The 251,032-nt window shown below is 42.6% G+C and overlaps 10 protein-coding genes and 1 long non-coding RNA gene across 24 annotated transcripts; 5 read left to right on the top strand and 6 right to left on the bottom strand.

Moving 5' to 3' along the window:
- Window positions 1–26,719: 26,719 nt before the first annotated feature.
- sirt5 (sirtuin 5) lies at window positions 26,720–34,704 on the bottom strand. 3 transcript variants are annotated; one of them, XM_010872436.4, is made up of 9 exons: window positions 34,569–34,704; window positions 30,746–30,871; window positions 30,463–30,539; window positions 30,067–30,292; window positions 29,855–29,942; window positions 29,720–29,773; window positions 29,396–29,519; window positions 29,154–29,269; window positions 26,720–28,844 (listed from the first exon to the last, which is right to left on the bottom strand). In XM_010872436.4, the coding sequence occupies exons 2-9, from the start codon at window positions 30,849–30,851 to the stop codon at window positions 28,772–28,774; spliced, it is 864 nt and encodes a 287-aa protein (XP_010870738.2). In that variant the 5' UTR covers window positions 30,852–30,871; window positions 34,569–34,704; the 3' UTR covers window positions 26,720–28,771. The 3 variants fall into 3 exon arrangements, with proteins under 3 accessions (XP_010870738.2, XP_012990349.2, XP_010870739.2); XM_013134895.3 differs by having other exon boundaries at window positions 30,463–30,596; window positions 34,569–34,703; XM_010872437.4 differs by having other exon boundaries at window positions 30,463–30,596; window positions 30,746–30,836; window positions 34,569–34,702.
- Window positions 34,705–34,910: 206 nt separating this feature from the next.
- Window positions 34,911–78,721, top strand: phactr1 (phosphatase and actin regulator 1). 2 transcript variants are annotated; one of them, XM_020049420.2, is made up of 14 exons: window positions 34,911–35,459; window positions 66,267–66,458; window positions 68,229–68,393; window positions 70,828–70,908; window positions 71,269–71,388; window positions 71,527–71,730; window positions 72,341–72,614; window positions 73,527–73,711; window positions 74,147–74,303; window positions 75,191–75,246; window positions 75,352–75,413; window positions 75,604–75,744; window positions 75,851–75,927; window positions 76,052–78,721. In XM_020049420.2, exons 1-14 carry the CDS (start codon window positions 35,348–35,350, stop codon window positions 76,065–76,067), a joined length of 1,842 nt encoding a protein of 613 aa, XP_019904979.1. In that variant the 5' UTR covers window positions 34,911–35,347; the 3' UTR covers window positions 76,068–78,721. The 2 variants fall into 2 exon arrangements, with proteins under 2 accessions (XP_019904979.1, XP_010870737.1); XM_010872435.3 differs by lacking the exon at window positions 66,267–66,458 and having other exon boundaries at window positions 34,914–35,459; window positions 76,052–78,719.
- Window positions 78,722–80,127: 1,406 nt separating this feature from the next.
- Window positions 80,128–83,318, bottom strand: tbc1d7 (TBC1 domain family, member 7). 4 transcript variants are annotated; one of them, XM_020048807.2, is made up of 9 exons: window positions 82,963–83,317; window positions 82,702–82,857; window positions 82,187–82,305; window positions 81,970–82,050; window positions 81,689–81,879; window positions 81,409–81,546; window positions 81,135–81,280; window positions 80,837–80,966; window positions 80,128–80,703 (listed from the first exon to the last, which is right to left on the bottom strand). In XM_020048807.2, exons 3-9 carry the CDS (start codon window positions 82,296–82,298, stop codon window positions 80,617–80,619), a joined length of 885 nt encoding a protein of 294 aa, XP_019904366.1. In that variant the 5' UTR covers window positions 82,299–82,305; window positions 82,702–82,857; window positions 82,963–83,317; the 3' UTR covers window positions 80,128–80,616. The 4 variants fall into 4 exon arrangements, with proteins under 4 accessions (XP_019904366.1, XP_010870733.1, XP_010870734.1 ...); XM_010872431.4 differs by having other exon boundaries at window positions 82,671–83,318; XM_010872432.4 differs by lacking the exon at window positions 82,702–82,857 and having other exon boundaries at window positions 82,963–83,318.
- A 310-nt stretch (window positions 83,319–83,628) lies between these two features.
- Window positions 83,629–111,082, bottom strand: LOC105011942 (desmoplakin-like). Of its 2 annotated transcripts, none has more exons than XM_010872428.4 (24): window positions 110,748–111,082; window positions 109,630–109,711; window positions 107,858–107,970; window positions 107,256–107,415; window positions 104,057–104,182; window positions 103,700–103,759; window positions 98,021–98,188; window positions 97,589–97,693; window positions 97,215–97,436; window positions 96,839–96,991; window positions 96,339–96,493; window positions 96,118–96,244; window positions 95,640–95,826; window positions 95,222–95,559; window positions 94,946–95,124; window positions 94,648–94,786; window positions 94,167–94,360; window positions 93,837–93,999; window positions 93,676–93,759; window positions 92,877–92,984; window positions 92,624–92,722; window positions 90,605–92,431; window positions 87,561–87,758; window positions 83,629–87,456 (listed from the first exon to the last, which is right to left on the bottom strand). In XM_010872428.4, exons 1-24 carry the CDS (start codon window positions 110,945–110,947, stop codon window positions 84,205–84,207), a joined length of 8,439 nt encoding a protein of 2,812 aa, XP_010870730.2. In that variant the 5' UTR covers window positions 110,948–111,082; the 3' UTR covers window positions 83,629–84,204. The 2 variants fall into 2 exon arrangements, with proteins under 2 accessions (XP_010870730.2, XP_010870731.2); XM_010872429.4 differs by having other exon boundaries at window positions 91,934–92,431; window positions 110,748–111,080.
- Window positions 111,083–124,690: 13,608 nt separating this feature from the next.
- On the top strand, window positions 124,691–147,705 carry LOC105011941 (solute carrier family 22 member 23). The gene is made up of 10 exons (XM_010872427.3): window positions 124,691–125,910; window positions 127,860–127,963; window positions 128,505–128,659; window positions 138,486–138,672; window positions 140,007–140,134; window positions 140,796–140,898; window positions 141,339–141,565; window positions 142,012–142,044; window positions 142,255–142,378; window positions 143,819–147,705. The coding sequence occupies exons 1-10, from the start codon at window positions 125,434–125,436 to the stop codon at window positions 144,261–144,263; spliced, it is 1,983 nt and encodes a 660-aa protein (XP_010870729.1). The 5' UTR covers window positions 124,691–125,433; the 3' UTR covers window positions 144,264–147,705.
- On the bottom strand, window positions 147,695–149,033 carry psmg4 (proteasome (prosome, macropain) assembly chaperone 4). Its single transcript, XM_010872424.3, has 3 exons — window positions 148,740–149,033; window positions 148,501–148,576; window positions 147,695–148,014 (listed from the first exon to the last, which is right to left on the bottom strand). Exons 1-3 carry the CDS (start codon window positions 148,914–148,916, stop codon window positions 147,893–147,895), a joined length of 375 nt encoding a protein of 124 aa, XP_010870726.1. The 5' UTR covers window positions 148,917–149,033; the 3' UTR covers window positions 147,695–147,892.
- Window positions 149,034–149,113: 80 nt separating this feature from the next.
- On the top strand, window positions 149,114–152,027 carry LOC105011940 (zinc finger protein 345). Its single transcript, XM_010872425.4, has 2 exons — window positions 149,114–149,508; window positions 149,856–152,027. Exons 1-2 carry the CDS (start codon window positions 149,283–149,285, stop codon window positions 151,862–151,864), a joined length of 2,235 nt encoding a protein of 744 aa, XP_010870727.2. The 5' UTR covers window positions 149,114–149,282; the 3' UTR covers window positions 151,865–152,027.
- A 63-nt stretch (window positions 152,028–152,090) lies between these two features.
- Window positions 152,091–156,585, bottom strand: bphl (biphenyl hydrolase like). The gene is made up of 7 exons (XM_010872423.4): window positions 156,338–156,585; window positions 155,903–156,006; window positions 155,552–155,718; window positions 155,246–155,399; window positions 155,012–155,143; window positions 154,775–154,898; window positions 152,091–152,487 (listed from the first exon to the last, which is right to left on the bottom strand). Exons 1-7 carry the CDS (start codon window positions 156,412–156,414, stop codon window positions 152,397–152,399), a joined length of 849 nt encoding a protein of 282 aa, XP_010870725.2. The 5' UTR covers window positions 156,415–156,585; the 3' UTR covers window positions 152,091–152,396.
- A 10,999-nt stretch (window positions 156,586–167,584) lies between these two features.
- LOC109616035 lies at window positions 167,585–171,831 on the top strand. Its single transcript, XR_002197070.2, has 3 exons — window positions 167,585–167,664; window positions 168,190–168,263; window positions 171,669–171,831. It is a non-coding gene; the product is annotated as an uncharacterized LOC109616035 (long non-coding RNA).
- A 1,906-nt stretch (window positions 171,832–173,737) lies between these two features.
- LOC105011936 (interferon regulatory factor 4) lies at window positions 173,738–180,312 on the top strand. Of its 4 annotated transcripts, none has more exons than XM_013134992.4 (9): window positions 173,738–173,841; window positions 174,158–174,357; window positions 174,614–174,800; window positions 175,337–175,434; window positions 175,707–175,851; window positions 176,369–176,470; window positions 176,842–177,222; window positions 178,708–178,820; window positions 179,088–180,309. In XM_013134992.4, the coding sequence occupies exons 2-9, from the start codon at window positions 174,160–174,162 to the stop codon at window positions 179,268–179,270; spliced, it is 1,407 nt and encodes a 468-aa protein (XP_012990446.2). In that variant the 5' UTR covers window positions 173,738–173,841; window positions 174,158–174,159; the 3' UTR covers window positions 179,271–180,309. The 4 variants fall into 4 exon arrangements, with proteins under 4 accessions (XP_012990446.2, XP_012990447.2, XP_012990445.2 ...); XM_013134993.4 differs by having other exon boundaries at window positions 173,748–173,841; window positions 174,120–174,357; window positions 175,352–175,434; window positions 179,088–180,310; XM_013134991.4 differs by having other exon boundaries at window positions 173,748–173,841; window positions 174,120–174,357.
- A 2,112-nt stretch (window positions 180,313–182,424) lies between these two features.
- exoc2 (exocyst complex component 2) lies at window positions 182,425–249,013 on the bottom strand. 4 transcript variants are annotated; one of them, XM_013134988.3, is made up of 29 exons: window positions 248,918–249,013; window positions 233,101–233,259; window positions 230,877–231,053; window positions 230,302–230,428; window positions 226,596–226,709; window positions 225,796–225,920; window positions 225,334–225,363; window positions 212,844–212,924; window positions 210,410–210,555; window positions 210,184–210,265; window positions 209,828–209,930; window positions 207,161–207,279; window positions 198,918–199,037; window positions 198,672–198,796; window positions 198,506–198,574; window positions 198,201–198,358; window positions 197,970–198,091; window positions 197,430–197,491; window positions 197,253–197,333; window positions 196,788–196,847; window positions 195,533–195,594; window positions 195,350–195,416; window positions 193,676–193,792; window positions 193,028–193,169; window positions 188,664–188,719; window positions 188,364–188,486; window positions 188,086–188,147; window positions 183,505–183,564; window positions 182,425–183,140 (listed from the first exon to the last, which is right to left on the bottom strand). In XM_013134988.3, exons 2-29 carry the CDS (start codon window positions 233,216–233,218, stop codon window positions 183,047–183,049), a joined length of 2,802 nt encoding a protein of 933 aa, XP_012990442.2. In that variant the 5' UTR covers window positions 233,219–233,259; window positions 248,918–249,013; the 3' UTR covers window positions 182,425–183,046. The 4 variants fall into 4 exon arrangements, with proteins under 4 accessions (XP_012990442.2, XP_012990443.2, XP_012990444.2 ...); XM_013134989.3 differs by having other exon boundaries at window positions 198,918–199,034; XM_013134990.3 differs by lacking the exon at window positions 225,334–225,363 and having other exon boundaries at window positions 198,918–199,034.
- Window positions 249,014–251,032: the final 2,019 nt, after the last annotated feature.

Genomic DNA, 251,032 nt, shown 5'->3' with positions numbered 1-251,032 from the left:
TGAAAGATTTTGATTATTTGCTGAGGAAAAAATGTTGCGGAAGATGGATTTGTTTTTTTTACATCCTATGACAGTTTTATGGCATTTACACTCTTGACAAAGAGCAGAATGTTGTTTTCACATTATTAAAGCCTGTTGAGTGGCAATTTATACCCTGTAAGGCACCTGAAATTTCCACATGTGAGATAAATAACCCAGTTACTGAAGGTCACCTGCCTCTAACCTGCAGTGCATTCATAAAGTATTTCAGACCCATTCACTTTTTCTACATTTTCTTACATAGCATTATTCTAAAATGTATTAAAGTTTGTTTTTTCTCATCAATTACACACAATACCATACAATGACCAAGCAACATAAAAAAATAAATTTGGTAAAAAAACTGCTTGTTGCTCTGTCCTCATGTTGTGTATTGTGTGTAGATTGATGATCAATTTAATCCATTTTCGATTAAGGCTGTTATGTAACAACAATTATGTGAAGACAGAGAAGGGATCTGAATACTTTCTCCAGAAAGGTGGCCAATAATTTGGTCTACGCCATTGGGTTTGTTTAAAAAATAAAAAAGACAATTTCAGCTCTGTATACTCTTGCCTTGGTACTGTGTAGTTGTGAACTTTTGAGTTCAAATCACATATTCAAATGCCCTTGTCCCCAGGTATAAAAATTAGAAAAAAGCCTACAGTTTAGACAATCATGTTTTTGTTATATTTAACAGGTGTTCCCTTTTGTCTTGAAGGAGACAGATGCCAGCCCCCTTGTAGTCCATTGGTTGACCTTGTGTTTATTGATGCAGCAAACTCTTGGGTCTACAGAAGTCATGTATTAATCAATGTACCAACTATTACAATAGAGTTTATATATTGTCCTCCGACCAGAACAACTATTTTATCACCTTTATTTAATCGTAGCTAGTGCATATGATAACATTGTAGGATTACAATCTTGTTCTATAATACACCATACATACTACATAGATTTCCTTTTGTATGGTTTTTAAAAATACAGCACAGTCTATTAAAACACAGCAGCACACATTAAAACACAGCAGCACCCCGGAATATTGGAGAGGATGGATGCAGAAAGAAGAAGAGAGGGCTGAAACAGGGAGAGGGATGATCTAATTTTAGTGGGATGGGGAGGACCCAGGAGACAGGTTTATACAGACAGACACACACAGTCCAGTCCAGACAGAAAGGGACAACATACTGCCTAACAACATAGCAGTGGAAACTCGTCTACACTCCATCTCTCCTCACTATTCCTGTGTGAGTCTTTCCTTATGTTACACATGCACATCATTTTGTCTTACTATGCTCGTGTGAACAAGACATATTATTCCCATTCAAAATGTCATAAAGTCCAATGAACGAGTTTGACGATCAAAACACGTTCTGCTCCTTGTCATAACATTTCTGCCCAAAGGTAAATGCGTTCCCCAGCTAACAGACACCATTTAGCTCAACATGGAACTGACCTACCTCAAGTAGTTGCTGAGACGAGACAAGGCAAGGCCACACTGGGCAGCACGGATCCGGAGCTAATTTGCATCGCCATCTGTTGGACACTGGGACAGTCGGTATGGCAACAACAATAGGAACACCTGGCTGTAATGAAGCAGTTGTACCGTGAGGTGGTGACTTGCAGTCTCAGAACAGAGCAGTCTTAGAACGGATCCCAGTGTTCCAAAACCTCATTGTAAGAACATCTGACATATTGACTGCATACATTGTAGATCCTACAGTATTTTACGATTTACAGGTAGAGGCAGGTGACTAATGAGCCAACTGGAAGCTGGGGATGAGTAAAGATGAAGTTGACTTTTGTAATAATAAAAATTAAAACCTTCCATTTTGGGCTGGATGTGTAATTTGTTGTTTATATGGGTATAATCTACATATATGTAGAATCACTGCCATCCATAAAATTCCATGTTTAATAAATGATTGGTTCTGATGATATGGTACCCCCTTAAGGGGCTTCCCCCAGGTTTCAGATTTTGACAGTAAATTCTTAAAATCGGCCCTAGTCTTTGCATATGACCCCATCATATTGCCATATCCAGCAGCAATTTTGAAATACTTTCTTTTACAGTGTATAGGTTTGATCCAGTCGTCAATCTTTTGGAGTTATGGCAGACATGAATGCAAGCATGTTTCGGTATAATTTTTATTTTCAGCTAGTTGGTTAGCAATGTAACAAAAAATACAGTGCCCAATAATAGGAGGTGGCTGAAATTAGGGTGTCGTTTGCTAACAGGGAGCCTGAATAAACAGGCTAGTACTGGAACAATTATATTTTTCTTTGGTTGAAGTCAAGATTCTAGCAGACATATTTAGCACAAATGTATGTATATATAGAGACTTATTAGGATAGCCAGAGTGAAAACAGAACGTGCAAGAACGTGTCTGTGTATATACTCACATATTCTCAGAGACAAAATCCTTGACAGCCACCCATTTCCATGGCAACAGAGGTATGAGGGACACTTATGACATTATAAGGTGCTCCACAACCTAAAGCCTAAAATATTTGTTGTGTCCCAAACTCTATTTCTATGGAGCTAAATTGATCTTAAATGTAATATCTGTAAGAAAAGAAAAACGTAACTGAAATATTTCATAGAATGAAAAAACGAAATTCAATTGTATGAAAAAATAGGTTCAAGCATGGAGAAAGAGCATGCTAAAATCATTAATGGATTTTCGCGTCCGATCTTAAAATGTCTTTTTTCAAACACGTTACTCGAATTACATTTGAGTCATGTTTTCTCCAAAGCGAACGTGGAAAAAATGTGTTTGAACAAAAACATTTTAAGATCTGACGCGAAAATCCATTAATGATTTTAGCATACCCGCTTTCCACACTTTTCATATGATTGAATTTCGTTTTTCATACTATGAAATATTTCATTTACATTTTTCTTTTCTTATAGTCAATACATTTGAGCTTAATTTGGCTCCATATATTTCCCTGAGTTTCAATGAGGCACCGTGTCAAATCTTGAACAATTTGGTAAAAAAAACTATATTTGAGACATTAGCTAAAAACATTCCCTGCAGATGTCTCCTGGTCATTTTATACTAGTATACTAGTAGTAGAGTAAACATTTTTTTTGCTGAAACTGTGTGGCCCCAGGTTCTGTTGAGCAGCACTAGTTTTGCATTTAGTTTTATGCTGCTTTGGTCTGGGTGGAGACAGGATGGGGAGAGTATTGTATGTGTTACAAATTGTCCAATAGATTGCCATTTGGGACATGCTTGAGATGAGTAAAGTAGATGTTTCTGAGTGTCTGAAATGTCTGTTTTTCAATGGGTCTGACACAACAATCCATTTGATGCTTTAAGCACCCTGTGTTCAGTGACATTGGATTAAATTGGGGGTCTGCCATGGAGGGGGGATTGCACAGATGAAAGATGAACCTCTCACTCAGTCACTTTGTCTCCCTCACAATGCTCATGCAATAACATGGGGCCCAATGGGCTGCGTAATTCCCTTTTAAGAAAGCTGGGTCATTGTCTGTTTACAGCTTGATCAATGAGGCCTTATATAGGACATATTTAGCCAGAGAGTGGGAGGCAAATATGACAAAAGTTTTGTCTGATGGGAGAGCTGAAAGGGAGGAATTTTTAAATGGACAGCGAAGTACAGACAGATAGGAAGATATATGATGGTCTCTTCACATGGTTGTGTAAATACCCCATGTGAAGTCCTTCAAAACTCACAGCTTTTATGTTTGTCAGTATGTCTCAGTATGTGAAAAATCAGTGTTATTGCTTTGATGTCTGTTTATGTTTGTGTGCTTTAGATTTTTGTAAAATCTGTCAAAGTTAGGACATTTTGCTGGTCCTGACTAGGATTTTTTTTATTTGATGGGGTTAGGGTTAAAGTAAGGGTTAGAGATTTTGGATTAGAGTTGAAGTTTGGGTGAATATAGTCAATCATTTTATAGGTTACTGAATGATTTTCATTGACAGCAGTTTTATGGGTCCTCACAAGAATAGAAAAAAATAACTATGTATGTGTATTAGTGTTGTGTGGTCTCTTGGGTTGGTTTCCTGTATGTGGGGGAGTATTGTTAAGAGATATTTTTAATTCTGTGTCAGCTCCACACATCTCCTGCTGCACTGCAAGTTTACCACAAACACACACAGTTTCTGAGGATCTGCCCGGGTGTGGCAGTCAGACTGTTTTGGTCAATTTCTATTTGGAGCATTTATAGCTGAAAGAATTATGCATGAACATGATAACACAAATACAAATGAACAGAATTCCAGATGAAGAAAAGTCAATGATAAGGCCATTGAGGAGAACCTCACTGCTCCCCTGTCACTCAATGAGAACCTCACTGCTCCCCTGTCACTCAATGAGAACCTCACTGCTTCCCTGTCGACTCAACAAGAGCTTCACTGCTTGCCTGTCAACACAATGAGGACCTCACTGTTAAATATATAATCACGTTATAACAAGGTTATTAACACTGCCATTCACTAGAGTTAAGATTCCCCAAATACTGGGGAATTTAAGCTGAAACGATGCATACTCTCGAAAGTGCTTTGAAATAACACAGAGCATAATAGATAGCAATTGGGAAAATACAAATTCCCCCATCCCATATCTGTTTCTGTGGTATGTCAAGAGAAACCGTTTCTGCCATGAATAGGCTGACACATAGAATAATTTAGGATTATGACACGCAGAATAATTTAGGATTAGCCCTGATGAATTAAAATATACAGTGGGGAGAACAAGTATTTGATACACTGCCGATTTTGCAGGTTTCCCCACTTACAAAGCATGTAGAGTTCTGTCATTTTTATCATAGGTACACTTCAAATGTGAGAGACGGTATCTAAAACAAAAAACCAGAAAATCACATTATATAATTTTTAAGAAATTAATTAGCATTTTATTGCATGACATGCATATTTGAAACATCAGAAAAGCAGAACTTAATATTTGGTACAGAAACCTTTGTTTGCAATTACAGAGATCATACGTTTCCTGTAGTTCTTGACCAGGTATGCACACACTACAGCAGGTATTTTGGCCCACTCCTCCAAACAGACCTTTTTCAGATCCTTCAGGTTTCGGGGCTGTCGCTGGGCAATACGGACTTTCAGCTCCCTCCAAATATTTTCTATTGGGTTCAGGTCTGGAGACTGGCTAGGCCACTCCAGGACCTTGAGATGCTTCTTACGGAGCCACTCCTTAGTTGCCCTGGCTGTGTGTTTTGGGTCGTTGTCATGCTGGAAGACCCAGCCACAACCCATCTTCAATGCTCTTACTGAGGGAAGGATGTTGTTGGCCAAGATCTCGCGATACATGGCCCCATCCATCCTCCCCTCAATACGGTGCAGTCGTCCTGTCCCCTTTGTAGAAAAGCATCCCAAAAGAATGATGTTTCCACCTCCATGCTTCACGGTTGGGATGGTGTTCTTGGGGTTGTACTCATCCTTCATCTTCCTCCAAACACGGAGAGTGGAGTTTAGACCAAAAAGCTCTATTTTTTACTCATCAGACCACATGACCTTCTCCCATTCCTCCTCTGGATCATCCAGATGGTCATTGGCAAACTACAGACGGGCCTGGACATGCGCTGACTTGAGCAGGGGGACCTTGCGTGCGCTGCAGGATTTTCATCCATGACGGCGTAGTGTGTTACTAATGGTTTTCTTTGAGACTGTGGTCCCTGCTCTCTTCAGGTCATTGACCAGGTCCTGCCGTGTAGTTCTGGGCTGATCCCTCACCTTCCTCTTGATCATTGATGCCCCACGAGGTGAGATCTTGCATGGAGCCCCAGACCGAGGGAGACTGACCGTCATCTTGCCTTCTCACCAAGCTGCTTGCCTATTGTCCTGTAGCCCATCCCAGCCTTGTACAGGTCTACAATTTTATCCCTGATGTCCTTACACAGGTTGGAGTCTGTTTGATTGAGTGTGTGGACAGGTGTCTTTTATACAGATAACGAGTTCAAACAGGTGCAATTAAAAACGAGCAGGTCTGTGAGGGCCGGAATTCTTACTGGTTGGTAGGTGATCAAATACTTATATCATGCAATAAAATGCTAATTAATTATTAAAAAATAATATAATGTGATTTCCTTTTTTTTTGTTTTAGATTCCGTCTCTCACAGTTGAAGTGTACCTATGATAAAGGGTACAGACCTCTACATGCTTTGTAAGTAGGAAAACCTGCAAAATCTGCAGTGTATCAAATACTTGTTTGTATATTTTTACAGTTGTTCCCAGTTGCTTGTACACTGTGACTGAAAGTAAACACAGAGTGATCAGAACTTCAAGCTAGCGTCCCAGAATCATTAACCCTTTCTGCGGAACAAAGCACACATTCTACAGTAGTCACACTCAGCCCTGTTACAACACACCACTCATTCTGGTATTCCTTGATGCAGTGTATGACCTTTTTTCCCATCCCCAGAAACAGGGCCCCAGACTCATGAACCATCCCAGATCCCCTGATTTTCCTACCACCATATTCCCCCTTCCTCAATCCAAATGAGGAATTTTGGAAGGTGTATGATCAGAACTCTCATCAGCGAGTGAGTGTTCTCCAGGCAGCGGAGGAGGCCTGAGGGGATATAACTGCAGAGGCATGCCAAGGATGGATCCACCATGTTAGGCGCTTTTGGCCAGGGAACACATCAGTTGGGATGTGGATGAAAACATAGCCAACTCAGCATGACAGGCAGGACAATGTTTTCTTTTCTCTCCATTCGTGTGTACTGTACAATACTGTAACTTTCTGTTGCTTGATGATACAAAATGTATGTGTTATATATAAATGCATTTTTTATTTTTGGTTGGCCATGAAAATAATGAACTTTATTTGTAAAATTGTAAAATAAGTTATTCTTTACTGTCTGTGTTAGTGGATTATTTTTGTTTTCCTACATGAATATCCCATTTTGATGAGTTACACGCAGTGTTTTCTTAATGTTCAGTGTGTGCAACATATATGATGTCTGTGTGCCTGATTCTCTCATCTCTCATCTTCATCCACTAATCCGGTATCGGGTCGCGGGGGCAGCAGCTCCAGCAGGGGACCCCAAACTTCCCTTTCCTAAGCACATTTGCCATCTCTGACTGGGGGATCCCGAGGCATTCCCAGGCCAGTGTCAAAATATAATCTCTCCACCTAGTCCTGGGCCTACCCCGAGGTCTCCTCCCAGCTGGAAGTGCCTGGAACTCCTCCCTAAGGAGACATCCTGGGGGCATCCTTACCAGATGCCCGAACCACCTCAACTGGCTCCTTTGAGTGCGTGATTCTGACACGACAATTAGATTTTGAGGGATGTATAGTTTTTAGGTCAGAATTTCATTTTTGCCTGTGTGTGTAAGGTATTGGATATTTTTTATCATGAGCATTGTGTTAACAGTTTTGGGGCATTATTCAGAGAATAGTGTTTATGCAAAAACTGTGAAATGTTCTCCCCATATACTGGGAAGACACATATTTTAAAGAGGGACTGTGTCAATTCCTGCCTAATGTTTAATATTCTGAATTTAAACAATACCACAGTTGAGGTGGTATTACTAGTCTCCTCTTCATCCCTTAATGAATGAGAGTCCAGGGTGGTTTAGGATGGGGGATAGTATTATCTAGTCCAGGGTGGTTTAGGGTGGAGGATAGTATTATCTAGTCCAGGGTGGTTTAGGATGGGGGATAGTATTATCTAGTCCAGGGTGGTTTAGGGTGGAGGATAGTATTATCTAGTCCAGGGTGGTTTAGGATGGGGGATAGTATTATCTAGTCCAGGGTGGTTTAGGGTGGAGGATAGTATTATCTAGTCCAGGGGGGTTTAGGATGGGGGATAGTATTATCTAGTCTTGGGTGGTTTAGGATGGGGGATAGTATTATCTAGTCCTGGGTAGTTTAGGATGGGGGATAGTATTATCTAGTCCAGGGTGGTTTAGGATGAGGGGATAGTATTATCTAGTCCAGGGTGGTTTAGGATGAGGGGATAGTATTATTTAGTCCAGGGTGATTTAGGATGGGGGGATAGTATTATTTAGTCCAGGGTGATTTAGGATGGGGGATAGTATTATCTAGTCCAGGGTGATTTAGGATGGGGGATAGTATTATCTAGTACAGGGTGGTTTAGGATGAGGGGATAGTATTATTTAGTCTAGGGTGGTTTAGGATGGGGGATAGTATTATCTAGTCCAGGGTAGTTTAGGATGAGGGGATAGTATTATTTAGTCTAGGGTGGTTTAGGATGGGGGATAGTATTATCAAGTCCAGGGTGGTTTAGGATGAGGGGATAGTATTAGCTAGTCCAGGGTGGTTTAGGATGGGGGATAGTATTATCTAGTCCAGGGTGATTTAGGATGGGGGATAGTATTATCTAGTACAGGGTGGTTTAGGATGAGGGGATAGTATTATTTAGTCTAGGGTGGTTTAGGATGGGGGATAGTATTATCTAGTCCAAGGTGGTTTAGGATGGGGGATAGTATTATCTAGTCCAAGGTGGTTTAGGATGGGGGATAGTATTATCTAGTCCAGGGTGGTTTAGGAAGGGGGATAGTATTAGCTAGTCCAGGGTGGTTTAGGAAGGGGGATAGTATTAGCAAGTCCAGGGTGGTTTAGGATGGGGGATAGTATTAGCTAGTCCAGGGTGGTTTAGGATGGGGGATAGTATTATCTAGTCCTGGCTGGTTTACACACTGGAGTATTACCAAACCTTAACCTTAACCCCACTGGAGTGTTACCAAACCTTAATCCTTAACCATTTTTTGTAGCACAGAGTTTTCCTCGAAATACGTCGAAATTGTGGCGTCAACATTACCCACAATCTTCTCCATTTTATGAAGTGTGTAAGTCGTACTGCACATGAGAAGATGATTTCAGCATGTGTTATTGCACATTGTTCTAAATGTATTCCTGTGTGATGTACAATCTTCATGTGTATGACTGGGTTGAGCATAGACAGAAGGACTGGATGATTACGCCAACTGGTTGGCAGCTCCCACAAACCACCCTATCACATGTTTAACTGAAGAATAAACAGCTACTGCATTAAGTCTTGATTTTACCTTATCATGCCAACACACACACACACACACACACTTCACTTTAGCTTCCCTTCATCAGAAGATGATAATATTTGTCATCCCTTGGAGGACGACCACACAGTGATGAATTTCTTCTCCACTCTGCTGTCGGCTGTTTTTTTGTGGCATGTAAAAACCTACACCTAAGCCAAGCCACCATCGCTGTCATGTAAAAGCAATGTGTGTGTCTCTATGTGGGTGTGTTTGTCTCTGCGTGTTTGTTTGTGTGGTAAAAGCAGGATTAGGAGCAAGGTCCTTGTGGAATACTGCCCAAGAAGATTTTCTCTCCTCAGGAAAACAGGAAATGGCTTTTCCTAAATGTCTTGTCTCAGTCTAAGTGTCTCAGTATAAGCTTAGATAACAATCTAAAAGGCCTAGGGATTCTTTAGGGTAGGGCTTTCTGACTGTGGAGGGTTACTGTCCAGTAGGCTTTAACTCCAAACCATCCAGTCAGTTTTAACCCTGTTCCTGGAGGGATAACTTACTGTGAAAAGTCATGATAAAGAAGTGTGTATGTGTCTTCACCAGTGATGCTGGTGGGACCAGAAGTCCTAAAAATTATAGTAAAACCTGACATTTCATCCCCTTCAAAAATGTAAATTCCATTGTACATGTTTGGGGTAAAACAAACTGTTTCAGAATTAGGGTTAGATCAATTTTAGGCACAAAAGTTTGGGTGAGCTTAGGGTAAGGGGATTGGAAAATTAGGTAATATTCCATCTGGACCTCACAAGAATAGTAAAACAAATGTGTGTATGTCTGTGTGTGTGAAACTGACACATATTCCAAGCAAGTCCCCTACACATGAAATATTAAAGTGACTGACTGAATTATTAATCTCAATCAATGTTACTAGATCACAGCTATGAGCTGGATTCACGGTGTGAGGGGAAAGCATGGTAAGCCAGACATGGTACCCAAGGATCACACTGGACTCAGTCAACCCTAATGGACACAGGTCCAGTCAGATGGTTACCACTGTTCTGATATTCTATTTCTACCCATTCACACAAACAAACATGCACGCACACACACACACACACACACACACATTTGTCTTTCAATCCTTGCAGGGACCTGGATCTAACCCTAACCCAGATATTCTAACCCTCACACTCACACTAGCCCACACCAAGTAATTGACTGTGCAAGGAAAGGGAAGTGGCGGTGAACTACATTAGATCCAGCAGTACCAGAACCTTAAGGGGTGGAGATATTGAGCTGCCATATTACATAACTGGTTTATCTCATCATCGCTACCATTGCATTTAACCCACAGTGTTGAGTACTGTGGATTAAACGCTACACTGGTACTGATGATGTGATAAGCCAGTTATGTACAGGGTTGCTGGTGTGTGTTGTGTGCTATACAGTGTTGCAGATGTGTGTGTTGTGTGCCATACATGGTTGCTGATATGTGTGTTGTGTGCTGTACATGGTTTCTGGTGTTTGTATTTTATGCTGCATGTGTGTTGGGTTGTGTGCTGTACAAGTTTGTTGGTGTGTGTGTGTTGTGTTGTGTGCTGTACAGGTTTGATGTTTGGGACGGGGCAAAATCGATATATTAAATATTATTTTAGACAACATTAAAATCGATTCTCGAGAACACATCGATCTATACTGTCATGAAAAAGTATATACTGTATCTGGTTACATTTCCTCAAAGTACACACTGTGCAACACTTCCAATGCCATTTTCATGTTTTCCTCACTGTCTCCCTGCTCCCAGACAGATACATTTGAGAAGATTGGAAACCTTTGCAGAGTGCTATTATAACAGTTGAATGTGTACTTCAAAACTACGAACACACTTCTCATCCCAAACAAAAAATGAAACATTATACTCAAATTTATAATTTGTCATACTATGATGCTACAGAATTTAAAACACTTTTATAAAAAGGTATTAATAAATCAGTAACCATTAGATGTTCCTGACTTTTCCAGACAAAATTCCAGAATTATGAACTCTATGATATTATAGACTGTAAATTATCTCTGGAGAGTATACTCATGTGTATAAAAAAAAAATACAGAGGGTTTTGCACTGGAATTCACTAACACTTGATATTCAGTCTTTAATAAATTTTATTGGCTGGATTTCTCAAAACGTATAATGTTGTTTTTGACAACTATGTTCACAAATTTACAGCAGTAACAATTATATGTCTCTGTATATGCTTCCTGTTGTCTCTGTATATGCTTCCATTAGCTAGTATAATTCGGCAGAATTACATTTATTTTCATAGTTATGCAGATGATACACGGTTGTATTTGTCAGTTAAGCCAAATGACTTGAGCAAGTTTTGTGTTCTGCATAATTGCCTGGAAGACATTACCAACTGGATGTCCAATAATGTTCTTCAGTTAGACACTAATAAAACCAAAGTTTTAATTATTGGCCCCCTATCTATTTTGGATGAAGTTTGGTTGGCTTTAGGATCGCTAGCAAATAATATTGTGACTGTGGCCAGAAAATGTTAGTTTTCTTTGATCCAGACAATTTGAATATAACATTAAAAATATGATGCAGTCATGCTTTTACCAACTTAAAAATAAATGTGGTTTTATCTTTTAAGGATACAGAAAATGATACATGCTTTCATTTAATCACGCCTAAACTACTGTAATGCTTTGTTTACATGCCTCAACAATAAGTCCCTAGGTAAACTCCAAGGTGTACAGAATTCAGCTGCCAGACTCCTTACAAGGACTAAATCAAGGTCTCATATAACCCCAGTGTTGGCAGCTCTATATGAAGTTTAGAGTAGATTTAGTAAATTCCACTTATCACTTTTAAGGCACTACATGGTCTGGCACCTGATTACATTAGTGACATGCTCAACCCATACTGTACTGTAAGGCCTCTCAGATCAGCTAAAAAAGGACGTCTGACTGTCCCAGAGTCTAGTCTGAAAATTAAAGGGAACCGGTCCTTTGCTATAGGGGCCCCTAAACTCCATGTTCCACTTAGAACACTACACACAGATACCATGTTCTCCACTCAGAACACTACACACAGACTTACTCTCTTAACATCATTAAAGCAACACTAACATTTGGGATAGTTAACAGGACATTGACAGTTTTGCTCAGTTGCTAAGATACTTTCAGTGAAGCTGGGATGCAGTTGATCTCCATTATATGTAATGAGTGCAGCAGTATTCTTGTTTTTGCATTTCTCAATGTTTTCACATACACTGCAAATGCTAAGCACATTTGTGCAAAACAGCTAAACACAACACTCAGTAAAAGACACAAAACTCTGTCAAGAATATCATCAAAACATAATTAAGACATTTGGTCACAGCTAATTGAAACCATTCCCTGTTATGTGAACCTCATCCACATGTACACAACACTTCTTTAAACGATTGTTAGATCAGCAAATCTGTCTTTTCGCATGTTTAACAAGTCAGTTTTAAGTAGTCATTCCAGCAGAATGGATCAGGCAAGAGGAAAATGAGTTGGATTCAGATGTGTTGTAGTGGAGTTGCATAAAGCAACTGCAGCTAATAAATGTATTCATGCTATATCACAGTGTATTACATGCAGTACTTTCAAAAGTATAATTCAGTATAAATGTATTCATGCTATATCACAGTGTATTACATACAGTACTGTCTAAAGTATAATGCAGTATGAATGTATTCATGTTATATCACAGTGTATTACATACAGTACTATCTAAAGTATAATGCAGTATGAATGCGTTCATGCTATATCACAGTGATTTACATACAGTACTGTCTGAAGTATAATGCAGTAAGAATGTATTCATGTTGTATCACAGTGTATTACATACAGAAATGTCAACAGTATAATGCAGTACCTGTAAAGTAATTGTCCGGTCAATTATCTTCATGAGACCATCAACATGTCACAGTCCGTACATTACTCTATTCATAGAATTCAAAGAAAAACACATTCTGGTGGCAGAGGTAAAATGTTCACTGCGGCACAGGAGGCTGTCGTAGTGAATATGGTTGTTGCCAACAGTCCCAATGAAGGCAATCATCTGTTGCCAGCAATTGCAGGGAGATCCCGACCGCAGTCATCGAGATCACAACATCGTCACCAACGCGTGAGTTTGGTCACGATTAATCACGTCCTTAAAAGACACCTAATGGCAATGGAACAACTCTACAAGATCCCATTCCAATGAAACAATTACCATGTGAAGGAGACTTGACTCCAGTATGTAAAGGTAAATGTTTGTCACTGTGATGACTGTTCTTGCAGTATCCCATTGCATGCAGCTGGAATAGCAGTGGGGTTCTTTGGCACGTCCCAATAATCGGCCCAGGAAATACAAAACATCTCCTCACGTCTCTTGATGTACAGAAGGGTGTTGGGCCTCATGTCCCGCTTCCTCGTCATATGTCGATGTCCACCAATCCCGTCTCCTTACTGAACGGTTTGCAGCCCTCCCACGAATGTTGATGCATTTTTTCTTTCTCCGGTATTCGCCTTTTCTCTATCCGATTTCGGAATTCCGGAATTCTCTGCGTGGAGGTGTAAGGTTTATGACTGCCGTCCACATTACCAGATGTCCCTTATGGATGTCATGAATGGCGTCTGTCTGGAAATCACTACAGAAGATCCCAGCCTTGGAGGTGCCATGCAAGGAGATTTTTTTCCTCACAGCATAGCGAGGGAAAACATTCGGTCTGGTGTTGATGCAAACATGTTGACTGACCGACAAGAAAGAATGGACTGAATGGTGGTGTGCGCAGGATTTGTCTTTTCTTTGTTGACATAGATTTGTTTTTGCAGTGATTTGTTCGATTTTTATGTTTACTCTTTCTCTGTGTATACACTATTATTGGAATTGTAAAGGACAAAATGAAAAATACTCAAATAAAGCCTTCTGTTTATGGATATTTATGCTGTAGAGTGACATTGTTTATGCATTGGTCTTCTTTGTTGAAATCCTTTTAAGGAAAAAGACTCCAGCTCATGCTGTGATAATTTGTTTACAGTATGGTACATACTGTAATGATAGTGTCAACAAATGGCACATACAAATACATAAATGAGGGTTAGCCATGCTAGAGTTCATTGCAATTAATTTTCATTAGGTCACTGTAATGATTGAAATAATTTTTTATGAGATAACATGTTGTATGTTTTGATGCAAATACTTGATTCTGTGTCATGTATTTAATGTTTTGAGTGTCTTAGGCAAATACATAGTTTTCATATGGACCTGCATGTTAACTGTTTTGAAAATGAGAATGTTGCATGGATAGAAGTGCAAAAGCAATGAAGAAAAACTGTACTACAACAGTTTTCAAGAGCAGAAAAAAAACATACAATATGAAATTAAGATAACATGCTGTCCCTCATTTTGTGTCAGGCACATGCTGTCCCTCATTTTGTGTCAGGCAGCAATGTAGTGTCAGGCCAATCCACAGCTCACTCTCTCCCTTTGTATCTGTCTGTCTAAAGGTAGTTTGTCTGACTAGGCCAGTCAATGTCCTGTTTTTCATTCTTTTGTTGGGGGGATAGAGGTAGTGAGGACAGTGGTAGGAGAGAGGATGAGAAGGTGGCGAGAGGATGAAAGAAGGGAGAGGGTGAGAGGGGGTACAGAGGATGAGAGGGGGCAGAGGATGAGAGGGGGTACAGAGGATGAGAGGGGGTACAGAGGATGAGAGGGGGAGAGAGAATGAGAAGGTGGCGAGAGGATGAGAAGGGGTACAGAGGATGAGAGGGGGAGAGAGAATGAGAGGGGGAGGGAGGATGGGGGCCTCTATATGTAAACAGTGGCACACAGAAGATTAAGAGATCTATAAATAGAGAAAGGGAAAGAGAGTGTGAGATAGGAAGAGAGGAGGGGGAGGGAGAGAGGGGGAAAGAGAGAGGTAGAGGGAGGGGGAGGGAGAGAAAGAGAGAGAAGAGGGGAAAGCTTTGCTCACGGAATAAAAATGGCTCCCAACAGTCAGGGATTAGTGCTTCCCTGGAGGATTTTAGCTCCAAAAGCCCAATCTGGGGCAGCACACCAACCCGAGTCGTCGTAGTTCAGTTAAGCCCTGGCACAAACACACACACACACACACACACACACACACACATTGATAGCTGCCAGGTTGCTGCATTGATGCTGGGTTGTGACTAGGAGTTTCTGGCTATCGGTTGCCTGCCACTTGATAATAGCCCATGGACTATGGACGTGTGGTGAGGTGTTGAGCTGGCACATTTCCAGGAGGGTGAATGAGGTTCTATATGCAGTTTCTGTTACAAACCAGCTGCCCCAAAGGACTTAGTCAGGGACGTAGCCTGGGTCCAATCGCAAGGCAAAAACCAGGGCCCTGTCAAAAATGCCTTCATACTCACACACTGCCCAGCATAAAAAACAAACACAACCAAACACACACATACAGATTACATAAAATACTAATAGTTGATAAAGCTTCTATAGCGCTTTTCATTACCAAAATGATCTCAAAGTGAATATACAGTATAGACCTCTGTTCAAATACAGCCAAATGAATAGGAAATGTAGTAATTGACAAGGTTAGTCAGTTCACTAAAATAATAATTCTGTCCTTCAAACTTTGCATTCTTCAAAGAATCCACCATTTGCATAAAGAATGTAAAGAACAAGGAGTTATGGAAGTGATGGTAGGCAATAGCTCCCACAGAGCCTTGATCTCAATTTCATTATTACAACTCTTAAAATGTTCACCCGGCACAGCTAGAAGAGGACAGGTCACCCCTCCTAATCTGGTTCCTCTCTAGATTTCTTCCTAAAGTTCGGCCCCTTTAGGCAGATTTTCCTAGTCACTGTGCTTAAACACTGTTGTTGCATGCTCCTTGGGGTTTCAGGCTGGGTGTTTTGTAAAAGCACTTTGTGACAATTGCTGCCCTCATTGGTTTAGGCAGATTAACAGATGGTCAGAGAACCCAATGATTCACTGATATTATTCAGACATCACAAACAAATACCAGAGTTACATACCAGGGAATAGAAAAGCAAACATTTCTAAAATGTTCAAGAAATTCCATAACAATGTAGAAAGGGCTTTATAAATATATTTGATTGATTGATTTGATTGAGAATTGATTACATGTATACAACATACCCATACACACCTACATACATTAAGCCTTGCTTTGAGGCCCCAGACATCCTCTAACACAGGGTGTTGGGAAATCCTAGGTTTTCAGGACACATTAGGCATGATGGCTTGTAATGTACTGTCATTTGGAATCTAGTCACAGTATGCTGGCTTGCAATGTAGTGTCGTTGCTATCAAGATTCAATCCGAATTAGGATATCAAACCTTTGGAATTGTTACTTAACCATGACTTGCATTCAGAATGACTGCAAGGGTAGGCACAGATGTATAGAGACCCAACATCATCATCACGGAGACTATCAACTGGGCGCGAAGAGGGTTAACTGACTTGTTAACTCGGCCCTTTTTAGGATGATCTTAATGAATGTGAACATGTTGTTGGTGATACCACCCGTCACACCTTAGTAGCGACCAGGTTGACAAGGCGCTCATGTGTGGCCATGTGCAAATCCTGATATAAGCAAGGAAAACTACATGAGCAACAGACTCCATTACATTTAAGTATAAAATACAGAACAGATGGTGGCTCAAAATATGGAAAGGACCGTCACACACAAGCACACACACGCTCACCAGATTTGAGAGTGTGAAAGAGGGAGAGAGCGAGATGCTGGAAATAATTGATGTCATATTATGTACTCCCATGTTGGATACAATTTGGGTGACATTTAGATTCCCACAGAGATGCGCCCACAGACTGTGAGTAATGTGTGTGGGCAAGTCTAACTACTGTATGTCCCTTTGGTTAAAAGTGTCTGGTTAATGGCATAATATATGACAGCATATTAATGTAACGTGTTGGTATAGAGGACCCCATAGTTTTGCCATGATGGTTAATGTGTGAGGTGTTTTGACTGGGTAGTTTTCCTTAAAGCATTCAAGTAAAAAAATATATGTTGATATGTTTTCCTGAAGGTTATGGTGAAATGGGTTTAAATGTTTATATGTTTTCCAGAAGGATATGGTGAGATGTGTTTATATGTTTTCCAGAAGGATATGGTGAGATGGGTTTATATGTTTTCCAGAAGGATATGGTGAGATGGGTTTATATGTTTTCCAGAAGGATATGGTGAGATGGGTTTATATGTTTTCCAGAAGGATATGGTGAGATGGGTTTATATGTTTTCCAGAAGGATATGGTGAGATGTGTTTATATGTTTTCCAGAAGGATATGGTGAGATGGGTTGGGGTGGGTCATGCTAGGGCTATAGGGTGGAGAGTCAGCCATTGGGGAATCTACAATAGACATATCTTTACCTATTCATCGTGGGTTTGCAAACATCACAGATCCAGGGTGGGATCATGAGGGCTTTCTTGGTCTAAAGGGGGCATTATGTCAAATTTTTTGACTATAATATTAGAAAATGTCCATAATATATCTGCATCTTTTTTTTTTTTACCAATAAACACTTAATATCCAAATAAATGACTTTAGTTCAACTTTCAGGTGCCTAAGAGATTTTTGCACAGTACTGTGTTTTAAACACACTGTGCAAACACATGGACATTGATTCTATGGTCGTCCATCTGGGATGAAATGACATTGAGAATGGCAGCTCTAAACACTTGAAATGAGATTTTAAGGAACTGATTGATTTTCTGTTTGCCATTCTTAAGACAAAGAAACAACCTGTTATTTCCGGTCCTCTGTTGTCCTTGAATCACGGCAATGTTTCAGCAGACTCACAGCTTTTCATACTTACAGGCTTACAGACAAATTTGACAAATTCTGGACAGCGTTTTTAAAAGATGTTAAAGCATTCACCCAAATCACGTGGGAGCCTGGGAGCTCGGCCTTTCAAAGCAACCATACGAGACTGACTGATCAAACCAAGCACTGCATTGCCAACTCAGATGTTCTACTTGCTCTGCCCCTTGATGATATGCGTAGTGTAAATAGTATTTGAGCGCATAAAACTATCCATAAGGCTTGCACATCAAATTCCCCTAGAGTAAGAATGGTAAAAATGGTTCAGTCCTCCACAAGATGCAACCTTAGGCCTGGTGGGGTAAATGAGTAAACTTTTGCAATTTCTTTTGCAATTGTGTGGAGTTTTATGTGAACCTGTAGAAGTCCTGTAAATATAGCCAACTCACATATTATCAAAAATTGCCAGGGGCTTGGGTTTCTACACCTTAATATACAGAATCCATTGTCTAAGCCTATTGTCTAAGCTCAGTCAAACACAGACATCTATATCTTATCCAAAACTTGGTTGTAAAATAAAAACAGTTGATGCAGATATTGCTGGAGATGGATACAAAGTCTTCAGAACAGATAACATGGGGAAATGGGAGGTGTACATTATTTAGAAATGGAAAGATAATGGCACAGCTGTGAATCTGTCTAGAACAGGCTGTCCTCAAAACCTGAGCACTAGTCAGGGAGGCCATCAAGAGGCTTAAGGCAAGTCCAAAGGGGTTACAGTCTGGTATGGATGAGCTGAGAGATAATGTGCATCCTGCTACAACAGACCAGGTGCATCACAAAAGTGGCCTTCATGGGAGAGTGGCAAGAACAAAAGCCATTGTTGAAAACATCTCAAATCAGATCTCAGCTAGATTTTAGATTTTGCATGCTGAAGACTTTGAGGCTAAGTAGAACAAGATTATATGATCTGATAAGACACAGATTATATGATCTGATCAAACATAGATTCCATGGTCTGATAAAACAAAGATTCCATGGTCTGATAAGACACAGATTCCATGGTCTGATAAAACAAAGATTCCATGGTCTGATAAAACATAGGTTCTATGGTCTGATAAAAGATAGATTCTATGATCTGATAAGACACAGATTCAGCGGTCTGATAAGACACAGATTCAGTGGTCTGATAAGACACAAATTCAGCGGTCTGATAAGACACAGATTCAGCAGTCTGATAAGACACAGATTCAATGTTCTGATACAACATAGATTCAATGGTCTGATAAGATAGATTCAGAGGTCTGATAAGACACAGATTCAATGTTCTGAAAAGACACAGATTCAGTGGTCTGATAAGACACAGATTCAGTGGTCTGATAAGACACAAATTCAGTGGTCTGCAAGAGACCTGGGACTCGGGAGAAGAATCAACTTCCAGCTGGACAATGACCCTAAACATAGAGCTAAAGCTACACAAAAAGGACAATGTCCTGGAGTGGCCCAGTCAAAGCCCAGAACTCCAACCAATTCAGAATATGTGGAAAGTGGTGAAAATTGCAGTCCACCAAAAATCTTCATCCAACATGTTGTACCTTGAGCAATTTTGAGAAGAAGAGCAGGTGGACATTATTGGGTCCAGATGTGAAAAGCAGAACTTATTTAAATAACTGTAACTGCTGTCAAAACTGTCTCAACCTAATAATAATATGACTAAAGGGGGTAAAAACGTATTTATATTTTTCAAGTTGACATTGTGGACTTTTTTTGCATTGATTTCAGCAATTTTCATGTCATGATATAATACAAAAAAGGCCAAAAATTCCAGTGGTTTATTTATTTTAGGATTAAGGCTAGCAATTTAAACTGTTTAGAAACGTGGACAGACTTTAACAGGGGCGCTGAGAGATTATTTTAGTATATACAGATATATTTAAGTAATATGGTAAGGGGATGTGGTATTTAGCCAAAATTCCATGGCTAAATTAGCATTCAGGATTCAAAGCACTCGGTTTAAATATACAGTAAATCTTTGTGTGTTTTATATTGCTGTAATACAGGGCTCATCTGTAAATGAGACCTGGGTCTTAGCTTGGTTTCCTTGCGTGTGAGTCTGGGTGCTTGTGTGCATTATCATAGGCTGAATTAAAGTAGATCAAATTAACCCACGCTCTATTTTTTAAAGTGTTCTCTCTTGCAATGAATAACATATAATATGCCTTCCGGATTTCAATCCTGTCTCTGAGACAGATGTATGGAGGTGAGGACTGAAATTAGGGCGCTTCCTCAACACCACACTAGCGCACTACTTTGGACCAAAACCTATATAGGGAATGAATAAATGAATATTGCACAATTTTGAACGCAGGCATAGAGGCGTCAGCAGGAAAGAAGAAGGGATGAGTTAGAGTTTCGTGGGAATCGCAGCTCTGAGGTAATTCACTGTCAACGTTTGCCAGCTCTATGAATAATATATGACGTAAAACTTCTTGAGACTGAAAAATATTATTTAATTGGGATTCCTGTGTGGTGGGTTAGGAGAAGAGGGGGGAGAAGAGAAGGTTGTATGGAGAGGGGAGGAGTAGAGAGAGGAGGAGTAAAGAAGGGATGTACCAAGGGGGAAGAGGGAAGGAGTAGAGAGAGTGAGTACAGGAAGAGAGGAGGCTACAAATGTAGACCTACTGCTTAGTGCTCGGCACATTTCTATAGTCGGGTACAGTAGGTGGTCCAGACCTGTGGGAGGTTATCAAATCCAACTGGAGATGAGCTTCCCCCAGATTTAAGAAATATGAATGTACACCGCAAAATGTAAAGATTGCCAAATGTTTCTTTAGGTGCCTCCGTAGGGAAACCCTTTTGTACGTACCAGGTAGAACCGTTTGGTTTAAGGAAAACCTTTTTGTACGTACCACGTAGAACTGTTTGGTTTCAGGAAAACCCTTTTGTATGTACCAGGTAGAACCGTTTGGTTTCAGGAAAACCCTTTTGTATGTACCAGGTAGAACCGTTTGGTTTCAGGAAAAACCTTTTGTATGTACCAGGTAGAACCGTTTGGTTTCAGGAAAAACCTTTTGTATGTACCAGGTAGAACCATTTGGTTTCAGGAAACCCCTTTTGTATGTACCAGGTAGAACCGTTTGGTTTCGGGAAAACCTAGTTTGGCTGCTATGTAGAAGACATTTTCTACCTAGACTTCAAAATTGTCCTCTCTGGAGCAAAACATTGGTTACCTTACATCTTCTGTAGCATGTTTCAGCATATGCTGGTATTCCTCAATACTGCCTCAAGCTCTCCACGTCTTTTTTAGTGTGGCCTCTTTTTCTTTTCCCTCGTGGGTTCCAGGATAGAGCTTGCCTGAATATGGGAGGTACAGTATGTACTGAATAGCACAAAGCATTGAGTTTCTTTTTCTTCCAAGTTACATCTAGCTAACATGCTTCCAGCTTCTTTCATTCTGTACTTAAATGCCCCTATTCTGGACTTTTTTGGAAAGGAAAGAAAACAGTGCAGTGGTCTCTTAATTTTTTCCAGAGCTGTATATATGGTCCTTTGAATAGCCCATTGCTAGTTTCCCTGCTACAATTTGCATTTAAAATATGGTAAATATGCAACAATCTAGTTATTGTAGTAACAGAAAGTATGTTCCTGTATTCAGATTATCAGGGGAGTCTGCCTCATTTAGGATTTGACAGAGATTTGCAACAGCTTTACTGGCAATATTCTGGTGCTTCTTTAAAAGTTTGGCACATTTCTTCTTTAAAAGAGGCATTTCTACTGCAGGGCAATTAAATTCTGGCCCTCGAGAGCATAATCAGGAGTGTTCTTTGTTGTAACCGAGTAGTTAGTTGCACTCACCTGGGGTCCCAGGTCTGATTCTGTCCCATATTTCTCAAAAAGACAATGACAACAAGTGTTTTGGCCCCTCTAATCAACATTGCACCAGACCGATTTAAATCATTTAGCTTCTGAATTACAGTAAAATGACCAGAAAGACACAGTAGCTAAAAAGCAAAAGTGGTGAACAAGAGAGGAACAGGGTGGTTGAACCCAACCATCATAGCAGTACACCATTCCACATATCACCCTCACCCCAAACAATGAACCATTTGAGAATTATTTTCTTTAAGTGTACTGAATTGCCCATATGTTGCTCTGATGTCATGCCTGACATCTATTGCAAACAGTCAATCAATCAAATGTATTTATAAAGCCCTTTTTACAACAGCTTTTACAAAAACACCCAGCCTTAAACCCCAAGGAGCAAACAACAGTAGTGTTGAATTTCAGTTGCAAGGAAAAACTCCCTAAGAAGGACGAAATTTAGGAAGAAACCTAGTGAGGACCCAGGCTCAGAGGGGTGACCAGTCCTCTTCTGGCTGTGCCGGGTGAAATATTAAGAGTCTAATTGGAATAATTAAAAAATGCATGTGGGCTGAATGCAGAGTCTATTTAAATTTAGACCAGGTCAGAAGCATGACCAGATGGACAAGTACAGGGACAACGGGGGGGAGGGAGGAGGTGTCAGCACAGTGGCAGCTGAAATCATCAGGTATTGTCTTGATCTGCAACACAACCAGGAGGACTTTGGACAGGATCAGCAATGGGCCCCCTAAACCAGGTACTTCGCAGGTGTGGACCAGGACCTCATGTGCTCCTAAAGTTTCAAATGGGAGGAGACTGGGAAAATTCAGAAAATGCATTCCTCATATCAACAACGATTTATAGTGGAGAAGGAGAACTTAGTGGGGAAGGAGAACCGACCCTAATCACTCAGCACAATAATATAACAGCATAAGATCTTGGGACTGAGACAGGGGGAGTCCGGCGACACTGTGGCCCTACCAAGGGGAGGCCCCGGACAGGGCCCAACAGGCAGGAAACAGCACAGTGAACAAGGTCATGGGTGATAATGCTCTACAAATATTAAAGGTAATAATTTTTTTTCTGTTTGTACTAATAAAATAGACTGGACATTGCAGAATGCCATGTATACTGTCTTGAACCACACACAAAAATAAACTAAACATATGAATGAAAATAATCTCACGTTAAAACAGGCAATCTGCCATTTAACTCCGCGGTCATGGTATAATTTAAAGTGCTGGAAAGAAATGTCACTGTCAAATACTTTTAATGTTCACTGTATTTAGCATAAACCTGTCATCTGCAATTCTGTAGAACACAACCCCCTTCCTGATTGGTGTGTGGGACATCAACAGGACTGGTAGCCACCATGCAGAACCCCACCCCGACGCCTGTCATTCTTAGATTTTTTTCCTCTCCTCTCTGACAGGCCCAGGCAACGTGGCTCAGATTGCCGTGAAATCGCAGCTTAACAGGCGGGAAATAGGCTCTGTTATTTTTGGAACAGCAAGTCACGGGAGACCATTGGACCATCATCCTCTCTAATGAGCAGGTGATTGAAGCAAAGAGGAAGGAGGAGGACACTCACTCACAAAGATGCACTTAGGATTGAGCAGGTAATGAAGGGAAAAAACTGCAAAAGAAAGACATACTCACTTAACCCAAACTGTCTTTCACACACACACACACACACACACACAGACTCACACACACCTACCGCCTTATCCAGAGTCTAACATATATAAATATAAAAAATCCACTGTGTCTTTTTGCCTCTGGCAGATCCAGAGTGGGCCAGATCCACAGCTGGTCTCAACCCCTGGACACATACACTCACCTAAAGGATTATTAGAAACTGTCCTGGAGACAGTACTGCCAGGAGATGAGGCTCTTGATGTTGATGTAGAGCTGGTTCCATATAGACAGGATGGCCTCATAGAACTGCTCAGTCCTGTTGGTCCACACAATGCAGAACTGATTTAGTCCTGCACTGTGTGTGTGTGTGTGTGTGTGTGTGTGTGCGTGTGCGTGCGTGTATGAACTCACCTAAAGGATTATTAGGAATACCATACTAATACTGTGTTTGACCCCCTTTCGCCTTCAGAACTGCCTTAATTCTATGTGGCATTGATTCAACAAGGTGCTGAAAGCATTCTTTAGAAATGTTGGCCCATATTGATAGGATAGCATCTTGCAGTTGATGGAGATTTATGGGATGCACATCCAGGGCACGAAGCTCCCGTTCCACCACATCCCAAAGATGCTTTATTGGGTTGAGATCTGGTGACTGTGGGGGCCATTTCAGTACAGTGAACTCATTGTCATGTTCAAGAAACCAATTTGAAATGATTCGAGCTTTGTGACATGGTGCATTATCCAGCTGGAAGTAGTCATCAGAGGATGGGTACATGGTGGTCATAAAGGGATGGACATGGTCAGAAACAATGCTCAGGTAGGCCGTGGCATTTTAACGATGCCCAATTGGCACTAAAGGGCCTAAAGCGTGCCAAGAAAACATCCCTCACACCATTACACCACCACCACCAGCCTGCACAGTGGTAACAAGGCATGATGGATCCATGTTCTCATTCTGTTTACGCCAAATTCTGACTCTACCATCTGAATGTCTCAACAGAAATTGAGACTCATCAGACCAGGCAACATTCTTCCAGTCTTCAACTGTCCAATTTTGGTGAGCTCGTGCAAATTGTAGCCTCTTTTTCCAATTTGTAGTGGAGATGAGTGGTACCCGGTGGGGTCTTCTGCTGTTGTAGCCCATCCGCCTAAAGGTTGTGCGTGTTGTGGCTTCACAAATGCTTTGCTGCATACCTCGGTTGTAACGAGTGGTTATTTCAGTCAAAGTTGCTCTTCTATCAGCTTGAATCAGTCGGCCCATTCTCCTCTGACCTCTAGCATCAACAAGGCATTTTCGCCCATAGGACTGCCGCATACTGGATGTTTTTCCCTATTCACACCATTCTTTGTAAACCCTAGAAATGGTTGCGCGTGAAAATCCCAGTAACTGAGCAGATTGTGAAATACTCAGACCGGCCCGTCTGGCACCAACAACCATGCCACGCTCAAAATTGCTTGAATCACCTTTCTTTCCCATTCTGACATTCAGTTTGGAGTTCAGGAAATTGTCTTGACCAGGACCACACCCCTAAATGCATTGAAGCAACTGCCATGTGATTGGTTGATTAGATAATTGCATTCATGAGAAATTGAACAGGTGTTCCTAATAATCCTTTAGGTGAGTATACAACCGAAAGAATGCCAGGCAAAAAAAGCAACAGGAATACAATGAAAGACCACACAAAAGCAAGTGTTCAAAATGTATTTCAGTATGCCCCAATTCATTTCACACGCACACGCACACGCACACGCACACGCACACGCACACGCACACGCACACGCACACGCACACACACACACACACAGAGCTATTAATAATTAAGCAGATTACGGAGATCAGATTCTATTATAAGTCTTCTATTATCATTGAGAGTACTTGGGAATGTATATCCGAAACACAATTTTAGAAGAATGGCTGGTTATTTTCCAGTTTATTTTTTATAGAATTATAATTCAAATTTTATTTACCTAAAACTATTAGGGGTGGGTTGACCATAAAATGTTGCTGACTCCTTTTCTACTCCCACTCAAAATGTTTCACATAATACACAACAAAATGTTTCACAAAACAGCTGTTTCATCTTGATACTTTGCTCAATAAAGATACGCAACGTTACATCATTTGCTCAATACTACAGAAAGTATTCAAACCAATTCTCAGAGAAATCCTGGAAGAAAACATGCTGAAGCTTGCAAGAGACCTGGGACTTCGGAGACGATTCATCTTCCACCTGGACAATGACCCCAAACATTCAGCTAAAGCCGCAATGGTGTGGCTTTAAAACAAAAAGCTCAATGACCTGGAGTGGCCCAGTCAAAGTTCGGACTTCAATCAAATTGAGAATATGTGGAAAGAGTTGACAAATGCTGTTCAGTAAAGGTCCCAATCCTCTGAGCTTGTGCAACTTTGCATAGAACAGGAAAAATGGTTGTGTCCAGATGTGCAAAGCAGGTAAAAACTTATCCAAATGGACTCGTCTGTAATGGCTGCCAAAGAGGCCTCTACCAAATATTGATTAACGAGGTGAAGACTCATGCAAACTATTTTCTGTTTTGTATTTCTAATTTATTTTTATTTAACTAACCATTATTTAACCAGGAAAGGCATATGAGATTAGAAAGTCCTGGCCAAGATAGGCAGCAGCCAGACGTTATTTCAACATAACAAACCGACAACATGAAAACAACTCTAATTCAAAAATAAAACATAGGAATCATAATCATAATTCACAATCATAAAAACAGCAAATTAAAAACATTGATTTACTTCATCATTGATTTCAAAACACCAAAAGTGGGCAAATTATTACATTTAAAACCATTTAAAAAGGTGTTCCAAGCCAATGGGCCAGAGAACATCAAAGCCCTTTATCCGGTTTGGGCATTTGGGACAGTAGTAGGATAAAGTCTGAATGAACGATGAGAGTACCCAACACATTTCTGCAGAATATAATGCACAGATAAGAAGGTAGCAAACCCAAAATGACTTTGTAAATAAAAGTATACCAGTGGCTGAGCCTGCAGGTGACCAGGGAAAGCCAGCCAAACCAAGCATATAAAGTGCAGTGGTGGGTAAGTGCTTTGCAGTTTAAAATAAATCTCAACGCTCCATGGTAAAGGGTGTCAGTTGATCTCAAACGCTGAGCAGAAGCATTCATATATAAAATATTACCCATAATCCAGTAAAAGCGTAAAAGTAGCTAACACAAGCCTCCTTTTAACGGCATTGCCCTGACAAGTAGTAATAAGAGGAAGGTTCAGAGATGACTTTCTTTCACTGAACACCATTGGTTTGGTTTTGTCCACATGGAGAACAAGCTTCAATTGACACTAGGTGTGTTGAACAGCATTAAAAGCAGTTTGCAAGTTCTAAAAAGCTTTTGCGAGCGTCAAGGCACACAACAAATGACAGTGTCATCAACATATTGTGAAGTTTATTAAATACAGAATAGGAGGGGGCCAAGTAACAAGCCCTGGAGCACACAATTTAAAACAGACAATTTATCAGATGCAAGCCCATAAAATTGAACTCACCAAGATATCAGATAGTTAGCAAACCATGCAACAGCAGGCTCAGAAAGACGTGACAATCTCTTATTCAGTATAGCAAGATCATCTGCACCGAATGCCTTTGAAAGATCAAGAAAGTGAGATAAAATGTTGTTTTTAAACAAGCATTAAATTAGAAATATTTAAAACCTTCATAGATACAATAGAATTAGCGTATAAAAACACCTTTATCTGTTCACTAACAAGGATTTCAAGTATTTTAGCCTGTGGTGTTAGCTTTGTGATTGGCCAATAACTGTTTTTTATAGCGATGGATCTTGACGTTTTAGCGGTGGTATAACAAACTCAGATTTCCAGATCCTTGGTATTTCATTACATTCCAGGGTAAGACTGAAGAGATATGTAAGTGGTTTGGCAATAAAATCAGCTGCCAATTTCAAATAGCAGGGATCAAGAATATCAGGACTCGTAGGCTTTCTCTGATCTAAGGATTCCAGGGCTTCATGTACCTCCTGCACTGAGATTGGCAAATAAAATGAAAGTTTGACCAGCTCTCACTCATTATCAACAAAGGGTTGAACAGAAACTGAAAAAATGGCATCAAACAGATTACCAGATGATACAAAGTGCATAAAACAATTCAGCATAACAGTTATGTCATGCAGCAACAAAGTTCTTCAATATACATACTGTATATTTACAGTAATTCATTAACATTACAATTTACAGACAGACTAAATAATCATCCCAAACCTTCTAGGGTCATTCAGGCTTTCAGTGGTAACAGAAAAAACAATCAGACTTGGCCTTCCTGAGCAGCAAAGAACACTTGTTTGGTAACTGCCTAATAATGAAGCCAGTCAGCATCAGAAACCTGGGTCTACAGGGTGTTTCTTGGCTTGGTCTTTTTTGACACACACTGTGAAGGATGGGACCTTAGACATCCGTGTGTATTTTGAAGTCATGTCCAGTCAAAGGAACTTGCCACAGGTTGACTGTAATCAATATTCTATAAACACAGGATGCATCTGGGCAAGTTGGAGTGTCGTTTCAAAAGGCCTATATACTTATGTGCATGAGATATTTAAGCTTTTCATTTTCAATAAATCTCTTCAAAATAGTTTTCACTTTGTCATTATTAGGTATTGTGGGTAGATTGCGAAAATATTTACTAGGATTTAGAATACAATCTGATCAAATGTTCTGTCAAATTAATGTAATAACACAAAATGCAAAAAGGTTCACAAACTTTCACAACTGTGTAATCAATCTTGACAAATATAATTGGTAACAGGTTTTAATCCACAGGGGTGATGGAAACAGCACGTCACTAAAATATTATTGTTAACAAAAAAATGTTTTTGTTTGACATGATATATGGATACATGGATATTTAAAACTAATGAGGCAAGAAATGGCAGTGGAAATTCCTTCATGCACATATATGGATAGAATAACAATCATATCAAAGTCAATTTGGACACATTAGGATCACCATTAGCTACTGCTACAACAGCAGCTACAGTTCCTGGAGTCCACAGAAAAACAGAACATTAGTTGACAAGATTCTGTGGTCCTCCAACTATTACTCTAGAAAGCATTGCAGTTAAATAAATTATGACAAACATAACAGGGTGGTAAAAGTGCACACAATAAGCTTGATTTCTAATCAATAATGATTCATTTGTGGCTGTTGTTGTACAAAAACACCTATAACAATATCATTTTGTAGCCAAACCACACTGTATTTGCAAGCTGTTGCTACAGTGCAGTTGCCAAGACCAAAAATGTAACACAACAGTTTATGACCAGACTGTGGAGTTGAAAATGGGATGGAAAAAAATCTTACTTTAGCTTTTTATTCAGTCCATGAAAATGTCAACCTTTTTCTTTTGTACTCCATCATCACACACTGCCCTTAATGTGGACCAACACAGTTGGATAGTCGGTGTCTTTCTGCCTCAGAGGACTTCGGTGTCATGGCGCGCTAGGGCAGGAGGCAGGGTGCTTCCACAGGGGCCGTGGAAGTGGAACCTGTAACACACAGAGACACTGATGTTAAACTGTAGCCCAGGCAGAACACACACACACACACATTTCCGTGCGCTGTAGATTACCTACATCAGGAAACGTCTAGAGATGTATATAGAATTCTGTTCTGTGGTCAATAGTGGCCTGGTCTGTCTCTGCAAGTTGTCAAGACTCATTACTAAGAGGCTACATTAAGGGCCTATATGAAGACCCAGAGGTTCGGAACCGGTGCTTGTCATTTTCGATTCTCCAAATAGCATTTGAGTCCCTGGCGACGTCGCTACAGCTAAAACCGTATCACGTGGGACTCACCTGAAGCGCATGGTGGCCGGTGTTTCCTCCATGTTAAATTCTGCTACAGGAACTCCTTTTGCCGCCACCTGGGGAGCGAACATTGCTGCCGGGTACACTATAGAGGACGTACCAACCTGCCAACACAGGACGCATCATCGGGCGGGGTTCACGAAACAAGCAAACCTCTGCAGGGTCGCAAAGACAAGTCCATCACAAATTAAAAACCCAAGAGAGGGAGAAACAAGGCCAGACTGTCTCACCACCAGGCAGAGGTCGCAGCAGTCGAGCTCCTCTTCAACACGGGTCAGGATGTCGGAGTCCAGAGTCTCCCCGAACCAGACCACATGAGGCCTAAGCAGACCGTTACAGCTTCCCTGCTCACACCTCCAGACAGACAGACAGACAGACACACACACACACAGACACAGACACACACACACACACACACAAAACCGAGTTAGATCACTTTAGCATGTCCCCTACCAGAGGATCTACAATTCATGAGATCTACTGACACCTAAAGGTGAAAATGATAGGTCTGGAAAACTTGAAAACACCCAAAGTAAAATCTGAGTATGCTTCACCTGGGTAGCTCATGAGGTGGGATCTGTGCATCACTGGTGTTCGGGTCTGGAGCCCTAGAGAGGGAGAGACGGGGGAGATGGGTGGCTTTAGGAGATACTGTACCTGCTACATTACCAAACATGACCGCGACTCACCCTTTGCCCTCCAGGGCAGCACAGATGGGGCTCTTGTAGTTCACCGCAACGTGACCACAGCTCATACAGCGGGTTTTGAACAAACTGCCTGTGGTCCCAGAGACAGACAGGGGGTGCACTACATAAGGACCAGGGTGTCACAGAGACACAGACCTACTAGCAGGTCATTACCGGGCCGGCCGGCCCAAGTGACGTTACTGCGCTCACGGTACCGTGTATCTCCAGGACGTTGGTGGATCCAGCCCGGTGATGCAGCTCGTCGATGTTCTGTGTGATGACGGTGACACTGCGACCTTGTTTCCGCAGACGAGCCTCACAGTCGGCTATGGCCTTGTGGGCCGGGTTGGGGCTCTTGGACAGCATCACCTCCCGGCGGTAGTGGTAGAACTCCCATACCCTGGATGGGTTCTGACTGAATGCACCTGGGGTGGCCAGGTCCTGATCAGGGAGAAGAATGCGAGAGATGGTGAGGTAAAGAAACAGACCAAGAGAAATGCAGAAAAGATGGGAAAGCTAGAGAAAAACATGGAACATATGGGGCAGAAACTGAAACTAGTTCACTAGAAAGGAAATAGTGCCGGTTTGAACGCATTTTGGTGTCCGTTTACCTGGGCTTGCCATTTCCTCCAGAAGCCTCCTTCTCCTCTGAACGTCGGAACCCCGCTCTCAGCACTAACCCCGGCTCCTGTCAAAATGGCCACGTGTTTGGCTTTAGAGAATACCTCTCGGAACGCTGCTAGATCTGACAGCACACACACAACAAAAATACAGACCAAAGGATGAACACACATTAGACAGACAGACAGACAATCAGTTAGATCCAAACTAGGAACTAAATAGGAAGTAGGATTTAACTATAAGTGTGTATGCTAAACAGACGACTAGTCATACCAGAGCTGGGTCTGGCCATGTCTTGTCTGACCCAGGTCCGTGGCTCTGTGAGTCTGGGACACAGCTGAGAGGTGATGCCTCTGCAGGTAAACTGACGTACAATCATCAGGGTTAAATACCTCAAGGCTGGGATCCAGGAGGAGGAAAAAGTGAAAACATGAACAAAAAAATCCATTCATGTCTTATTAGAAAACAGTAGCCAACAGAACTCCTATTGCTGTTGACAAAGGCAAATGACAGAATTGTAATTCATTCAGATTTTTTTAATTCATCAAATGTGTCCCAGAGGGACAACTACTTTGGGCATGTGACGAGAACCACATCATTATTTAAAAGAAAATAGGTACTGTATGTCTGCTGAGATAGATACAGGAACTAAATTTCCCATGCAGGTGACTGTGAGTGGCAGGCAGCGCCATTAAGGCAATATCCATTTTGAAAATGTCAATTATCTTCATCATTATCTAAAGCATTAGCTGATGCATCCTGATGACAAAGTTAGGCATGACTCTAACTGGGTCAACAGGAAGAATCTACCAATCACCCAACTGACTACATTTATGTATTTAATGCTTTCAAGGGTCAAATGTGTTAAATCGGAGGGACCGCTGTTTGGACCTATGGATGTCTCTTTGGGGGTACAACAGGGTTCGATTCTCGGGCCAACTCTATTCTCACTGTATATAATCGATGTTGCTCTTGCTGCTGGTGACTCAAATCCACCTCTATGCAGATGACACCATTCTGTACACAGCCTGCCCTTCATTGGACACAGTGCTTTCAAACCTCCAGGAGAGCATTAATGCCATACAGCACTCCTTCCGTTAGCTACAACTACTAGCAAGCAAGAACGTTTATTTATATAGAACAATACATTGAAGAAATTCAATGTGCTTTACAAGGAAAAATAAAATCCTGGTTAACATTCTAGCAGCAGCATACTGAGCGGTTTTACAGTATTTTTGGGGAGTGCAGTTAAGAGGCCATTACAGTAGTCAACCCTACAAGAGATAATTTGCATGGATAAGCTTCTCTCTGTCTTTTTGGGACACCAAGAATTTTATTCTGGCTATATTTTTTACATGATAGAATGCTGTCTTGGTTACCACTTTGATATGACTGTTAAATGTGAGAGTCTATCAGAACACCAAGATTACGCACTTGATCCCTGGTTTTAAGGGCCCAAGAATCCAGCTCTTTACTAATACTTGTTCTTTTATTTTTGTTGCCAAACACAATAATCTCCGTTTTTTCTTGGTTTAATTGTAGACTATTTTGGTTCACCCAGGTGCTCTATACAGTGACACCGAGAGTCTATTGAGCTGTTGTCATAGGGTTCGAGAGCCATATATATTTGAGTACCATCGGCATAGCTGTGGCAGTTAATGTTGTTGTTCTGTAGAATTTGGCCCAGAGGTAGCATATAGAGATTCAACAGAAGCGGTCCGAGAACTGAACCCTGTTGGAACTCTGCATGTCACAGCCACCCTATCAAATTCATGATTACCAATGGTGACAAAGTAACTCCGGCCATCTAGATAAGATCTGAACCAATCAAGGACTGTCCCGGAGAGTCCTGCCCAATTTTCCAGCCTATTTATAAGTGTTCCATGATCTACAGTGTCAAATGCTGCACTGAGATCTAATAGAACCAGAACAGTTATTTTATCAGAATCAGTATTCGGCCATATATCATTTTAAAACTTCAATCAGGGCCGTTTCAATACTGTGGTGAGGTTGGAAACCTGACTGAAATTTGTCTAAGAGACCGCTTGAGGTCACAAAATGTTGATTTGATTGAAGAAAACCTTCTCAATGATCTTGGCTTTAAAAGGGAGATTTGATACAGGTCTATAGTTGTTCATTATAGATGTATCCAGTGTTCTCTTTTTTAATAGGGGCTTAATGGCAGCTGTTTTTAGAGAGGTTGGGAAAATGCCTGATTGCAGAGAGCTATTAACAATTTGCTGTAGGTCCATTGTTAAAGAGTACAAAATAAATAAAAATAGTCTGGCAGTGTGTTGAGACAGCAAGTGGAAGCTTTAAGATGTCAAACTACTGAACTCCGAACTACTGAACTCTGGTAAAACTAAATGCATGCTGTTCAACCGATCGCTGCCCACACCTGCCCGTCTGACTAGCATCACCAATCATGATGGGTGTGTTAGAATACGTGGACACCTACAAATATCTAGGTGTCTGGTTAGACAGCTCACTCTCCCTCCAGACCCACATAAACCATCTCCAGTCTGGGGTTGGCTTCCTTTTCCACAACAGGGCTTCCTTCACTCAGGCTGCCAAGCTTACCCTGGTGAAAATGACCATTGTACCAGTCTTGAACTTCAGTGATGTCATATATAGAACAGCCTCAAACTCTGCCCTGAAGAAACTGGATGTGGTCTACCACAGAGCCACCCGTTTTGCTACCAAAGCCCCATATAATACCCACCACTGCAACCTCTACGCATTAGTTGGCTGGCCCTCAGATATTACACATCCGGCGCCTATCTCACTGGTACCAATTAATTTACAAGTGCTTGCTAGGCAAAGCCCCACTGTACCTAAGCTCACTGGTCACCTTAGCTTTTCCAGCCTGCACTCAAGCAGGTACATCTCTCTTGTCACCCCAAAAGCCCACAGCTCCTTTGGCCGCCACTCCTTCCAGTTCTCAGCTGCAAACGACTGGAACAAATTACAAAAAAACCTGAAACTGGAGATCCTCATTCCCTTTGCTGCCTTTAAAAAGTCTGTCTGAGTTACTGACTGTCCATTGTATGTGTTAATTCTCCTCCATCATGTGCACATTGTTCTTGCACATAACTGCCCTTATTATCTCTGTCATGCCCCACAACAGATTTGCACTCTTATCTGAACAACTGTCTTATATGAATCACTCCTTTGCACAGGTGTGCCCTAGTGTTGCAAATGAGAATCTGTTCTCAATCGGCCTACCTGGTTAAATAATCGTTAAATAAAATGGCAATGTCAAGGAGCTTGAATCATGGAAGATTGTAGAGTAAACGTTTCTCCAAAGAAATTAAATACAAATTTGGGAAAGAAGCGCCTTGGTATCGTAAAAATTCCATCGTCTTATCAACGGCGAGACCCAGAGATTCGTCATGTGAAGAAAGAGAAATTTGTTTAATTTACAACTTTCACAAGTTTGTGCTGTCCCACCTTCTAATGCCCTACACCGAGAGTAACCAGCCTATTTGAGATTTTTGAGTGGTTGAATGATAGGAAACAAGCATACATATATATACACAATACTATGTGATATCTTCCTTGTACTGTAGCAATACTAGCTAACTTGGCAACGTTGATGCCAAGGCATGCGCCAATCACTTTAGGTACAGTAGGCAAAGGTCAAATAGTCCTAGCAAGTAAGCTAGCTAGCTATAACATTTTGGTTGACCCATGGGCATTGAAGTACGTGAGACCTTTGCTTGGTTGTTTATGCAACTTGCCAGCAAAGGTGTCGTGTTGTGTTGAGACAGCTACTTAGCTAACCAGCAAAAGCAACCTAGCTGTTAACGAACTCATCTTTCTGCTAGTTAAAATGTGTTACCTGGCTAGTCTTCAAGCTACCAATGATGTATTGATTATTTCCTTGTTTCGCATTGCAATACAACCATATATGCCCTGTTGCTAACTCATCCTGTAGCTAGTTATATTTATCTGGCAAGGTTTCACGCGACTACTGTATTGAATATTTCCTTGTCGCATTGTCAATCATACAACCTTAGTGTACCCCGATTAAATATAAAATTAATATTTAATCAGACACATTTTGCATGTAAAATATATCCAAGTCCTTCCTTACCCTCTTTCCGCTGTTTGGTTTATTAGATTCTTAACTGCTATTGGTCATGAATGTTGTCTTTTTATTCGCTCTGAAGAAGTTAGCTAATCGATGTGAATAACGCGAAATGTAAATGTACACAATGATCCTATCATTTACAAATGCGCTTTAAATAACAACGTGAAAACTGCGCTTGCATATCAGCGCCCTCTTCTGGTTACGTTCAATATGTTCTGATAACATACACTAGATGGCGTTAGCTTGATTCCAAAAACAGAAAAACAGTGGAGACCAGCAGCTTTCAGATGGCAATGTTATATGGTGCATGAAGATGACAATTATGTATTTCTGCCATATAGGCTATAACTGCCTTGTAGTCTATGAATTTCTACAGCCATGATGAAGGAGTTGGTCTAGATACGGTATGTATCTCCCATAGGGTTAGAAGGACAGACAATCATATACATTCAACATATCATCCCAAATTAAACATATTGGTTTAGTGTTGGGGGGTTATATCTATCCTTACAATAGCAAAGTCTATGGTTTGTGTTTATTTTGTTCTGCGGCTGACGCAGGGGTGGTGGTGGTGGGGGGTGATCAATGTCACTTCTCGTGTCCCTGGAACTGGTTCCCCTCTCTCTCGCTCGCTCGCTCTCCCCTTCCCGTCATCTCCGTTTCTCATCGCCCGCCCCACCTACACCGTCTGCCCGTGGATGATCGGTGGCGGCGCCGAGTCTCGTCTTGCGTAGTCCCGCCCGTCGCCTGTGGACGGACATTACTCGGCATAAGAGACTTCAATGGCGGCGTCACCGGAGGATGAGATAGACCGTCGGACGATCCGGAGGGTCCGGTCCAAGAGCGATACGCCCTACATCACGGAGGCGCGTCTCTCCCTCCACCTGGAGACAGGTAGGTAACGCGCGCACAGACACGCACGTCTTGTCTCCATGGACCCAGCGGTTCACCATGGAGCTTGCGGTTTCGACCAGTCCAGTGAGATGCGAGTCATGAAAACGATTTGATGTATTTGTCAGTTTTTTGACAGATACCGGCAATAGACTATCTAATGTAAGGGATCTGTTTAATGGCAGACTGTACCGCTGTGACGTTAGACTGTTGCCTGTGTTGAAGAGCTCTGCTGCGCTTGGCGGTTATGCTATGTGATTGTAATGTGGTCACAGAGCTACACAGTAACTCATTCATGCAGTGTATCAGGCCACTGAGAGAATACTATTGACTTCTTTTTTGACGGATTTGCTATCCAAGCCCAAAAAAAACAATTGTGTAGATATAACTACAAGATAGCAAGCAGGCTATCCAACATATTTGACATTAGGCTATTTACAGTGGACTGTCTTGCAAGATTGGTTATAAACTGACCAGTTGGCAACCCGTCATAGGCTATAGCGAAACCCATATTCTGCGGATGAATTAGACTGACTGTTTTTATATTTGTTAACTGTTTTAGGCTGGATTCTAGCAGCGAAATTTGAGGTTGTTGAATGTTGTCTCAGGACTCTGAAGGCTTCTGATTTACCTCGTTTATGATGGTCTTGGATAGAAGAATTGTGATGATCCATTGTTGCTATGGTGACTTGGCATAAATATTTTACCATAATGGTTACCTATGGGTCCTTAGAAGCCCACCGCTATAGGCTCACATGCTCCTCCCCTTGTTTCCGACATTCAGGTTGGAGAAGTTAAATAACCGTTTATTTCCCCCATGCCCTTTTCGACCACATTGCTTGTTATAGTGTTTCCATACAATGAAAATCAGCAATTATTGATTCACTGAAGATAATAATTCGTTTAATAACGGAAATATAGCAATGCTAATCTGACCAAAGGTATCACACAGAACCACATACATTCTGCAAACATATAAATACAAATAAATACTATATGAAATAAACAACAACGAAATTACTATACATAGAACGAAACACATGGAGAGTCATTTGATGCTCAGCAGTTGCATCAATCAGACTGGTCGGCTGATTGATGCCGACCAGTCTGATTGAGATCCAGACTGGATTTTATTTTTGTAATGAAAGTGGCAGCTTTCATTAAATTTAGCAATTGCTTCAAAACATTGGCATAGTGGAGGATTTCCAGAAGAGTGTCTTAAATAAGTTAGTACCAGTGTGTCTGGTATTACATATGTAGTGAGAGCCAGTTGACCAGAATGTGAAGGTCTCAGTGATGGGTTTTGAAAGGGGTGCTGTTGACAAAATGGATGGTTGTGTGGTGGGCCTACATTTATTTAAGTTGTTAGTGGCAAGTAAGTAGGCTACAACCCCGTTTCTAAAAAAGTTGGGATGCTGTGTAAAATGTACAGAAAAACAGAATGAAAGATGTGAAAATCATTTTAACCCTATATTCAATAGAAAGTAGTAGACAACATATCTACGGTGCATAATATCACTAAAAGATTCAGAGAATCTGGAGAATTTGCAAGGGACAAGGCCGAAAATCAATATTGGATGGCTGTGATCTACAGGCCCTCAGGCGGCACTGAATAAAAAAACCTATTCTTAAGTGGACATCAGTGCATGGGCTCAAGAACACTTGTGAAACCCATTGTCTGTGAACACAGTAAGTCGCTGCATCCACAAATGCAAGTGAAAACTACCAAGAAGAAACTATATATAAGCAAGGTCCAGAAACGCCGCCGCCTTCTTTGAGCCCAAGCTCATTTAAGATGGACTGAGGCAAAGTGGAAAACTATTTTTTAAATCATGGACACCGTGTTCTCTGGACTAAAGAGGAAAGGGACCATCTGTACAAGAAAGGCACAAGTTGAAACAGAGCTGTCACAAGTGGAATATTACACAGCAACAACAGCCTTCTGGACCAGCCGGACAACGGAGCCCTACATAAGTCTGACCGTACACTTTATTGAGGGATTCCACCTGATAAGTCGCTGCTTGCAAACTGCATTTTTCCCAGATGTGAGAACATCGCAACAGGGAGGAGAGAAGCTTTAGCTGATTGGGGCCTAGATGAGAGTCGTCTAGTCTGTATAACAACGGACAATGCCACGAACATGGTGAAGGCTGCCGCCCTGAACAAGTGGACCAGATTGCAGTGCTTTGGCCGCAGACTGCATCTTGCAGTTGGTAAGATATGCCCAATTGCACATTCTATTTTACTACAGTTGCTATTGCTATACTATTAATGTTACATATTATTACCTAGCAACCTGTTGTGAAATGTAAAGCATTTATAGGTTTCATTTATTTTTATTGTAGAGGATGGGGATGGGGAAGAATGAAGGATACAGACTGTCAGGTTGCTAGCCAAAGCTCTGAATGCCAGGGCTGATATTCTATAGCATTAATGTTTCATATCTATATATCTCTGCTATATTTTTTATGTTTAAATGTTGCATTTGTTTACAATAACAAACAATGGAATTAAATGTCCCTATATTTTGGGTTATGATTAAGTAAAATAGTTAGTGCTAAACGCATGAGATATAAGTTATATGAGAATGAATGTGTTTTATTATAGGTCTTTAAAACATAAAGAAAGCATGTTGAAACTCAAAATTGTTGAGCAATTTATTTTTATAAATCATTTATTAAAGTAAATGTAATAAATGTGTATGATAATAAGTACTCTTTTTTTGTGTTTGTTTTTTCCCTTAGAAAATGGAGGGAAAAAGGATGGACGCATTGACCGTGCTGCAGGTGTCTGCAAGAAGCTGGTGGGTCACTTCTGTCACAGCTGGAAGGCCAGAAGTGCTCTGGAAAGAGCCCAGAAGGAACTCAATCTACCTTCACATTCCCTCATATCAGAATGCCAAACAAGATGGGGTTCCATTCAGAAGATGATCAGCAGGATACTAGAGCAGCAGAGCATCTAATTCTAACCTGGCAAGATATGGATGTCCTGGAATCTGTCAGTAAGTCACTGGGCCCACTGCTGGACTTTCAGGAGAAGACTATGTTAGTGTCTCATATGTGAAGCCAGTTCTTCACCTCTTCAACACTTAAATGCTGCTAATACAAGAGGGAGACACAGACTTGACCAAGACCTTGAAAAATTTGATGTTGCACTACATCAATGAGAAATATACAGATGAGGCTACTCAGGAGCTGCTAGATGCGGCTTCTTGTTTGGTCCCCCGGTTCAAGATGGACTTCATCAGTGAAGACAACAAGCCCCAAGTCAAGGCCAGAGTGGCATCAGAAATAATGGAATGCCAGGAGGAGACGTCAAGCAGCAGCACTGAAGTGAAGCCTGATGTTGCTGATACGTCCCAGGCAAAGAAAGCCAAGAAGTCCTTGGGAAGTGTCTTTAAACAGAGCGGAGCTGCTGCAAAGGGTGATTCCTCTCTGACCCACAAGGATGCTGTGGAAGCAGAATTAAACAACTGCCTGCTAACAACTTCCATTGACAAAGAGGAAGATCCACTTGCATGGTGGAAAACACATAGAGGAAGCTTTCCAAATCTCGCCAAGCTTGCCCGCGAGTATCTATCCATTTCCGCTACAAGTTCCCCCTCAGAGAGGCTTTTCAGTACAAGTGGCAACATTGTCACTTGCCAACGGTCCTGTCTCAAGCCTGTAATGGTGAATATCAATCAATCAAATTAATTTATAAAGCCCTTTTTACAACAGCAGTTATCACAAAGTGCTTTACAGAGACAGCCGGCCTTAAACCCCAAGGAGCAAACAACAGTAGTATTGGATTTCAGGGGTGACCAGTACTCTTCTGGCTGTGCCGGGTGAGATATTAAGAGTCCAATTAGAATAATAAATACATTTCTCTGGGCTAAATCCAGAGCCTATTTGATTCTAGACTAGGTCAAAAGTTTGACCAGGTGGACAAGGACAGGGACAGCAACGGGCCCCCCAAACCAGGTACTCTGCAGGTGTGGACCAGGACCTCATCTCCTCCTAAAATTTAAAACTGGAGGAGACTGAGAAAAGTTAGAAAGTGCATTCCTCATATCCCCCAGCAGCGTAACATCTTGGATCTGAGATGGGGGGGTCCGGCGACACTGTGGCCCTACCCAGGGGAGGCCCCGGACAGGGCCCTACAGGCAGGAAATCAATCCACCCACATTGCCAGGCATCAACCAAAGGGACACCCACCAACCGCAACCCCCCTGAATGAGGGCAGAGTATTGCCAGCAGCGTACAGCCCAATTGCACAAGTGCGCAACAGAGAGACAACAACAAGCCAGTGACTCTTCCCCCGAAAGGCATTGGTGGGAGGGCATCCCAGTGGCGACGAGAGCCCACCTGGCAAGACAGCAAGGGTGGACAGTATTAAGCCTACTGGTCACCTTCACGCCCCCGGGCCAGGCTACACCTAATTATAAACCGTGCTGTAGAGATTAGTTTTTAGTAGACACTTGAAAGTTTGCACTGAGTTTGCATTTCTAACCTTAATTGGCAGATCGTTCCACAGTAGTGGAGCTCTATGAGAAAAGGCCCTGCCGCCAGCTGTTTGTTTAGAAATTCTAGGTACAATTAAAAGGCCTGCATCTTGCGATCATAGGTTACGTGTAGGTATGTATGGCTGGATCATTTCAGCAAGGTAAGTAGGAGCAAGTCCATGTATTGATTTATAGGTTAAGAGTAAAACCTTAAAATCAGCCCTAACCCTAACATGCAGCCAGTGTAAGGACGCTAGGACAGGAGTAATGTGTTCAATTTTTTTTGTTCTAGTTAGGATTCTAGCAGCCGTGTGCAGCACTAATTGAAGTTTATTTATTAATTTGTCTGGATAACCAGAGAGAAGAGCATTGCAGTAATCTAGTCTAGAAGTAACAAAAGCATGGATAAATTTTTCTACATCAGTTTTTGATAGAAAGTTTCAAATTTTTGCAATGTTTCGAAGATGAAAATAAGCAACTCTTGAGACATATTTTATATGTTCTTCAAAGGAGAGGTCAGGGTCAAGGGTAACGCCAATTTTTTTTACAGTTTTTTGGGATATGACCATGCAGCCGTCGAGGTTCACAGTGAGATCTGCTAACAACGCTATTTGTTTCTTGGGTCCTAAAATTAGCATTTCTGTTTTCCTTGAGTTTAAGAGCAAGACATTCTCTGTCATCCACTTCTTAATATGTGAAACGCATGCTTCCAAAGTAGCTAATTTAGGGGTTTCTCCATGCTTCATTGAAATATATAACTGTGTGTCATCAGCGTAACAGTGAAAGTTTACATTGTGATTTCGGATTACATCGCCCAGAGGGAGCATATACGTATAGTGAGAACAATAATGGGCCCAGAACCGAGCCCTGAGGAACACCAAAGCATACCTTTAACATGTCAGAGGATATGCCATCCACAAACTGATATCTTTCAGATAAATAAGATTTAAACCAGGCTAAACATGTCTATGTAGCCCAATATGGGTTTCCAGTCTCTCTAAGAGAAGGGAGTGATCAATAGTGTCAAAAGCAGCACTAAGAATAGACTGGCATTCTTGGCCAAAAACCTTAAAGTTTGAGTGAGCAATGTATACATGCTTAAAGTCAAGTTATTATATTTGAATAGAATTTAGATTTATATTATTCTACAGTTGTGAATTTTTTTAATTTATTTTACTAGGTACTCTGTTTAGAAAGAATCCCAATTTTATTGAAAAGTTTAATTTAATCTGCATTTGTCTAGCCATGATGATCAACACTGTTTTCCTTTGGTACTGTTGCTAAGAAAAGATAATTTTACACTGGTTCTGTGTTGATATTTGTTATTCATGTTAAGTTCATTGGTATATATTAGTTAGGTTTTGATATTTTTTTTATTGTATTTTGTAAACCACTCAGGATTGGTGTATAGCTGCTCTTTTTCATTTTTCAAATGGTTTAAATTAAAATAAATATGTTTAAATTTTCAAAAAGGAGGTTTGTATTTAGTTTGTAATGTAATAAAATGTGAAATTTCTTTTTGATTTGATTTTGTCATTCACATGAATTCCCTATTGTGATAATGAAACTTCCTCCATAGAGAATGCTCTGTTTTAACCTGGTTGGAGTACTGAGATAAAGCCTCCGGTAATCTCCTGGATCCCTTATAGACACCACACCTGTTCATTCACAAATGAGCCCCTTTATTTTAGGGTAAGCAACATGCATTATTAATATCATAACATGTTAGATCATTGACTTTATCCTGAATTGATAGAAGAGTATCACATGAATACAATGGAACCATAGTGAATTAATCAGTGTATTAATATATATAATAAATTAAACTACCCAAAATAAGTCAAAAGTCATTTTCTTTTCCCCCAATCATTCTAGAATAACTAATTATTCTCAAATAGAGCTTTTCAAGTCATCTGGTGAAGACACCTGTATTTTTTTATGTAAATTATTTCCAATATCGTGCAATCCTAAGTTGTGCACATGGCATGTACACATGGCATGGGTGACTGGCACATCTGTGAAGGCACCATTAATGCTGAACAATATATACAGGTTTTGGAGCAACATATGTTTCGTTCCAGATTACATATTTTTCAGGGAAGGCCTTGCTTATTTCAGCAAGACAATGCCAAACCACTTTCTGCACATATTAGTAAAAGAGTCCGGGTGCTAAACTGGCCTGCCTGCAGTCCAGACCTGTCACCCATTGAAAACATTTGGCCCATTATTAAACAAAGAAGAAGAGGTGAAGTAAATCAGTGGTAAACATGCTCCTGTCCCAACTTTTCTGAAACGTTCAAAATGGAGAACTTCCGGTGGCTGCCCAAGCGTGATGCATGTGTAGTTTTGAGCTCTGTCTCAAAAGTCAGATAATACACGAAATATCAAACAATTCAGAAACGATTCTAATTTAAATTACGTCTAAGTATCGCTACAAAATGTCAAGCGGGAGAGGAGCGAATAATAAATATTCTACGGACGAGACAGCGGGCAAAAATAATGTTTCGGGGCAAGAACCGGAGGATAATTCAAACTCAGCCATCTTGTTAGCATTGCGTGAGCAAGAAGAAAGGCTAACTGGAAAAGTTAAGTTGGCTGTGAGAGAGGTGGTCGAGGAAATGCTTGCCAGTGAAATCCAAGCCCTGAAAGCTATGATTGAAACCTCCAACTCCGGAGTGAACAAACTCAGCGAGGATATCACACAGCAAGCCGAGGCCGGTAGAAAGCTGCAGGGGAGGCTAGATGCTACATCGGCTAACATCAGAGTGGTGAAACGCGATGTGGGCGACCTCAAGAAGGAGCTACTGAACCTCCCCCAGAAAGTCGCTGAGATGGAGGACAGATCACGGTCTAATCTCCGACTTGTCAGCCTGCCAGGGTCAGCAGAGGGTGAAAATGCCATCCGATTTTTGCAAGATAACTTGCCCGTGTGGATCCCCTCCCTGGCCGGAGAGAAGATTGAAATTCAATGGGTTCATCGTATATTCACTACCCAGGACAGGACCAGCCGTCCACAGACACTCATCTTCCGGCTACTTCGTTACCAGGACAGGGAGAAAATTCTCAACGGAGTCAGAGCCCTTTTGTCCACGCCTACACACCAAATATCCAGCAAGGGGCGAAATCGACATACAGGTTGCCACGCAGAGGAGGAAAGCCTTCGACGCGGTGAGACATTTTGCCAACAGAGGTCTGTAACCGTCCCTGGGATATCCAGCAACCCTGAAGGTTAGACACAACGGCTCGCTGCACTTTTTCGAAAGGGTGGTGGATGCGGAGACATTTATGGCCATGCTCGACCGGAGCCCTCGCTCAGCATCCAGTGAAGCCGACACCCCCGCGTCTCTTTCCCCACCATACCGGATGACGAGGGACTGATACTTTTCCCGCTCCAACTTGACCCAAACAGCAAATAATTTAAGGTTTCATGCTGCTTACTCCCCTCTTGACTGCACTGAGTATCTGACCTAGGTTTTCTTTAAAGAGCATACTACCTCTTAATACTGATTTAGTCACTAAGTATTCAACTCAGACAAATGCAGACTGATTCTGATGAGAACCTGATTAGCGCCCAATTTTGCTTTACGAATGGATGGTTATTAGATTAAGGTTTCTGATACCCATATGGACTCGGACAGGAGACGTGTATCACTGTTGAAAGCCACAGTGATAAAACAGTTTTATTTTCTTCTCCATCCTAGGAGACCATTTATCATCTCTTGCGGATGGAATGTTTTATTCTAGTTGTTCTGTGTTTTTTGCCAAAGCTTTGCCATTTATGTAGAGACTGTTATATGTTTTTTTCTGATTTGCATGATTTATATTTGAGGAGCAACATTTTGTGTAGACCTACATATGATATCCTCCTGTTGATAAAATGGCACAAACTTTAATATGGATAACTCCATTAATATGATGTCGTGGAATGTACAGGGCCTAAACTCTCTAGTAAAACACACCAAATGCCTAGAATTCCTTAAACGTAAAGAGATCTCCATTGCCCTGATCCAAGAAACACATCTGAAAACAACTGATATTCATAGGATTCAGAATAGATTTTATAAGTGTGTTGCTCACTCTTCTGCGACAAATAGGACAAAGGGAGTGGCTATTTTATTCAGTAGGAAGTTGGGGGTGAAGGTGGGAAAATCGTGCTGTTATGACATTGGTAGACTGACTTACATCTGTGTTACAATTGACAATACAAAACTTTGTCTTGAATCGAAATATGGCCCAAATATCCATGATCCAAATTTCTTAAGTACAATTTTTAATACTCTGTTAGACATTCCAGGTCATCAGCTTATAGTCGGGGGTCACTTTAACCAGGTGTGTGACACAAATTTTGACAAATCTATGAATACAAGTTCAAGCCAGTACTCCCATCGTGGGATCAACACCTTTATTTCTGAGCTTAATATTATCGATCCATCGAACCCTTTAGTTAAGAATTATACCTTTTTCTCGGCCAGACACAAGACATACTTGTTCATTTCAGCTTCTCTGAATCACTGTATCGATTCCACTGATATCCTTCCTATTGTAATATCAGATCATGCCCCTGTGTTATATAACTTTAAGTTCCTACCGACCCACTGTAAAGATACACAAATTTTCAAAACGTTTCAAAACAACATTACTCGTAAAGTATTTTTAGAAATTAATTCGGGGAAACAACTGAGTGCTTCATAAGTGGAGAGGCCTTGTCATTTTCCTCACCTTTGAAGGTGACCAGGAGGCGCAGGGTTACCGCAATTAGAAGATGAGATACGAACTTTGGAATATGACCTAAACAGCAGTTTTCTGAACAAAACCATTCAGCTCTTTCGGCCCTGAAATTTGAACTGAATAATCTGCTCAAGGCTAAAGCTGAGTTTATAATTCATCGTACGAGACTCACATATTACGATCAGAGCGAAAGATCAAGGAAGCTTTTAGCTGCCAGATTAAAACAAAATGAATCATTTTCCGCTATCAGTGCAATCCAAACACCGTCTGGACCTATGACCCAGGTGAAATAAATAATACTTTGGCAGAATTGTATTCTCGTCTCTATACAGCAGACCCTGCTCCTGACATGGCTGCCCTTAAATTGTGTCTGTCAGAAATTAACTTACTGTCACTGACTGTCAATGATGCAGAGTCCCTTGAAACACCATTTACTCTTTTAGAACTTAGAGGCATTGAGCTCGATGCAAAAAGGGAAATCGCCTGAACTTGACGGGCTGCCTCCAGAGTTGTTTTTGGAACTGTGTGATATCGTTGGGCCATTGCTCTTAAACTCTCTTAACTATGCTTTAGACACTGGTTCCTTCCATTGTGACCAAAATACATCTCTAATATCAGTCCTGCTTAAGAAAGATAAACCACCTTTGAGATGCGGCAGTTACAGGCCGATATCACTTATCACAACAGAACTAAAGCTGTTTGCCAAAGTTTTAGTCAGAAGACTGGAGCCATATGTAGGTAAATCAATAAATTGTGACCAAACCGTTTTTTTGAAGGGGAGACTTGCATCAGACAATATCCGATGCCTTTTCCATATATTACATGTATCAGAAACGGATACACACCCCGCAGCTATATTCAGCTTGGATGACCTAAAAGCCTTCGATCGAGTGAGCTGGATATATCTGTGGCAGGTTTTGGAGAATTTCGGATTTGGCAAACATTTTATATCAATGATCAAAACAATATACACCAACCCTTGTGCAGTCATACAATCAAATAATTTTGTGTCTAAAATATTCCCTCTGCAGCGTGGAACTCGGCATGGTTGCCCACTGTCCCCGCTCCATTTCGCTCTGTCACTCAAACTGCTAGCCCAGACAATTAGATTAGTCCCACACATCTCACCCATCAATGTACAAGATACACAACATAACATTTCACTTTACGCTGAAAATGTATTACTTTTTTTTACTAATATTCCAAAGTAGCTCTCTACCTCAAATACTGAAAGTCTTTACGCAGTTCAGTCTATTTTCTGGTTATAATATTCATTGGGATAAATCCCTCCCCGTTCCTTTAAATGCCCCTGCTAAACACCTCACTTTACCATATTCAACATATTCAATGGCATAACGCATTTACATATCTTGGCATAATTGGCATAATAACCAATTTCTCTTATATATCGCATGCAAATTACCATAAACCTAAAACAGATATTGGATTTGACATTCAGAGGTGGTCTGATCTCAAGATGTCACTGCAAGGCAGAATTGCGATACTGAAAATGAATGTACTCGGCCGACGGAATTTCCTGTTTTCTATGATCCCTATGCCTCCACCACCTAAGTACTGATGATCAACAGTCCCTGACCACTAAATTCATATGGAATGATAAAAGAGCTCGTATTCGCCTAAGCACGTTACATTGACCAAAACACTCTGGAGGCCTAGCAGTACCTGACTTTAAATTATACTACTGGTCATTTCAAATAAAGGAATTGACAATTTGGTGCTATGAAAATGTTGCCACACCCTGGCGTCAGATAGAGAAAGAGATAGTAAAACCACAGGAGGACAGACATACTATTTTTTGTGTTGAAACCTAGATCTGTGTGTAGAAGTTCTCCAAGATCTATATGACAGAAATGGTTTGGTTTCACTCCAAGAGCTTAAAGAACGTTATTCTCTCCCTGGGTTTCCTTGGTTCTTGTATCTCCAGTTGAGATCTGCAATCCGTGCCCTTGGAGTTCCATGGTATTCACCTTTACCCTCTCATCCGCTGGACACTTGGATCTCATCTGGAACACCCTCTGGATTAGTGTCCATTATCTACAATTACCTGCTCTCTTAAAATTGTAAAACTTTGGGAGGGATCAGTTCTTGGAACCATGAACTTGAGGGTCAGGATTATGATCTGGACTGGGACAATATTTGGACCAACATACCCATCTCATCAAAGAATCCATCACATCAACTTATTCATTATAAGCTTGTGCAAACATTTTATGCCACACCATACTGACGCTTTACAAAGAAACTGACGGATGATTCCAACTGTACAAAATGTGATCAGGACATTGTTGGCAAATACCTGTATGTTTTTTTGGGAATGTCCCTCTGTGTCTGGCCTCTGGTCCAAGGTGTATAGGTGCCTTGAAAATATCTGAGGATTCCCCATTCCTATGCAACCCCCCCCCCCGCCCCCTGTGAATTACGGGTAAAAAAATGAATTATAGGCTTTAGCCAAATGAATAACACATACTGCTGGTTATCTAAAGCAGTTATTATCTTTTAACCGCTCAGTGTTACAGACAGAACACTGAGGGTCTCACATTTGAGAGATTGACTGAACTGATTCAAAAACTTTTGAAATGCACAACAAGATGGAGATTGGCCTATATGAATTGTGGTTTAGCTTGTCACCTCGTTTGAAAAGTAGAATGATAACAGCAGCTTTCCAATCTTGTGGGATTTAAGATGTTTGTAATTACACATTAACAGGCATGGAATAGATGCTGAGATAACAGGCTTTCATTAAGTTATTTCAGCCAAATTGGGCTACACCAGTTATTGAAGCTAGGGGTTTACTTTTTTTCCAAACTCTGAAATTGCATTTCTGTTGATTTTTGATGAGTAAATGATTGCAAAGTATCGTCTTTTAGTGTTATGTATTAAATTAGGTTGGCTTAATCTGTCAGTACTGAAGATTACATGTACATATGTCCAAATATGTGGGGGAAAATGACAACATTCCAAGGGGTGTGTTATTTTAAATCTCATCCCAAGAAGAAACAACTGTAGGAATCTCGAAGTTTGACATAGGACATCTGTCTTCATAGGCTGTAGGCAGAGGACCACAGATGCCACATTCAAGATCTGTCCATTCTGTCCTTGTGCTGAAACTGTGGCCACGGCCTTTCCAGATCACCTCGGAGAGACAGTTCCACAGAGATCACAGATTACATCCTACACACCACAGTAATGTGGAAGAATAAGGCAGCAGAGACTGTATGTTTTGTGGATGTGTGTAAAATGACATAAATCCCAGACACATGGTGTCCATTATAGGCTATTGTCCATCAAAGAAAGTAGAAAATAACTGTAAAATGTGCAATCGGATAAGACAGGGATGATTAAAAATTACAGCATTTCAAGTGTCTTTTTCAATTCGTTCCAATTATTGGCAGCAGAGAAATGAATGGCGTGCCGGCCAAAGGAGGTATAGACTTTTGGAACGACCAGTGAGAGGTATTGACCAGAGCACAATATTCTTTTGGGTTGGCTGACATTGAGGAGTGAACTGAGGCAAAGTGGGGATTTGCCTAAGAGGGACTTGCAGATTAGCTTGTACCAGTGAGTCTGATGTTGTGTGTGTAACAAGGGCCTGCATCATTGAAGGATGCTTTATCCAATTCTGGATTTGGTTTTAGATTGGAGATGGTGTGCGTTTGGAAAGAGAGTGATCGATCTAGCCAAATACATAGTTACTTATATGAACATCGAATCTAAGGTGTGACCGCTTTCAGAGCAGACAGGAAGAGGTATTTTCCGAATGAAAAGCATGCCTTTTATTTTACTGGGGTTGAGGAGTAGTCAGAGATCAAGAAAAGCTTGTTGCACTTTATTGAAGTTTGTTGAAAGGTGGACAGCACTGTTCAGTGTGGGCCCGGCTGTATTCATGACTATTTCCTTAATGTAGTAGAGTTGAATAGGAAAGTCATCAACAGCAAGTGAAGCATTATTGATGTATACAGAGAATAAGGTCAGCCCCAAAATCTAACCCCGAGGAATGTCTATTAAGACAGCCAGTGGTTTAAACAACATAACCTCACATTTTACACGCTGTACACGGTCAGAGAAGTCGTTTTTGAACCAAGCTAGACAGCTCTCTGAGAAACCAAGGTCATTTAATCTATTGATAAGGATGAGATGATTAAAAGAGTCAATGGCTTTGGCTATGTCAATGAAAACGGCTGCACTGAGCCGCTTGCTGTAGCAAATATGATGTCATCTAGGACCTTGAGTGTTGCTGAGGGACACCCATGGCCTGCTCTAAAGCCTGACTGCACTGCAGAGAGGACGTGGTGGGACTCAAGATGGTGAGTTGTCTGTTAATTTACCAGACTTTCAAAGACTTTAGTTTAGCCTATAGCATATCAGGTCGAGCTAATCACTCGTGGTGATTGATTGTTGAATATAGTCATTTTTAGAAGTTGAAAGTAGTTATTTTTGGAAGACCTGTGCATGCATACAGATGGAAGGTAATAGCTTGCAACATTACAGCAGTCTAATGTAAACAGTCACATGGTTTCGTATGTGCTCTGTGATACTCTGTGTGAACTCTGTGTGAACTGATTCAAAAGTGGCCTTCCATGCCTGCATAGTCTCACAAAATAGTTCCTTCTTCACTCCACCCTCCAATAACTATCTTAAACCAGGTCTTAACAATATGTGAGGACCAGAAATTCCTGAAAAATCAGTCCCCACAAGCTTTTCTAGAAAGTCCCCTTTTTGAAGTTATCTATTTCTAGCTTAGGGGTGTGTTTAGGATGAAACCTACAATCAGGGTTAGTGTTAGAATCTGGGTTACTTTTAGGTTTAGGCATTATGGGTTAGGGTTAGGTGTTAGAGCTAGGTTGAGTTAAGGTGTACATTTGACCTTAGAGTTAGGTTTAGCTTTAGGGGACAGGGAGCATGGATTTCTTGTTTTTTGGTCGACATAAAGATAGAAAGATAGAAAAACAGTGTTTGTGTGTGTGGCTCTCCAGCAATGGAAAATCAGGTCAGCTGGTTAAGGGGCTTAGTGCTCTTCTGTTCCTTCAAACCAAGTTCTCCCAGAATACATGAATTCCTCTGTTCTGCTCAGCTTTCAGGCCACACAAACAGCCCGCTGTGATGAGACGACGGGGAGAGGTAGAGAGAGAGTGACAGGAGAGAGGTGACAGCCAGTCAGACAGAGATAGAGACAGGAGAGAGGTGACAGCCAGTCAGGCAGAGAGAGAGACAACGAAGAGAGACAGACAGAGGAGAATTGGAGAGAAACAGATGGACAAAGACAGAGAGGGAGGGGCAGACAGAGGCATATAAGGGAGAGAAAGAGATGCAGGGAGAGTCTTAAAGAAAGAGAGACTGACTAGAGGAAGAGAGAGTGACAGGGAGAGAGAGTGGAAGACAGACAGACAGAAGGTCATCTGAATAAACAGAGACGGGGAGAGAAAGAAAGTGAGAATGTGAAATAATTGTGCTGTCGCGTTTTTTGGTTGGTTCTTTCCAATAAATGTTGAAACATTCCTCTATTTGTTTGCTCATGATTTGGTGGGGTCTAACTCTGTCCTGTGGACTATGTGGGGTCTGGTTTTCTTTCAGTTAGTGTGGGCAGGGTCTGTTGTGTGGTATTTTCGTAAGAAGACAATTTTATATTTTCTCAGGATATTTTTGTCACTGAGGAAATGATGGAGTCTGCTGTTGATTAGTTGAGGTTTCTGTTTTTTCAGATTGCTTGGTTGTTATTGGTTCACATTTGTCTCCACTTATGTGGATTGGGATAATCATACCAAGTATTTGGGTACATTTTGAAGAATTGTTCATTTGAATTTGTGGTTTGTAAAAATATAATTTTGTTTAGCATAGTATCAACACCACATTTTTGGGAGGATTTGTCCTGTAGTTCTTTCAGTGTGATTGGAGAATCCAGTGGGTTCTGGTAGTATTTAACAGCTGCTTTTAAGTTTAGTAAATTACTATGTGCCAAAAATGTTGGAGAAGTTGTTTATCCATACTACTCCATTTTTAATAGCTAGCTTGCTGTGTTGTTTTTTAAGGGGTCTGATATATAGATTTGTCAATAACATTGAGCTGTTTTGTGAAATGCTGTTGCTTGTTGTTTCTTAATAAGTATTTCCATACTGTGTTCTGATTCTCTCTGTGGTTTTTGGTGGAAATGTCCTCAAATAATTTCTTAGGTTTGTCTTCATTTTATTGCGTCTTGGATTTATTTTCATGATGAGTTAGCTGTTGAGGTAAAATCAATTGCTTAGGGGTTTAATGCCTCATGGATACGTACCAGGAGGCATGTCACGTGCCTAAGATTTTGTCCAGTTCTGTGTAGATATATAGGCCACTACCACTCAGTCCATTCCTGTCCTTGTTCTTGCAATGATGTTTGTATCAATACACATTGGGCAATGTGATGTATTCACACTGCATTGATTTGATGTGGGGTATCTCTTACTAGTACGCTACCTCAGAAGTTAACAGTTGAGACAATCGAGATTCTGTCAAGTTTATTATAAAAAATTGTTAATGCTAATTATGGACACAAATTCAGTAATGTCAATAAAACTCTCAGAGTGGGAACAGGCCCTCAATATACTATATATCTATCTCTTTTCTGCTGTGTTGGTTGTTGAGCTGAGTTAGTCATCACTGCACAAGGACCTCTCATCACAATAGGCTGAAAGGACTACAGCCATTTACTGTTAGCATGCCGGCAGGGTGCTTTATTGCCAAGTATTCTTCTTGGACGAACACACTTACATAGAGGATGAATCTGTACTTTTCACAGGCCCCCTTGTACACACACACTCACACTTGCATGCAAGCCTGTGCTCGCACACACTATCTGTGAATGTATAAGCTGGACCTTGAGGAGGATTTGTTGGAGCTACCTGTGTTGAATACAAAACCACATGGGCTGTCAGACTGGGGAGGAAAGGGGAGAGGAGGAGAGCAGAGGGGAAAGGAGTAGGGGAAGTAGAGGAAAGGAGAGAAAAGGGGAGCATAGAAGCTTTTTCATTATCCTCAGTCACTGCTGCTACCCTCAACAACACAAAGAAAGAGGAAACCATTGTGTTCCTCTCAGTCCAGAGGATCCTGCCTCAGTGCAAACAGACTGACAGTTTCAACAAGACAGTGTTTGTATTTGAGAGAGAACTGAGAGCTCAGCTGACGTGGAGAGAAAACAAGGGACTAAAGTTTCATTTAATTGTTAGCGCTATAGGGGCTCTATTTTTGTCCGCTGTTAAGCCAGCACAATTGTCGAGCACAAGGGCTTGTTAGCAATTTCATTGTATTAAAGCTGGGGCTCTTTTTAATCCGTTGCATTAGCTGTGGTAATTTACCTGTCATATATGAGCTTTTTTGAGCTGAGTTAGAATTGGTTGGAAAATCTGAGGAGTGTTCTTAAATAAAGTCCTCCAAAGCACTGATTGAAGGTGGTTGAAATGTTCACAGGGTTGGCATGGATTTTGACTGAGGAGGTGCTCTCTGCCCAGCCACACTGAACATGGCTTGAAAATAAATCTTAATTTACATTTTTGTCATTTAGCAGATGCATTTATTCCCAACTGGAAATTGGAAAAAAATGTACTACCATCATTTTCCTGTATCAAATGATTGTTCCATTTCATATGTTCAAACCCCAAGCTCGCCTTAGGCTAACCTTACCGTATACCTACAGTACCATAAGGAAGGCTGGTTCAACGGCCTGTTTTCTTTTTAACCAAGTAATTTTAGGATGTCTTGCTTCTGACCATAACATATTTAGTTTTGTTTTTAGTCAATATAATGCTAGTTTTTCATTATTTCATTAAAACCAAACCAAAGTCCCTCCTTTGTGGTGAGAGTGTCCATGACACACACACAGTGCAGCTTCAGGAAAAGTGTAATGATGTTTCCAATATGTTTAGCCTCTAAATCAGTTCAAATGCTATGTATGTATTTCCATATTGAATCCATGCAATTACATAAACAGGGTCAACATTTAGTAAAGATAGGATAGGCCAACAGTTTTTGTTATTTTGCTTCTATTGGCTAATTAAGACACCAAGCTGTAACAGACTAACACTGAAATTGGAGTTGACCAACACTTTTAGCAACCATGAACATTCAGGGGTCTAGTCTGAACACACAGACAATTTATTCGTAGCTACTGTGCTCATTATTATTGTAGTAAAAATGTGAAAAACCTATTAAAATCTGAAGCGCTTCTGCCAGCCATTTACTATTGCATAAAATAGAGCCCTAGGTGTTGAATGTGCCCTGACCTGGCCCAACTAGGCCAGAATATAGATGTAGCCAGTGAGAGGTAGGTCACATCATAACCAGATATCCCACCGTTCTCGCTGGAACCCAGGTCAACAGGGAGGAGGGAAGAGGATTTAGGGAAACCCCAAAGGAGCGATAGAGATGGTGTTACTCATAGCCATGGAATAGTGCCCCGGCCAATCACATTGACACAAAAACTCCCACCCACCCCACAGGCTGTTCTGTCCTGCCACTTTGCATTTACTTCAGCACAGAGGCGAGGCTGGCAAGAGAGAGAGAATTCTGTGAGCAACAAACTCGGGAAAATCCTTTTCAGTATCAGCAGCAGCAGACTCCAACATTTCCTCCTTGAAAACAATATCCTGAGCAAATGGCAAATTGGCTTTTTACCAAAATATTGCGTGACCGACCATGTGTATATCCTGCACACCGTAATTGACAAACTAACAAAACAATGTCATGTCTTGCTTTGTTGATTTTAAAACCCTGATTGAATCAATTTGGTGTGTGCTATACAAATTAGTAGAAAAAGTAAATGTACACAAACCGTAATTGTTAAGTACATTGACAGCAAACACGCAGATTTCTTCACGCCTGGGCCTGAGAGATGTAGCTTGAGCCCCATTCCTTTCAATACAGTGGGGAGAACAAGTATTTGATACACTGCCGATTTTGCAGGTTTTCCTACTTACAAAGCATGTAGAAGTCTGTAATTTTTATCATAGGTACTCTTCAACTGTGAGTCTAAAACAAAAATCCAGAAAATCACATTGTATGATTTTTAAGTAATTAATTTGCATTTTATTGCATGACATAAGTATTTGAGACATCAGAAAAGCAGAACTTAATATTTGGTACAGAAACCTTTGTTTGCAATTACAGAGATCATACGTTTCCTGTAGTTCTTGACCAGGTTTGCACACACTGCAGGGACTTTGGCCCACTCCTCCACACAGACCTTCTCCAGATCCTTCAGGTTTCGGGGCTGTCGCTGGGCAATACGGACTTTCAGCTCCCTCCAAAGATTTTCTATTGGGTTCAGGTCTGGAGACTGGCTAGGCCACTCCAGGACCTTGAGATGCTTCTTACGGAGCCACTCCTTAGTTGCCCTGGCTGTGTGTTTCGGGAAGACCTGTTGTCATGCTGGAAGACCCAGCCACGACCCATCTTCAATGCTCTTACTGAGGGAAGGAGGTTGTTGGCCTAGATCTTGTGATACATGGCCCCATCCATCCTCCCCTCAATACAGTAAAGTCATCATGTCCCCATTTCAGAAAAGCATCCCCAAAGAATTGTTTCCACCTCCATGCTTCACGGTTGGGATGGTGTTCTTAGGGTTGTACTCATCCTTCTTCTTCCTCCAAACACGGCGAGTGGAGTTTAGGCCAAAAAGCTCTATTTTTGTCTCATCAGACCACATGACCTTCTTCCATTCCTCCTCTGGATCATCCAGATGGTCATTGGCAAACCTCAGACGGGTCTGGACATGCGTTGGCTTGAGCAGGGGGACCTTGCGTGCACTGCAGGATTTTAATCCATGACAGCATAGTGTGTTTCTAATGATTTTCTTTGAGACTGTGGTCCCAGCTCTCTTCAGGTCATTGACCATGTCATGGAGCCCCAGACCAAGGGAGATTGACCGTCATCTTGAACTTCTTCCATTTTCTAATAATTGCGCCAACAGTTGTTGCCTTCTCGCCAAGCTGCTTGCCTATTGTCATGTAGCCCATCCCAGCCTTGTGCAGGTCTACAATTTTATCCCTGATGTCCTTACACAGCTCTCCAGTCTTGGCCATTGTGGAGAGGTTGGAGTCTGTACCATAGGGGAAGCCTGGTAGAGAGGCCACAGAGACATCGACCAACAGAACTCTTCCCGCATAAACTGCCACTGGGAAACAGTTTCACAAATGGTGACGCCTCCACGTAAAAGAAGTTGGTCTGTTGATTTTGATTACTTCCTCAACCCTTATCCTAACACTTCTGGTTTTATTTATAAAACACCCTCCTGAGCCCTGAACACAAACTCTATCTACTTTCACTGTGTCTATGCCCATTACACTAGATACAGTTGCCCTGGCGCAAATAAATAATTGCAGCTTCCTCCCCTACACACCAACACCACTTCAAATGGGGTGTGAATGACCTGACGGACAAGGCAAGATGGGCCTTCTATGACAACAGAAAGAACATACAACTCACAATTCCAATTAGGATCTGTCTTAAAATATTAAAATATAGAACATATTGCCCTTTATGGTAGTGAGGTATGGGGTTCACTTAGCAACTAAGAATTCACAAAGTGGGACAAAAACTAAAAAAGTGAATCTGTAGGAGTTGTTATTATTCTCAGAGAATAACATAAACTCCCAAATGATGCATGTAGACCTGAAATTCATACCCAGGGAAGAGACCCTCAAACCTTCTATATAAAGTATTAATCTACAGAGAAAAGCCTAGAGAAGAGCCTCCTAAGACTGCTGGTTTTGGGGCTCAGTTCACAAACCCCAAATAGATCCCATACATTAAGACCCAAACAAATCATGAGGAAAAAAAGGTAAGTTACTTGTGAGGCAGGAAAGAATCAACAACAAAAAAACATAGCAAATTGGAATACTACCTTTCCCTATACCGAAAGTACCCACTTTTTGGCAGAATGCTGGACCCCTGTGACTGACCCAAAATGAAGAAAAAACGTTTCTAAGTAAACACTTAGAGAGCAATGCCTTGCTCTCTCAATAGGCCGCCATAGGCACACCTTTCTCCCAACAGAAAGCAAGCCATATGCATACTACCCACAAAATCAGGTGGAAATGGAGCTGCACATTCTGTCAAATACAGCTCTGGAAAAAATTAAGAGCCAAGCTGGTGTTTCTATTTTCAACATACACAAACGCATGCCCTGCTCACAATCTTTCTGGAAGGACAGTAGAGAGTATAGAGTAGAAAAAGAAGAAGGGAAGACCACGCAGAGGAAATAGGCCGTTAGTATTAAAATATATTATTATTTTTGTAAACTTTTTATTTGATGAATAGTATTGTGAATTGGATTGTTATATATGGTAGCAGTTACTTAAATTCATGCTGGACTACTTGTTTTCCATGTTTTTATCTGAAGACCTTTATCTGGTAATTATTGTTCTGGAGTTTGTTTTTGCTATATTCAGCCTATTACACAGCAAACTAAAGAAACCTTTGATTTCTACAGTACTGAAATCTAACTCCTAGAAATAGTTTCTATCTTAGAGTAGGGATAGGAATTGCCTGGGACCTTATGCAATATTATCTTGATACATTTTTGGATCACAACACGTTTTGCTATGTACTACATTGTGATTCGATATTGCGATATATTACGATTCATTATTCACTTTTCTCATTTATAATTAAATTTTCTAATTGATAATCATACACAATAAGAGCAAAGATGGCAAAAAAAGGTCCAGGTGAACACTATTGATCAAACAAGTTATTGAACAAACTATAAGAAAATAAAACATTACACATAAAAGTAATTAAGGGGAACTATAATGTTCATAAAATAAAAAATAAAATAAATGGTATTAAAAAGTAACGTAGTACATTGCTGCTAAATTTCACAAAAATCTTGTGACTTTTAATTCAGACATTAGCTGCCCATGAAAGGAGGTTTCCGTGATAATGGAGACAACAGGTCTGTGGAAGAAGGTCCACAGCTGCTGTCAAGCTTCTGTTAGTAATTTGACATCTTTGCTGGGAGTTTCAGTTTAAACTCAAACTAAAACTAAAAACCATCAAGCATGCCACATTTCGCACATTGTTTCACGTGTTTGAAATAGTACAGCTATCTCGCCATGCACTTTTATGGGGCTGATTTTCATCTGTTTCAGCAGGTTTGCATTGTTGCCACAACGTTGTACAGACGTTTGCCACATTGTTATCATCTTATTCTTCCTCACTGCTTACTGGAGTGAAATAACAAACAATGCTTTGCTTACTCTGCAGTTAAAGCAGAGGACTGGTAACTGACTTTCGCTGCGCTTCATTATGTGATTGTGATTGCATGTGTTTCTCAGCGTGCCTGTGTATTTTCATACAACTATTTTCTTATTATTTAATTATTTAGCACATTTCAGCATCTGATACACATTCATCTGATACACATTCACAAACAATTATTAAACAATCACTGGTTAAAAAGAGCACCTTGTATAGATATTTTGTCAATAAGTCATCAATGCTGTTGATCAATTCTCAAAAATGTTACATCAGGATTAGAAGTATCGATAGATTGGTATCGATCGACCCATTCCTGTATGATAACTGAGGCTAGGGACCAGAGAGGGGAGATTTTGATGGTTTTCCATTAACCTGTATCGTCTTATCTAGAAGCATGTCAAATACAGTATCTCATAAAAGTGAGTACACCATTCACATTTTTGCAAATATTTGATTATATCTTTTCATGTGACAACACTGAATAAATTACACTTTGCTACAATGTAAAGTAGTGAGTGTACATCTTGTATAACAGTGTATATTTGCTGTCCCCTCAAAATAACTCAACACTCAGCCATTAATGTCTAAACCGCTGACAACAAAAGTGAGTACACCCCAAAGTGAAAATGTCCAAATTGGGCCCAAAGTGTCAATATTTGTGTCAATATCACTATTTTCCTAATGTTTGAGTTGGGGCTGTCACTAGTGTTAAGTGTGTCAGGTGCAGTGTGTAGAATGTATTCTCTGTTTGGAAGCTAGGTTTCACAGCAACGACGATACGTATCCTATGTAATTAGAGAGGGATTTTCCTTGCCCCAGTCTGCTTCAGTTCATCAATGTGTTAGAGGAGATGACCACATCTTTTAGTGACAAAGATGGAAGTGAGGGACAATGCAGCTCTTCCATATGAGATAGGCTTTTGGGGAAAATGAATATTGCAAAACACTACTATTACACTATCACTGAAAACACATCATGGATATTAACTGACATTTTACAATGCAAAATATCACACATATTTCTACTTTGAGGTCTGGTTTGGAGCAGTCCAACACTGATAATTTATGTTGGTGCCGTCAACACTCTTATGCCTGGGGGCTGGCAGTAAACACTCTTACTTAATGATCGGGCAGTCAACACTGTTAATGTTCAGCAGTCGTGTAGGGGTTGCATTTTATAACACTAAACAAAATGAATAAAAGCTGAGACAGTGAGGGAGAAAGCCAGAGACAACATGAATGTAATGGTGGAGAGATGGGAAGAGAGGACCATGTCTCAGGCAGAACTAAACACTTCCTCCTGTAAATGTTTACATGAGAGAACTTGTTATATTTTACTCAGCAAGCAAAAGCTGGGAGTGTGTGTTTTTGTCCTATGTGACTTTTTATCATTTCCTGGTGTGTTGCCATGTCGTTCTCAGCACATTTATGTCCGTTTCTTTAGAGGAAAAGAGAGAGGAAAAGTATAGCTGTTTTAACCCTGAAATTGACAAGTCTCTTTTTTCTATCCTTTTCTTCTAGAACCCTCTGCTAGACTTGTGCTCTAATGTTAGTGGTAAAGTTAGCCGCACCGAGTTAGACAGTAAGAAGATTAATGTATTTGCCCTGATTTATGACATGTGGGAGAGGAACAGGAAGTATTTGATCTGTTTTAATATGGCAGCATCAAGTTTAATATTGCCCACTGACGTTCCTTTCCTGGAGAAATGAAACGTGTATTATTAAGTTCTTAAAGGCAGAGCCAACAGACACTGACTACAGTACACAGATACAGTAGCAGAAAGTACTGACTCCTCTATCTTCATCTCTTTCTGACTCCTCTATCCTCACCTCTTTCTGACTCCTCTATCCTCATCTCTTTCTGACTCCTTATCCTCACCTCTTTCTGACTCCTCTATCCTCACCTCTTTCTGACTCCTCTATCCTCACCTCTTTCTGACTCTTCTATCCTCATCTCTTACTCTTTCCTCTATCCTCCCCTCTTTCTGACTCCTCTTTCCGCATGTTTTTTTTAATCCTCTATCCTCATCTCTTTCTGACTCCTCTATCCTCATCTCTTTCTGATTCCTCTATCCTCATCTCTTTCTGATTCCTCTATCCTCATCTCTTTCTGATTCCTCTATCCTCATCTCTTTTTGATTCCTTAATCCTAATCTCTTTCTCTTTCCTCTATCCTCATCTCTTTCTGCCTCTATCCTCATCTCATTCTGCCTCCTCTCTTTACATCTCTTTCTGCCTCTTCCTTTTCTAAACCTCTCTCTAAACTATTTACACTTCTGTGCTTTCCCTTCCTGTTCTCCTGGGTCAGAGTTGAGATTAGAGGACTAACAGACTATTCATTTCAAGTCATTTTCTCCTCCCCTCTTCTAGTAAGTTGTTGTTCTAATGGATATGAATACTCTGCCTAAGCCATTTGACCTAGTCTCTAAAACAACCTTATTTGTGCCTTTGAGCAGCCATGGTTTATTGCTAGAACATACTGTATTATTATTAGATTTCTTTATTACATATATCCAATTGTAAGTTGTCTCCTTGCAGCAATTCAAAATGTGCTCAGGAGAGTTGAAGATTGTGATATGTCTTCTTTCTAGGCATCCACTCAAAGCCATTCTGCTTTTTTCCAGACTGGACACCCACCAGGTAGTCAGTCATATAAATGCATACAAGGGCTCACTATCTTAACTGACATCCTCTGTCAGCCCATGAAAGTGGCTAGAGTGCAGCACTGCTACAGTGTGATGAGTCAAGGAAATCCCTGGAGCTAAACCTGAACTACAGTTGTCAGCCCAGAATGAGACAAGCCACACTTATAGCGCTCTTATAGATTCGGCCCAATATGAAGTAAGCTGTTCTAATAGATTCGGCCCAGATAAGACGGATGCTGTTCTGAGGCTTGTTTCTCATCTTCTTGACCGAAACTCTGGTCTGTAAGAACTGCAATGACTCATCACTCAGCACAACCAGCAGTAAAAAGACACAACACAGAGAGAGTAGAGCTGAGGGGAGGAGTCAGGATAGGGCATACATACAAGGAACAAGCAAGAGAGGGGGAGTAAGAGGGACAGAGAGAGGGAGAGAGGTAAACAGAGGGAGACAGAGAGGTAAAGAGGGAATGATAGGAAGACATAGAGGGAGGAAAGGGAGGAAAGAAAAAGAAACAGAGAGACGGAAAAAGAAACTGAAAGTGGGTGCGTGAGCACAGATGAGTAGCTCAGTGGGGCAGAGAGGTTTGGCAGGATTCTGCTCAGTGAGCAGCAGGGAGCAAATAGACCTCATGCCTGAGTGTGTCTGTCATGTCTGGAGACACACACACACACACCTCATTAGCAACACATCCACACACACCTCATTAGCCACATAAACACACACACTCTCTCTGCCCAGCACAACCCCACCTTCCCCCACCATGCCACAGGTGTGTCTGTCACAGTTGAGAAGCCATACTGAACCAGAGAGCTGAGCCTGGACAGAGGCTACAGTACAGATATTACCCCCAGTGAATACATATATTGAGACAGTGACATTTATATTCTTCCAATAGCTCCTTCAGTGAGGTTTTATCAATATATTGTAAGTTTTTATTTGAGCTAATTTGTGCATGTATTGGTTGCAAAATCTATAAGTGATCACGTTATATAATAAAAATATCATAGCAATTTTAAATCCACCCTTTTTGAGTATAGAGCCAAATGATGTCCCAATACTTACAGAGTGTATTGTGTATCCATGTCTCCACACATCCTTCCTTGTGTGCATCCAAGAGAGACGGAGGGCAATCTTACATTCAGTTTCTCATTAAGTCCACTTAATGAAACATTCACTTCTCATCGATTTCCTCTGTTGCTGTCATGGCCACCCGTTTATAGTCACCCCCTTAGCTGTGTATCCTACTGCACTGGACCTCATGGCCCTGCACTTAAACTCACTCATATTAAGCACAGCCTTCTCTCAGTGTGGTATGTGGAGTCACAGTGGAAGCGATTGAAACAGATCCTGGTTTGTAAACAGTGGGAGTGCTTATCGATTGTTTTCACTTTTGTGACGGCAGAATTAAACAAGACAGACCTCCTGTTAGTTGGGATCCAAACAGATGACAGATGTTTCTGGGGGGAATACAAGACCTACATGAAGGTCAATGTCCTTGTCTTATCTGTGTTCGTATCGTATTGTCAGCAAATATCTGGATTAAATTAAATGTGCAAACAGACATTTGTATTTCTGAGGCATGCTGAATATACAGTGTCTAGTGAAATCTCTAGTCTTCTCCGCCAGTAAATGTTTCCATTGATATCAAATGAATTCATTCTGATTCCATGAGTTGTCCTTCCACTAAGCGGTCGTTGCCTGACATGGATGTTATTTATTGCTATTGACATTATAAAAAGGGCAGGGATGATGATGGTGATGTCATATAGCTCTAACCTAGTGATATTGAGCACGGCTCTGTATAAACAAGAACAGTTGATTCAATGTACAATTGTAAGTCAAGCAGTTGCAATTGGATTAAGCATTGGATTGAGCAAACCAAAAAATGTGTGTAAGAATGTCTGTTGCAGAGAACTCAAAATTGTATTGCTGCTGGTTGCTTTACAACTGTAAGTTCAATCAATATGGCTTTTTCATATGATTAATATTACTGTGTGAGGATTGTGTTTGCTGTTCTACTTGCTAAGGCACTATGACTCACAATCCACTTTTAAATCAGCATTGGAGAGGGAGGTGTTTTTATTCTTTTATTGTGTAATCATGCACACAAACAACCACCCGAAGCATATAGACACCCTAGCTAAATGTTATACAATCATGTAGGCAGATACACTAAAGAGAACTGAATTCCATTCAGGCATTTAGACACACACTCAGAATACACACACACACACACAACCACTGAGACACACACATATATGTGCAGCGCATGGTTTGATTTTTGCAGGTCCCCTGTGTAACAATCCTATTGACCTTTTTACGTGAGGGATTACAGTGAGTCAGCTATGATTACCTTCCTCTCCTCCCTGGCTGGGAACCCGCTCATCTCAACACCACTGGAGGGAGGGAAGGATGAGAGAGACAGGGTGGGAGAGAGAGGATGCGTATGTGCAGTAGACTGCATTGCCTGTGCTTTGGTACCTCCGAATCTACTGCAGAACATGCAGAGATTTAACACCAGTTCTAGTGAAATATCGCCACCTACTGGTGATAGGTGATATGTTATAGGAAACTACTATTCCAATGTGATTTCTATTGATGTCAGTATGGGGGCAGTAAAGCTGCATGAATAGACATACTGGTCGACCCATCAGCCTGATATCTAGCATCAGCCAAGGCTATAGTATACAAACATGCCATGGTGTTTCAGAGGATTCTGTTTTCTGTATGATGATACATGTATACCAACATTATCTTTTTTGAAATGGTCTCACTATATAGATAGGTGATTATTCATTTGCCCTAGCAGTTATCTCACTCCCCACACAGACACACACACAAACACAGAGAGAGAGAGAGAGAGAGAGACACACACACACAAGTCAAATTTAGATTGTGCTGTGTTCAACTCCTGACTATGTGAATTTAATCTTCACGTTAGCTTTGTTTGCCCCTCCTCTCCTCTCTCTGTACATCGTCAGAGAATGGTTAAAGGATGAATCATACAGCACATTATTTTCTGCAGAATCTAGCCTGCACACACACACACACACGGACACACTTTCTTCTCCTCTCTCACTCCTGAACACAGTATCTCACAAAAGTGAGTACACCCCTCACATTTTTGCAAATATTTGATTATATATTTTCATGTGACACATGAACACTGAAGAAATGACACTTTGCTACAATGTAGTGAGTGTACAGCTTGTATAACAGTGTAAATTTGCTGACCCCTCAAAATAACTGAACACACAGCCATTAATGTCTAAACCACTGGCAACAAAAGTGAGTACACCACTAAGTGAAAAAGTCCAAATTGGGCCCAATTAGCCATTTTCCCTCCCCAGTGTCATGTGACTCGTTAATGTTACAGGGTCTCAGGTGTGAATGGGGAGCAGGTGTGTCAAATTTAGTGTTATTGCTCTCACACTCCTTCATACTGGTCACTGGATGTTCAACATGGCACCTCATGGCAGAAAACTCTCTGAGGATCTGAAAAAAAGAATTGTTGCTCTACATAAAGATGGCCTAGGCTATAAGAAGATTGCCAAGACCCTGAAACTGAGCTGCAGCACGGTGGCCAAGACCATACAATGGTTTAACAGGACAGGTTCCACTCAGAACAGGCCTCGCCATGGTCGATCAAAGAAGTTGAGTGCACATGCTCAGTGTCATATCCAGAGGTTGTTTTTGGGAAATAGACGTATGAGTGCTGCCAGCATTGCTGCAGAGGTTGAAGGGGTGAGGGGTCAGCCTGTCAGTGCTTAGATCATATGTCACACACTGCATCAAATTGGTCTACATGGCTGTCATCCCAGAAGGAAGGCTCTTCTAAAGATGATGAACAAGAAAGCCCGCAAACAGTTTGCTGAAGACAATCAGACTAATGACATGGATTACTGGAACTATGTCCTGTGGTCTGATGAGACCAAGATAAACTTATTTGGTTCAGATGGTGTCAAGCGTGTTTGGCAGCAACCAGGTGAGGAGTACAAAGACAAGTGTGTCTTGCCTACAGTCAAGCATGGTGGTGGGAGTGTCATGGTCTGGGGCTGCATGAGTGCTGCCGGCACTGGGGAGCTACAGTTCATTGAGGGAGCCATGAATGCCAACATGTACTGTGACATACTGAAGCAGAGTATGATCCCCTCCCTTCGGAGACTGGGCAGCAGGGCAGTATTCCAACATGATAACGAACCCAAACACACCTCCAAGACAACCACTGCCTTGCTAAAGAAGCTGAGGGTAATGATGATGGATTGGCCAAGCATGTCTCCAGATCTAAACCCTATTGAGCATCTGTGGGGCATCCTCAAATGGAAGGTGGAGGAGCGCAAGATCTCTAACTTCTACCAGCTCTGTGATGTCATCATGGAGAAGTGGAAAAGGACTCCAGTGGCAACCTGTGAATGTGATGCCCAAGAGGGTTATGGCAGTGCTGGAAAATAATGGTGGCCACACAAAATATTGACATTTTGGGCCCAATTTAGACATTTTCAATTAGGTGTGTACTCACTTTTCTTGCCGGCAGTTTAGACATTAATGGCTGCGTGTTGTGTTTTTTTGAGGGGACAGCAAATGTACACTGTTATCCAAGCTGTACACTCACTACTTTACATTGTAGCAAAGTGTAATTTCATCAGTGTTGTCACTTGAAAAGATATAATCAAATATTTACAAGAATGTGAGGGGTGTACTCACTTTTGTGAGGTACTGCATATTCAGAGACACACTTTAATCTCTCCATCTATAGTTTTTATAATGAGGGATGTAGAGACTCACTAATGGATGAATCATACAATCCTACACAGTTAAAAAACACATTGACCCACACACACATTAAGTGTTGCATTGAATGTTCCATACCTTTGTGTGTTCTGTTCATGTGACAGTTAAACAATTGAAACACAGAGTGATAATCCATCTACTGTAGGAATTCATGGCAGCAGTACTTATTGGTTATTTATTGATTATCAGGAAACCCATTAGTTCCTGCAAAACCAACAGGCACGGTTCCTGGGTAATAGAAAGACATAACAAAAGGCTAATAAGAAAAAACAAAGTACTGTATGTTCTAAGGGTTTCATAGATGGCTGAAGGTGTTGAGATTGATATTAGAAAAGACCAGAGTCTAAGAATGTGAACCATGGAATACAGTAAATGTTTGTGACCATAGAGGGAGGATGGAGAGAACAGAGGGGGGAAAGGAAGGATGGAGAGAACAGAGGGGGGAGAGGGAGGATGGAGAGAACAGAGGGGGGAGAGAGAGGATGGAGAGAACAGAGGGGGGAGAAAATGAGAGATAAGAGAGTGTAAATGAATTGGCAATGTTGAAGACGGTGGATGAAAAAGGATGTTAACTTGAGCCAGTTATTCCTTTTCTTCTAGTGTTTCATACTATAAGTGTCTTTTTCATCCAGATAAAACGGCAGCTTGTAGCACATTTTGCCAAAAAAGCATTGTGATTGAATGGATAGCTTATTAGACCTACCAACATCCTTATGCATGCCTGTACACACACACACACACACACACAAACAGAGTCATGTATTTCTATTCTTGTGGGGACAAGATGACAAAACAAACCCATCTTCCATAAACCTAACACTAACCTAACCCAAACTATAACCTAAATAACCTCAAATGTATGCCTAAATTTGACCTAGCCCTAATGCCTAACCCAAAGTAATTTGTACTCAAGCCATAATTCTAAGTTTGACCCTAAATCTAACCCCTAAACCATGAACTGATTTTTTTCTAATGGGGACCAGCATTGTTTCAGGTTATACTATCCTTGTGAAGACTTCTGGTTCTAATTTGCTCTGTTTAACCAAAACACACGCAAATAGCCTACATACACACACTAAATTACTTTAGACGCCACTAGGGAGCTAGAAATACTATAAAGAGATGCAAATTATATTTATTTGTGTGTACGAGTGTGCTTGTGAGGTTGTTAGTAGTAGAGGAATCTAAATAAACACTGGGATGGAAAATCAGCCGTTGACCGTTCAGAACCCTTGCGCCAGCATAGTGTGTCATTAATGTGTCATGTATAGGATATGTCAAGTGCAGTCTGAGTTTGGGTGTTGGTTCTATTAATATTCCTCAATTGTTGTTCAGATGTAATTCCATACCAGGACTTTTGGTGTTTAAAGGGATATTTACTTTCAATATTATCTAGGTTGGCTGTAGCTACAGAATAAGGTCTGTTGTCAGTAGTGAGCGGAGATTTAATGAGGAAAAGAGGAGAGCGTAAGCCCCGCCCATACTGTTAAGAGGCAGATTCAAATGTGATGACGTGATGACACATAAACGGGTATTGGACCCGATTGGACTCCTAAAGTAATGTGGAAACATATCTGAATTTCTGGAGTGATGGATCCATAAAATACAAAGATTGACACATCTTCGCAGACAACTCTGACGTCGTTGGTCCCCATGCGTAAAGGGATTGGACGGATTGGCCAGCCGCTACCGTAGGTCTGCGGAGGTCGTCAGCAGCCCTAGAGCAGACCGTTTCAAGCCCCCCTGCCTCCATCTCTGAGAGTGAGAGAATCGGGATCAGCGGGTCTACACCTCAGCCATAGCCCTCCGTTGCCTTCCATTGCCTAACCATGGCGGGTCCTGCAAACGGCTGTATGAGCTCCTGGTACGCTTCTGAATGTAGGAATAACTCTCCCTCCCCACTCCTTGCCCGTACAGAGGAGATGCCGCGGAAGAGGAGAGCGTTCTGCTTGCTTCGGATGAAGTCCAAGAACCGCGGTGGTAGCGGCAAGCAACAACAGCAGCAATCCGCTGCAAACAACAACAACATGCCTTTCATGATCCACTGCCAGATCGGGAAGGAGATCAAGCACATATGCAGCAACTGCCGCGGTGCAACCCCGCAGGATGGTGAGTTCAGGGATGGATTTGAGGTTTTCACCGCAGCAAGAGTGAGATGTTTTGATCATCTCCACCATTTCATGTGTGCGCCGCTCCCAGAAGCGACCGCTCCCTTGCCTAGCCTAGGCTACTTGCTCCCGGCTGCGTGTGAAAAAATATGCCCCACCGCGGGCAGTTTTTTTCTATCGGAATACTGATGGTTTTCATTTTCATAAGAATACAACTCAGTCAGAATTATTTTGTGTATGTATGGTTTTGGTGGAGATATAAGTAGGTTATAACGGTAAAAGAATCATCTGTTTATTCTTCTGCTGTGTTTTGTGTGGTTGGGATGGGGCTCTTCAATCACGCACTGGCTCCGGTAGGCCTGGCTGAAGTCTAGTATGTTGGCCACCGTAATATTTACAATCACATGGCAGGTCAAACACATAAACAAGTGTAATCCAGAGTTCGGTAATTCAGGGTATCTCCTTACTCGTTTGCACCTAGGCTATTACTGTTACTACTATTTCTTCAATGTATTCAAACAATGTATTCACTAACCATTATTTAATAAAAGCAGAGAGTGCTATTTTGAATAGCTAATGTAAAGCACTACTAAGATAAAATGTAGTACTATAAAGTAGTACTCCTGCTATATGTTCCGTGAAATTGAATCCTATATCCCTGTTTTTGCTCTCTAATAAAACCAAACATGGTAACTCATACATTTCCTACCACAAATTAGATGTTAAGACCAGGTCGTGGAGCATTACCTCTGTGAGAGAGACGATCCAGTGTTTTTATATTAATTATACGCTTTTTCCACTCCAAATCTTGCCAGGGAGAATGGAGAGGCTGAATAAAAGTTAAGAGTTTGCAGAAGGAAAAAATATGGAAAAACGGAATAAGGAAAGTGTGACATCTCTGTAACAGGGATGAGCTAATCACAGGGAGAGTCATGGAAGGAGAGGTGAAGAGAGAGGGAGGAATGGACTGGGATGTAGAGAGGAATGGACTGGGATGTAGAGGGGAGGAATGGACAGGGATGTAGAGGGGAGGAATGGACAGGGATGTAGAGAGGAATGGACAGGGATGTAGAGAGGAATGGACAGGGATGTAGAGGGGAGGAATGGACAGGGATGTAGAGAGGAATGGACAGGGATGTAGAGGGGAGGAATGGAAAGGGATGTAGAGGGGAGGAATGGACAGGGATGTAGAGGGGAGGAATGGAAAGGGATGTAGAGGGGGAGGAATGGACAGGGATGTAGAGGGGGAGGAATGGACAGGGATGTAGAGGGGGAGGAATGGACAGGGATGTAGAGGGGAGGAATGGAAAGGGATGTAGAGGGGGAGGAATGGACAGGGATGTAGAGGGGGAGGGATGGACAGGGATGTAGAGGGGGAGGAATGGACAGGGATGTAGAGGGGGAGGAATGGAGAGAGACCCATGACATAAGGGAGCGACAAATGAATGCAGAAGATCTAGAGAGAGAAATGAGAGGGTGGGACAGATAAAGATGTTGACAGTCATGTTGAGAGTCAGGGGTGGAATGAGTGTCACCAAAATGTGCTGAATAAATATGTTGTGTAGATATTGTTTTGTAACCCATTTATAAACCTTCCCTCTTTGTCTTTCCTGGATGCCTATTTCCATATTAACAGAACATTTCAGGTCCTTAAACTTGTATATCCTGTTTAGTTAGCCCACTGTTTTTCAGACTGTATGTTTTTCATACTGTATGTATTGAACTCTGTTTCCTCTTCTCTCCTTCCTTCATCTTCTTTTTTGTCACTCAGTTGAAGAGGTGGAACGACTAGCAGCGATGCGATCTGATTCACTGGTCCCTGGCACACACACCCCTCCGATTCGGAGGCGGAGCAAGTTTGCCACTCTGGGACGTCTCTTCAAACCCTGGAAATGGAGAAAGAAGAAGAGCGAGAAGTTCAAGCAGACCTCTGCTGGTTAGTTCCCTACCTGACATTTAATCCTAACCCCTAAAGGCTTTCTGACCCACACCCCTAACACCCTGACCCTAACCCCTAACACCCTGACCCTAACCCCTAACACCCTAACCCTAACACCCTGACCCTAACACCCTGACCCTAACCCCTAACACCCTGACCCTAACCCCTAACACCCTGACCCTAACCCCTAACACCCTAACCCTAACCCCTAACACCCTGACCCTAACCCCTAACACCCTGACCCTAACCCCTAACACCCTAACCCTAACACCCTGACCCTAACACCCTGACCCTAACACCCTGACCCTAAGCCCTAACACCCTGACCCTAAGCCCTAACACCCTGACCCTAACCCCTAACACCCTGACCCTAACACCCTGACCCTAACCCCTAACACCCTGACCCTAACCCCTAACACCCTGACCCTACCACCCTGACCCTAACCCCTAACACCCTGACCCCTAACACCCTGACCCTAACCCCTAACACCCTGACCCTAAGCCCTAACACCCTGACCCCAACACCCTGACCCTAACCCCTAACACCCTGACCCTAAGCCCTAACACCCTGACCCCAACACCCTGACCCTAACACCCTGACCCTAACACCCTGATCCTAACACCCTGACCCTAAGCCCTAACACCCTGACCCTAAGCCCTAACACCCTGACCCTAAGCCCTAACACCCTGACCCTAACACCCTGACCCTAGGCCCTAACACCCTAAGCCCTAACACCCTGACCCTAGGCCCTAACACCCTAAGCCCTAACACCCTGACCCTAAGCCCTAACACCCTAAGCCCTAACACACTGACCCTAAGCCCTAACACCCTGACTCTAAGCCCTAACACCCTGACTCTAACCCCTAACACCCTGACTCTAAGCCCTAACACCCTGACTCTAAGTCCTAACACCGTAACCCCTAACACCCTGACCCTAACCCCTAACACCCTGACCCTAACACCCTGACCCTAACCCCTAACACCCTGACCCTAACTCCTAACACCCTAACTCCTAACAGCCTGACCCTAACTCCTAACACCCTAACTCCTAACACCCTGACCCCTAACACCCTGACCCTAAGCCCTAACACCCTGACCCTAACCCCTAACACCCTGACCCTAACACCCTGACCCTAACCCCTAACACCCTGACCCTAACTCCTAACACCCTAACTCCTAACAGCCTGACCCTAACTCCTAACACCCTAACTCCTAACACCCTGACCCCTAACACCCTGACCCTAAGCCCTAACACCCTGACCCTAACCCCTAACACCCTGACCCCTAACACCCTGACCCTAACCCCTAACACCCTGACCCTAACCCCTAACACCCTGACCCCTAACACCCTGACCCCTAACACCCTGACCCTAGCCCTTGTATTCTACCTCAAATGTAGCAAAATAATCGTACACATAGCCTAGGTGTTGTTGTCTTTATCTAAACTGCATTCATGCATGTTAAATAGCGTGTACCTAGCCGGGCGCTCAGATATAGCTTGGTTCTATTGAATAAATATACACATTTAGCAGAATGCATCTCTAAGTGGCAGTTTGCTTGATGTGGGCAGATAGGTCAATATTAAATGTTAGAATGACCTGGACAAACGTCTAATGTCGCTGTGTAAATCATATAATCCCCTGCAATGCTGTGGGCGTGTGTGTGCGTTAGATATCAGCAAGACCAGACAGACCTAAGATCATGATATTTCCTTCTGCTCAAACATTTTTAGAAATTATTTAAAATGAAAACATTCCTAGGACTCCTACAGAACATTTAAACAAGATCAGTCTTGTTCATGGAAAATGCAGAGAACAGCTGCGGAAATGCAGACGGACACATTTCCCTGCTGATTCTGACCCTAGACGGCAGTAACTGGAGTGCCGACACTGTAACTGAATAACCATCTAAGAAATCGATATAAGGCTACATCAATGTTGCAATGTAACATCTAGCTTGTTTTGTAACATATCCCTAAGCCAAGTGTCTAGGTTAAACAGAAAATAAAGCTACATTTTAGCTGCTTCCTGCCCACAGACACACACACACACACACCACTGGGACACTGTCTTTATAATCTCACGCCGCTTCCTCAGCTGTCGCTCCGGTTTTTCCTTTTTTTCAACTGAATTATAATGGCATGTGAATATTAGGGCTTACGGCCTGTCATTATCCTAACAGTCACTTGTGTTCCCTCCCCTCTGTAGTGTATATCGACTGTTCCACCAGCTGCCTGTTCTCTCTGGGCCCTAGCCATTTCGGAGTGATTCTGAAAGATGAACGCAGCTCCCACATATATATATATATATAAATAACCTGTGCTCCCAGACAGTTGGAAGCATAGGAAAGATGGGATGCAGAGAACTGGGGTAGAGACGATGGTTGTAGAGTATGATGTCACTTAATGTTGATGCCGTGTCCTGTCCCTCAGTCCTGGAGCGCAAGATGTCGACCCGACAGAGCAGAGAGGAGCTAATCAAGAGAGGAGTGCTGAAAGACATCTACGACAAAGGTGAGAGGCCAGAAGGCCATGAAGGAAAAGACTGTAGAAACGTTCAACAGCACAGACTGATAGCAAAAATGTCGATGTTTTATAACCTAGAGTCCTTTTGATTAAATGATGTCAAATCACAGTCAGCAATTTGTGGATCTATGGTTTTGAAAGAGATCCAACTAGGCTATAGCATTAGAAGAACAGTCTGTACATTCTTCTGCTGTGTTTTGTGTGTCTGTGATGTCATACCCACGTGGCTGAAGCTTTGCTACAACCACACACAAACACAGCAGAAGAATGTACAGAATGTTTTTCTAATACTATAGTCCAGTTGGATCTCTTTCAAAACCATAGATCCACATCAATCTCTCTTTGCAGATGGGGCAATAGTGACGAGAGGAGAGGAGGTAAAGATGGAGAATGGCCGGTCTCCAGCATTAGGAGGGTCTGACCAGTGTGATGGAGCTGAGCTGATGGATGGAGCGGGATCAGCCCCAGGTCCGTCTCAGGCCTTCAACACGCACACCCTTCTGTTCATTCCCAAACATCCGATTGGTCAATTCTTCCTTTTCTCAAACTCACTTGTTACTTTGTCTTGCTCTAAGTGACCATCTGATTGGTTCATCCTGTCCCCAGCTACTGTGGAGTTCCAAGTGTCTGGAGAGGGTTGTCTACAAGACCACTCTCAGAAGCCCAGCCAAGCTCCACCCACTAAGAAGGTTATGGTGTATCCAGGTGACATGGGCGGGGCAGAGTCTTCACATCACACCATAAAACAACCCAAACAGCCCCCAGCGCTACCGCCCAAACCCTTTAACAGGCTGCCCAATCACATCACAGGTAGAGTCCTGTACTCCGTTCACCTCTGTAGCCTTTCACCCACTCAAAAATTTTTTCCTCCAAACTATAGGCATTGGAAAAAAAAAAATCACTTTGCCAAAGCAATGAAATTCTAAGTCAGCATTATCCACAGAACTTTCAAAAGGATGAAGGCATTTTCAAATGTTATATAATCAGCCATGTACAGTGTTGTAACAATGTGTAGCGATATAATGACAAGATACATTAAGAGATACATATGGGTTACGTTTATAGTGTTGTTTGTGCTCCACTATCTGCCCGTTTCTAATGGCAGCGAGTCACATAAGTCTTGCTTCTGGAATTGCATGTTGCAGTATTTTTCCTAACACATATGGACATTTATTCATATTATTTTTCTTATTCTTTGTGGGTCTGTATGATCAGAGGGTAATATTTGCCTCTAATGTGGTCATACATTTGGCGGGAGATTAGGAAGTGCAGCTCCGTTTCCACCTCATTTTGTGGGCAGTTTGTGTTCAGTCTGTCTTCTGTTGGGAGCCAGGTCTGCCTGTAGCGTCCTCTCTTGATAGCATAGACCACTAAGTCTCCCTCGGTCTCACAATCATTTACCCTCCCTCTCCGTATGTAGATGGTATGCCGGTCAAGCTGCCCTGTGTGTCGATGAAGCTGTCTCCACCTCTACCTCCTAAGAAGCTGATGATATGTGTGCCTGTGAGTGCGGGGGGGAGCATGGAGTCCTCGGCCCTCAACTTCCAGAAGTGTCCCCCGCCCTACCACCACGTGGGGTCCATGGGGGGGCACTCCCTACACTACGGGACCCTCCCTGTGCCTCTGCACCCCCCCAGCCGCATCATTGAGGAACTCAACAAAACCCTGGCCCTCACTATGCAGCGATACGAGAGGTGAGGACTGACAAGCTGTGTGTGTGTCTCTCTGTGTGTGTGTGTGTGTGTATATGTTTTTGCATTAAAAAGCCAGTTTGTTACAGTACTTTATTCCCATTGGCCCTGTGCTCACACTACATTGGCGTGTGGGATTGTGGGTATTTGGATTTGGTCGTTAAGATGTTTGGACTAAGGGTTCTAATCAGTGGGGTGAACTTGGAAGATGAACGACTAGGCCAAGTGGCCAGTGTCTGTACGGTAGTAGAATGGGTTTAGCTGGACAGAGAGGAATGTGCCCAATACCACAATACCCTGGGCAGTATGTGTCAAATCTGGTCAATCTCACTCATGTCAGAAGAGATTCTGTCCTGATCTCCCCGGTCAGCAGCTTTTCTTCGGACCTTCCTCAGTCCACAGACACGTAGCACACAGGTCAGCCGGAGGTCATCTGTCATCCATGGCACCGCTGTACAGAAGTGTTATCCCCCTTTTTCAGTGGGTTTGGACTGAATAACAGATGAATGTGCTTCAGGTGGCTTTTTCAATGGTTTGACTCGGGAGGCTGGCCGGTCTTGACCGAACGGTTGCTAACTTTGCTCTATTAGGCAAACTCCAGCTGAACTCAGGCTTGTGTGTTTTATGTGTGGTACTGTAATACCACTCTACAGCCTCTACTGTGTCTCGTCCAATTTCCCTTTACTGTACACCTCCCCCTCCATCATGCCATGCTTCCTGTATGATCTGAACCTCTAATTCTCAGGCTGGTCTTTCAGACTTGTTTATATCAGTTGAAAGGTGCAGTTTCAGCCATTTTACCGTGGTCACAGTTTCGTTCCAGAGGCACAGTTCATGACAATAACCACCACACACACACAGACATACAAAGCCTATGGTCTCTCGCTAACCTTTGACCTCTGTCACTAAACTCAGCTCGCTGCACCACGTGGTACCCACGGTGATGATAGGGTGTGATGACAACAAAGAGAACCTCTCTAACGAGAAGGACTACCAAGAGATTCCCGGTTCATACAGAGACGAGGACGACGAAGATGACGAGGAGGAGGAGGAGGAGGACGAGGAGGATGAGGAGGATGACAACGAAACGCTCTTCACAAGTAAGTGTTTGTTCATGTGTCATAGGTTTGTTGTCATGATCTCTACTTAGTGGCCCTTCTCCTTGGAAACAGGCTTAATGGCTCCTTAATGGCTCGTTCTTGGTTGCAGCATCTCCCATCACTGTTTCATGATCGGTTGTGTGAATTATTGATTTGAAGCCCATTATGTGTCTCGAGTATTTCTACACACCTCTTCTCTGTAATAGGGTTTTATAAAGGCGTTAGGAAAAGTAAACAAACGCATTACAGTCTTTCAGCACATGATGGATGGTGGACGTCTCTGTAATCTGTGACAGTTGCATTGTTAGTCCAGGAGATGTGGTGTGGGAAATTGTATTCTATTCAAATGTAAAGGTCATTAAAGTTGATTATATTGATCTTACTCTGACCTCCCAAACAACCTGTTTGTGTGTCTGCGTGTGTGTGTTTTGGTAGGTACACTAGCTCTGAAGGTATTGAGGAAGGACTCTTTGGCCATTAAGATCAGTAACCGTCCATCTCAGAGAGAGCTGGAGGAAAAGAACATCCTGCCCAGATTGTCAGACCAAGAGAGGCTGGAGTCACGACAACAGATAGGCACCAAGCTCACACGGTGAGACACACCCACACACTCGCACACACACATGCACGCACACACACACCTTCCGTATAGCAGCTGCCAGGAGAGACTTGGGTGAGATTAACATGGTGAGCATCAGTCTGACACATGAACACACGCAGGTTAAGCTGCACATACAGTACACACTGCGTATTATCCAAACCATCGCCAGGCAACAAGCTATCACAGTAAGAGATGTACTCACATGGGCTAACACACACACTCTCACACTTAATACACATACACACACATCTCCCTTCCCCGCGATTGTACGCTGTGGCCTGGATGAGAGAGACATGACCTGGCTACTGAGGAAATCATGATGGATGACGCCTCATAATGGAGAGTGGAAGCTGAACAGAGGTAGTGGGATGGGGGGAGGGAAGGGGGAGGGAAGGGTGAGGGACAAGGAGGAGTGAGAATGGGAGAAAAGGAAGATGGGAGGAGACAGATGAATAGGGAGGCGATGGAGAGAAGGAATGTAGCAGCAGTGAGCCTGTGGCATGTTTATCTTGAACTGGCCACTGAGTGAGGGTGGACCGTTTGAAGTGGGGTTCCCTCTCACAGAGGACAGCCTCCACATGGCTACAGGACCGTTGTGGCTGTGACAGTACGGGAGCGAGGCAGAATTCCCAACCGCATTCCTTCCTTCTATCGCCACCCGCTCTCGTGTCACACCGACGACAACTCTCTTTCTCTCCATCCCTCCCTCTTCGCCTCCCCTTCCTCTCCTGGCTGTATCCTTCATGGCGCCAGACTGCTGAGGTGGTAATAGATGCGTTGGAATCATGGCTCACAGGGGGAGACCGCTAAGACGTCAGCAAATGTAACACAATAAGACAAAACAACGGAATGTGTCGATTGACTCTCTGTTTCCTCAGGAGGTTGAGTCAGCGGCCAACTACGGAAGAGCTGGAACAAAGAAACATACTAAAGCGTAAGTAGCGCAGACCAAATAGGCGGGAGACCCCCACAGCACGGACAGTGACGGGTCTACACTAATCCGTTTCATTTCATTCTAACCCGTCTCTTACTCTCTCAGCCCGCAATGAGCTGGAGGAGCTGGAGGAGATGAGAGAGCTCAAGAAACGCCTGTCCAGGAAGGTGAGAGAGGGGAATAGGGTATCACTGTCTATTAGATAGCAGACCATTGGAAATATGATAGCATTAGCTCCTGACATCAGGTTATCACATCCTCTGTTGTGTAACATGGGCAATGAAACATAAACCTCCCCAGGAGACTTTCAATCACCACACAACACACCCTTATAACCCTTCGCTCGCCCCTCCCCAGTTGAGTCAGAGGCCCACAGTGGAGGAGCTGAGGGAAGCTAAGATACTGACCCGCTTCAGTGACTACGTGGAGGTGGCCGACGCTCAGGACTACGACAGGAGGGCAGACAAACCGTGGACACGACTCACGGCCGCTGACAAGGTGATTGAGCTCACACCCAAACGGGGGCAAGGGCACGCGAACGCGTGGTCGTGTGTTTGCTTTGCTTTCTTCCTGACTGAACTCTGGTTCTGTTTTTCCCTTGAAGGCTGCCATTCGTAAAGAACTCAATGAATTTAAAAGCACAGAAATGGAAGTGCATGAGGGTAGTCGCCATCTAACCAGGTATTTATGTCAGAGCCTTTCTAGCCTGCGAGACCACCCAAATCACTAGCCCATACTTCAAGACAACACAAAGGCACTATACTTCCAGCTGTAAAAAGTAACTTATTATCCCTTTATTCTCTAGGTTTCATCGACCGTAGTTATTTTGCCATCTTTTACAAGATCCTCAAGTGCTGGACCAGAAACTGCTGCCTCTGTGTACCACACCCCTCCAATTCCAGACCAGAACACAACTCAACCAGAAACAGAGTATACAGTGGTCGGAAACTTGACTGGAAACGTAATCTAAAACCGGAGGAGTGTGTGTACAGAACTGGGCTGTATACACTCCTTAAGGCTCCACTGTTGACCCAAAACAAGTGCCAATCACTGGAAAGGGCAGACTGGATAAACAACAACAGTATGTTGTTCCTGTGGTTGTAGTGCGGTCACTGTGTTTGGTTGTGTTGGGCTTGGGGGAGCCTCATGCACACGGAGAGACACATGGAAGGCACCAGAAGGACTGACCCAATGGCTTTAAATGGAAATTATATAGACTAAAACATTTTGTTTAAAACAGCTTTTTATTATTGTTTGTAATGATGACGATGGTAAAGGTGTGACTTTACGGCACTTTGGTAATGATGGTATGCTATGGAGGGTTTATGGAACACTGCTCCTATCTCTGTGCCAACAGGACTTTGGGATTGTGGGTTTGGGAGGGCAGCTGTTAGAAATCCTGAGAAATCTCCAACAACTGATTGGGAAGGGTTGTTGTTCCTGCCTTTTAATACTTTTGGTACATTATTCATTTTCTGGTTTTCCATTGTGGGCTGCTGTTTTCAATACAGCCGTTTTAACGTGATAGTACTGCAGAACAGGATTCTGTATAGTGTTGCAGTACTTCTAACAATACCGTACATGGTATGTGCAACTTCACATCCTGAGATATAGAAATGTGAACCTAGCAATAATTAATAATTTATTTTCTCCATTCCGCTCCTCCTGGGCTGCATTCAAGTAAACAAACACTGGGAACGTTTCACTGCGCTACCTGCTAAATACCAAATACACTTTGAAACGATGTCGTGACGTTTTGATCTTGAATGCAACCCAGATCCATATCAAAGTTGGGATTTCTGCCACCCTCTGTAGTGTCACTGTGCCTGTCGTATTGTTTACAGCAGGGGTCTCCAACAGGTCCGCCTCAAGCTACTGGGAGCTCCAGGGCCAGTTCACGAGTTCGCGTGTGAAACAATTCTGAACACACATACCGTAAGGTTCCACGCAAACTGACATCAACCAACCGAGGATGAGACACCACAGGCCCCCAGGTACTATCTAACCTATGCAGCACTGACAGTATCACAACTCTGTTTAGCGCTTAATGGCTAAAGCAATATCCGTCGATTCATTTCCAGCATGTCGCCCCTTTCTGTCTGTGATGCGTGCATTTTTGATTAGCAAGTGTGTATGACAACCACGTCTAGTGAGTTAGCAGAAATACTTTAAACTTTCCCTCAAACCTTCTCGAGTCTATGTATTGATATACAAGAGTACATCTCTTTATTGCTTTTATTTGTATGATAAAAAAGGAATTACAATATTTTTTTTTAAAAAAGCTGTCATTTTGATGTGATTTAATCATTGAAAAATATATCCTAAGCCATGTGAAATGCAACAGAATTCAGGAGGGGAAGAAACTTGACCTGGTATATAGACAGGAAACATAGTGCAGTACTTTCTCTTGTGCACTAAGGACCTAGCAGAATAGCTTAAGGATAACAGATGTGCCAAATTTAATGCAAAATTTAGTAGCTTGCAAAGTCTTTCAATATTTAAGATGCACTCATGCCCGATAAGGTTGGAGACCCTTGGACTTACAGGGATGAAAACGTTGCCAAATGTCCTTTGAGTTTAAATGACCATTGAAGTATGTTGTCTATATTGTTTCAGCAGAGTACTATGTGGACTGGCAAGTTAACAGCCGGCAGTTATGGACTGAAAGTGGTCCATTTCTCACTGTTCTCAAACAGGGATTTCATGGTTCTGTCGGGTCCAGCTTCAGTGGACAACTGACATCATATAAACCTTTGGCTGTGAATCAAAATGCAGTACCACCTTTCTCTGGCACACTACAGCCAAACATCTCAAATCTTGTTCTTTTACAATGAACATATGTAGTGTTTATGGTTTAGCTGGATAAACCCTTTGACTTGTGGTGTGCCCTGGTAGTGTGTGTGTGTGTGGGTGTATACAGGAACATGTTCATAAGGCACAAAGCAAGATACCGATTTACAACAGCGTGCTCACTGAAAACAACCCAAGGTTGTGACTCTCTCCCTGTGCCTCTACTGTGTCCAAACTAAGAGGACATTCTTTATAAGGTGTGTACATAATCCAAACAAAACTAAGACTTAAAATGTTTTTTTTTTCTTTTTGTACAGAGGGGAAACTGCATGTGATGATTGTTAACTTATTGTTCGTCTTATGATGTATGCAGTTTCTTATCTAAAGGAAACTTATTAAAAAACAAGAACATTTAAAACTGCTTTTTACTTGGCTTTCTCCATTCCATACATGCCCACATTTTCTGGCCACTGGTGGTTAAAGTGGTGCCGTCTAGCCAAAAAGGGTCCCCAAATAATGTCATGTAATATTTCACATTTGTGTCGGTTTGTGCGCCTTTTCATCAAAACTCAAGTATTATAATGATTTTACTTACAGATTATGCACATAACATTAATTAATCAAGCCCAAAATAGGCTTAATTATATTCCATATCACAAGTCCCAGAATGCATCCTCAAGGTAAGCAGAGAAAGGTATTTACATGACTCATGCTATAGTTGGACTCTTTTTTTTTTCTCAGTTACCTCCAGTTTTAAATTTTAGAAGGAGATGAGGTCCTGGTCCACACCTGCGGATTACCTGGTTTGGGGGGGCCCGTTGCTGTCCCTGTCCTTGTCCACCTGGTCATACTTCTGACCTAGTCTAAAATCAAATAGACTCTGGATTTAGCCCAGAGAAATGTATTTATTATTCCAATTGGACTCTTAATATCTCACCCGGCACAGCCAGAAGAGGACTGGTCACCCCTCTGAGCCTGGGTCCTCTCTAGGTTTCTTCCTAAAATTCAACCTTCTTAGGGAGTTTTTCCTAGCCACTGAAATTCAACACTACTGTTGTTTGCTCCTTGGGGTTTAAGGCCGGGTGTCTCTGTAAAGCACTTTGTGACAACTGCTGTTGTAAAAAGGGCTTTATAAATAAATTTGATTGATTGATTGATTGGACTCAGGTCTTTATTAAGCTAATTATTGGAGCGCATTATTGGAAAACACTCAATTTGAGTGAAATTGTTCATTTTGCAAATGAAACTACACCCTCCATACAGCTGTATGGTAGGACAACTAGGAGGACCCCACCGTCCAGACATCAGACTGACTGCGACTTGCCTGAACACACCTTGTCACCATGTCCTGTTAGCCCATATGAGACCGTATATTGGGTTTGTTGACCTGTGTTTAGTCTTCCCTGTGTTTTCAAGAATGCACATAGAAAACTTGTTAAACAGTATCCACTGTATTAGTAGCCCCCTATTGTGTAAGAATAATAGATCTTTACCAGCCTGTGGAAGGGGAGTCATGATTCTCATTACAGTAAACACCTCCCAGATGTATTTTGTTTTCCCTTTCCGTATAAAGAAGTGGGTGCTACTAGTGTTCTGGGAGTGGGAAGTATTCCTTGCCAACTAGTTCCAGATGGAGGGTTGCTTCCTGTATTATCAATAAAAAAGGTCCATTCATTTGTATGTAGACTCATCTGGTTCCTGTGAGGTATTCCACAGCGGCCATAGTCACACAGATAAGTTCAAATATGTTTTGGGGCTCATATGCTGCTTCCAGCACCCAGGAACTTGAACCAACGAGTACAGATCAAAATCCCATTAGAAACATCTAGAAATCTAAAAACATCAGCTGGGAGAAGGCATCCATCGAAAGGAAGAATCGAAACATTCCGGTAAGACTGGGCCAAACTGCCAGTACCAAGCTGCAGGAAGCTCATCCATGGCTATTGGAAGCACTTGATTTCAGTTATTTTGACCAAAGACTATGCTACCACATACAGAGTCTATGGTGTAAACTTTTTGTTAATGACATCTGTTCATTTTAATCAAAAACAAAGATTCTAATAGCAAAATAAATAACTGAAGATAAAATACTCTGGTCAATTTACATTTATTTTACAACAGAGTTATTTGAAGGGCACAGGTGGCCATGACTATCAGTATGGTTTATACATTCCCATGATGCAGTTGTGCTCCTCCGCTTGACTTTCACATGCCAAACAAGCAAAGACAAGTTCTGTTAAGACATTAAACGGAAAGGGCTTCATTTAAAGAATAAACTGTATGGGTTGGAGGAGTTGACAGAAGAGAAGAACAGATCCAGGACCAAGCTATGAACCCAGCAGATGGCTGTGTTTCCCAAACCCTTGGTTGGAGAACAGTTTCCTTGTTTTAACAACAGTAATGCTACCCGAAACGGCAGTCCCTGGAGGAGGCCTTTTTTTAATGGTACAGTCATTCTCTCCACTTAGTCCAAAAACCCAATGGATGCTGTGTTATTGGCAGAGGTCTGGATGTCCTCCAGTTGATGGGAGGGAGAGCCCATTACTCCCATGAAGCAGGTCAGGCTGCAGGTTTGTCATCCTAAACAGGGTGCATAGGAGTGCCACAATACTTGTGCCATAGGTCAATGGCTTTACTTACTATTGCATCAGTGTTTTCTTGGGGCATCTGGTGTTAGAAGGAAAACAAACAAACAAAAAGTATGTCAACAGAAGAGAAAGGCCGTACCAACATTTTTATGGTGGGGGTTTAGGTGTATGATAAATTGGTTTAGGGTGATCCCCTAAACCAAATTACTCACATTATACAGGAAGTTGACTACGCCCTCCGGTCGGTTAGTTTTCATCATCATGATCTTGCAGCTGAGGAGGATCTCCACAGCAACAAAGACCAAGATCTTACACGATCCACTGATCACCTTATCCCACACCCTTAGAGCCGAACATGTGACACGTCAGAACACCGGCGGACAAACCAAACGGTGATACGTTTTCTGAACTCTTTTTAGCTAACATCCATCGTACATACATCGTACACAACAGCAACGTGGTATGTTTGTGAGAATGGTGTTTGCCCCCCCCCTTCCCCAAACATCTCACCTCTGGAGGCTGGACTCGGGCAGGCAGCCAGCAAAGCAGCGTCTGAACCACAGGCTGTACGGCAGCATGGCCAGAGCCCCGGTGGTCCTTAGATGGTTCAGTAGCCGAGGGTCCTCCACACTCAGATAGTGTTCCAGACTCTTGGGCTAAACCGACCAGGAAAAAAAATAACTCTTAGCCCCAGCTGGGCCATTGACCAGCTCTGCCAACTATGCTGCACAGGACCTAGGAGCTGTCTTTCATTCCCTTAACCAACCTCCAGTAGTCTACATACCAGATGAGGAATGGAGTCTCCAAACTTGTTGCTGAACTGATTGACAAAGCATTTGATCAGCCAATAGCAGTCCACAGGGTCCTCAACAATCTCCTCCATGGATCGAGCTATGGACAGGAAGTCCTCATCCTTACTGTCCTGAAATGGAGACACACCGGTCAGTCTGACAAGTGAGCAACCTTGACTTCTGGTTTCACTGAGAACAGTGGCAACGTTCAAGTTAGGGAGTAGGACCGGGGGGGGGAAGGTCATGGTACATTGACAACAATGTTTCTCTCACCGGAGGAGTGGTCTCTGAGCACCTGGGCAGCAGCTGGCTCTCTAGCTGGAACATGCGAAGGTACACCTGTGTCTGAGGCGTGGCCCTCTGGATGAACCGCATCACAGTCAGGGCCTCTAACACATCCTGGTACTGTTCACGTCTGTACCCTCCCACCAGGGTGTGGGAGTCACTGTGTGGAGGAAGGATACCTGGGCAGGTGCAGGATGATTTGTGTAAGACAGGCAGTTGGTCTGGATTGGAGGTGAAATACTTTATGGACTAGCAAGTGATAGACATACCCAGAAGTACCTTCCAAACATGGATCCTGTACATTGAGGGCAGAGGGAACCTCTGACTAAAAGTGCTTAGCTTCTCCACATCTGACAGAAATATAAACGGTTATTGTGGTTAAAAAAAGAATTGGAGAGCATGGCAGCTGCAACTACCAGCAGTAATTGTAATCATATTGTAGGCCTAGGTCTTGAGTCAGTAGCTAGTATCAGTTCAACATTGTACCCAGTGGGTTCTCCTTCAGAAGTATTTCCAGTGATTTCTTCTCCTCTACCCCTCTGAAGCCCACTTTCTCATAATAGGCAGAACGGAAGTTCCTCGGAGGGTCCTCAGCCATAACGTCACTACAGGATGATTAAAGAAAATTACATCCAAATCACAGCAATAGTATTTCGTCAGGCACTGGTAAGCTTATCTAAGGGATACTTAACCAGTGTCCTGTTATTTAACATCTACCAAACCTTAACAATGGCATTCTAGATTGTAAGATAACACTGAAAAAACTTTGAATATCTACAAACGCTGAATATCTAAATTTGAAAATCAAGGTCGGCTTAACTAGCGTTGTTTACATGGTTGTCATTCACAAACGTTAGCATGTTTCATTAGTAAGCTAGTTTGACTGTCTATGTACGTATTATTTTATTTCAGAATCAAAATTACAACCATTAAACCTTTGGTATATACAGAAGTAGTTTATTTTAACAACCTTAGTTGTTAAAGTTCCTTTTGTCTGCTACCTTTCTGTTGGACCTCACTGGGCCTCACCACATCCACGACATTTCTCGTCTGCAGTCACCGGGAAATGAGCTCTTATCTTGGTCGAAACTGAGCTAGCTTGCTCTCTACAGCCACAATAATAGCTACGCGTACATCTTCTAATAGGTGCATATCCCCTAAATATGGATGCAATAAAGCACTTGGTAACGCAGAAGATTTTGGAAATAATACAAATCACATGTTAACTCATAATAATGTAAAACGATAGCGAATCCACTTACAACACATCTAAATCATAATGACAACATTGCAGGCGTTCACTGTGGTTCGCTGACCACTTCTACTGCAGCACGTACACCCAGCAGATGGCAGTGATGATTAGCTAAATCACGTTTTGGTGGATAATGTGAGTTAAGTGCTGAACTGAACCACCGCGTGCTAATAAATTGTATTTGAACTTGGGAGAATGTAAGCCTACCAGTCAACTCGTGACTAGTACTTTTGTCTAAACCAGTAGTTCCCAACAGCACCCGTGTGTTGTAGACCAAATTCAACCCAATGAGGTCCTAACAACTGGTTACGTTGTGCTTGACTGGAGCTACGATAAAAATGTGTGCTGTTAGGGCTACTCGAGGACCGGAATGGAAAACTACTGCTTTCAATCAGGTTTTAAAAAAAGATCTTTTCTACAGATTAGGATGTGAGAACCATCTGCTATAATCGATCACCGATGTTTTCTGTGTTTATTTCACACAATCACTAATCCAATATAATTTATTGAGCTTTTGGCACACCTTAGCTGGCCTAAGATAATATGCTGCCAATCATAAGTCATGGGACAAACGCTGCAATGTTGCGTTTAAGTTTATAGGCTTAAAGGCTTAGTTTGTATTTACATATATACCTATTTAATGGAGCATTATCTGACACACACACACACACACACGTGCAATGATGTAACATTTTATTTTGAGAAATAGAAAAATAGTTGCGTTAAAGAAGTGTGTTAAAAGAAAACAGACCCATATTTCACTAACAGCATTAACAATGTTATGACAGCTTTCATCCCATGCAAGAAATATGAATTATGAAATACCACACTTTAATGTTCTCACAAATAAAAGACTAACCCGCTCCAATCCCATATTCAATGAAATATTGTTGCTTATTTTAAATGTCATCAAAATAAATCCATACCCTAGTACAATATTGTTTGGGAAAAAATAAGTGTTTGCATCTTCCTTTAAGAACAAAGCACAATTTACATTTATTTTCTTCCAATTCAAACACTTTATACTATAGTGATTCAAATACTCAGGAATTTGTATTTCATTTTTGTCTACTGTCACTTTAAACCTAACAAAACATCAAATTATGGGAACCTTTTTCTAAGACAGGCACATTTCTAACTGACCAATAAGTAGGTTTTCATTTCATAACTGAAGCTTAAAAGAAATATGAAAACTTGCAGAGCTTAGGTCAAAAACTAAGTTAATAGTTTTCCCTTGTTCTCACTTATCACCCTATGATGTAGAGCTGGAGCTGAAGGAGGTGCGGCTGTAGGTGGAGCTACTGACAATGCTGAATCTGCCGGGGGAGCTGGATGATCCCAGGTCCACACTTCCTCTCCGGGAGCCAGTCCTTGACCCAGTCCTGGAGCCCGAGGAGGACCCAGGAGCAGAGAAGTTGTACGGACTACTGATCCCTCTGGAGGAGGTGGATGCAGCCTGAAGCATCTTGACCCCAGTATTCTCCTCTACTAAGCAGTTATCAAGCGCTTCTTTATAAGAGATCTTCAGCTTGGTCTTGGGACAGGTCAGGGTCTTGCTATGGTGCCTCATGTCCTGCAGCTTCTGGGCCCCCCTTCCATCCAGCCAACCCTCTTTCAGAGCCTCCTCAATGGTCCTCCTGCGTTCCAGCTCTGGGTCGTAGAGGCCTCCAGTGACAAACTGGAACTCCAAAAAGCGATGGCCTGCCTCGTATGGTAGCCACTTTTCCTTCATGGCCTCGGCAGCAGACATTTTGCGTTTAGACTTGATGTCTTCAAACCCGATGTAGGCCTTCTGAGCAGGCTTCAGCCTGGTAGCCATATCGTTCTCAATGATCCCCTGACGGGAGGCCTCCTGGATGGACAGGCGCCGGCCATCAGAAGGGTTTACAATGCCTCCAGTGCAGGCCTGTGCCTCCAGTAGTCTTTGGGCTGAAATGCTGTCCACCAGGCCACGTTTGTGGGCCTCTGAAATGGAGATCTTCTCCAGCGCTTCCATGTCAAATATGGCGCCCACAGGGCTTAGCTCCTCTTCGAAGATCACAGATTCAGCGGGTCCAGTGAGGGAGACGGAGACACTGGTAATATGCTTCTGGTAGCTAGGAGAGAAAGTGTTGTCAGGCTGGCTAGCGGAGCTGCTGATGTTAGTTCTAAAGATTGTGGAGGAGCCGCCTACGGAGCCATCAGTAGTTGAGCTGCCGGGGGCTGTGCTTCCATTGGTGGAACCGCCGATGATGGAGCTTGTTTTCTGAGCCTTGACGGAGGTAGCTGAATTGGAAGTGATCCGATTAGAGTTGGTGGTTGATGATGAAAAAGAGGATGAGGATGTTGATGATACTTTGGCTGTGGATGGTGACACTGAGGATGAGACAGGGGATTGGACTGTTTTGGTTTTACTGGTGATCATGTCAGCAAACTGACTGAGAGTAATGGTCTGAGATCGATACTGGTCGTACACAGATTGGTCGATCACCTTTTTCTCCAGCAGCTCTCGGATGTCATACTGGATCCCTGCCTTCTTGTCGATGATAACCAATCTTGTGGATCCATCGTTGGAGGTGATAGTGATCTCTTCCCATTCACACTCCTGTTGTGACAGCTCCAGGAATGTCTCATGGTCAATAAGGCCCTTGCTGTAGGCTTCTGTCACTGACATCTCCTTTTTGGTATCTGGATCTACAATGACAACCCTTCTCTTCCTTAGAGTGTTCTTCTGAGTGTCTGGCTGCGACAGCTGCTTGTTCTTGTCCTTGATGGGGAGGAGAACCAGGCCAGTCTTCTTGTCTATGATGCAGCGTTTCTTGAGCTGGAGATAGGTCAGGTGGTCCTGGTTGTTGGGATCGAAGAAGCCCTTAGTGTCGTCCCCTTCATCCATCAGGATCTGGTTCATCTCTTTACCGAAGTAACCCTTTTTATAGGCAGTGTCCACCTCAATGCGGTGGCTGTGCCAGGGGTCTATTATGCCCCCACTGGCAATCTGAGCCTCCAGCAGACGTATCCCATGTCCTTTCTCAATCAGCCCCTTCTCTATGGCCTGGAACAGGGAGATTACCTTGTCAGTTCCTGGGTCTTTATACCCAGTGACAGCCCTCTCTGCAGACAAGAGTTTGTCTTTGAACTCCGGCCCCGCCAGGCCCCTTTTGTAGGCATCAGCTACGGTGAGACAGAGGTTGTTGACTGGGTCAATCATGAATCCGGAGGCAGCTTGGGCTTCGAGCAGCTCCAGGGTGGTACCTGGCCTCAGCAACCCTTCCTTCATTGCCTGGTAGATGGACAGGGTCTTGTCGTTGGCCTCGTCATAGACCCCTGCAATGCAGGTGGAGCCACGGAGGTACGACCTCAACCGGTCCTCAATATCCTGGCTGCTAAGTTTGCCATTCTTCAGTTGTTCCATGTCTGATTTCTCCAAGAGGTTGGCATCCACAAGGTCCATAACAGACACCTCTCCTCTGAGACCCTTTACTGTCACAGGCTTGTCTGGGGCAGGGAGAAGCAGGAGACCCGTGGTGGGTTCGACCTTGCATCTCCTCTTCAGGGAGACGTAGCTGGCTTCCATCTGTGTGTCTGGGTCCAGGTAACACTCAGGTTGCTGGTTCAAGGCGCGGTAGAGGTCCTCGTCAATTAGGTCCCGGTCCTTAGCTGCATCTTTAGTAAGGAACACACTGAGGACCGGATCTATGATTCCTCCTACTGACTCCTGTGCCTGGAGCATTCGGAGAGCCGTGTCTCTATCGATTAGGCCCTTCCTCATGGCCTGGCCTACTGAAAGGGTCTTGGTAGTTTTGGGGTCCCTATAACCAAGACATGCAGCCTCTGCAGCCAACAGCCTCTCTCTGTCCTCCTTGTCTACCACTCCTCTTTTGCATGCCTCCTCAACTGTCATCTTCTCATTAGCTCTGGGATCCACTATGTGACCTGTGGCTGCTTGGGCCTCCAACAGCAAGATGGCACTGTCTTTAGAGAGGATGTTGTCTTTCTTTGCCTCTGTAAGGGACATTTTACCTTGAGGGCCCGTAGCCACACCAGCGATGGCCCCAGTTCCCTTCAAGTTTAGTTTGATGTCCACCGATACGTCGCTGACCGTCTTCTGACCCTTAAGCAACTGACTATAGGTTAGCTTGCCAATGACCCCACAATCCAGCAGCTGCTTTGCTGTTACAGTCTTGCGGATACTGTTGAAGACCAAAGTGTCAGGATCCAGATCTTTCTTCTCGATCTCATCCGTCTGGGTCTGTATGGTGAAGGTACTGGGCCGCGCTTTGTGTTTCCTCAACTCTGCCTCCAGGGTTTCTCTGAAGGAATTGAGTTCAGAAAGCTGGTTCTGAGTAGTATGCAACCTGCTGTTATACATATCCTCCACCTCCTTCAGCTCTTTCATCAACCGCTCAATCTCAATCTTCAGAGAGCTCCTCTCCCTCTCCAGCTTGTCCTTCTCTGAGTTGACCTGCACTGTTGCATTCTCTTTAGACTCATACTGGACCTTCCAGTACTGGAGGTCCTTTTTGACCTAAATGGAGTTTATGGATGAATAAAGGACAATTATGACAGTTGTCAAGACACATATAAAATGACTTCAATGCAGCAAAATGACTTCTAGTCAACAGTACGCACCTTGTCATTCTCTTCCTGCAGACGAAGTTTGAGGCGTAATTCAGACTCCAAAGAGAGTTTGATGCGGTTTAGTTCTTCCTCCAGGTTCTGGGATCTGCTTCTGTCCTGGTCTGTCTGCTGCAGCTTCAATAACAGAGCATCTCTCTCCATCACCATCTCACTGTACTGTGTCTGGGTTGACTGGATCAGAGAGGAGGACTGGATGGGTGGGAGAAGACAGTGTGGGAGGATGTCAAAAGAGAAAACTATGAGTAGTAGGATTTAGAATATTAATGTATGATTTTGTAAAACATTAAAACATCAGTGCTCCTGCATTATTTAACAACTACAACAACATAAGACAATCTATTGTTTACCAAACACAACACTTACTATATCACCACATAGACAATGAGCAATTCATACTAAGGAGATTACAACTTCAACCCCAACAAGAAACACACGATTAACAGAGCAATTTAAGGCACATCTATACAGTGAGGGAAATAAATATTTGATCCCCTGCTGATCTTGCACGTTTGTCCACTGACAAAGAAATTATCAGTCTATAATTTGAATAGTGGGTTTATTTGAACAGTGAGAGACAGAATAACAACAAAAAAAATCCATAAAGACGCATGTCAAAAATGTTATCAATTGATTTGCATTTTAATGAGTGAAATAAGTATTCGACCCCTCTGGAAAACATGACTTAATACTTAGTGGAAAAACCCTTGCTGGCAATCACAGAGGTCAGATGTTTCTTGTAGTTGGCCACCAGGTTTGCACACATCTCAGGAGGGATTTTGTCCCACTCCTCTTTGCAGATCTTCTCCAAGTCACTAAGGTTTCAAGGCTGATATTTGGCAACTGGAACCTTCAGCTCCCTCCACAGATGTTCTATGGGATTAAGGTCTGGAGACTGGCTAGACCACTCCAGAACCTTAATGTGCTTCTTCTTTAGCCACTCCTTTGTTGCCTTGGTCGTGTGTTTTGGGTCATTGTCATGCTGGAATACCTATCCACGACCCATTTTCAATGTCCTGGCTGAGGGAAGGAGGTTCTCACTCAAGATTTGACGGTACATGGCCCTGTCCATCATCCCTTTCATGGAGTGAAGTTGTCCTGTCCCCTTAGCAGAAAAACACCCCCAAAGCATAATGTTTCCACCTCCATGTTTGACGGTGGGAATGGTGTTCTTGGGGTCATAGGCAGAATTCCTCCTCCTCCAAACATGGCGAATTGAGTTGATGCCAAAGAGCTCGATTTTGGTCTCATCTGACCACAACACTTTCACCCAGTTCTCCTCTGAATCATTCAGATGTTCATTGGCAAACTTCAGACGGGCCTGTACATGTGCTTTCTTTAGCAGGGGGACCTTGCGGGCGCTGCAGGATTTCAGTCCTTCACTGCGTAGTGTGTTACCAATTGTTTTCTTGGTGACAATGGTGCCAGCTGCCTTGAGATCATTCACAAGATCCTCCCGTGTAGTTCTGGGCTGATCAAGATCTTGCATGGAGCCCCAGACCGAAGGAGATTGACAGTTGTTTTGTGTTTCTTCCATTTGGGAAAAATCACACCAACTGTTGTCACATTCTCACCAAGCTGCTTGGCGATGGTCTTGTAGCCCATTCCAGCCTTGTGTAGTTCTACAATCTCGTCCTTGACATCCTTGGACAGCTCTTTGGTCTTGGCCATGGTGGAGAGTCTGGAATCTGATTGATTGATTGCTTCTGTCAACAGGTGTCTTTTATACAGGTAATAAACTGAGATTAGGAGCACTCCCTTTAAGAGTGTGCTCCCAATCTCAACTTGTTACCTGTTTAAAAGACACCTGGGAGTCAGAAAACTTTCTGATTGAGAGGGGATCAAATACTTATTTCACTCAATAAAATGCAAATCAATTTATGCGTTTTTCTGGATTTTTTTGTTGTTATTCTGTCTCTCACTGTTCAAAATAAACCTACCATTAAAAGTATAGACTGATCATTTCTTTGTCATTGGGCAAACATACAAAATCAGCAGGGGATTAAATAATTTCCCCCCCTCACTGTACATTGTAGGTTTCCATTTGAAATACATGAAAAAGACAGACAATATACAGTATACTAGAACTGACAGGAGGGACTAAGGGAAGACTGGACCAAACTAGACAGTGACTTCAGAATGACACTACCTAGAGACACAGACTAAATGAAGACCAGAGTACTAGACATGATGGAGACAAAGTGGATCATTTTAAAAAAAGCAAAGGAAAAAAGCGTGCTGATTGGTCAATCACAGAGAAAGCATTTTGTTGTACCCAGGAAGGCGTTCTGGTGAGAGCAGACAGAGAGGTGTAACTCTACCCGGACTTAAGACATGACTCATGGATTCAGTTCAGTCAGTCATCCTAGTCATGTATTTATCCCTCAGCTGTTGAGACAAATACTCTCCAGCTAGTTTATGCTTGCGGGATATTTAATTGAGAGTTTGATTGCTAATGTAGGGACCCAGGAGAAAGAGATAAGGTCTCTCCATCATAAAAATGTTTTACCAGAGTAAGAGATCTGTAGATGTTAATGCCGCACACTATTCAGCTAGATAGCAATGGCTTTCATTACAAACCTCAAGACGTGAACCTCACTATGTACTAAACATTTTTTTTTCCTTCACCCGTCCAAATAAACATAACATACATTTTGAGTTTTAAGTAGCGCCTGCCAGCTTATTGGGAAGGGCTCATTAGGTTGAATTAACAGACAGAACTGAATCCCTTTGTCAGCAGTCCACTCTCCGCTGAGAGACATACTCTACGTCATCAATTTGGACCCTAGGCGGGACGAAAAGGGATGCATAGATTGAGTTAGTGTGACTTTATCTAACAATTGAAAATGCAAATGCCAACATATACAAGAATCACTTGTATGTGTTTCACAATCAGAGAAAAAACAAAGCATCTACATGTTTCCTAGCATGCAAGAGAAAGCATTTTCAGAAGCCAGATAAATGTCACAAATTAGTAGTGTGATTCGAAGAGACACAAAACAGTCCGACATGAACCTTTAAAGGTCCGTGACAAGTACCTCCATGGCCTGCCTCTGGATTAACTCTATCTCCATCCTGAGTTTCTCCCTCTCAGTGGAGAGTTCTGCCACCAGCCTCTGGGTCTCTATGCTGTTCCTTGAGTTGCTCTTCAACTGAAGTTCTAGGGCCGTGATCTGGGACACCAGGTCATCATCAGCCCTCTGTCTGTTTCTAAGCAGCTCATCTCTCTCATTTTTCACCCCCCTCAACTCCTCTGCGAGCTTTAGTGTCTCCTTGGTCAGGGTCTGAGTCAAGGTCTGGAGACGACTGAGTTCTGCTGAGCACTCGTTGAGCATTAAACTCTTCTCCTCAATTGTCTTGTAGAGTCCTTCGTTACGGAGATTAGCCTCGCGAACCTTAGCCTGTTCCTGGAGGAGCTGCTGTTGGAGAGACTTCAGCTCAGAGCTCAGGGAGGCCTGGCGCTCTGTGGAGTCTTTGAATTCCTTCAACCTTGACTCTAGCTCTACCTGGAGTTTCCTGTGCTCCTCATCTATTCTCCTCGCCTTGGTTTGGGCCTCCTCTAGACTCCGGCGTAAGGTGCTGATAGTGTTGGTGTACTCTTGCATGGTGTGGGTGATTTTCTGGTTCTCTGTCTCTGCTTGTGTCCTCTTATTCACCTCCTCTTGGTTGGTTCTCCTCAAGACTTCTGCCTCTCCGTCTAGCCTATCAACAGTAGCCTGTAGCTCCCTGACACGTCCCTGTAACCTGGCTACACTCTGCTCCGCCTTGTTCTTCTCAGTGCTCTCCTTCCTAATCTCGGTACGGATCCTATCTAGCTCCTCCTCAGCCTCCCTCATCCGGGTCAACATCTGGGATGAGGAGGCCTGGTTGGCCTGAATCTCCTCCAGGTGCATCATCAGTTTGGTCCTCTCCTCATCCAGGGCTCTTCTCATCCTCTGCTCCTCTTCCAGGCTGTGTGTGAAGAGAACAAGCTGGCTGCTCCTCTCCTCCAGGGCCTTGTTGAGCTCTGACACATCCTTTCTATACTGACTGTTGTTCTCCCCCCTCTGCCGCTCTAACATCTCCACCTGTGCCTCCAGCTCCCGCCTCCTCCGCGTCTCCTCTGTCACCACAGATCTCTGAGCATGCACCTCCTCTTCTGCCTTCCTCCTCTGGTCCTCCGACTGGCTCAGAGAAACCTTAAGCCTCCTGAGCTGATCCTCCTGGTCTCTCCTCTCAGCCTCTAGGTTGTCACACTGCTGCCTGAGCCCCTGGTCCACCTCCTCCCTCTGGGCAGACAGGTGCTGAATGTCCGTCTTGCAGATGGCCATCTGGGATTCGTAGTTGAGCTTAAGGTTACTGATCTCCACACTGCACTGACTCCTTACCTTAGATAGCTCCTGCTCCATCTCCCTGCTGCGTCGCATCTCCTCGTCCAACTGCCTCCGCAGCCTCTCTGCCTCCCTCTCCCGATCCGACACGTTTTTCTCCACCTCCATCTTGGCCCAGTTGGCCTCCTCTAGCTCCTTCTGCCTCCTCCTGAGCACTTGCTCGTTCTCCTCCTGCTGTTCCGTGTAGCGCTCCTCCACCAGCCTTCTCTTCCTCTTCTCCTCCTCGAGGAGTGAGGTGAGACGGGCCACCTGCTCCTGCAGCTCCTTCAGTTCGTCGTGTGTGGAAGCCAGGGAGTCCTGGGTAGCGCTGCACTGTAGAGCGGTGCTCCTCTTCACCTCCTCCACAGAGCTGAGTTGCTCCTGGGACTGGGACAGCTCCAGCTGGTAACGAGCTAAGGCCTCCTCCAGAGAACTGTTCTTAGCGATGCGGTCCTTCATGTCCCCTTTGAGAAGCCGTAGCTCCTCCTCCAAGAGTTCAATCTTTGTGTTACGCATCTACAGATGAAGAGCGAATGTTCAGGGTCAGGTGTTAGCTGGAGTGTGGATACTAATGCAAAATAAGCTGTTCCAAGTGTAAATTGCAACTTGACACAAGCTGGCTAAACTTGAAATTATAAGAAGCTAATTGTTTCTATATACATTGCGGAGCAGATAGGATATCAAGTTCACTGTGGTTTCTCTCAGTACCTTCAACTCCTCCATGTTCTGGTGTAGTTCTCCAAGGTATTTGTAGTAGTCACCAGACAGTGTGAGAAGCTCTATGTAACGGGTCTGCAGCGACGTAGCCTGGTAAAGTAAGGCAACACAGCACAGCAAATTAACAGATACACACTAACACAACCAAATCATCAGATACACACTAACACAACCCAATCATTAACAGAGACATAGATAACAGTGTTTAGATTATCTTTGCTGTTGATGTTGTGATTTCTATTACCTCTTCCGTGAGCTGAGTAGAAGGGGACTGCAGTATGGTCCTCTTCAAAGGGATGTTTAGTAGAGTCTCTAGACCTGCACTGTACGAGGTCAGTTCTAGCTCATAGTCCTAATTCATAGTCACATAAAAAAAACATGATTTCCAAAACACTGTCATTTCTTTTCCACATGAGTGTTTTCTTATTGCTTATGTGTTAGTAAAATAAAACTTTTTTCAGATTTTGTTTTAATAGATTTTAGATTTTTAGGGGCAACTGCATACAGTATTAATGTTATTAAACTGATACTATATGTTGTCTCACATAGCTATCTGAAGATGGACAAGAGCTTTGTCTAAATGACTAAAATGTAAATATTTTACATCCTGAAGTCATACATTCATGATTATAATTGTTTCTATAATGTTACAAATTCATCAATTTTATATAACTTTACTAAAACATAACTTTCATTTGACTTTGACTGTGTAAAATCTAGCATTACTTCATCATATTTTACTGCGTTAACCGTAGTAGTACTATTTATCACATATGACTGTGTAGTACTAATTTATCTAAGATTGACATGCATATATAGCCTGACTTTTCCTTCTAAAAACAGAAATCATCAAGTGATAGATTTCATACAAATACATATCGGTCATGGAACAAACCAATGCCTTGTTTAAATGGTGGAAAAGCACAGTACTTTAAACATTAAAAGCTAATTTACAAACATTCCTAAATATGGATGTATGGGAATGAACTCAGAAATGTTAGAAAAGACAGGTAGTGCCATAAATGACGTGTCAGACATGGTACCTTGATGGAGTTGACGCAGGTATCGTTGTCTCTCAGAACGTCCTCCACAGTCTCCCTCTTCCCTTTGATCTCAGAGTTCAGCGCCTAGACAAACATTAAAATGAATTAACGTGTCTGTTTTATTACTTCCGACAGACATCTAACAGGTTTGACTGAATGACCTTTTGCTTGTTGATGTGTTCATCCAAGGCTGTGAGGCTGTCAATCTTGGTGGTCTGCAGTGCATCCTGTTTCTGGCGCGTAGCACCGATCCAGTCGCTGAGGACAGAGCTGGTAGCGTGGTACTGCTGAAGCTTCCCCCTGTACCCATCCAGGTCCTTCAGTCTGAGAGGACAAGAGAATCATGACCAACCACTAGGCTTAATCTGTGTCTGCGAAACAACAGTCCTAAAAAGGCACCATCTCCAGATAGGCCTTGAGATAGTAAGTCTAGAAGTAAGATATGGAACCAGAGAAGTGTGGCAATAGATAAGGTGGAGTGAGGTCAGTACCTAGAGTCTATCTGGCTCTGGGTGCGTCTCCAGCGATCCGTTAGCTGGTTGACCTGGTCACTGTATCTAGACAGGTCCACATCACACCTGTGGAAGGACCCGCTAACCCTGCTGTTCCAGTCGACTGCCTTCCCTAGATCGGTCTCCATGGAGACCAGGATGTTCCTCTTTCCCTCCAGCTCCGCCCTCATACTCTACACACACAACAATTTGTTGATTTGAGTAAGAAAGCTAACTCAGCCTTTCAGAGTACATACAGAGAAAAGGCATAATCCAAACAAAGTCACTGACATCAGACCTATTACACAAAACAGAAAAAAAGTCACAGGCATCAAACCTTTTATACGAAACCAAAATGAAAGTGACTTCAAGACCTGTACATGAAACAAACCCTTTATGTCTGTAAGCACGGCATGCTGCTAACTGATGACTGAATTGCTGTTGTAGCAGATGTTTCCAAGCTCTCTGCAGTAACTGTTACCTTCAGAGTGGACATATAGTCCTCCACCTCTGCTGGATCAAGGGATGTGGTCTCCTTCTCTGTCAGTCTGGCCTCATAGACCTTAACAGTGTCCTCAGCCCTGGACACACTTTCCAGGAGGGCCCTTAGAGCCCACAGCCTGGGAGGGAGAGAGGGAAGGTGAGGCAGAAGCAGGAAGGTGGGAGTTCCAATAAGAAATGAGTGTTGAGCGTGCGTATGGAGGACCTTGTGTATAGAGTGCCTCCATGGGTAAACACGCAGGAGGCAAACCCTTGTGTTCCTACACGACCATGTTTACCTCTGTAGGTAGGCTTCAGAGCAACCTTCCAGACCGCCCAGTCTCTCATCAATGAGGCTGAGCTGGCTGCGTAGGAACGTGGCTTTATCGGAGTCAGTCATGCCCTCCAGCTCCTTCAGAACAATCCCCCTCAGACGCAGGTACTCCTCCCGGATGGATTCCACATCACGCTGTACAGACTGGGGAAAACACAGACACAATCAGAAACCTGTGCTCCTAGGAAGTACTCTCCAAGGAATGTTGTGTGTGTGTGTGCGTGCGTGCGAACGTGTGTACCTCTAGCTGTGTGATCCTCAGGCCACAGTCATTCACCCGGTCCTCTCCCAGGCAGATGTGGATGTGCTGAGTAAGCCCTGCCTCCGCCGCCTCCAGCCTTAGTCTAAGCGTGTTCAGCTCTGTCAGGCTCTGTGATGTCACCTCCTGCACCTTCTTCTTAACCACCTTCTTCTTCACCACTTCCTGTTTCACCTCGTCTCTCTTGGCCGGCACTATGTTGACCTCCTCCATCTTGCTGGCCTGCTCGAGCCTGTTGACCTCCACTGGCGGGGCTGCCTGGGTCCTGGTCTCCTGAACCTGTACCTGCACCTGCTTCTCGCTGATGGTCTGTTGGTTAACTGGAGGTGGACAGACAACGTGTTTAGTGTCATACAATGTCCATTACAGCTACAAGTCAGGCGAGTAGTTATGTAGTTACCATAAGAAGGTAGCTGGACCACCAGCTGGTCATAGTGGGACTGGGCTCCAGAGTACTGGCTCTCCATGCTCCTCTTGTCCTCATCCTTAAACATCTCAGAGCCTTGGCTACTCTGGAGGAACTCTGAGTAGTGTGTCTCCAGGCTCTTCAGGATGCTGCGGTACTCCTCAGGACGCATGCGGGACAGCTGGGAACATGCAAACAAAGTCATTCAGTTCCCACTCAAGAACTAAATAAATCAAACTAAATAACTGTACTTATTTAGGGAATTATTGTGTTCTCTTATTTACATATCGCATTTTATAATCGTAGTATAGGTTAATCGTGGGCTTCATAGCAAATAGCCGTTGAGATTGTGGTGTTGACAGTGATAGTGGTTAGTTGAAGAGCTCTGACTGATTCACTATGGTAATGACAGGGTCACTGCGACTCATCACGGTGATGACTCAGGGACAACGGTCACGTGACTGTGACTCACCATGCTGATGGTGAGCGAGTTGATACGCGTGATGTCCTGGACACAGTACTGCCAGGAGATGAGGCTCTTGATGTTGATGTAGAGCTGGTTCCATATAGACAGGATGGCCTCATAGAACTGCTCAATCCTGTTGGTCCGCACAATGCAGAACTGATTTAGTCCTTGCACTGTGTGTGTGTGTGTGTGCGCATGCGTGCATGTATATGAGTGTGTGCACTTACTTATTGGCCAGGTTGACGCCCAGGGTGTTGGGCGGGGGCACCAGCAAGCATACAGAAGGCACCAGCATGTCCAGTCCTCCTGGTCCTGCCACCTGCCACTTACTGCGCTGTGAGTTGTCCTTGAGGATGGCCTCGTTGCCCTTCAGAATCACCTTCTGTACAGAATCAAACATCGCCTTTATGATGTCAATTTACACATACCCATCATTTGTAAAGGTGCCTCCGGTGGTAGACAACATTAAGGGACAGAGTACATTACATCAACATGAAGTTGACATACTTTTATATACAACGGTTGGTGAGCGGAATGAGCTATTGAGAATATGAGCAGTGTCCCGTATTCTTTGGCCCTTCTCATACCCCACTTGCTATGTAAAAATCAATGTTTCCCATGTCAATAAATCCTTTTGCGTTTAAACAACAGAGATAATAGGGAGAGCAAGGATAGTCATAATGCCAAGCTGCAGGGGGCCATTTGTCTTGATGTCCACGTATCTCACCTGGTCTTGTCTGAAGTCGCAAAGGGCTTGTACTATAACCGAGCTGCTGGGCTTTTCCTCCGGATTGCGCGGTTTGAGCCTCACAATGTTTTTGGACATGCTGACCAGGTGCTGCACCTGCCGCTTGTTCTCCATGATTCTCTCCTTCTCCATCTGTTGGACAGAAAACACAGGTCACAAGTCAATATCCCTATCAGAGGACAACAGGAGTGACAACATTTGCAGCATCTTCAAACAGTCCTATATAATGTACTGCAGAATTATTTTTACCAGAGTGTCTACAGTCAAAGGTAGGAAGTATAAGGAACTGCTTCTTTTATTTCTTTATTTTACCTTGCACGGTACAGTAATTCGGTCCCTGGTGACCATGTCTTACCTCCAAGGCCTTGAGACGTTCCAGTAGGTTGTCCAGTGGCGTGTTCCTGTCACTGGTGAACGTCTTACTGATGTAGTCCCGCTGCTTTTGCAGCTTACCGTATGTCTCGTTGGCCTCCTTGAAGAACTGGCTGTAGGCGGAATTCTCCTTCAGGTGGACGTGGATGCACTTGGTGATCTGGAGCAGCCAGCTCCACTGGGTCTGCAGAGTGTCCATGTACGCCTAGGGAACAACGGAATAACAGCGGGGTTAAAGGGTGAACCAGAAGAAGACAACCAACATAACCGCCACTAAACTGAAGTGCATTTCGCTACGATGTCATGTGACATGTTGCGACTGTTAACGGCTAACAGGGATCCAAAATAAATGAATACCTCGATTTTGTCAGAGGCAGGGTGGTTGTTGTTTAGAAGGCTTTCCACTTTCAGCTTCAGTTTATTCAGGTCCTTCTCCTTCTCCTCCAGGGCGCTCATCAGTTTCTAACAGAAAGAAACCATGTCACAACACAGTATGTTGAGAAATGCAGAGACAGAAGAACTGTTAGGCCCTGGGGACCAACTGTAACTGGAAGATTTATCTGTACATAAATTGCATAACTCAGTGGTTTCGCAGCTGTCTATATACTCTCCGTCCCTTGGGTACAAAATGCAAAACAGAAGAACAACACAATGCAGAATACCATCTTGTTGACCAGATCTATGTCAGTTTTTACCAGGCGATATGGTGATCATCAGGATTGATCATCAGAACTAACTTATGAGAACTGCAACCTCTCTCCGTTCCCACACTGAACACCTTCACCTTACCGAGTAGCTCTCCTGCTTCTTGGGGACGTAGAGGTCAATGTTCTTGTCTCCCCAGTCGAAGACCAGCTCCTCCTCCTCTCTCTCGTTCACCCACATGATCTCCCTGCTGATCTCCTCAATGATCTGCTGCAGGTCTCTCAGCTGGCTGCTACGGCCATGAGACATTTTCTAACACACAGAACCCAAAGTAGGGTGAGACATCAGCACTTAAGTAGCATTAATAACACTCCACATCCATTATGATGTGACTGACTTTCAGACAAATGGACATAAGCCCATTGAACACAACACAAAGACAGGGCAATGTATAGTACAACAGTCATGTCACAGACTACTGTAGGTGGGCTTGTGTGGTTATGCCACACAAGCTTTAGGAAAGTTTGTGTGGGGTTTATTGATCTCTGTGTTGTAGTTCTTTTCACTCTGGTCGATCGCTGGGACTCCTTGGACTTTTGCGTGGTCCCATCCCGCCCGGCGACACTGCATCGGGGAAGAACATTTCCCTACAATCGACGTAGCCAACCCCGCTGGTGACCGAGACGGCCTACTGCATCCCCACGTTTACAACAAAAAGGTCCATAGAGCGAAACGAGTCGAGGGCTATCTGGAGGCCGTTTTTACTCCACTTTGGCTACGCGGGTCAAGGAATGAATCGAAAGGGGGGAGAAGAACACACCAGATAAGTAACCTGTTGGCCCAGCCGGTGTTTACATCGGCTAAGACCAAAGCCGCCTACAGACCCGGGGTTGAGGAAGAGACTGTGCTAACCGCTACATTTCAATTTATGAAGCTACCACTAGACATTTGACTGGATTTGGGAAGATACCCGTGGGAATCAAGACAACGGCTGTTTTAGATGTAATGTTCCCGCAGGAATTGAGACAGTTCCGGCTGCCTCTCTGGCCTCAATCCAACGGGAGCACACAGGAACGCCAAACCACCTGATGAAGGGGTGCTGACGGTCAGAGGAGACGGACCAGAGCGCATGATCCGGTGAGATCTTTCCTTAACACAACTGGTTTTTCTCTGACATATTTAGAGAATACAGTCTTTATACCTTTTCTTAGGATTTAGTAAACAAGGTGGTTGGTTTTGGTATGTCAGGATTGATGGATTTGAGAAAGTATGGTAAATAGAAGTAATGTTTTAGGGTAATTCAGTTATAGCTACTGTAGTTAAGAAACCGACATTGTTCCATGTCCTGATAGCACAAGTAACCCTCCCATGCATTCAACCTATAGTGGGGCGATTCGTGCAGGATTTTAAACAGTTCTCTTTTGGTGGAATTGGTTTCTGTGCTAATGTCTGTGTTCGAAATGCTAGAAATATGTATCGTTTGTTTTTCGACAGTAGGGGATTTGAGCCACTATGTCTCCTCGTACGGCCTGTATTGTAAATAGGGTTTTGTTGTAACAGTGTTTACAGGTCTTGTCTGAGTATCCTGGGGATCACTCCCTGATTGTTCCTTGACCTTAGTGACTTCATGCATCGGTTTTCTGTTAACTTGGCCTTTCTTGAGCATGACGTCTCTTACTACAGACAGTCTGAAGACCACGTCATCTTTTTGTGATGTCTGAAGACCATGTCATGTTTCATTAACATTTTACACAATCCATTAGGCCTTTATGGTCTACCAGCAGTGTGTAAAGTCCTGGGCTCCAGGAAGGGGGGCAGACCCCCTGGGATGGCCTCTACCCACCTTTCCCATTACCTCAAAGTAGCCTGTTACTACGGGTTACATTTGGGTGTTCTGAATGGTCTCACCGGTGGTCATTTCCCCAACATGAGTATATTCAGTTTTGGGTTAATCAAACGTTAAGTGCAAGCTAAATATATTTTCCTCTCAACAGCTTTCATGTCAAAAGATATGGTTTTGAAACATACTTGTAGTGAGGGTAGAGACCTGATGTCATCCCCCATTGTTAAGGATTAGTACACTGTTGGTGTCGATGCGTGAAATATGCATGAAAGTTGTGATTTTAGTTTTGGCTGACTGCCACTATTTGGTGTAACCTAGACATGCATCAAAGTTGGAAAAACTCCCTAAACTTTAGGAGGTTAATAGAATCATGATGTTCGTGTTGTCACAAAGTTCTTTGGCCATTGCCTGTGGAAATGCACATTTTGATCTGCTAATTTGGGAGTTGTTTCACTGAGTCAGACAACTTCGACAATAGGTTTTATGGGTTATAATTCCTTTACACGAGCGACTGTGTGGCACATTTGTTGTTTTTTGATTTTGTTTGTGGATGTTGTGTTTTTATGATTTTCAAATTAGTTTTTGATGGATATTCAGTTTGTGACTCCTTACTGAATGAATGTTAGATTCATCCCAACTATCGATTTTCTTTTTTCATGTCAGTCCTGTAATGGTTCAGCTTTCGCGCATGGAGTCATTTTCCGGTGATTCTGTCGTGAAAGCAGGGAATGTATGAAATGCTTATCTATGATGAAAAATACTTGAACTTAAGAGTTCAAAGCGAATTGGATAGGTGCTTAAAAGAGTAAAATGAAGAATTGGATTTTCCTGTTTTCATGGTTACAACAGAAAATTGGCATCTGTTAAAATCAGCATCCCTTAGAGTCTGTTCACAGTGTTTGTCTAATTTGGGTCTTTGGAAAAGGTTTGTTTGATGTAAAATCTAACATGGATATGGTTGAGTAGAATACATCTTACCATTTTGACTTGGTTTAGCTAAGAAAGAACTAATTTGATTGGATGAATAGTGACTATGACTGTGACTGTTCAGTTTGTGTGAGATTAGAAGTAATCCTATTAACCTCATGCATTATGGAATAAGTGGGTAAAAACGTGCAGGGACATGTTTACTAAGTTTTGCTATGTTTTACTTAATACTGAGAAAGTAATTCTGCATAAAGTTCTATTCTAGAAAACAAGTTTTAGAAGAGACACAGATTTACTGGTGACATTATCAAAATTGGGTTTTCTAATTTAGCTACACTGAATATTTTGTGTTCACTATTCTGGTGTTGACTGGTTATGACCATTAGTTGTCTCTAAAATAGCAAATTGGTCGAAAGACAAATTGACACTAGGTTGAGACTTTCTTTAAAGTCAAGGTCAGGAGATGGGGCAGGACAAGGTCTGGAGATGGGGCATAAAAGGGGGGGGGGGGGGGTCATGATTTATGACAGGATTACAGTGTCTTTGATGTGGTAGGATAAATAAGAGGCTTGGAGAAATTCACACTGGGTTTCATCTTGTAGAGAAATTAGGCTAAATAACAGTTATGTTATTTGAGCTTCAAGATGGTATGAAATGTTTTGATTGGCAATAAGGTTTTTCATCATTTGTGTTAAACAAAAGTGAATTTGATTGTAGTTCCGAGACAACACAATCCGATGTAATTATATATCAACTGGTTAACTATAGATCTGGTTAACTGAAAATGTTTTATGAACTACACTTGGAGAGTGATACTTCAACGTAAGCAAACTATCTTGACTGATGATGAGTGATTGGAACAGGAATAGGAAATTGTGTTCTTCTGTTCTTTTTGTTGTTTTGTTATTTGTTGGTTGTTAAACCAACTATAGAAAAGAGTGGAATTTCTACACTAGTGGAACAGAAGCACCAGAAAGGTTAAGTGTTTCCACTATACGGTTACTGTTTACAGCTGTTCTAATCTATTTAGGCAATTGGAAGCAGAAAGACATTGGCTATACAGGTATACAGGTTTGAGTGTTAGGTAGGACTGTGTTCTAATGCATTAGCAAGATGCAACACGCTAATGTAATGGACACATTTCTGACTGTGTACTGTGCAGTTGCAACTAATCTTCTCAAGGAGAATTCAGGTACAGGACACTTGAAAGCGATTCAGTGATAAGAGGACTGGTTGGAGCCCTGAGATTGGCTTAAAGGACAATTGTGAGGTGGGCTGAGATAAGATGGATTTCACACACACACACACACACACACACACACAGACTGTCCCACAGCTACAAGTGGATTCTACTCCCTGGGGTGCAGCGAATGTCCAGTAATGCCTGGTTCCTGACAGCTGGACTAATTCTAGTCCTGATGATTCCGCCATGAGATGGAGAAGGCAACCTCCAACCGAAGGGGGGGGGGCTAAGAAAAGCTCTGGTTCTGGACAACGTTTACCGGGTCCATACCAGGTACATCTCATCTGCAGTCCAGGTAGCTGAGAGAGGAACGTGGGGTCGACGACACACGCTACAGGAGGGCTTCGGTGTTTAAAGGTTAGGCACAGTGAATTGAAGTCACTGAGGGAAAAGTGAATTCTCTGGTACTGGTAACCATCACTTCCGACCCGGCCTGCAGCTATAGATCCTTTAGATAAAACTGGTCATCTTGGCATTCACACAGAGAACACACAGATTCTCCTGACCTGGCTGATAAAGCAGCTAGAATGGAGACAACTAGATCTGTGTCATGGTAACCTGCATTTGAGCTATGAAGAACAACACCTTGGAATATACATCTGACTTTTACGTTCTGTTACATCGGCCTGCCAAAAAATGGTTCTTAACTGACTGTCTGACGTTTGGAGGAGCAGAACATCTGTGATGACTTTGGAAGTACATTTAATTGGAACCACGAGAGGACTTTTCAGTGAATCTTGCCCCATACTGTCAGTATATGTGTCACGTGAAATCACTTCCTTTAAGCAGTGATTTTAACATAGAAGATTTTGCTGTACTATGTTATAGTTCTGTGTAATGAAAATGTGTGATCTTGGAGTTAATACGAAGGTAATGGTCTAGAAGCATGTAAATGAGACATTTCAGATTTGTTCCGTTCTCTAATCATTAGGGTAATGATATCGACAGGACCATGTTGTTAAAGAGTAAACTGTTTAAGGATTGATGCCAAGGGTTGATTTGGCATCAAGAGGATGGATTGTTATGGACATTATGAACTAAGGTACATTTGAGAAATGTCTGCTTTTCTATTAACTGGTATGTAAATCTGATCTTTGATTGTGACACACGTCTGTATAAGATCAGAGCATCACAAGGTACTCTGACCATCTGTTCTTCTGCTTAGACCAATCAGGGTATCTGTCCTTTGTTCCTTAGGAATGTAGGAGAGGGGGGTCTGGTATTTGCTTAGGGGGCATCATTGACTGGTATCGGCAGATTATAGGGTTCCTAATTAATATGCCCATCTGTATAACTCATCAGGGCATCTACTGTCTGTCCAGAAGCTGTTAGACCTCTTTAGAGTTGAAGATGTGGGGAAGGACAGCCTGCCCCTTGTGTGAAGTCTAGGTAGTAATATAACAAAGGGAATGTGTTTTGTTGAGTTAGGTCAGATGTGCAGTATCGTACCACACCCTTTTTCCCCCTATAAGTACTGATGATTGTCCTGTATTAATACAGAGACTCCTCAGATGATTATTCTGTAAGCTTTTGACGCGTCTCTCTATTTGCAAATAAACTATTAATTGTGCCAAGAGAATATTGTCTCTGTACTTCCTCCTTTAATAGTTCTGATCGATGGAATTACCATCACAGCCTGGTTGTACTATAATAAAGACAGTACAACCTGATAACTCAGTCACCACATGGACAAAATGAATTTTAACCTTAATGATTGGGTTTAGGATGAGGCTTACATTCAGGGTTAGTTTTGAAATTGTTCCAAGGATTTTTACACTTTTAAGATGAATTCAAGAGCTCTCCCTCTCACCTGCAGTGAGTCCCATTCCTGATCCAGAGCGTGCTGGTTAGCCTTGTCTCCTTTCTTGATCTACATACAAAAACACACAAAAACAGAGTGAACAAAATCCAAGTCCAGAAAAAAGGTGTGTGTGAGAGTGTGTGAAAGCCTGTTAAAACATTCCTAACCCGGCGGGAACCCAGAAATCATCACAAACAATATAAAACAAGGAAAATATTACCTTGTATGGATATTTTTCTTTTGGCTAAAGGGATTATTTTTGGCTTCTAATGTAAGAGTTACAATTTGGGTTATGGTTAGGGGTTAAAGGTTACGGTAAGGGTTAGGTATTAGTGAAGGTACGATTTTGTAGGTGTGTGTGCCCACCAGTTCATCCCTGGCCAGTTCCACCTCAGGGCTTCTCTGTATGGAGTTGTGGAACTTGCTGTGGCTAATCAGCTGCTGCTCGATGGCCGCAGAGTTGTCACCCCAGGGAGAGGTCTCTATGAGACGCTGTGATACAAACACATTAACATCACATTATAAACGATATGACGTTTAACCTTATTACCACAACACACGCCTCAGCCGTATCACAACACACGCTTCAGCCATATCACAACACACGCCTCAGCCATATCACAACACACGCCTCAGCCGTATCACAACACACGCCTCAGCCGTATCACAACCCACGCCTCAGCCGTATCACAACACGCCTCAGCCGTACCACAACACACGCTTCAGCCGTATCACAACACACGCCTCAGCCGTATCACAACACACGCTTCAGCCGTATCACAACACACGCCTCAGCCGTATCACAACACACGCCTCAGCCGTATCACAACACACGCTTCAGCCGTATCACAACACACGCCTCAGCCGTATCACAACACACGCTTCAGCCGTATCACAACACACGTCTCAGCCGTATCACAACACACGCTTCAGCCGTATCACAACACACGCCTCAGCCGTATCACAACACACGCCTCAGCCGTATCACAACACATGCCTCAGCCGTATCACAACACACGCCTCAGCCGTATCACAACACACGTCTCAGCCGTATCACAACACACGCTTCAGCCGTATTACAACACACGCTTCAACCATAACGCAACACACTCCTTAAACATTACACAACACTGCCTCAACCAAACATAACCAAACAAACAGCTCCACCATAACAGACATAACAGACACCATCATTCCCTCAATCATAACACAGTCAAACCACAGAAGTGTCATTCACCACAGCATTCCCATTAGGTGGAGATAGAGAATGTGAATTATGGTAAACGGATAGACACTGTAACCCTACACTAAAAAAACAGCCAGGGAGAGCACACAATGTCAGGTAGTCATCAACAGACAAGGAGTCTGATCCTCTAAGAGCAGAATTTAGCCCAGCTTTATTTCTGGTTAGTGAAGAGAGGGTGCAGGAACTGTGAGTATTAGAAGTCCTCTCAGGTATAAACCAGTTATAAACCAGAGAGGACCTGATGTCAGTCCACATTTGTATTTTAACATAAGGATAAGGATTTGTTGTAACCAAAAGTTTTTACAAGTTTATGAAAACAAGAATGTGTGTGTGTGCCTATGTTGTCTTGTATGGCTTTGTCCTCTTCTAGTCTCTACATTTCCTAATAAAGATGAACATCTCTCAGTAGGCGATGGACAGTGTAAATCCTTTCCATCTTCACAGGCACAAGCTTTAAACTTGGCACGGTGCTTGACATACATTTAAATCCAGTCCCACCTCTAGCGTAACTTTTGCATGTGTGTGACTAAAGTGACAAACAGAAATGTCTGCCACCACAACCTGCTCCAAACACTCTGTTCTTCTTCCAGCTTGGGTGAGGGGGCAGTGTAACAGTGTTCAATAATTCAGCAGCGGTGACGTATTTCACCCCTGGCTGGGATAACTGGACTCACAACGGCTGAGTGGGTTTATCAGAAGAGTGGCAGAGTTATTTTAAGATCATAACATTACTTCTTGTGTGGGTGTGTGTGTGTCATTTCCTGTTTATGGAATTGGGTTTTACAGTGACCTCTCCTACACACCTCTGACCACAGGACAAAACAGAGTTGGGGTAGGGAGATTGCCAAAAGGTTTTCAGCAATTACCTAAATACTGGAAGTCTTTTCATCTCCACTGGGGCTGTTATGCAACAAGTTGTCAAAAAACATTCCAACACTCCAAACTGCATGCCATCTATTTAAAATAGTTTCAAAACCAGGGAAATATGCTATGCTGATGTATTGGCGGGTTACATGCAACAACATGTCAATGCTTTCTCAGTCAGACATTAAACATCTGAAACAACTGGTATTGTGGAGCTGTCTCAGCTAGACAGTTGAGTTCCCCCTAGGGGCACCCAAGTGTGTTGTTCTATGCAGAGGACGCAGAAAAACAAATTTTGCAGGACTCTGGAATTTGGTCCAGATTTCAGCGAGCTTCTCCAGGCTTTGTCCAATGATGCATACTCATATTTTTTTATTTAGAGACCAAGCTAAGAGCTAGCTGGATGTGCTCAGACTCACAGCTAAATAGAATTTCTCACAGCTAGATAGGATGAAGCGGTTTTACCAGAATGCCTCCAGTAAACGAAACTTGAGATAGCCACTAAGGGTGACGTAGGGGCTAATCAGAGCCCAAACTTGCGGTATATCACATGGCAGCACACTCCATGAGACTATGGGAAAAGTTTGTGTAATGGCTGACTTCGTCCTATGTCTGAGATAGTTTTGGCAGTGCAGACTTGTTTGGTGAGTCTATCACAGGTATCTGAATGAGAGAAATGGACTACATCTGATGAGCCTTACAGTTTGATTTATAGGCTCGGCTTGAGGAGACAGAGAAAAGGGGAGAAAAATTCTTCAGGCACCCTTAAGTAGCTTGTCCACGCGGGTGTCAATGTCCCCCAGGTAAACATTCACTCATCAGGTTTCTCTGCCATTCAGGATTTGATGAGCAATGTGCAGGAAGGACCTGGTGTAGTGAAAACTCGAGGCAACGTTAGCACATTTAGCAAGCAGATTAATTTAGCTAAGCTATGTCTGAGAAATCATGCTAGTGCCTTTTGGCAAACTCCAGGTGGTATGTCATTTGCCTTTGAATCAATAGTGGCATCCATCTATCCACTACCATGAAGGCCTGATTGACTGAGTGCTGCAATGGCTGACCTTTTGGCAGGTTCCTCAATTCCTGCAGAGAAACTCAGGAAGAGTCTTGGTGGTTCCAAAACTGTTCCATTTCACAATGACAGAGACAATTGTGCTCCTAGGAACTTTCAATGCTTTTGCATTTTATATTACCATCCCCAGATTTATGCCTCTTTTCACTCTGACATGCACTGTGAAGTGTGGGACTTTCAGTAGGCCGGTGTGCCTTTCTAAAACAAATTAGGTCTATAGTACAACAAGGGAACTTCAGATTAGGTCTATAACCAGGTTCTAAATATGCAATTATCTGAATGTTTTAGCAATAATAATATAAATGTACAGCATTTGCCTCCTACATGGGCAATAGACCTGTGGCCTGTGTGCGGTATGAACTGCAGGGTGTGGTTCCCTGTACCTTCTGCTGTCGAATCCAGCCAATGGCGTCACTGAAGCTCCTCCCAGCTTCCTCCCAGGCACCACTCCCACGGCTCCCTCTGGTCCCCCGGCTCCGCCTCTGCATGGTTCCGTTTATGGCCATGTGGACTCGTTTGAACTGGTCCATACACATATCCACACTTTTCGGGGGACAGAGAGGAGAACAAGCACATGAGGGGTGAGAAACAGAAATAATATTTTCAAATGTCATGCAATGCACAACGACTGGACCAAAATAAAGTGAGAGACGATAAGTGGTCAGACACAGAATGCGTGAGAATACAACGACAATAACAAATAATTTGGGAAGTAATACATTCAATAGCAATTTTACCAATATTTATACTGTAGTATGGTTGCCACTTTTCTGCTTTTGGATCGTCAAAATGTTATTGTTACACCTGTGTAACTTCAACAATATAGAGGAAATATAGGAAGAAGAGAGAGAGGACTATGGTACAGAGTTTCTATTAGTTACCTCTGACCCTAAATGAGAGGGAGCAGAATATAGAGAGACATGAGGAGAAGGTAGTTGATTTCATTGCATGCAAATATTATTGTTTTTCCATGCACGTGTCTAACCTTCTGATCACACCGTCGTTTGGTTGCCCCATCTGCCTCAGTTCCACTGCACATGCCTTCATCTGTTCAATGGTCTCTTTAGCCATGGGCATGAAACGTTCTGAGTCGCCGCCCTGCAGGACACAAAGGGATGTACATTGTGGATTTTTACTATATGTTCAATCTAGCCATGACCTGCCATCCTAGGTATCCTACATGAGAATACGACAGACTGTTCGGTCAGGTAAATCTGTCAATTCAAGAACCAGTTAAAGATGCAATGAATTACCTTTCTTTCCAGATAGTTTCTATCTGTGGTTTAATTGGCTGTTGGTTTATACCAAGCGTGCCGCACAAGCCCTGAAAAGTGAAGCCAAAACGTCTCGATTGCCCCCTGGTGAGTGGTCCCAGTATAGGTCATAAACCCCGCCCTCCCCATGTTATTCAATGGGACGCGAGACCAACTAAACAATGAAATTAACCTTCAAATATATTTTTTCCGAAGCTGGTTTCTGTCATTTACTGTAGTTTGTATCACGCTAATGTAAATTCAAGAGTTTGTTTTTAAAATAAGTTTGTTTTTAGTTAGTTATTTAATGCTCTAAAAACGGTGGTGTGACGTCGTGATTCACAGCTGTGATTGACAGCTATCTGAGCAGAGGAGCCACTGAATCTTCGGAGGACTGAGGAGATTGGAGCTTTACATTTAATCTCTAAATTTCTATAATTGATATAATTTCACACGGACATAATGGGTTGTTCTGCAGTACATTGTGCTAACCAATCTGGCATTTCCAATCGATCTTTGAATTTTTTTCGGTAAGTTAAATTTATAAGCTATTTAATTAGTAAATAAATGTAATGGGCTAGCTAACGTTAGCTAAAAGACAACAAGCCTCGTTAATAGCCATGTTAATAGCTAGCAGGTGATCGTTAGCTAGAAGTTACCAATTATTTTTGTATTAGGCCTATTCTAAATTAAGGTTAAACATGATGTAAGTTAGGCTATAACATATCGTCTAGGTTTAACAAGCAAAGGTTGTACTGTACTTGGACTTACGATTGATTACGGTATGCGCATTCTGCGAGGGAGAGTGAGGGCGGGGCACAGGGGTGGGGCCGTTGATTTCGCGGCTTTACGGCTTTACTTCCTTCTCGCTACTGTGCATAACTACTGCGCAGAACTGGTCCCAAGTTCGCTATCTGCGCAGACGCAAGTCCAAGATGTCAGCGCCGTATCAGGACACTGGTGGCTTCATTTTTCACCAATGGAAAAGAGCGAAAGGGCGTCGTCCATTATTTATACAGTCTATGGTTTATACAGTAGTAGAGAATTTTAATGGTGAATTCTGTCAAAGAGCTCATTTAAATGAACAATTTCCCGTGGTTGGTTTTCATGGTTAGTCTGTGTTTAAAGATAATCCCTGGGTTTAGTCACACCTGACACAGCCTATTTCACCAGCCACAGACGAGCTACAATCAGAGTCAGTAACGAGTTTCCCATCCAAGTAAAGTGTGTGTCATTATGTTTGTTTGAAAATATCCACGACAGGCCTATCAGAAGGACTTTAGAAAACATTCCAAATGTCGACAAAAATTAATAATGCTAAATAAGGAGGGATCCCTTTGTGTCAGTCAAATTAGACAGAAACGGAGGTGCCAAAGCCTTAATCTGCAAATATTTACATATAAGAACCATCAAAGTCAAATTGGAGTCACGCAACATTAGGTTGTGTTAACTAAATCAAACGCTGTTGTTAGATTGTACAGCTCCAAGGTTAGTATTTACTTACAGTCTGAAGGCAGTGTTCTGCTTTCCTCAGGTAGTCCTGACACTGACCCTGCAGGATGAAGGCCTGCTGACGGAGGGACTGACTGGAGCAGACAAGAGGAGGACAGTTAGAATCTACATCAGCAATAAAATAAATATGATCATCATAATAATCATCAACTTCAGACAACAACAGCGTAATCAGCATCACTGTACTCATTCCCCCGCCATCATCAATAGTAATGTGTCTGCTATGTACATCTGTGATCCTAAATGTTAAAACATGAGTTGTCATTTTCATGAAGAAATCTGCATGTTCTGAAAATGTTTATAATGTTTCCACAACCCTCTTATTTTACTGAATGGACTAAGAGTGCAATATGCTTAGGGAAATGTGAGTCAACAGTGATAATCAGAAAGAAATGTAGACTTCACACGATTCCAAAAGACAGGTTGGTATTTGTTTTCAAGCCTTTTTACAGCTATCTAAATGTAAAAATGACCTTTGCACTGTAGGCTCCATATTACAATATTAGAATTGGCCTTGTCTGTTCAGAATACCGTTGCTACTTGGATCTCTAGGACGGAGTTGAAGTTTTATCTAACTGGTGTGTGAAGAATGCTTCACAGTTAAATGTTATGAGAGCTATAAATCTGGTATATGCCCCCCTCCCCCCAGTTCAGTTAGTGGTGAATATTTCGAAAACTTTCTATTAACAAAATTCCGCAAATGTATTTGAATGCACGTAAACCCATTCTTAGCCCTTGTAGTAAAATATTAATGAATTGCACGCATGGGCGCGGTGTTTGTTTTGACAATGGCAATGTTTCATTATTTTATTAACTAGTTTGGTGTACTGAACCTCCAATAAAATCTGAGTCGCCTACTCAATCGCAATGCATTCTCAGACCCTGTAGTGAAACAAGTATAAATGCATTAGTACAGACGCAGTTAACTACGCACACGAAGAACAACACCTTGTAGCCCAGTTGGGTAGGTAGCAGCGCAGTTCATGACTGTAGACTTGTCGGTAAGGCTACATACGGACAAATGTAAGTGAACGTTGTTTAATAAAGTACTGAAACTTAGAAAAACAAAGAGTTCCTTTCTTTTCGAAGAAATAAAAAGTATTAGCCTACCCCTGTCCTCCTGCACCAGCTCCCATTGACATCTTCAAGGTGCCGTAGTCATATCCTCCCCCTTCTATGTACTCTTGTCCATAGCCATTACCACCGTGCAATTCGGTCCGAACATACTGTACATTTCCCCCGCTCAAGTCAGGCCTGGACCCGGCTCTGCGGTTGACACTAAGTCCCCTCTGGGAATCATAAAGACTCATCTTCGGTCCGAATAATTTTTTTGAAAATAGTTTATAATCCCTGCGTGTATAGTAAAAGCTGCGGAGACGGTGACCGGCCGAGCATTTGGTGGAGACTCTCTCTTTCCCTCAGGTACCAGTTGGACGAGGAATGGAGGCAGCACAGAGCAGACTGAACAAAACAAGGAAGAGTATAGCATTTTGTGAAACATGAGACCACACCTATCAAAAACCTATCAACCTCACAAACGATTTTCATGTTTTCTTTTCCCACAACCATTTCCCTCCCTTTCTTCCCTAGGAAGATGCAGTGAAAAAGTTCACCACCTGGAGTTTTTTTTTTCTTTAGTTTTTGGACGTATAGATAAATTCCAAACACATTCGTTGACAAAGATAACCGATTTTAATAACACGCAACAATGTTACTTTGAAACCAGTTATACAACATTTTCCATATGTGGAAAAGTTAGTACACCTCTATCTTTATCATCACATTAAAAACTTAGAATTACAATCAGGTGCACCAAAATAGGTTCAAATGGTTAGGAAATGTTAATTTCATAACCATGGTTCAATGACAAATGGATAAAAAACCTGACCACTGGTAATCCACATAGGATAGGTTGTCCCACCAAAATCAACCCAAGAGCTGACTGACAGATGCTCATAGTAAATAATCCCAGGATAACATCAAGGAATCTAGGCATCCTCTTGCCACAATCAAAGGGCATGAGTCAACTGTCAGAAATAGACTGCACAAACCTGGTCTACATTGGTGGTCAGGAAGGAAGAAGATTGCGCTCAATTAAGAAAATTAAGACACGACTGATGTTTGCTAGATAACACTTGGGTAAATACCCAAATGACTGGAACAGTGTGCTTGGGACAGGTGAGTGAAAGGTGGAGTTGTTTGCCCGCAATGCTAGACGCCATGTTTGATGAAAACTAAACATTGCCTTTAAAAAGAAGAATCTAATAACAACTGTGAAGCATGGAAGCGGTGACATTATGGTTTGGGGTAAATTTTGCTTCCTTTGGGCCTTGGCCAACTTAACATCATTGAGTGAACTATGAATTTCATTTTGTAGCAGAAAATTCTTGAGGATAATGTGAGGCCATCTGTCAAAAAGCTGAAGCTGAACCCAAAAAGGATCTTGCAACAGGACAATGATCTAAAACACACAAGCAGAGCTACGACAGAATTTAAAAAGAAGAAATGGAGGGTTAAGGAATGAAGGAGCCAAGACCTCAAGCCAATCAATATAGTGTGGGGGGTCATGCATGTAAGAAAGCCATTGTAAATGACACAGTTTAAGCAGTGCTTGTAAATGACACAGTTTAAAATGTTTCATTTAAAATGCATTACTATAGATTTCTATAGTATAGTGATTTCAAGGTAGAATATTTTAGTGTTTTGCTAAAGTAAATTATCTTTATCTGTTAAAAGGGTTGAAGATAAGATTACATATAGAATGTCCAACTATATAAAAAAGACAACTTTCAAGGGGCTGTGAAATATAAGGTTGTGTGTGGATGTGACACAGGTCTAACAATAGCAAAGCCTGAAAATTTGGTTTTCAAAAATGTAGCCTGTCCCCTCTAGGTAAAAGGCAATTTCCATTATGAGATTTCAATGGTGGTCAGAATTGGGGTTACTTTTAGGTTCAGACATTGTGGGTTAGGTTAATTTCAGGGGATAGGAAACATGTATTTCTGGTTATCTGGTCTCCACAGAATAGAAAAAGGAATGTCTGTGTATTCTGTGGGTGTTTATTATCTGTGTTTCATGTCAGTCCTTGTTGAAGGTCAAATCTCGAAATTTAAATATTTTAATGTTGCTTTCGCAATGAACTGACAGACTGAATGATGGTGCAGAAGTCTTTTAGCAATGCTCCCCCTTGCCAAACTTAAAAAATCATTGAAAGCAATCCAATCTATCATCTTTAAAACATGTTGTATGTTTATGGACCATGCATTAATTTATTTGAGCAGTGCCAGTTAAAAATGCATTGTTTGAATTCCAATTGTTCATAAAACTGTCAATTGTAAATTGTATAGTTAACAAAAATGTTAAATAAAGTGGTAAGGGTAATAAACAAATGTTAACAGAAAATGTTAAATGCAATTTGCAGTTCAGTTAGCTGTTTTTATTTTATAAATACACAATAAAGCATTTTTACTTTTCTGTATTCAATTTGCATTTCAATGTGTATGGAAATAGCTCATTGGAGGCATGAACCAGGAGACACACACCTCAATTCAGGATTACTTGCCTGGCTACCTAAACTCCTTATTCTGTGCCAAAGGAATCTGGATTTGAAGACCTCCCTGATAAAACAACCAAACTGTTCATTGGTTCCAGAAACCAGTTCTTCCATGGTACACGCCACCAGGTCAGTGACTGGTCAAAGATCCCTGCGTGGAAAGGTTGACATGGCTAGGAGGTATCAGTTCCTGGTGGTGTTGAGTCTCCCAGCTCACTCTTCATTGTATAACAAACGGTGCCTTTGCACTGGGGGAACCAGTTCATCATCCCTTTAAGAGGCTATCTGCAGTCAAACTTATGGTTGTCACTCAGCAGCATGATTAATGACTTATGCATAACCATTTACCATCTCATCACATTACAGTATCTTTGTAGAAATATACACTTCATTAACACAGATATCTTATCACCCAATCACGTGTCAGAAACTCAGTACTTTTAGGGATGTAGACAAGGTCAAAGCGATCTGCTGAATTTCAAACCAAGCATAAGAATGGGGAAGTTGATTTAAATGACTTTGCATGTGGCATGGTTGTTGGTGCCAGACATGCTGGTTTGAGTATTTCAGAAAGTGTTGATCTACTGGGATTTTCCCACCAAACCATCTCTAGGATTTACAGGGAATGGTCCGTAAAACTGAAAATATCCAGTGAATGGGAATTCTCTGGACAAAAATGCCTTGTTGATGGCAAAGGTCAGAGGAATATGGCCAGACTGGTTTGAGATGATAAAAGGCAACAGTAACTCAAATAACCACTCCTTACAACCAATCAGTGCCGGCCTTAGCCTATAGGGGGCCCCAAGCAAAATTAGATTTTGGGGCCCCCCTCTCCCCTAGTGGTACAGGGCTCACTAGCAGTTTGGGACGCCCTGGCAGTCGGGGGGCGTAAGTAGCCGCTTATGCCTAGGGCTGGCCCTGCAACCAAGGTATGCAGAAGAGCATCTCTGCACAACATGTCAAACCTTGAAGCAGATGAGCTACAGCAGCAGAAGACTGCTGTCAGTTAAGAACGTTGCCTGAACGAAAAAAACTTTGTCTGGGCTGATGAGTCTTGATTTCTGCTGCATCAGAATTTGGCGTAAACAACATGAAAGCATGGATCCATCCTGCCTTGTATCAACGGTTCAGGCTGGTGGTGGTGGGGTAATGGTGTGGGGGTTATATTCTTTGCACATTTTTGGCCCTGTAGTACCAATTGAGCATTGTTTGAACGCCACTGCCTACCTGAGTATTGTCCATCCCTTTATGACTACAGTGTACCCACCTTCTAATGGCTACTTCCAGGAGAATAACGTGCCATGTCACAAGGCTCACATCGCAAACTGGTTTCTTGAACATGACAATGAGTTCACTGTACTCAAATGGTCTCCACAGTCACCAGGTGTCAATCCAATCGAACACCTTTGGGAGGTGGTGGAACAGGAGATTCACATCATGGATGTGCAGCTGACAAATCTGCAGCAACTGGTGATGCTATAATGTCAATATGGACCGAAATCTCTGAGGTATGTTTCCAGCACCTTGTTGAATCTATGCCACAAAGAGTTCTGAAGGTAAAAGGGGGTCCAACCTGATACTAGCAAGGTGTTCCTAAGGAAGTGGCCGGTAAGTGTATGTAGTGTAGAGATACTGTTATGCGATTCAATCTTAAGAACATGCGCTTAACTTTTTCCAGCTCTGAAAATGTTGTATTAATGCAGTTTTTACCATGTAGGCTAACCGGTCTTGAACCCTAATCAAATTGTCTTGGTTAGGGGCGCCGGATGCGGAGAGAAGTTAAGGTCCCGTAACTGACAGGGGCCCTAAAGAAAATTTGAACATTAGGTAAAATAAATATTTCAATTATTAAAACATTAAATTGTTTATTAAAACATTAAATTATGAACCTATCCACCTATCCTATTTTCTTGTTTTTGGCAGAAAGTAAACATCCAGAAAGCCTCTGTTTTTTTGCATTGGGCACCCTCCCCACATTAAATGGTTTGGTCCTATATGTAACCAGGCATGAACAGTACTTTCTGGCGGTGAATTGCGAGTGAGGAGTGCGGCAAGGATGTACTCCGCTTACTAAAGAAATATCTTGTTTCCTAAAATGAAAATAAAGACAAGAAGAGAGAAAAGAAAAGGCGACAGTATGTTAACCAATTGTTCTAAAGGGAAGGTGGGTGTAGTCCGTGAGTGGTGGGAGTTAACCTGTTAGCTTAGTCCATAGTGAAATAGGCTACTTTTGCCCACCTAACGTTAGTTACTTAATATCTTCACAGAAAATGTGTTTACATTTCGTACCTCTTTTAGCCAACATTTAATCAATGCAAGCAAACTTTTAGCCAACTATTGACACTAAGTGAGTTGTCCCTGCCCCAGCCTAGCGCCAGGCCCTACAACAGATGCAGCTTCAGGCTCAGCATCCCTGTCTGCCCATCCCTGTACACTTGAGCCACCCCTACGCCGTACTGTTTTTAAACATTTGTTAATTTATTTATATATTTTTTTATGTATTTTTAGCCACACTCCCAACTGAAATAGGTGAGCAGTGCTGAATGTCATGTCAGTTGGCATTGCAGGGGGTCCATGGGATTATTTAAACATTATGAAAAAAATAAACATGATTCAATCCTTTTCAATAAGATTATTTTCAGTAAGATTCTTTATCATTCTATTGATGATAATGTTAGTTTATTTAATTGAAGAGGCTAATGTATATTTAAGTTATGTTTATTTTAAGTTATCCATTAGTGTTGAGATTTTTCTAGTCAAGACTAAAACATTTAAACTGTAAAAGATGGCCTTTAGCATATTTCTTATAAATACAAAAGCCTGCGTTTCGATTATATATTTTCAGGGGGCCCAAAATCCTTGTCGGCACCCTGGGTCTTGGCCTCTGTATTTGACACAGATCAGACCGTCTAAACCCCTCATGAGTTCATGTAGAACTCTGTGGAATGTCACAGCTCTCTCTGTCTTCCTGTCTCACTCTCACTTTATCTATTTCTCTCCCTTTTTCTCTGCATGTGTTTCTGTGTGCCTGGATGTGTGTGTGCTTGCTTGCTTTCTTACATGTGTGTGTTTATGATGATTGTCAGTACCCTGTGTGTGTGTGTGTGTGGCTTCCATTAGCTGAAACCTGTAACTGCTGATTGTTTATTTTCTGTGTGTATCTATTGCTCCACTCAGGCTGCAGGTGTATGACCCCTTGTGTCTTTTGTCATGGAAACCACCCATCAAATATCAGCCCCATCTGTTACTTCCCACCCTCAAACTGTTTTTTAATAGCAACAGCATGGACTGTCAGCTTCAAGTTTTTCTGGAGTTTAATTCTATCACTACATACATTTATTCTGAGACTGTTGTCGTAGATGTTGTTTCTGCTCACTTCAAATAAGGGGCGTCATCCCAAAAAGCCTGCGTTTCGATCGTCTCTGACTATTACTATGAAATTCTTCACTCGGGTGTGTTCAGACTATGTCTAAATCCATTGATTTTTGGGACCAATTAGTGTGGTCTTACCTTGTTTTCACTTAAGAAGTAGTAAGGGAGGAGATCAACTGCAGGCTCTTCACAGAAAATACATTATAGAGGGTGTGGTGTTTGGCAGAAGCCAGGCAAATGTCATCCCGCCCTTAGAATCACTATGTGATATGGCTGTTGACACATGTCAGTTAAACTGAAACTCATCTCTGACTCTGCAGACTGCTGTAAACAGACACAGACACACACAGTCTGCCAAACCAACATTCCAGTCCTGGGGTTCATTACACCACGATAGAAAACAAGTCATCAAATCAGGATGTTATAGGACACACTGGCACAAATCAGTGTCCTTGTCTTTCCAATACGGTAGATCTTCCTACGTACATTGAATAACCTTGCACCTTAACCCTTGAATGTTCTTTGACCCTTATATGAACACAGTTAGGAGAAATGTGCGCATGGCTCAGGTTTTGCAGCAGATAGTTTTTGCATGTGCAAGGTCTAAAATGACTTTCTATAGTGGCTATATAGATCAAGGAGAATTACAGTATTACTCAAATGTTTAAAAACCCTTGAGAATTGGAAATATATGTACCATTTGTAAAGAAAGCATGAGTGAGCAGGCAAAACACATTTTTATTTCAACTGTAGGTTATAACAGAATGCCATAAAGAATGCCAATCATAAAACAAAACATGTCAACAAAGAAAACAATGAACTGACCCCTGTTCAAAAGTCTGCATTCCAATAGTTCTTAATACTGTGTATTGCCCCCTTTAGCATCAATGACAGTGTGCAGTCTTTTGTAATAGTTGTCTATGAGGCCCCAAATTCTTGCAGGTGGTATAGCTGCCCATTCGTCTTGGCAAAATGCCTCCAGATCATGCAAAGTATTTGGTCGTTTTGTATGAACCGCATGTTTGAGATCTCCCCAGAGTGGCTTGATGATATTAAGGTCAGGAGGCCGTGATGGCCACTCCAGAACCATCACCTTTCTCTGCTGTAACCACTGGAGTGTCAACTTGGCCTTGTGCTTGTGGTCATTGTCGTGCTGGAAAGTCCAAGAGCGTCCCATGCACAGCTTTCGTGCAGAAGAATGCAAAATGTCTGCCAGTATTTTCTGATAACATGCTGCATTCATCTTGCCATACATTTTCACAAGATTCCCTGTGCCTTTAGAGCCCCCCCCCCTCCCCCAAAACATTAGTGAGTCACCACCATGCTTCACAGTTTTCACTATAGGCTTTGTTGACCCCTCTCAAAACATAGCGCTTATGGTTGTGACCATACTGTCTGGCACCCCACACCCCCTCTCCATGTTGTCCCCGTCCTGGTCCATCTGGTCATGTTTCTGACCTGGACTAGGTTTAAACAGACTCTGCCTACACGCATTTATTAATTATTACAATTTGTACTCTTAATATGTTCACCTGGCACAGCCAGAAGAGGACTGGTCACCCTTCTGAGCCTGGTTCCTCTCTAGGTTTCTTCCTACATTTCGGCCTTCTTAGGGAGTTTTTCCTAGCCACTGAAATTCAACATAATGATAACATTTCTGTTATCGTTATGATTTAAAAATGAGCCAAAGAACTATGTGATAATAAATGGCTTCATATGATCACTATCGTTAAATAAAATAAATGATCAGTCATATTGCATGATCAGTAATATTTTCAAAATCAATGCCAGAATTTCACAATTTCTGCCAGGGTATGTATACTTATAAGCACAACTGTACACTCACCTAAAGGATTCTTAGGAACACCATACTGATACTGTGTTTGACCCCCTTTCGCCTTCAGAACTGCCTTAATTCTACGTGGCATTGATTCAACAAGGTGCTGAAAGCATTCTTTAGAAATGTTGGCCCATATTGATAGGATAGCATCTTGCAGTTGATGGAGATTTGTGGGATGCACATCCAGGGCACGAAGCTCCCGTTCCACCACATCCCAAAGATGCTCTATTGGGTTGAGATCTGGTGACTGTGGGGGCCATTTCAGTACAGTGAACTCATTGTCATGTTCAAGAAACCAATTTTAAATGATTTGAGCTTTGTGACAAGGTGCATTATCCTGCTGGAAGTAGCCATTAGAGGATGAGTACATGGTGGTCATAAAGGGATGGACATAGTCAGAAACAATGCTCAGGTAGGCCGTGGCATTTAAACGATGCCCAATTGGCACTAAGGGGCCTAAAGTGTGCCAAGAAAACATCACCCACACCAAAACCACCACCACCAGCCTGCACAGTGGTAACAAGGCATGATGGATCCATGTTCTCATTCTGTTTACGCCAAATTCTGACTCTACTATCTGAATGTCTCAACAGAAATCGTGACTCATCAGACCAGGCAACATTCTTCCAGTCTTCAACTGGCCAATTTTGGTGAGCTCGTGCAAATTATAGCCTCTTTTTCCTATTTGTAGTGGAGATGAGTGGTACCCGGTGGGGTCTTCTGCTGTTGTAGCCCGTCCGCCTCAAGGTTGTGTGTGTTGTGGCTTCACAAATGCTTTGCTGCATACCTCGATTGTAACAAGTGGTTATTTCAGTCAAAGTTGCTCTTCTATCAGCTTGAATCAGTCGGCCCATTCTCCTCTGACCTCTAGCATCAAGAAGGCATTTTCGCCCACAGGACTGCCGCATTCTGGATGTTTTTCCCTTTTCACACCATTCTTTGTAAACCCTAGAAATGGTTGTGTGTGAAAATCCCAGTAACTGAGCAGATTGTGAAATACTCAGACCGGCCCGTCTGGCACCAACAACCATGCCACGCTCAAAATTGCTTAAATCACCTTTCTTTCTCATTCTGACATTCAGTTTGGAGTTCAGGAGATTGTCTTGACCAGGACCACACCCCTAAATGCATTGAAGCAACTGCCATGTGATTGGTTGATTAGATAATTGCATTAATGAGAAATTGAACAGGTGTTCCTAATAATCCTTTAGGTGAGTGTATAGTGTAACTATGTAAGAATACTGTGGTAAACCAAGTGAGGAAGTATGGGCAGTTGTCAAAAATAATAAAAGCTATTCGTGGCTTAGGTATCAAGGATATGTTTAGACTTTTTTAGTTTTAGATTTAGGGTTAAGATTTGGGTTTTGGGGGTTAAGATAAGGGGTGGGTAAAATAGTAATCAATTGTTGATTCTCACAAGTATAGTGACCAATATGGATACAAGTATACTTGAATAAGGTGTGGCTTGAATAATGTGTGGGGTTCAAGGCTTGGCTGGCAGTTCACATACATTCACATCTCCAAATGTTAAACATGATAAGACGTGTGCGCTTGCAGTTGATATGTAATAGCTCTCCCAGAACAACTGTGTTTGCCCTTTGAAGCACATTTATATGTGTGATTAGCATTTTCAATAGGGACACTGATTGAAATCCGACCCTCCAAGCTGTTCCCGTGATGATTTGATCAAAACCGGTTATTCATCACACACACTTCACACATTTAAGCAAGACCACACCCTAGGGTTACACCCTAGTAACTTTGTCAACGCCTGTCCTATCCTGTTCCTTCAGGTAAGCGGCTGTGAAGGAGAACTGGGGTTTTCTTGAAGCTCATGGAATTCCCCAAACTCCCTACCACTAAAAACACACAGCCCGGCCCCCTTTCACCACACTCTGACCACCACTAGCTGTCCCCAATTTCTTTCTCCGGCTTTCACTTACTCTCTCTACCTGCCTCTCATTACTCCACCCTCTCCATGTTCACTCATTAGGTCTGTTGAGAAGCTTCTACTTACCCATTTCACATACTTTGGTACTCGACCCAATCCTTAAAAATAACTTTTCTTATGCATTTTTAAAATGTAATTTATCAGTTTACCGTAACCCTTTAATTACTCACCTTAATTACTAATTTCACCCGATTTTATTCCATAGATTTTTCTCTGTCTCTCACTCATTGGCTAGCTCAGTTGGTAGAATGTTGTGCTTGCATTGCTGTGTTTGGGGATTCAATTACCACTTTATGTTTACATGAAAATGTATGCATTCAGTACTGTTGCTCTGCATATGGGTTTACCCAAATTGTTTAAAATGTCAACACCTACTTTTCTTTTCTCTCTTAATCAATGGCTGGTTTTGAAATGGCCCTGTGTGTATCTGCAGTTAGATGTGTGTGTTCTCACAGAGAAAGTTGCTCTGACAAGACATTGCCACAGAAGTATTAGTAATGATCAGGAATGTAGATAACGACTGCTCTGCTGGGCCTGCCTGTCTGCCTGTCTGAGTTCTCTGGTATGCAGATTTCAAGGCTCTTACTGGTATTCAGCACCATGCATCCACAGAGACATGTGCATTGATTTCATTGCTATTTGTTTGAACAGGTCACAGCTTTACTGAGCCTTCTAATGACAGAGAGTGTTTACCTTATTCTGGCTAGCCAAACTATCTGATTGGTCGCAGACACAGATGGGTTGGGCCAGAGCCAGAACCCACGTGGGTAATGCGATATTTAGAATGTTTGTCATTACTTTGATATTTTGATTGGTTAGAGAAGATCCAATAGCTGATTATCATTTTCTTAAACATCCCTTGATCTGAGGTCACCAAAATGACTGCAATGGAAGCAGAGTCTCTGACTGAATTATGTAGCAATAGAGCAACGTTAAATGTCCATTTGCTTTGCCAGGCAACTTTTCCCTGCTCCTTATACTAAGGACAGAGAAACATTTACAGGGCAGTTTCTCTCAGATTATGTAGCCTAGTGGGTAATAAAAAAATAAATATTAATGTTTGAGTATACAGTGAAATGATCATGACGATGATGCCATCTGATTGGTTCCTCTGGTAGTTGTGTATCCCAGCAGAGATCATAGGTTGTAATTATGAGGCTTTCCTTTCCCATTTTCAGATACTGAGGTGTGTGAGAATCGGCATGAGTAAGGAGACTTAACAGGTGGATGTCTCAGTCATACCTGGGACACTGACAAAGTCACTCTGTTCGAACATGTCGGTACTGTCTGAGTTACACTTGGCATGAGAATTACACAGCTCAGTTGGCGATTCTTGATGAGACATTTTCTTATTAGCTGATTCTCTTCTGCAGGGCTTAATTCTCAATGTTTCTGGGAATAGGTAACGCTGTGTTAGTTGGTCATGGTAACAGCAATGGGAGTGTAGAAGGGTCAGAGAGAGTACTGATGCCTGGTTAATCTTGTGACAATAGTACACCTGTTTTCCTGTATGAGCGGTCTAACATGGATACTCACCGGGGGATTGGGTGGTGGGGAAGGGAAGCGATGGGGGGTGGTGTGGGGGAGGAAGGGAAGATCAGATATCCATCACCTGACATCTGAGCAGAACTAGGCCAAGGCATCTCTGTTTTCACAACAGGTAAAACAGAGATGCCATAAAGTGGCTTAGGAAGAGCAGTAGTTTCTCAAAAGTTCCCTCAACCTGGTTTTAAAAGGGAAAGGGCAAGTTAAAACTTCACACAGGAGATGATTCAGTCATTTGGCATATTTATCTACAAAGCCAATACAGTTATTAACTTTAATTAAAGTATTATTTACAGAGATTAAAAGTGAGTGAAACCCAACAGTAATTGCTGAGAAGTATGCAAGTAACACCTAAGTTACGTGATTGTATCTGTATAATGACCAATGTTATGTAGGCTCACTTAAAAATGTGTGTGTCAGTAGTGAAGGTTTTACAAGGGTGTGGTTAGGAAACGGCAATGTGACACGCCCGCTTCCCCCACCTCCCCCACTACTCCCTCTAAGGCCCAGAAGAAACCCCTGTAGCCAGGCCCGAGGTGAGATGCTGGTGTATTGGTGAGAGATAAGTGAGGGATGAGCATATGTTTCCACCTCGCTGCGAAAGAGCCAGTCAAACCCACTCCAGATTCCACCTCGGTGTCATAAAGATGTCATGGAGACACCAAAACAACAAAAAATGTGTGTCTGTCTTTTTATATTCATAACATCATTGCAGACACGCTATCAGAAGGTCCCTGGATGTTGGCTGGCTGATTCCTCCGGATCTTTACAGGTCTGACCAATAGTCAAACTGTTCACAATGTTATGTTTAAAAAAAGTAACTAACCGCTAAACGTTGTATTTTAAGATCCAATTCAAGCTGTGTTTCATAGCGGCAACTCCCTGTGGGCTCAGGCAAGTCACAAATCTGGATATGCATCCTTGATAAAGAGTTATGCCTAGCCGAGTTGCTTTTTTTTTCACACCGCTTGTCCAACCTGGAGGTTAGCCTGCCACATGGAGTTACTGGAGTTCAACATGACAAGGAAACTGCACCCCCTGGAGGCCCTAGGAATGTATCACAATGCCATGGGTTCTGTTTAGTGATGTTAATACTGTTACTAACCTGAGCTGGTTATGATGAAATCCTACCATCACTACTGCATCTTCACAGATTGGGAGGAACTGCTTTGGTCGAACATTTTGGGAGTAGAATAGCCTTGACTAATATGACTTAATATGTAATGAAATCATAAAATATTATGTCTCACATGACATTTAACCTAGATACTGTGTAGTCACTTGTGGCTACATTAGTAATTTTCCTGAAACGTTGACTCACAAATTCAAGCTTGGGTCATCCAGTATGTTGAATCTATTTCTCCCAGGTTATATTTCAAAAACCAAAAATGATCTACTAAAACTGTATGCATCAGTACAAGCTGGATAGTACAAGAACATCAAAGAAACTTAAGACTTGTATTAATAATTTTTGATATATCTAATTGTTTGTTTGTTGGCTATACACTTTCTTCTTCTTGCAGAATTGAGACAAAAAGTTGATGATGGTCAACCATGCATGATTTTGGAGGCCCAAGAACTAGCCACAGCAGACATGGTCATTGAAAAACAAACTTATAGGACTCTTGACTGAGAAATCCAGTCAAAAATAATTCAAGGCAATGGCAGCTTTCAAGGTGTAAGGAATGTTGGAGGACATTGCCTGAGATGTATATGAAGATCTGGACTGCAGGTTGCTGAGGCAAAGGTAGAATTAATGTTCATTTTCATGATTGTAACACTACCAGTGTAAAAATTATTTTACCATATCCCCCTTGCTATTTTGGATTATTTTTGTTTCCACTAATTCCTTTTTGTTTCAAATGAAGTTTCAAATGATAGTGAAATATTATTATATTGTAAACATAATTTACATGTAATTTTGTCTATGGTATTGTGCAAAGCACAACATTTACAAAGAATAATCTGGAACACAGTATTGTTATTGATTCATGAATACCTTTTTATAATTTTGAGAATAGGAATTCCTCAATTTATCTCACCAGTCGATAGTGTTGTTTTATTTAATCTGGTGGCATTATATTTTATGTTTTTGGGTGGCATTTGAGAGCAAAGTCCTGACAGATACAAAATGTTGAGTGGGATGTTTTACTCATTCCTGAAACGTGTTAGATGAAAAATATAATTTTCAGAGAGACACATATTAAACCAGCCAGATCAACTTTGTGAAAAAACTACATAATTATAACAATTTTCACAATTTCTGACTTTTATTTATGGTGTTGAAATATACAGGTAGGTCTGTCTAATTACAATTTGTGATCATTTAGCGACCTCTCGCGTCAGACTAGCCACGCATCCCCTTGAGGGTGAGATAATGTCATTTGTACATTCGGCTGCAGCTGCAAGCCGTCTGTGAGACAGGCTATTGTCATCAGCACAAATGATAACGATATTATCTATTTATGAATAAGACATTCTGATATACATATTATAACAGACGCAGTTATTTGGAAGCCTGCTTGTTGGCCCTTCGCTCTAGTTGACACTATTCCGTATAGCGTCCAACACATCATCTCCGGTTCCCCCAATCGACGATAATGATTAATATTACTCATAAACCCGTATTATTGTTTTGAAGGTAATAGGGCAGGGGGTAAACAAAGGAGATCTTTGTCAGCGTTTGGGTAGGCATAGGCTACAGCACGGATGCCCAATTGTTTGTCAGTGGTGCAATCGCCCAGTGAACAGGGACCAATTAAAGTGCGGCGCATGACCGCGAAGGGCGGGACTTGATTGTCTCGGAGACCAAGCGACTGTGCGGTTCACCATCGATTAGGATACCGCTAAAACCGAGCAGGATTGGAGTGTTTGATCAAATTGTTCAAAGTCAATGGAATCAGGACGGGACGACATGGGCAAATAGAGGATTATTGATGGGAATCAAATGGTGAATTCTAATATTTTGACAGACGCACGACATAGGAGAAGTGGGGCTTTTGTCTGCAAACAGGAGCAATGATCTCCACCACGAACACCACTTGCGAAGGGTCAAGGATTGGACAGGTGTGTTACCTGTGGAGCGCGTGGAGAGGCTAGCAGACGTGCAGCCTTGAGTTTAGTCTGATAGGTCACCCATAGGCTACATGCCTTTTCTGTGTATCTAGATTAACCCCACACGGATGGATGCTATAACCCGTTGGTGCACAAAGACCATCAGCATGGTGAGCATGTCTGCCGCTCAATGCCTTAATATCACCGGTTTCCACGAGTTTGTTTAAACCTGATTCCCTCTCTCCATCTGAAACCGTTATTCGGTTTGGCCATTTTAACCGGAGTACCATGGCAAGACGAGCAACAGCTCGGTAGCTCAATCTACCAGAGGAACCCCTTTCTGCACTTCTTTGTTGGATAGGATTTGTCAGCGTGCGCACGGAGTTTCATTTGTAACAAAGGGTTTACGCGGAGCCAAGTGGAAAGAGCAGCCGAGCGCCCGGAGTTTGGCTGCGGGTTTTGGCAGCCCATTGTCTCCGAGATGGCAGCAGGACCGGAGCGACCGGTGGCGGAGGCGCATAGGCAAGACCGGGACCAACCGCCTTCGGAGAACGGCTTCATGCCGCTGGAGCAGACACAGGCCCCCAGGCTACTGCCGCGCATCGACGCTTCGGTACTACCGTCTCTTGGGAGATTTGGGAAACACCAAAAACAGCTAGTTGTTCTGACGTGGATACCGGCTTTATTTATCGGGTTCAGCCAGTTTTCGGATTATTTCCTTTTAGCGCAACCAAACGGCACGTGCGTGCACCCTCTTGTTAACGGAAGTAACTGGACCCTTGGTTCTTTGAAGTTACCAGTGACCGCAACGAACGGTGGCAGTGGCACGCCCATGCCTCACCACCTCCGAGGCAATGGCACTCCAGACGTTGTAGGTGACAGCGGCGGCATGCGTTGCGGATGCACGGAGTGGAAGCTCGAGCTGCAGACGGGACTCAGTCAGAATGTGGTTACCAAGGTAACTAGTGTGCTACAGGGACCCTATTATGATTTCTGCCTCTGAAAAATACAGACGAATCATCAGCATCACAAACAATACATTATATGCATTTACTAAGCCAAACTGATTATCAAATGAATGAGTTTAGCCAGCACCATGGACAGCGCGTGCACTTGGTTCAGTATTCCATTAAGGGCCATAGCCTTTGTTACAGTAGCTTCAGATAACAGTTTGCCCTAGGAGCCGCCAGCAAGCCCCGCTCATCTCACTCCAGTATTTTAATTTCTTTGCTGACCTGAATTGGCATGATCAAAAACACACTCCACCCTGGAGGATAACTATCCATGAAAGCTAATATCATTCATCCTACAGTGGGCGTTCAGTTTTAATGCAATGTTAATATACCTCTGTGAAGCCTATTATTTAGTTTCTCATGAGAGCAGAGGTTGTACCTGTTAGTCTCTGGTTAGCCTGCCCCCTTAACCTGCTGCTGTTAGTCATATGTTAGCCCAGCAACTTAGTAACCTGCTTCTGAGCACACTTGATGAACAATTAATTTTATCTCCGTCCTCATAATCTAGCGTGGATTATTTGTATTTGTGATCCTTCCTGAGGGTTTACTGAGATGCTATCTGATGACATCTGCTTTCTCTGATCATACTGGGTTTACATTGAACATAGTTAAACCAGTTACAGACTGTCTTCCAATCTTTCTCACTTTAGACAGACAAATCAGTCCATCTTTCATTCACCTCAGTATTCTCATTCCCTCTTTTTAACGCTCCCCTCAGCTTTATTTTTAACGCTCCCCTTTCCTTTATTTTTAACGCTCCCCTCTCCTCCTTTATTTTTAACGCTCCCCTCTCCTCCTTTATTTTTAACGCTCCCCTCTCCTCCTTTATCTAAATCTTCTGTCCTGCTCCGTATTGCCCTTGCTCTCCCTCCATCTGTCTCTTCGCCTCTCTATTTCTCTCTGTCTGTCCTCCACTCTACCTTGTGTCCTCTCCCTCCAACCCCCCCGCCCCCCCACTTTAATCTCCATCCTGTTCTCTCCCTCTCTCTGGAACACATGGGGCTGGGGGCTCAGCAGGTTATGAGTCACTGTTAAACAGTGAAGCAGTTTCACTCTCAGCTGCTCTGGCACTGCACACTAATGTACCACACACACACACACACATACAAACACACACTTTGTGCAGGCCGCTTTTCTCTAAATTAACTACACTAGTGTGCATTAACCCAAAACCTAGATGCATTATAAACTGATCTGAACACAGACAGGTACTCATCTCTTGCTCCTCTGTCTCTCTCCCTCTCTTGTTCCCATTCTTCAGCAGTTTGAATGGTTCCCATGAGATAAGAATGTGTTTGCACATTCAAACACTATCAACCTGAATGATCAACACATTCGCAGAGAGCGACGCCGACAGACGGGTAGAAACGGAGAGAGTGAGGGAGGGATTCAGAGAGTGGGACAGTGTGTGTGTGTATGTGTGTGTGCATAAGAGAGAGAGAGAATGAGAGATATACAAAGTGAGTCAGAGAAGAGACGGAGAGACAGAAAGGGTTTCCAGGATAATTCACTGTGGTGTGAGTTGAAAAGAATCATACCAAGTTGTGCTTAGGGATTGTTTCAACAGCTGTCGTCTGCTCTTTCCCTGAGGTTGCTGTGGGATAACATGCTGTTGGTAGATACACTGTATGTGATGTGTCTTTGTCCCTCATTCTCTTTTACAGCAAACAACACACTCTTAGCAGCTTATAGTCAAAGTGCAGTTGGTCAGCACAAAACCTGACATTATTCACACAAAACGGGTATTGCATTAGGAACCGCAAAGAATCATCGTTGAGAAAGATTTTCAATAGTACATGCCTTTCTTGATTGCGACTTTCTCTCTGTAAATGAGATGTTAATATTACCTCCTATTGTGACACAAGTACACCCCCCTCCCTCTTTATTTTTGCAGTGGAACTTGGTGTGTGACTGGGCCTGGAAGGTTCACATCGCAAAGTTCTCTCTCCTAGTGGGATCTATCTTTGGCTACCTGGTAATGGGAGTCATGGCCGACTGGTATGCTACCGACGCTGTCTTCTTCCTCCATTCCATGTCTTTGGCTGCATTTCAATCCTCCACACCGCTCCCCATGCATGCACACTTTCACAGATTTAAAAGCATGGGCTTGGTTTAAGCATTGGCCAAAGGGACTGTCCATCTTTGTTACTGTAGGTTAGAGAGTTAACAGTCTGCTGCAGAATGTTAACACAGACTGTGTGCGTATCCCACTTGGTGTCTGTTTCCTACTCCCCCAGACATCCCAGAATAGAGTGAGATCTGGTGTTAAAACACCCACTGCTCTCCCTGTTGAGAGTCTGTGGGATGAGCTGTAGCTATGGCAACAGAGGCTCTAGAATCCCCAGGTCACAACTCTCCGACCCGCTGTCCTGCAGACTTCTGATCAAGAGAAGAGAGAGTTGAATGTTCCACACCAAATGACTAATGTCTTCCTTTCCATTCGTCTTTCTTGCCATTTTTCTCAGTTCTGCCACATTTTTCAACCAGCCTACCTCTGTCACCAACTCCTCTCCCCTGTCTCCTCCTGTCTTTCTCTTAGGTTCGGACGTCACCCGGTGCTCATCGTCTCTGTGCTGTTCATGTTGGTGTTTGGTTTGAGTGTAGCGTTTTCCTTCAACGTGACCATGTTCAGCACACTACGTTTCTTTGAGGGATTCGGTCTAGCTGGCCTCACTCTCTCACTCTATCTACTGAGTAAGTACTGTACCTGGATCCTGGGATCTAGTTCCCCTCTAGAAATTCTGCTTCCTGTTTTCTATCTGTATCCATGTGAAATTAGCCGTTTATTGGTCCCTTGTTCAGGACAGCTCTCAAACTGGGCTTGTCACTTTGATTCACAGCAGTGTAGGTACTGGGTACTGAGAAGGGGGTCTGAACGGGGACAACTTGGCAGGAAAAAGACCAACCTACCCAATTTGCCAAGCACAACCCCAAACCACCCAAGGGAATCAACATACCACTAACTAACCACACTTAGACAAGTCTGAGTTTTACCCAAAACGTTTTCTCCCATTGTACAAGCCTAAGGTGGCACAAAACCAGGCTGAAAGTGCTTGCCAGTGACTCAACCCAGTCACACTGAATGCAGTTAAAAGCCTGGCATGATGCGATGCCTCCTGATAAGGAAAGCTCGGGAGAGCGGGAGTTAGCCAGTGACTCGGCCCCGCTAATATGTCCAGTGGCAGAGTATCCCAGTGGGGAGAGGCGAGCCTGCCAGGCAAAGGCAATAAGGGTGGTTAATCAATCCAGTGCATAGCAGTTCATCTTTACAACTCTGGGCCAGACTACACTCAATCATAGGACAGACTGAAGGCTGGTCAAACTGTACATGCAATTAAAAAAACACCACTCTCCTCAACAAATATTTTCAAATGATACTGAAAATAATCAGTTCCTGTCAGTACATTACCCCCCTCCAATCATAGTAGTTTGACAAAGATTATACTGGATAATTAACATTAATGTCCAACAGCTTGCTGCTTTTGACAGTGCAAGGTTTGTTCAAATGAAAGTCTGAGCAAAAGGTTAGTTCTTGTTAAGCACTGGACACGGCGTTCACCTTATCTGTGCTGAGGAAGTCAAAATTTTCAGCAAGGCATTTCTATCCTGTTTCAAAGTAGCCTAGCCAAAATCCACACATAGATAAGTACATTCCTAGTCATATGTGTGTATATTAGTCTATAGTCTATATTATCTTCAGATCACTTTTTTCTTTGAAAATGTATTATAGGTATTTCTGTCACATGAAACTTCTCATCAATCAAATTTCAATCAAATGTATTTATAAAGCCCTTTTTACAACAGCAGTTGTCACAAAGTGCTTTACAGAGACACCCGGCCTTAAACCCCAAGGAGCAAACAACAGTAGTGTTGAATTTCAATTTCATATTTGCCGTGTACTTTGAGAATGGTGTTTTCCCATCAGATGCATTCTGGGACATTTGCACTAAGCCTACTGCTGTGTGTGTAGTGCTGTAAGAAACACAGTTCATCAAACCTTTGAGCCAAATGAAGAAGAAATATAGCAAAACCTGCGAAATGTTCTAACTACAGTTATGGGAATTTGGAATAATCTTGCAGATACAAATATATATTTAAGATGGAAGAGCAGTCAGTCAGTAGGGGTCAAAAGTTGGGCTTGGGGGGGTGGTTCATTACAGCAGCCTAGTCAAACAAATCTCTTTAGAGCTTGATTAAAAACAAACCAACAAAATGGATGCCACCTATTACTGTGGTGAGAAGTGTTATGGGATTAACTAAATCCTTGATTAAATACACTTTTATTGTACTCTGTATTGTAAGACACAGGATCCCATACAACAAAAGTGTTGTATCCTTCATAAAGTCCAGATTAAAGAGGCCAAAAAGTGATTGGGATTTTTAGATTGTTTTATTGCATATTATGCTTCTGTTGTTTTTAGAAAGATCTTCTGAGTTTTGTTGCTGGTGAATGTGTAGCGTTATATTTGCTTGATGGATGCTATCTTTAGATGGTTGCTGTTTGTTCTTTGGTCTCAGAGGGCATCAACCAAAGACCTGTATAGAACCTTTAAATCCTGTGTTTGTGGTCATTGTCATCACGCTCCACTGGAAAGCAGGCTGACAAAGCAGTTTTTTCCCTATCAAGCTTGCAGTTAGAAACTCTGGCTTAGCATTTAATTTTTTTCACCTGATCAGTTTCTGTTTCCAATATCAGCATTTCTGAAAGTTCACATTCAGTAATCCTGGATAAGACTGGCTGACCTTGCTGTGTCACACAGACACTCAGATGCACACAAACATACACACACACTCACTAAGAAACAGACACTCGCACACACACAAGCTCCTCAGCTCAAACAGCTAACTGTGCTGACACAAGACAATCCCCGTACTGCTGTTAGTCAGCTGAAATAAGAACAGTCCTTTAAATGGGATCCATTTTACTTGGCCTGTAAACGTGTGTGTGTGTGTGTGTGTGTGTGTGTGTGTATGGGGGGTGTATGTAGAGAGAGAGAGAGAGATAGATGAAGAGAGGTGGCAAGGAAGAGTGAATCTGTGTGTGTGTGTAGAGAGAAAAAATGAAGAGGCGGGTGAGGAAGAGAGTGTGAGTTTCTGTGTGTATGTTGTCCGTGCTACAAGAAATACAATGTTCAGTGTCCACACAGATACTAGCTATGCAGTGGGTTGCCATGGTTTTCTCTGGGGTTCTATCATACAGTGAAGCTTTTATGTTCTTTTTCTAAATTTAACCACTTAAACATGGCACTGCATTTCACTGATTGCATGCATTTCATCTTGTCAATTAGGCTACATTATAGTAACAGACTGCGACATGCTGCAATATTGAAATTCTCTCATGTCCAGACATTTATTTAAATGAACAAAGCTTTATTGTTAAATAAACCCCCCTGTCCTCTGTCAGCTGCATTGTAATCATTATTGTTAGTCTGTGGGGGTAGGAAGAGGTACTATAGCATTGGAGCACACACCAGTAGACATGCACAAAAGAACTAATAGACAATAACAGCCCATAATTATACTGAGGTTGCTATGGTGTTCATTGTAATAGGCTCCAGTGGGAATTAGTTTGGGAAGATTCTGGAGAGGGATAGTCATAGTAAGACAATAGACATAGAGAAACACTCTTGTGTTGATTGGAGGAAGGAGAGAGAGTTTGTGAGTGTGTGTGAGTGTGTGGGAGTGTGTCTGTGACCTGCTGATGGCGGGACATGAGAGAAGTCAGGGTGTGTGTCAGACAGAGAAATGCTCCCCTCTTGCTTTTCCCCCTCCCCTTTTCTGCTGGCCTGTTCTCTCCAGGTGTCCCTGTCTTTCCAGTTCCTCTGTTCTCTATCCCTCCCCAGCCCCCCTCCATGCTCTTCTCACTCACCCCAATTCATTTCCATGAGCAAACTCTCTGAGGATGGCTGAGTTTCTGGGACATTTCTAAGCTAATTCATCTCTGATCTTCCTGTTCTCACACAAAAACACACACACACACACACACACACATTTGGGGAGTTGCCTTACATGTGAGAGGAATAGGAGACATCAGTGAAGAATGCAATGCTGAAGAAGATGGCTTGTAGTGGGGACCACGGGCTCCTATTCTGAACTTTGGTCTGAGGTGGAGCTGGTAGGTTCCTTGGGGTCCACATTACCAGAAACCTGTGGTGATCCACACAGACCCAGACTGTTGTGAAGAGAGCCCATGAGAACCACTTAAGAGGGTGAATAGATTTGGCACGGGCCCTACCCTCCTCCAAGCGTTACACGGCTCAGCTGCACCATTGACAGTACCTTGACAGGGGGCCAAGCACGCTGTCATCACTAGACCAGTGTCAGAGGAAGGGCCAAAGTAGTCAATAACCCCAGCCACCCAAGCCACTGAATATTCTTTATACTACTAAATTAAGGCATGGTGTGTTTTAACCATCAGAGCCTTCTGTACAGCTTCTACCACCCTGGCCAAGAGACTGTTAAAAATGGCTGCCAAATGAACCATTGTCAATGTCAATGATCAAATGTCTGCTTTCAGTATAGACTACATTCAGTATTGACTATATACACTAGACTCTAGACCGCCCACGACACACACTCGTATGCACGCACGCACACACGCACACACAAACACACACACGCGTGCGTTCACTCATAACATTAGCACAGATGTATACTGACAGATGTATTACTGACACAGCACACACATGAATAAACGCACACACATACATTTTTCATACACATCACGTATGCAGCTACTGTTACTGATTATTACATTTCCAGTGTTACCCACACCTACATGTTCATACATCTAAACAACCCACCACTCCCTGCAATACACTTCACCAGTTTGCATATCATTGCTATTGCTATGGAGACTCTGTTCATTTTCAGTGTTATTCATGTAGTTTACTTAGAGGGAAAGGGACCGTAATTAAGCATTTCACTGTTGTCGTCAACACCTCTGGGCGACAAATTAAGTTACTAATATACTTTGATTAGATTTGAATCCATGATCTGAACTTCACCTTCATGAGGATGCAGACATTTGCTGACCTGTCAGAAAGGTAGAGTTAGGGGTTATGGAACACAGGGTTTTAATGGAATTTTTTGTACTCCTACAAGGATATTAAAATGAAAGTGCATGTGTGTAGGCTTACTGTAATCAGTATTATTCCTCTGGGTCCGTGTGACTGTCAGGGCCACAACACTTAAAGGTCTCAGATGTACTTCATTATTCTACACGGTTAAATGTCCTCCATTCCCTCCAGATGTTCATTCATACTACACACTGTAAAGCCTGTACACCTCGGTTGCATGGTGCTGTGAACCACCGTGGTCCACACAATATGTGTTAGTATTACACCAGTACAAAGGGACAATCACAGTCAGAATGAAAGAAAGCTAGAAAATAAATCATGTGTGTGAAATCCCAACCTGTTGAAACACAACCAAAAACAAAATAGATTTACACAGTCCATGATTCCATTTGGTGTGGTAGGTTTACAAAATTCTGGGAACTTTCAATTTACTTGACAAAGCTGGCTTTTGTGGTGGCAGCAGAGTTTTGGACAGTGGTGATGGAGGGTGGGACAGTGGTGGGGTTTGAGGATGGGACAGTGGTGATGGAGGGTGGGACAGTGGTGATGGAGGGTGGGACAGAGGTGGGGTTTGAGGATGGGACAGTGGTGTTGGAGGGTGGGACAGTGGTGGGGTTTGAGGATGGGACAGTGGTGATGGAGGGTGGGACAGTGGTGGGGTTAGAGGATGGGACAGTGGTGATGGAGGGTGGGACAGTGGTGATGGAGGGTGGGACAGCGGTGGGGTTTGAGGATGGGACAGTGGTGATGGAGGGTGGGACAGTGGTGGGGTTAGAGGATGGGACAGTGGTGATGGAGGGTGGGACAGTAGTGATGGAGGGTGGGACAGTGGTGGGGTTAGAGGATGGGACAGTGGTGATGGAGGGTGGGACAGTGGTGTTGGAGGGTGGGACAGTGGTGATGGAGGGTGGGACAGTGTTGGGGTTAGAGGATGGGACAATGGTGATGGAGGGTGGGACAGTGGTGTTGGAGGGTGGGACAGTGGTGATGGAGGGTGGGACAGTGGTGGGGTTAGAGGATGGGACAGTAGTGATGGAGGGTGGGACAGTAGTGATGGAGGGTGGGACAGTGGTGGGGTTAGAGGATGGGACAGTGGTGATGGAGGGTGGGACAGTGGTGTTGGAGGGTGGGACAGTGGTGATGGAGGGTGGGACAGTAGTGATGGAGGGTGGGACAGTGTTGGGGTTAGAGGATGGGACAATGGTGATGGAGGGTGGGACAGTGGTGTTGGAGGGTGGGACAGTGGTGATGGAGGGTGGGACAGTAGTGTTGGAGGGTGGGACAGTGGTGGGTGTGGAAGATAGCGGAGTGTACAAACTCTACATATGAAGAGCAGTATAGCTTAGTTAAGGAGAGGCTGGGATGAAAAGAAGGGAGGGAGAGGAGAGAGAGGAGAGAGATGAGAGAAAGGAGAGAGACTACCGCAGTGGAGAGAGAGGAGAGTGGGGGAGAGTAGTGTAGTAGAGAGATAGAGGAGAGCGTACTGCAGTGGAAAGAAATAAAGGACAGAGGAGGAGAGTACTGTATAGTGGAGAGAGAGGAGAGAAAGGGAGTGTTGAGCCTTGGGGAGTGAACAGGAGGGGGATGGCGGTTACTACTGAGGTAATCCACACAAGTCTTTCTCTTTTGGTTGGAACAAAAAGTCCCTGCCAGCAGTGTGTGTATATGTGTGTTTCTAATTCCCAGAACAGACACCACCTCCCAACATCTACCCATGTATTTTATCAGTGGTTATAGTGTACCTAGCACTGGTTGAGTTATTTACCTGTGGAGACTATATGAGACAGCCTAACCTTAGCAGCAATGCAGCAGCCTGTCTGTTTGTTTAGTAAGGAGAAGAGTCGGGTAGTGGGATCAGGGCTCTGTGTTTGATTTTAGAGAGAGGGGTATACAGAGAGAGGTGTACTGAGATAGAGGCTGGGAGAGAGCGGTATATAGAGATAGAGTCTGAGAGAGAGATGTATACAGAGATAGAGACTGAGGGAGAGGTATATAGAAGTAGAGGCTGAGGGAGAGGTATACAGAAAAAGAGGATGGGAGAGGGGTAGACAGAGATAGAGTCTGAGGGAGGGGTATATAGAAGTAGAGGCTGAGAGAGAGATATACAGAAAAAGAGGCTGAGGGAGGGGTATACAGAGATAGAGTATGAGGGAGGGGTATACAGAGATAGAGTATGAGGGAGGGGTATACAGAGATAGAGTCTGAGGGAGGGGTATACAGAGATAGAGGCTTAGAGAGAGATGTATACAGAGATAGTGTCTGGGAGAGAGGTTGTCAGTCTTCAGGTATAGCTGACCCTAGTCTGGCAGGGCTTCCAAATCTCATCTTGTCTCCTAGCATAGCATAGTGGTGTGGCTAGTCTCACGTTGTCATTGAATGATGGCGGTTGTCTGGCTGAGGAGACTATGGCCTTGCTGACCCCTAGGCCTCCTTCCTGATATAGTTACAGAGAGGTCAGTGTAGGGAGGAGATCATGCTAAACTTTTTCCAAGCATCTTTACTGTCTGTGTCCTTTATCCCATTCAATTTCAATTTAAAGATCTTTACTAGCATTGTAAATATTTTGATTACATTGTCAAAGCAAATAGAAGTTGCCAAGCAAGTAGAAGCTATAATACACTTAACAAAAACAAAATAAACACATCAAAATGTACAAAACACAATTAATAACAAAGTTAACATCTAACCAGAAGTGTGAATAGAAGAATCCAGAAAATGTACAAGTGAAACAATTAAGAACAATGTATAGTATATATAGGATGTACAAATGTGCAGTGCAGGCAAATGCAAGTACAAATGTCAATTCTAAATGGGAAATTGAAGGTGCAAAGTGGCATGTGCAACTGAAATCCAGGAATAGCAGCAATGAGGTTCCAGAGGTAGATGTGTACATGTAACAACTGAAAACACCCATATCAGACTTTGCAAAGCAACGTCAGAGTCCAGTAGCACAAGGAGAGTAGTGCAACAAGGTCCCTGAGAGGCAGTACTAAGAGGTGGGCGGGTGGGTATGGTTAGTGTTGGGTACTGAGTTCAGCAGGGTTACAGTAGATGGAAAGAAACTGTTCCTGAGCCTGCTGGTGCAGGAAAAAAGAGACCTGTACCACCTGCCTGATGGAAGGTAGGCAAACAGATTGTGGCATGGATGTGAAGGGTCTCTGATGATGCCGCGCGCCCTATGCAAAGACCACTTGCGCTGGAGGTCTACGATGGCATGGGCTCCAGTGATGGGCTGGGTGGTTTTCACCACTCGTTGCAGGGCCTTCCGGTCGGCCATGGAGCATCTGCCAAACCGCACTGTGGCACAGTTAGTATGCTCTCGATTGTGCAGCGTTAGACATTCACAAGGATCTTGGGAGACAGACGGGCCTTCTTCAGCCTCCTCAAAAAGTACAGGTGCTGCTGGTGTCGTCTGTGAACTTGACGATGCTGTTGGAACTGTGTACAGGAACACAGTCGTGGGTGAAGAGGGAGTACAGGAGGGGGCTCAGCACACAGCCTTGTGGGACACCAGTGTTCAGGATCAGGGTGGAGGAGGTGAAGTCCAAAGTCCAGTTGCAGAGAGAGGGGCTGATCCCCAGGTCAGGGAGTTTGTTGACCAGCCTAGAGCGGATGACCCTTTTGAAAGCTAAGCTAAAATCTATGAACAGCATTCTCACATAGGTGTTGGTTTTGTCCAGGTGAGTCAAGGCAGATTGTAAAGCTGTGGAGATGGTGACCTTGGTAGACCTGTTCGATTGGTAGGCAAACTGGTAGGGATCCAGCTGACTGCTTCGGCACTGGCACAATGGTTGCGGTCTTGAAGCACATGGGGACAACCTCCTGGGCCAAGCACATGCCCGGGGACACCATCAGGACAAGCAGATCTAAAAACATGCAAACTGCTTAGAGTAAAAATGACCAGAGAACATGAATGAAGACATGAATATGAATTAGGTCCACAATTTTGTTCGTGCTCCACTTGTTGCCCTTTCCTCATGGCAACGGGTGACAAATCTTGTTGTTGTGATTGCACATTGCAATAGTTCACTAACAAATATGGTTTCTCAAGGTTTCATTTCAAATTCTTCGTGGGTCTGTGCGATTTGAAGAAGATATGTGGCTCTAATGTGGTCATACATTTGAATGGAGTTCGGAAGTGCAGCTCCATTTCTACCTAATTTTGTGGGCAGTGGTCAGATGCTCTGACTTCTCTCCAGAGCCATGTCAGAATGAAGTACCCTCTCCCAACAGCGAGGACATGCTCAGTCTGTTTATAGTCAAGGTTTTTCTTAATTTCAGGTCAGTCACATTGGTCAGTTATTCTTTCATTAGGTACTCTCTGTTTCAGACAAGGTGGCTTTCCAATTTTTTTTTATGTTTTATGTTTTTATGTTTTTGGTCTGGTTGCTGTCTTAGCGCTCTGTGAGGTCTGTTTAGTTTTGTGAACAGAGCCCCCAAACTAGGAGGCTCTTTGCTAGGTTCTTCTAACCCTTTCTCTGCCTATCCCTCTCTGTCTCTCGGTCTTTCTCGGTTTTTATTTCAGTAGCAGAAAGGTGTGTTATTATTCCTTCAGGGATCCAACTGATGAATGAAAGGAAATGGTTATCTCCTAACAGGAGGGCTCAGTTTGTATTCTGACCCTCTCTCTTCACCCCTCTCTCCTCTCTTCCCTCCTCACTCCTCCCTCCTTTCTCTCCTCTCTCCTCCCTCCTTTCTCTCCTCTCTCCTCCCTCTCCTCCCTCCTCTCTCCTCCCTCCTTTCTCTCCTCTCTCCATTGTCCCTGCCATGGGAAGTGACAGTATATGAGCCCTGGTTATTAGTGAGAGCACCACCCCCCTCTTCTAAACCCCCCTACTGGTCACCTTGAAATAGACCTTGCCATCTGGAGCAGACCATCTGGACTGTACCACAGGGTAGCTGGCAGTGGGGTATGAAGTGAGAGAAGTAAGGGCCGTTGCCGTGAAATGCTCACCGACTGAACGGTTCGGAACCCTTGAGAACGATCATAGTGTTGAGGTCTGAGTGATCAGTTTGCTGTTGGTTAACTGATGGTTTCTCCAGGGGATGTTTAGTTAGTATGTTCAGTGTTTCTTTAAAAGGAGATGCAGTCTTTGTCACTGTTAAGTGCTGTAGTTACACAACCACCATATATCGCTGCAACACAGAACCACAGTGACATGCTGTACATTAGTATTTCTGGAGTATTGTAAACACATGCATGCAGGACAAGCAGAAATGGTCACAAACACAGGATAGTCACAAATGCCTCCAATGTGACCTGATTGAACCCATATGACGTCTCTGTCTCACTGACTAACCACTCTATAGGAATGAACAGTCTGCCACGCCTCCATGACCAGCATCTTTATATGTCTAACCTCTTCTCTCTTTTTCTCTCATCTCTCCACTCTGTTGCTCCTTCTCTTTTTCCTCTCTCTTTCTGTCTCTCTCCACCATAGGGATTGAGCTGTGCCTTCCAGGCTGGCGTTTTTCCATGACCATGGTGGCCAGTTTCCTCATGGTGGGCGGGCAGCTGGTGATGCCCGGGGTGGCAGCTCTGTGCCGTGATTGGCCGGCTCGGGATGATTGGCAGGTCCTGCAGATCGTCATTATATGCCCCTTTGTCCTCATGCTACCCTACATCTGGTGAGAAGCCTCCTCTGAATGTCTCCCGTGTCACCCCCCTTCCATTGAGACGATCCTCCTCAGGTTTGAAATTAGAAGTATGATCTAAGCCCCCGGCCACTCATTGAAAGAATTTTGCGAACATAACCATGTGGGAGCTGGGCATTTTCCACCTTCCCACTTGGTTATTAATGCGGCATAACTCCGTCCACTGGTACAGGAGATCTCTCCTATTAGGGGAGTAGCTTGGCCCGCTAAGGGATTCCACCACGATGTGAGGTCAAGGGTTAGATGTTACAAACCAGGTCATCAGGACCAGGAGCGGCCTTGTACAGTGCACTGGACACAGCAGGCTCTGTTTAGATCATCAGACAATGCTGTCTTTCTCTGATGTCCCTTCTGTCAGTCTCTTGTGTTTCTTCTCTCGGCCACTGTCTCTCCTCCTCCTTTACTCCCCTATGGGCAGTGTGCACAGTGTCTGCTGCCTGTGGTGGTCTCCATAGTCTTTACATAGTGAAGGTTTTTCTTAATTCGGGGTCAGGTCACAGGGTCAGGTATTCTACCACTATGTACCCTCTGTTTATGGAAAGCCATCATTCCTATTGGCTCTGTTGTGGGTTGATTTTTTCCCATGTGCCAGATAGTTTTCTTTTTGTGTTGTCATTATTTACTCAATAAAAAATAGAAATCCTTTTTTTCATCAGCAATTGTCACAAAGTGCTTTTACAAAACAGCCTGAAACACCAAGGAGCGAGCAACAACAGTGTTGAAGAACAGTGGCTAGGAAAAAAAACCCTAAGAGGAGTTTTTTACTAACTAATTATTTTATTTTTTTGTGTGTTTTAAAAAGACATCTGGATCCTGTCTAGGTTCACCTACCTTTAGATGAGGGCTGAATGTTGATTTCAATCATTAGTGGGTAAAATCCTAATTCTGCTGTGCTTGCAATATTTAGGGACTTTTGCAAATGTTTTGATTGGATGTTCATTCCATTCTGTGCCATTCTTAGTTGGTAAGTGGACCACAGAACTCACAACCATGAGGCAATGGGTTTTATAATTAATTATAGCCTATCACATCTGACAGAATCTAGTATCTGCTGTAGGCCCTGCCTGGTTAGGGACATTTATGTAACTACTGAAAGGGTGGATCCCAAAGCTGCACCTGTGTCCTGAGGGGAGAAGTCTGTGAGTCTGTCAGTTTTAACAGCACTTTTATTGTTTCTGTACAACTCTCCTCCAACCTTCTCACTCTCCTCCTTTTTCCTTCTCCGTCTTTCTTACTCTGACTCCTCTCTCTCTCTCTCTCTCTGACTCCTCCCTCTTTCTCTCTCGGACTCCTCCCACTCTCTGTAGGATCTTCCCAGAGTCCTTGCGATGGCTCCTAGCCACCCAACACTACCGCCGCTCTAAAGCCATGATGCTTCGCATCGCCAGGATGAACCAGGTTGACATGACAACCCAACCCAGCGCTGTTCTAGCCGGTAAGAACGATGGAGGAGGTGAGAGAGAGAGACAGAGAGTGTGAAGTGGGTATATCCTGCTTTGAAGCTGGCCATGAAGTCTATTGTAGGAGTATTGAACATTTACAAATCGGGGGCCGAAACCTGATGGTTTTCCATTCTATCTCATCATTAGTTGCACCCACCTGCTGTCCCAGGTCTAAATACGTCCCTGATTAGAGGGTTGTAATGAAAAAGTGAAACTAGCTTTGAGGGCCTGAGTTGAATACCCCTGGTCTCTGGCATATCTCAGGTAGACTCAACAACACATCATGGTCAAAAACTAATAATATGATTGTCTTGGAGTTATTCTATGTAGTTACAGGTCTCTGACCTCACTGATGAAATGTGTATGCAATGAATTCAGTGTGATAAACAGGCTGCCCCGCTCTAGTTTCATTATCACGAAAGGTATCGACTAGACTTGGTGCCAGACACACACCATGATGAAATGGTTTCACGCTGAGAGCAGATTAATACTGTGGGATCCGCAAAATAAAGTGTTTCACTCAGAAGCAACTGAAGACCATTAGCGTAGAGTCTTTGTGATGTGAATTTCTTTAGAGCGCTGTCTGAGTGTTTGTCTGTGTTGTTTCCCTGCCAGTTATAAGTTCTCACTATGTTGGTTCTGTGTTACCTCCAGAGCTGGAGTGTGAGCTGCACAAGAAGCCAAAAAGGACCTGCATTGTCAAGATGACCAGCACCAGGAACCTGTGGAAGAACATTGTCGTGCTCTGCGTCAACTCGTAAGTCCGTGTGTGTGTGTGTGTGTGCGCGTGTGTTTATGTGTCTGTGTGTGTAGCCGTATAAAAGGCAGTTGGCACTGTGCCAAACAGAGCATGAATAACAAATGAGCTAGGTTGCCCATGAGAAACGAAGTCCCCATCAAGTGTGTGCGTGTGTGTGTGCGTGCGTATGTGTGTGTGCGTGCGTGTGCACGTGTGTGTGTGTAAACCAGTTCACAACCTCCTTTTAGACCGCTGGAATATGGTTTCTGGCACAGCTTGGTTCCTGGTAATAATGATGCATGTTTGTGTGTAACTTGGCGGGATCTAAACCCTGGTGCCCCGCTCAGAATACTAACCTCATAACCGTTAAACCCAGACGAGGCCAACGCCGATGTGAAGCAGTAGACGGGGCTCCCTCATAGCGCTTCCTCTGAGTATGTCCTGCCATCTGTCCTCAGGTTGACTGGGTACGGCATCCATCACTGTTTCGCCCGTAGTATGATGGACCCCGAGGCTCCCGTGTCGGCCATGTTTCATGCCGACTACTACACCATGGCGGGCATCGCCGTGGCGACGTGCCTGGCACTGTGCCCGGCCGTGGCGTGCATGGGTCGCCGGGGGGGGCTGCTCACCTTCATGATCGTCACCGCCCTGGCGTCCCTCCTGCAGCTCGGCCTGCTCAACTGTGAGTTGGAGGGAAACATGCTCGTTATCTCTTATGGGAAACACACACGCGCACTTAAAGAGACCCCCCCCCACACACACACACACAAAAAAAAGTATTCAGTTCAACTGTGGGTCTTTGAAAGCTTGCGTGTTGTGATACGCTTTAATGAGAGACCAATGTGGACATCCCCCAATGCAGTCCTTCATCCAGAAATATCACTGAAAAGGAAATCACGAAGCAACAACATCCTATTATATTCTTATCCTGTTACACAGAAACAATGTACTCAGATAATGGATTTACTATTGTGACTCAATGAAGTCCCTACAAGGAGAATGCCTTCATCCACAATCGTTAAATCCGATCTGTCTCTGTGAGATGAATAATGACCTCTTCTAATGTTTATACTCATTCTTGTTTTCTCGGTTTTTGTTCCACCATCCGTGGTCTTACTTTGAAAACAGTGATCGGGAAATACAGCCTTCGCCATGACGCAGGTAAAGTTTGACTGTGAAATCACACTCCGAATGAATGTCAATATGACAGTTGGTTATTTTGATTAACAGCATAGTTAATAACCTTAATGATGTGCTGGTCAGTACTCGAACTGTTTTCTGTGATAAATATGACTACATGGGTCATTGACTGACATGTCTATATCAGTCTGTCTCACCTCCTCTCCCTGTCTCCTCCTCTTGTCTGGATAGTTCTGAGGGATACTCTGAACAGGAAGTTCTCTGTGGCATTCTCCATAATTGGAATGTTCTCTTCTCATGCTGTCAGCACCCTCAGCATCTTCTTCTGCGCTGAGATCACTCCAACTGTCATAAGGTACCACACAATACACATATAGTCTGAACACTCCTACCCCAACATGTATTAAATCCTAACTACAAGCAGGTATTGTAAAACAGAGTAGACCAACAATACACTGATGAGCCAACACATTATAACTACCTGCCTAACATGCTGTTGGTCCTCCATGTGCCGCCAAAACAGCACCGACCCACCAAGGCAAGGACTCTTTAAGACCCCTTGTGTCCTGTGGATTCTGGCAGCAGATCCTTTAAGTCCTGTAAGTTGCGAGGTGGAGAACCCGTGGATCGGACTTGTTGGTCCAACACATCCCCCAGATGCTCAATTGGATTGAGATCTGGGGATTTTAGATGCCAGGGCAACGCCTTGAACTCTTCATCATGTTCCTCAAACCATTCCTGAACAGTGTGTGCTGTGTAGCAGGGTGCATTATCCTGCAGAAAGGCCAATGCCATCAGGGAATACCATTGCCATGAAAGGATGTACCTGGTCTGCAACAATGTTTAGGTAGGTGGCACATGTCAAATTGATGTTCACATGAATGCCCAGACCCAGGGTTTCCCAGAAGAACATTGCCCAGAGCATCACACTCCCTCCACTCGCTTGTCGTCTTCCCACAATGCATCCTGGTGTCACCACTTCCCCAGGTAAATGGTGTACACGTACATGGCCATCCACATGAAGTAAAAGAAAACGGGACTTATCAAACCAGGCAACCTTGTTCCGCTGCTCCAAGGTCCAGTTCCGATGCTCGTGTGCCCACTGTAGGCACTGGCGGCAGGTGTCGTCATGGGCACTCTGACCGGTCTGCGCCTACGCAGCCCCACACACAGCAGGGTGCGGTGCACTGTGTGTTGTGACACATTCCTACCATAACCATCATTAACACATCCTGTGACTTGTGCCAGAGTAGACATTGTGTCGGTTTGGACCAGACGGGGTAGCCTTCATTGCCCTCACACGTCGATGAGCCTGGAGCACCCAAAACCTGTTTATGGTTTGTCCCTCCTCGGACCACTGTTGGTGGGTACTCACCACTGCTAACCGGGAGAACCAAACAAGCCTTGCCATTTCAGAGATGCTCTGACCCAGTTGTCTGGCTATAACAATTTGGCACTTGTCAAAGTAGCTCAGGTCTTTACTCCTGCACATTTCTCCTGCATCCAACACATTGACTACCAGAACTGATTGTTCGCTTACTGTCTAATCTACCCAGGCCTGGACATGTGCTCTTGTTAGATTATCAACGTTATTTGCTTCACATGTGAGTGGTCATGATATTTTGGCTCATCAGTGTAAGTTTCTGTTATAGAATGGCCTACTAGCGCCATCATGTGGTGTAACCTAAATATGTCATGTACAGTACATGCAAATGACTAATTGCTTCTTTCCTATGCTGCATCTGGTCTGTTGTTGCCTACTCTCCTTCTTTCCCACCCTCTCCTTCCTTCTCAGGGGTGGTGGTCTGGGCCTGGTGCTGGCTAGCGCTGGTTTTGGCATGTTAACAGCCCCCATCATGGAGCTCCACAACCAGAAGGGCTACTTCCTACACCATATGATTTTTGCAGCCTGCACCCTGCTGTGTATAATCTGCTTGTTACTCCTGCCCGAGCCGCGCAACCAACCCCTGCCCGAGAGCCTTGCGGACGGGGAGAACTACACCCGCCAGCCCCTTCTCACCCATCGGCCTGGAGAACAGCACCTCCTCCTTACCAAGCCTGGGGAAAGGGACTCCTACTCCCGAGTCCACGACACGCCTCTGCATCTTACGGCCACCGGGGGCGCCACAGCCGCCGTGGCTACTGCTCTGGCAGCAGTGCCTACGTCGTATGCCTATACAACCGGAGGGGAGCAGATCATTCACAGCACAGTGGTAAATGGGGTGGGAGTGTCGTCCTAGCAGCAGACAGACGGAGGACCTGGGGATGGCTGGAACCGTCCCGAAGTGACGCTCCCACTGCTGGTCACCGTCCTGACTGGGCTGGTCTAATGTGTTCGTTCAGTCAGGAGGACATGGAATAATCCTGCTTGTCAGATTTTTCCAGCAGGGACCATTTCATTAGAAAATTCTGATTTCCATTCTGATGGGATTATTGGATAAATGACTACCCTCTTTTTAGTCTTGAGATGCCGTCCTTATGCATTTTATTTGTGAGAAATAATAACATCACGATTCCTGACATGGGCATTCAAGAGAACCAAAACAATAATAAGTAATAGCTGTTGATAGTTGACACCCCATTGATTTGTTTAATGGCTGGGTGATTGATTCACTAAGCCTGTACAGACTATTTATGTGTCCTATTGCGCCCCAACATCAGAGTATTTCACCAATCTGTGTATTTCCAGTTAACGGAAACTCATTACAATGACTTCCGTGTATTTCTGCCTGTATGGTATGGAACATTTGGGTCTTTGCGTGTCAAAATTAACCCAATAATTAACACTGTTTGATGCATCAATATTAACATCATTCGAATAGTTAAATAACACTATTTCATGAATCAAATAGGAAATAGGATTAAAGAAATATCCTGAAAACGATGACGAGCAACTGCGGTCATTTAGAATTTTCTGAGTAATAATTTTGCCTCAGGTGGATATATTCACATGTCCTTTTTAAACAGTTGAACATAAAATCAACTTTATAAATAGATAAGAGACTATAACGAACTAAACAAGCTACCCAACTGTCCCTTTTCCCAAAGCAAAAGATAACATGGTTATAGCACCTTAATAACCACATTTGTGCATTGCTTGAATGGACAGTGTCCAAAATATGACCTAAAATGAAAGGGGTCTTACAAATAAGGAGTATTGAAGTGGGGGGGCCTTGCCAGTTATCTAACGGAAACAGAAGATTTTGCTTTTATATGTTTTTTTTCATCCGTCAAATTTTCTTCCTGGCCAGCAGTCCCATTTTAACAGATGATGTCGTATCAATATTTGTTTTAAGGGAGAACATTGTTTGCATCCATCAGCTAGTTAGATTTGTTTCTTGTCAGCTTTCCTTCCTAGCTTGAGGGGGTGGATGGTACCATTATAACAGTGACAACTGAAGTATATGCTACAGTTGCCTATCCTGGTGCAGAGGTAGGTGTGTACCTATATCATATAGCAAACGTACCAATGAGTCACTGTGACACATTGCATACACATTAGTCCATATACTACTTTCAGATAAAGGAATCACCTAACATTGAGTTTTAAAAACCTTGATGAAGTGGAACTGCTATGTAGCGGAAGGTGAATAACAGTGACACATGATAGTGTAACAACTACACATAAAATATGTTCATGTTACATAATTAAGTGCCGTGAATTCAAGTGATTAGGTCAATAAACTAATCTATTTTCATACAGAAAGACCCTTTCCATAATTTCGTTGAGTCATCCATCCATTAACAGGGCACCAGTGTAACTAGCCCATGGCTCAATCAAGCTGATCGCAACGCTTAATATAAATTTACTGAAGTTGCAGTTGCGATCTGGCGCTGATAATGAATGGTAATATTCCAAAAACAGTGAAAACCTGAAACTTTCTCTCTCTGTCTCTTATAGCTTGAGATTTAAAATGACTAGTTATATCAATAGCTACCGGTTACTGTGCTACTGTTTCTGCAATCACTATCAGCGTGCAATGCCCTCTCAGTAATGTTTGGAATTACTAAAAGTGTATGTCTGAAGGCACGCAAAGACCCAAAAAAGACCCTTTCTGCCACGGGTTGGCAGTTAGTTGATTGCTCATCATGTTTCCAGCAGGGTTTCACACTGAGCACAGATGTCATGCTGTCAGAGCAGCACAGCTGGCAATGTATGCTATATTTCAAGTGAAATTTCATGGTATTCATCAATGATCTGTGCTCGATGAATTTTATTTGTATTAATTTCTTTTGCACTACTATTCAAAGTTAAATCAAATGCAATTAAATATTTGTTGGCCAACTCATTTTGGGGCCAAGTTTCAGGGGTGAAATGGGTGCACTCTAAATTAAATGAAATGTTAGGCCAGGCCTAGAAATTATAGCCTACTTGATAGGTTCATTTGTGACTGTGCCTCCCAAACCCCAGTCAGATATTAATGTTGGCACTTTATTCAAAGTAGTAAGGGAATCAATGTAACGACATAATAAGAAAAAGCGGAGTATTTTTGCTCCCAATAATGTTCGTGAATGATGGTTGTCTACATAATTATACAGCACCAGTCAAAAGTTTGGACACACATTACTCATGAGTGTGTCCAAACCTTTGACTTCTACTGTATGTCTATGACAGCCGGAAACCTACAGAAACTGTGATGGCTTTGTCCATATTTTATGTAAAATAAAATGTACTGAGTGTTGAGTGGACAATACTGGTGACCAGTTAGTAAATAGTATGCTATACATGCATCCCAAATAGAACCCGATTTAGGAGGATTCATAGGGATTTTAGAACCCAATGTATTTTGGTACTAAGCCTGTCTTCACTATGAAACAACTCAGTTTCTGAAGGACTTTATGACGGTTCTTCAGTTTAAAAAACCTGTTCAGATTTCAGCTGGACGGGAGACTTTGAAAATAATTTATCAGTAATTAAATATTTATTTTTGTCATGTTGCCAAGGGCATTCTTGTTGCTTAAAATTCCTGTTTAGCTAATTCTCACCTTTTACCTTTCCTGTTCTCAACACTGTGTGAAATAATGTTTGATGTATATTGCTGTTTTTAGGACTTCTTGGAACCAGTCCCTCTAGCACTGTAAAATAGCTGGCCACATAGCTGCAGGAAGTAGGGGTGCCGTAGGCCCCGTCGTTGCCTCTGTATCCCCTGACGAGCCATGAAGCACAACATATAGGGTTTTAAAGTATGTCTAGAATAGAATATAAATTATGGTGCAATAGTGTGATTTAGTTAGAATAGCTGTGACTGATATACCAACGACTGAATACCAATGTTAGGTACATCTAATCATGTGCCATCAATGATTAATGTATGGACAATTGTATGTTTTATGTACTATGCATATCTAATCGTTTTCATAGAACACTTAGTCACAAGATGTGCATAGCATAGATTTCCTTAAAAGGCCAAGCAAACTACACATTTCAACCATGAACATTTGAAGCAAATGCCACATATATGATGGACGACCTAAGTATTGCTTATTTCTTCATTTCTAAAACAATACCAGCTATTAAAAAGTTGTGGTAAAATAAATGAAATTTCATTAGTTATTGACTGTCAACCACAATGTATTTCTTTTTTTTTTTACATGACAAACTTGTAAATATAAAAACCATACAGGTTGTTTTGATAATAAACCACTTTAATTGATGTAAATAAATGAACACTATTGAAGTTATACATTTCTATAGACTGAGTTTGTGGGCAATGGTATCAGAAAACATTGTGCAAGTTTTTTCAGCCTCTACAGAGTGTCAGTTTCTGATTTAATCCCACTCCTCAGTGATTAGCCCAGAAAGTACAAAAATGAGGAAAACCACATTTCCTATTTCGTTTTAAAAAAAAAGATAAAAAGGGTTTGGAGGTTAAAACTTGTCAGGGTGAACTTCCATCTCTTTCTTTATCCTATTCTCCACCATCAGAGACATGTTGGAGTCAGTCATGGGCAGGTTGTAGCTCACAAACACCTGTTTCTTAGTTCTCTTAGCTGGAATACAAAGACACAGACGAGAGGACAGCTGGGTAATTGCATTTCAGATTGTGTAAACTGACCATCTGAGCATGAGGTTAGTTCTTAAACTGTCAAGCTTTCTGTTTTTTTGTTGTCTCTGAATAAAGTAGTAACTGAACTACTGTAAAGTTGATACATAGCAAGATTTGACCAAACAGAAAGTTGTGACAAATTTAGATTGGTATTGGATGTCAAGTTTCACATTGATATAAAGCATAACGTTGTTATAGCAGAGGCGCGCGAGGGACCTTATTTCTAGTTTCCCATGTTTTACTTTGAAAAAATAAATGATCAATCTAGTACAAATACAGACTGGGTGTTCTGTGTAAAACAGAGAAATGTGAACGAATAAGTTGCGCGTGATGTACAGTACCAGTTAAAAGTTAGTAATATAATCAGGCCGCAGCAAATCCTAATTGGTACAATACTGACAGAAAGATGAACAAATGGGCGCTTGCTTACTCAATCTCTGCGCAAGTGAATTCGGGGTTGTGTCCGAAGGGTCCCCTAGAACTAACGTAGACAGCGGCATCGAACCCTAAAAAAAACACAGCTACGGTTACAAACTGACAGGGCATCACCATCAGCATAACTAACCAGGTTAAAATTACAAAGTGAAGCTAGCAGGCTAGCCACCCATCCATATCTGTTAATGAGTCTACTATGGTAACAATGTATTTATTGTATAATAGGCTACTTACAAACGTACTCTGCATTGAAACAGCTAAATTGGACAACACTGGTTTCGAGCCGACCCAAAGGAAAAATCCCCCAACGAGTTTTATGACGTGAAAGTGAACCGTTTGCTCCATAATCTTCTCTGAGAAATCGTGCACAGTAATGGCATCTCCTACTGCTCCAATTTCTGATATGTTCATGTTGAATTATTTTTGTGGTAAGATAATTGTGACTAAACAAAACTATTCATTTCAAAACAGCTACACCAACAAATCATGTGCGTCTAGAAACCACCGTAAAACTAAAACAGTCAGCATTAAGTCACTTCCTGATTTCTTTCTTACATGCGCATGCGATTTTGAATTTCACGAGAAGACGATTGGCTACTGGTGGATTATTGCCGCATTTGCTTGAATTTCATTGGGCCCTCAAATGATCAACATATTTCCGAACCCGGAAGTCGGAAAGCTTCGCAATTGCAACTTTGGTGAGATGCTAGGTTAGAAGTTGATGATTATCTGTAAATGTCGCTTACATTTAGCTAATACGTGTAATCTTAACCCAAAATGTCCAAACTACAGCTGTTGAATGTATTTATCACAGAGCGGTTAACAGCAGCAGCTGTTGAGATATTTGGAGAAAAGAAACCAGAGTACCATGAACAATTAAAATCAGCGGCAGTTGATATATTTAGGTTAGTGGAAAAGACAGTAGCGGAGTACCTGGAAGAGATCTCCAGTTCAAAGAAGGAGAACTGTCGTCTACGGAGGCTTCTTGCACATTTCGGAGCAGGTATGTCATCACTAAACATTATGCTAATAAACAAACCCCCCGAATCATGTTGCAGTCGTCTCAGCCTGGTAGCCAGTAGCGTTGCCACTCCTTGTCAGGCTAACATTCCAAGGCGTGGATGGATCACGAAGAGATCAGGAACCATGCTCGGAGCAGGTAGTCTACAATCCAGAGCCAGTTTCATGTTGAAATTCCACTCATTGTACTCATGAGAGGAATGTTAACACACATACAGGATTTCTCCTGTATGAAGAAACTGCTAAAAAACGCAGGATACAATTTGAATGCAGCTGTGTTAGTTCATCGTAATCTGTAGAGCCTTACTAATTTCCCACCCTTCTCTCCAGACCCCCAACAGCTAAATGAGGAGAGTACACCCAAGCAGCAGCAGCACCCACCATCCCGCGATCAGGAATCCACAGAGGTCACACTGACTACACTGCAACAGGAAAAACTCGAGACAAATCAGTATTCCACAGAGGTCACACAGTTCATATTCAATCATCCTTGTGTAGAAAGTGACTGCACTCAGCACAGTGAGAGGGACACTCTACCCACTGACATCGCTGTCCTAATCAAAACAGAACCTGACGATAGAGGGGACTATGGAGGAACTCAGCATCTCTCTGCTCTAGGCCTACAGCCAGACTCGCCAGTCTGCACTGGGGCCAAAACAACCAGTGCCCTAAAGGCACCGCTGAGGGCACACAAAGACAAGAGGTTACACATGTGTACTGTGTGTAGAAAAAGCTTCGCCAGGGCGGGCCAGTTGAAAATACATCAGAGAATTATTCACATCGGTGAGAAACCTTACAGCTGCCCCGAATGTGGCAAATCCTTCAACCACAAGGAAATCTTGGAACGGCATGTTAGCACTCACACGGGGGTAACCCCTTATAAATGCCCTGTGTGCAGTCAGTGCTTCATTAGCAGAAACCATTTAGGGAATCACCAGAAAATACATCAGAAAGTTAAAAAGCTGTATAAGTGCAAAGAATGCTCAAAGTCCTTTAAAGGGAAGGGTGCGTTGGTCAGGCACATGAAGACTCACAACAGAGAAAAACCATATCAGTGCTTTGAGTGTGACAAAAGCTTCACACGTCAGGGACATCTTAAAGAGCATATGAGGTCCCACATAGGAGGGGAGAGCCTATTTAAATGTCCTATTTGTGAGAAATCCTGTATATCAGCTGTTGTTCTTAAACGGCATCAGTTAATTCACACCTTGGAGAAACCGTACAACTGCAAGGACTGCGGGAAAACCTACAGCCTGAAGGCAACGCTAAAGGAGCACATGAGGAGTCACACAGGGCACCGACTTCAGTGCCCTATGTGTGAAAAATGTTTTACCTTTAAAGCAGGTCTGAGACAGCACCTCAAAACTCACAACAGGGAGAGACCGCACAGCTGCAGTGACTGCGGTCAAAGTTTCAGCCGGAAATCAGATTTGATAGGGCACATGCGAACTCATACGGGAGAGAGATTATTCAAGTGCCCACTGTGTGAGAAGTGCTTTATATCAGACTGCGATTTAAAACGCCACCAGCGAATCCACACCGGAGAGAAGCCATACAGTTGCAAGGAGTGTGACAAAAGCTTCACCCTTAAGGGAGGCCTGAAAACACACATGAAGATACACACAACTCGGAAACCATACTGCTGCAGTGATTGTGGCAAATGCTTCCTCCACAACACCAGACTGACGGACCACATGAGGATCCACACGGGGGAGCAGCCATACAAGTGCGACGTCTGTGGAAAAGCCTTTGTCTACTCCAGTGACCTAAAAAAGCATGAGAGAATTCACACAGGAGAGGAACCATACAGGTGTGTTGAATGTAACAAATGCTTTAACTACGAGGGCAACCTGCTGAGCCATATGAGGTTACACACAGGGGAGACCGGGGAGGAAGGGGAGGAGCCTCCAGCATATCTATGTAGCCAGTGTGGCAAAAGCTTCCAGAAGATGCAAAACCTAAAGCAGCACATGAAGAGTCACAGGGAAAAGGTCCTGCTGCATTGCACGATGTGTGAAAAGGCTTTTCCAAAAGAAAGCCAACTGAAACTCCATGAGAGAATTCACACTGGAGAGAAACCCTACCTATGTAACACTTGTGGCAAAAGCTTTAGCAGGAAAGAACATCTGAATGGTCACATGAGGACTCACACAGGGGAGAAACCATACATGTGTCCTTCATGTGGTAAATGTTTTTTATCAACAAGTGATCTGAAACGGCATCAAAGAATTCACACTGGAGAGAAACCGTTTCGCTGCAATAGTTGTGACAAGTGCTTCAATCAGATGAGTTCCCTTAAATCGCACATGAATAATATTCACAAGAGGGAGAGTCTCTAGTCGTGCTCCTACTCAGGAGTAAAGAGTCCCCATGCAAAGATGCATACTAATTGTAACTGACACTGCTGTGCCTGTATGCTGTACATATGAAGGAACAAAGTTCACTTGTTTTATGAAGACTCTTTGTTGAATGTTTACTAAACGTCTGATTAAACATTATTGAATGCCTATCATTTTGGTGTTCTTGGTTTGTTTTACAGGACATAATTAGTACAAAATGAAACACTCATGATGCAACATTTAATGAAAACAAAAGCTACCACATTTCACAAATATAACATTGACAATAGTCATGGATGTGTTTTTGGCTCATGCACTAATCATTTTCTAATTAGTCTTAATTAATGGACTAGATTTGGTGATTGATAAAGAGGTCCTTCAATCCACTCTAGATGGCTTGTCCATAGAGCCGACACCCAGGCACGACAGCTTGTCTCCCATGGGTATTGTATTGTTGTGGCCCTTTAACCAAAGGCCTGTCATAATGCAACCATGTTAGCAATACGGTGCCAAGTGGAACACAATATGTCCATTACTGGCTCAAGAAGTCGTCCACCAACTTGTTAAACTCTGCAGCAAATCTCAGGTGCAGATTGTGTTTTCCTTCAGGCATCAGGTGCAACCTGGAATCACAAGTTGTAGAAGAGGTTGTACCATTAGTGAAAATTCAAAAATATTTTTCTGCTTTATTATAAGAGACCACCAGAAGAGGTCAATGTCAGGCTTGTTTTAAGGGTGCAATGCACTTTTTCAGGTCTATTGACCCATTAAAGCGAGCTGTACTATTTTTAAACTCTTGTATAGGGTTCAGTAATTTACCTTATATCAGTTCACTTGCACTCAGATGAAAGGGGTGGAAATACTTCAGGTGTGTCCTTAAAAACATAATCTCTAGTAGACATATTCCAAAGCAGCTAAAATCTGTTAAAGTGGAAACGCTGCTGGTTTACGGTACATCTGCAGCGCAACTTACAGTACCAGTCAAAAGTTTGGATGCACCTCATTCAAGGGTATTCCTTTTAATTTTTTCCAGAGCTGTGGTTAAAATTAAGAGACCACTGCAAAATTATCAGTTTCTCTGGTTTTACTATTCATATGTATGTGTGAGTAAAATTATTATTTTTGTTTTATTCAATAAACAAAAAAATATTGTCATTTAGGGTATTTTTCAAAAACAACTGGTCAAAATAACCAAAAAAATATGCATTGTTTTCAGACCTCAAATAATGCAAAGAAAACAAATTAATATTAATTTTTCAACAACACAATACAAAATGTTATAACACAGGAAAAGTTCAGAAATCAATATTTGGTGGAATAACCATGATTTTTAATCACAGCATTCATGCATCTTGGCATGCTCTCCACCAGTCTGTCTGTCAAATTCCAGAGGTTTTCAATGCCGTTCAGATCTGGAGATTGGGCTGGCCATGTCAGGGTCTTGATCTGGTGGTCCTCCATCCACACATTAATTTACCTGGCTGTGTGGCATGGAGTATTGTCCTACTGGAAAAAAAAAACAATTCTCAGAGTTGAAGAACATTGTCAGAGCAGAAGGAAGGTGTTCTTCCAGGATAACCTTGTACTTGACTTGATTCATGCATACTTCACAAAGACAAATCTGTCCAATTCCAGCCTTGCTGCATTCCCAGATCATCACTGATCCTCCATCAAATGTCACAGTGGGTGCGAGACACTGTGGCTTGTAAGCCTCTCCAGGTCTCCATCTAACCATTAAACGACCAGTTGTTGGGCAAAGCTGAAAATGTGATTCCTCAGAGAAGATGACCTTACGCCATTCCTCTACGGTCCAATCCTTTTGGTCTTTTGCAAACTTCAGCCTGGCTCTTCATTGCTTCTCATTGATGAAGGGCTTTTTTCTAGCTTTGCATGACTCCAGCCCTGCCCCTAGGAGCCTGTTTCGAACCGTCCTCGCCGTGCACTTCACCCCAGCTGCTGTTTGCCATTCTTTTTGTAGGTCACTTGATGTCATCCTACGGTTGTTCAGTGACATTCGAATGAGTTGACGGTCATCTCGGTCAGTGGACAGTTGTTTTCGATGGAAGCAACCTGACGCTCACTGTATCCCTGTGCCGGTAAAGGCAGAATTGAAACCTTCCATCCCAATGCAGTCGCCAGGTTGCTTAGTCCAGACTGTCAATAAAGGGTTTGGCTTGTAAAACTGCTTGAAAATCCCAAAGCTTTAATCAAATGAACATGTCCTTTTTATGTAGCGTATAATGTCAGCAGACAATTTGTCTTGTCCTAGACAGGTGCGGGTGGAGCCATTAGAGTACATCTGTTCTCTCATCTCACCACTGGTATTTATCGATATTTCTTTTGTAATGCTTTCCATAATAAAAATTTGAATCTCACTCCATACTGATTAGAGAATCTCTGCCAGCAACTGACTCATGCATTTGATTGTAAATCGATTAAATAAGAACTCAGCGATACTTTGTTGTCCGTGCACAATTCCTCCACAGTTATAATAATGGTCATTCTTGTATTTAAAATGTATTTTCCTGTAACCAGTGCTTGATTTTAGTTACGTGATTAAAATCAAACCTATTAAAATGATTCATAATTTTGGTTTACGCGGGGAGAACACCCGTTCCGCAGGTTCTTCAATGTGAATGGTTGTTTCATATTTGGATTTAGGCCATATCATAAATTAATGGGATCTTGCTTATTGACAACCTTTGGCATTTATTTTTTTTAAAGCTACTTAACCTATATAAGACTAACATTTACTGGTTTGATGTTAAAGCAATAGCCTACACGAAAAACTGAAGCCTCCACATTATTTAGCCATGGGGTGTTGGCCAAGTCGAGCGTGTCCTAAGGGTTCCCTTTGCATTGGGTTTGTTAACACAGAGACCTCAGAGTGTAATGGGGGAGTCAGGTCACCTTGAAGCCTTGATATGTTTGAGAAGATATTGTGGGTGGAAGCTGGGCACCATGGGGTCCTTCTGTCCATGAATGATGAGGGTGGGACAGCTGATCAGAGGCAGCAGCTCCATACAGATACTGCCTGAACAACACAGGACAGGCAAAACACACACTTAAGGGTTCACAGAGCTACTCCTTAACACAACTGGAACTGGAAAATTTAAATCTTCACTGCAAAGATGCCGTTGCTCCTACCTTCTGGTCTCTGGGCGAACTGTCCAATGCCGTCCACCCACCCTTCCCAGGTCTTAACAAAGAGCTCTGCTCCATACACCTCCTCCATGGGTCTCCTCATCCTCTCACTCCATTGAGACACGTCACGGATCGCTGAGGACACACACAGGCTGTAGTAAAGGAAAACAGACATGCAGAGATGCCTCATCCAATCACTTCACAGCAGACACACATACACAAATAACAGCGCTTCACCATTGTAGATCTGTAGGTCTTCCGGTGAGACGTACGCATTGGCGCCCCAGACCACCATCTTATTAATGAGGGAGGGGTTCTTGGCAGCTGCGATCAGAGCGGTGATGCCTCCATCACTCCAGCCTAACAAAGAGAACCTGGGAAAGCTCAGTGACTAAACGGGAAAATGCAAAGAGATGAGAGAGAACAGAGGGGGGTGCTGAGTGGTTCATGATTCAACCTTTTTATTTCCATGTAACTGGGAAATCCCCCTGCACAGTAAAGCACAAAAACCCCAGGAACCAATGTGACCCTGAGACATCAAACCTGCATCAGATCTACAGCGTCCTGGGCATCCCTCTCAAAGAAGTCCAGGGGGAAGTCTCTGTCTGGGGGGCGTGATCGCCCATATCCTCGGGGGTCCCAGCCAATCACAGTGAAGCGTTCCTTATTCAAAGACTTCAGCTGTGGCCCAAAGTCAGTCTGAGCACTCCCTGTAAATGGAAAACACCAAAAACAGGTAACCTACCAACATCTCAACATATTTTAATATGTATGGCAGATATTGGCTAGTACACCCTGGAAACAGAATGTGTTGTTATAGTTGACGCCTTTGAGTAATGACAGAGAAGCAGGTTTGGGTCATGACCAATGTCTGGAGTGGTCTGGAGTAGTTACCCAGAGCTCCTGGCAGCAGCAGAACAGCATGCTCCCCTGTTCCAGTCTGTTGGTAGAACAAATCCACGGAATTCACATGCTTTCTTCCTGAAACCACTGAGGTACTATTGGACACAAAGAAAAACAGCAGAAAAAACGTAAAGTTGATGGATGCAGACAATTCATTCACATTTCAACTGATCATTCCACCCACAGCATAAGCATTACAAAGCAATGTTTATGGCATTTCATATCGTCACGCTGCGAAATAAGCATGGAACGGTTGAACAGCGCCATCTCCTGCCTCACGTGACTGTTCTAATAATACCCAGTTTGCTGGGAATTTATTACTCACGAACGCGGGGGAGTAATATCTGAAAATAGTAACCTAGCTGCAGTTCTGTAGAATGCACCACATTTGCTGACACATTAACCTAATGACTAATGAATTATTACCAGTAGAGCTGCACATCTTTCATACTCATAGCCATTTTGCTATAGCGAATTCCTCTTCCTGAGAACAACCAAGCCATTTCGTTGACAGATATTTGCGCTCTTTTTGTCACAGTTACAAAGTATTGACGGGTAATTGGTGAAGCAAAGTTTGTTTTGGTAAATAAATATCTTGGATGTCGAATCAACTATTTCGACATGTAAAATTGGTGTTTTAGCGAAAGTACCACGGCCAATCTTTCCCTGCTTTACCTGAGAACAAACCTATCAAATCGCATACTACGTACTGAAAGTAAGTACTTCGCGGGAGATGATGAAGTACCTACTGAATAGTATTTAGTAAGCTAGTATGCAAGTATTGGGACCGATTGGGATGTACTTCTCGTCATAAAATTGCGTCTCAAAATTAGATCATTTTGTCGCGCCCTAACACCACGCCAAGTTTTAATATTTAGCTATACATGATGAAGCATTGTATTAACTGACTAACGTTCCTTATGAAGTTTACATCCACCGCAAATAGCATCTGTGAACTGTATGGCTTTTGCCACTGGCCGTTTTTATAGCTTAGAAGCCAGTAATACTAGTAGCTTACTACTTGGAATAGTCATACGAATTGAGTCCATGCTTGCGAGACTGAAGACGAAGTTTACACTGCCAAAGTTATTTAATGGCACAACGTGCGTTTTTCTTTTGTACGTGAATGACATTGATGAAATAACTCTCAATATAGGTGACAATCTTTTGTCAATTGAAAAGACGAGAGAATCTTGGAAACCATTCTTGTCCTGCCCAAGGGGTATACAGTATAATTCCCCAAAATGCATATACGGAAGCATACTCCGAAAATCCACCAGTAATAGCAGACTATCCGGGACATTTTAGCATACTATTTTTTAGCGTATTATTCTTTGGTATATACTAATGTTCTCGAATACTAATCTGGCAAACTATATAGTATCCAAGTATGCGATTTGAAAATAATACGTAGACAAGTATATCCAGTTAGAGCGTTCAGATGGTTTTTTTATTTTTTTTATAGCAGAGAGACTACAATGTCAACAAGGTTATTGACGAACAAGCAAACATTAGTTATTTTTTAAAGAGAATTTGTGGTTGGCTTGTGCATTGCAAATGAGCCCCTCTGCCATACTCACTCGCTCGAAGTGCCCTCGATGATCACGTGTGGCTGACAGAACTTTTGAGTGTGACTTCTAAGGGGGAAAAATATTAGTGCTGACCCGTTTTGCCCCTCCTCACTCCACTCCACCCGTGTCATGAAATTAAAATGTACAAATTCTTCCTATTGTTTTAGAATAACTTATTAACAGTCGAACATTTCATTTATGTATTTGGTTTTGTATGGTTTTTTTTTAACTGACAAAAAATGCAAGGGTCACATAATTTGGAATGCCTATTGATTATTTTGTGTGAAATTGTGCAAGCTCAAAAATAATGAGATGCCTTATGTGATTCCACTTGATTGTTGAGCAACGTCACACACTCACCAGAAGGGGCCAAAGCAGAGTTAGGGTTAGGACTCTACAAACCTTGATCAGGGTGGGGAATCATTTTTACCTATAAAAATTATTTATTTTTTATTGGTAGATTTTATTTTTTAAATTTGACATTATCAACTTTTTCGTTAATCAGTAGCAAAAAATGCTAATTAAATACATTTTGATTGGATGTTGTAACAATAAAATGTGTACAGTGCTACAATGGGATGAATACTTCCCATTGTACCGCCTTTTTTATAATTACATTTGATAAATGTAGTACTGTAGGATACTGTTAATAGGTGTTAGGGCAGGCCTTATATGTAATCCAATGGGGCTATTCACTCAATGTCAACTGGAGTCATTAATTGGAGGTGACGTTAAGTGAGAGTCCAGTTTAAAGTCTTCGGGAGGGTGTTGTTCACGTTGAATGTTAATGAAAACAAAATCAAAATTCAAATTGTTGACAAAAACAAATTGATCAAAAAATTTATTATTGCTATAAAATATCTACCTTCCTATGAGGAATTATTGATATATAAAAATATAATTATTGATATCAACAGTTCAAATTGTTGGTATTCATAATTCCTGTTTTAATATCAGAAATTTAAATTGTTTCATATCTTTGATATGAAAGTTTTAATGTGTTGATATCAAAATGAATATACAGCTCTGGAAAAAATGAAGAGACCACTGCACCTTTTTCTTTCCTTTCCAAAAGCGTTCAATTTGCAGTGGTCTCTCTCTTCTGTTCCTCACACGAAAGCTACCTTTTCGCCTTTTTTGAAAGGAAAGAAAAATATATTTCCAAAAAAGCTGTGACGCTGCGTAAAATGCTAATAAAAACAGAATGCAATGATGTGCAGATCCTTTAACCCTATGTTTAATACAGTACAAAGACATTTCAACATTCCAAATATTGAAACAGAAATGTTACTGTATTTTGGAAAAATACATCCCCATTTTGAATTTGATGCCAGCAACATGTTTCAAAGAAGTTTGGACAGGGGCATTTTTACCACCCACATTTACCTCTGCGGTTGTCACAAAGTGCTTTTACAAAACACCCAGCCTGAAACCCCAAGGAGCGAACAACAACAGGGTAGTAGCACCCAGACTTGTCTACTATGTTCAGGATGTGGTTTGGCATTGCTGAAATAAGCAAGGCCTTCCTGGAAAAAGACATCATCTGGATGGCTGCATATGTTGCTCCAAAACCTGTATATATTGTTAAGCATTAATGGTGCCTTCAGAGATGTGCGAGTCACCCATGCCATGTGCACTAATGCATCCTGATACCATCATGGATGCGGGCTATTGAACTATTCACTGATAAGTAGTCGGATGGTCTCTCTTTAGCCCAAAGGATGCAGTGTCCATGATTCACAAAAATAATTACAAATTTAGATTTGTCAGACCACAGGACAGTTTTACAAGTCGCTTCAGTCTATCTGAAATGAGCTCGGGCCTAGGGAAGGCAGCGGCAGTTCTTAAATCTTTATATATGGTTTCTTCTTTGCATGGTAGAGTTTTAACTAGCATTTGTGGATGCAGCGACATACTGTGTTCACAGACAATGGTTTTCGGAAGTGTTTCTGAGCCCATGCACTGATGTCCACTACAGTCTGTTTTTGCAGTGGCGTCTGAGGGCCCAAAGATCATGGCCAATATTGGTTTTTGGCCTTGTGTACAGAGAATTCTCTGAATCTTTTAATGATATGACGTACCCTAGATGATTTGATCCCCAAACACTTTGCAAATTTACACTGAGAAATGTTATTCTTAAATTGTTGCACTATTTGCCTATGCAGTCTTTCACTGAGTGGTGAACCCCTCCCCATCTTTACTTCTGAAAGACTCATCCTCATTGGGATGCTCTTTTTATACCCAATCATGTTACTGACCTGTAGCCAATTAACCTAATTAGTTGTGAGATGTTCCACCAGTTTTTGGGGGGGAATTACACAACTTTTCCAGTCTTTTGTTGCCCCGTCCCAGCTTTTTAAAAATGTGTTGCTGGCATCAAATTCAAAGTGGGCATATATTTTTCAAGAAACAATAAAATGTCTCAGTTTCAACATTAAATATGTTGTCTTTGTACTATTTTCTATTTAATATAGTGTTTAAATTATTTGCACATCATTGCATTCATTTTATTTAGTTTTTTACATTTTACACAGCGTCCCAACATTTCTGGAAATGGGGTTGTGCAATAATTAAATTTCTTGATACCGAAATATACAATACTTAATATAAAAAAAAAAAATATTGATATTAAATATTCTATGAATATATATTAAAAAGGCATGCCATTTGCAGGCCCTATGTTGCCCAGGTCTGCCATTGATCATGAGTCTGTTGGCAGTGAAGTAATTCTGATTCTCTCAAACATGGTTACTAACAAGAGGATCAACCTCAGACACACCCTTTAATTATGAAATTCCTGTTCAAATAGCAATCCAAATGATTGGCACCCATATTTACTGTACTTTCTACATCCTCTTACAGGATAACGCCACTGAGACATTTTCTATGGTTTTGTATGGGACTGGAGAACACATTGGAAGGGATCCTACACAATTCCACTAGAATCTTTCCAGGTACTTGAGATCTATCAGTTTCCTCTTATGGACTGCCCACATTAATATAAGCCCCTGGTTTGTAATGGGAGTCAAGTGAAAACTTCTCTTCTCTGTCCTGTTCTGAAGAAATGTTCAAGAAAATGATGTAAGAAATTAAATTACAATGAGGGGTGGATCCCAAAATAAATGGGTAAAGGGATTATTTACAATTGAAGTTAGTTGTGCAAAATATTTTATTCACAAACCTTTGGCAGGCATTTGCTTGACTCTTTGCGTACTCTGAAATCCTTCACCTGGGTTTGGAGCCTGCAAGCTAACTGAGGTCGTTGGTTGAATAAGCGTGATTTATAACACTTTATCGTCACAGCTACTGGTAGGATGTGCAGCGTGGAAAAAATTAGAATAGCTTGGAAGAAGCATTGTGTTATGTTCAACTCACCAAGCTCGTTGTAACTACAGCTTAATTAAATATAATTTTCCCCTTTGCTGCCTCAAAAGCTTTGATGTGCTACTTGAACGGGCACTGTGTAGAGTCCTGCCTCTGCTATTTACAAGACTGAATTCAAACAATAACACGACTTGCCCATTCCTCATCTTCCTTTGGCTTGTGCGGAAGAGTACTGCAAACTCTTAAAGCGAGAACGAGGAGACTACACGTTAACGCGCACTAACAGACGGACGAGCGAGAAAGTTTCAAAGGGGAAGACCTCAGGCATCTGAACAACTTGGGGAAAAGTGAAACATCAACTTAAAACATTAGCTGCAGATATCTGCTGGTCAGTTATGCTCGTATTTATGCAAATAGTAGAGTAAACAATCTTAAACATGGTCCCTTTAAATACCTGGTGAGCATTTACCCCAGCTTGAATCTCTTGTATGGCACATCTTTCCCAGGCCCAGTCTGATGACCTGTGGACCACTCAGAGAAGAACATGTCACACCATCCTTGGAGGATTTGTCCTCTACGGTCCCCGTCCCAACTCGGCCTGCATTACGAAGATCACTACTCTGTTCTGACTTTGTTGTCATCCATCTCAGATGTTTATTCAGAGACTGACTGCCTTCTGTTAATGAATGAGTCACTTCAGGCTAGTAACACTGCACAACATTTTTGTTACACGTAAGTGTAATAAAAGTTTAACTTCAACCATCTCAAGTCTGTAAACGGGTCTTTTCATGAAACGACTTTCTTATTGTAAACGCCTCCTCTCGTGGCTTAACCCCATAGCAGCACACGTAAAGCACCCACAGGAACACACTGAGGCTAAACACACAGCCCTGCTAAAAATACATCACAGCATTGGGGAGGTGTTAACATATTATGGGCACAGGTTACTGTAAATGACATGACTAAAATCATTCCATTGATTAATGTACGACAATAACAACAACAGAAAACACTAAAATAGATTAGAAACTGAGAAATTAAAAGAAAGGAATAGCACCCAATACCCAGGATATTTATTTTTGGCTCTAGAATCATTTTAAAATGAATAGACATTTCACAGTTCGGGTGCTACCTTATCTCTATCTGGGAAACTTCAGGGGTAAAATAATTCACTCACTGTGTGTGTGTGTGTGTGTGTGTGTGCGTGCATGTGTGTGTGTGTGTGTGTGTGTAGGAATTAGCGTGGTGTAGGTGTGTGTGTGTGTTTGTTTGTGGGGTCGTTATGTGTGTGTGTGGGGGGGTATTAGCGTGGTGTAGGTGTGTGTGTGTGTGTGGGGGTTGTCCCTTTAAGGGGGTGTCCCTTAGACATTCTGAGTTCACTTCCACAGAGCAGCTCTGACGGTGTCTTATAGTGAGGATGTGTGAATACTTTGGTTGATAATTGCTATTATATAATTGATTAAATTAAATTAACTTTAATGTACTGACTCCTACACCGCATGGTTGGTTTTGGGATGTCATTTCATTTCACCAGGTTTGGGCCTAGTTTTCTGAGTCTGAGTTAAGTGATATGTAGACTTCATCACCAATTTGACCTCCCCAGCGTGAGAAAACATTCCCCTGGCACATCTGCCTAGGTGTAGAACTTTTAGCTTCCTTTTAAAGACTGAATTTGATTAGAACATTTACTGTTTCTTGCTTTTGGGCCAAGGTGTTGGTCTGTTTTAGAAACACTGGTTTTCCGGTTTTTCTTTCAGTTCAAATTAAGAAAGGCCTGTTTATGAGATCTTGTTTGCTTGGAGATCCTTGGGGAGTTGGTTGTTGTTGTTGGGCAGAAATATCTTTATTTAGGACAGGCTACCTGTGGTCTTTGTGATTGGAGGACTGGGCCTATGTGAATTTTAGCAGTTGTTACGTGCATGTCGCTAGCATCTCCAAGGTTCTGGGTTGGATTCCTGCAGGAATGTTCTGGATAAAGTTTGACCTCACTTCACTGTAAATGGTACATCATATTCTAAATTATATTATTATGTTTTCCACTTTCAGATGCACAGGACAGGGAGGGAGTTGTTGGCCAAACACAGTATCCCTCACATCCTGTCCTTTCATGACACTGCCAAGCCTTTTCTAGAGGAGAGACCAGACCCTGGCAGCCTCTTTAGGTTGTCCCCCAACACACACCACCACCACCTATGACACTGAACTTAGAACACCCGGACCTGTGGAGGTGGTATTGATCTTAAAGGACAAACACGTACTTGATCCCAGTCGAAGGCCAATAAAGAGACTGGGCAAAATTCATGAAATCGCTATATTACTCAAATTGGAAAAGTTTTTTTTTTTTTACAATAGACTGTTTTTGTAAATTCTATATTCTCATCAAAACCTTTATGCTTGTATTTAATAATGATTCTCAGACAGTGGTAAAATATGCAAATACCTGTAATTGTTGTTGTGTACAGTCAGTCTGATGATCAAAGGATTTATTATGTCACAATACATGCTTCTCTCTTACAACACCTGAAATAGAAAACTGAAATTATGAAAGTCAAACTTTCTTATCCTCATTTTCAATTGTTATTTGGAAAGTACTACAGACTTCTGGTATCACTCACAAGACAATAGGTTTCTACTTCAAGTAGTTCATCTCAAGGTGGGGCTACAGAAATGTTACAGTTCCACACTTGTTTGATAAAAATAGAGTGGAGGGTTAATTATATTATTGAAGCTTGGTCTGATAGGCCTATTTGAACATCTGATTGAACCCCTACGTGAGAGAGTAGGAAAGGTGTTTTTTTGTGAGAGAAGAAGAGCTAGAAAGAGGACAAATCTCAAACTGAGAATGCCAAAATGAGCGGTGTGGTTAGCACGAGATTTCATTCAGTTCTCTTGTATTGCAGCTGTTTCAATAGCAATGTGTACATGAGTTCTTTTCTGGTTTTCCACAAAGAAATACAAAGGACTATTGTACAATTAAGTTTTAATCATGTTGACTCAGTCAGAAAACCGTATCTCAATCATGGTACCTTTTGTAAGTCTACGACAGTGCCTCAAACAGCTAGTTGTTATGTTAAGCAATGTTTTCCCCAGTAATATAATGACGAGAGAGCATCACTACTTAGTCTGTTCAGTTAATATTCATACTGAACACAGAGACTGTAAACAACGTTGCAGTCCCCCTATCACATGTATAACTTGGGGATATTACAGGGCTATGAGAGGCGCATGACATGGCTACAACAGAGATTAACACCTAATCCTAGTGATTACTGTATCCCACACAGACACAAACACAAAATCACAAGTCACAAAAGCACAAGCCATCAATTACAAATGGTTGGGGAGTCATCACACAGCTAGAGAATACTTTATCGTTCTTTATCTTTCTATCAACTGAGAAGTTTCTATGACTCAGCTTTTTGACGTCCTGCAAAACTAACACTAATGGCCAGCCAGATGGAGGTTTTATTTGCATACCCAACAGTCAAGTGGTATGGTAATTGATTTCTGGGAAGATGGGTCTGCGGGGGGAGAGGGGGGTTAGTTAACAACCCAGTAAAGTTGACCTAAGTTTGAAAGAATACAGTGCAAATAATAGTGCAAATAATACCTAGAAGATTAATGCCTTATAATTGCATTGCATTTATCCTTGCAGAGGGGGTTTCTTTTTAGGCTTGTAAGGGAAAATTGTGATCCTGACACATTAACAGTTCTTGACAGTGTTGTCAGTGACTATGGTGATTATGATGACTCATCATCTTGATTACAAGTTTCATTAGACAATATCAAGCCATAAGGAAGCGCGCTACAGCTTGATTGATTTTAAAATATCATCATACATATTTTCATGATGGACATATAGGAGATCATTTACAATTTTTGTACCTATTTGTACATGGATATTTGAGCTAAATTGCAACCACATTCATTGATAAAGATAATCCAATTTAACAAATCACACTGTTTATGCAATTAGAATAAACAGAAATACAAATTCCTTATCTGGAAAAAGTAAATGCATCACATGAAATGCCAAAAAATTAAATGCCAAAAATTACAATCAGGTGCACCAAAACAGGTGCTTAGATGATTAGAAAATAATTACAAATTAACTTGGGAGTGTCCAGACTTCCATAAAGATTAGAAACATGGTCTGGTTTGGTTTTAACCATATGGGTGGGTGGATGCCATAGAAGACTTTAATAACCCCAAAGTAACATCAAGGTATCTACAGGCATCTTTGCAACAATTAATGTAGAAGTGCATGAGTCAACTGTCAGAAAGAGACTGCACAAACTTGCCCTACATGGAAGGTCAGGAAGGAAGAAGTCTCTGCTCTCAAAAAAGAACATCAAGACACAACTGACATTTGCCAGACAACACCTGGGTAGAAAATACTAGAAAAATGTGTTCTGGACAGATGAGTCAAATGTGGAGTTGTTGACAAGACCAGATGCTTTGCTTAATGAAAAGAAAGCACTGCCTTTGAACGGAAGAACCTTAAACCAACCATTAATCATGGATGGTATAGCATTATGATGTGGGGCTGCTTTACTGCTTCAGGGCCAACTTGGCATCATTGAGTCAACCATGAATTCCATATTGTACCAGAGAATTATTGAGGTGAATGTGAGGTCATCTGTCAAAAGGCTGAACTGAACATGAATCTTGGAACAGAACAATAATTTATCAACACAATTGCTTAAAAAAACAAACAGAGGGCAATTTATGGTTGAGGCAGAGCCTAAATCTCAATCCTATTGAAACATTATGAAGAGACAAGAAAGGGGTCATGAATGAAAGTAAGCCCTCAAACAATCACAGTTGAAGGATTACTGGAAAAAGACTGATAGACAGTTACAACAGAAAACAGCTTTTTTTCCACACTATGGAAATACACTTCTGTAGATTATTTTATGGATGCAGGATTACAGAGCACAATCTTTCAGTGTAATTGGTTAGGTTACCATTATCTGTCAATAATGAAGATTGAAGATGTTATATATCCATATGTCCAAATAGGCAAAAAAGACATTTACAGGGGGTCTACTTAACTTTTTCAGTTGACTGTAATTAAAATGATCAATCTTATATCTGCTCACATACACATTTTCTTAAAGAACGGTCATATTTATAATCATACTGTGTATTATGTATTAAAACCCCTAGAAACTGATGCAGTTGTCCTTCTGAACTGAGCTGCAGGACAGAAGGGAAACTGCTCAGCGATGTTGCCATGAGGCCAGTGGTGAAAGCAACAATTAAGTTAAATTGTTTTAATGGGAGAAATGTGAAGATGGATCAGCCTCATCGTAGAAACTCCAAAATAATGATTTAACCAACAGAGGGAAAAAAAGAATACAAATGTAAAGAAAACAAATATTCAAAAAATGCATCCTAGTTACAGAAGAAACACATTGAAGGAATACACTTTTTGTCCCTTTTGAGAAATCACTGAATAAAAACATGGGTGGTGCCTGAATAATGTTGTGGGAATGCTTGACATGGACAAACACAGTTTTTTTCATGGGCTAGAGTGCAGGCAAAATTCTAGAAAACAACCAGCTTCAATTTGCTTTACCAGACACAGGAGTGGAATTCACCTTTCAGAAGTACAATAACCAGCAACAAAGGGCCACATCTACACTGGTTCACAAGAAGACATTGATGTGTCTGATGTGCAGTTTTGTCTTAAAACTGTTTTAAAGTCTATACTAAGACATCAGAATTCCTGTTTAGTCATGATCCCCTACACCTTGAAAGAACCTGAAGAATTTGGGAAAAAAACTTTTAGAGACTTACCCAAGAAGATTCACAGATGTAATTGTTAAGATGCCAAAGATGATTTTAATGGGTATTGACACAGAAGAGTATATCTTTAGTTAAAACATTTTTTATTGACCACTTTAACATTATAAAATATTTGGTTTAAATTGTTTAGAAAAATCACAACTATATCCAAATCAATTAGACTTTTTAATGCAACAACTTGTAAAAATATAAGTGTGAATACCTATAACGCACTGTGTATAAACTTAAACATTTGCATTCTTACTAAATTGAAAAACTATGAAACTTAACGAAAACTCTCAGACATATATCTTGACATGTAATCCAAGCATGGGGAATTTAGTTTGAAACCCTGAATACTCCTGAATGCATAATAAAGTTCACTTTTATCACAATTCCAGAATATTTCCTGATTCTCTAGTTGCATCTTTTAGAACAAGGTTGCTCCTAAATCATCATATAAAATACACCTAAATAAAAGGTGCAGTTCATCCTCAATCTCCCCTCAATCTCATAGTTGCGCTGAACTGACTTCGATTGCCAAAGTATCCCAGTTCAAGTGTATACGTGGGGTTTTTGTATTTGCGTATGTGGCTTTTTGTTTTAGCTGTCCCATTGGAGAATTCCCATTGCTCTGTGTCCCAGAGGGCTGAGGGGTTTTTGCGGAGGTGCAGTCATAATCGGACAGTTAACCATCAGCTGTCAGGTGTGCACACGCACGCACACACACACACATACGCATACGGAAACACACTGGGACACACACACGGACACACACAGACACACACAAATACACGGTAAATGTGCTTTGTCATGATGTGACAAACTATTGATGCACAGGGGTTTGTCCCATTAGTTCCTGAAAGAGGAAGAGACCTGCCGAGCCCAGTGCAACAATCAAACTGAGTTTCATCACAAGATATGCTAGAAATGCATAATGCAAATCTTAAAGGTCTCTGTCAGTGTTTTATATGTTGTTGACTTGATGTTCAGCTCTACCCCTAATGGTTTTTCACAGGATATTACCTACCTTTCCATTCTTGCTGCCGATTCCTCCAAACAAAACCTGTAAGTGAATGTGTTTGTGTGTTACAATAATATTACATGATAATATAAATAACTAATAAATTATATATATGAGTTATGTATATAGGTATCCCTTAATGTTTATCAGCTCCAACTACAGTCCTAGTGCATGTTTTACAAGAGTATCTGTCTTTAGGAACCAGTTCTTTAAAGACAACCACATATTCATCCATGCATATCTGTCTTTAGGACCCAGTTCTTTAAAGGCAGCATCATATTCATCCATGTGTATCTGTCTTTAGGACCCAGTTCTTTAAAGTCAGTATCGTATTCATCCATGGGTATCTGTCTTTAGGACCCAGTTCTTTAAAGGCAGCATTGTATTCATCCATGTGTATCTGTCTTTAGGACCCAGTTCTTTAAAGGCAGCATCGTATTCATCCATGTGTATCTGTCTTTAGGACCCAGTTCTTTAAAGACAGTATCGTATTCATCCATGTGTATCCATCTCTAGGACCCAGTTCCTTAAAGACAGCATCATATTCATCCATGTGTATTTGTCTTTAGGACCCAGTTCTTAAGAGGACCATCTTATTCATCCATGAGTCCAGACACAAAGGAAAAACCTGCCTGATTCACTGGTGAGAATAGAAAAATATTTGAATATTTAATTAAACCCAGGCTGACTTGTTTTCAATATTGAAAAATACCAACAATATAAAATCACAAAAAAATCTGAATTGGAACAATTTAAACAATGTTGATTGTATTGAAAGTTTTTCCCGATTGCTAACAAGTATTGGTCAATACTGAAATCCCATTATCAAAACTCTTCACACAATCCGCAAAACTGAAGTGTATCTGGACCAAACTGTGAATCATTTATCATTGCTTTCACACAAAATGCATTCAATGAACACATTCTCCAAAATCCATTAACTCAATTCTCATTCACGCTCCACCACCAGCAAAACAATATATTCACAGCACATGTGTTTTCAAATGCTTACACAATGTCCTCAAAACTGTTAAAAACACATTCAAAACAGAATGATGGCAACTGTTGTGCATTTCTACAGTAACCAGAATGAAAAATATATAAAATGCTAGCAGAATATTTAATCAATCCAAACACAGTTGATTGCTGCTTCAACTGAAATCCAACCCAAGTGTTGTACACTGTGCCCTTTGAGAGAATCAGTGAATATGTGAAAGAACTACAGTATCAATATATCCAGGTAAGATATCTGTTCAATTACCAAACAGGCTTTATACACATCCAGGCATAATGTAAAGTACTGTAAAACTGAGGATGTACTGTTTTTTAGAGAGTGCACATAAATTCATCTTTACTGGTCAAAGTGCACATAAATTCATCTTTACTGGTCAAAGTGCACATAAATTCATCTTTGTGGATGAAGCTGGATTCAACCTGGCAAAAACACGCCGTAGGGGAAGAATTGTGATTGGTCAAAGAGCCACCATGGATGTCCCAAGCCAGAGAGGAGCTAACATCACAATATGTGCAGCACTGTTTAATGATGGTTTGCTGTTACACAAACCACTCATTGGCCCATACAATACAGAGAGGCTAGTGATTATACTATTCTTGTTGATGTTTGTTGGTTATTATTGCAGATCTGGATTATTGCAGATTTTGGGGTGAAAACATTTGTTAGAATGCAAAGATATAGAAAACATAAAGGATATTCCTTCAAATTGCTGCATTTCTGATTCACTCTTATTCCGTATACATTAGTAATGTAAATAAAGCGAGATGTTTTTCTTATTTTATAATCAAATACTGATTTGTGTGAAAAATCATTTAAAAAACATACAGTTTTTCTCAGTCGCTTCGGTGCATTTCTTAGATCAAAAGTACAATTCTTGATACTACTTGTACAAATTCCAAATCATCTAGTCACTTGTGCACATCATTAAAGCAATTTCTTATTCCTTTCAACAAATTGCAATTGCTTTTATACATATTTCAATTGATAATGTACAAGTGTCAGCTTTTTTCCAAATTTTCAATTGCTCATGTCATGTTGATCAAAATATAATAGATGGTTCTCTGTTGAATAGTCTGACCCCTCAAAACATCTAGGCATGAGCCATTACATGCAAAATTGTTGAACTATTTGTCATAAACTGTCAAGCATAGTTTTACATATTTCTATTAGACCTTTTGCTATGGTACCAGTATGTACAGGTAAAACATATATCTATGTAACTACTTTACAGCAACATTTTATAGTGATACATAGTACAGTAAGCATAAACTGCACACATTTCCATTGCTGTGGAAGGAACATGCAATATATGTACATTGTATGTCACTCTTCCTTACCAAAACAAATTCAACAGTGTTCTGGGATATAGCGTATAATGGAGTTGGAATCAAGTGAACCCTCTCACAACTTTGTATACGTGGATGAGGCTGGCCTCAACCTGACCAAATGCAGAAGGCGGGGTCGGAATATCATCCATCACAGAGCTACTGTGGATTTGCCAGGCCAACGGGCCATGTGTGCTATTTCGGAGCATGGTGTCCTAACCCATATCCCCCTAATAGGCCCATACAACACCCAGCATCTACTCAACTTTTTAGAGACTCTCTACAGGGCTCTCATCCCTGATGATGAGAGGGGTCTGTTTAGAGAGGATTTGCCAAAGTATGTGGTCATTTGTGATAATGTGAGTTTCCATCAATCAAACATCATAAGGCAATGGTTTGTGACCCACCCGAGGATGCTCATAGAATTCCTCCCACTTTATTCACCATTCCTTAACCCAATTAAGGAGTTATTTTCAGCATGGAGGTGGAAGGTGTACAATCATCAGCCACACACACAGATGACCCTGCTGGCTGCAATGGATGTAGCATGTGAGGACATCACAGTAGACGCCTGCAGAGGATGGATAAGGCATTCCAAAAGATTATTTCCACGTTGCATTGCAAGGGAAAATATCCGGTGTGATGTGGATGAGAATATGTGGGCCAACAGACAGGAACGTCTGGATGTGTAGAGACAGCACTAGAACAGAGCTTTGGGCAAAGTTGTGCCTTAGGGGTGTTTCCTGTGTTTCTTTCTAATTTAGTTTTTTATCCTTTGTGCCCCTTGTCTTTTTCTTACTGTAAATTATTTAGTTTTTTTCTTTCATAAAGTAGCACTAGTAAAAGCTGTGAAAAAGAAAATCCTGTCCAGTCTCTTTAAATCAATAACCCACATACAGTAATATGTAAATAGTACTGTTGAAATTGATATATGCCATAGAAGTGCAGCCTTGTGCATTTTCAATACAGTAACTGTCATCCAAACTGTAGACTAAGTTTACATCAAGTAATACTGTCAAAGTACACAGTTACATTAACAACATGCCTAAACATTTTGACGACCTTGTTCGTGAACAATGACTCAATTACTTATCATTCTGATGACACTGACATGATCACTGGCATGAATATTTCCTTTTGAGAGATGTACTAAGGATTTTTAGTGACTGACTAGCTTTAGAAACATATCTATTGTATACTGCAGTTTGTACAAATAGTTCTGAGAAATGCACTTATTATTTTGCACATGTTAGGGATGATGTGAAAAACGCACCAAAGTGACTGAGAAAAACTGTCAAGATAAAAGTCAGTAATTTATGTAATGATCCCTGTTGTTAGTGTTTTTTAGGTCAGTGTGTTATGAATTTTTGCCAATGTTTTGGTTGAACAGTCTTATTTTAAGACATGTATGAAGTGTTTTGATGGTTTTAGTGAGTTTTGGAGGTGAGAACTTTTTGGCCATGATGCATGTTAGAAATGCAAACTGTGTGAAGTGTTTTACAATTTTGGTTTCAACATTGAATGATGTTTGCTAGTAATCAGGAAAAACTGTAATGAACTGAAAAGCTGATAAAAGACAGATAAAGTAAACATGAATGCATTACATTTAGAAAGTACAGTTAAAGAACTATAAAACTCTGTTTGGGAATGTGTGACTGGTGATTGATTTCATGTATGGTTGACATTTCTGGAACTGATGTATTCCCAGTGTGGCAGGTGTGTCCTGTGGTGTTATGCTGGTGGTGGCCGACATCGTGAACTTCACTGGACTGGGCCGGGTGGAAGCGTTAGCTACGGTGAGGATGGTATAACCATGTGCCGGACCTAACAAAGGGTTCATATGCCAGATAGAAGACTTTGAGACCCAAGAGGCGGCACAGGTCAGGTACACTTCACCTCTCTCTCTCTCTCTCTCTCATGTGAAATTCTCTATCTTTCTTTCTCTGCTGTTTATCTCCTTTGACAATCCGTTCTTATGTTCTATCTTCACTTTAGGATATGATTTAAGGACTGATATAAGAGGGACACATTAATCCATGAAGAGATTGAAGGCCTTCTTTTCCCATAGTCTCAGGTCATCAGCGAGTCCACAACAGCAGCCATGGCAGCCAGAACTCTGCTATCTACCAGCAACACAAGTCCATGTCTCTTCATTGATTAGCCCACCCACAGTGGACACCTGTCATTCACCCAATGTCAAACAAATCATTGTCACACCAATAGGTGGGACTTGAGTTCCTTATTCAGATGTATTCAGGTTAGAGTCCGACCATCTGAAAATGTATGAACATTATGTGCCAAATTTATTGGCAAAATGTGCAGGTTGTCATGAGGGGATTTCTCAGTGGTCTCTGTGTGACTACGGTCTTGGACTCCCTTTCCCCAACTGTCACAGTGACAAGCAAGAGCAATCAAGCAAAACGCACACAAAACATACATTAAAACCATACATTACCTTCACCCATATGAAGTGTAAATCTCTCAATTCTAGCATCTTCCCCAAAACCTCCTACACACACACTATCTTTTCAAGTTGTGTGCGTGTGTAGGTGGTTGATGTTTGATATAAAAATTAAATGTTTACTTTCTTTGCATATCAGGTGTAAATAAGGTATTGCGGTATGTTAGTAAGTCTGAATATTAAAATGTTTTATGTGGTCAGTGAGGATAAACATTTTTTACCACATTTTATGAACCGTTTCATACACTTGAAACCTTAAAGTTCTTCTACTGCGCGACAAATTCTAATTTCACAACAAATAACACAATCTGACTCTGACTCTTATTTTATCATATTTTTTTTTATCATATTTTTTCCAACAACATTTCCTGATTAAGCAAGTGTACATGTGTAGTACATGTTCATGTTTTTTTATTTTAGGAAGTTGTAGTGAAAAGGCTAAACATTTAAATAAATAAATAAATAAATAAATGACTACTTCACAAAAAATAATTGAGTCTTTTGGGAATACAAATGTCTAAAACATGCTGGCTGGAATGTTACAACTTAGGCTTAGAGTTTCATCAGACAAGTGAAGATGTACTGAGTATGAATGGACTTCAGAAATATTGTAAAAATAGATGAATGGGGATTTTCTTTTATATGCAGGTTTGAATTTGATGTAACTTGCCTGGAATTCCCTGTAAGAGAGTTAGTTGAGAACTATAGAGTTTATGAATCTGTAGATTACCATATTAACCATGTATTGGAGTTGTTTCTCCAATATATAGCTATGCATGTTTCTTGACACAAAAGCAAAATAACTGATACAGTGATATGCAGCACTGCATTTTGATTGCCCTGCATAAGAGAGCTTTATTGTATATTACAGACCATGTCATATCAAAATAATTTTTAATGTGTACACTCTTTCCATGTGCACAGTCGTATAGTTAGCCTACACCAACAACCACAGATGCATTTTCATTTTATCTCCACAAGAAGGCAATCTTCTTTGTCACAATATTAATTAACCTATGACTAGTCTGCGACTTAACCCCATTGAATACAGCCTAGGTAGCCTACTGTCGAATGAAAAATAGGCTAACATGATGAAAATAAGAGGCTCTTAGCTTTCCGTTACAGGATGTTATTTACCTATATCAATGGTTCATAAAATTTCAATGAATTGTTTTGTTCTCCTGTGAGCAGATTGTCCCACTTTCCAGGGTTGCGGGTGTCTATGCGATTGACGCTCTTAAGGGTTTCCCCTGCTGTTTACGGGAGGCACTGGTATGATAAGGTTCACAGAATGTGGCAGGTGCAGAACAGCATATCGCCCCGCCCCCGTCAACTATGATTTAAGTTGAGTTGTCACGCTGCGTTATGATCTTTCGAGACTGATTGATTCCAAAACTTAAAGGGGTTTCGAGTTTCAGAGGTAAGTACACTTGCTCTGCTCCCGCTAATATGTAAGGCAACCTGCATCAAAAGACAGATGCAATTAAACATTTTCGAAATGGAATGTATTCTTAAATTATTTTAGTACAGTTTGTATAATTGGTCTGTACGTTTCTTGGTCGGTACGCTTGCTCTGCAAGCAATTTGACACAAATGACAAAAATTGACCCTAATACCTCTGCAGATATTTTAGGCAAATTATTTTTATGGACATTTGTAGAGAACATGTCTGAATGTCTTTAATATTTACCACTATAGCAAACTGTCCTGGCCTTGCACGTGTAACTTGACTATAGAGATGAACGAGTCGGACTACAGCATATCTTCGGCGAGCTGTGGGAACGGAAAGCTCCGCTCGTGGCTGATCGAGCAGGTGGATACTGGGAAGTACCCAGGTCTGGTCTGGGAAAACGACGACAAGAGCATCTTTAGGATACCATGGAAGCACGCGGGAAAACAGGACTACAACAGGGACGAGGACGCGGCTCTCTTCAAGGTACGCTACTGTGCGGTAGCCTACAGCGCGCAGGAACGGAATTCTGCATTGCTTATGTGAGAGACGGCTATTAGCTGTATAAACTTTGCAAATATATTCGAAAGTGCCTTTATCGGTTGCACACAGTACAATTACAGCAAGTATGAGTTCAGGTCGTGCGTTTTGGGAAGGTTTAGGTGCCACAGGACTCCAACTCACGCACAATTGCGCCTGTTATTCGTTACCCATGCGTCCGTTTTCTGTGAATTTCCTACAGGCTTGGGCGTTGTTTAAAGGCAAGTTTCGAGAGGGCATCGACAAACCGGACCCGCCGACCTGGAAGACGCGCCTACGGTGCGCACTCAACAAAAGTAACGATTTCGAGGAGCTCGTGGATCGGAGTCAGCTGGACATCTCTGATCCTTACAAAGTCTATCGTATCATACCGGAGGGCGCTAAGAAACGTCAGTTGCATTTACGTTGCATTTGCATGGTATATAATAGCCTACGTGTCGGCTTGTGATTATACACGCAGTTTATGAATAAATGAAAATTATTAACATTTTAGAACAATTATAATATACATATATGATATGATGTAGAAGTTGATGTAGAAGTATATATGATGTAGAGGTTGTTGAATCCACTTTTAGTTACCTCATGTTTTGTATCATCACCACAATAAGTAGGAAACCCAGATGGCACCCAGTCACTGAATGCCCCAGCAGGTTTTGATAGGGGCCAATGATTATATGTGCAAATGACAGAAACAATAGAAACATTTCAGTATGCGGGAAAACCAGGCTGCCAAACCACAAAAATAGTTCCCTCCATCTCACCCGCTTAATATTTAATATTTGTTCTTAACATTTATTTAACAGTCTTGATTCTTCCTGTGTAATTACCAACTATTATGTGTTTATCAATTAAGAGTGGGTTGAATGTCTGTATGTGATTACTCAATGTGGTGTGTGTTTAAATTATTACTCCTTTGTAACAGATTTCTTGCTAACAGGATCCAAACAGGAGGAGGGAGGCAGCCCCCTGAGTCCGCTAAGCTACCATCTGCACCCCCCCTACACAGCCCTGCAGCCGCCGGTAATTGTGCCGCTCTGTGAACTTTCACCTCTTAGAGATTACGTGTTTGTGTGAGCGAGAGAAAGAAAGAGGGATGCTGGCAGGGTAGAGAACAGCTGCAACGTCATGAGATGACAGAAACGGAGCCCACGCGGTCGCACGTGAACACACAGACGTGCGCTGGCGCATCACATTCCCTCAGTGTCAGCGCCTTCCCGTTCATGTCATGACATGTGGTGCGACAGGTCCTGTGTGCTGAGGGCACGATATCACCCGCCTCTCTGTCTTTGTAGATGCCTAGCTACATGCCCAGTGCAGAGCGAAGCTGGATGAGGGACTATATTCCTGACCAGGCCTCTCTTCCAGAACTGCCCTACGCCCAGGGTCCATACTCCTCCCGCAGCCTCCCCTGGGCCCAGGGGCCCAGTATGGACAACGGTAGGACATTGGTATACATCCATTAACAATGCATAATGGTTATGAATGGGCAGTTATTAAAACAGTCGACGTGGGCTTAAATACTTACTGGATATCTAGTCAAATTACCGCTAGGGGACGTGGACGCGTGACCGTTGGTTCGGCCTGTGTTGTTTGTACGAATGCAGTGTTGGAATACGGGCTGACAGTGAAGTCCTGTGGTGTTCGTACGAATGCAGTGTTGGAATACGGGCTGACAGTGAAGTCCTGTGGGGTTCGTACAATGCAGTGTTGGAATACGGGCTGACAGTGAAGTCCTGTGGTGTTTGTACAAATGCAGTGTTGGAATACGGCTGACAGTGAAGTCCTGTGGTGTTTGTACAAATGCAGTGTTGGAATACGGCTGACAGTGAAGTCCTGTGGTGTTTGTACAAATGCAGTGTTGGAATACGGCTGACAGTGAGTCCTGTGGTGTTTGTACAAATGCAGTGTTGGAATACGGCTGACAGTGAGTCCTGTGGTTCCTCTGTGTTTGCAGGGTACCAGATCACCGGGTCGTTCTACAGTTACAGCCCCACTGATGCTCAGCCCTCCCCCTTCACACTGGACACCAGCATGAGATCAGCAGAGGCCCTCTCAGGTATACACAGACGCGCGCACATACACACACACACACACACACACACACCTAACTCTTAACTCACATTTTACCTAAACCTAACCCATAAGCCATTAATAGAGGAACCACAGGACTTCACTGTCAGCCCGTATTCCAACACTGCATTCGTACAAACACGACAGGACTTCACTGTCAGCCCGTATTCCAGCCCTTTTTCTCGTAGGGACTGGCGAAATATCCCTGGTACTAGTTAAACAGGGAGACACACTTGCCAATAATCACACTGAAGTCCAGGTACAGATACAGACAATTGTTTCTGATATTAGAGGCAAATTGTCTGATGAATAGTGATTTGATGCTGACTCTGTTGCATACTTCCCTTTCCACTCCAGATCTGCGGTTACATGTGACGGTGTTCTATCGTGAATCTCTCTGGAGGGAGGTGACCACATCTAGTCCCGAAGGTTGCCGCATTGCTCCCTGCTCCAGGGACGACAAGCTCTACTCCCCCACTGGAGGTCCAGACCTGGTGCCACTGCCGCTGGACAGTCTCCCAACCCTTGGGCGGGGGGAGGACTGCCCACCCAGCCCCCCCGGTGGTACCCTGGAGAGAGGCGTCCTTTTGTGGATGGCGCCCGATGGCCTCTATGCCCGTCGACTCTGCCAGGAGAGAGTGTTCTGGGAGGGAGGGGTTTCACCCTACGGCGACAAACCCAACAAGCTGGAGAGGGAAAACACCTGCAAACTACTGCACACACAGGACTACCTCACAGGTGGGTTTACTGCAGACAGGCACACACTCTGGGGCCTCATTCAAACCACACCACACCATACTGTTGTCATGCTGTTTCCTGGTCGTGGACAGGAAGCAGACACGTCCTCATTTCCTGTAAATATTATGTTGAGATTTCCATACTCCTCACTACATTTAAGAATGACAGTCACGTGACATTCTCCCCACCCACTTCGCCTTACCACAGATGTGTTGAGCATGATTGGTCTCATTTGCATGCAAAACAAGGACTTTCCATGCAGTCACACATTGTGTAGAGTCATCAGTACACCAGCCTATAGGAATTCCCTTTGGTCAAAATGATGTAACTCTTTGTAAAATGAATTTCCCAGACTTATCTTCTGACTGATCTTGGAGGGTCCTTCACCTTCCTAGTGTTGCATTTGGTACATAGAACAGGCCTTAGTAATTAACATCTAGCAGTCATAAAACGTGGTTGTAATAAACGCAATGGTTTATTTCAACCGCTGCCCCATTCCTTATCAGACTCTTAGTGTGTCTTTTTCCTATAGAACCCATTAGAATAGAGTGAATCTGTGAATTAGACTAGAATTTTCAAGTTATTTCCCAGTGAATGTCTGATATTCAAACAATACTTCTTAAGATTTAAATATTGATTGAAGACAGTCTCAAACTTTTTTAACAGAGGGTCATAGCTTGTTGCAAAAAAAGTTTTGGGACTTCTTACCATCAAAAAGGAAAATCAAAAACATCATTCAGAAGCTTCACCGCTGAATGTGGTTGTGAGTTTAGATGTTTACAACTGCCCCTCTAATGACCTGGAAGTGGTAGTGCATTTCCCAGGTTGTTAGACCGGCACTTTGCATGCGGTGCTCCACAGAGTAAGTTAAACAACTGTAGGCCCCAATAATAAATTTGATAAAGGACAGAATTATATTTCTAGTCCGTTCCGCACAAGATTCAACAAAAATGTTACTTCTGCGTTTAACCCAGGCCTTCCAATCTGGTCTAATTTGTTGGGGACTGACACATTGGGTGGCTGAGGAGCAATAAGGGGACAATGTAAGATGGACTAATTAATGATGTTCCTTTTTTTATTTTCCCATTATTTAACAGTTATTTAACCAGGCAATTTGAGTTAAGAATCAATATTTACAGGAATGACCTGGAGGATGTTACATGGGCTGGAGTGATTAGGGTTTACTGCTCGCTCAGGAACAGAATGACAGCTTTCACCTTGGCAGTAGGAGGATTAGATCTAGGGATCTTTTGGACACAAGGAATTTGATTAAAAAACTGCTGCAACCGGTCTGATGTGGATTTATGGTTAACGCCCTTTTGGTGAAAAATTTAATAGGAAACTGATAAAATTTTAATTACATTCCCCTTGTTGACTCAGCATTGTAATTTCCATTAAAACTTTTCTTCAAATGCCCCTTAAATGTCTTCTGTTGCCAAAGCCTGCTCAAAATCCAATTAACCTCCATTTCTTTTGGTCTACCAGAGTTGCAGAGCTATGCCCTCCACGGCCGGCCCCCTCCACGTCTCCAGGTGCTGCTGAGCTTTGGAGACGAGTGTCTGGACCCACAGAGACCAAGGAGGACCCTCACTGTGCAGGTATAAAACCAGCCTGACCTCCCCACCTGATTTAGGCACCCAACAACCTTATCTGTGTTCCCTGAACTCCCCTCTTACTTCCATCCACTCCACCTTTCCAAGTTAAGTCAAGGCCGATTAGATTGGTGTGTTGAAAGATGTGGAAACAGCACATGCTTCACACTCAAACCTGGATCTACACTAAAGTCTCTCTTCCCAGTTACCACTTAACCACCACCACCCAGTGACACCAGTAGTCATCTCTGTTGTTTAACTCTGCTCTTGCAGGTGGAGCCCCTGTTCACCAGGCAACTCCTGTACTATGCCCCGCACCAACAGACAAGCGGACACTACTACCGCAGCTACGACCTTCCTATCCCCGGGGTCACGGAACACAGCCTCACACCTAATGTATCTGAGGAATACCAGAGGGTCATCACACATCACCATAGCAACGCCCTAATGGACTGACTGATTGGACCACACTGACCCCAGCTGGACTGCGGTGCTGTATATTAGGGAAAGGAGGAAAGGTGGAGATGGAAGTTGGAAAGTTGGGAGTGGAAGAGAGTTTTTTTCATGTTATGCTGGAAACCAGATTTCTGTTAAAGCTGAAGAATTTTGCCACTCCAATTCAAGCCCGATGGAACCAAACTAAGCCATGCCACGGAGGAACATATTCTGGGACCACTTGAGAGACTAGAACAGATTTTGTATTGTAGTTTCAGTGTTATGGACCAAACTGTATTTATGCCACTCTCAGGCAGCCACCTGTTGGCCTTAAAGACTCACATTTGACATTTTGCAATGTCCACAACTGACAGCTATAGTGATTGTATCAATGTGTGAGTTGTGTTTCTGAATGTGCTTTTCATTGTGAATGTCTAGCATTGACATAACGTTATTGAGATGTTTTTGTAAATATGACCTTTAGATAAGCTTTTTACTGAATAAAAAATCAAAGGTACTAATGCAAAAAGGTGACATCTTTTGAGACATGCATAGCCAAACTGTTAGAGGGCTCATGTGAGACAAGGGATTTGTGAGGAAGTGACATTCTTTGTGTGTGTGTGCATGTGTGTGTTTGTGTGCGTGTATGTATGTACAGGAAGCCTGTTTCAGATGCAGGATGATGCTGGTTAATCAAGCAGACACAAGAGAACGCTGTCAAAAACATGTGTGATTACATCACCAGGGAAGGAGGAAGAGGTTGGCCACTCTTTCCGCCTCAGCAGGGCCTTGGTACTGAAGAGGGTTTAGAACTGTTTCCTGACGTGGCTTCGACAAGCCCAACTACATTTCCACGTTCATGGAAGAACAGTGAAAACCCCAGAGAAACACATCAACGTTGCTTGTTATTCACAGTATAATGTGAGGTAAAAGAGCATAATGACATCAGTTATTCCGCACTGAAATACATTAGGAGAAATCGCTGTCACTGGATTCACTGAAAGGCTTTCACACGTGTTATACATTGACATAAAATCATTGCATTAAAGGAGACGCTCACTTCTTTTCAACTGGACTCACCCTGAAAGTCTATGAGACAAACTCTAATGCTTGGTTGTTTCCTCTACAGTCATTACAAACTTCCATTTAACCTTAGCCACTGCTAGCAAAAAAATTGTGGTAGGCGCCATTATCAAGAATTTTATATAACTTTGTCTCAGACATGCAAAAATATAATGCAGAAATGCAAAATGTGCTGCTGCATCTGGCAGATAGCTAGTAAAGCAAGACATTTGTTTGGCCAAAGGAACCAATTCACTATAAAAGGAAAAGGATTTAAACATAAAACTTTTAAGGCCGCAACGTACGACGTTTCATCCATACTTATTTCTTAATGAGTTTAACATGCTAGCAAACCTGCTAATAAACTAGCTATCAAACAAACAGTGATGGAACAAGTTGCGGCAACAAAATATTTTCACCAGCTAATAGTTGGTCCATACATGATATATAGAGAATAATTCTTTAGTTGATGAGGTCCACCCTAGGCAGAGTTTTTATGTAATTGGACAAAGACATAACAGGCACAAATTATTATAACATTAAAAACATTTACTACAAATTTGGTGAGGAACGGTTAGTATATTTCTTTAGTTTCGGTCTAGCTGGCCAACCACTGAATGCCTCTTTCCAAGCAGACTGAGAGAACTACACTGGATTTAAGGAATTGAAATCTCAATGTGACAGTAAAAAGGTGTTTGTTTCTATACAGAAAAATACAATGATATTAAGCTTAGAAGGGTAAATTATACCTATACAGACTTCCTATATTAATGTCCATCCCTACTAGAAATTGTGAACAAATTACTTGTAAAAAGCCAAATATCCTTTAAATCTCATGCAGTATATTTCAGGTGATTTACTAAATATACATGCACACACACCCCCATGACATCCATAAATGTTTAGCTAGTGTTGGCTACAGTTAGATAACATTTGTAATGGCTGTATAAAGACAATAGAAACATGGATTACAGTTTTTCTTGGTCCCCAGAATTATTTCCAGATGAGTACTTATTGAACCAAAATTTGAAAAAGGTGAATACCTTAGAATGGCAACTATTAACAACATTTTTATTAATCAACAGACATAAACCAACTGGTTTGCCTGTCATTTTCCACTCCACCACCCACAGAAATTCCAGTCTAACATACTGCGGTTATCCCCCAATCTACTGCCAGGGCCAATAACACCTATTTTAGAAAATAAGATCAATGTAAACATGTTTTGATAGATAGGCCCGGTCCTCTCAACTTGCAGCGTCCTGAATGGAACAGAAGTATGGGGTAAAACTCCCCTCCTCAGCTCACCTCTCTTACTGTAAACAGTCTACAGGTGGAGAGAGGAGAGACTTAAGGGCTTTGAACATAGTGCGGTTGACAATGAATCCGTGGGTGGACAAAACAGAGAAGGAGCTAAGTTTAGAACAGACAAGAGACAACAAAGAATCAAAACAACCTCAGTCTAGATAGCTGTCCTCCTGCCTGGCCTGGAAAACAATGTCTCATGGAGTTTTTCTGATGCTGATAATATAGCTTAAAGTCAGACATTTTAGCTTGGAACAACTAATAGAGGCAATAAGAAAGCTTATTTATTTTCAGTTTACGTTGATAGAACATGTTAATCCAATAATGTTCTATTACATTTTTTTGTTAGAGATAGTTAATTGCTAGCAGGCTATTCTAGTCCCCATCTTCTATTGTGTTGAGGTGTCCTGGGTGATGGTTTCATAATTACTTGTGGATGTGTCTACAAGGTTTTCGGGCCAACTGTCCTGAGGTAACCTACGGTTCATTTAAGGCGTGGCAGCCTTCGTCTACCACTACGATGTCAGACGTACTACCACACACTGCAAAACCGCATCCATCCTGATTCAGTTATGGCCAACTCCTCACGCCTTTAACTGCATTTCAAAAGGCAGTTACTAAGGAGTTAACAAAGACCCGTCCCCACCTTGCCACGCCCTATGAACACCGCAGTTCCGCCTACCCACCAGAATAGTGCGCCAGACGTAGTCAGTAAAACAATCGGTGTGTAGCTGAGACAGACTAAGGGACAGAGATGACTACAGATACTTTCTTTCTTACTTTCTTTCTCACAATCAAAAGAACACAATGAATGCAATGTGTCTTTATTTGGCAATGGAGACGTTAGTTGAGTGGTCAGAGTAGCACTGACAACAGAAAACCTTTTAACTGCTTCCATTTCACTTCCAGGAGTTAGTGTATACATTTTTGTATTGGCCCCCCTGTGGAAATCGAACCCCCAACTCTGGAGTTGCAAGCACTGATCTCGACCAACTGAGCTAAACCCCTAGTGAATACACATTAAAAAGTGCAGTTTCATTATGAATACAGAGAACACAAGGCCTAAAATTGACTGTTGTTTCTTAGTACAGAGAACGCTTTCTTAACACCAGGGAGTGAGACCTAAATAGCCTAGAAGAAACTCATAGCTGATTGGTAGATGAGTGAAATCTAACAATAGCACAGATCATTAACATGATTCCACAGTAAAGGGGCTGTCCAGATAAACTGTGAGATAACTCAGCAAATCCATGTGAATGTAACATTAAAAAAAAAATGTGTGTAACAAAAAGCGATTTCTGGTTTAGATTGCATAACATTTTTACAACAAGCTTTAAGAGTGCATGAATAGAACTAAATAGGCACTGCACAAAGAGCGAGACACAGTAGTGGCAATATGTTCATGTTAAAGAGGGGTTCTGACATCTGGCTCATCTCTTCACAGGCTGGACACTGGAGGGCTGGAAACATGTTAGCTGGAGCTGCATACTGCTCTTAAATGTATTCAACAGCTCCTCCAGCAACCTACACAAAGAAGAGGGGAGAGAAAGTAAAACAATAGAGATTAGAGAGGAGTGAGACAAAAAAAACTGTCAGAAGGTAAATTATTCCAGAAATGAATAGTCTAGCGCGTTCTAAAGTGACACCTCTGATACACATGTAGCCTACTGCTGCATTATGGGTAAAGATCTGTCCTACTGTTCTTTCAGGAAAAACATTACAATCTTTACCCTCTTTCCAGTCTAAAAAAAGCACACAAAGTTCCAGGAAATATATACATACAAAAAAGAAATATCCAGAAATGTTCACCCTTCCCTTCTATTGTGTTGCAGTATGAAATGGTCACCAATTTGAACAAAGCCTAGCATGGCCTTAATGAACTGCTTACTTTCTGTCTGCTCCGCTGTGTAACTGGGGTAGGGCCTCCAGGGCCTGTTTAAAGCTGCCCCTGAAAGAAGATAGAAACAGTTAACCCCCTACAACAGACGCCAACACAGACAGATACTGAGGGTATAGAAAGTCACCACCCCCATCAAACTGTCCTCCTTTTGTTGCGTTACAGCCTGAAATGAAAACATAAAATCAGACTTTTTCCTGCTTTATTTACACATAGTAACCCACAATATCCGGGTGATAAAAAAAAAAAAATTAAGATGTAAAATACTCTATTTGGATAAGTGAATACTCCCCCAGAATTGGCTTCCATCTGTGAACAACTGTAGTGACTCTGAATAATTCAGAATAAAATAAGTCAGTCCCTCCAAACTGGAAGCCCGGGCAAGGAGAAGACTGATCAGAGACGCTTACAAGAAGCCAATGGCAACTTCGAAGGCGCTTCAGGCCTTTATGGCAAAGACTAGTGAATGTGTGCACGTGACCGCAAAATCACAAGGATTCCACAAATCTGGCCTATACGGGCGGGTGGCAAGAAAAAAGAAAAAAAAACACAAAAAAAGGCTTCAACAAGTCTCGTTTGAGCTTTGCCAAAATGCACATTGTGGTGCAGGTGCGGTGGTCAGATTATTTGGTTCTGAATGCAAAACAATGTCTGGCAAAAACCTAATACATACTTCCACCCAAAGAACACCATGCCTACAGTAAAACATGATGGTGGCAGCATCCTGTTGTGGGGGTATTTCTCTTCAGCAGGGACTGGAGCACTTGCCAGGATAAATGGGAAAATTGAATGCACAGAATGCCAATAGATTCTTGAGCAGAACCTGCAGCCCTCTGCCCAGAACTTGAAAATGGGAAGATGGTTTAGGTTTAACACTACAATGGCCAAAAGCACACTGCCAAAGCAACTGTACAGTGTCTGAAGGACAAGAATGTCCTTGAGTGGCCTAGTCATAGCCCAGACCTAAAACCCATCAAGAATCTGTGGAATGACTTGAAGATTGCAGTCCACAAGCGGTCACCATGCTGTTTGACTGAGCTTAAACAATTCTTCGAGGAAAAATGGCTGTAATTCAAGAAAAAGGTGGTGCTACAGTATCAAGTTATTATTCAAGGGAACGCTCAGTTATTCAAATAGGGTATTTTACTGTTTTAATTTCAATGTATTATTTTCAGAGTTTTTTCCCCCTCATGTTGATATTGTGGGTTAATGTGTGCAAATAAAGACACAAAAAGTCATGGCTGTAAGCCACAAAAGGTAAACTTTTTACAAAAGGTAAATTGGGTGGTGACTTTATATATTTACTGTACATGCCATAAAACAAAGACAGATAAACTGGCGTCTTATTTAGTCAAACCACCAGATTAAACTAGCTGTATTGTTGTTAAAGGGCTGCTTTCGCTTCCTTTTTGACATACCACCATAATGTGGACTAGTGGCTGGTGGGAGTTGAGGGTAAGGTGAATTCAATTTACAGGAATTTCAAGTACTGTGGTATGTAATTCATATATTGTGTACGGTATGGTGAAAAGGTCTTAGTCCAGTGATTATTTCAAATTAAAGCCATTTATTTAAGCAGTAAATATAGTTTCATTAAAAAAATCTCACTATATAACATTAAACACATTAAGTCATTAAAACAATGAAAAGTAACAAAGACATGGTGTTTAACATTCCATGTAAGACTTCTTCTCACAGATGAACCTGTCAGATGTTGAGCAAAAACATTTACTAAATTGACTTTGGTCTTTCAAAGAATTGACCTTAAGTATTAAAGGTTCTTGCAAGGTGCTGTATGTGTAGTAGTACTGTATATATAGTGCATTGAAAAAGTATTCGGACCCCTTCACACCCTTTTTACATTTTGTTACTTTACAGCTTTTTCTAAATTGTATTAAAGGTTTTTTTCCTCATCAATCTACATACCATATCCTATAATGACAAGCAGACACAAGTATGTTTTTAAAAATAAAAATAATATCTATAAATATCAATAAATATGATATCTATAAAAAACTATATCTTGTGGGCAGGTATGTAGTAGTGTGTGTGTCATAGACAGGTGTGTAATAGTGAATGTGTCATAGACAGGTGTGTAATAGTGAATGTGTCATAGACAGGTGTGTAGAAGTGTGTGTGTCATTGACAGGTTTGTCATAGATAGGTGTGTAGTAGTGTGTGTGTCATAGACAGGTGTGTAGTAGTGAATGTGTCATATACAGGTGTGTAATAGTGAGTGTGTCATTGACAGGTGTGTCGTAGTGTGTGTGTCATAGACAGGTGTGTAGTAGTGTGTGTGTCATAGACAGGTGTGTAGTAGTGAATGTGCCATTGACTGATGTATTGTAGTGTGTGTGTCATAGACAGGTGTGTAGTAGTTTGTGTGTCATTGACAGGTGTGTCACAGTGTGTGTGTCATACAAAGGTGTGTAGTAGTGTGTGTGTCATAAACAGGTGTGTAGTAGTGTGTGTGTCATATACAGGTGTGCAGTAGTGAATGTGTCATAGACAGGTGTGTAGAATTGAATGTGTCATAGACAGGTGTGTAGTATTGAATGTGTCATAGACAGGTGTGTAGAAGTGTGTGTCACAGACAGGTGTGTAGTAGTGAGCTTGTCATAGACAGGTGTGTAGTAGTGAGCTTGTCATAGACAGGTGTGTAGTAGTGAGCTTGTCATAGACAGGTGTGTAGTAGTGAATGTGTCAGACAGCTGTGCATAAATATTTGGACATTTGGCTTCACAGCTGTCTCAGAGGCAGGTGTGTTTGTTTGAATCACAAGGTCATGCACCAGAGAGCTGTCACTATCTATTAGTCTTGATTCTAGGCTTTGTATTTGGAGTCAGTTGCTAATGTCTGATAACTCCAGGACCAAAGAATTGCCAATACCAGTCAAGCTGGCTAATATGATGCAGATAAATCAAAAAAGATACAGCCAAAAGATATAAGGAATCAGCCACTAACATTCACCGAACACTTAACTAAAGATTTTGTGAAAAGGGTATGATGAGACACTAACAGAGAAAAGAAACCAGAAAAGGAACCAGGTAAGCCTAGTTCAGCTGGCTCACACTTAAGTGATAAAAGTTGTTGCCTTCACTGGATTCAAACCCAGGTCTCCCATGTGAGTGGATGTGTCTTTAACCACTACACCACAGTGGTATATGTTAGCCCTGTGTGGTATAGCATCTCGACATTAGATCATTTTCTCATGCATTGACATCATGCCAAATCTGAATCTTTCGCTAGACACCATTAAGCATTGTGTTAAACTGACTAAAGTTTCTTACTGAGTTTACCTCCACCACAAATAGCATCTATAAAATGTATAGCTTTTGCCACAGGCCTTCTTAACAGCTTATTAGCCAGTAATAGGCTTACTAGTATCTAACTTACTACTTGAACTTAACACAGCCAAAGCTATTTCATGGCACAAAAAAACGTTTTTCTTCAAGTGAAAAGACGAGAGAATCATGGAAACCCCTACTCTTTTACCCCCAAGGGGTTTTGATCTAGCCTATATTACCACAAAAATAATGCACAGATGAGTACTTCAAAAATCCACCAGAAATAGTTGCAATGTAAACAGTTTTATTTTAGGCTTACTATAATGCATCTAATGTTGCACCCAGGAAAGTTTTTGTCAATCCTGACCCAAAAAGCATGCACAGATGCGTACTTCGAAAATCCTCCAGAAATAGTCACAACATAACCGTGAACAGTTTTATTTTAGGCTTACTATAACGCAGCTACTGAAGGTTGTAGCCAGCAAAGTTTTTATCTATACAGAACAAAGCCTAATGCACAATAAGGCGAAATAAGGTGGAGGGGGTGTTATGTTCATGTATGGCTATCAGTGGAACTGGCTCACTTGTCTTCATTGATGATGTAATTGCAGAGGCCTGCAGTAGGATGAATTCTTAAGGGTACAGAAAAAACGTGTCTAATCAGGTACTACCAAATGCTTCAAAACCTATTGGACGGACATTCACCTTGCAAGGACAATGACACCATACTACTAAAGCAGGTTTTTCAGGGCCAAAAAGTTTAACCTGCAGAAGACAAGAGTGAGGGCAAAAATAACCTGAAACAAACAGGAACTGAAGAATGCTGCAGTACAGGCCTGGCAGAGCATCAGCAGGGAACATACTCAGCGTCTGGTGATGTCTTGATCACAGACTTCAGGCAGTCATTGAATGCAAAGGATGTGCGACCAAGTACTAAATATTATTGATTCATTCAATATAATGTTCATTGGTCCAACTTCTTTAGGTCTCTCAAAAGGCATGGTATGTGTAGTGGTGTGTGGGTGTTAGACCGGTGTGTAGTGGTGTATGAGTGTGTGTGGTAGACAGGTGTGTAGTGGTGTGTGTGTGTTAGACCAGTGTGTAGTAGTGTATGAGTGTGTGTGTGGTAGACAGTTATGTGTGGTTGTGTATGAGTGTGTGTGTGTGTGTGGTAGACAGGTGCATAGAGGTGTAAGAGTGTGTGTGTGTGGTAGACAGGTGTGTAGTGGTGTATGAGTGTGGTATACAGATGTGTAGGCTCAGTGAGGGTTGTTCAGGGTCTTACTGGCTCTCAGAAGACAGATAGGAAGATACAGCATCTCTCAGTGCATTGATCTCCAAACGAGCCTGCAGAGAGAGAAAAGAGGGATGGAAATGAAGGAAAAACGGGACGAGATGGAGAAAAGATGACTGTGTTGTTGTAAAACATCAGGGCGTTGTAATAAGGAACATGTAAAACAGGGTAAACCACCCAAGCCACAGTCTGGTGTTGGAGGTCGTCATTTGAGTCAGCTGAAAGAGGGGGCAACCGAACATTGTGTGTGTGTGTGTTTGTGCGAGTACCTGTATGGCTCCATTCTTGCTGAAGGAGGAGACACATTGCATGAGGCGGCTCATCTCCTCTGCCACACCATCAACGATCCTGGTCAGCACCCTGGGAACTAGCTCCTTACAAACAGTAAAAACCTGAGAGACAGAGAGAGGGAGGATAGAGAGAGGGATGAGGAGGTGTACAGGGAGCGATGGAACGAGAGAGAGAGAGCAAGGGAGGAGAATGAGAGAGGGTGAGAGAGTGAATTGGTTTGATTCAATGTGAAAAGAAAAGACTTGTTAGTTCTGCATGTTGTCTGGGAACTGAATTACCTCAGCATGAACAGTGATGATGTTGACCAAGGCTTCCTTCAAGTAGTTCCTCACACCTTGGAGAAAAGGTGTTTTCACATCAAAATGCAGTGTAATGTATAGGAAAATAAATGAAACCTAACATCAATTCTGTTTCGCTACAAGATCACTCAAAAATAGAGTTGTGAGGAAGAGAAAAAGAACTGGGCTTAGTGGATGTTTTTCTGCTGGGAGATCTTTATACCATGGTTCAAGAAGGTCAAACCAAAATGGGACTTCTGCTTTAAATCAAACCTCCTCAGAATTGGAGTAGATTGTCACTCTTAAGCGTTATTCAAGACGACTTGGGACCTCCATTAAGATAACTGCTGTTTCAGAGAATCACACTTCCAGGGGTTCAAAAGCCACGCCATGACAAACGTGAATATCCAAAACTGGCGCACATCGCCTTTCTCTGTTTCCGCTGGCAATTCATTTCAGACAGAGCCATAAACACACACACAGGCCAAGCCAGTGAAAGTATCATATCCTATTCCTTATAGCTGGGTTTTAAACCCAAACGTTCCTGTTTCACTATTAGCAGAACACAGAAAATAGTCAAGGCGCCACTTTCACTCACTGGAAGACTGAGGAACATGGGGGAGAGGGGCTGTGTTCCTCAGAGCACATACACGCACTTCCTGTTTTAAGGTATGTCAACCACAAACAAGTTTCACCTGTGCACAGCCTCGGAGTACATCCGTGTGTGTGTGTGCGCGCATCCATACACACTTGCACACACACAAAACCACAGACCAGACTGATATATTGTCCATGTCACTGGTAATAACACTTCAATTTAGAGTGCGTACAGAATGGGGATTAAGATATTACTATATCATCTGGATAACCACGACAACTGTGACTGAAATCCATTACATTACAAGATGTCATCAAATTACAGATAGATCTGAAAAACTAGATGACGATGACTTTTATGATTACTTTGGTATTTGCACGTGACAAAGGATGAAAAAGGATGTGTGCAGGAGAAAACACATTACACATCGCATGTTGAATGTTCGGCCTATATTGTAGCGTTATATAGTGTTGGATCTGTCCTCAGAGCTTTAAGACAAGGTCAGAATGCACACTCGATCGATGGCCAGTGATCAGCCCTCTGGGTCAAGGTGGCCAAGCATATCCAGATTAGTGACCTGAAATGCCCACGCTTCGTATCAGCCTATCCATTTAAAATGCAGTTTAGCTATCTGCCCTGGATGCACCTAAGGCTATACTGGAGATCTTGTGAATTCTTTTCATATGTCAGACATCGTTGTGTGGCTACATGCAATGCAATATGTCGAAAGATGGCTGTGATGTTACGGGATTACTGTACAACAGGCTGGGAATTACGATATTTGAGGAGAAAAAAACTGTTCCGTGACAGTGCGCAGTGCAGACACTGGACTCCAGAGTATAACAATATTCCTCATTGATATTGGTCGATTGACAATATTGATTTTAAGCTAAAAATATAGGTGTGAAAACTGTTTATTTCTGTATACTGAGTTTTAAAAATCCATCACCAACAAGACTAATCATAGGCTACAGTTACAAAGCAAACGTGCTTATGTGGGTCTGTGTTGAAGTTGAAACAAACATTTTTAAAAACCAACTACGATATTGTTTCCAATGGGAGGCTAGTACAGTAGAGTGGGGAGAACTGAGAAAACCAGGCCTGTCAGGAAACACAGTAAAGTATGAATGCGTTTTAACTATATTAGCTCTCCTAAACAATGTAATAATTAAAACTTTTTCCCTGGCTAAGGGAAAAGAACATTCCAAATATTGTTGTCCACTGCTTCTGGAACATATTTAACTGTATTCAGAGACTGAATGTGGGATGTCGTTCTGTTAACATCACGCAGCTCGCTCACCCAGGAATTCTCGCTAAGATCGGAAGCAGGATTGGAACCCTGGTCTCCTAATAATGCACCTAATTGCATAATTTTGGCATTTTGACTGCATGTCATGTTCATGTCTTGTGGGGTCAGACAAAAACTATTTGCACACACGTGCAGCTGGTTTAGTCTCTGTGTAGTGTCTGACTGTGAATTAGTTCCCAAACGCAGCATGTCAGACAGTAATGGTTGAATCGAAGAAGTGCAGCCAAAACTGCCAGTCAGTCATTGTTTTGCGACCCAAAGACAGTTGGGGGAAAAGTCCAGATACCAGCCCATGTGGAATGTAGAGATTATAAAGATACTTTTCAGAAGAACATGAGCTGTTCTATTTGTTGAACAACTATTTGTTGTAAAAAACCTGCACTTCAGACTGACTTAAACAACAGAAATTATTGGGATGTCACAGTCGCCCCAAAAATTAAGCCTATAATAAAAAGCAGCACATAGCAATCACTTATTGCTGAAGGTGTGGAATTCCGTAAGCGCAGCATTTTATTCAAGAACATTTTGAAGCAATGGGGCCAATCAGTCCATCTAAACAACAGAGTAGGCATCAGTTGTGTTACGTTAAAATAAAACATCTAAAGTCATCTAATGTCATTTCATAGGAAAGTAATTCAAAAGTAAGTGAAATATTATGGACTTTGGTGAACACAAAGGGTAGCACTTATTACCAATTTTGGACAGGTAACTAGTAACTGTAAAAGATACCATTTAGAAAGTAAACTCCCAACCCCTGAATGTGTTTATGCTTGTGAGATTTTGGTGAAGATTTAGGGTTTGACATTTCCTGCAATGTGCAGATGAGCCACTAACAAGCTCCCCCACCCACAATACCTAATGATAGAGGATACAGACAATGAGAAAGAGAGAGTGATAGGAAGAGACAAGCACACGTGTATGTAGAAGACTTGTAAGGTTGCCTATACGCATATACAGTCATTATGTAAGGCTGTGGACCACAGGATAAGCGCATGAAAGCAATGTTTACAGTAACATTTCAGACACACAGAGAAGCATGACTGTAGTCACACTCACGCACACACAAACACGGCAGATGAGAACGTCCCCCAAATTCCCCTGACAATAATCTTCTGGCGGTATGCCCAAGAGGCTTCATAGGTCATAGATTATTATGGCTAAAACCAATTTTTCTCACACCTGTGGCTTGCTGCTTGAACGCAACATTAGAAGAATGTTCCGTAACTTACTGGCAAATTGTTGGGGAGGCAATCTGGCAAAGGCCTGACACTGCAGAGGGCCACACTGTGAGATATCTGTGTTACGTGCCAGATTATTGTCTTGTTTTAAGTATTTTGTTGTTACGATACCAATATTTTACTAATACGATACCTCACCTGCCTGACCATACTCCCTCTCACACATACACATCCTCTAACACACACACATCCTCTAACACACACACATCCTCTCACACACACACACACACACACACACACACACACACAAATATCCTCTAACACACACACCCACATCCTCTCTCACACACATCCTCTCACACACACATCCTCTCACACACACATCCTCTCGCAAACACATCCTCTCGCAAACACATCCTCTCGCAAACACATCCTCTCGCAAACACATCCTCTCGCAAACACATCCTCTCGCACACACATCCTCTCGCACACACATCCTCTCTCTCAATCACACACACAGACACATATCTATCCACACCTCTCAAATTGTTCCCAAAGATTAAAGCGCCAAACAGAATTGAAACCTACCAGGAAAACCAGGAAACAATTTTTTGATTGAGATAAAGCTTCTAACAACATTGATTACACACTACTGGATCCAACCTTTACAGTGAACGTTTTCACGTTTGCTGCGCTAGTAGCCTATCTCTTGAACATTCTTCCTGTACTGCACATATGTGTGCAAGGCTTATGGTACTTTGTTTGACTGAAGAGTCTCATTATCTAGTGAGCTAAGTAGGATGGACTTGAATTTGTTTGAAACCCCAACTTAAATATTTCTTTGTAATATAAAATGACCCAGGACATTGTTCATCTACTGCTTTTCAGACATCGTTATTTCTTTAAGTGCACATTACTGATTTTTAAATGCCTACAGGAAACCTTTGGAGATTGGTTTGAAAAGCAACAGTGAACTGGTATTTCCTTGGTCTGAGGCACGGCTAACATCCATCAATAGGCTATGAGATCTGTCAGTCAATCTGGATCTGCAGCGCATCTGACTGCTTCCTGGGCGCAGACCTGTTTAACCTAAATTCAGTGACAGTTTATTAAGACCGTAACGTATCAAAACACTGAGTGAAAATAAAACATCTTGCTATATCTGAAATACCCGTGAATACCTAGAAAGCTGTTTTCAGTGAAGCAGAAACATTTAGGTTAGGGGTTGTATTAATAAGACAGTGTGGATCTGTATGTGTGTGTGTGTGTGTGTGTGTACCTGTAGGTGTGCTGCAGTCCCTCCAGTCAAAGTATCCGGCATAAATGCCTGGTTCTAGAGATCCTACGATGGGGTCCGATTTCCTCTCAATGTAGTTATCAAACAGACTCTCATCCAGCTCCTTGACGGCCTGCACACTGACCTGGAAACAGAGGTACAGACCACCGTCAGAACAGAACACACCTGTACATAAGTGAACAGACGCTCACCTGGGGGCTGACCATTTTCCAGAAATGAAGAAAGTCCTTCATACGTCTGCAGTACATAAAAAACTGATTTTGACCCAAATCATTATTTTGACCCATTGATCCGTTTATTTTAAGGGGAAGTGGCAGGGAACCAGCTGCTATTGGCCATGTTTCTAAAGAATAAAAGCCATTCACCTATCTTTACGGGAAGGGCCGTATGTGAAAGAGGCTGAGTCAGAGATCTGACCTTTTGTTTAAAGAGAAAGTGAGAGTTATAGCCCTGCCCTGAAACATAAAATCCTTTCTCATCAAGCCTTTGATGACAAATATTATTCCGCACAAAACCGTAATAACTAAACAACCAAACAACCAAACATCTAAGAGGCCAGTATACTGTTTGCTAGATAGAAGGTTAGAGTTGGATCATTTCGTGGCGCTTGCGCTTGCCCCCTTTACTTGCCTGTGTGATCTTGTCGGTCCCTGTGAAGCCGTGTCTCTCGAAGTGTTCGGCCAAGTTAAGGAAGGTGTGTTTCTCCAGGTGCTGACAGTTACTGAGGATGATCAGTAGACGCTGTTCCTGCATAAACCCATTCAATCATATAGTCAGACCACTGGATGACGAGTTGAGTGACAGGTGTCCAAGCAAAAACCTATTGTTTCGACCGAATGACCAAAATAATTCATCGGAAATTGCGTTGATCATCCTCAAGGAAAACTGATGGTACGAACCTATTATAATTCCTCAAACTTTATTGGTGGTTAGAAACTGGGTGGTTACAGTCCAGAATGCCGCAGGGCTCTAACCACTGCATTGTGTTATGCCTAAAACGACCTATTTTATTCGTTGTATATTGGTCATAAAGCACACCTCTTCCTGCCACGCCTCTTCCAAAATCTAAATCATGTGGAGAAACAGAACACTTTAATCCCAAAGTACTGTAGCATAGCATGAAGTCGAAGTCGCTAGTACCTGAAGTGAAGTGAAGTCGCTAGTACCTACTTCAGGACAGGCCATGAATAACTTCAGGACAGGCTTTGAATGTAATTCAGCGCATATGTGGTGAACTTCGACAGAAATTAATTGCCCTATGTAATTCAATATTAGTGTGTAGCTCTTGATAGCATCATTTCAGATAGGCTGGATTGCTCCAATCCACAGGAAATTAAGCAAAGTAGTTGTATAGTGTCATATTTTACATGACACTTTTTTATATAGCAATATTTCCGTGCGATGCGCAGAACCCACTTGGATCAGAATCTGCATCTGTCATGTCAAATGGAGCATTGCATTTTTTCCCCATCTACTAGGTTAGAAGAGTCAACACTTCAGTCAGTATTCTCATCACTGACTCCATCCCGTTTACTTGAATAAATCCTGTTCCACTTCATACTCTGGATTTCCCTTACTGACACAAAGTGAATGATATCTACTACACCAAGAACATTACCCACATAACTAGTGGTGGCACTGACTTACTTACAATAACTAAAGAAATGTTCACATTTCCTGTAAAAATCGCAATATTTGAAAATAATTCCAGTGTCTATGGAGCATGTCTGCCTATGTCAAATCTGCCAGGACAGTTTCTCTGTGAGGCCTCTTCGTAGAACTCTGAAGTTCTACATAAAATGAAGTCTAAATAAAGTGGTACTGAAGCTGGGGATCTGGCCTGGACATTGCTCGTCTGTCTGCCTGCCTGCCTGTCTCTGTCTCACCTCTGATTGGTAACACGGCTCTGGGGAAACCCCATCTGCACCCTGCTCTATTTCCCTTTACCAGAAACACCCTACACAAACACACTCTCCTCTTCCTCCTGCTCTCCCCCATACCCCTAAATTACACTGAGGGCCATTCACTCTCATCTCTTCATGTTTACAGGAAATTAGGTTGCGCCTGCTTCCTGTCCACAAGTAGGAAAAAGCGTCATAAAAACAGAGTGGTTAGGTTTACCAGTGAAGGCGATACAGGTGTGCGTGTGAATGTGCATGTGTGTGTGTGTGTGAGTGTGTGTGTGTGTGTGAGAGATAGCGAGACTTTACGTGGCATATAAATAAGCCAATTGACATTGTTAATGCTTTAATATAAGAGGGAGTTTGATTGAGGCCTGCGGTTCAGAAAACAGTGACTTCTTACCGGAGTTGGACAGAAGTCTTCCTGAACACCACTGAACAAATCTGGAGAGACCAGGTCCACGGACATACTGTCAATACACCAGGCACACACAGACACACACGTTAAGGGCCGAGAGAGAAGAGTTGGGAACCTGTTAAGGCAGACGCAGTGTAAAGGGGGGTGGGACGGCGTGTCTCTACTCACCCTGAGCGACCCGGCTCTCCGTTCCTTTTAGTGCTGAGCTGCTCCAAGCAACTGATGAACACCTGGAACAGGTGGAAGAGATCAGACACCTGGACGACACTAACCCTTCACTACCTCGAAACGATCGGGCGAAGAGACCGCCACGCAGACCTACAGTACACTAGCTATGATCGGACGGGATTCCTACGAGGTTCTAAGGAGTGTTGTCCGAGTTCGCTCACGCTGTACATTACCTCGTTGATCTCCTGACAGAGCTTTTCTGTCTGCTCTCGAACCTGCCCCGGAATGTAGAAGTCTAGAATAATCTCAGGGATTTGTGCATCCTATCCCTGCATTAAGCTACTAGTAAACAGTAGATTGTTATGGTGAATTATCATGTAATACTTGTAGCTACACTGAACCGTACCTTCATGATCCTCTCAAGGAGCTGCCTGGCCCGTTCCTGCTAAGAGTAAAAGCCTACAATGACCAAGAAAACTAATCCAGGACTAAAAATGCTGATTCGACATTGAACATGCATTTTCAGTCTAGGACTAGTCTTAATCTGTGTCCAAGAAATGGTCCCTAAATCTAAGTCTACTGAATATGTTTGTATTGTAGCCTACTATTTATTTTTTACCATTGGCCTTTAAGAGTCATTCACCAATACTACTGAATATTCACAAGTACTTCTCACAGTAATTACTAGTAACATTTACAAAAGGTTCCTAGGTTGACCTTTACTTTAATCTTCATCTGTATTCTGTATTAGTGTTGTTGAACTATACTATAATCTTCATCAATATTCTGTATTAGTGTAGAACTATCCTGGAATTTAATCCTTATTATGCATTAATGTTGAACTATCCTGCAATTGTAATCTATGTTCTGTATTAGTGTTGAACTATCCTATAATCTTAATCTATATTCTGGATTAGTGTAGAACTATCCTGGAATTTAATCCCTATTCTGCATTAATGTTGAACTATTCTGCTATCTTAATCTATATTCTGTATTAGTGTTGAACTATCCTTCAATCGTAATCTATATTCTGTATTAATATTGAACTATCCTTCAATTGTAATCTATATTCTGTATTAATGTTGAACTATCCTTTAATCGTAATCTATATTCTGTATTAATGTTGAACTATCCTTCAATCGTAATCTATATTCTGTATTAATGTTGAACTATCCTTCAATCGTAATCTATATTCTGTATTAATGTTGAACTACAGTCTCCATCACGTTACTGTCTATTCTGTCCACTGCAGTACCTTCATAATGTCCACACAGAGCACAGCGACCTGGTCCTGGACCTGGTCCAACTGGAGGAGCTGAAGATGGGAAACAGGGGAGACAGTCGAGAAGGGGGAGACAGGACACTTAGCCACAGAAATACATCATATAGACTGAACATGTCAACTATGTGCATTGGGGTGTGTATCTTATTACGGGGACCATCCAGTTGGCTCAGAATGACTAGAAACACGTGTCAATTATGTGTAGAACAAGGTAGAGCAAGAACAAAGTAGAACAGGGTTCCTAGCCCAGCTCCTGTGTCCTGCCTCCACAGGTATTAAAACGAGTCCCACAACACCAGTCTGGATTTTCCTGAGACTTAACCTGAGTCTGCTTGGTCACAATTCTCGCTGCCAGAAACAGCAAGCGTCTCACTGACTGGTCTTTAAGGGGATCCCTGCGACCCAGGTCAGGTGACTGGGTTATGTGGTTCTCCTTACATTGACCTCCCCGGGTTTGGTCTCCATGGGTTCTTTGAGTGACTGCAGCGTCTGCACCATGCGCTGTTCAAACCTGGCCGGCTGCACACAAACAAAACAAACACCGGTTATGTCTCACGTGTTACCGTCGGAAGTCCTGTTCTGTCGATACGAGGAGAGTAAAACAAGAAGTTTTACCAGGCTGGTGACGCCTTCATTGTCTACCACCCAGTCCTCTTTATCTGCAAGGCTTCTGACATCTGACAAAACATGAACACACACACACACACAGACACACAAATTCAAGTTCTTATAAAATTCTATGGTATTGATTGTACTGGTTTACAACTGAAAGTTCATTATCAGATTCCATAGTAAATTTAACCGTGAGAGCTATTTGGTTTGAGACCGCGATAGTAACTGAAATGATCTATGACTACTATCAAAACCACAATAGTCTTTCACTATAGATGATAACAAAGACCACTGTTACAATGACCAAGAACACACTGACATAACGTGAAGCCACTGTTTCAGTGACAAGACCGACACACGTGAACGTGACATATGGGTTTCCACAAAAATATACAGTATCTGTTCAGCAAAACGAAGTGGGATTCAACCGGATGCTTCATTTTATGCTTTGTCACCTCCTCAACGTCCTTTCGCCTTTTCTCCCTCCTTCTATATCACTTCCCTCCCCCTTAATACCACCCCCCCCCCACCCCCCCGTCTTACCCTCTTTGGTGTGTTGCAGCGTTACCAAGAGGCAGTTATGTCTCAGCTCCAGCAGTAGATCCTGGATCACCTGCAGTAAGTCGTTTGGAATCTCCAGAGCTACTAAAGCTTCAAAAATGATTCTGGGAGGGGGGAGAGGGAGGGAAGTAAGACTGTGTCAGTGGGTGAGGGATTGGGGAGGAACTGTTATTAATCCCTTAATAAAACACACACACACAGATCTGGGTTTACCTGACCGTGTGTATGACCTGTGTAAGCCAGGGTCCGGTCAGACCGCTCTTTCTCTCCCAGCCCCCGTACAGTTTCAGCTCCGGCTCTGTCAGGGTAGAGGGGAGCAGAGCTCCTCTAACGAGCTTCACCAGGCGATGGGTCACCTCCTCAATCATTTTCTACGCGGAAACAGACAATGCCACATGACAATACCGGTATCCCACAATGCACCACTCGGAACTGGCACACCGCACATCACCTCGCGACACTCGCGCCGATTCATTGCAATCTAATTGGGAAGAAAAGCCGACGCCAATGAGGCTCACCTTGAAGTCATTCTGTCTCTGTCTGGCGTTCTTTTTGGACTTCTCGACTTGGCCCGACTTCTCCCCGGTCTTATGAAAAGGAGAAAAAACAAAGACAAGACACTTTCGACAAGAGCCACGATGCGCCGTCAGAAACACGTCATCGGACGAAGCGCCTCGCACGTACCTCGCTGAAGAGGCTGCCATTGACGTAGGAGATCCAGAGTTTCCAGAAGTTGGGCAGCTGGCCAATCACCACATCGGATAGCTTCTCCACGAACTGCACCTGCTGCGGGGCCTCGTGGTCCCAGGCTGGCAGACACACAGGCGAGGGCACACAATAAAGTCCCCCAAACATTGTCACAGTGCTGCGGTGTCATCACGGCCAGGCAGCGGGCTCAACTTGGCCTTTATACAACATGTTGTTACTGACTGTTGGGGCGCTGGCTCCGGAGGCTGACCCCCCTCTTCAGCGAAGCTGTGTCTCTGATCCGACCCAGGGCTGAGGCGCGCGTGTCCCCGTCCAGATCCAGGGCTATTGCCCCAAGCGCTGCTGGGAAAAGGGAGAGTAGGGGGAGAGAGACAACGAGAGAAAATGAGGAGAGGGAGAAATGAACCCGGAGGAACTCGTGCTTGAGAGATGAAATAAACCGGGTTCATTCCACATTCCGCAATAATCTCAGCAGGCTTTCACACCAAACAATCCCTCGCTCCTCTCCACCTTTCTTTATTTGTCTTCTGATCCAACTCTCCCCTGGCCAGATACATAGAGAATGCGCCATTGTTTCAGGGTGAGGTGAGAGAGGAGAGGAAAAGGGGAGGAGGCAGAGAGCAAAGGGGAGCTGAGGAAGGGCAGCGGGTCCAGATCTGCAGGTGGGGATCTGGGTCAGATGTTCTGATCAGGTATCTCCCTGCTGCCCACTAGATGGTGAGAGAGAGCTACAGAACTGCCTGACTGGCGCCGTTACTCAGCAACCTGGTCTGTAATGGCTTTGTGCACCCTAGTGTGTCAAACTGAGAGGTAATGTAAAGAAAACGACGAAGGGGTGAAAGGCGGGCACTGTGACCTTTGGCCTTTGACATGAAAATGAAACCTCAGACAGCATAGAAACAGTGAAACTCAGGGTAAAGTACTGATATAACAACATGAATACAACAGAAAACCGACGCCTACGGATCTTTATTGTAAACTGTATGAGAAGAAAAAGAATAAAGGACCATTCCAAAACATATGACACACTCTCTCTCACACACACACACACTGAGTCATACACTCAACCTTTGCTTTATGTTGTGGTCTCTGAGCTGGCTTAGTGAAAACTCCGGACTGAAGGGCAGAATGCTGACAACTAAGCAGATCAAACCCCTCAATCTCCAAATGGGAGGAAACTCTAGGTGAGTCAGACAGACCGGCAGAGGCCATACACACTCAGCCTGTGTCGAAGCCCTTAATATGAATAGTACACAGGCATGTACACAGGCATGTTGGGAAGTAGGCATGTAAGCAGACACGCTTGCGGAGCGGTTACTTGGGCCTGACTGCTTTCTGTCTGCCTCTCTCATTCCAATCCATGTTTTCCTGTCATTCTATTTATAGAGGGATGAGAGCTGTTGCTGTTGATCCAGGTGTCGGGTGAACTCTTTCCCATGGCATCTAGAGTGTGTGTGTGTTATAGAGTATATGTCCGTGCATTGACGGACACCCGCCATGTAATTCCACATCTTATTGCTCGCTGAACCATTAAGCTTGCAGGAGGAGAGGGCCTCTCAGGCCAAAGGCCGAAGTTTAGTCTGCAGACGCCTGACCGGCCACAGGGGGTGGATTCAGGGTGAGCTCCTGGCTGTTCTGCTCGCATACACCTCCAGTCCCTGTGCTACCAGACGTTACCGATTCTGCTTACACTCTGTAGCAACTTCCTTCAAAGTGCACGTTCACTAGATACATAGTGGCATCCACTTCCCTTGTCCACTCAAAAATCTGAGAAGGGAAGTAGGTCAGTAGGTACAGAGATGAGGATACATAGAGATGATTCCAGACACGGAGATAGACGACGGGTAACAGATTGATCAGATTACCGAGTTAATTATCTCTGGGAGTTTGCCGGGTATATTTATGTGTGTCTGTGCATGCGGGTGCGTGCGTGTGTGTGTGTGTGTGTGTGTGTATATGTGTATGTATGTGTGTGTGTGTGTGTGTGTGTGTGTTGAAGACCCAGTGTGTCTTCTGTCAGCACAGAACGGCTCACTTCCTCCTCTAACCTGCAGGTCGCTTAACTTCCTGTTCCCCACAGGGTTGAGACCACGACCACACACAAACTGCTTTCTGTCCAAACACACACACACTCCCCCTTTCTTTGTCACACTCACTCTCTACCACACACATACATACGGAACATACATAGCCCATGATCCAGAAACGGAGATAGTGCTTCTCTATATTTACTCAAACTGTTCAAATGACAGATTCAGCCCCCAGGCAGTATAACATTTGAACAGCTCCATAATATTGTCCTCAATAGCCCAACATTGTCTAATGGATACCCTAACTCTCTGAAATAAGTACCTTAACATTGTCAACAACAAAAAGTTCAGTGCCTAACAAATACCCAAACACTCTATAATACACAACCTAACACTTTCTAACAAATACCCTAACATTGTCTAAAAAATACACTAACACTGTCCAAGAAATACCAGAACACTTTCTAACAAATACCCTAACACTGTCTAACAAATACCCTAAAACTGTCTAACAAACACCCTAACACTGTTTAACAAATACCCTAAAACTGTCTAACAAAAACTCTAACACTGTCTAACAAATACCCTAAAACTGTCTAACAAATACTCTAACACTGTCTAACAAATACTCTAACACTGTCTAACAAATACTCTAACACTGTCTAACAAATACTCTAACACTGTCTAACAAATACTCTAACACTGTCTAACAAATACCCTAACACTGTCTAACAAATACCCTAACACTGTCTAACAACAAATACCCTAAAACTGTCTAACAAATACCCTAACACTGTCTAAAAAACACTCTAAAATTGTCTAACAAATACCCTAAAACTGTCTAACAAATACTCTAACACTGTCTAAAAAACACTCTAAAACTGTCTAACAAATACCCTAAAACTGTCTAACAAATACTATAACACTGTCTAACAAACACCCTAACATTGTCTAAAAAATACACTAACACTGTCCAAGAAATACCAGAACACTTTCTAACAAATACCCTAACACTGTCTAACAAATACCCTAAAACTGTCTAACAAATACTCTAACACTGTCTAACAAATACTCTAACACTGTCTAAAAAACACTCTAAAACTGTCTAACAAATACCCTAAAACTGTCTAACAAATACTATAACACTGTCTAACAAACACCCTAACATTGTCTAAAAAATACACTAACACTGTCCAAGAAATACCAGAACACTTTCTAACAAACACCCTAACACTGTCTAACAAATACCCTAAAACTGTCTAACAAATACTCTAACACTGTCTAACAAATACTCTAACACTGTCTAACAAATACTCTAACACTGTCTAACAAATACCCTAAAACTGTCTAACAAATACTCTAACACTGTCTAAAAAACACTCTAAAACTGTCTAACAAATACCCTAAAACTGTCTAACAAATACCCTAAAACTGTCTAACAAATACTCTAACACTGTCTAACAAATACTCTAACACTGTCTAAAAAACACTCTAAAACTGTCTAACAAATACCCTAAAACTGTCTAACAAATACCCTAAAACTGTCTAACAAATACCCTAACACTGTCTAACAAATACCCTAACACTGTCTAACAAATACCCTAACATTGTCTAACAAATACTCTAACACTGTCTAACAAATACCCTAACATTGTCTAACAAATACCCTAACATTGTCTAACAAATACTTTAACACTGTCTAACAAATACCCTAACATTGTCTAACAAATACTCTAACACTGTCTAACAAATACCCTAACATTGTCTAACAAATACCCTAACATTGTCTAACAAATACCCTAACACTGTCTAACAAATACCCTAACATTGTCTAACAAATACTCTAACACTGTCTAACAAATACCCTAACATTGTCTAACAAATACTCTAACACAGTCTAACAAATCCCCTAACACTGTCGAACAAAGAACCTAACACTGTGTAATTAAACATGAATAATGTCTAGTTAATACATTAATTGTGTCTAACACTGTCTACTACATATTTTAACACTGTCCAATTAATAGATTAACACTGTCTAAGGAATACTGTCTCATACTGTAAATACCTAAACACTGTCAACTAAATACTTGAATGTTGTCCAATTAATAGATTAACATTGTCTAATAAATAGTGTCTCATAAATACCTAAACACGGTCTACTAAATACCTAACATTATTATTAAACACTGTGTAATAATTTATTAACCCTGTCTAATAAATAACTGTGTCTTTGTGCCTTGACCTTCTGTTTTCAGGTTGACCTGGTGTATATTGCTCTGGAACTAAAGGCAAAGAGCATTAAATTAAATTGGGCAAAAGACTATTGAGACAACAGAATTATTATAAGAGCAATTATTATTTAGACATACTGACTCAAATTCTCATCAAAATATGATGAATAGCTTTAAAAAAAAAAAAAGAGTTATTTCACATTTTAAAGTAATTTTGAAGATTATTTATTCGGCATATTAACAAAATAGAATGGGCCTCAGAACTGGAACATTCTGCAGCCTTGCGCAACCCCCCAGATGAAAGAAGAAATTTACACCAGTCACATCAATCACAAAATTATTAGGCCTAGACTGCCATGTGTGACAGATAATAGATATCGGGTAAGTTAGTCAACATTTAACGTTTTTTTATTTTAACAAAAGATTCCACACATTTGCCCATTGAAGAGCGAGAAAATTATATTTTAGATATAAATGCCAAACTATTAAGAAACTAAACTAAATATTTTTCATATTGCACCACATCATAAGACCATAAGACATCCAAATCCATAAGACATCCAAATCCATAAGACATCCAAATCCATAAGACATCCAAATCCATAAGACATCCAAAAAATTGCAAAGATCAACACTTAATCAAAAGTCTGCAAGCAGAGTGGCCATGTCATGACACGTCCTGCTCTTTCTCCCACCTTTTGGGGAGTCTTTTGGGGAGTCTTTTGGGGAGTCTTTTGGGGAGTCTTTTGGGGAGTCTTTGGGAGTTGCTGAGAAGTAAACAACCATGACTGAATAGAAAAAAGCGGGTAACATTAAACTAAAGTCACAAAGGTTGTTGTTAAACTATTATGTATATATTTGAAACATAAAGAAACTAGTTTTCCCTTCAAAATAATTTGTTCTAATATGCATAAAACTTTTTTCACATACACATATGTTGTAGCTTACATATCCTCATATCCTCAGATTTTCTGTTGTCTGCTATGGGTTAAGAAAAAAAAATGTATTCAATATTTGGAGAAGCTCCTTTGACAGCGATAAAAGCTTTCCTTGAGTACAAGTATACCACCCTTGCACACCAGGATTTGGGCAGTTTCTTCAATTCATCCTTGTTGATCATCAAAATGTCTATCAGATTCAATGCAGGACTCCCCACAAATGGTCAATTGGGGTTCATGTCTGGGCTTTGGCTGGGCCACTCAAGGACATTCACAGTCTTGGCCCGAAGCCACTCCAGCAGTATCTTGGTCGTGTGTTTCGGGTCGTTGTCACGCTGAAAGACGAAACTTCACCCCAGTCTTAGGTCCTGTGCACTGTGCATGAGGTTAACATCAAGGACCTCTCTGTATTTTGCTCCATTCATCCCCCACTCCACCGTGACCAGTCTCCCAGTCAGACACTGAGAAGCACCCCCATCTCCTTGTGGTGGAGGGGTGCTGAAGTAGAGGGACATTTGGGGGATGGGGTTAGTTGTAAGGCTGGATTTACACTGTCCAAACATTGCCGACCGACCATGTACTCAGGATTTTTTATTTATCCATGGAAGGGGTGTATGAGCTGTCGGCACGGAGGGCTAAATTGGCAAGAATAACGCCAATGTATTGACAAACATTGGTTTAAACATTAGTTAAATAAGCCACACATTTCCATTCCCATTTCAGTCATTAGATACATCTCAAGCATATTATAAAACATACTCCTTATATAAAATATATTTGAAAAGAATAAGTAAATGGAAGTAAACCCTGTTTAGTTTGGTCTTACAAAACAGAAGGATTTAGACAGGGAATTGTATTGTCCTTAAGCCAAAAAAATATATCTGATATCGATTATATACTACTTCTTGATAATATATAGCCTAGAAATTGAGATAGAGCAAATACAACGTTTGAATGGTGCGAGAGAAAAACACTTTCCTGTTTGGCAGTTTATCAGTTTGGCTGAAGTAATTTGCAGAAGAGTTGTTTTCAAGCGTTATAAAGAATAAGAGGGTCATTGTTTTATCTCGTGTTAGTTTTGATAATCAAAAAATATATACAGTATATTTAATTTATGGTTTGTTATTTGTTATATGAAAGTGTTGCAAAGTACGCGTGAATAGCATCACCATTTGTTTGATATTATTTTTGTTGCCTTTATTGTTAATGCATATTTTTATCTCTTGTAGATGAAGTTGTTTGTTAAACTACATGGCACAGCAGTGTGCACCTAACCAAATTCGAAGAATTTAATCAGCTCTTCAAATTATTACTGATAAACTTCTCAAATAAGTCGAATTGAATAGGCTATCTGCTGGAGAACCCTGGGACACGGTGGCTCGAGTTGAGTTCAAATATAGTAAAACAATGTTTTTGACATTGGGATGTCTTTACCCTCAACGATGACTGTCTAACATTGCCGATGGACGATTACATTTTCCCATCGCCCAGCCCTAGTAGAGACGAACTGTGATGTGGTCTACAGTGGAAATGGCTGCCAGGTGTGTGAGGAGTAGCTGACATCACACGACAGAACAGGGGACAGGAGACTGATGTTGAACAGTGTGTGTGTGTGTGTGTGTGTAAATACTGTGTTCAGGCTAGCTCCTGATTAATCTGTAGCAAGGCTAACTCCTGACTGACTTTCTCTGTCCAGGCTAACTCCTGACTGACTTCTCTGTCCAGGCTAACTACTGACTGACTTCTCTGTCCAGGCTAACTACTGACTGACTTCTCTGTCCAGGCTAACTCCTGACTGACTTCTCTGTCCAGGCTAACTCCTGACTGACTTCTCTGTCCAGGCTAACTACTGACTGACTTCTCTGTCCAGGCTAACTACTGACTGACTTCTCTGTCCAGGCTAACTCCTGACTGACTTCTCTGTCCAGGCAAACTTCACAGTGACCTCTCCATCCGGGAGTCTGTCTTATCTGTAGCTGACTATGAATGAAGCAGTAAGAGAGAACATACTACACCCATATTCATCATACTGAGCCCCGGAAAACATTGTTACCCTTAGAATTAGCCCTGTTTACACTCCACTAGGCAGGACAGCCACCACCCACGCAGACCTCCATCTGTTTGACTGTGTCTGGGCTTGTTAATATGAGCACAGTATGTGTAAGCTATGTCTATGAGCACAGTGCGCATGTTTTCTCCTCATGTCCGTCATTTAGCACACACTTATCCAGAGAGATGTACTGGAGCAACTGTTAAACGGGTTCCTTAAAAATAATTATAACAATTCAGATTGGTTGCCCTGGGATCCAACCTAGTAACCTTTTGGTTACTGGTCCTGGTCCGATGGTCTTTAAATGTACATTAAACATGAATTTAGCAGACACTTTAATCCAAAGAAAATTCCAGTAGTGGGCGCAAAAGTTTTTTTACGTGCCCACTGTATGAATCAAAGCCACAACCTTGGCATTGCTAGTGCCATGCTCTACCAACTGAAGGGCATGGGTCCTGGACAGCATATGGTTAAGGGTAAATATTACAGTTGGTGTTTGGGTTATAATTCCAGGTTAAGTTTGGAGTAAAGGCTAGAATAAGGTTTTTGGGGTTATGGCTAAGGTTAAGGGTTGGTATTAGTGTTAGAGGAAATAGGTTTTTGAAAGGGAATGTTTGGGTACTCACAAAGACACTAAAACAAGAATGTGTGTGTGTGTGTGAGAGAGCTAAATGAATGGTTCACTGTACTTTTCTTACTAAGCGGACGGTTTCACGTCCACATTTTTCCTGCTGGCTGATTTAACATAAAAACAGCTTAATTGGGGTTAATTGTTCCAATCCGTCTGTGCGGCCCAGTGTGTGTGTTTGTGTGTGTGTCCGTGTGCGTGCGTGCGTGTGTGTGTGTGTGTGTGTGTGTGTGTGTGTGTGTGTGTGTGAGCGTACTGTAAAATGGCGGGCCTTGAAACCCAAGTCCAACGCCAAGGCGTCTTTCATCTTCTTCATACGTTCACGAAAAAATAAACACACTGACTTTGGCAGAACAAGACAGAGGGAGGAAAAAGAGAGAGGGAGGAAAGAAAGCGAGGGAGGGAAGAAAGCGATGGGAGGGAAGAGAGAGAGAGAAAACAAGGGGAACGTGTCAGCAAATGGCAAAGAGACACCAGCTGTTCTGGACTCCCTAGCCAGCCCGACTGAAACGGCAGGACACGGCCTTCCTTTCGATCTCCCTGTGGTCCGAGTGGCTAGGGAGGTCGGCATGAGACCCGACTCACCTCTCGGGTCGTTGATGAACTCCTCCCTGCAGTTCTGCATGAGTCCAAGGATCCACTTGTGCTGGGCGGAGATGCACTGCCAGGCGGGGTCCCCGGGGGCGTGCAGGTCAGACAGGTATCTGGAGGGAACCCAGATGGGGAGAGTCAAACCGTGGGCACGCGGCGCCACGCAAGTGGGGGGCCTTCAATGTCCCACGACACATCTCAGTCGACTAGCATTTCCTGTACATCTGCGCTCAGCGCTCAGTGGGATGGTCCTGAACGAGTGAGTCACTCTCTGAGCTCTGAGGGCTGGCAGGCAGACCAGAAACATTTGTTCCTCATCAGAGAGCGTCGCCCTGGACCCCCAGCCAGCGAGCCTCCACAGTCCAAACCAGATAAACCTGGGTTCAAACCCAATTTGCTGTAATACTGGGTGGACGTGGGTTGGTGTGTGCTTTAGGGACAACTCAATTGTCAAAACTTTTCCCAGGCAAGTTGGATCAAGCATTGTGAGTATTAAACAGAAAATCAATGCAATGCACTAGGGGTAAGTCTCTGCATAACAGCAGCTACTGACTGCAAAACGTGTATGTAACCACAGGTCTGGTATAGCCTGTCCATTACAGCCCCCACCACAGCCCCCAGCTAACCAGCACCCTCCCAACACAGCCCCCAGCCAACCAGTACACACCCACCACAGCCCCCAGCCAACCAGCACCCTCCCACAACAGCCCCAGGCCAACCAGTACACTCCAACCACAGCCCTTGGCCAACCAGCACCCTCCCACCACAGCCCCCGGCCAACCAGCACCCTCCCACAACAGTCCCGGCCAAACAGCACCCTCCCACCACAGCCTGCTAGTTCTCCATCTGTGTAGAAGATAAACAGGGGGTGTGGCGTTGTATGGTGGGTGTTTGAAAGCCAGCTAGCTATAATATAATGTAGGAAGATGAAAGATGGTTGCTGTGGTCTTGAGCTGCTCTCTGGGATTCTGACAGGTCAGTCTGAACAATAATAAACCACCCCAGACCACAACTATGGACAATACAGGGAAAACAGAGAAAGGCAGAGAACAAGGAGAAAAGGGAAAGACAGAGGGGCATATTTAAAGTGGTTATCCATACCAAACAACACATTCCTATGATTGTGATTGAAATTGTTAAATATCACAAATATAAGAAAACAATATATGTTGTGATTTTTTTTGCATTATGTAGTTAATGTAGGTTACTAAGCAACACAGGACATTTGTTGAAGAAATCTACAAGAAATCTGCAAAACCCACAACGTAATGCTGTTTTTAGACAGGCAGGCCAGCCGGTTAAATTTTTACCTCAGTGGCTAGGTAGCTAGAAAACATGCACTACACAACAATACCAAAGTTAACCTTCCCATTTTAAGTAGCTATACAGCAGCAGAATTGCTTAAACATAAATTCAGGGGTTAAAAACAGTGTGTAGCAGGATTGGGTAACAACGACAGTCTTCAAGCAGGAAAACAGCGAAGGAGCAAAGACCGAACCAAAGTGGAAGGAGGAAGAAAGGAGTTACTGGACCATTGCCTGATTTCACAGACAGAACAAGCAAATTGAGGCTAATTGAGTTTCATAATTCATTTTTTCGGGAGGAGATTTGCACTTTAAGCAGGGAGGGACGTCAGAGAAAGAAAGACCAAGACCATGAAGACAGCGTGTGACATCAGACCCTAAGACCATGGAGACAGCGTGTGACATCAGACCCTAAGACCATGGAGACAGCGTGTGACATCTGACCCTAAGACCATGGAGACAGCGTGTGACATCAGACCCTAAGACAATGGAGACAGCGTGTGACATCAGACCCTAAGACCATGGAGACAGCGTGTGACATCAGACCCTAAGACCATGGAGACAGCGTGTGACATCTGACCCTAAGACCATGGAGACAGCGTGTGACATCTGACCCTAAGACCATGGAGACAGCGTGTGACATCTGACCCTAAGACCATGGAGACAGCGTGTGACATCTGACCCTAAGACCATGGAGACAGCATGTGACATCAGACCCTAAGACCATGGAGACAGCGTGTGGCATCTGACCCTAAGACCATGGAGACAGCGTGTGACATCTGACCCTAAGACCATGGAGACAGCGTGTGACATCAGACCCTAAGACCATGGAGACAGCATGTGACATCTGACCCTAAGACCATGGAGACAGCGTGTGACATCAGACCCTAAGACCATGGAGACAGCATGTGACATCTGACCCTAAGACCATGGAGACAGCGTGTGACATCAGACCCTAAGACCATGGAGACAGCGTGTGACATCTGACCCTAAGACCATGGAGACAGCGTGTGGCATCTGACCCTAAGACCATGGAGACAGCGTGTGACATCTGACCCTAAGACCATGGAGACAGCGTGTGACATCAGACCCTAAGACCATGGAGACAGCATGTGACATCTGACCCTAAGACCATGGAGACAGCGTGTGACATCAGACCCTAAGACCATGGAGACAGCATGTGACATCTGACCCTAAGACCATGGAGACAGCGTGTGACATCTGACCCTAAGACCATGGAGACAGCGTGTGACATCTGACCCTAAGACCATGGAGACAGCGTGTGACATCTGACCCTAAGACCATGGAGACAGTGTGTGACATGTGACCCTTGACAGAACCGTAGACATAACCACACCTTATGTATCTCTTCTGGTCATGCAGGGTTGACGGTGTCTCCAGCAGCTTGTCCAGAAGGAGACTCCTCAGAGCCCCAATCCTCGTCTCAACTTCAGCATACACTGCACACGGACAGGAGAGAATTGCGTTGTCATGGCCACAATACAGTAGAGTAGTGTTTCCCAACCCTGCTCCCGGATGCCCCCCCTGCCCTGCGTGTTTTAGATCTCTCCCTGCTCGGTCTCACCTGATTCAAATGATCAGCTAATTATCAAGTCCTTCCTCAGCTACAGCAGGTATGGAAGGAAACACTGCAGTAGAGCAATATGGATGCCACTCTTCAAAACAAAATGTAAAAAAAAAAGTTCACCATACCTTTTTTAAACACAGGGACCTCAGTGTTCCCGAACAGAGACTTGGCCTTCTCATAGTCGTTGATCACAACATCATAGTCTCCCTGAGGGAGAACACAAGGCACCGATTGCTGTCAACCTCTCCCATTGACACACTCCTGTGTACAATACATTAGCCTCTCTAGCATTCTGGAGGGAGGAAATGAGTTTGAGAAAAATGCTGTGTGGGCATGCGCGTTCGAATAAACCTTCTGTATGTTGCGCTCGATGTTGAGTGGCAGGTTGAAGAGGAACTTGAAGCGCTGCAAGACGTTGAGGGCGTTTCGTGTAGAGTCCGCTTTGTCCTTCCTCCCCAACACCTCCTGGAACAGAGTGTCAGCTGTATCACTGGCTCCTGGGATGCGAGGAAGGGAGTGGGGAGACAAGCAGATGAGGAGGTGAGAAAGACATAGATGCAGAAAAAAGGAGAGGTGTGTATTTCCCTATTAATCAGTGGTGACAGCCTGTGTGTGCTACATAATATAAATTAGGTGAGGTGCATAGAAAGACTCAGTCAGAATGGGAGGTGATAGCTATCTCTCAATATAGTCTCTCCTTTTCTCTCTGGGACATTCGCACGCAACGTGCTCTGGCTTCTTGGGTGGCCTCAAATGTGCCGTTGAAAAAAAAAGAAAAAAAGAAAAACAAGAGCTCTCTAAAATTCTTTTAATCAGAAAAAAGCCCCCCCCCCCCCCCCTCATACCACCAACCAAACCAAACCAAATCTGGAAAGGAAAAATCATTGAGACAGCGAACAGCGAAATATTTCAAATGTTTTGCTCCCCACACGTTGCTCTGCCAAACGCGTTGACATGGGTTTGATGTTCTGGGGGTCTGTTGGTGATTGGCTGCCGGTCTGATTGGGGGTTTGATTGGCGGACAGAGATGGAGGTAAGGGGAAGCGTGTATGGGACGAAGACGGGGGGGGGGGGGGTTAAGGAGGTGGCGGGAGGGGAGGCTGTGTGATCGGGTTAATCGCGTGGCGGCTGGAGTTTGCTCTCTGGCTGAAGGCACACATGTAGGGAGTTATGGAGGTGTGTGGTGGCTGGGTGTCTTTCTGTCTGTCTGGGGGCCGTGATGCGGTGGGGATGAAAGGGGCGTTCAGCCGGGAGGTTTATTTACCTTCAACCCAGAGGAAAGGACCTGTTTATTGACCCTCCATTATAACAGCTACATTATCATGTATGAGATGAGAGGAGGGACTGAGGATCTGGCTGGAAAACCCACACACACGACGTGGTGGGGATGTATGCGTGGGGTGGCATGGGTGTGTGTGTGTGTGGGGCCGTGTTTATGGGTGTGTATGTATGGGTGTATATGAGTTGTACGGGTGTGTATTGTTCTGTGTGGGGTGGTGTGTATTGGGTGGTGTGTATTGTTCAGTATGGGGTGGGGTGTATTGTTCTGTAGGGGTGGTGTGTATTGTTCAGTATGGGGTGGGGTGTATTGTTCAGTATGGGGTGGGGTGTATTGTTCTGTAGGGGTGGTGTGTATTGTTCAGTATGGGGTGGGGTGTATGGGGTGGTGTGTATTGTTCTGTGTGGGGTGGTGTGTATTGTTCTGTGTGGGGTGGTGTGTATTAGGTGGTGTGTATTGTTCTGTGTGGGGTGGGGTGTATTGTTCAGTATGGGGTGGGGTGTATTGTTCAGTATGGGGTGGGGTGTATTGTTCTGTATGGGGTGGGGTGTATGGGGTGGGGTGTATTGTTCTGTATGGGGTGGGGTGTATGGGGTGGTGTGTATTGTTCTGTATGGGGTGGTGTGTATTGTTCTGTGTGGGGTGGTGTGTATTGGGTGGTGTGTATTGTTCAGTATGGGGTGGGGTGTATTGTTCTGTATGGGGTGGGGTGTATGGGGTGGTGTGTATTGTTCAGTATGGGGTGGTGTGTATTGTTCTGTATGGGGTGGTGTGTATTGTTCTGTGTGGGGTGGGGTGTATGGGGTGGTGTGTATTGTTCTGTATGGGGTGGGGTGTATGGGGTGGTGTGTATTGTTCTGTATGGGGTGGTGTGTATTGTTCTGTGTGGGGTGGTGTGTATTGGGTGGTGTGTATTGTTCAGTATGGGGTGGGGTGTATTGTTCTGTATGGGGTGGGGTGTATGGGGTGGTGTGTATTGTTCAGTATGGGGTGGTGTGTATTGTTCTGTGTGGGGTGGTGTGTATTGTTCTGTGTGGGGTGGTGTGTATTGGGTGGTGTGTATTGTTCAGTATGGGGTGGGGTGTATTGTTCAGTATGGGGTGGGGTGTATTGTTCTGTATGGGGTGGGGTGTATTGTTCTGTATGGGGTGGGGTGTATGGGGTGGGTGTATTGTTCTGTATGGGGTGGGGTATATTGTTCTGTAGGGGTGGTGTGTATTGTTCTGTATGGGGTGGTGAGTAATATTCTGTATGGGGTGGTGGGTAATATTCTGTATGGGGTGGTGGGTAATATTCTGTATGGGGTGGTGTGTATGGGTGTGTATAACTGAGGGATGGAAAGATGGATGTTGGATAAATGGATGAATAGATGGATGGATGTTGGATAAATGGATGAATAGATGGATGGATGTTAGATAAATGGATGAATAGATGGATGGATGTTGGACAAATGGATGAATAGATGGATGGATGTTGGATAAATGGATGATAAAAGAAGATGCTTACTGTTGAGAATGTTCTCTAAGCGCTGTGTCATGGATCCTTCTACCCTCTCTGTCCCATCGGACTCCAGCCTTTGGTGGATAGCTGCAACAAAACAAGGAAATTGGATTTCATTCTTCGATTATGGTTCAGTTCAATCAAATAACACACAAACATAACCATTCTCAATACATGACACCTTAAAAAAACGGCACTTGACCAGGGAAAAAGATTAATAGAGTCAGAAAAAGAGAGAGCTAGTGAGAGTTATCTTAAGGGCTCTGTGTATTCTATAATAACACTCCCTCGAACTTGCTTCTTTCAGAGAATCCGGAACATTTTACATTTTAGGAGCCGGAGGTAATACAATAAACTGCCTCCATGCCCAGTCAGAAGATGAGAGATAACCTCTTTGACCCTCAGCAAACAGACGCTTCGGTCTGAACAACCCCCCTTTCAAAAGCCTCCACGCCACTGACCCAAACACCACGTTAACTGTCCAGCATCAAGACACCTGAACTGGCTTGAAATCATCAGTAGTATCACCTGACAGCCACCTCAAATGTTCATACTCCGACGGTTCCAAATGGAATGTAGACGGTTGACATGGAACCCAAAGACGCAGAGAGACCGAAGGTAATGCACATCCAAATGTTTTATCAGTTGGAGGAATAATATTTAGATGAGGAGAACTGGAAGACTGCAGAACAGTATTTCTACTGCTGAGATGGACGATTCTAGTGTGAGGTTGACTTTATAACCCTTATGAATATGGAGATATGTTCTCCACACTCCAAGATCAACAGTATGTAAGAAGTAGTGTTGGGGTGGTAACAAAGGCACCAGCAGACGGAACAAAGAGGATGAAAAGGTTACCAGAGGAAATGTATGGAGGAGGTCAGAATAAGTACATGAGGACCAGAAATATATTCATAGAGAGAGATTAGGGTAGGGTGAGAGCAACAAAGAGTTAGAGATTTGGGTAGGGTGAGAGCAACAAAGAGTGAGAGATTAGGGTAGGCTGAGAGCAACAAAGAGTGAGAGATTTGGGTAGGGTTAGAGCAACAAAGAGTGAGATTAGGGTAGGCTGAGAGTGATGGAGGGATTACGGTAGGCTGTGAGAGACAGAGGGATTAGGGTAGGCTAACCGACAGAAAGACAGAGAGAGAGAAACAGTGCTGGCCAAACGAACAAATAAATAGTGGCTTTAGTGGGGCAGCTATGTGCTGAAAGGGGCAGTACGGGTTTACTGAAAGAGGGGAAGGAGGGAGAATGGAGAGGAACAGAGTGTATGGAGAAGGGAGAAAAAGAGGGAGCCAAGTGGAGGAGATGAGAGACACTGACACAAAGAAAAGAGAAAGAAAGATGTCACCCCCTTTTCAAGCACCCTTATTCTCGGCGTCTCTCCACTCTCTCACTAAGATTTGTTCCCCACTGAATACAATGACTGTCAGCTAAATCCAAGCTAAAAGAGAGGAAAGAGAGAAGGGAAAAGAGAAGGGAGGGTTCTGTAAATAAATGTGGGTCTTTTCCTTTTGACAGACAGGAGCCTGGAGGCAGAGAGGGGTTGAGGTATTCCTAAACCTCACTTATCAAACATGCCATCGTATCCCGGTTGCCTAATCGGCTCAACCATCACTGGACCCCCACTTCAGGCAGAATGGCCAGAAACCCTGTGGTCTGGTGAAGCAGTGGTTCTCAAGCCACTCCTCTGGGCCCCCCAGACATTTGACTATTTGGTTTTAGCCCTGAACTTGTGCTCCTGATTAACCTAGTCAAGAGCTTTATAATTAGCTGACACGTTGATTCAGGTGTGATGGCTCTGGAACAGTTCAAATGCATGTAAAGGCTAGCAGGGTCCCTAAGGATAAGTGGTCAAACCCCTGTGGTACAGAACAGAGAACCAGGGCAGGAATCTAATAATGCCTCCAGGTTGAAACAGGGAGGCCGAAGGCTTCATGGGGGAAGAATGAGGTCTGCTCTGTAAACTAGACTAGAGAGAACACACTTTAAAAGGATTTGTCTATAGACATACAGTTAAGTGCAAACATTTTAAAACAAAACAGCAGACAAGTGCAGTGTTTTACACTGGTATACATATTAGCTGAAATACATCACTTTTTACCCCGATTTTATGTACATAAAAATCTCAAACGTATTTAAGTATATAAAAGTATTTGGCTCCATACTTCAAGTACATAAAGGAATATAAAGTCAAGATGACGGCTCCACAATGTTGTAGTAATGAGCCATAAAAGTGTATAGTACAGTCATGCTGTATTTATATGGCCAGCGTGGATGGTGTCAGCACAGTCATACTGTATTTATATGGCCAGTGTGGATGGTGTCAGTACAGTCATACTGTATTTATATGGCCAGTGTGGATGGTGTCAGTACAGTCATACTGTATTTATATGGTCAGTGTGGATGGTGTCAGTACAGTCATACTGTATTTATATGGCCAGTGTGGAAGATGTCAGCACAGTCATTGCTGTATTTATATGGCCAGTGTGGATGGTGTCAGTACAGTCATACTGTATTTATACGGCCAGTGTGGATGGTGTCAGTATAGTCATACTGTATTTATATGGCCAGTGAGGAAGATGTCAGCACAGTCATTGCTGTATTTATATGGCCAGTGTGGATGGTGTCAGCACAGTCATACTGTATTTATATGGCCAGTGTGGATGGTGTCAGTACAGTAATACTGTATTTATATGGCCAGTGTGGATGGTGTCAGCACAGTCATACTGTATTTATATGGCCAGTGTGGATGGTGTCAGTACAGTCATACTGTATTTATATGGCCAGTGTGGATGGTGTCAGCACAGTCATACTGTATTTATATGGCCAGTGTGGATGGTGTCAGTACAGTCATACTGTATTTATATGGCCAGTGTGGATGGTGTCAGTACAGTCATACTGTATTTATATGGCCAGTGAGGAAGATGTCAGCACAGTCATACTGTATTTATATGGCCAGTGTGGATGGTGTCAGCACAGTCATACTGTATTTATATGGCCAGTGTGGATGGTGTCAGTACAGTCATACTGTATTAATATGGTCAGTGTGGATGGTGTCAGTACAGTCATACTGTATTTATATGGCCAGTGTGGATGGTGTCAGTTCAGTCATACTGTATTTATATGGCCAGTGTGGATGATGTCAGTACAGTCATACTGTATTTATATGGCCAGTGTGGATGGTGTCAGTACAGTCATACTGTATTTATATGGCCAGTGTGGATGGTGTCAGTACAGTCATACTGTATTTATATGGCCAGCGTGGATGGTGTCAGTTCAGTCATACTGTATTTATATGGCCAGTTTGGATGGTGTCAGTACAGTCATACTGGATTTATATGGCCAGTGTGGATGGTGTCAGTACAGTCATACTGTATTTATATGGCCAGTGTGGATGGTGTCAGCACAGTCATACTGTATTTATATGGCCAGTGTGGATGGTGTCAGCACAGTCATACTGTATTTATATGGCCAGTGTGGATGGTGTCAGTACAGTCATACTGTATTTATATGGCCAGCGTTGATGGTGTCAGTACAGTCATACTGTATTTATATGGCTAGTGTGGATGGTGTCAGTACAGTAATACTGTATTTATATGGCCAGTGTGGATGGTGTCAGTACAGTCATACTGTATTTATATGGCCAGTGTGGATGGTGTCAGCACAGTCATACTGTATTTATATGGCCAGTGTGGATGGTGTCAGTACAGTCATACTGTATTCATATGGCCAGTGTGGATGGTGTCAGTACAGTCATACTGTATTTATTTGGCCAGTGTGGATGGTGTCAGTACAGTCATACTGTATTCATATGGCCAGTGTGGATGGTGTCAGTACAGTCATACTGTATTTATTTGGCCAGTGTGGATGGTGTCAGTACAGTCATACTGTATTTATATGGCCAGTGTGGATGGTGTCAGCACAGTCATACTGTATTTATATGGCCAGTGTGGATGGTGTCAGCACAGTCATACTGTATTTATATGGCCAGTGTGGATGGTGTCAGCACAGTCATGCTGTATTTATATGGCCAGTGTGGATGGTGTCAGCACAGTCATACTGTATTTATATGGCCAGTGTGGATGGTGTCAGCACAGTCATACTGTATTTATATGGCCAGTGTGGATGGTGTCAGCACAGTCATGCTGTATTTATATGGCCAGTGTGGATGGTGTCAGCACAGTCATGCTGTATTTATATGGCCAGTGTGGATGGTGTCAGCACAGTCATACTGTATTTATATGGCCAGTGTGGATGGTGTCAGCACAGTCATACTGTATTTATATGGCCAGTGTGGATGGTGTCAGCACAGTCATGCTGTATTTATATGGCCAGTGTGGATGGTGTCAGTACAGTCATACTGGATTTATATGGCCAGTGTGGATGGTGTCAGTACAGTCATACTGTATTTATATGGCCAGTGTGGATGGTGTCAGCACAGTCATACTGTATTTATATGGCCAGTGTGGATGGTGTCAGCACAGTCATACTGTATTTATATGGCCAGTGTGGATGGTGTCAGTACAGTCATACTGTATTTATATGGCCAGTGTGGATGGTGTCAGCACAGTCATACTGTATTTATATGGCCAGTGTGGATGGTGTCAGCACAGTCATACTGTATTTATATGGCCAGTGTGGATGGTGTCAGTACAGTCATACTGTATTTATATGGCCAGTGTGGATGGTGTCAGCACAGTCATGCTGTATTTATATGGCCAGTGTGGATGGTGTCAGCACAGTCATGCTGTATTTATATGGCCAGTGTGGATGGTGTCAGTACAGTCATACTGTATTTATATGGCCAGTGTGGATGGTGTCAGTACAGTCATACTGTATTTATATGGCCAGCGTGGATGGTGTCAGTACAGTCATACTGTATTTATATGGCCAGCGTGGATGGTGTCAGTTCAGTCATACTGAATTTATATGGCCAGTTTGGATGGTGTCAGTACAGTCATACTGGATTTATATGGCCAGTGTGGATGGTGTCAGTACAGTCATACTGTATTTATATGGCCAGTGTGGATGGTGTCAGCACAGTCATACTGTATTTATATGGCCAGTGTGGATGGTGTCAGTACAGTCATACTGTATTTATATGGCCAGTGTGGATGGTGTCAGTACAGTCATACTGTATTTATATGGCTAGTGTGGATGGTGTCAGCACAGTCATACTGTATTTATATGGCTAGTGTGGATGGTGTCAGTACAGTCATACTGTATTTATATGGCCAGTGTGGATGGTGTCAGCACAGTCATACTGTATTTATATGGCCAGTGTGGATGGTGTCAGCACAGTCATACTGTATTTATATGGCCAGTGTGGATGGTGTCAGTACAGTCATACTGTATTTATATGGCCAGTGTGGATGGTGTCAGTATAGTCATACTGTATTTATATGGCCAGTGAGGAAGATGTCAGCACAGTCATTGCTGTATTTATATGGCCAGTGTGGATGGTGTCAGCACAGTCATACTGTATTTATATGGCCAGTGTGGATGGTGTCAGTACAGTAATACTGTATTTATATGGCCAGTGTGGATGGTGTCAGCACAGTCATACTGTATTTATATGGCCAGTGTGGATGGTGTCAGTACAGTCATACTGTATTTATATGGCCAGTGTGGATGGTGTCAGCACAGTCATACTGTATTTATATGGCCAGTGTGGATGGTGTCAGTACAGTCATACTGTATTTATATGGCCAGTGTGGATGGTGTCAGTACAGTCATACTGTATTTATATGGCCAGTGAGGAAGATGTCAGCACAGTCATACTGTATTTATATGGCCAGTGTGGATGGTGTCAGCACAGTCATACTGTATTTATATGGCCAGTGTGGATGGTGTCAGTACAGTCATACTGTATTAATATGGTCAGTGTGGATGGTGTCAGTACAGTCATACTGTATTTATATGGCCAGTGTGGATGGTGTCAGTTCAGTCATACTGTATTTATATGGCCAGTGTGGATGATGTCAGTACAGTCATACTGTATTTATATGGCCAGTGTGGATGGTGTCAGTACAGTCATACTGTATTTATATGGCCAGTGTGGATGGTGTCAGTACAGTCATACTGTATTTATATGGCCAGCGTGGATGGTGTCAGTTCAGTCATACTGTATTTATATGGCCAGTTTGGATGGTGTCAGTACAGTCATACTGGATTTATATGGCCAGTGTGGATGGTGTCAGTACAGTCATACTGTATTTATATGGCCAGTGTGGATGGTGTCAGCACAGTCATACTGTATTTATATGGCCAGTGTGGATGGTGTCAGCACAGTCATACTGTATTTATATGGCCAGTGTGGATGGTGTCAGTACAGTCATACTGTATTTATATGGCCAGCGTTGATGGTGTCAGTACAGTCATACTGTATTTATATGGCTAGTGTGGATGGTGTCAGTACAGTAATACTGTATTTATATGGCCAGTGTGGATGGTGTCAGTACAGTCATACTGTATTTATATGGCCAGTGTGGATGGTGTCAGCACAGTCATACTGTATTTATATGGCCAGTGTGGATGGTGTCAGTACAGTCATACTGTATTCATATGGCCAGTGTGGATGGTGTCAGTACAGTCATACTGTATTTATTTGGCCAGTGTGGATGGTGTCAGTACAGTCATACTGTATTCATATGGCCAGTGTGGATGGTGTCAGTACAGTCATACTGTATTTATTTGGCCAGTGTGGATGGTGTCAGTACAGTCATACTGTATTTATATGGCCAGTGTGGATGGTGTCAGCACAGTCATACTGTATTTATATGGCCAGTGTGGATGGTGTCAGCACAGTCATACTGTATTTATATGGCCAGTGTGGATGGTGTCAGCACAGTCATGCTGTATTTATATGGCCAGTGTGGATGGTGTCAGCACAGTCATGCTGTATTTATATGGCCAGTGTGGATGGTGTCAGCACAGTCATACTGTATTTATATGGCCAGTGTGGATGGTGTCAGCACAGTCATACTGTATTTATATGGCCAGTGTGGATGGTGTCAGCACAGTCATACTGTATTTATATGGCCAGTGTGGATGGTGTCAGTACAGTCATACTGGATTTATATGGCCAGTGTGGATGGTGTCAGTACAGTCATACTGTATTTATATGGCCAGTGTGGATGGTGTCAGCACAGTCATACTGTATTTATATGGCCAGTGTGGATGGTGTCAGCACAGTCATACTGTATTTATATGGCCAGTGTGGATGGTGTCAGTACAGTCATACTGTATTTATATGGCCAGTGTGGATGGTGTCAGCACAGTCATACTGTATTTATATGGCCAGTGTGGATGGTGTCAGCACAGTCATACTGTATTTATATGGCCAGTGTGGATGGTGTCAGTACAGTCATACTGTATTTATATGGCCAGTGTGGATGGTGTCAGCACAGTCATGCTGTATTTATATGGCCAGTGTGGATGGTGTCAGCACAGTCATGCTGTATTTATATGGCCAGTGTGGATGGTGTCAGTACAGTCATACTGTATTTATATGGCCAGTGTGGATGGTGTCAGTACAGTCATACTGTATTTATATGGCCAGTGTGGATGGTGTCAGTACAGTCATACTGTATTTATATGGCCAGCGTGGATGGTGTCAGTTCAGTCATACTGAATTTATATGGCCAGTTTGGATGGTGTCAGTACAGTCATACTGGATTTATATGGCCAGTGTGGATGGTGTCAGTACAGTCATACTGTATTTATATGGCCAGTGTGGATGGTGTCAGCACAGTCATACTGTATTTATATGGCCAGTGTGGATGGTGTCAGTACAGTCATACTGTATTTATATGGCCAGTGTGGATGGTGTCAGTACAGTCATACTGTATTTATATGGCTAGTGTGGATGGTGTCAGCACAGTCATACTGTATTTATATGGCTAGTGTGGATGGTGTCAGTACAGTCATACTGTATTTATATGGCCAGTGTGGATGGTGTCAGCACAGTCATACTGTATTTATATGGCCAGTGTGGATGGTGTCAGCACAGTCATACTGTATTTATATGGCCAGTGTGGATGGTGTCAGTACAGTCATACTGTATTTATATGGCCAGTGTGGATGGTGTCAGCACAGTCATGCTGTATTTATATGGCCAGTGTGGATGGTGTCAGCACAGTCATGCTGTATTTATATGGCCAGTGTGGATGGTGTCAGTACAGTCATACTGTATTTATATGGCCAGTGTGGATGGTGTCAGTACAGTCATACTGTATTTATATGGCCAGTGTGGATGGTGTCAGTACAGTCATACTGTATTTATATGGCCAGTGTGGATGGTGTCAGCACAGTCATACTGTATTTATATGGCCAGTTTGGATGGTGTCAGCACAGTCATACTGTATTTATATGGCCAGTGTGGATGGTGTCAGTACAGTCATACTGTATTTATATGGCCAGTGTGGATGGTGTGTTGAACAACTTCAGGGTTCTACTTCTTGCCTCCACAGAGACCTCCGTGCACCTTACCAGCTGTGTGTCCTCTCTGTCTGTCACACTGTTACTATGACGTCATGGCTAACCTAAACACTGCACCAAGCTCCGGATAACGCGCAAGTGCACGCACGCACGCACGCAGACGCACACACACACACACACACAAACACACACACACACACACAAACACAAATACACGCACACGTAGACACAGGACAGGAGGCAGAGACACAGTCAGCCCGCACTCAGCTTCCTGAAACCCATTGAAAAAAAGAATCCAAAATAAAATACAGCGACCCTGGATTCTAAAGATGGAGATGTTTTGACTCCTGAATCTGGTAGTGGAGTCAGAGGTTCAGAGTGTTGGGAATGCGGCCCTGGGAAATCTGGGATTTTGGAACACGGCAGCGGTGCTCCATTTCCTGTATCGCAGAGCTACTTCCTTTTCACACAACAATGAAAATCCTAAAATCTCAAAAAAAACACAAATGTGAACGAAACACCACCTCTCTGTCCGTCAGTGAGATGGTTTCATGGCGTAAGTGGATCAGGCTAATCAAACATCCCCCATTTATTAGTACAAACCCCCATACTTCGCCAACCGGTCTGGTCTGGGACACAAACACATAGTTTTAAACTTCTTGTTTTACCCAGCCCCTGGTCCACCGGGAGTGGGACCTGAAACATCAAGGTCATCTAAACTCCCATCAATTCCGACTGTAAACGGGAACTTTTCTTTTCGTCTAACCAACTTCGTATTTGGGATTTCCAAACGTTTTCAGCTACAGTATGTCATACACAACCCAAATCAGTGGAGAACAGATCTTAAATGAACCAACATGTCATCAGTGTATGATCTGACACAATATAAAAAGAATTAACACATTCATCAGTGCATGTTAAGATATTATACCTTTATGAGGCTGTCCTAAGCAAAGTAGTTAGCATGTTAAAGGACCACCAGGTGCATGGCTATAGTTTACATTCCCTGAAGGCAGACAGCTTATCAGGGTCCACTTGGCCAGGAGACTGTCCAAACCAAACAATCCAGAGATAGTGCAATGTGGTGAGGATGGGGTTCAATGTGGTGAGGATGGGGTTCAATGTGGTGAGGATGGGGTTCAATGTGGTGAGGATGGGGTTCAATGTGGTGAGGATGGGGTTCAATGTGGTGAGGATGGGGTTCAATGTGGTGAGGATGGGGTTCAATGTGGTGAGGATGGGGTTCAATGTGGTGAGGATGGGGTTCAATGTGGTGAGGATGGGGTTCAATGTGGTGAGGATGGGGTTCAATGTGGTGAGGATGGGGTTCAATGTGGTGAGGATGGGCAGGTTGAGCCATTTCATGGCCTGTGCGGCACTTTCTGTTTCAGCTCAGGAGGAACAATAACACAGCGACAATATTACTGATTACAGTGATTAGTGGAGAAACACACAAACACACGGGCAGATAGAGACACACAAACAGAAGGATAAAACACACTGTTACCGTTGGAGGCGACGAAGAAGGAGAGAGGGAAGTTCAGCAGAGGAGAGAGATAAACCCCACGGATTATTCAGACACCGCTTGTTCAAACTCTTTTAATTTTCACAATTTGGCCAACGTAGAGACATTCCCTCATTATTTCCACACTGCCATCCCGACACCATGCTCTCCCTTATTAATAAAACACCAGGCTTTTATGAGAGCCATCAATAAAACTCTCACATGCAGGCAGAAGAGAAAATAAACCGAGGAGGAGACTGAAAATAAAGGCATTAAATTGTGATTGAGTGAGCTGGAAGCACCACAGGCTAAACTGCAATTAGTACCGTGCCATTTTCTGGTAACACATTCTGACCACGGAGCGCCACGCACACACACACGCCGGCACACAAACACACACACTTCATTATTCACTCCCTTTCAATTTGTGCAGTGGCACCTGAGGTGGAGCTCATTTGGAATGACTCAAACTGAGAGGACCTGCCAAGCAGAGAGCGAGACAAAGAAAGGATTCACAGTTTAACAGACGGCTCTGCTGAACGGGCTTGGCAGTGAGCTACCGCTGGAGCCGCCCAGAACCACCTGGCTCAGGACGAGACGGCTGGCAACGAGGCACGCTACCACAGCCTAACCATACCGCGCCCTGCCGAACATCGCATGTGACCGAAACAGGGCTCAAGCTTGCTATCCATACCGTGCCTAGGACATTCTTCACCTCGGCCAACGTACTCGGACGGCGGTAGCAAGAGGCGCCCGAACATTCGCACAGATCCATACAACCGAGAACAACCTGAGGTGACAGGTCACCGGGCTTCATCTGCGGCTACGTTAGTCCCTTGGCCACGGTGGCTGGACGCCGGGCTCTTATTGGGCGCGCTCGCCGTGGTGAACGTGAGAACGGGTGTGAGTTCTCCCGGGTGGCATTGGGGCGGCGATCATCCCCATTACTCTGGCCTGTATTGTGCGGGCCTGCCCTGTTTATTTAGATTCAGCAGCTAACAATGAAAACACTGCTGTCAGACCTCCCGCTCCAGCCAGGCACAAACATCGCATACGGAAAGCAATAATAATAAAGACGGAGGCGTATAAATAGTAAGGGGAAGTGACTGAGTGGCTATGAGGGGGAATGAGAGTAAACAGACAAAAATATGAATGATAACGGCGAACAATTGATTTGACTGAGTTACCTGGCAGAGCGACAGTGGACACAATGTTACCTCAGATTTATCAGTGACGATCAGAAGGGCCATGCGAGACTGTGTGTGTGTGTGTGTATGCGCGTAGGCCATGGGAGACTGTGTGTGTGTATGCGCGTACGCCATGGGAGACTGTGTGTGTGTATGCGCGTACGCCATGGGAGACTGTGTGTCTGTGTGTGTGTATGTGTATGCGCGTAGGCCATGGGAGACTGTGTGTGTATGCGCGTAAGCCATGGGAGACTGTGTGTCTGTGTGTGTGTTTGTGTATGTGTATGCGCGTAGGCCATGGGAGACTGTGTGTCTGTGTGTGTGTTTGTGTATGTGTATGCGCGTAGGCCATGGGAGACTGTGTGTCTGTGTGTGTGTTTGTGTATGTGTATGCGCGTAGGCCATGGGAGACTGCGTGTGCGCGTAGGCCATGGAAAACAGTCTGAGAGTGTGTGTGTGTTTGTTTGTTGGTGTGTGTGTGTGTATCTCAGCATGCAGGTTTTGTAGGTGTGTGTGAAGTGTCGTGTATCACCAGACTCCACTGTGCCGATACGTTACAGGTTAACATCTGAGCGGAGAAGGCCAGCCTGCTGGTGCAGTGACTGACAAGAGAGAGCTGATGTGGTTTTAATGAAGGTGAATTAGGAGTGTTGTGGTTGGCTAGTGGTACTGGGAAACACCAGAGTGGAGGGGTGCTCACACGCACGCAGCCCTCCCTCACCAACCTCTTTAATCAACCGCTGCTTGACCGCACGGCTGTGTGGTGCCACAGACACCAGCCTAGGTGGACGGACACACACACACACACACACACACACACACACAGGAAAACCCAGGAGCTGCAAAGACGAAGCCACAGGTACACGCGCAGAACTATCTTTCCAAAAACATGCCAGGTAATACATATTTAAAAGCCCATTTGAATCCACGAATCACATTACAGTCTAAAGGACTTCAACGATTTAAAGGTCTGGGATATCTAAACAGTTTAGGGAACGGGAAGCGGCTCCTCCACCAATAGTACTTAGGGTGCCCATGACCTCTGACACAGAGCGGTGGTTCTGCCTTGGTTCTAGACATACCTGCCCTGTCAAGGCCATACACAGTAGATACGGCGGAGGCTGGCAAACACCAGACCTACAAGTCCTCACCAATACTGAATACAGTTTCAGTACATTGTTCTGCTTGTTATTGGAAAAACGTCAGATAATTCACACACACGCACACACACACACAAGCCAAACAGGAGCCATTTGCTCACGTTAATTCATTTGGAGGAACGGTGTGGAAACCCCAAAGAATCACCACTCCTATCTGCCTTAGTCAAACAAAACCTGAGCAGAAACGGACAGACTCTTACCTGCATCATGAGAGCCAAGTTCCGTCAACCCTGTAAAATTTTTACATTCAATGTCTTTACAGTGTTTCCATCTCTCTGTTCAACAAAAACACGTGTACAGGCCTCACACACTATGTATACTACTGATGTAATGGGGAATACCAACGGTGTTTACTAATACTGACGTAACATGTATACCTAACCATGTATACCGCTGATGTAATGTATAATAAACAGCTCTGTATATTATTGATGTAATGTGTAATAACTCCCCCTATGTATTCATGTACTGTGTAATAACTCCCTCTGTATCTGTATGTATTAATGTACTATGTAATAACTCCCTCTATATCTATATGTATTAAAGTACTGTGTAATTATTCCCTCTATGTATTAATGTACTGCGTAATAACTCCATCTATGTATTAATGTACTGTGTAATAACTCCCTATCTGAGGTCTCTGGGTGTCTTTGTGCCTTTACCTGCGAGAGCATCCTGAGCCTCGAAGAAGGTGCTGAGGCCTCCCTTCACATAGGCCAGACTGCCCTCGTTCTTTGTAGTGGCCTGCTTCTTCAGGTTACTGGCGGCCTGGCGCAACTGGTCAAAACTGAAAAGGGGGAAGGAGGCGATGGACTGCGTCAGTCAGAGGAGACGTGTGCGCACTGGAGTGAGAGTGACGAGTGACGGTCCGCAGGAGGCTGCGTGTGTTCACTGGGAGAAAAGTGACATTTCCTCAGGAGGAACACATACTGAACCTGTCAACCCAAAACAAGCCAACGCGGTGGACCTTGTAGACCGCCAGTAGCTGGTTAGGGGCAGACAGGAGCCTTCCGCTAGACTGGGGTTTTTACATGGAGGGAACAGTCACAGACGACAGGGAGGAAACCAACAGAGACTAATAATAACCTGACGGACAGGCTGACTAAACACTGTCCGAGTATGACAGAGAATAGGGGTCAGAGGTCGAGAAGAGAACGGACACTTCCTTTATATGTCCAACGTTTTCTTTTAAAAAGCCAGGGGTCAAAGACAAGGGCATAAGTATTTATATCTTTATATCTTAGTTCAGTCTTTCTGGGTTAGCTGCCTAAGTGGGGTCAAAGAAAGGGCAACATCCGGTTTTCAGGGACACATTGTCAACCTAGGTACCTGAAAATCACAAAAGACAACCCCGCTTGGGCGATTTTTGGCCTGCTATATCAGGTTAGTGTGTGACCGAATGGATTTTTAGAGTAAATTTCAGATGCTGACAATGTGGCTACAACAAAGCAATAAGACTCACCTGGTGGCAGAGTGGTTCTCGATGAGATACCAGGTGGCTGAGAAGTTCTCGCTGGTGAAATCTCCGCTCACACCTGGGAACATGCCCTCCAGATCTTTCAGAGGGATCTTACCCCTGTGGGAGGAAAACCATGCAGATAGGAGAGATTAAAGAAATTGTGTTACGTGTCGGTTTTAATCCTCTTCATTATGCAGCAGTGGCTCTGTGAGTAGAACAAAGCTCTTGCCATGCCAGGAATCTGGGTTTGATTCCCAGGTCTACCTATACCTAAAAGGAATGCTTGTCTGACTGGAAGTCACTTTTGCTAAACAGCAAAAAGTATAATACCAGTTATTATAATAACTGTACACTGGATAATAACTGTATACTGGATAATAACTGTACACTGGATAATAATTTTATGTGACATTTTACTAAATATTAAGAGCAACTGTCGACAGTGTGGCGAGTTGGGGTGGTGTTTTTATGTACTCCAGTAGGGGTCAGAATTACGTCAGGCCGTGCCCAAGCAGCCAGTTATAAGAGCAGTGTGACGCCTGGGCGTCGATGGAGGACCCAGAGCTTGTTAGGAGGGTTTGATCTGTGGTAATTACCCATAGGGAACACAAACTAAACCCTAAACCAACACTCCACCACCACCCAGCCACCCATTACTGTAGAACAGTTAGGCCCGAGGGGGTGATCACACACACAAATCACCTCAGAGCTGTTCAGGAATAATGGGTTGTCATTATTCCTGAACAGAAAAAAGAGGGAGCTTGAAAGTTTAGCTATGATATCACTGATGTCAATTCCCCTGTCAAGAAAGAGAAGGTAAAATGCAGAGGACCTTCTGACTGTTCCTTTCATTATCAAATCTCTCGCAGGATCCAACTCCACTGCTCTGCTCGACTCAGACTGACAGGAAGCTAATCTGTTTACACTGAGAGAAACCCTGGTCGTACTATTGATGCACTACAATTTCCGTACGCTAACTCAGTTATGGTCCTGACTCCAGACATTATCACTCAAGCGTTGCGTTTTGGACAAGGCCAAGACAGCGTGTTGTTCCCCAGTTACGTGTTGACCCAAATAAAAATGGGTTAATGAAGTGTTGGCAGGATTTCCAGAAAGTGTCAACTTCCTATCTGGTCTCCATCGAAAATATGAAACCAGTGACATGGTCGCCCGACACCCACATTCAAACCGCTAGACATGGCGATTCAATTCGTGATGGGCTGAAACGAGTCTGAGTTCTGAACATGAACTAAGACGTTGTCAGGCTCGGTTGGATGCCCTGTCAGCTGTTTCTGGTTTGCACAGTAAGCCACGTACAGTAGGATCCATTGGCTACGTTCATTCATATCCTGTGTGTATTCTGCAGTGTTGCCATGTGACCATTTTCATTGATGTGTGTTCTTACTGTAATATACAGTTATCAAAGGCAGATGCAGAGAAACTCCAGAACAACTCGCTGAAGTGGGTCAACGTCTCCATTAGACACAGTGGGTCAACATCTCCATTAGACACAGTGGGTCAACATCTCCATTAGACACAGTGGGTCAACATCTCCATTAGACACAGTGGGTCAACGTCTCCATTAGACACAGTGGGTCAACGTCTCCATTAGACACAGTGGGTCAACGTCTCCATTAGACACAGTGGGTCAACGTCTCCATTAGACACAGTGGGTCAACACCTCCATTAGACACAGTGGGTCAACGTCTCCATTAGACACAGTGGGTCAACGTCTCCATTAGACACAGTGGGTCAACGTCTCCATTAGACACAGTGGGTCAACGTCTCCTTTAGACACAGTGGGTCAACGTCTCCATTAGAAACAGTGGGTCAACGTCTCCATTAGACACAGTGGGTCAACATCTCCATTAGACACAGTGGGTCAGCATCTCCATTAGACACAGTGGGTCAGCATCTCCATTAGACACAGTGGGTCAGCATCTCCATTAGACACAGTGGGTCAACACCTCCATTAGACACAGTGGGTCAACACCTCCATTAGACACAGTGGGTCAACACCTCCATTAGACACAGTGGGTCAACACCTCCATTAGACACAGTGGGTCAACACCTCCATTAGACACAGTGGGTCAACACCTCCATTAGACACAGTGGGTCAACATCTCCATTAGACACAGTGGGTCAACATCTCCATTAGACACAGTGGGTCAACGTCTCCATTAGACACAGTGGGTCAACGTCTCCATTAGACACAGTGGGTCAACGTCTCCATTAGACACAGTGGGTCAGCATCTCCATTAGACACAGTGGGTCAACATCTCCATTAGACACAGTGGGTCAACACCTCCATTAGACACAGTGGGTCAACATCTCCATTAGACCCAGTGGGTCAACAGCTCCATTAGACCCAGTGGGTCAACATCTCCATTAGACCCAGTGGGTCAACATCTCCATTAGACCCAGTGGGTCAACATCTCCATTAGACCCAGTGGGTCAACATCTCCATTAGACCCAGTGGGTCAACATCTCCATTAGACCCAGTGGGTCAACATCTCCATTAGACCCAGTGGGTCAACATCTCCATTAGACCCAGTGGGTCAACATCTCCATTAGACACAGTGGGTCAACATCTCCATTAGACACAGTGGGTCAACATCTCCATTAGACACAGTGGGTCAACATCTCCATTAGACACAGTGGGTCAACACCTCCATTAGACACAGTGGGTCAACACCTCCATTAGACACAGTGGGTCAACACCTCCATTAGACACAGTGGGTCAACACCTCCATTAGACACAGTGGGTCAACATCTCCATTAGACACAGTGGGTCAACATCTCCATTAGACACAGTGGGTCAATGTCTCCATTAGACACAGTGGGTCAACACCTCCATTAGACACAGTGGGTCAACACCTCCATTAGACACAGTGGGTCAACACCTCCATTAGACACAGTGGGTCAACATCTCCATTAGACACAGTGGGTCAATGTCTCCATTAGACACAGTGGGTCAACATCTCCATTAGACACAGTGGGTCAATGTCTCCATTAGACACAGTGGGTCAATGTCTCCATTAGACACAGTGGGTCAACATCTCCATTAGACACAGTGGGTCAATGTCTCCATTAGACACAGTGGGTCAACATCTCCATTAGACACAGTGGGTCAACATCTCCGTTCGACAGATACGCCGTTGCATGAGCGTTTGAATGTGTACCAGTTGCCCCGGGCATGGAGGGTCCACGTTCCAGGCGGGGGGGGGGGGGCTGTCCTCCAGGGCCGCGAGCAGTTGCTTGCCCCCCCCCCACCTCCCCCGGAACTCTTGGCCCCTCCAACCTAAATAAACAGGCCCTGGAGTGTAGACATAGGAGAGGTACACCATACATTACAGTACAGGCTTGTAGACTTTGCCAGGCGTAGGAGGCCCTCCATTCAGCCCGTTGCAGTGGCCATGTGTGGAGGCTTCCCTTTCTTCTTTCTCTTTCCTGTCGGGCCATGTGCGGTGAGCTGCCCTCTTTCTTTTCAACTCTTTCCTCTCTTCTTTCTTTCCCTCGTTTAAACACAATTATGTTGTTTCCAGTGCCGAAGTGCAGCGCTTCCAGCCAGTTGAGCCATTGCTGCGTTGGCATAACATTTCAAACACCTCCACATGGAGATTGTTTGTTTCTATTTACAGACACAAACCATGACACAATGACTAAAGCATGTGTGTGTGTGTGCGTGTGTGTGTGTGTGTGTCCCTACTTGTCTACATCAATGCCCAGTGGATTGCTGGGTCGTAGGGACAGGGGAGAGATGCCTTTATTGCGGTCGGTTCTCATGTCATAGTAATTCATTTCATCCACCCAGACTGCAGACTGGTCCAGGATACCTGAAGCACAGACAAAACACATCGTCAGCGACAGACAGCCTGGATCACACACACGCAAACACACTCAACAACAGGAGATGGATCTCACATACACACACACACACTTAACAAGTGAACTTGGATCCCACAAACACACTCAACAACAGACACATGCACAGACACACACTTAACAACAGAAGTTAGAGCAAACACTCAGCAACAAAACCTGGCAGTTGCCTTTAACGGGGCATTTGATGTGTCCCCCAAATGGCAAAATCAAGGATTGCGTTGTTTTGTCTTGACAGCCCTCAGACTGACGTGTTATCGACCAATGTGGCCCCTCTTGGAAAATGTGAGAAAATACTGCCGCAATGTCAATAGAGTAAGAGTTTGTGGGGTTTCTATACGGAAGCTCCCTCTGCTTGGAGAACCGAGGGCAGCTCTAGTTCCTGATATGCTCGTATCTCACCAATCTTCTCAGCCTTGAGCAGTTTGAAGGAAACTGTGGAGGTGCCGTGACCACCCGATTTGGTGGTGACGATGATTTCCCCCTTATCGTCTTTGGCTGGGCCAACGCGACACACTATCTTACTAGCTGACATCCACTCCGCTGTCAGCAGGCAGTTGTGGCCACAAATGGACAGACCTGAGAGAGACAGATTGAGAACGATAGGGAGAAAGAAGGGAGAAAGAGAAGGGAAGAAAGGGGATAGAGGAAATAAGTAAGAGGGGAGAAATTAAAAGTGGGAGACGTCAGGCTAATACAATACAAAGGCACTGAGCAACAGGACATATTTCAGTGGCACACTGAGGTAAAAGACACAGTGCAACAAACAGCAGTTTAATAAACCTGTCATTCAGGGTCAAAGTTCAGTCCCAGTCAGTCCTCCGGGTGGCCCTGATAAGAGTTTGTCAGGGCGTCATCATCATGTCTACAAAGTGTTGTCACTTCACTGTTAAGTGGCTCATTACTGATCTATTTACTCAAATTTGACGCTCTCTCTCTCTCACTCTTATTTATCACTCTATCTGACCCTTCTCTTTGCCAGCGTAAACACTGGAGGGAAGACATAGATAAAAAGAGACCGACAGAGCCCGAACTGCATCTGCTTCATCAGTAAAGGGAACCCAACAGAGAATGACGTTTGTAATCAAACATCATAAAAGAATGTGGGAGTTGATCGACAAACAACCCTCGAAACAAACTGGGAATAATAATATGGTCATTAAATTAACGCAAATATCCTGCCACTGTTTGGAAAAGGATATGTTGTAGCAATCTAACATCTAATATGCTTATTCTGGGCTCTGGGGACATTAGCGGTCAGAAATACAAACGACTGGCCAGGACTCCGCCTGCCAAGCGAACAGTGGTGTGTGAGGCCCTTTCTCAGCGCTTTCAGCCTTCCTCTGTTCTCTTTTTCAGCCTTTATCTGCTCTCTTCCTTCAGATTCTCTCCTTGGTTCATTATTCAAAACAACACACAAAAATACAATTCAATTTATTTTTATGTACACTGCACACCAAATTTTCTAAACATTTTTTTACTATTTTAACTTTTTCAACAGAAAATATTTTTATCCACATCCTGTGAAACAGATTAACCTGTTTTTACAAAATACATCATAACAATAAAACACATCTCCTCCCAACAAATTTGCGATATACTATAAATATGTACTGTATATGCTGTATAACCTGTAGGTATATATTTTGTTTTTTATCTGTTACTTTACCTTTATTTCCAGGCAAGTACATAGAGCACATTTTCTACATTAGCCATACATATGTCTGAATATGCAATGGAGTTAAACAAAGCAAATGTATTCATTTATTTATTTTTATACATTCCAGCCATGGCAAAAAATATTTCTGAAATAAGGGTTTGTAAATGTTATGACACTGTTGATAATTAAGCTGACTTTGACATTCTCCTAAAAGATTTCCAACAAAGTTAATAGAACTGCTTTCTAGTTAATTAAACTGCTCTATTTAAGCCCACATATCATAACTAACTTTAATATTAGTTAAATTTTCAACAACATTGTTACATTTACAAAGATGCATTCAGTATGATTACGTTAAAATAATGCAATAGAATAATGTTCAGATGTATAAAATAATTTGTTTCAGCATGTCAAAACTTTCAAATGTAGACTAAAATCCATTATCCAGGGGGCATGAAATTGTGAATTGCACGTTTGGTTTCAAGAAGCAAAAGTAATGTAGGTTTATAAAAATGTGTTTTCCTATTCATAAAGTAATGAGAAGGTATTACTGGATAAACGGCAACAAACACTACATGTAATGTAAGCAGAGTCTGACCACGGCTAACTAGGGGTCCAGTGTGTACTCTGGAGGACTGCAGGCTGGCCCCATTCTGACCACGGCTCTGGGTAAATTAATTAAAATCTGTCAGTCTGACCACAGACGGGTCATAAAACTATGTACTCAAACTCATAGGCTGAGGCGAACCACATCAAAAAAAAAAGTATACACACTCCTAAACCCTACCTCTCTCTTTGTGTCTTTCACAGACACACAACGCGCACAGTACAAATGAGTAATACCAGAAAAAAAGTGCTAAAAGACTGTTTGCGAAACTTACACTAGATAAATATGGAAAACAATCGACCAAACATTCTAGAAAGTAGTTACAGTGTTTGTGTGTGTGTGTATAGTGAGCGTCTTACCAATGAGGTCCGCGGGGCCTGTACCCAGGTTCTCTCCTCGGATGGTGACCTTGGTCCAAGAGGTGCCCTCGTTGGGTGAGATGCCGGTGACCAGGGGGGGCTGTCGTGCACGAGACATGGCTCCGGTCAGGAGGGTCCAGGAACACAGGAACACTCAACCTAGGAATGAGAGCAAAGACAGGACACAGCACAGCATGTTTGTTAGCGTGATACAGGGCAGCAGAGAAACCCAGCTGTAACGCGCGCCGCTAACGACGAATGCCAAATGACTTAAACATGTCATAATTCATCACACAGATTAGAAACACTTTCAAGGCTTGTATTTCAAAGACTTTAGAGAAGACGCTTCAATTTCTATGCACACGAGGATGTGAAGGTGCTAGCGGAGACTGGGATGGAGGGACGGAGGGAGGAAGAGAGAGAGAACGGGAGGTTAAAGGAGGAATGTAAACCTTTGAGAAGGATAAATAAACCTGCTCTCCCTCATCGACTATACATAACCTGTCACACAAAAGCGTGTGTATGCGTGTGTGTGTGTTTAATACCACGAGGTAACTGACAAAGATCAGTCTGTAAAATAGAGCCTACATATCACCTGGCTGTGTAGTGAATCAATAAATTGCTGCCAGGGTTGGTTGAGGTCGAACAATCTACACCTCAGGCAGACCCATTCCTCCAAGGCTGGAGTTCCCAGGTAGCGGTAACAGAGCAGCATCAAGAGAACCTGGGGGGGGGGGGGGTATCATCTTCTCAGGCACAATATCATTGCGTCCATGTACATGTGCTGATGAAACTGAACAGGGGATATACGTTGAAATAGAACCCATTCCTTCCAGATTCAGCAGCACAAAAGCACCCGCCTAACCCATGGCGTGAACTGGACCTAGCCAGCTAGGCACGGGCCGATAGAACGGAGAGTCTACCAGGCCAGGAGTCAGGAAATCTCGTGAGTTACACGAGGCGCTTTATCCATCCCCCCCCGTGGCTCCCTGGCAGTATGTAGACTTCAAAAAAATATACTTTTGTCATATTTTTCCTTGTACTTGCCTTAATGGGTGCAAAAATAATTGTCCTGAAAACCCAAACTAAAAATACTAGAAATAAGTAAAGTAAATCATGAGAAATGCCAAATAAATGACAACTAACATAGCAGTTACATTGGCAAGCTAACTGCAGAGAAAATAAAGCATTAGTTCGTAAATGTTTAGGGGACTTCAAATTAGACATCCTTGGTGGTGCAGTAGAAAGATCAGCACACTACAAATCAAGAGTTGGAGAGTTCAAATCCCAGATAAAAACTATGTGATCATGTCAATTGTAACCATATTGTCCCTTTTGTGGAACAGCGTAAAACCTACCATAAAACCTTAACATACAACTACATCAGTCTACTTTTAGCAACTCCTGGGACCATGAAGTGACAGGAAATGCTCGGGGGCGACCCCGGAACTCATTGGGAACTAGACCAAACTGCCAAGGGACCCCAGTGATCCCTAAAGACAATGGGGGAAACCTGGGGACCAACTGGGCTCTATAGAAAACCTCTGGTGGACCATGACACAACGTCTAAAAACAATATCAACAGGGATGTCCCGGGGACTAACCTGGGGAGGTCCTAACAATGTGAGATGAATTTAGTTCAATTTGGTTTTAGGTCGGCGATGTTTGAAAAGTTCCAGTACAGACACGTGTGCAACTTCGTATGAAAACTCGCACACTGTGGTAGGTATGGGAAATGAAACCCGCGTGAGGAAAGTTACGTCACAGCCTTTCCACTAACTCTTGCTTCTGCGTGAGAGAAAAGCTAGCATTGTTACCAGACCTTGTGTTGTTGTTATCTGAGGTCTGGCAATGCCAGAATAGTTACAGACTGCATGTGGGGCAGCCAACTCAACTAGGCCTAATCCCTGGCCAACTAGATTAGGAGGCTTGGAAAATACAAAAGTAACATCCCCTCTGTACCGCATTTACTGGACAAGCCTGGATTTTTCCCTGCAATGTCAGACAGCTGCTGTGTACAGTCCGGTGACCTCCGACCCTGAACATCAGACTACGCAGCGGTCCGGACCGACCGCCATCAGTGCTGCGGTACATCAGATCGTTCCACCATGGGGCTTATTTAGTGCCGATCCCCCAACGCTACGTGTTTACCCATGAAAAAGGTTCGCCGGTTGAAGAGGTTGCCGACCCCTGTGACCGAGGCCTGTAAATGGAGTGTACCCTCAGGCAGTGTCCTAAAGGGGGGGCCCCTGAAACTCGGAGGGGACCAAACTCACATCGCCTAACTTAACATCCGCGGACTTCTGCTCGTCAGAGGAAATCTTGGGGCAGACGGATCTGACACGGACGACGATAAGAGGCTAAAAGACAAGCCCCGCGCCTGTCGTTCATCAGGCCCTTGTGTTAGGAGGGGGGTGGAGTTCAGGGGGGCCGCGCAGAATATAGAGGTGACTCTGTCTTCTTTTTCACTCGATTTTCACTAAATGCCTACAACTGTTTTTATTCCCCGTGTTGGAAATACGCATGCACACACACACACACACACACACACACGAGCACACAGAATGAAAGAGGGGCTGAGCAGAATGACAGCTCTGCTCGGTTGCGTGCGAGAGGCCCGAGCTGGCGCTGTGTGGTCTGTATATGAGAGAGTGTGTGGAGGGATCTGCTATGCGGAGGGGTTTGGGCAGTGTGTGTGTGTGTGTGTGTGTGTGTGTGGTCTGGGTGTGTGGTCTCTGGCTCGGGCCTGGGGAGAGCCTGCTGACGGCTGGGATGAGAAAAGAGCTGCTGTGTTTACTTTACTCTGGGGGCCTTGCATGGACGCGGGAACACTGCCCAGACCACTCCACTCTCTAACACACACACACGGAGAAAGGGGTTTCTTGCACGAGCCACAAGTCACAACCTAGTGGAACAACCCTGTCAGTGACAATTGAGTCATGTACAATTGTGAATCAACATTTTAGCCAGGCCTCGATCGATTATACTGTCAGGAGAAACGAAACGAGGCTGTGCTGAAAAAAACTCCCGACTTAGCCTAGTAAAAGCAACGCCTATTCGGGTTTCCATAGGTGGAACTGGAAAAAAGGTAAGATAAGAAGCGACGGTATTTGCACAACTGCACGGCAGAGTTTAATGGCAGTGTGTTTATTTGTGTTATTAAAATCCTCTAGGGGGCAATATAGGACTCTCTTTTGACTCCTGTAGCAGCAGCCTGCAATTAAAATCACCTCAAAACTAAAGGAAAGCTACAAATGCACATAGAAAACACATCAAAACAAGTTTGAACAATTTAAATAATTGTCATTCAGGCATTCAGTCATTTGTTTTTTTTTCTAGTACTTTTATTGTTAAATAGTGTGCTGCAATCAAAGGTATTTCTATTAATTGGGCACATATTACTGATGCTGAAGCATTATTTACATCTATCTAACACTATTCCTTAAGGACATTAGAATGGAATTCAACAATATTGAAAGATACAGTGCCTAGTAGGGAATTAAGTGTATTGAAAATTATTTGAATTGACCAGGTTTAATGTAAAATATGAACAGACTGCAGTGATTTGCATCATCTGGAACCTTTTGAAAAAGCAATGAGAACGACCCAGTTTGTGTGTGAGATTGGTCAGTCCACCGTGTTCAGTCATGCTGTCACAATTATTGTCATCAGTCCATTGGGTCCATTTGTTTTGAAAACAGTGCTAATGGACATATAGCCTCTTGATAGCTACGGGGTGCAATAAAACATTGTGTACATTTTTCAGACCTCAAATGTGGTCTTCTGGTGTGGTCCAAGCATTGTTGATGGCGATTGTGAGAGAAAAAACAAAAGACAAAATCCCTGTGACAAAAAAAACCCTCAGATAAACTAAATGGAAAACAGACTCAAGGAAAAATTCTCTGAAAAGGGGGAAAAAATAAAGCAATGAAAATGAGTTGATTATAATGTTGTTTGTGCTGCATGTGTTGTCTTTTCCTCATGGCAAATGGTCACAGATCGTTCTGCTGTGAATACACATTGTTCTCCACACCTAACAGACACAGGAATTTAAATTCTACTTTAGGGTTCTGAATGATCTGAGGAAAACATGTCCTTATGTGTTCATAGATTTGGGAGGTGGATAGAAAGTGCAGCTCTGTTTCCACCTCATTTTGTGGGCATGTGCATGTAGCCTAACTTCCCTCAGGAGCCAGGCCTATGGCGGCCTCTATCGATAGCAAGGCCATGCGCATTGAGTCTGTACGTAGTACTTATCTTTTAAACTATTATCAAACACTGTGTGAACAGAGCCCCAACACCAGCCTGCTTATGAGTCTTTTCTGTAGAATACTCTCAGAAAAACTTGCAAAACTGGCAAACGTGCATTGAACTAATGTGTTTAACAGGGGTGGAACGGCAGTGTAAATCAGTGATGCCTCACAACACATAAACCCAATCAAATGCCTTGCTTCGGAGGAGCTCCACTAGACCATTAGTTTAATTCCAACATTAAACGAATCTGTCCAGAACAAATCTAACCCTATATGAGGTAAACCATAGTTAGTGCAACCAGACGTTTTTTATATCATAAGATGTCAATGGTCACATGTCAAGTTAAGTAGGGAAGCTTTTCTGACAGACAGACCCTGTGGTTACTGAGTACTGTGGTGGAATAAGTGTTGATGCAGGACGTCTGGTTCTGAAGTCCTTCCGGCTCCATGTATCAACAAAAACAGGGAGGAAAAATAGCTAGTTCGGTAGCATCTAAAAAAACTGGCACCTGAAACATTTGACTATCACCAGCCACAGCACTTGTTCAACAGAGAGCACCATGTTAGTCACCAGGTTAACATAGTCCAAAACGGTATAGTCAGTGACTTTATATGCTGTCGGGGGTTTGTATTTTCATTTTATGTTAATGTTATTGCAACTAAATTGTTGTCACAACAACTGATGTAGGATTTTAACTAGGATCTTTCTATATTCACAGTCAGGGCCCTAATCATCTCTCACTCTCTGTCAAACCCTCTCTCACTCTGTCTACCTTTCAGTGCTAGCCCAATGTGCTTCGGTTAGAATTGGCTAAAACGTGATGAGGGATTTAAACAGAGTTGCCACTCTCCACCAGATTAATAGAACACTGCACAGCCCTTACCGCCAGTTGTCTAGTGAAATGTTAAGTTCTAATGGCTTTGCTAATGTGGGTGAATGTTAATGGGGCAATTGCAAAAAACGAAAACAATAAAACTATTATTAATAACTAGTTTAGAGGTCAAGAAAATAAACTGTGGTGCACGGCATGTTATTGTTATGAACTCATTATTACTGCATCATGTCAGGCCATTTATCACCTGTTTTATGTCCATAGCACCTAGCTCTGGTTCGACTAAGACTTGATATGGTGATCAGGAACTGAGCCAAGACCAGGGACAAGAGAGCTCTCAAGCTATAGGAAGCCGGCATGTAGTCTAAATTACATCCCACATTTCACTGTATTCCTTAGGGTGCACTACTTTTCACCAGACCTCTCTGGTAGTGACTACATAGGGACCAGGGTGGCATTTAAGACACGGCTTAGAATAGGCCGAATGAGGAATATCATTTTTCATAGGACGTTTATATTGTATATAAACTGTATACTTCAGAACAGATGAAAACCAAATAGGACTTACTAGGCCTTATACATTTCCAACAAACCACACACACCCCACCCATGTAGTGGAAGGGAAAACTATTTTGTAATATACATTTCAGGAAATCATACTTTCGAGCTGCAACCTTGCGAGGCACTGCATATGTACCTTATCGAAGGGAGCTCCCTAAATATTGCTCTGTGAGAAGCAGCGCACCTTGTAGGTTGCATTTTGACAACAAAGATAAGGTGAACTACAGGAAATTAAAATCTGGGATTTTTTTCATGAACTAATGTGTAGTCCTTTCACATGCATCCATGTTTGGGAGACAATGTTTCTGCTGTACAATAACATTGTGCAATGCAACTCTTTCTGGACATGGGTATGTTTTTACAATGTAGTGGTTAACAACTGACTGAAGTACTTCATAAAAGGTCCGCACAACTTTGTGTTCTGTACAGCAATATTTTTCTCAAAGATAATTCTGCATTAAAGCGTTTGATTACTCTTATTTGTTGGAAATAACTGTTTATTTAACTAACTAGCCAGCTGTAGAGATGTAGAGGCTTGTTTGCTTAGGTAGCAAACGTTTAATAACTTAACTTGGGCATGAATTAAACAAGTATTATTTAACAGTTTGTAGTAAGCTGTGCTTTGAAAATGCTAACACAATGAATATATAAAATTACGCAGGCCCAGTGCCACAGGGGCAAAGATCTGCCCCTCCAGATCAGTGCCCTCCCCAGTTTTGTTTCCCCATAAACACTACAAATGGTATAAGAATTAACATTTCTTGGCTTGCTGATAACATGTATTAATATATGATAATATACAATACCTATTAACCTATATATCTAGCCAAACATGAGGAAAATGTGTGCACAAACTTTTTAACATTAGGTTAAGGTCCTAGGCTTAAGTTTGCAAAATAATTTTAGCAACTGCTGGCTAATGACAAAATGGCTTAACAACAAGGTCTACTTCTGAGCTTGATTGAAGCATGCATTATTCCACAATTTAGTGTTAACTATACCGTTTGGAAGCAAGCACAAGGAACAAACGGGCTGTGTTAACGGGCTGTGCATATAGCCAACAATGTTAGAGCTGATATTCGAGTTTCCCTGTCCAGGAATGTCCACAGGCTAGGCAAATGAGCATAATCTCTGGGAAACTTTGTGATTGGTTGAACCCAGTGACCGGCAGGAACGAGGACCTCAGAGTCAGTGTGGTAGTGTTGTGTGTTTTGCTCCATTCATACGAAGACAAAACTTCACGGGAATCATCTCTAGGTCCATTGACGAGAACCAATGTGGAGGCTTGGTTCGCCTTATTCCATTCGGGTGCCTTTCATATCAGAAACAAAACAACACGGCATACAATCATGGCACGGTCAAACAGCTGGTGTACAGGCTTGGTATGAATAGGATACAAGGCACATTTCTCTCCCGGTTCCCTCTCATTCACCCTCTTGAATATTCTAAAAGGTCAATGCGCTGGACAGGAAGAAGGGTCCCAGGGAGAGGAGGGCCAAAAATGGGGGGGGTGGTATTCACACGAAAAAGAGATCCACTTACTGCTCTCAAATGTACAACTGAAGTGGTTAAAGTCATTGGTTCCTAACATTTCTCCCTCGGTCCCCTCCTGCTCCAGAAGGACCGAGTCACTGTGAGAAGGACTTGGGGGGTAGAGGAGGGTTACATGAGGTTAGATGTTGGTCAGAGAGGCGTCCATTTGGCTGTCAGGGGGATATCCCTGCTGGAGACAGCAATGAGCCCGGTTTACAAACAATTCTCCCAAACAAATCCTGACGTGCACTTTCCAATAAGATCTGTCCGACTTATCCTGAATTGATGTAATGCGTAGTCTCTGGACCTAGCTCTGCTCTACGCTCTTTCTTCTTGGATATCCATGTGGGAGTGACTGACAGGTGAGAGGGCCTTGCACTGAGAGTGTGTGTTTGATAGTCTGGCCTGACGCACAAAGGGACCCTTTCAGACCCCCCCCCAACACACACACACACACACAGCGGCACTGTGGCTCAGCATCAGGGCCGCTACCACACTAAGCCGCCCTAGTACCCCCATGCTAACACAGCCCCCAATATAAGACAAACACTCCATTCCATCAAAGATCCCCTCTGACTGAATGCACAGAGCAGGCCAAACATCCTGGCCCGGCTCTGACCGGCTCTGATCTCGGTTCTGAAAGGCCAGCAATTTAAGAAACCCTTCCTCACCTAAATCGCGCAGCAGAACTCAAACAGACTGCTTTGAACTGGCTCTCAGAGGCAGCCAGGCATCCTGGGAGCATGGAAAACATGGCCAATAATGGAACAGGCAGTTTTTGCTGGGATGGACTCTGACGCAATGTTTTGTATCAAATAAGAACCAGAAGATTGAAAACAAAGCGGATTGCAGACATTGTTCCAGTCAGATTAAAACCTCTTATCTACAATACAATAGAGACACTTCAGAAGCTATGTTGCATAAATACTTTGTCCCAGAGTCATGATACACATCCAAAGTACACTCGGGGGTAACTTGCTTCAGTTAAAGTTAATAAGAAGACTGGTAAAAAGAAATGTGTTGCACAATTTTCACCAGACAACTACTGGCTGGTTTTATTTATTTTATTCTTGAGGCAGGAATCCATCAAATAAGACCAGACTAGGTCCATCTTCGCAAAATAAGTAAACCGTAAAACAAGCAACCAAATAAAATCACTGATATGTTTTCTTTGCAGTGTTATTTATGTTTTTGGTCAACGCTTCTCAGCCAGTCCTAGATCAGAGAGCAGCCAATCCCAACACAGGACAGTTTGAAGCCAGTGAATCCCTACGCAAAACAGTGATGAAGTCCAGGAGAGGAGCAGACCAGAGCCACCAGGGATCTATCGTCTGGTTTTGGTTTGCTATTCCCTGTCTCCAATGGCTGGCTCTCTGTCTGTCTGTTTATGAGTCTTAAATTGCATTTGTAAGATCTAGCCTAATTTAAAGGCATACTTCAGGGTTTTGGGATAATGGATAATTTCCTACTTACCCAGAGTCAGATGAAGTAATGAATACCATTTGTACATCCCAGCGTGCATTTTGAGGAAAGTGAAATTTATATGGTTAGCTTAGCGCAATTTCTGGAAATCTTTAGTGGGTAATGGCTAGCTCCTTCCAAAAACTGGGAAATAGATCTACAGTGGATATAAAAAGTCTACACACCCCTGTTATAATGCCAGGTTCGTGTGATGCAAAAGAATGAGAACAAGATAAATCATGTCAGAACTTTTTCCACTTTTAATGTGACCTATAATGTGAACAATTCAATTGAAAAACAAACTGAAATCTTTCAGGGGGAAAAATGAAAAATAAAAACCTTACAATAACCTGGTTGTAGCCTATCAGCATTCTGCAACATCAGCAAAAACTTCCGGAGTAATATCATATTCAAAATGGCCAGGGGCTTACTGAGCCAGGTCGGGGCTGTTTGTATTGCCAATACATTGCAATATACAATATATTGCCTATTTGTTATTATTTATTTGATAAAATTCTAATAATAAATTATTCTAAATATTCATGAATAACATGCTCAATTATTTGAATAACTGAAAAAAGTGGTGTTGCTTACCACACAGAACTAAAATATAAACAACATGTAGCCTTGCTGAAATAAGAGATCCAAAACATTTTCCTATGTGCACTTTTGTGAAGCACCCAGGCTACTGTTGCAGTATTTACAGTGTCTCCCAGCTCAGCTATAACAAATAGCATTTAAAGAACACCTGATTCTAACTACCAGAAATATGTCGAACCAAATAATGAATAATCCATTTGGGATGATGCCTTGCTCGTCTGCTGAAATGCAGAGTTGTGCCGTGACAGACTCCAGCAACTCAAGTCAAGTTTAAATGCAATAAATGATTGTAAATGCCTCACATTGTCGAAAACAATCAACAATGGCTGTCATTCATAGTTAACAGGCTGTTTCATCCCACCCTATATTGCTAACTTTAATAGACCAATGCCTCAATCCATAGTAAACTAAAGCTGTTTTGCACTCATTCTGGAGCTGCAGAAACCTATGACTGCAGGCAAACACAGGGCTGAAGGAGAATATTTCACCCACCCTGTAATGGGCTACACAAAAATATTTTAGAATATAGGAAGGTTTGACTGCTTTTATAATAATCAGTAAGCTGATTAAATAAGAACTAATTAACAATAAAAGGGTAATCAAAGATGTGGCACCAAGCAAAAGTTTGTTTATTTTTATATTGTTTATCATTTGTTAAGTGATTTTGGGTATTATGAAAGGCGCTATATAAGTATAAGTTATTATTATTATTAAAAGTAGTAGTTACAGTAACTAATTAGCCTAATCTACTATTTAAACAGACCAGTCCAAACGACCATCAGTGAAAGTGATTTTATACATCAGGGCATTAAGTGGAATCTTTTAAATCCAAGAACAAGTAGCCTAATAATTGTTTGGGACCAACAGTCCTAGAGCCTAATGAAACAGGGTGGGTTCCATACGGCAGTAACGGTCACTAACCTTATATGACGTGTAAAACTGGGTTCTTTTAAGTCAATCTTTTTAAAGATACTGCATCGTATGGTCATCATGGTTTTTCTCTTTTAAATTCTCCTGCACTTTGGATCACAATTCACAATCAAAAACAAAATTCACACTTCTAAAGTGCATTATACCCACTAAAACAATGGTTAGGAAGTTTTTGCATGACAGCCTTATCGAAATACTGAATGAATTGACAGTCGAACAATCATTGCAGCCCTAATTATATTTATTTCAGGAATCTTGCTCTTTTGGTGCATAGAGATGTATAGAGAGACCTTAAAGTTGCACCGGTCTGAATCGCACAGCCCATTCCCTAACATATGCCCCAATGTGATAAATATAAAAACTGACAGGGGACAGAAAACGTGCTGTAATTGTGCTCCATATAAATCCATACATCAACAATGACAGATTGAGAAAATGCAATAGTTTTGTCATTTTATTTAATCATTATCAATTACTAAAGCTTTATAAGACTTTCAATGTACAACAGTCAGCTTAGGATTACTCTGAAGTTTTCCAAGCTTTACTAGAAGAGCTGACTACATGCCAAAGGTACCTTACCAAACCTAAAGGCAAAAAACGGCGATTGCGGCACACCGTTTGTTGAGTTCCTGTGCGCGACTTGTGCTAGCTAACATAACCACGATATCGCCTAAAAGCATGACTGTAGAGTTCTACTTTTTTGTGCATCTTCACGCAGTACAATCTTTAGACATACAAATGGCACAGATGAATCTGCTCTGGGTGAGAATGACATTATCCAAAATACCAAAGTATCCCTTTAAGCATATAGGCATCAATTTCTCCCCTCCGCATCCTGGCTAAATAAACAGAACAGTATAACGTGGGTGCATGAATGGAAGTTGATGTTTGCAGAGGGCTTAAAATGTGGAGCCAGGCAGCTAGAGGATGAGATGCCACAGGAGACAGGGTTTAAACTCTGGTAATGCTGTGTCACAAGTAAAGGAACTTTGTTGACATATCGAAACATGGATAATCAAAAGGAGCGTGAGAATTGGGAACTGGGAGGACTAAAACTAGGCCTAGGTCTCAGTTTTTCCTCCCAGAAAACCACAGAACAGACCTACAGCGTACAATATCAAAACTGCTCCTTCAGCCTAAATTGGTAACAAAACATTTATGACCAGACACATTGTCACTGTGACCAGAATATACGTTTGACGGTCAAAACTGTTACACATAAATAATATTTTCATTTCATAAAGAAATTCATAAAGAAAAGCGTCTGACGCGGGACTAACCTCCTACATTAGGTGACCCAAATGACCCAAAACTGCTAGCTCACACACTTCTAAACAGTCAATCAGTTTAGTTTTTAGTCTTTTCATGTTCACATCATTTTCAATTGTGCCAGCCCAATGTGTCATTACAGCCTTCGGTGACTGCTCCTTGTCTGAGTAGGATTGACAGTGCAGAGTGGCGGCAGAATGTTTAGACATGCATCTGCTAGTAGCTGGGGATCCAAGCTTTTCCCATAAATAGCCTTTTATTTACTTAAGAAGTATATGACGTTGAAGTGTGAAGTGCCAACTACAACCAAATCAACAAATCAGGTGGACAACGTATTGCTCTATAACACATCGTGGCCTGAATAGTTTTATCATTAGCTAGCTAGCAACATCATTTGAGGCATCTCAGGCGCTTTCTAAAACAGCACAACTAGCCGATGGGAATTCCTTGGTCGTGATAATGCTGATGATAGCTAATGTTTGTAAACTGAGCTGGCTTCGGGTGAGAACAATGAATGTAAATGTGAGCCAGTTAGTTAACGGAGGCCTACCTAGCTATGATTACACATTGATTTACGTTCCAGCTCTGAAATCTCTCAATTTATGATTTGTTCAAAAACAGTAAGGATTAAGGTAGGGTAAGGTTTAAGGTTAAAGTTAGAATAAGGGTTTAAGGTTAGAGTTAGAATAAGAGTTTAAGTTAGAGTTAGAATAAGGGTTTAAGGTTAGAGTTAGAATAGGGGTTTAAGGTTAGAGTTAGAATAAGGGTTTAGGGTAGAGACAAGCACTTGGCTAGAATTCTTAAACGTCAACTTTGATCGTTCAGCCTGTTACAAATGCAGGGTCAGTCCTCTCCACTGAGTCAACCAATCATATTAAGTTTTGCCTTCAGGGAAGATCCGCCCTCTGATAATCGGTTAAAGAACCTGATATACAGGGACAGTAATCTCAACGGCCTAAAGTGGCCAAAGGTAGTACCTTGTGCTGCAAAAGTCAGGTGATTAAACCGTAAGATCTCACTGGTGCAGCCCTAATAATCCTTCACCAATCACAACTGGGGCGTCGCCCCCAACGGGTGGCTGCCGTTAGAGAACTTCCACCATAGCTCTTCTCTCAGACTCCGGTCTGGTCTGTCTGGCTTGACCTGATCTGTCTGTGGTCTGACTACTTAGATAATTGACCCAGGGAAGGAAAAAACAGCAGATATTCAACATGTCAACAGGGACACTGGGATTACTGGGATGGGAAGGAGGGTTCTTCTAGACAGGTGGGGAAAAGAGGGTGGATTCCAAAAACATTACCCTTCAACCACACACACACACACAGACAGACACACACAGACACACACACACACGGAAACAACTTTTAAAGACTTTGAGTGAGAAGCTACCAGGGGGAGAGTGAAGAGAGAAAAAGGACAACAGGGTTGAGACAGAAGTGCCACTCAAATAACACTGCATCACCGCTGCCCCCCCCCCATCCGCTCTGGTTCAACCCACCCAGACTGAACCCAAGAGCAGCAACTACCGCTGAGAAAGTGCCACAATAATATAACCCACCGCCGCATTCCAACAAAACAAACAAGCAGGGCTACCAGGCCACCCAATATTTCCAATTAGAGCCCAGTGGAGGGGCAGGAAATGGCCCTGTGTCTCCCACAAGGAGGATGGTGGGAGTCAGAGCTAAAAATCTTTCCAACCACAGAGAGGCTAATCGACAGCTTAGAGCTGATTTCCTGAGATGTATCAATCCCAAGGGGTGTGTGTGAGCAAGTAACCGTATTCGTAAGTCTTTGCGGTTTCCAAACTCGAATTACCAGAGGTACTTTCTAAACTCTTGACACGGAATTTCTGCAATACTAAGTATGTTTGTAAGCACCGACATTGAAGCCGAAACTCTTAATTACCATACCGTTGTGTATGTGGGATAATACCTTGGTGTCACTCGCTAGCTCAAAGCAGACGGCTTCGCTTGCAGTGGGAACTCAAACTAACATTGAAGAACCATAAAGTATTTGAACTAAATGAGTCCTGGTATTAAGCAATCTACAAAAATAGTTACAGCAACCGCAAACAGACATAGCATGCCCATTGGCTCGAGTGATCATCATCTCATTCACCTTTTTTTGGAGCTGAAAATCGCAGATGTTGCCATTTGGATATTGCACATGTCAATATCATCATTTTGATTAGGCTATAATACAATAACTTGTGCAACACCCCAAATTTCGCAGGATTCGGTTATTCCAGTTGACTACAGCGATGATGGACAGAGGTAGTAGGCTACCTACAATACATGATTGTTAAACAAAGTTTGTGCCGTGTTTACATATTGTACAATATTATATTTTCGATTGCACTCTCATTAGGCATTATATATTTTTCCTGGGGTAATGTTTAATCCTTTGCCAAATAAACTAAACAATTATCCTCAATGTCAGTTGAAAATAAAAATGTTGACTGTGACCCTCAAACTGCAATAGGTACCACACTGTGGATTAGGCATATCGTTGCACTCCTAAATGAATGGCATTGTATTTTTGCTGGTTCTGTTATGTAACGCTGTGGTAATTATGTAATCTCACAGAAATTAAATTTTGTTTTGATCTCACTATATTAAACTCATCAAAGTAGTCTGTTCTCTAGAGTAGAGACTGAATTAAACACATGCTGAACATGATCTCAGATTCTTAGCCATGGCTTAAAAAAAAGAAAACAGACCCTTTAATGAAGCCCTCATAAGGGAAACACTGAAAAGTAGGCTATCTAAGTATATTACTGTTTGTCTTTATTTCCCTTTGTTGTTGAACATACTGTATTCTTAGGTGTGATAACAGCAGAGGGCTTAAGTCTCATTAGGTTTGTAATACCTTAAGCTGGAGAGCAGAAAGGGAAAGAGCTGCCTGTGCAGTCTCTCTTGCTTACCTAACTGCTCCAGCTGAAACAGCACACAGTGTGCAGTATTCACACACACACACACCCACACACACAACAACAACAAGGACCTGAGCTCTGACATTTTACCTCCGAGGGTAACACTCTGACCTGACATGAAAATCTGAAGAGCTCTTAAAACATTAGGCCAGTGCTTGCTTATCTGCCACACTTAAGCTGATTGTCATTTTGATGAAATCCAAGCATAAAAACATAGAACAATTAAATACAAGTAGACTGTATACAGAAAGTGCTTGCTTTTGCAAAGTCGATTTCAGGTCAAATGTCTGATAAAGCAATAAAAATGGATCCAATGAGACTAGGCAAGGTAACAGTGACCTCAAAGCTCTAATGTTAAAGATACCAGTTATGGATGGCAGAAAACACTGCCATTTGCTACTGTTTCAGTGCAACAGGCGCATAGCCTAACCAAATATCAATCATGACAAGCAAGCCAATATGAGTTGATTGTTGTGCAGGGGCTGGAACACTGTCCGAGTAGGACATTCCTGTTAGGCCATATCTGATGTAGTAATCATGCAGTTACCAACCATAATGAAAAACAAATAGCACTCTGCAGACTGGGTTTAATGCAACTAAGCTATAATGCAAGAAAACAGTTAATAATAATTTCACATTTTCATAATTACTCTATTATTGGCACACACTGTGAGAAGGTAAGAGTATTGAGGCTAGCCAGGGCAGAGCACCAATCAATAAAATAAAACAACATGGAATTGTTTTAACAGGCCTTTGTTTCCATTCCTATAGAGGTTGTTTGCATTTGCAAATGTATTTATATTTCATTAGATGGTATTAAATAGGCCTAAGCTATAGTATCAGAGTGGGTATTGGAATTTTAAGTGTTGACATGTAATTGGAAATGTGTTTTTCCATATTCAAACTCCCCCCTGCATTAGACAGCACAGAGAGGTTGGTCACAGCCAATAGATCAGTAATATCGAATCCAGTAAACAAGACTAGCGTGTTTTAATGTATATGGTGCGCCTGTGTGGTCAATGACCTCCTGCATTTCACATCTGAGTGCAACCGAAGAGAGCAAGTCCAGCGGTTATGTTTGACAGCACATCTGATATCTGACAGAAACTTTAGATACATTTGTCAATTAACCTAGCTAGATAAACATTTCTCAGGTACCTTTGCTACAATACCAATAAAAATTGTTAGACCGTAAATATGCAGACAATCAAACACACATGCATTACACCATGAATAGTTCACTTGTGGGGTAACGACCGTTATAGCTAGTTAGCTAGCTTGCTACATGTAGCAGGCTGACTTAGCTAACGCGGATATGTAAATAATAATCGGAGCTCGCAGCAAAGTGAGGCAAGCTAAGAAGAGTCTGACTCCATTCGTAAAGTAGAGATTTCGTATTTATGTGACAGTGTTATCAAATACATATATAACATAGGTTAACTTACAATTCAGAAATGTTGAAAGATGAATTCCAGTTAACCTTTTCTGAAATCAACTTCCAGGTTGCAACTTCCTGCAACGCCCAACTGGTGATGTCATCACGCAAACAGAGCCACACGTCCAACTGATCAGAACAGATCAGAAGCTGTTACACGACTGTAATTTCGATTGATGGTTCTTCAAAACATGTTGCTGGTATTACTTTAATATCAATATACTTTATATGATGTTATATGAGTTGCTATGTTTGATAAACTTCAGTATCAAGCACTGTTATGGTTCAGAGATGACAAAGGGAAACTTGAATGGCTGTTGTGAATTGTTTCCTGTTACTAATGTCCTCTCTAAAGGATGTTATGGCAAAATAAGTTATATAGCTAAACTGCAAGTTCATGTTTTGTTTCAAGATAGATGTGTGTGCACACACATGAAAGTGTGTGTGTTTGTGTGTGTGTGTTTGTGTGTGTGTGTTTGTTTGTGTGTGTATGTGCGTGTGTATGTGTTTATGTCAGGAGACCCAGCAGGGCGCGAGACAGAGTACTCCTGTTTATCTGCTGCTGAGGTCTCCCTAGTAGAGGTCTATGCCAGCTAAAAAGTGCATGAGTGTCCTGTGGCTTTCTCATTCTCAACATGTTGTTTCTGATTAGATCCTTGACTCTCAGGCTCTCATAACAAAGAGCCCTGGCCAAACCTTGCGATGGCAACCTTTTCTTTTCCTCGTAGGAAGTGATGTTCGTGATATAAAACTCAAACATCTTATTGTGCTGGCTAGTTCACACAGACCTGCCCAGTAACCTACTGCACAGCAAACATCCTACCATTATGCAACACTTCCAGGGAGCCGCCTGCCTGAGATTGACACATGTCTGGACTTTTTGCAGATGGTTTTCTGATGGAGAAAAAAATAGGTCAGCCACATACAATATATATAAACAACTATTGATTGTCTGTGTTAGCGCTACGTACTGGCCCAAAGCAGTAAAGTAAATGGATATCAATTTGTGATTGTTGTTCAGTTTGACAGTATTGGCCTTTGCTGCAGTTTTTTCTTCACTTTTGGGATTTTCTTCATTGTACCACTTAACAAAAATTAAACATGGCCAATTCAACACATGTTTTTTTCTTCAGTTTTGGCATTTGTTTTCTTATTGTATTGCTTAACTCAAATTAAGTGCAACTACAGTTTTTAAATATTTGTTTTACAATTCCTACTGAACCAAAACAAATATTCTCACTCTAACAAAGATTTTGTTGAAAGCTAATAGATGCGAAATGTGTTCCAAAAGGCTTCAACTTAGGAATTCACAGACAGTTTAATTGCAACTAATAAATATCCATGGTATATACCCACCATAAATGCCCACTGAAGAACCTCCATACAATCAAAACCAAAATAAATGCCCACAAATATTTTGCATAGGGAATAACATCCAAAGTAGAGCAGAAGAATATATTCACTCGGTTATAGTAGTTCCAAAGAACGAGAATACATTACTAAAGGGGTTTCTCTCTCAGAATCTGTAATTTAATCTGAAGCCATGTGCTTGCAACTCTGAAATGGTGTACTAGGGCAAAGAAATTGAATGCCAGTCTCAATATTACTGTGTGATTGACTGTTGAGTATGTCTCTGTAGTTTGATGGGTAAAGCTGAATATTTCTGTTCAGGAGAATATTATGTTTTGTTAGTAGAATTGTCCGTGGTAAATGTTTCTGTGTAGTAAGAATTCCTAAGGGTCGTGTCTGTGAAAACAGGAGCTGGTTTGTCTACTTCAACTTGTCATCAAACCCAATGACGTGTGTAATGGATTGCTGAAACTTGGCGTTTGAATTCTCCCAGAGTCCTCTGCAACATACAGTCCACCACGTCTTTCGTGCAATCTTCCAGAACTGTAATTTGTGAGATAAAACTGTAACCATTAAGACTACCTCTGGCCAAAACACCCAAACCCCTCATCAAGTTCTGCAATGAGCGCCAGTCCTGTCAGTATGTGTGATATTTCAACATTATTCTCCCTTCTTGGCAAAGCGCTGCGGTAGCTACCCCCGGGGGCTGAGAATGCCAAAATCCTCCCGGGTCATTACCCTTACTTAGATGTTTACCTTGACAAATAGTCCTTGC

Source organism: Esox lucius, chromosome 8, assembly GCF_011004845.1.
Source record: "Esox lucius isolate fEsoLuc1 chromosome 8, fEsoLuc1.pri, whole genome shotgun sequence".
NCBI classification, from domain to species: domain Eukaryota; kingdom Metazoa; phylum Chordata; class Actinopteri; order Esociformes; family Esocidae; genus Esox; species Esox lucius.
Note: the sequence above shows the minus strand (reverse complement) of the source record. Positions and strands in the feature narration are given on the sequence as shown.

Bases quoted from the DNA above. Each gene is read 5' to 3' on its own strand.
- sirt5 (XM_013134895.3), bottom strand. From the start codon at position 30,851: ATGATTGTACGTCAGTTTACCTGCAGAGGCATCACCTCTCAGCTGTGT. The intron at 30,597-30,745 runs GTATGACTAGTC...GTGTGCTGTCAG, and splicing joins CATGGCCAGACCCAGCTCTG to ATCTAGCAGCGTTCCGAGAG. The intron at 29,270-29,395 runs GTGAGACAGTCT...CTGTGTTGGCAG, and splicing joins GCTGCGACCTCTGCCTGGTG to GTTGGTACGTCCTCTATAGT.
- phactr1 (XM_020049420.2), top strand. From the start codon at position 35,348: ATGGCGGCGTCACCGGAGGATGAGATAGACCGTCGGACGATCCGGAGG. The intron at 68,394-70,827 runs GTTAGTTCCCTA...CCTGTCCCTCAG, and splicing joins GTTCAAGCAGACCTCTGCTG to TCCTGGAGCGCAAGATGTCG. The intron at 71,731-72,340 runs GTAGAGTCCTGT...CTCCGTATGTAG, and splicing joins GCTGCCCAATCACATCACAG to ATGGTATGCCGGTCAAGCTG.
- tbc1d7 (XM_010872431.4), bottom strand. From the start codon at position 82,298: ATGGCTGAGGACCCTCCGAGGAACTTCCGTTCTGCCTATTATGAGAAA. The intron at 81,880-81,969 runs GTATGTCTATCA...GCACCTGCCCAG, and splicing joins TGTTTGGAAGGTACTTCTGG to GTATCCTTCCTCCACACAGT. The intron at 81,547-81,688 runs GTGAGAGAAACA...TCTCCATTTCAG, and splicing joins GCTCAGAGACCACTCCTCCG to GACAGTAAGGATGAGGACTT.
- LOC105011942 (XM_010872428.4), bottom strand. From the start codon at position 110,947: ATGAGTCTTTATGATTCCCAGAGGGGACTTAGTGTCAACCGCAGAGCC. The intron at 93,760-93,836 runs GTCATTCAGTCA...ATGTTTGTCTAG, and splicing joins AACACATCAACAAGCAAAAG to GCGCTGAACTCTGAGATCAA. The intron at 92,985-93,675 runs GTACCATGTCTG...ACTATGAATTAG, and splicing joins CCTGCGTCAACTCCATCAAG to GACTATGAGCTAGAACTGAC.
- LOC105011941 (XM_010872427.3), top strand. From the start codon at position 125,434: ATGGCAGCAGGACCGGAGCGACCGGTGGCGGAGGCGCATAGGCAAGAC. The intron at 140,899-141,338 runs GTAAGTCCGTGT...ATCTGTCCTCAG, and splicing joins GTCGTGCTCTGCGTCAACTC to GTTGACTGGGTACGGCATCC. The intron at 142,379-143,818 runs GTACCACACAAT...CTTCCTTCTCAG, and splicing joins ATCACTCCAACTGTCATAAG to GGGTGGTGGTCTGGGCCTGG.
- psmg4 (XM_010872424.3), bottom strand. From the start codon at position 148,916: ATGAACATATCAGAAATTGGAGCAGTAGGAGATGCCATTACTGTGCAC. The intron at 148,577-148,739 runs GTAAGTAGCCTA...TGTTTTTTTTAG, and splicing joins TTTCAATGCAGAGTACGTTT to GGTTCGATGCCGCTGTCTAC. The intron at 148,015-148,500 runs GTAAGCAAGCGC...TTTGTATTCCAG, and splicing joins TTCACTTGCGCAGAGATTGA to CTAAGAGAACTAAGAAACAG.
- LOC105011940 (XM_010872425.4), top strand. From the start codon at position 149,283: ATGTCCAAACTACAGCTGTTGAATGTATTTATCACAGAGCGGTTAACA. The intron at 149,509-149,855 runs GTATGTCATCAC...CCTTCTCTCCAG, and splicing joins TCTTGCACATTTCGGAGCAG to ACCCCCAACAGCTAAATGAG.
- bphl (XM_010872423.4), bottom strand. From the start codon at position 156,414: ATGGCTTGGTTGTTCTCAGGAAGAGGAATTCGCTATAGCAAAATGGCT. The intron at 154,899-155,011 runs GTAGGAGCAACG...TGTGTTGTTCAG, and splicing joins GTTCGCCCAGAGACCAGAAG to GCAGTATCTGTATGGAGCTG. The intron at 152,488-154,774 runs GTGACCTGACTC...TTGTGATTCCAG, and splicing joins AAACATATCAAGGCTTCAAG to GTTGCACCTGATGCCTGAAG.
- LOC105011936 (XM_013134992.4), top strand. From the start codon at position 174,160: ATGAACGAGTCGGACTACAGCATATCTTCGGCGAGCTGTGGGAACGGA. The intron at 175,435-175,706 runs GTAATTGTGCCG...CTGTCTTTGTAG, and splicing joins ACACAGCCCTGCAGCCGCCG to ATGCCTAGCTACATGCCCAG. The intron at 177,223-178,707 runs GTGGGTTTACTG...TTGGTCTACCAG, and splicing joins CACACAGGACTACCTCACAG to AGTTGCAGAGCTATGCCCTC.
- exoc2 (XM_013134988.3), bottom strand. From the start codon at position 233,218: ATGTCTCGTGCACGACAGCCCCCCCTGGTCACCGGCATCTCACCCAAC. The intron at 207,280-209,827 runs GTGTGGTTATGT...GGTTCCCTCCAG, and splicing joins GACCAGAAGAGATACATAAG to ATACCTGTCTGACCTGCACG. The intron at 198,797-198,917 runs GTCAGTAACAAC...TGTGTCTGCCAG, and splicing joins CCGGAGCCAGCGCCCCAACA to CCTGGGACCACGAGGCCCCG.